The 286,301-nt window shown below is 49.7% G+C and overlaps 5 protein-coding genes and 1 long non-coding RNA gene across 22 annotated transcripts; 1 reads left to right on the top strand and 5 right to left on the bottom strand.

Moving 5' to 3' along the window:
- Positions 1-33,909: 33,909 nt before the first annotated feature.
- Positions 33,910-45,819, bottom strand: PLPP7 (phospholipid phosphatase 7 (inactive)). 2 transcript variants are annotated; one of them, XR_012495986.1, is made up of 3 exons: positions 45,045-45,819; positions 44,522-44,634; positions 35,057-35,184 (listed from the first exon to the last, which is right to left on the bottom strand). XR_012495986.1 is itself a non-coding variant. In XM_019728867.2 (2 exons), exons 1-2 carry the CDS (start codon positions 45,493-45,495, stop codon positions 34,820-34,822), a joined length of 816 nt encoding a protein of 271 aa, XP_019584426.1. In that variant the 5' UTR covers positions 45,496-45,809; the 3' UTR covers positions 33,910-34,819. The 2 variants fall into 2 exon arrangements, 1 of the variants encoding a protein (XP_019584426.1); XM_019728867.2 differs by lacking the exon at positions 44,522-44,634 and having other exon boundaries at positions 33,910-35,184; positions 45,045-45,809.
- A 5,793-nt stretch (positions 45,820-51,612) lies between these two features.
- On the bottom strand, positions 51,613-67,192 carry LOC141571201 (uncharacterized). Of its 3 annotated transcripts, XR_012495985.1 has the most exons (6): positions 67,054-67,192; positions 65,222-65,326; positions 61,961-62,058; positions 59,247-59,377; positions 52,477-52,548; positions 51,613-51,766 (listed from the first exon to the last, which is right to left on the bottom strand). It is a non-coding gene; the product is annotated as an uncharacterized LOC141571201 (long non-coding RNA). The 3 variants fall into 3 exon arrangements; XR_012495983.1 differs by lacking the exon at positions 67,054-67,192 and having other exon boundaries at positions 65,222-65,451; XR_012495984.1 differs by lacking the exon at positions 67,054-67,192 and having other exon boundaries at positions 61,961-62,055; positions 65,222-65,451.
- FAM78A (family with sequence similarity 78 member A) lies at positions 54,370-72,093 on the top strand. 5 transcript variants are annotated; one of them, XR_012495982.1, is made up of 4 exons: positions 54,370-54,906; positions 55,525-56,614; positions 68,928-70,015; positions 70,166-72,093. XR_012495982.1 is itself a non-coding variant. In XM_074331203.1 (3 exons), exons 2-3 carry the CDS (start codon positions 56,292-56,294, stop codon positions 69,454-69,456), a joined length of 852 nt encoding a protein of 283 aa, XP_074187304.1. In that variant the 5' UTR covers positions 54,370-54,906; positions 55,525-56,291; the 3' UTR covers positions 69,457-72,093. The 5 variants fall into 5 exon arrangements, 4 of the variants coding, with proteins under 4 accessions (XP_074187304.1, XP_074187307.1, XP_074187306.1 ...); XM_074331203.1 differs by having other exon boundaries at positions 68,928-72,093; XM_074331206.1 differs by lacking the exon at positions 55,525-56,614 and having other exon boundaries at positions 54,674-54,906; positions 68,928-72,093.
- Positions 72,094-86,212: 14,119 nt separating this feature from the next.
- NUP214 (nucleoporin 214) lies at positions 86,213-177,491 on the bottom strand. 4 transcript variants are annotated; one of them, XM_074331194.1, is made up of 36 exons: positions 177,071-177,491; positions 174,632-174,827; positions 172,953-173,104; positions 171,962-172,160; positions 170,970-171,040; positions 169,719-169,782; positions 169,185-169,288; positions 166,455-166,561; positions 165,794-165,860; positions 163,484-163,610; positions 162,241-162,402; positions 158,568-159,039; positions 156,722-156,879; positions 154,642-154,739; positions 152,688-152,774; positions 152,332-152,481; positions 151,175-151,333; positions 148,695-148,798; positions 146,672-146,854; positions 145,912-145,997; positions 145,738-145,821; positions 137,182-137,445; positions 136,222-136,383; positions 133,191-133,287; positions 124,726-124,804; positions 123,354-123,402; positions 120,139-120,229; positions 118,316-118,377; positions 113,916-115,718; positions 112,072-112,142; positions 100,917-101,070; positions 94,610-94,762; positions 90,121-90,292; positions 87,927-88,066; positions 87,138-87,162; positions 86,213-86,479 (listed from the first exon to the last, which is right to left on the bottom strand). In XM_074331194.1, exons 1-36 carry the CDS (start codon positions 177,341-177,343, stop codon positions 86,446-86,448), a joined length of 6,459 nt encoding a protein of 2,152 aa, XP_074187295.1. In that variant the 5' UTR covers positions 177,344-177,491; the 3' UTR covers positions 86,213-86,445. The 4 variants fall into 4 exon arrangements, with proteins under 4 accessions (XP_074187295.1, XP_074187296.1, XP_074187293.1 ...); XM_074331195.1 differs by having other exon boundaries at positions 154,642-154,736; XM_074331192.1 differs by having other exon boundaries at positions 123,324-123,402; positions 177,071-177,490.
- A 768-nt stretch (positions 177,492-178,259) lies between these two features.
- Positions 178,260-199,193, bottom strand: AIF1L (allograft inflammatory factor 1 like). Of its 6 annotated transcripts, none has more exons than XM_074331198.1 (6): positions 199,020-199,177; positions 198,758-198,819; positions 188,286-188,352; positions 186,011-186,052; positions 183,639-183,801; positions 178,260-181,091 (listed from the first exon to the last, which is right to left on the bottom strand). In XM_074331198.1, exons 1-6 carry the CDS (start codon positions 199,048-199,050, stop codon positions 181,004-181,006), a joined length of 453 nt encoding a protein of 150 aa, XP_074187299.1. In that variant the 5' UTR covers positions 199,051-199,177; the 3' UTR covers positions 178,260-181,003. The 6 variants fall into 6 exon arrangements, with proteins under 6 accessions (XP_074187299.1, XP_074187303.1, XP_074187298.1 ...); XM_074331202.1 differs by having other exon boundaries at positions 180,911-181,091; positions 183,639-183,822; positions 199,020-199,193; XM_074331197.1 differs by lacking the exons at positions 198,758-198,819; positions 199,020-199,177 and adding an exon at positions 194,179-194,320 and having other exon boundaries at positions 180,911-181,091.
- A 2,867-nt stretch (positions 199,194-202,060) lies between these two features.
- On the bottom strand, positions 202,061-261,815 carry LAMC3 (laminin subunit gamma 3). Of its 2 annotated transcripts, none has more exons than XM_074331196.1 (28): positions 261,350-261,815; positions 250,385-250,689; positions 246,118-246,248; positions 243,034-243,200; positions 240,658-240,846; positions 240,463-240,580; positions 238,481-238,579; positions 228,788-228,924; positions 226,235-226,348; positions 224,208-224,400; positions 223,920-224,029; positions 222,501-222,719; positions 220,617-220,805; positions 219,021-219,266; positions 218,033-218,186; positions 217,245-217,387; positions 216,576-216,754; positions 215,110-215,260; positions 213,912-214,117; positions 213,418-213,494; positions 212,091-212,225; positions 210,785-210,932; positions 209,593-209,742; positions 209,068-209,170; positions 206,614-206,813; positions 206,047-206,193; positions 205,829-205,928; positions 202,061-203,341 (listed from the first exon to the last, which is right to left on the bottom strand). In XM_074331196.1, exons 1-28 carry the CDS (start codon positions 261,723-261,725, stop codon positions 203,091-203,093), a joined length of 4,737 nt encoding a protein of 1,578 aa, XP_074187297.1. In that variant the 5' UTR covers positions 261,726-261,815; the 3' UTR covers positions 202,061-203,090. The 2 variants fall into 2 exon arrangements, with proteins under 2 accessions (XP_074187297.1, XP_019584423.2); XM_019728864.2 differs by having other exon boundaries at positions 215,119-215,260.
- Positions 261,816-286,301: the final 24,486 nt, after the last annotated feature.

Here is a 286,301-nt window from a genome sequence, read left to right as displayed (position 1 = left end):
TGGCTTACAAGACAGATGTGATGCCCACGGAGCTTATGGGCACTGTTTGCCTGTCTTACTTGCTGTTAGACTGTAAGATCCTCAGAACTGGGATGGTGTTTGCATGTTCACCGCTATATTCCCTGAGTCTTACACAGTGCCTGGCACAGAGTAGGAGTTCAATAAATATTTGCTGAATTCACGAGTGAATGAATGAACAAAGGAATTCATAGAAAGGAGAGGAGAAAAATAGGTGGCATAGGAATGCAATGAGATAAGAAACAACCTTTGCACCTGCCTATGGATACTTAACCTTGTCATTCCACGGGCATTGCTGGGGGCGCTAGGCCGTGGGTATCGGGCACGGGGCTGGGTTGAGGGTCGCCTGAACAAAAGAAACAGAGTTCAAAGAGGGGCTTCCAATCCTGTAAAGGAACAGTGTGCACACTTTCTAATGCCAGCATGAAACAACACAGCCTCAAAAGGTACAATGAATCTTGTCCCAACTAAGCCAGAAGTGTTGAGAGATAAAAATTAAATAAGTGAAATTGTACAGTAATGATAGAAATGACTATGTATTAGGTTGACTGACAGCTGTGCCCACCCACGCGTGTCAGTGGTGCATGGTAATAAAGTTTACTTTTTACTCCTCTCCCAAGTGGGTTTTTCTAGTCGAGCAGCTCTGTTCCATGTGGTACTGCAGGGATTCCAGAAGCTTCCATCTCTGGTTCCACTATCACTCCCAGCTGTCCAGGCAAGGAAACAGAGAAGAAAGCAGACCTGGAAGTGTGCTTTATCACTTCTGCCTACATTCCATTGGCCAGAACTCAGTCCTGTGGCCTCACCTTGCTGCAAGGGAGGCTGGGAATTGAAATCAAGTGGTGTGCCCCGGAGGAAAAAGAAGTAGGGATTGCCGAACACATATTACTCTCTGTCACAGCTCTTATGTACTGAGACTCTACTAAACGTCAGGCACTGTGCTAAAGAAGTCCCATGCAAGTCGTCATGTTACCCTTATGTCAGCTCAGAAAGTTTAAGTAAATTGTATGAGGTGACAAGCTCGTGCTTGGAGAATCAATGTGGAACCTGATCTTTTCAACTCAAAGCCTGTAACTGAAAGACAGTAAGGACAGATAACACTCGTGAGCCACCACGTGCACTGAGATTAATCAAATGCTGGTTTGGGGGTAGGTATTGTTCTAAGCCCTTTCATTTTAACTCACTTGATCCTCACAACACCCTATGAAATAGATATTGAGATCACTCAGCAAGTATGTAGCAGAGACAGGATTCAAACTCAGTCTGTCTCCAGAGTCTACATACACATTTGCCCCACTCCTGCCTCTCTACAGACAACAAAAGGAGTAACTGCAGGGCAGAAGTACTAGTACCCTGGGGAGGATGCGAGATGGTCCACTGGGATGTGAGAGAGAAACATGATCCTTCTATTTATGCTTCTCTTTATTCTTTTTTTAAAAATCAGAGCTATAGGGGAGGCCGGATGGTTAGAGCGTGAGCTCTCAACAACAAGGTTTCCGGTTCAATTCCCACATGGGATGGTGGGCTGTGCCCCCTGCAATGAAAGATTGAAAACAGCAACTGGACTTGGAGCTGAGCTGCACCCTCCACAACTAGATTGAAGGACAACAACTTGGAGCTGATGGGCCCTGGAGAAACACACTGTTCCCCAATGTTCCCCAATAAAAATTATTTTAAAAAATCAGAGCTATATGAAACTTTGCTAATATGTATGTATTATACAGACTGACCCTGGCGCCCTCATTCAGCTGAGGATCAATCTGTATGATACGTATTAGTAAACTTCAATATGCTCTGATTTTTAAAGGAATAAACATAAATAGGTGTCATCTGCAGTGCTTGGATAAATGGATCAGTGTGGTATATTAGTTTTAATTAAATTAACCCTCACAGTGTAGGCAAGTATTGTGTTTCCCCGAAAATAAGACCTAGCCAGACAATCAGCTCTAATGCGTCTTTTGGAGCAAAAATTAATATAAGACCTGGTCTTATTTTATTATAGTATAAGACCTGGTATAATATATAATATAATGTAATAGAATATAATATATCGGGTCTTATGTAAGACCGGGTCTCATATTAATTTTTGTTCCAAAAGACGCATTAGAGCTGATTATCCGCCTAGGTCTTATTTTCGGGGAAACAGGGTAGTTTTATAAGATTCATGCAAAGAATGAATGATTGAATAACCACCCTGGGTACCACCTCTGCCCTAAAAGCCCTAGGCTCTCTGACGCATGCCCAGAAACTCTACATCACAGAGTGGAAGGCTGGACCTTGAGGCCACACCCCTTCTCTTTTCCCCGCCTTCCTGGTTTCTTCCAGTGGCATCATTGGCTACTTCACCTTGCGATTGGGCGAGCCGCTAGTTATCAAAGGAATGCGATTGGACGGAGTCGCCTTGATTGGCTGAAGTTCTGTGGCAGGGGCGTTGCCAAATCTTCACGTCCACCAGGAAGCAAAGAGAGAAATAGACTTGCGGTAGTTGGAGCGCTGCTGGCCGAGCACCCGGGCTTGTCAGCCCGCCCGGCCTGAGGGCGGAGGGGCCAGGAGAGCCCAGGGCAGCAAGCGAGGCGGGATGGCGGCTCCTGCCTGCAGAAGCACCAGCAGATATGCCGGCGGGAACCTTGGTGGAGCGGACTGCGATGAAGCAAGGCGTCGTGGCCTGACACAGAACCCCCATCAAGGTCCCCAGCTTGTAGCCGAGGCCAGGAAGACGTTACTGGATCGGGACCCTGGGTTTGAGGCTTCCGCTCACGCAGATGGGCACAACCGGTCAGGAACCCCTGCAGGAAACTGAGTCTGACCAAGCAGGTGGAGCTTTTGCGGCTGAGGAACGGCCCCCATGCAGAGGTTTACGAGCCAGGGAACTGGAAGAAACAAATAAAAAAAGCTGATTGTTGACAGCGAGTCCTCTCGGTCCACAAACTCATCTCCAGAGCCAAGTGGGGGAATTGAAGACATTTGACCAAGGGAGAAGGAGGATCCAGGTGAAATGTGATCAGCAGAAATCTGTGCCCAATTTCTTGTGTCTGAAGCTCTATGACCTGGGGGCAAACAAACCCAGTCCCCGGGACATAATTCTTCTTGTAGAAGAAGAAAAAAACATCTGTGGAAATGAGCTCATTGGTAAAGGTTGTCATGAAGTTGTCGAAGACGTTAAACGGAAGACTCGCCAGAAATCCACCACCACAAAAAGCCTAACGTTTTCCTGGATTGAGATTTTGTACGTGTGAGATGTCTGAGGCCCAGGAGAGATCCGATTCATTTTCTGAGAGGTTCCCTCACAGGTTTCCTTGAAGTTCTGAGTGACTCACCGTGTCCCTGCCTGTGGCACGAATGGCAACAGCAACAGCCTGAAGATTGGGCAAAATTCCATGTTATCAGAGATTAAAGCCACAGAAAAAGATAATGGTAGATCCTACTGGTGATGCTGCTTGATTCCGTTTGATACGCTGAAGCTGACTTTCCCGTCTACTGGAGACGCTGGTGAAAGGTACAGCCTGGGCTTGCTGAACAAGAGTAACAGCATCGAAAGGACAGAGTGACACCAAAAGGTGAAGTCTACTCAGCCATCACCTGCATGGTAGTATCTTCAAGGAACCCACAGACACAGTGGAAACAATGCAGATAAAGACGTGCTGAATAAGATAGAAATAAGATGAATAGCATTCTGCCTTAGAGTGGTTTGAAAATACTCACAAATCAGGTCATCAGAGCATCCCAGATCACTAAAATTATCTAGAGAGATAAAGACACATGAGTTTATTGTATCAGAAAATAACCCCAAATTTTAACTTAGGTTAAGCTGCTAGACAAAAAGTTCCTGTATTCTTCAGAACCAGCAGGGGGCATACATGTTGAAATAATCATAACCAATACCACACAAATAGCCAAGCCTCTCGGTTTGCATCTGGGCATTGTGCAAAAGTGCTACATGCATTAATTAGTTTATTAAATCCTTACAACAACCCTATGAAGCAGATTATTACCCCCACTTTAGAAACAAGGTAACTGCGTCCTGGAGGAGGTAAGCAATATTCCCAACTAGTAAATGACAGAGCTAGGTAGGTTTGAACGTAGGCAGCTGACCACAGATGCTCTGCTTTCGATGATTATGCTATACCGCCACCCCACGATGGCACACAGGGACATGTCTGGCTAAGAAGGACGGTACATTTATACCAAGATGCGACTTGTGTAATTTCGTTAGGAGGCATATCAGTATTTGCTTTCTCAGAATGGATCTAATAAGTAGGTTGTTGATAGTAATGAATGAGAACCTATAAAATGTAAGGATGAGCTTACATGAACTCTACTTATCCTGATCAGTTAATGGATAATAAGTTACAACACAATATGTGAATATGATAGGCGTTTTCAAAACAATATCTTAAGCATAATGCTAATTGTTCCACTAAGTTAGCTTTCCAGAAAACCAAAGTAAACTCTTTAAACTCTAAAGTTTTTATGTGTTTTAAATGCAATCTTATTTTTTAAAAAAACTATCTTAAATAGAGGATCTTGGACATGGTTCACCTTTTTTTTTTTCATAGTTTAGTACTATTAATGTTTGTTATCCTGTGCTTTAATAGAATTCTGTCTCATTCTTTGGATTCCTATTAAAATCAGGCTGCCAGCCAAATCTTATGTCGTGGCCGTGGTCTGCCTTAAATAACACCTTTCTCTAACCCTGCTCTCCCCACTCCCGCCCCCAACATGTGGCTGATAAAATGCTTTGGGTTAAGAGACCAAATAACTTTGTTGAGAATTGTAGTTTTAAAAGATATTATAATTTAGCATAAGATCTTTGTGACAGTAATTTCTTGCCCCCAGAAATTTTTTCCCCCTTTCTTTCTAGTTTACGATTATGATTTGAAGGTTGATGTTGCTGGAAGACTGACCAGCAGATAAACAGTTTACATGTGTACTTACCTACTAGTCACCTAATAGGTATGCCTCACAATATAAGTTGGAGACTCCTATTTACAAAAGCGTAAATTATTGTAGCCTTTAGGGGTTGGCAAAAAAAGGCCCAGATGGAAAGTATTTTAAACTTTGAGAGCCATATGGTCTCTGTTACAACTATCCAACTCTGCTATTATAGCATGAAAACAGGTACAGACAATAAATAATAAACAACTGAGTGTGGCCCTGTCCAAAAACAAATTTACAGGCAGTGGGCCAAATGTAGACCAAAGGTTGTGGTGTGCCTGCTCCTGCTTAAGCATTTGATAATCTGACACGGTTTGCAATCAGAAGTTTGCAAAGTAGTTTGCATAGTGTAAAATAAACGCCTTCAGATGGGGAAAGAACCAACTTCTGGGCAAATCACATGAACACACTGCTCTGAGGAAGAGAAACCTCTGTCCCAAGTCAGACAATGATAAGGACCCTTTTTCGGTGAAAGGTCATTTCTGAAATCCACTTACGATGTAAAAACCTTCGTAGAAAGTACAGTGGAAGTTCAGCATTTCAGTCCCTAATGTTGTCACACAATGTACCAAAGCCCTGGGGTTGATTCTTAAAAGTTTCATTTTCTATGGAGAATTTCTCCTTTTGTTAAAAAAAATTTTTTTTTTTTTAATGCACCATTTGCGTGCAGTATAGCTGATGAGGGGAAAAATCTCACTGGGTATCAGTAGGTTTATTTTGTTAGTTTGTACATAAGTACTTCATGTGTTTTGGTGCTATTGTACCCCGTACTTTAAAAAATTTCAGTATCCAGTTGCTCAGTGTGAGTGTAGCTGCAAACCTATATCATGGCCCTCAGTAATTCTCTCCTCTTAGTATTCATTCATGTCTTTGTGTAATTCCCTTACACACTGAATAGAATTGACTTATAGGATATTACAGAAATGACAGAGTGTGACTTTCCAGGTTAGATTATAAAACATTTCAGCTTCTGCCTTGGTCTTTCTCGGCTGTGAGGACACTTAAGCTACCTTGTGGAGAGGTCCACGTGGCAGGGAGCTGAGGCCTCCTGCCAACAGCCAGCAGCAGCTTGCCGGCTACGTGGGTGAGCGACCTTGGAGCTGATCCTCCAGCTCCAGTCAAGCCATCAGATGACTGCAGCCCAGGCTGACATCTAGGTTGAGAGGTCCTGAGCCCCACGTCAGCCACTTCCAAATTCCTGACCCACAGAAACTGTGTGAGTTAATAAAACTTTATTATTTTAGGGAGCTAAATGTTGGGGTAATCTGTTATGCATTCCTAGATAACCAATACGGCTAGTATACAGAAATACAATTGACTTTTATATTTTGACCTTATAGTTTGTGACCTTGCTAAGCCCACTTCTCAGTTCTAGTAACTTCCTTCTAGACTCTTTGGGATTTTCTATGTAATCACGCAGTCTGCCAAGAGACAATTTTTTTGTTTGCATTTTAAATCTATTTACCTTACTGCCTTGGTAAGAGCAGACATCCTTGCCTTGTTTTTTTTTTTTTTAAAGATTTTTTTTTATTGGGGAAGGGGAACAGGACTTTATTGGGGAACAGTGTGTACTTCCAGGCCTTTTTTTCCAAGTCAAGTTGTTGTCCTTTCAATCTTAGTTGTGGAGGGCGCAGCTCAGCTCCAGGTCCAGCTGCCATTTTCTAGTTGCAGAGGGCACAGCCCACCATCCCCTGCAGGAGTCAAGGAATTGAACTGGCAACCTTGTGGTTGAGAGCCTACTGGCCCATGTGGGAATCGAACCGTCAGCCTTCGGAGTTAGGAGCATGGAGCTCTAACCTCCTGAGCCACCAGGCCGGACCCCCTTGCCTTGTTTTTGATCTCAGGGGAAAAGCATTCAATGTTTCGACATTAAGTGTGACATGAAGCATATTTGTAGATACTCTTTGTTCAGGTTGAGGGAGTTCCCTTATATTCCTAGTTTATTGAAGATTGTTTTGTTTTTAAATTATGAATAGATGTTGAATTTTGCCAAATGAAAATGCAAGCCACAGGCTGGGAGAGGATATTTGCAAAACATCTATCCAACAAAGAACTTGTATCTAGAATATATAAAGAACACTTACAATTCAAGAACAAGACAATTCAATTTTTAAAATGAGCAAAAGACTTGAATAGACACTTCATCAAAAAAGGTATTTAAATGGCAAATAAGTCCATGAAAAGACATTCAACACCATCAGTCACTAGGGAAAATGCACGTTCGACCCCAGTGAGTTACTACTTCACACCCACTAAAATGGCTTAAGTTAAAGAACAAGACAATACAAGCTGACCATTCGGAGGATGTAGAGCACGTGGGACTCACATAGCGGTGGGAATGTGAGATGGCACCACCACCTTGGAAATCAGTTCATTGGTTTCTTAAAACATTAAACAGACACTTAGCTATGGTCCACCTAGTCTACTCCCGGATAAGAGCAAATACACACTCATCCAAATACTTGTACACGAATATTCACAGCAGCTGGGACAGACAGAATAATGCCCCTGCCCGCTCCCCCAAGACACCCAGGTCCTAATCATGTAAGGTATGTTACCTTACATGACAAAAGAGTTGGCAGACGTGATTACAAAAGGATCCTGAGCTAGGAAGATTATTCTGGATTATCCTGGTGGGCCCAACGTTATCACAAGGGTACTTAGAAGAGGAAAGCAGGAGAACCACGGTCAGCGAGGTGTGACAATGGGAGTGGAGCTTGGAGTGATGCCTTCGGAAGATGGAGAAAGGGGTCACGAGCCAAGAAACTACAGATGCACTCAATCTTTCTGAATCTCAACATAAGTAGGCTGAATAAAAAAAACCAGGTCAAGAGTACATCCTGTATGCTTCAATTTATATGAAATTCTAGAAAATGCAGATTGACCTATAGTAATATAATAGATCAATGGTTGCCTGGGAGAGGGGCTGTGGGACGGAGGGGAGGATGGATTATAAAGGGACACGAGGAAACTTGTGAGGGTGGTAGAGATATTATATTGATGTGGTAATGGTTTCCCAGGTGTATACATATGAGTCAAAACTCATCAAATTGACCACTTTAAATATGTGCAGTTTATTGCATGTCAATTACATCTCACAAAAGCTGAAAAGAATAATGAAACCATCTAGGAAAAAGAAAGGAATGGAAGACAGTAGTACTAAGGAGGCACAATAGGAAAATGTCAGAGCAGAGCTTTCCCCCAGTCCTCGTGTTTGAATTAATCCACAAGACTCTGAAACATGGAATTACAGCCAGTCTCTTTAAACGAACAACTGTTCCCCGGGTGTAAATTGGCCTCGAGATACTGGGTTATATAATATGACGCCATCCCAAGTTGCAAAACATGTAAAAATCAAATGTTCCGACAAACATCTATAGTTTTCCCAGTCTTGTTTAAAGCTGTGCCAGTACTTTCCAAAATTTCCAGTACTTTCCAAAATTTCCTTACACTTAATGATAAATGTTTTGAAGTCTTTTTTTGAGGGTTTTTTTGTTTGTTTGTTTTGTGTGTTTTTTTAAAGGAAAAGCGGAAACTTAAGTTCCACTGGGAATCTTTGTTCTTCCTGCTGTGGTCAGAATGTCTGTAGCAAAACCTAATAGAAATATAAAAAAATTTTTTTTAAATCTGGTAAAGAACTAAAACATATTTCATTAGCCAATCCTGGAAGGCTGGCAGGAAGCACGGCTGAAAGACAACGTACGGAGACAACGTCTGCAGAGGATGGTATGATCAGAGGGGTGTTACAAGTGTTTTTAGCAGGTCTCTGCTTATGGTGTTTGCGGGATTCTGCCTCAGTCATGGGAGGCCGAAGCACCACTTAATGTCTGTACATCATCCAAGCAAAGATGAGCTAGAGAAGATAGCGCCTCCACGATGACTCGTTTCATAAACACAATTCATGAAAAAACAACAATCAAACTACCTGTGAGTATAATTCCTGATGGAGCAGCTGCTTTGGACTGGAGAAAAGCAAGGATTCCAGCGTGTGGTTATTGAGACAGCAGCAAAATGAAATTCACCCCGTAGATCATTCCTGGTGAAAAAATGAGGGCAGAGCACACAAAGTGCACCTTAAATAATAGAATCTTCCAATACTTTTCAACGAGGAGAGGAACCACCATGAAATTGCCTGCCCCACAGAGCAGTTCACTGATTATCTCAAGGTGAAGAATCTGCAAGGACTCGCACTGAACCTTGAGTCTCAGGCTTTTCTTTTACAAAAAGCTGTGTTCCGAATTCACAGGCCTTTTCAGTGATGACAAGTAGCTGTTGGTAGCATGCTACTCCACAGATGTCTCACAATAAACACACGAGATATGACGATTAAGTTCGCGAACTTGTTGCAACGGTGTTGCTAACCTATTTTGATATCAGAGGGATTATTCATTATGAATTTGTACCAACTGGACAAACAGTTAACCAAGTTTACTATTTGGAAGTGCAGAAAAGGCTGCGTGAAAAAGTTAGACGGAAACGACCTGAACTTTTTGCCAGTAATTCATGGCTCTTGCATCACGACAATGCACCAGCTCACACGGCACTGTCTGTGAGGGGATTTTTAGCCAGTAAACAAATAATTGTATTGGAACACCCTCCCTACTCACCTGATCTAGCCCCCAATGACTTCTTTCTTTACCTGAAGATAAAGGAAATATTGAAAGGAAGACATTTTGATGGCATTCAGGACATCAAGGGTAATATGATGACAGCTCTGATGGCCATTCCAGAAAAACAGTTCCAAAATTGCTTTAAAGGGTGGACTAGGCACTGGCATCTGTGCATAGCTTCCCAAGGGGAGTAATTTGAAGGTGACCTTAGTGATATTCAGCAATGAGGTATGTAGCACTTTTTCTAGGATGAGATCGCAAACTTAATTGTCAGACCTCATATAAGCAAACAAACAAATACACTATCTGACTTTAGAGCAAAAGGGCCATTGTACCAAAGAATGGTACAAATACTGCTTTTTGACCAATGTTGCTACGGAGAGAGTATTGTGAAAAATGGATGTTTGGGAATGTTTCAGTATTATTTGATTTGGTCACATATAAAAGCTCTTATGTCTGCAAACTTAAGTAACTTAGAAATGGAATTTTCTAACCTGTTTAAAAATTTTCCAAAGAATTTACGTGGATTATCGATCCATTTATTAGGAACATAAAAATGTGACACCTTTTTAGTTTGTCAAGATAACTAGGTGACATTATGGGACATGAAGCTTTATTAGTTAAAACTAGATATTCCTTATCAAAATCTAATCTTACAAAAAGAGAGACTACCAGACAGCACACATCCCTTGGGGCAGTTTAACACTTCCTAATAAATAGTCCTAGACGCAAAATCAAACCGGAATCTCATCGAAGCTTCTAGATCCAATTCTCAATTTATGAGGAAAGTAGAGGACAAAGCTGTATCAAGGGGATGCAGTTAACAAATGCAGATGGTGGGAACCTCTGGGACAAATGACCACGTTTCCCCAACAAATTGCAAAAGGGGGTGTTACAGACTGAATTGTGCCCTTCCCCCAATTCGTATATAGAAGTCCTGATCCCAAATGTGATTGTATTTGGAGATGGGGGTCTTTCTACAGAGGTGATGGAAGTAATGGATGGGGTGGGACCCTAATCTGATAGCACTCGGGGAGAAGGCGGGATCTCAAAGCCAGGAGGAGACGCCACACCTGGAAACAACCCTGTCCAGCCTTGATCGTGGACTTCCAATCTCCAGAACTGTCAGAAAATAAATTTCTGTGGTTTAAGCCGTGCAGTCTGTGGTATTCTGTTATGGCAATCTCAATAGACTAATACAGGAAGGGAAGAGAAAAAGGAAGGAGGAGAGGGAGAGGGGGATAGAGATAAACAGATATGAAGGGGGAACCTATAGACTAAAAGACACAACCATACCCATCAGTTATGTATATTTTACCACAATAAAAAAAAGTAAAACAAAAACCATAGCGACCAACCACGTTCTGACCTAATTTTGATCCAGATCAAAATAATAGTAATAATCATCATCACCATCTTGTACAATTACGATATTTGTGAGACAACAAGGAATGTAAACAGATAGGATATTGGATGATATTAAGGAACTATTATTTTTAGGTGTGATATTGGTGGTGGTGTGTTTTTTAAAAAGGGTCCTTATCGTTGAGAGCTACATATAGAATTATTTGTGGAGGAAATGATACAATGTTTGGGGTTTGTTGTAAAACAATGTGGGAGCCAGGGACGGGCTGGGTATTGGGTTAGATGGAAGTTCATTACACTACTTTGTCTACTTTTGAATATGGTCACAATTCTGTATAATGCAGAGTTGAAAGAAAGACATAAAGTTAACAAGCCAAAGGTAATTAAGAGCTTTCCTGTAACTGGTAGATGGAATTGAAAACAAAAAGTGCCACGATTTTCTGGGTATGGCAAGATGTTTTTCTTCCTTTCAGACCTATGTGTCTTGACAAAGTGTCTTTCCCAGCTGTCATGGATGTTGGGGCCAAGTATTGAAGCGAATTGAATGTTTTGAAACAGCCCTATGAAAGTCTAAAACCAAGATTAAAAAAAATAAAGCATGTTATAGTCAACTTATTAAAATATTATTCATACTGTTTAAAAGTGAGAGCTGAAATGTTTTTGTGTGAGCCATAAGAGAAATAAAATGCAAATTGTTAAAAATACCATTTATTTTATCCCACCCTTTAAACTTAATTTTCTTGTGGGTTGTACATTATGTTGTACTAATATAGCCAAGGATTTCCTCTAACACATGCCCCAGGAAGGGCCGGAGCCCACAGTGCCACTGCTTCCCAACAGTCCCCTGGGCTCGTGAGGCTGCCTGGCCATCTGCCATCAGTGACTCAAGCCTTTGAAGCGTGTGGCGCTTGTCCAAAGCCCAACTTCATTCTGCAGCTGAGACTAGCGCTGCCTCTCTCCCCTCCACGCGGAGAGTTGGTTGTGGGCATAAACCACCATAAGTCCACCTGGCTGGCTAACAGACTAGCACCCCCCACCACACACTTCCACCTGTTTGTTTGGTGTTAGAAGCACACACCTTAATCTTCTGTCCAAACCGAGAATCAAGTTGAACTTGCAGAGAAACTCCAGCACCAATTAAAACTCAGGCTCTTTAGAAACAAAACAAAGATGCCTCTTGTCACTTCTCCTCGACATGGTACTGAAAGTTCTAGCCAGAGCAATGAGGCAAGAAGAAGAAGTTAAAAGCACTCAAATAAAAAAGGAAGCTGTAAAACTATCTCTATTCATAGAAGGCACGATCTTAAATGTAGAAAACCCTAAAGAATCCACACATATAGAAGAAAAAGAAAGTTAGAGCTAATAAATGAATTCAGCAAAGCTGTAGGACACAAAATCAATATACCAACATCAGTTGTATTTCTATATGCTAGCAATTAATAATCCAAAAAGGGAATAAAGAACGTCATTATTTATTTATAATAGCATAAAAAAAACCATGTAGGAATAAATTTAGCCAAGGAAGTGTAAGGTTTGTGCACTGAAAACCACAAAATATTGCTGAAAGAAATGAAAGGAGACCTAAATAAGTGGAAAGACATCCGCGTTCACGGATCGGAAGACTCACTATTGTTAAGACGACAGTGCCACCCAAAGCAATACACAGATTCAATGCAATCCCATCAGAATATCACTGGTATTTTTGCAGAAATGGAAAACCCCATCCTAAAATTCATACTGAATTTCAAGGGACCCGGAATAACCAAAACAATCTTGAAAAAAGAACAAAGTTGGAGGACTTACACTTCCTGATTTCAAAACTTATTACAAAACTACAATAATGGAAACAGGTGGCATTGGCCTAAGGGCAGACATGTGGACCAATGGAATAAAATTGAGAGCCCAGAAATAAACCCTCACGTCTATGGTCAATTGATTTTTGACAAGAGTGCCAAGACCATTTGATGCGGTAAGAACAGTTGCTTCAATAAAAGGTGCCAGGGAAACTGGATCTCCATACACATAAGAATGAAGTTAGACCTTTATGCCATGTCCAATATTTAACTCAAAAGGAATCAAAGACCTAAATTAAAGAACTGAAACTATAAAACTCTTAGAAGAAAACACAAGGGAAAATCTGCATGACCTTGGATTTGGCAATGATTTCTTAAGTGACACCAAAAGCACAGGCAACAGAGGGAAAAATAAATTGGACCTCACTAAAATTAAACACTTTGTGCCTCAAAAGCCTCACAATCGAGATAGTGAAAGGACAACCCACAGAACAGAAGAAAGTCTTCATAAATCACATGTCTGATGAGGGTTTAATATCCAGAATATAGAAAGAACTCTTAAACTCAACAGCACAAAGACAATCGACCCAATGAAAAAGTGGACAAACGACTTGAACAGACATTTCCCCAAAGAAGATATACGAGTGGCTGATAAGCCCATGCTGCTCAGCTCAGTGTCGTGTCGTTAGTCATTAGGGAAAGCAAATCAAAACCACAATGAGCTACCACTTCACACTGAGTAGGATGGCTATGGAAAATAACAAGTGTTGTCGAGGATTTGGAGAAACGGGAACCCTTGTGCGTTGATGGTGGGAATGGAAATTGACGCAGCTGCTGTGGAAAACAATACGGCAGTTTCTCAAAAAGCTAAACAGAGAATTACCATACGACTCAGCCCTTCCGCTTTTAGGCCTATACCCAGAAGAACTGAGAGTCAGGACTTACAGATACTCACAGAAACATTATTTACGATACCCCAAAGGTGGAAGCAACCCACGTGTCCAGCAACCAATGAATGGGTTTAAAAAATGTGATGTGACACACACACATCCAATGAAACACTATTCAGTTATAAAAAGAAATGGAGTTCTGTTACGTGCTACAACGTAGATGAACCTTGAAAGTATGCTGAAGGAAATAAGCCAGACACAAAAGGACAAATAGTGTACTATTTCACTTATATGTAATATCGACAATTCATAGAGATAGAAAGTAGATCGGAGGTGACCAGGTGCTGGGGTCAAGGGAAATAAGCACTTATTGCTTAATGGGCAGGCATTTCTGTTGGGGTGAAATACTGTGGTTATACAACATTGCGAATACACTTAAAGCCATTGAATTATATGCTTTAAATGGTTAAAATGGCAAGTTTATGTTATGTATATTTTAGCATGTGTGCGAGAGCGTGTGTGCGCGTACACGCACGCACACACACACTCCCAGACTCAGACACACCTGGGTTCTAATGCTAACTGTGTGAGCTTGGCATGGAGGAGAAGAGGAACCACTCAAAGGACATGATGGCACTCGGCACCTGTCTCAGATTTCTTGCAGTTCCTTGAAAGCACCCATTTCCTTTCTGCCGCAGGGCCTTTGCACATGCTGTTTTCTCGGCCTGGAGCACTCTTCTCTCTTCTCCTGGCTAACTCCTGTTCATGTTTGCGGTCTCAGCTTCAATGTCACCTCCCCAGGGAAGCCTTCTCTGATGACCATTGCTCCATACACTGTCATCACACCATGGACCTCTTCCCAGCACTGATACCACTGGCTGTGTGCAAAGATGTGTTTTACTCTGCATCTCCCCCACCAGGCCAGGAGCTCCTAGAGGGCAGGGGTGAGGTCTGTCTTGTTCCCCGCTGGCTCCTAGGACAGAGCTCGGTTCCTGGTGCTTAGACATGGTTGCTGAGTGGAGGCAGGACTGACTCTCAGCCACGACCCCTCCCTGCCCCCCGAGACTCAGGCACTGATGAGCTCTAGTCCTGGTTTCTGTCCATATTTACCTTCTCTCTTTCCTTCTATCCCCTTCCTGCTGAGGAGGGTACCTAGCCCAGCCATCAGGGAACATCGAGAGAGGAGGATGCCACCATCAGTGTCCTGGCCCCTCCAGGCTCCCTGCAGAGGTGGGAAGAGCAGGAAGGTTCAGACTCCAGGAGAGGCAGGCCTGAGACCAAGGTGCCAGCAGGGCCGCGCTCCCTCTGAAGCCTCCAGGGAAGGAACCATTGCAGGCCTGTCTCCTGGCTTCTGGTAGCTCAGGTGTCCCCTGTAGAGGTAGCGCTCCGATCCTCCATGCGTGTCATCTCCCCTTTGTGTGTCTGTCTTTGTGTCTACATTTCCTTTTTTGATAAGGACGCCAGTCATATTGGATTAGGGCTCATCCTAATAGCCTCATTTTAACTGGATTAGCTCCAAAAGACCCTATATCTCTGAATAAGGCCTCATTCTCAGGTACTGGACATTAGGGTGTCAATGTATCTTCTCAGGGGGCACAATTCACCCCATAAGAGCTGTAAGCAAAGACAACCCAGGAGCAATGGGCACACCAAGCACGCAGACCCTGGGACCTCGCTTTTGCCACCTGCCTTCCTCGGGCAAAAGGCCACACGCCACACCCACCCACCCAAACACCCAGCTGAGGCTGAGCTGGATGCAAAACGCAGGGCAGGAAGGTGCGAGGGCCTTTCATGAGCCCCCACCTCGTCTGTCTGGGGGTGCCTATGCATCACACAGTCAGGCCAGGCCCGTGGCCCTGGGTGTCAGTTAGGCCAGCTACCTCCCATTTCAGACGGAGAGGTCACTGCCCGCCCTGTGGGATCCCAGGACATGCTATGTGCCACCAACATCTGTCCCTGTGTTGCCTGCGCTCGCCAGTCCTGATCCTGCCCTCAATATCTCCAGAGATAGAAAGGGTTTCACTCGGGTGGCAGGTGGATTCAGACACTTTCCGGGAGAGGCAGGCCCCTGGGAGCCATTAGCAAATGGGCAGCAGCTTAAGGATATGAGGTGCTCAGCCTGGGGGAGCGGGAGGTGCTAGGAGGCAAGAAGAAGACACCCTGGGTCTGCTGTAGGCAAATGTTCCACTTTGGCAGCCTTGGAAAGGGACCCTGGGCTCCCAGGCCTCGCTTTCTCTCTGAACCCGCCACCAGCAGGGCCTCCGGCTGGCGTGAATCAAACGGCCCTGTAAGTCCTGGTGGGCAGGCACCTGGTCACTACGGCTTCCTCAGCGTCTGTCTGCTATGTGAGCCCTTCAAGACTTCATGTTCCTGTTTGCAGACGAAGCCTCGGAACACCGGGCAGGTTGTGGCTTGTCCAAGCTGGAGAGGGTGGACCCAGGACAGGACTCGACATAGGTCATTGATGCCACAGCCGGCTGTCCTGTTCTGTGAACTTCCTTCTTCTTTGCCCACCCTTTTGGTGCATAATGGGGGCTGAAAACTTAAGTCCATCAGAAAGGGCACACTTTACACTCTTTGGGGCTCAGAAACACTGAAGCCCACACAACCCGGAGAGGGAGCCCCTGCAATAACCACATTTGGCCACTAGAGAGCACTATGGGACAAAAACCCAGACCAGAATGGACCAACTAGCAGGTCAGCTGAGACCAGCACCGGATGTCATCCCCTGTGATGACAGGTGAGCGGGAACTGTGATTCCTAAGACTTACCCTTTGTGACAACTATATCATTGGATCCTCACAACAAACCCAGATCTAGATATCGTTAGGACCCCCACTTCACAGATTGAGAAACCAAGGCTCAGACTTATGGAATGATTTGTCCCAAGTCACCAGGTTAGAAATGGGAGAACTAGAACTTGAACTCAACTCTGACCCCAAGCCCAAACTGTTGGCATGTGACTCCCTCCCCTCACCTGTGCTGTTTGGTTTTGTCTTCCCTCCTGGGTCCCTTCTGCATGGTTCCCTTAAGCTCAGTGAGCTTTGCCCAGGTCTGCTCAGCTGTGGGGACATGAATTACTGCTGGGAGAGGCTGGGCTGTGGGGGTGTCAGGGGGGCCTGGGGAAGGGGCTGGGGTTGTGGGACCAGCCGTGGACATGGGGAGGGAGATCCCAGGCCACAGAGCTGATTGGCCTGCTGCTCTGGCCCTGGCAGAGCTGCTCCCTGGGAGCCCGCCAGCGTTATTAATATCCTGCTGATTCAGGGGGCTCTTGAGTTTCAGCATCACAAGACTCAGGGGCTGAGCAAGAATATTCCTGACTCGCCAGTGCCCTCTTTCCCACCTGCACTGCCCACCTCAGGCGGGTGCCCCCCCCCCCACAGGTCTGAGTTGCCATGTGGCCTGGGGGTAAGTCACTTCACCTGACTGTGAGGCGGAGACAAGAAACGCATTTGGGCTGCAGTGAGGCAGAGCTCCTCGCTGGCCTGGCGGGGCTCAGAAGCAAGAGCTAGTCTTCCAGAAAATGCTGTTTTGAGGACCTGCTGTGCACCCAGCCCTGTCCTGGTCGCTGGGAGTCCTGCAGTGGGGGGCGACACAGTCTGGTTCTCACAGAGCTCCTCATCTCCCCACATGGGGCCCCCAGCTCACAGCCACAGCTGTCGGGCTGGTTGACGAGCTCTTCCTGACCTTTGGAATTGGGGCTTGGAGACTCTGGTCCCATGGGGTGGGCACTGGCCGGAGGGAAGAGCACCTGGACTTGGGGAGGGGGTGGGGGGGCTAAGTGGGGGCTGCCGTGACAGACTGCAAGAGGACAAAATGAGGCAGATGCACCAAAAGACAAGAGCCCCAGGAGAGAGGCCTCCCATCTCCTGGGCCTCAGCCCTCTGCTCCCTTTCTCACCCCAGGCTCCAGGAGCCGCCCTGCGTCCCACATGCAACACCCTCACTGCTGCGCAGACCTCCACACCACCCAGCACAGGTGGGTGGGAAGCAGGATCATTCTTGACCACCCGGCCCTCGTAAGTCCCCCTATTGTCGTTTAAACTACTTACTGAGGACTTCCCAGGTGCCAGGGCTTGGCCTGAGTGAGATATGCACATCATCTCCCCAAATCCTCACAGGATGCCTGTTCTCCCCATTTTACAGATAAGGAAACTGAGGCCCATGAGGCAAAGTCAACTGCCACTCAGTGATGGAGTCAGGCCTCAAACCCAGGTCTGGCTGATCCCAGAACCCTTACTCTCAACCTTGACTCTAAACTCATTCATTCAGCATGGCATTTGTAGCATTTGTTGAGTGGATGATGGATGAATAAAAGAATTATATCCCTAGAGAATTCCTCTTTTCACATCCTCATCCCCACGCCCCTTGCTCTGGGTGCCCTTCCCCTACCTCCACCCCTACGGCCCACCCAAGGTTGTGCTCCCTGCACATTTGAAGGATGGCTGGGAAGTCCATGAACACCAGCCATCCTCAGACCCTTCCCACAGCTTGTACAAGGGGGACTTGGGCTCCGAAGGTCGTCGAGTGCCCTTATCAGTCACCCCACACATCTGAGAGAGCCCATGACAGGCAACTCGCACACCCCAGCCCCTCACAATCCGTTATCAGCGGACACATTCCAACCAGGCCTCTCCTCATAAGTAGGGGAAGATAAACCTGCCACTTTCCAGCCCCTCTTCCGAGTTTTGCCAAGTGGGGAGGGGGTTCTCTGGGGGCAGGAAGGGGGTTATCGCAACAGGAAGACCCAGCACTGGGCTTGTTTCTTCAGTCAGCCTGAGAAAACACCAGGGCCGGTCTGGTAGGCCTTTGGGCTGAGAAGTGACCCCTCTCCGGATGTGACCCCCCTGCTGGGGGGATGGTTGGGGGGAGGACAGTTGCTCCTTTGGAAGCCCACAGGCCTAATGCTTGCTCCCAGGAGCCAGGATGTGGCTGGTGAAGAGGCCTGGGTCTCATCCAAAGGTTGGATTTTCCTCTGGAGAGGCTCTCAGAACACCAACCTTCCTCACGTGGTCGGCTCCACTGAATAGCACCTGTCTGCCCACCTCGTTTAGCCTCAATTTTCTCATCTTTAGATTACAGATAATGGAAGTTCTTACCTCTTAGGACTGCGAGGTGAAACTAGGGCAGTGTGTGTAAGGGCTTAGCATAGAGCCTGGCACCTGGCTTGCTCCTGAAAAATCTCTCTGTGGGTCTTGCACAACCCCCACCCCCCTCCCCCCCCCACACACATGTATTCAGCACTGAGGCGCAGGCATGTGCCAGCCTCTCTACATGACAAGCACACTCAATCGTCACCAGCAGTTTAGGAACAAGAGATGACTGTTGTCCCCATTGTGTGGATGAAGAAACGAGGCTTAGATGGATGAGATCACACAGCGCTAAGTAGGAGAAGCAGGGTTGGATCCCAGTCTGTTTGACCTCTACGCATAAGCTGTTAATCGTCATAGTCCCATGCCTTCAAATAAATTCACTTATCACCTTGTCTACTAGCTGATGTTTCTTTTCTCCAGGAGTCTCACATATCCCAACCAATATGCAAAGCAGCGTCTGCACTGGGCAATGTCAAAGTCAGCAGCAGAAAGTCTGTGACTGCAGGTAAGCCTGCCAGACCTGGCCCAGGCTCCACTGACCTCTGCACACACCCTAACGAGCCCAGGCCCTGTCTCCAGCCCCCGGAAAGCTCAGAAGCAGCAGATGCAAAGGTGAGGCAGCCTCAGCCACAGCAACTAGTGGTCCCTGAGGGTTTGGCAGCAAGGCCGGTGAGGGAAAGTTTGAAGGGAGGCACGAGAACTCTAAAAGCAAAGCAGGCTGGCCATTCAATGTGGGGCGAAAAGCTCAGACACATAGCCAGCCCGTGAGGGTATCACGGCAGAGTCACCAGCAGTGAGAAGCCGGGGACACAGCAGAGGTGTGTGGGCTTCCAGATGCACATGAACGGGCTCAAACGTCAGTGCTTGAGTGCCTTCCGCTCTCGAATCATGACTGTGGGGGCTCTCAGGGACACGCTGTCCCGTAACAACTGGCCCTGGCTAGAGGATATTCTTTGAAGCACTGCAGGTCTCCTAAGAAGGAGAAGATTCCATGGAAACACCAAATAAGAGACAAACAAACATGAGCTCGGGCCTCGGTGGCCAAAGAAGGAAGCATGTGCAGCAAGGTGCTGGAGCCACAGTTTTCAAAGCTGGGCCTGGGGCAGTGGGCAGCATTAGGTCCAAAGAACTGGGAATTGGCCCAGCCAAGCAGGCATCCATCGGGCAGGGGTGCCCGGTGGTCAGGTTCCTATGGCAACACTGATGCAGGAATACCTAAGCCAGGACCAGCTGCAAGGAATGTGGGTGATGGTGGGCTGGCTTGGGGCTCCTGCTCTGAACCTGGAGTGGACACCCTGGCTACAAGCAGAAGCACAGCAAACCCTCTCCGAAGGAAAGGCCATGACCAAATTAGGCCCCCAGGTGCCTCATGCAACAAGACCAAGCTGGGAGCCCCCAAACAACGATTAATGACACGCAAAGCTAAGTCAACAGACACATTGGAGGACTGTGGCCACTGCAGCGGTCAGATTCAGAACGCAGAACTGCTGACGTGTTAGGTGATAAGAAGATAAAGATGCAGCTGGATGAGGCAGACGCCAAGGGACTATCTGGAACGGTCGCACAGATTTAAAACACAAACCAATGGTACTTCTAGGTGTGGAAAACAGATTGGAAATAAAATGTCAACTGACTAAAGAGACTGACACAATTGAAACAAAAGTGAAGTAGAAGATATATCTGAATTTTTTATCAGAATGCAATAAAAAAATAGAGAAGGATAGGAAACTATGAAAGAGAGCCAAAAGGCATGAAGGTTAGAATGGGAAATAAAGATGTTAAATTTATAGATGAGCAGAAACCCCAGAAGTTCACTGCCACCTACTCTGGGTCCCCTGGAGGCTACACTGCAGGAAGGAAGAAATGATCCGGGGTGACTGGGGACTCGAGAAGGGAAAGCAAGTAAGTGCAAAGCACGTGGGTAAAGCAAAACAAATGTCACATGAAATAAGAAGGGTTTCCTTTGGCGGTTTCACAAAAGAATTATTTGACCATCTCGCTAAATCAGATGAGGGTGGTTTGAAGCTAGAAACCTGTGTTGTGCGGGAGGGAGACTGATGTTTGCCCAGTTAAGACACGGTAAGCTCGTGTATATGTTAACGTTCTGACAGTGACAAACAATAAAAATAGCACGTATTCCAAATCAGTAGAGAGAAAAGTGGAAAGGAAAACACTAAAAATTAATCCAAAAAAGGGCCAAGAGAAAGAAATAGGAAAGGCAGAACAAATAGAAAATAGAAAAAATAAGATGCCAGAAACAAGTTGAATATATTCATAGTGATAATAGACGTAAGTAGACTCAGCTCACCAGTTCAAAGATTCTCAGGCAGGCAAGACAAAAAATCTGAAGTGATGTTTAGGAGAGATTCTCTAAAAACATAAGGATCCAGAAAGGTTAAAAACAAAAGAATGGAGATATAAATACACATACTTACATACATATGTATATGAAAACATATATTTTGATACCAGGCAAATTTGCCTTATGCTTTGAAAGTATCATCAAGAGTAGAGAGGTCATAGAGAGGTCATTGCATAATTTAAAAAACACATTAAATTACCCAAGTGTTGTAATAAATCAAAATATACATACCTTATATATATGTATATATAAATATATATACATTCATTATATGTGTGTGTGTGTGTGTGTGTGTGTGTATATATACACACACACACATATGTGTCACAAGAGCAAAATGCTAAGGAAAAATGGACAGGTCCACTGTCATAGTGTGAGATTTCAACACACCTTTCTGAATTAGAGATAGGCCAAGCAGACCAGCATATAAAATAAAGCAAAATAAATAAAAATATACCAGCAAATACAGATTCAAACAGCTCAAATAACAAGATGGATCTAGTTGACATATATAGAATTCTGTGTCTAGTGATCAGAGAAATTACTTTCTTTACATGTGGACCATGTACCAAAATCAACCCAAATTCGGCTACAAACATTTCAAAAATTTAAAAATAATGTTCTTTAAAAAATTCTCTCACCACAACACAATTCGGATACATGTTAATAACAAAAAGATGTTTTAGAAAGCCTGCATTTGGACATTGAATAAAAAATTTCTAAATAACTTATAGATAAAAGATAGCAAAATATAAACATATGTAAAACTGAAAAAAAAAAGTGGAAAATATTGCCTATCAACATGTTATGGGATGCACGAAAATGATCCCTCCAGGAAACTTTAAAGTTTAAATGCTTATGTTACAAAGAAAGGTTGAAAAGTAATAAAGTACCTAACCTAGAGCTATAGAAAATATAATAAATGGACTGATCCTAATGAAAGTAGAGGAGGAAGATAGCAAAGACAGAGCGGAAATGAAAAAACCAAAGATAGTACGGAAAGGATGAACAAAGAGGGAGGGATGGAGAGGAAGGGGCCCAGTATGACTGCAAAGGGCGTATCGCTACAAATAAAAAGACAGTAATAAAAAGACAGTAAGAGAATACCATCAACAATCTTATGTTAATAAACACGAAAACTTAGATGAAATGGTCTAAAACTTAGATAAATATAACTTAGCAAAATGGAACCAAGAAGTAGAACACTTGAATATACCTATGAACGAGGATTAGAGAATTAAATATCCTTTTAAGTGTCATGTTGAAGAACGTAACAATTGAAGAATCAGGATTTGGTGACTGGCAGGTGAGCTCTCAGACTTTGAAGGAACAGATCCTTCTAATATTACACAATTATTCCAGAGGACAGATGCCGGGAGGTTCCAGTATAATCTGGTTACTAAATGGGACAAAAGAGGAAAATTACAGACACATTTCACTCATGAATATACAGGTTAAAAATGGAATTAAGACATTAGCAAGCTGGATACAATAGTGTCTTGAAAAGTATAATATACATGATAAAATTAGCTTTATCCCAAGACTGCAAGGGATGGTTTAATATTAGAAAAGTCAATGTCATTTAACACATTGACTGATTAAAGGAGGAAGACAACTGCAGTATCATTTTAATAAATGCTGAAGAAGTATTTTAAAAAGTTCAACATAAATTCATGATAAAAGCTTCTCAATAGTTTTGAAATGGAAGGAAACTTCCTTGCCTTGATAAATGGGTAAACATTAGCATAATTCCCCTGAGATTACAAACAAGAAATATTTCTAATGTTTTCTATTTTCACTGCTGTTCAACAGTGAGTACTGAAGAGCCTACTCAAGCAATAAGATTAGAAAAAATAAATTAAAAAACATAAGGGTAGGAAAAGAAAAAATAAAACACACTATTTTCAGATATGATCAATTATATAGAAAACCAAAAAAGGAGAGTTTATGCTAAGCGAAATAAGTCACACTGAAAAAGCAGAGAACCATGTGATTTCACTGATATGTGGTATATAAACCCAAAACAACAAAAGAACAAGACAAACAAATAAGAAACAAAAACTCATAGACACAGACAATAGTTTAGTGGTTATCAGAGGGTAAGGGGTGGGTGGTAGATGAGGGTAAAAGGGATCAAATATATGGTGATGGAAGGAGAACTGACAAAAAAAAAAGGAGAGTTTAGCAAGATATAAAAATGCTTGATAGAAAAATAATATACAAAAGCCAATTGCATTTTTATATACCAGGAACAAGCAATTTGAAAACGTACTTTACAAAAATGTGTGGAGGGAGGGACACCATTCACAAAAGCATGAAAATTTTAAGTATCTAAGAATAAGTGGAATGAAATATAGGTAGGAACTAGGCAGGAAATTATACCATTTCATGAAAAGAGGTTAAAGAAGACTTAAATAAAAGGAGAGAGAACCTATGCTTAAAGATGGGAAGGCCTGGGATGGCCAGTTAACTCAGCTGGTTAGAGCGGTACTAATAAGACCAAAGTTACCAGTTCAATCCCCGCACAGGCCACTGTGAGCTGCACCCTCCTTGAAAAAAACAAAAAAAGATAGGAAGGCCTGATAGCATAAAGACGTCAATTCTTCACAAATTGATCTATAGACAATGCAATTCCAATCAAATCTCCAATGGGAATTTTGTAGAATTTGACCAGTGATTCTAAAATTTGCTCTATTTGGTATCAGGACTTAGGCAGCTATGGAATTAAAACAGTATGACACTTGGGCAGCAATCAATAAATTAATCAATGGACTAGAGAGCCCAGAAACAAACCCTTACGTGTATAAAACTTTGACATATAACAGAGGTGGCGTTGGCAGATCAGTAAGGAAAGGAGGGTCTTTTAATTACATTGAGCCAAAGAAGATGGTTATCCAATGTGGGGGCGGGAAGAGAAATTGGATTCCTATTTCACAAAATACACAAAAACAACTACAGATGGATTAAGGATTTATGTGTCAAAAGTAAAACTTTAAAAAGTTTATAGAAGATATGCACGAGGTTCTTTCTGACCTTGTGGAAGGAAAGATTTGTTAAACAACACACACACACACACGCACACAAAGCACTAACCATAAAATAAAAGAAGCATACATTTTATTACATTAAAATTAAAATTTTCTCTTTGTCAAAAGACAGAATAAAGGAAGTAAAAAGACAAACTGCTCAACTGGAGAGGATATTTTTAATATATATGATCGACAAAGGCTTAGTATCCAGCATATATAAAGGACACTTAGAAATCAAGAGGAAACAAAGATAGGAAAATGGGCAAGAGACATGAACAGGCATTTCACAGAGGAGGAAACAGCTGACAATGGACATCAGGAGAGGTTCAGCCTCACTGAGGCTCAGTGAAATGCACGTCAGACCAAGGAAGATACCATTCACACCCATTCAACTGCAAAAAGCAAGACTTCTGACAATACCAAGTCCTGGAAAACATACAGATCAGCCAGATCTGTACAGATTGCTGGCAAAAGTTGGCCAACCGTTTTGGAATATAGTTTGGTGATATCTGGTAATGGTGGTCATTCACCCAGGTTTTGACCCACAATTGCACTTTCAGGTAGCCTTGAAATACTTGGCCCACCCGAGAGCTTATAAAAAAACTCTTGCTTTGCCTGAGGACTTGTACAAGAATATTGATAATAGCACTAATAATATCAAAAAGCTGAATACAACCCTAACACCCACTAAAAAGAGAATAAATAAATAAACAGTGGCTTATTCACGCAATCAAATGTTATGCAGTCATGAAAACTGAATAAAATTACAGCTGCATGCAACCACGCGGATGACCCCATTACTATAACACTGAATGATATTCTTATGATAAAGTACATAACAATCACATCTAAAAATACGTTCTTTAGGCATAATTATAAGCGATACCACTTTTTAAAGCAAAGGAATGATAAACACGAAATTCAGGATTTGGGGAGGAGCACGTAACACTAGATATATGCATTGTGAGTGTTGATTTTACTGGGAGTTTCACGGGTATCCATTACTATTAAAAATACATACATTTTAAATAAGTCCAAGCAAACACAAAAAGCAGTAAGCCTTGATATTAAGAGTTATCATGAACCAAAGACCATGTTTAATCCAATTCTGGGCCTCCAAGGTCCACTAACAAGAAGAGCAACTCAGATACCTTCCTTTGCCAGCCTAGCACATGAGCACACCAGTGCCAGCTTAGGGGGCTTGCGTGCCTGCCAGCAACAGCGGAGTTGGTGGGCACTTACCAATGGAAGGTACTAGTATCATGTTTGCCCTTGATAACCCAGACTTGGAGATGGGGGCAGAGCAGGGGAACTTGGCTTTCCCCCAGGGGTGGGGGGTGTCCCGTGAGCATGCTCAGCTCCACCCTGGTTAAAGAGCACATCCCTCCTTCATTCTGTTGACCATTTTCGGAACACCTCCTGTCAACATACGGCTCTGTTGATTGTAAATAACAGAAAACCAGCTCCAACCCATTGCAGCCAAAAACAGACCTGATTCACTCACCCACCTGAGACGTTGAGCTCAAGGATTGAGATTCCGGCACAGCTGACTCTCAAAACAACCCCGTTCTCCCCATTTTAGGGATGCCAAAACTGAGGCTCAGAGCAGTCAAGAGGTTGCCCAGAGTCACAGAGACCCATGGGAAGGGGGTGCTGCAGCCCGTTCCGGCTGACCCCAAAGCCTGTGCTTGGGTTCATCTACGGGAGGAAACGCAGCTGAATTAATAGCCCAATGACTCTGGTCTTACACAAACAGAATAAACACAAACCAGTTTCCAGGGGGTGAACGTTCCTTTCTCACTCATAGTGGGCATAGTAGAGTTGGGCACAGGACCTTCCCGAACCTTGTCAGGTGGTGAATCACCGGGGCTCAGGCCTTCCCCCAAACGGATGCCATCGGCTTCTTCAGCTGAGGGTCCTGGAGGTCAGAGTTGGTGGGTCAGAACTTGGGCTGCACTGAAATCACGTGGAGAGGTTGGGAGAAAAAAATCACCCAGTGGAGACCACAACCTAGACCAATTACATCCAAACTCCTGCAGGCGGACCGTGGGCTGCCTAATCTTTTTAATAATTGGAAACCCCTGCTCTGCCCTGTTTGCACGCACTGAGAGTGGCCACCTGCTTCAAGGGACCTTTACTTCTGTCCAGCAGCGTGATCTTGCTCTCAACATGGCAAACTGCTGACTGGCACAGGTGAGGGCCTCTCAGCACACCTTAGATTCCTTAACCAGGGAAGAGCAGATGACGGGACAGGCAATGCACAAGGAACAAATGCAGATGGTTAACAAGCTTAGAACACGTCTAGTCTTTGCATGAGTGCACCAGGGCTGCCATCACAGAACGCAACTGTCTGCGTGGCTCACACAACAGAAACGTAATTTTCTCACACTTCCGGCGGCTGGATGTCCAACATCAAGGTGTCAGCAGGTTTGTTTCCTCCTGAGCAGGCACACAGCTGCCGTCTCTGTGTCCTCAAGTGGCCTTTCTCAGTTTTTCCACATTTTCTCGTCTTCTGACACCAGTCATATTGGATTAAGGCCCACCCTAGTGACCTCATTTAACTTAATCACATCTTTAAAGGCCCTGTCTCCAAATACAGTCACATTCTGAGATCCTGGGGGTTAGGGCTTGAACATATGACTTTTATGGGGGCATAATTCAGCGCATAAGAGTTTTCTTCACACAGTAATTACAAGAGGCAAAAATAAAACAAGAGAATATAAAATTTTGCAATTAGGTTGACAGCAGTTATAATGGTAAAAAACTGTTGTTGTTTTTTAATGACGACTCGCTTATCCTGCGAAAGAAAACGTGTATAACTTCTCTGGTGATTCATTTGGTAATACTCACCAAAAATCTTTTCTAAAAAATGTACACACACACACACACACACACACACACACACACTCACTCACTCATAATCACTCCTGGGTCTAATAATTCCACTGCCAGGAATTTAACACAACAAAATAAGGCAGCTTTGCAAAGAGGCACAGACAACGGTTACAGCTGCATTACTCATATTTACAGAAAAATTGGGAGCTCACTTCAGCACCCATTAGCATGGCTACAATGACAAAAGGTCATAAATGTGGGTGAGGATATGGAGAAATTGAAACTGTCATCCACTGCTGGTGGGGATGTAAATTGGTTCAGCTGCTGTGGAAAAGAGTTTGGTGGTTCCTCAAAAAGTTACACGTAGAATTTCCAGCGACCCAGCAATTCTACTCCAAGGTGTGTACCCAAAAGAACTGAAAACAGGTATTCAACAAATACTTATACACCAATGTCAATAGCAGCACTAATACAATGGCCGAAAGCTGCACACAACCCAAACGTCCACCAAAGGATGATGGATAAACCAAACGTGGTCCATCCACACAATGGAATATTATTCAACCATAAAAAGGAACGAAGGTCGGACACATGCTATGACATGGATGAATCGCAAAAACATTGCAGTAAGTGAGAGAAGCCAGACACAGAATATCACATATTGTATGATCCCATTTATATGAAATGTCCATAATAGGCTAATACATAGAGACGAAAAGCGTTTTGGTGTTTTCCAGAAGTTGGGAGGAGGGAGCATGGGGACTGACAACTTGATAGGTTTTATGTTGGATGATAAAAATGGTTTTGAACTAGATAGAGATGGTAGTCGTCACAGCCTTGTGAATGTACTAAGTACCACTGAATTGTACTTTAAATTGGTTAATTTTATGTCATGTGAATTTCAGTGCAATTAAAATTGAACTCGTAGCAACCTAAATTTAAAGAAAAGATGGTTCTTCCACGCAAGGGCTCACCATGAGGCTGCTATCAGTCCAGATACAGATGTTTAGATGTAGATGACGAAATATGGTCACAGTATGTTACTGCATGAAAAAGCAGGTCACAAAATGAGTGTATAATTGCTTTTTTTGGTCAAAAGACGTCTATATTTTTATGAATGCATAGAAAAACATCTGAAAGGAATAACCAAAATATTTTTGCTCTTCCTGCATGCACTAATTTTTTGATAGAAAAAACACGTTCTTATGTAACCAAAAAACATAATCAGGGAAATAAATCCTTTCTTAAAGGAATTTACCCTGTTCTTTGTGAGGCTCTCAGGAGACTCGTCACACATCTGCTGGACGAGAATTCCTCTCTTTTAAGGGGGGTTGGGGAGGCGGCCCAGGGCACACAGGGAGGGGCAGGTCTCTGTCTCTCCCCACTGTTGCCTCTGAGCTAAGGTCCCTCTAGGACCCTGCTCAGCCCTGTCCTTCCACGACCCCTTCTGGCTGCGGGATTTAGGCTGTGAATCAAGATTTTGAGATACCCTTGCTCTGACTGTCTCCACCAGCAGAAGCGGCACCAGATGGAGAAGAGGTCAGCTGGGCCTGCCTCAGATTGCATCTCTGACCCCACCCAGTTGGAATCCCTCCTTGAGGCTGGGCCCCAGGCTCAGGGGTGGGGTTCCCAGGGTTCACCACTGCTGCTAGACCTCACAGCTGGGCTGCTGGCGAGAGGAGCTTTTTCAGGGTCCCCACAAGGGCCGCACTGGCTGGAAGCCCTTCCCTTTCTCACTAGCCAGCTGAGTCTTGGGCCAGGCTATTAAGCCCCCAAAGGGCCACAGTGCAGCTGTGGGTCTAATGACCAGAGAGAAGGAAGGTCTTGGGAATTCTCCCAGGGAGACAGCATATCCATAGCCGGAGACCCTGGTGGCTTCATAATTGTGTGTGTGTGTGTGCGTGCGTATACATATTAGGGTTGCCAGATAAAATCCAGCACACACATAAGTTTGAATTTCAAATAGAGTTTTTTGGTATAAGTATGTTCTAAATATTGCATCCTGTATTTTTATTTACTAAATCTGGCAAGCCCGATCCATCTAAACATGTGCGTGCAAGTGTAAGAATGTGTACCCTTGTGCAAGAGCACACATGTATGTGTGTATAAGTGTGTGCAAGGCCAGGTGTGTACGTATACACCGGGGTGCAAGCACACCAGAGGCAAGTGGAGAGGTTTTACTGTCGGTGTGAGCACCATTTTTGGTACCAATTTATATGTAGGTGTATGTGTGAATGTGCCTGTGTGCAAACGTGCACACGTGTGTTCCCATGTGTGCACCTGCAAGATGTGTTTGGTGTGGACAAGTCTGTGCACGTTACAGGATAGTAAAGCTAGGAGGAAGCTGAGGTATCCTGTGCGTAATTTTACGTGTGACAACCCAGAGGCTGCCAGACAGCGAGACTGCGTGAGTGGGAGTGGGCACGTGCATGGGTGCACGAGCTCCAACCTCCTGCCAGGCACTGTGGTCCAGTGTCATTGGGCCCCCACACAGCCCTCTTAGCAGGCGGCCCCTTCCACACACGGGTAAGCCAGGTGGAGCGTGGCCAGGGCACCAGCCTCACTGCCAGCCTGTGTGGAGCCCTGGGTGCCCGTACATGCGTTACATAAACGCTGTGGGCCAGAGCCACGGCGGCCAGATGTTCTGTCTCTTCCTGGAGCCAAATGGCAGCTGATCCCAGAGTTGTGCATTTTTCTAGCTCCTGCCGCTCTATTCTCCTGCATCTTCCGGAGTTTCCCCAGGCAGGGAAGAGGCTGAGGACACAGGGACTTTGTACTGGACCAGTTGTCTCAGCTGGGAAGTGGCTTCCCCTGGTCAGGGCTCAGGACCCGGGAGGTGGTATCTGTGGAGATGCCAGGGCCTCCAGGGTGGCCCCTGGCCCCTGTTCTTCCCAGCTGCCAGAAGCAGCGTGGCTGGTGCAACAGTGTGTTACCCCCAGACGTGCTCCCACTCTCACCTGGTGTGTGTCCCATCTCCCGAGCCTTGCTCTTCCTGTGGTAACAGGTGACAGCCAGCAGACCTGATAAACCCACTGTATTCCCAGGGCTGCAAGAATGAAGTACCACAGACTGGGGGCTTAGGCGGCACAAACTTACTTTCTCACAGTTCTGGGGGCCACTGTCCTCAGCTTGTAGACGCCATCTTCTCCCTGTGTCTTCAGTGGCCTCCCCTGCATGCGCGTCTCTGTCTGAATGTCCTCTTCTTATAAGGACATCTGTCCTATTGGATTAGGGCCCACCCTAGTGACCTCGTTTTAACTTAATTACCAGTGTAAAGGCCCTAGCTTCAAATACAGTCACATTCTGAGGTCCTGGGGGTTAGGGCTTCAAGATATGCATTTTCGGGGGTGGCGGGGGGGGGAAACAATTCCCCCATAACCCCCATGATGGTGTGTTCTGGGGGAGGGCTTCTCCCACCTCCAGCCCCACCATCACCAGGTAATAGCTATGGGTCTTCAGAACCCCAGCTTCCCACTCTTTATTTTGATAAATGATAGCTTTGCTGGAGGCCAAATGACGACACTTTAAAGACCAGGTTGGGGGCCCCCACTCCGTTGGAAAGAGGTTGTGGACAGCAGGGAGGGGGAGCATGACAGCTCAGGACACCTGGGACTGGTGGGGTCAGTTCACGCCCTGGCTGCCCTGGCTTTTGCCCACCCACAGCCTGGAGCCAGGGAGGCTGAGCGTGGCTCAGGGCAGGCTCCATACTGCCTGAGGCACTCGGTGTGGCGGGGACACTCTCTCTGGGCCTGCACCCCATTTGTTAAAAGAGGTTGCTGGGCTGGATGATTCTAGAACCCGCAGGTTTGATGGTTGGTTGCTGTTTGTACTGGGAGAGGGGCTGCGAGGTGATGGCTACAGCAGTGAGTGGGGTGGGACTGAGGGAGGCATTCGTGCTGGTTTCCCATCGTTGCTGTAACAAGTTGCCACAAGCTTCGTGGCTTAAAACACCACCAATTTATTATCTTACCCGATAGTCTACACCAGGGCCAGTTCCTTCTGGAGGCTCCCGGGGAGAATTCATCCCCTTGCCTTTCTCGGCTTCTCGAGGTGCCTGTTTCTTGGGTCGTGGCCCCTTCTTCCATCTTCAAAGCCAGCAGCGCAGACCGAGTCCTCCCATCGCAACACTCTCCCCGCTCTTCCTCCCCCTCTTCCACATTTGAGGACCCTTGTGATTACATTGGCCCACCTGGATAATCCAGGCTCTCCCTATTTTAAGGTCAGCTGATTAGCACCCTTAATCCCATCTGCTACCTTTATTCCGCGACACCACCTAATGTAACGGTCACAGGTTCTGGGGATTAGGAAACGGGCATCTCTGAGGGGCCGTTATTCTGTTTATCACAGCACTGTCATCTGTCATCATTTCCTCCCCATGGGTGCTGGGAGCTGCCATCATCATCTGTGATTTACCTGCAGCTCTAGAAGCCTTACCCCCCCGCCCCCAACTCCCACGGGGTGCGGCAGAGGAGGGTTCAAGGCCACAGATGCCCAGGTAGGGGGCCTGGCTCACAGCCCCACCTGCACCGCCTGGGCTTCACGCCTGCCCTCCCTCCCCATCTCAGACTTCAGGCCTCACACGGGTTTGGCGCTTGGCCCTGGGGCTGTGCTAAAGACCACTCTTTGACCTTGAGACAGGCAGGCTAAGAGCATGAGTGAGACCCAAGGTTTCCAGGTAGGATTTGGCCTCAGTCCTTTCTGCCTCTCTCCTCCTTCCCTGGGGGTGAGACAGACCATGGAGGAGGTGGGACATGAGGGGCCCAGGAAACAGCAGCAGCTGGGAAAGGATCCCCCACCTAAATCCCCATGGTTGGGAGAGGAGGTGGGAAGTCAGCAGTAGTCCCCCCATGACACAGGTAGGTACCCAGCTCTGGGTGCCACTTCCCACTGATACCTACCCATCCAAGCCCTGAAGCATCCTGCCCAGTCCCTGGGTACCAAGGGGGGACGACTGGTTTTTTTCTGGGGTGAGGTGGGTCAGGAGTCGTCTGAGTAGCTCATTCTTTCTTTCGCAATCCTTCTGTGTGCCAGGCCCCCGGCTGGGGACATGTGACCCTGCTGGGGATGTGGACCTCACAGGGCAGCACCTTATCCTTAGCCCAAAGCTGGAGCCCAAGCCACCACGGATGAGAGATTCCCCAGGGCGGGGTGAGGGAGAAGGCAGACACCCACCCTCACCCCTTCTGCTAAGCATTTTGAAACCCAGTTTGGCATCTGCAATGCCCAGAAGCATCCGTGGGAATGTGCAGAATTTATTTTAAAGATACTGGAACCAGCCAACATTCAAAGTTGAAAGTTGGAGCTTTGAATCGTGGTTCTCACTCCTTCGGGCAAAGATAAGGTGCACGCCTCCTGTACCCCAAGCCGAGCTGGGCATGCTGGAGGCTCAAGAGAGAAGCCAGGGGCCTTGGGTGGGTGGTTTAGGGACAGGGCACGGCTTGGGTCTTGTCTGCAGGGGCATTGGCCCTGGGGGGACCATGACCATGGAGAATGTGGGGTTTCTGCAGCCAGAGGGGAAGCTAGTCAGGCCTCAGGGCTTGGCCTGTGGGGGGCTCTGTGCCCGGGAGTCGCAACTGCCCTCCATCATCGGCAGTCAGGCCCCTCGGACGTGAGTGTCCCCATGGGGCCAGCTGGGAGAGGAAGCTGTTTTCCTCTCACAAAGGATCCTGTGTGTTGTGGGTTGAAACATGTCCCCCAAAAGATATGTTGAAATCTGAACTCCCAGTAGCTACGAAATGCGACCTTATTCGGAAATAGGGTCTTTACAGATGTGATTAAGACGTAAGCTAAGATGAGGACATACTGAAGTAGGGTGGGCCTCACACTGTAGGACTGCTGTTCTTGTAAGAAGAGGAGACAGTCACAGACACGCGGAGAACGCCCTGTGATGATGGAGGCAGACGGGAGTGATGCAGCTGAGGCCAAGAAGTGCTAAGGATGGCGCCACCAAGAAGTGATGCAGCTTAGCACCAAGAAGTGCTAAGGATGGCGGGAAGAGTCAAGGAAGGATCCTACCCAGGGTCTCAGAGGCAGTGTCCTGCCGACACCTTGATTCTGCTCTCCAGGACTGAGAAAATACAGTTCTGTTGTTTTAAGCCACTGGGTTGTGGTTCCTCATTATGGCAGCCTGGGAAACGTACCCGCTGTGTGTCAGCAGCAACGTCCAGCTCATCCCTGCCTCCCTTGGATGGACCAAGCAGAGACTGGTGTGGGAAGCTGAGGTGGGGGAATATGGGCTGTGGGCTTTGACAGACAGACTGATTCTCACACCGCGGTGCTGCCTCCTGGCTGGGCAACCTGGCAAGTCACCTCTTCTCTCAGGGCCTCAGTTTTCTCATCTATACAATGGGCACATTGATCACCCCACCCCACACTCTGGGTGCAGCCACTCAGACTGCCCTGCTCATCTGTCGTAGGTAAGGCCCCTTTTGCCTCCTGGCCCTCGCCCCTCTCTTCCCTCTGCCCAGAACACTCTTCCCCTCCTTCCTGGCCCACTCACTAATCTCCTCCCTCTTCCCTTCCCCAAGACCCCTGGCCTGGCACCCCATCACTGGGTGAAGCTCCCTGTATGTCCCTCATTGAAGCTTTCCTCAGGTTTGAATGTCTGCCTGGCCACTTGTCAGTTTCCCAGGGGGCAGGGACCAAGTCAGGGGAGAGCAATGCAGAGTCTGGAGACTGGAGTGAGAGAGGTTCTTGGCCCCCAGGGGAGGTCTCTGTCAGCACCACAGTGGGAGCTGGGCAGAGCAGCCCGTGCAGGGCCTGGGGGATGGAGGATGCCCCCGACGGGGACCTTAGGGAGAAGGGACCAACCAGCCTGGAAAATCTAGGAGCCCATTGCCCCCAGACTACCCGACACAATGGCCCATCTGGAGATGAAAAAATCGACCCGCCTTTCCCTCCATCCCCACCCCCATGTTAACAGAGACTCTCCTGCCTGAAAATTCTTGTATCATACAAGGAAAAAACCACACAGGAGAGGGTCCATTTGCATGTCACCTGTATTGTCACATGAAATGCACATCCATAACAGCTGACTTGGAAACGACCTATTAGGTCACACGGAGTCCGGCCCCTGGGGGCCAAAGCGGCACTGATGCCAATGGGCTGTGGGCTTTCCACAGGCGGTGGCACTGGTCAGCGCTGGGAGAGGCCAGCTCACGCCTCAGGCCCTTTGGCTCCTGGGCAGCAGCTCCCAAAACGAGCTTGAGGACACGATGGTTCCTTGGGGATTCATAGCTGTTCCACAAGAAAAGGGTTCTGTGCTCAAATAAGCTTAGGAAACATGGGGTTACACAAGGTTCGACAGGAAGCTTTTCTACAGGACTTGTCAGAGCCTTTACGACAATAACAACCCTGTGAATGTCCAACATGGGGGCAGAGTATGCAGCATTTCCCAAATTTATTTGACCACAAAACCCTTTTTCTTCCCAAAGCATCTTGCAAGCTGGTGTCCAGTGGAAAGCGCTGCCCTAAGCGCTCGATGGCCGTTAATGGCACCTGTGTTGGGTGGTAGGTTGGGGGTATTTTGCCGGGCATCGTGGGCACAACCAAGAACTCAACAGTCATGATGATGAAAGGATAAGACAACATTCAGCCCCTCTCCTGCCATCTTGGTTCTCACCTGCTACCTCCAGAGCAGAAGCTAAGCAGGACTGTCCCCACGCGGGGTCCTGGCCTGCCTGGAGAGAGACTCAGAGTCCAAGCAAAGGAGCAGGGGCCACCCGGCACCACCGCACACGCCGCACATTGGGTGGGCCCACCTGAGGTCACCCGCCTCCGGCCAAGATGGGGAAGAGGACTTGGGGCTGCCCAGGCCACCCCTCCCCCGCCGGCCCTGCCTCCTCCTGCCTCCTCTGTGGGGCCACCCCTGCCAGAGCCGTGGGCGGTGGTTCACCAGGCAGAGATGAGCATCTGGCAAGTGTTGGAGGACATCCAGACGAGCTCCACCAGGCGGAACTGGAAGTAGCCGATAATGAAGCCCGAGATGACGTCCGTGATGTGGTGACGTCCGATCATCACGCGTGACAGGCCCACGCAGAAGGCCCAGAGGACCAGCAGGACACGCAGGGGCACCGCCAGCACCAGGTGGCTGAGGAAGAACTTGGACACCATGGCCGCGCGGCTGGCATGCCCGGCGGGGAAGGCGTACACGTCCATGGTGAGGTAGTCCAGGAGGCTCGGGCTCGTCTCGAACGGGCCCCGCCGCTTGATGAGCTTCTGCACGCCGGCCACCGTCATGATGTCCAGGAGCAGGGCTGTGGCAGGAGAGAGACGCCCCCGGGGCGGTCAGTGCCTCCTCCCTCCCTCCTTCCTTCATCCCAGCCACACAGGCCCCCGCACGCTCCCACCTCAGGGCCTTTGCTTGTGCTGTTGCCTCTACCCAGAATGCCTTTCCCTGGGATAGTCACACACCTCATGCTCTCGCTTCTGGCAGCCGGGTGCCTTCCCAGACCACCTGTTTACAAAAGCCCCATCGCTCTCTATCCCCCCTCACTGCTTTATTCTTTACGGCGTTTCTCATGGCCTGACACATCCCACATGATCTGGTGCATTTCTCTCCTCGCTCTTCCCCCCACACGGGGTGCTCCATAAAGGCCACGACACGATTTGCTCACGGCTGGGAGGTGTTTGTGACAGAGTGGGTGATCGGGGCTGTCACGGGCCACCGAGGGCACCTCAGAGGATATGAGTTCTGACAAGCGGGATCCCGGGCTAGTGATTTCCCTCAAAGGCCGTCACCGAAGCTCCAGCCAGCCCTGAGAACAGGGTGTTACCATCCTCATGTTTTCTAAGTTGAGGTGAGACTCGCGTGACGGGCAATGAACCGTTTGTAAGGGTACAGTCCTGTGGCATCCAGAGCCAGCACATTCACAGTGTACAACCACCACCTCTATCCAGGTCCAAAACTTGTCATCACCCCGAAAGGAAGCCCTGCACCCGTCAGCACTCACGCCTCGTCCTTCCCCTCCCCCGGCCCTGGCAACCACCAATCTGCTTTCTGTCTCTGGACTTGCCTAGTTTGGACATTTCCTATAAAGAGAGTTGGTCCCCCGCCCCTGCCTGGCACCCAGGAGGGGCCAGCGAAGGGTGGAGGTTGACCATGAAATGACAGTTCTGGCCGTGGGTGCTTTCCTTGAAAATTCGCAGTGGATGTCAAAATTGTTGGCCTGCAACTGCTCTCTCTCAGAAAACAAAACAACAACTGTTGAAAAAAAATGGCAAGTAGATGTCCACTGTAGAAAACTTACAAAAAATTTTGAATCACCTGTAGCCCTGTCACCCAGAGGTAGCCACTGTTCCACACCCTTCTAGCATCTACAGGGCAGATTTAACACAGGCTGCAACACGCTCCGCGCACTGTCCTGTAACCTGCTGTGGAAAGTTGATGCGTCACACATGCTCGGAACCCCACAGCTGGAGTGGAGAAGGCACCGTGGCCTCCACACGGGTCACAATTGCTCCCAAATAACGCTGTCCTCCCTGGTTTGTGCAGCACTGCTTAGCCTTCCTCGTTTCCTGCCTGCCACAGAGCTCTGGGTTTGGGATTTGAACCCCTGGCCTCCCCTGGGCTTGCCCTGCTCATTAGCCACAAGGCTGGCTGATGTCCACCCCCCGGGACATGCCTCGCCAGCGAGGGAGGAGGGGCAGAAGCAGGAAGCAGTGGCGGGATAGGCTGCCTGGCCCAGAGAGGAGGAACCTAAAGGGTGCAGGGACTTGGTTCTACAAATGCCTACCACGAATTTCCATGGCAACTTGTTCCCAGGAGCCCAGGCCTCCCAGGCAGTGGAGGCCTGGGAGGGAGCTGCGTGGCCAGCCAGCCTGCACGCTGCAGACTCAGGCGGAGGCCAGGCCCAGGCTGGGAGCCCCAGGAAGCCCGTGCGACTTCACAGTTCCAGCAGACGAGAGGGACTATCAGGGCGGCTGCATCTGACCCCTGGGCCTCTGGGCCTAACAGAGCAGCAGAGGCAGGAGACCAGGCTGAGAAGAGTCAGCTGGCCTCCCTGGTCCAGTGAGGCCCTTCCCTCACCTGAGTAACAGGCTCTCTCCACCCGGCTCTCTTTGCCGTGTGCCCCTGGGGGACAATTGGGCAAGCCTGGCTGTGCAGCTGGCCCAATGCATGCTGTGCCTGGTTCATTCACTCACTTGACCTTCAGTTGTTGGGCATTGCTGGTTTTTAGGTATGTCAGGCGTGGGCTAGGCCTGGGGTTAGTGAACTGGGCTGACAGGATCCTTTGCTTCTGAGGAAGAGATGGGCAGTGAGTGATGGTTACACAGAGGCCCCTTGCAGGTGAGACGCGCAGTGGTGTTACCCCTCACCTCACTGCAGCCGTCTGTGTGCAGGGTCGGAAGGAGAAGGAGCAGCAGGCGAGTGCTCGGACCGCAGGCCTGCTCTCCAGCAGAGCCGATGGCCTCCCCCAGGCACCCCCCTTGCTGGCCCCTCCTCCAGCACCACGGCCAGCCCTCAGTGGGACTGGCATTCTGTCACCGTCAGCACATAATCTGGGGCCCAGAAATAGAAGCAAATGGCGCCATCACTCAAGGTTCTGTGATCCAGCTCACATGGCCCAGTCGAGTTCCCTGACCTACATCTCCCCCTCGCCCACCCTCCCCCCACCCAGAGGGAGGTCAGGGGGCCCCCATGGGAAGGTCTGTCTGGCATGAAGCCCAGGGGCCAGCGTCAGGAGAGTGGCTGAAGCCAGCTGCCTCTGATTTGCCCTCTGACTGGGGCAGGTCACTTCACCTCCCCGGCCCTCTGCTCACAGCACGACTGCACTAGGGTGGTGCCTCTGTACCTGGGCTCCAGAATCAGGGCCAGCTTCAAGGTCATGTTTACAAATTGCATGACCTTGGCACATCCATCCCTCAGAGCACCCCTCCCCTCATGGGCAAAATGGGGATCATCCCAGAGGCTACTCTGAGGGCCCCTCGCAGCAGATACTCCATAAATGGGGTCAGAGCTTGGCTCCCCCATCTCTCCTGCCATTTCAACCTCACAGTCTCAGCCCCTCACTGAGCTGGGGTCTGAGATGCCTGCACCCCCAACGCAGGAAGCACAACTATCCCCCAGGCCCTGCTGTCCCGACACCTGACACCTGTCTCTGGGGAGAGAGCACAGATGGGGCTCCTTGTTGGCTGGTGAGAGGACATTTTGTGGGCAGGGTCTCACTGGCTGGGGCTGAAAAGAGGGGTCCTGGCTCTTGTGGCCTGGGGCTGACCCTGCTTCCAGTCCCCCATTCCGGCTTCTCCGGGAGGTAGAGACCAGCCAGTAGACTGGGTGTCAACTTTCTGAAGGGCCTTTGGCTTCAGACTCAGGGGTCTTAACAACACGTCTCCCTTGACTCAGCTCCTCCGTTTACAGGAATCTCCTCGGGAAATAATTATGGCTGTACACCATGATTCATGGTCAAGGATGCCCACTGCGGCATTCTTCGTTAACACTGGAAGACGCGTACCAACCCAACGCCCTTCAGTAGGAAACGGGTGGGACAAACTGGGGCCAAGTCTAGACAATGGAACACGCGAGGCCACTGAGGGATGTAGTGGATGTGTATTTATAGCCACCGAGGCGAGCGAGTGGGAAAACGCCAATCGCCAGACGGGATTCACAACAGGGTGCCATTTCTGTAAAATAAGATGTAAATGTGTTCATACGCAGAGAAAAACGTCTGCAAGGCACCTCACTAAGTGTTACCTGTGCTTCTCGCTGGGTGGGAAGATGGAGGGTGATTTTTATTGTCTTTCTGTAATTCTGCATTTAAAATTTTTTCTTACCACGAATACACGACTTGTATGCATTTTAAAAGTTATACTTACAGAAGACAAACATTGCACGACTCCATTGATAGGAGGTGCCTAGAATAAGTGAATTAATAGAAACAGGAAGTAGATTAGAGGTTATGGCGGGGGGGCTGGGGAGGGGATGGGGAGATCATGTTTAATGGGGACAGAGTTTCAGTTTGGGGAGAGAAAGCTCTGGAGATGGATGGTGGGGATGCTTCATAACCACATGAATGTGCTTAATCCACTGAACTGTACACTTAAAGATGGTTAAGATGGCAAATTTCATGTTATGTGTATTTTAGCACACACATACAAACACAGCTCCTGGGGGGCCCCAGTGAGCAGGGAGGTCCTGAGTGGGGAGGCAGGGACATCTGCCTTTTGGCACGGGGACATCTGCTCCGTTGGTGTGAGCAGTGTGCGTGAGCACATGTGCACACGCCTGGCCTCTCTCCTGACCAGGGCAGCCCCGCCTTCAGCCAGAGCCGCTGCCCCTGGCCTTGGTGTCGACACAGGGTCCTGGTCTGTCTCTATCTCCCCTAGCCTGAGTGATTCTGAGTGAACCCCATAACTTGGCAAGTTTCCTTTTTTTCATCTCAAGAGTCCAAATACTAAAGCAGCTCTGTCTGTCTCTGAAGAGTATGTGGTGCAAGGACATCCAAAGCATGGGCGTGGCCCATCGGGAGACACCTGGATTAAGAAACTGTGGTACATTTACACAACGGAGTATTACGCAGCCATAAAGATGAAATCTTACCATTTGCAACAACATGGATGGACCTAGAGAACATTATGTTAAGTGAAATAAGTCAGACAGAGAAAGACAAATACCATATGATCTCACTTATATGTGGAATCTAAAGAAAAGAATAAGTGAATGAACTAATCGGAAACAGTTTTGGAAACATGGAGGAAAAACTGAGGGTTGCTAGATGGGCGGGGGGTGGGGATAAGGGGGAAGGTGAGGGGATTAGAAAATAGTCGGTAACCACAAGATGGTCACGGGGTTTTGAAAATTAATTTGGGGAACGTAATCAATAATGTAAAGATTTTGTAGGGTATCCGATGGGCACTTCTCCCATTTGGGAGACCACCTTGGGGATGAGGTAGATGCCTGATCACTGCACTGTACACATGAAGCTGAACAATAATGAATGCCAACTACAATTTTATATATATGTATGTATATATATATTTACAAGAAGCGGAGTACAGCATCAGGAATAAAGACAGTGTGCGATGTCAGAGGGATAGTGGATGAGGGGGAGGGCGGTTCACACAGTGTGAGGGATATAAGTGATAAATGTCTAAGTATTACTTTGTCTTGTGCACTTGAAACTTAAAAAAAAAAAAAAAAAAAAAAAAAAAAGCATGGGCATGGAAGCCCAACAGCACGGTTTGCTCACCCAGCTGAGCGCCAGGCTCCGGAGCAGGGACAGTGCAGACCAGGAGCCTCCTGACTGCACACCTCCTGCTTTCACTTCTGCACGAGCTGCAGGGCAGCTACCAGGACACTGCAGAAGGCCCCTGAGCGGTGAGGGGCCCACCACCAGCTCCCCTGCGGGCGGGAGCGACTGCTCGGCTCGCTGAGCCCCTGAGCTGATGAGAAGTGAAGCTGGGGGAAAGGGCGGCGGCACATTCTGCCTCTGCAGAGCTGGCAGGTGTCATCTCCAGCAGGCGTGCTCCTGACAGTGAAGCTGGGATCAGACTAAATACCCATCAATTAGAGACAGGTCTCATGGAAGGTTGTCATCTAGGCTGTCCCCAGGAGCAGGGGCTGGTGGGAGAGCCCACAGAACAGATTATATGGAGCCTCTTCCAGCAGGAAGGCAGACTTGGGGGGAGGGGCAGGCTGCGCGACTGAAGAAGCCAGTTCTGGGTTCAGAACCCCTCACGCATGAAGGGACACGAGGGATCGAGACCGTGATTCCAAAAGGGAGGTACAGGGGCCAGCAGGTTGAGGTCAAGCTGGGCAAAACACTGCAGCAGGTCATTTGAGAAATAGGCGATATGTTAGCATGTGAACAGAGAAAAATCCAGAGGCTCGTGATCCAAACTGTAATGGAGGTTATTTCCGGGAAGGGGTTTCGGGGGGCGCCACTTTTTTCATCACCTACTCTTGTAGTTCTTGCATTTTCCTTACTATACGAATGCATAATGAAAAGCTTCTCAACGTCACTAACCATTAGGGGCGTGCGAATCAAAACCACGGTCCCATGTTCCCACCCATTAGGATGGTATTATCCAAAAAACAGAAAACAGCAAGTGTAGGCGAGGATGTGGAGAAACTGCAACTCTTGTGCACGGGTGGTGGGAATGGAAAATGGTCCAGCTGCTGTAGAGAACAGTATGGGGGTTCCCCAGAAAATTAAACATAGAATTGTCATTCGATCCACCAATTCTAACTCTGCGTACAGGCCTAAAACAAGGGAAAGCAGGGTCTCCAGAAGCAGTCTGCACCCCCATGTCCACAGCAGTGTCATTCACAATGGCCAAAAGGCAGAAGCAACCCAAGCGTCCACTGACAGATGATGGATAAACAAAATGTGGTCCATCCACACCATGGAATGTTATTCAGCCCTAAAGAGGAAGCAAATCCTGACCCCTGCTACAGCATGGATGGACCTTGAGAACATTACGCTGAGTGAAATAAGCCAGACACAATAGGGCAAATACTGTGTAATCCCACTTATACGAGGTCCCTAGAGTAGACAAATCCATGGAGACAGAAAGTAGAACGGTGGTGCCGGGGACTGGGGGAGGGGATGGGGAGTGGTTTGGTGGAGACCGAGTTTCAGTTTGGGAAGATGAAAAAGTCCTGGATGGACGGCGGTGGCTGCACAGCAGTGTGAACGTTCTTGGTGTCCCTGAGCTGTGCACCTAAAGATGGTTCAGATGGCAACTTGTATGCTATGTATAGTTTACCACAGTAAAAAATCTGAGAGAAAAAGAATGTATCGTTTTCATCATTAGGAAGATCTCAATAAAGATGCTTTCCCAGATCACGGCAGTAAGACAGAGGCCATTTTCCACCACGGACAGGCCCGTGAGGAAACCAGGATGGGCTTGGAGAACCAGGATGGGCCTGGGTCACCTGCCACCTGGCTACCTTTGGGGTAATCAAGCCAGGTGCTGCAGGACAGGGACAAAAGCGGCAGCAGGACAACTCACAGGTCTAGAGCTTGGAGGGGGCTTGGAGGGGGTCTGGACCTGGGGCTTCTTTGGATAATAGTTATGGTGATGATGATGGTGACAATCACGGCTACACAGCATTGAGTGGCATTCGCGTGTGCCAGGCATTTTATGTGTAAATCTTCAGGGAAGTGTCCTGGCAACCCATTTAACAGACGAAGAAAATGAGGCTCAGAGAGACAAAGTCACTTGCCCGAGTTCCCACAGCAGGGCTGGGACTGGCACCCAGGTCTGGCTGATTCTGGAGCCCAAGCTTTTGCCAGCTGCTAAGACCCCTTCTGGCTTTGAGGTTTCCAGAGTCTGGGCAGCATGCCCTAGGGGAGGTGATGCAGAGGGCAGTGCAGAGAACTTCCTGGCCCAGCCAGGGCTCTTTCCAGGCCACTAGGCTGGAGCTCCCATTTCCCAAGACTCTCAAGGGGAGCCCAGGTCTCACCTGTATAGGTTGAGACCTCCGCACCCAGTAGAGACTTCTCCCAGGAGTCTGCTGGGTGCCCAGGAGTTGGAGTGGGCAGGCAGGGAGGGATAGGGCTCCCTCACCCCTCTGGGCCCTGCCATCCACTGTGCCAAGTGCTTTACCAGCTCCCCTTGAATCCTTACCATGCCCTGAACTTGACCAAGTTCACAGAGCGAGTCAGGGTTGGGCAGGGCCCTGGACAGAGTCCAGTTTGCCCTCAGAGACTGTGCTCTGGGGTTGAAAGGCCCCGAGACCCCACGGAAGACTAAAGGATGACAGAACCCTGAAGCCTGTGCTCAGCAGAGGGTCTGCTTTCCCTTTCTAGGCAGAGGACAGTGTGGTAGCCCCTCTTGGTGGGCTGGACCGGAGACGAGCTGTGGGCTGAGGACTGGCCGTGATTATCTGCTGCAGTGTCCACCCACAAGCTGAGGGGCTGGGTCCACATCCCCACGCAGCAAACTAGGCCCACACACAAGCCTGCCCACTCTGAGCAGCCAGCCTTGAATGGCTGCTTTGCTCCAGGCCCTTATTTCCCCGTGGTCTCGGTAACTGGATGCGCCTGCCAAGGTGCTGACAGATGGAAAACCTCCTCCCAGACCCTTTGTCCCCTCACTGCACACACTTCAGGAACAGATGGGGGGATGCCCAACCTGCTGGCCGACGGTGTGTGGGACAGTGAGGGCTTTGCAGTCTGGAGGACTTGGGTTTGAGTCCCCGACCTACCACTTCCAGTTGTGTGGGGTAGGCAAGTCCCTTGACCCCTCTGAGCCTCAGTTATCACATCTGTAAAGTGGGTGTGTTAATATTTACCTTATAAGGTCATGAAAAAGACTTTTAAATCATAAAATATGGGACATTCATAGCATAGTATTTGGTATGTAATGAAGCTCAATAAACGCTGTTTTGAAAAACTTAAAAACGACTGTCATTCATACTCAAGGCAGGCATCTCAAACCCTGCTCTTTGAAGCCAACACCTGTGTGCCCACAGCAGCTGGTTGCTGGAATGCGCCAGAACCTTCTCCTAACAAGCTAGAGTCGGTCCCAGTTCTAATCCTGGCCTGTCCTTCAGCCTCTGTCTCCTCATCTTTAAATGGGGAAGAATAATAGCTTCTCCCCTATGGCGTTGTGGTGAGGATAATACGTGATGGTGTGGCTTATGCAAAACCGGGCACATAGCAAACACTGAACAGATTACAAATACTGCGTCAGCAGCCCCACCATCAGACGGGGTCCGCAGAGGGGGCTCAAGGACGCTTTCCACCCCAGTCCTCTGACAGCAGGCCACCTAACCCCCAACACGTTTCCTTGAGCCATGCGCCCTGTGAGGCGGCAGTGGGTGCTGGGGAAGCCTTGGTGATGAGAGCAGGGTTCTGCCCCCAGGAGCCCCCAGTGTGGCGCCTAGGCCACCTTACTTGTCCCCTTCCTCCCAAGCCCATGTCAAGGCACCTGGAAAGAGCACAGGTCTGGACATCAGGCAGACCTGGTGCAAATCTCCCGCTCTGAAGCCTTGGCCAGGGTGCTGTTTTTATAGGAGCCTCAGTTTCCTAATCTGTAAAATGGGAACGATAATAGCACTAGTCACGGGGGACTGTTTATTTGGGATAAATAACAAGTAATATGAATAATTTAGTACTGAGAACAAGAAATTGTTCATGGTGCCAGAACCGCCATGTCCTGCACAAAGCCTCTAACTGTTTCCTCCTCCTCACATCCCACCCACAGAGCATCCAGCCCTGGACTCTGAGATGCAACCAGAGGGATACACGTTTTCATCATAACTTCCTCTGGGAAGCAGTTCTCAGGGGTCCAACCCATCCTCCTTTTGAAACTGAGACCCCTCGTCAGTGTTTGCCTAGCCTGAGACCCCCGCCCACATGAACCACACATGGTGGCCATGATGGGAAGGGTGAGAGAATGGACATGGGCCCAGCAGGCAGGATGGGAGCAGAGATTCCCCAGGCACCTTGGGGAACGGGGATGCCTGGGGGGTGGCTGGCCAGGTGCTGGGCATCACCTGCTGGGTGGAGGGGAGGGCCCATCTTTCACATGGCTCCCACGTGGCACCTAACACACGGCAGTGATGAACTGAAAGGACTGGTGGCAAAGACTTTGGAAAAACAAACCAAAGACCAGCTCACCAGGCCCTCTCCTCCAGCGACTCACCTTGGGAAGCAGCAGGTATGAACTTCAGGAGGCCACAAGTGAGTGGGAGCCCCAGACTGGACCCCCTGGGCCCCCAGGCCCTGTGGGAGAATCCTAAGCAGCTTACAGGGTCCCTGAACCAAACAGAGGGGCATGGGGACAGATCACAAGTGCTGACTGCAAGCAACATAGAAACTCAAGGACCTCCGCCTGTGGATGGGAGTTACATCCCGCCAGGACCCCACCGGGACTCCCACCAGATCCCTGACCATCTCTCTTGAGGCCCAAGGCTCCTTCACCCCCCACCCCAAAGCTGCCTCTGGGGAGGTTCCCTTCCTTAGAGGTTCCTGTTGGGCCTCCACATTCTTGAGGATGCACTTTGCAGGGGGCCCTCTCTGCCCAGCCCTGGCTCTCTCTTTCCCAAGGTGGAAGCTTGCCTATTTCTGGGACACCCTTCCTGCCTAACCTCGTTAGATCATTCCAGTTGCTTTCCAAGGGCCCCGCTGGTCCTGGTGGGGTGGGTGGCAGACACCGGCACACTTACCCAGAAGTAGGTTCATGAGCACCTCCTGGCCGGCCAGCGTGCTGCTCTTCACCAGACAGAGGATGGTACCCCCGATCCAGGGGATGCCATGGCCTGTGATGCCAATGAGCTTGACCATGGAGCGGGCGCTGGCCCAAGACGCGGCCCGGCCTGCGCACACCCCCAGCCGCTTGGACATGCAGATGTCAATGGCCAGCAGGGAATTGAAGGCGATACCCTTGAAGGAAGGGTTCAGCTGCATGCAGTCCTCCTCGGGCAGCTGCTGAGACTGGCGCCGCTCGCGGGCCCCGTCGCCAGGGGCTGGGGGCTGCACCGAGGGGCCTGAGGCCTTCCTGCTGGAGCTGCGCGGCTCTGGGGCCCCCTTGGGGGGCTGGTTCAGGGACAGGAACTCGGCTCGGTTGAGGACGTTGTTGCGGTCCCGGGCACGGGCCCTGCTCTGGGAGGCTGGCATGGTGACGCGGACACGGTGCGGGCCGGTGCCAGCCCGGCTGCGGCTGCGAAGGCCTTCTCCCCAAGACAAGAGCTGTCCCCAGAGCTGCCACCGCTCTCTGCGTCCCTGCCTTCTCCGCAGCAGCTGTTAAATATAGAGTGGAGGATTGCACATGGCTGTTTACCTCCGGCTGCCACCGGGCTCCAAGAGACGTCAATGCAGGCGAGGCAGCCAATGGAGCCCACCACTGCGGGGCCAGCGCCAATGGAGCCACGGGGAAGGCGGTCGGGTCCACAGCTGCAGCCGCTGCCTCAAGCCTGGGCTATTTAAATCTTCCAATGGCTCGCTCTCCGTGGCAGTGGGGGATTCTGGGAAATGTAGTCCTCCCGCTGCTCTGGCCTCAGCTGTGCCCTAGGCCGGAGGCCCAAATGTGCGCTCTGGTCTATGCTCTTACCAGCTTCCCTCTGAGTAGTCCAGGCCCCTGTGGGCCAGGCCTGCCTGCCCCACAGGCCTGGGCAGCTTGGACTTGGTCCCGTGGACCGGACAGTGGAGCCCATGCGGAAGGCCTCTCCTGGCTCCAGGTGGAGTGAATGATGTCACTAAAAGCATCACCTTGGGTCGGCTGGGCTAGGCCCAGCCCCTCCTCTCTGTAACAGCATTTCATTAAGCTAGCAGGCTGGCTGGGTTTTTTGGGTTTTTTTTATCAGTCTTGAATTTGGCTTCAGTGCATCACAGTCCAATCAAACGGCAATCTGTAGGATTTGATTTCCATGAGAGGCAGGCACAATTCATTGGTTGGTAACGGATCGGCCCCTTGCAGGTTGCCTCCATTGACCTGAGTTTTGTGAAGGACAGGGGCACTGGAGCAGCTTCAGGCAACCCATAAATAGTTACTGAGCACCTGGCACCGTGCTAGGTGCCTGGCACACTGTAGCAAATGCCAGACTCCATCCTTGTTCCCGGGAAGCTCACAGATCAGTGAGGATTAAATGAATGACACATGTAAGTGATGGCAAGTGTGCAGACATGTTGCAGGAATAGAACCAGGGCTCCCGGGCTGGCGTGGGGTCATAGAGGGCTCCCCCAGGAAGGAAGAGCAGGTGGAGGCCCCGGGCAGGGGAGAGCCTATCCCATGTGAGGTCTGGGAAGCCCAGAGGTCTGGTGCATGGAGCAAAGTGGGCAAAAGAGGCTGCAAACCCAGAGACGGCAAACAGAGGGCCCAGCCGAAGGGGATTCTGGGTTTGAGTCAAGCCTTCCTGCACCCACCTGGGTGGCTGCGGGAACCCAAATTCTCCACAGCCCTTTTAGGGCTCACTGGTTTTGGGCGACCAGAAGAGTCAGGAGTGAATGCCCTGGTCTCACACCTCATGGCAGCCAAGGCCTGTCTGCCCAGCTGGGAAGGAGGCCGGAGGCCGTGACTTCCTTTCCAATCACTGAGCCTGCTTATGAAGCCCAGGCCGGCCCCACAGCCTCCTGGGGGCCAGGCACAGAGCATCCCAAGGACAGGAAGTGGCCTGGGGTGGGGGTGAGTGCTCTCTGGCCACAGGGAACCAGCCCATGGGTTCCAGAGTCAGGCAGATGAGGAATGACCTGGGGCTCTGGCCACCAGCTAGCTGTTGAGACCTTGAGCAAGTCATTTGGCCTCTCTTTGGCTTTTTCCACTTGTATTGTGGGGATAATAGTGTCCACCTTCCAAGGGCTGTTGTAAGGTCTCTGAGAGACGGGTGCCTGCCACACAGTGAGTCTTCAACACTGGGGGTTAGGAATGGATCCTGTTTAACAAATGAGGCACAGTCCTCTTTCCCTTTTGAGTGCCCCCTTTGGAAGGACCAACCCCCAAGGTCCAGACTCACCCCATTCCTGGCTGACATGAAGCCAGACTCCAGGAGCCTTCAGTCAGTGTTTCCTTGTAGACTCCTTGGCATTCCTTTTCCAGAGTGTTCCATTTAGACGCAGCCACGGAGGAGGATGTCCCAGACTACGTCACATCCTGCCCTGTTGGGTGTAGCATGATGACCTGTGCCTGTTTTATTCTGGACTTGGACACATGCACTTGAACATGTACACAGAACACACAGATGGCAGGCAGTACACAGAATACACTGAGCTCTCTATGTGCTTTCTGTTATTGACACCACACAACCAACCTTCCTGTGAAGTCATGATATCATCCCCATTTTACAGATGAGGAAGCTGAGGCTCAGAGGCTGAAGGCTTCCAGCCCCCAAGAGGAGAGGTCTGACACCCAAGAAGTCCCTGGGGTGGGACACGAGGGCCTCTGGACTCAAATCCCTCAGACCACAAGGACCTAGACGTGCTTTCTCAGCTGTCCACCAGGGCACTCACCCCACTCTTCCTGGATGGGGCCCATGACCTGGGCTGACCTCAGGAGGGGCAGAGGAGCCCAGCCAAGACAGGTGCTATTAATACCCACAGGCCTGTGTCAGCATCTTGGCCTCTCTCTGTAAGGTGAGGTGACCCTGTTCACATTCTCAGGCAGCTGAGAAGCAGGTGCCATCCCTTCATGAGCACCTACCACAGGCCATACAGTCCCACTTCTCAAGTCTTAGAATTCATTTGTTCACTGAATCTATACTTTCAATGATCTCTTCCTGCAGTCTAGCTGGGGAGACAGGATACACACTCATGAAATAACTAGCCATTTTACAAAACTGTAATTTTACCAATAGCCTTATTTTTTCTTATTATCAAAATGTTACATGCTTGCTGCAATAAATTCAATAAATACAGATGATATAGATGTAATCCTACTATCTGGAAACTACTTCTGTGAACACGATGTGATCAGATTATAAAGGAATTCTCACTTGTCTTATTTCAATTATTGAAATATTTTACAACAACCAAGTATTACTTTAATAACTATACATATATATATATATATATATATATATATATATATATAAAACAAACTGTATCTATGTATATGATATACTCATGTGTATGCGTGGTGTATGTGTATACACATGCACACAAATATGCATTTAAAGTATATTATATGCCCTTTAAAAAAATAACCTACCCTTTCCACTTAACAAATATAAACCTGGCAATATTTCCGTGACAATCCATCATTTTGCAATGGCTGTTTGGCATTTTGTCACATGGATAGGCCATAGTTTATGTACGTAATCCTGTTATTGGACATGTAGATTGTTTCCATTTCATGACTGTTTAAAACTATTCTGACATGGCCATCCTCATACATACAGCCCTGTGCACTAAAGCAGACTATAAATAAGTGGTTCAAGGGGCAAGTGCCAAAAAACAGTGTGGTCAGAAGCATCCCCTGAGGTCCGATGGGCCAGCCAGAGCCACCTACCACAGTGCCCAGACCTGGGAGAACACAGCTGGACTGTAGACACTTCTAGCTGACAGGGCAAGTCCAACCACTCTTTTCCCATGTTAGAGATGAGTAACAGCAGGCTAGCGTGGTGACATCACCTGTGAGGCCACACAGCTGGCAAAGGCCAGAGCTGGGCCGTGCGCTGGCTGGTCCCTGTAACTCTGAGCCTGCGGCTGTCTTCCTGGCCATATGTCCCACAGCTTTTTCATTCCCTACCTATTTGTCAGTCATCTGTCACTCACCGACTCATGGAACACTTTTTGAGGCTTGCTGTGCGCCAGGCTCCATGCAGGGACCAGTGGGAAGTGCAAAGCTTACCCAGAGGTGGCGCTATGCCTGCAGACCACCTGTCCTCCCTGGAACCATTGCCCCACCTGGCCCCTGGTCCACATAACCATCCCTTGTAGCATAGTCTATTGCTAGAGAGGGCTGTGGATGGAGTGAAGTGACTTGGCAGGGCCCACAACTGGTAAAAAGCAGACCAGGAGTCAGACTCGGGTCTCGGCCCAAAGCCGTTGACTAACCACTTGGCTACACTGCCTCTCTCTTACTTGAGAGCAGAAGAGGTTTTCTGGCAGCTTCGTGGGACCTAGAGCAGTTTGTACATTATAGACACTTGTTAGTTATCACCTTTAAATATCTAAGATAGATTTTCTACTATTACTACTAAATACATCGATCATTCATTTGTACTTAGCAGTGCTCTGTGCCAGACTCAGAGCTAAGTGCATGTCCCTTAACTATCACAGCACTTCACAGACCAGTTTTAAGTCCCCATTGCACAGATGTGAACACTGAGGCTCAGGTGAAAGGATTCCAGAACAGATTCTATCCAGGCAATCCAGTAAGCCAGTGAAGCCCCCTGGGACTCAAATCCTGTCCCAATACCTCTTAGCCTCTTCTGCTCTTTCCATTGTGCTTGAGCTGTACCCTTTCTAACATGCTCTACACTCATTTATTCTGTTTTTATGGCCTGTGTCCTCCTAGCAGAGTGTCATTAGCCCATGGGCAGGGACTGCTCACTTATGTTCACTTATGGGCCCAGGGGCTCAGGCAGTGCCTGGCACACAGTAGGCACTCAATAAATATTTATTGAATGAATGTCTGGCTGATTCTGGACTCTGGGCTCTAATCTACTACAAACTTTGCCATCAAAGACTGATGGCCAAGAGGAGGCTGGTTATTTGGGACAATGACTCCAGAAGGGAAGGGGAAGGGAGTGGGTGAGAAGCTCCACTCTGAGCAGATGGCCTGGGGAGACACACAGCTGGAGGGGACAGGAGGGAGGGACAGCTGCGGGGTCCCCTGCCAGGATGGGGAGGGAGCCCCGTGGAAAGCATTTTCATCACCACCTCCCCACCCCTAGTGCTCCCTCCCCGGATCGCTTTCTCAGTTCGCATTTCTAAGGCCGCTCCTGGGTTATTTCGGTCGGGAAACCTGATCCTTCGCTGGGTTTATTTTAGCACCTTGGAGAACTCCCAGTGCCGCACCCGATCCTGGCCGCACCCAGCCTGTCCACCCGCCTCCGTCCTTCCCCGGTGGCGGGGCTTGTGGGGGCCGCAGAAGCCTCCTGGCGCAGCGACCTCGTCCTCCAACGTTGCCCGCATGCGGGGTCCTCACCCCCCACGATGCTGGGTGGGGTGGGAGCTCGGAGGGGCGGCCAGGTGAGCCGGCCCCATCCGTGCACACTCCAGCGACTGCTGCTTGAACTTGGGGCGCCGCTGGACCTCAGCTCCTCCTCCGGGGGGATGATTGTGCGATTGTGCATTCAAGAGGTTGTCCAGGAGGGGAAGGTGTGCTCAGAACTGCAGCTCTGGAGGCTGCGACCAGGAAGCAGGCCAGAGGGACAGAAAGTGTGCAGAGGGCTAGAGGCCTAGGTCCAAGGCAGGGATCTCCTGTGAGCCAGGCCAGGACAGCAACCCCTCACCCGCCCTACTGCCCTGAGTTGGCCGTGGGACTCTCCATCCCAGACTCCTAACAGACACCCTCCCTCAGTCAGCAAATAACACCGACACACCCATCCACATGCACAGACACAGACATGCAGACTCTCTCTCACACACACTCATGTATCACACCTACTCACACCACAAACGTGCTCACCTACAGTCACCATCACACACACATATCCACACATGCACATGGACACAAACTCACCCTGACCCACAGATACGTGCTCGTACACACCCTCACGGACACACCATGCACACTCACATACACCCACACGCTCATAGACATACCTTCACATAACCAGAACACTCCAACACACCCTATGCACCCACACACACTCCCCAACCCTCACACAACGCACACTGTCACACATAATGTACACACACTCACTCATCCACACCCACACCTCTTATGGTCACTTACCATTACACACCTCATACACACTCCCACATGGACACACATACATACGCCCTCACAGACACACACACACACACTCACGGGCTCTACACTTACTTGGACACACTCTACAGTTACACACAATTGTCACATATGCCCTCACACAGAGATACACAAACTCACACCATCACAATGCATTTACACACACACACATTTACTCACTCTAACCTCGAGTACACTCACTCACACACACCACCACCACCCCACACACATCTGGAACGTGCGTCCTTCCCCTGCGCCTCCTCCAGCTCAATACTGGACACGTGCACTTCAAAACAACTTAGATAGACGCGTCCTGGCTTGGAGCAATCGATACTCATATCCATTTTGAGTACGAATTTGTACCATTTATTATTTATGTTAATTAATACCTCTATTCATCATTCCTGAAGTTATCCCTTGACGTCTCTCTGGCCCACGGGGATGTGAGTGCCATGGGGATCTGTCGTCTGTCCTAGCTCTGGCTGGGTTCCCTACTGTCTTCTGAGCGCTCAGCACAGAACAGGTGTCCAGTCAACACTGGGGAAAAAATGCCGGGAGTTGAGTGACCTTGTCCTCCCACGGACAACACCGTGAGTCCCAAGTTGCCACAGCCAGGAGTTCGCCATCTCTGGGAAGGGCTGGGGCTGTGCATCCTGACCCCTCACCCCCTCTTTCCCATGCACTGGTGATGTCATGGCAGAGGAGTCTGGGGGAGGGGCTCAGGGAGCAGTGTGAGTGTCCCTGTGGTATTGGGCACATCTCAAACAGATGCCCCTTCCTCTGTTCTGCAGATGCCAGCACTTCACACCCGTGTGGATGTATCCTGGGCCTTCCACAGATGCTGAGACAGCCGTGGGTCTGCCCAGCACCCACAGAGCTCCAGAAAATGCTGAGCAGGAAGAAGGGCTGTGTGGGGAGGCAGGAAGGCTGGGGGTGCCTGTGACCTGGGGAAACAGCCAGAACCTTGGAGGGCCCATCAGGAGCTGGGACAGGGGTGCACGTGTGAGCTTCCAGACCCTCTGTCTTTCAGGGCTGGCTCTGGGGAAGCCGGGCTGACGCTCAGGGTCAGGCAAACAGAACCACAGGTGCTGCCTGCGTCCTTTCCCTGCAGATCCTGCCCTCAAACTAGCCCAAGACAAAGTACCACACGGTGGATGAAGTGAAAGGAGAGGCAGCTCTGGGGCCACCTTAAGGGACAGGGGTCTTCTGTTTTGCAAGCGCCCTCATGGTCTTGCAGTGAGACTTACCAGAGACACGGCTTTCCAGGGTCAGTGCCATCCTGGCTCAGAGGGCTGTCCCAGCTGGCAGGGGTGGTGTGCCTGGAGGAGACGAGCGGCCTTTAGATTTGGCCAGATCTAGGTGGGGATCCAGACTCAGAAAAGCCACTGTCCCCTGACCCTGGGTCTCTCTGTACAACCCACCTCCTACGGTCAAGGTGAAGGATAAAGGAGACAATCCTTGCTCATGCAGCACCTAACACACAGTGGGTACTTTATCATTAACACAAACCCAGGCCAAGCCTAGGGCCATGGGAACTAACGACACTTCCAGCGGGCATCTAGGGGACCCATCCCCAGGAAATCACCTTCAGGTGGATGGCCACTTAGTGAGCAGGTTAGGGCTCTAGCCTTTGTCCTTTTCACGTGAAATGAGAAAGATGTGCAGCTCAGCACATGTTCACAGAGCACTCATGTCCTTGTCACCAGGACAGTGTCCCTGCCATCAAGGGGGCACCCTGGCCAATGAGGTCTGCTGTGTTCCAGGCACGGGGGGTGATGGTGTTGGGAGATGAGATGGCACCCCAAAAGTTAATATCTCACCTATATATAAACTCCATAGCCTAATAATTATCTGATGACAAAGGAGGTATGGATGGCCGTAGTGCATCCCAGGGGGCAGAATGTTTTGTGGAGACCAGGAACGCACGGCTGGGAGAGGCCCCTGTGGCTGAAGAGGCAAGGGAACGCTTCTTCCAGGAAATGGAAATTTGCACGGGGTCCTGCTGTCTGGAGTCCTACCGTCTGGCAGTAAGCAGGGCTACCTTGCCTTGGCCTCCGTTAGCAGGACTAGGAATAAGCTACCTACCAGCTGCCCTAGAAAGGGACAAGCCCTCACTAGGCTGGGTGAGAGCCCATGGCAGTGAGTAGGGAGAAGGCAGGGGTGTGGCTGGGTAGGAGGCAGTGGCTACCTTAATCGGGCACTTCCTGTGGCCTGAGCTGGCGCCAGTTTCTGACGGATTACTCGGCCTGCCTGATCATTTCTCAAAAAAGAGAACTCAGCGTGGTCCGAGCCCCTGCTCTTCTGGTCCTTGCCCTCACTGGCATTCACTGGGAGTGGCTGGAACCACCTGCCCTGGGCCCTGCTGCGAGCACCTTTGGAAGTCAGTGATGGGGGAGGATACGGCTCTATGTGGCTGCAGGGTTTTCTGATGTCACAAACCATCTGGCCTTTCCCTGGGGGTGTTGCAAGGTGAGGGTGGGGCTAGTGGCTTGAGGGTGGTTAGAGAGGTTCACAGCTATCACTCCCCCATCCCCACTCCTGCTCCACCCCACTGTCCAGGTTCAAACCCCGTTTGAACCTCTGTACTCAGAACACCAGTCTCACGTGGGACATCTGCCAGGGTGGGGCCTTAGGCAACTCTCCCAGTCTCCCAGCTTTGAATTCCTGCTCTGTGAAACACACAAAATAGGCCTCCTACACAGGGGTGGCCGATGGTGGCTGAAATGAAACTGTACAGCACTTGTCATAATTGGGGCCCAACAGGCCTGACCACCTGTCAGGGTGCCAAGAAGCCCTGTATGGAGGGAGTAACACAGGGACCCTTTCCCCAAACTTCTCAGCCACCCCTGCCTTCCCAGCCCTGGATCCTCCCACAGCCACAGCCCGACCGCGGCCAGGAATATCAGGGCAGTGCGACCCTTCTCCGAGTGCCCTGAGCCCCAGAAAATATACGAGTTCAAAGGGCACAGGGAGTAGCCCACCTGGACCCGACAAGCCGAACTACACTACCCATAGTTCTCCGGGCTTGCCAAAAAGGAAATGTCGTTCATGCAAAGAGAGGCTCAGCTCTCCCAGCAGCTGCAGAGAGGGACAGGGGGGGAGGGGGAGAGGATTACTAGGGGGAGGGCGGGTGGTGTGCAGGGAGCGAGGGTGGAGAGCTGGGCGGGCGGTGAGGAGGAGGCGGCGCCCGCCTCCGCCGCCGCCTGCGGACCTGCATCCCCGCGGGGCCGGCGAACGTGCGGCGGTTCCTGCGTGCGCTGCGCTCCGGCCGGCTGCTGCGGGCGGACGCGGGGCCAGGCCGGCGCAGGGGCTGAGTTTCTGCAAAGTTTGACCTGGTTGCCTTTCCGATGCTGCAGCAGAGCGAGGCAGCGCGGGGCGCGCCAGGTGGCTGCGGCGCGGCGGCGGGGCTGAGCGGCGACAGCACGCTCACAATGATCATAAAATAAAGGAGGCGCGCGGGGTGGGGGGCGAGAGAGCCCCGAGCCTCAGCCCTCCGCCCCCGGCCACCCCCAGCAGCCCCGAGCTAGGAGGACGTGGGGGCCGGGGGCGCCCAAGCCGGCCCCAGACCCCAGTAGAGCCAAAGGACACTGCCCGGGGAAGGGACTGGGGGCGCCCCGAGGACGTGCCCGCGGAGGGGTCAGGGGCGGCCGGGGCACCCGGATTGGCCCGAGGGGCAGGTGAGTCGTTGGCGCCGCCCGGGTGGGGGCGTGCGCGGCAAAGTTCCCCGGCGGCGGCGAACGCGCCCGATGCGCGGGGACTCGGGGCCGTTCGGGGTTGGCAAGGGGTTGAGGGGGACAGAGGTGCCCGATGCGGTGGGGCTAGGGCACTGCGCCCTCCGAGGGTCAGGGGATCCCTGCCTGGGAAAGGGCACGCGCCCGATCGGACCAGCCTGCGGGGCTGACACTGCGCCCCCAGCGGGTCGGAGGGACCCGGCTGGGGAAGGGGCGCCGGCATCGAAGCGTGGGCGCAGTGCCAGGACCGGCAAGTCCACGAGGCCCACTGCAGTGACAGCCTGTCGCCGCCCCCCCCCCCCGCCCCTGGGTCTGAGGGTGTCAGCGAAGATGTCACGGGCGGCGATTATTCGCTGGTGCGCGCGGTCGTTTGGCTGCCACTGACGGGGCGGTCGGGCGGGTGGAGGGGGGCGCCGCCTCCAGGGAGACCGCCCAGAGCTGTGCTATCAGCTCTGCAGCCCGCGCCCCGCGCACACTCGTCGCCGCCCGGCGCGCCCCCCGTGGCAAAGTTCGGCTCAACTTTGACGTGGGCCTTGACGCCCTGTCCCTTCCACCTCCCATCAGGTCCTTGGCGGCCGCGGCGAACTAGGCGGCGGCTCCAGCGCAGCCCCGGGGACCCGTACAGCGGCGGGCGGCGACAGTGACGAGGGGACGCGGCGCGCCCGCGTGGGGCGTCGGCCCGTGCCCGCCAGTGGGCGCCGACGGGGACCCGTGTTGCACCGTACTCCTCCGGGACCCCGCGGGCGGCCCGAGCCGGCTCTCGCCTCCAGGAAGCCGCGGGTCGGCGCTCGATCCGGAGGACGCCCACACGTCCGCCGACCGAACACAAACTGCCCTTCCATTGATTCGGCCCCGTAGGGCGAGCGGCCGGGTGCGTGTGTCCTGAGCGCGTGCGGAAGGCAGGAGGGCAGGAAGTCGGTCTTCTGCAGCAAGGGTGGCGGCGCCGCGTTGGGGACAGAGCCTTCCTTATTTATGTGTCTGCCGGCATTCACCTTCTTCAGCGGAAGACTTCAGGGAGCGTCTCTGATCTGCGTTCCCCGCGTGTGAGGCACGGAAGGGCTGGATGTCTGAACAACATGCTTATCCATTAACATTCAAACTTTTCTTTTTTTAACCCAAAGAATATCGGTGATTTTTGTCCACTGCCAGCAGAAGAGCATACCCAGGGCCCTTGAAATGCAGCAAAATCCTTATTTATAAACAGGCCCGAGGTAGTGACATGCAAAAGCCCCCCTACTCAGTGAATTTTCTATCCTATGGATATCGGTCTTGAGATTTGAGATTGAAGAGCAGCACTGTCTGCACTGGGTCCGGCAGCCTCCATCCCTTCAATGCCCAGTTTTCTCTGGGACTGCTGGCCTTCCCTGGAGATCAGAGAGGTACTGTGTGCCATGGGCTGTATTCAGAGCATCGGGGGCAAAACCAGAGTCTTCCGGGAAGGTATCACGGTGATTGATGTGAAAGCCTCTATCGACCCCATCCCCACCAGCATTGATGAGTCCTCCAGCGTGGTGCTCCGCTACCGGACACCCCACTTCCGTGCCTCCGCCCAGGTGGTCATGCCGCCCATCCCCAAGAAGGAGACCTGGATAATTGGCTGGATCCAGGCATGCAGCCACATGGAGTTCTACAACCAGTATGGGGAGCAGGGCATGTGAGTACTGCTTGGGGTGGGGAGCTTGGAGGGTTAGCGCGGGGCCTCTCCAGGGGCAGAGGGAAGCTTGAGGCACAAATGGAAGTAGCCTCTGAGTTCTCCTTGGCCACATGACCTCCTAGAGCGTTTGCCAATTGATTCAGATTGGGGTCATGGCTCTAGGATCTTGCCTCCTTCTGCCCCTGACCCCTGGCCCCTGGGCTTCCTTTGTCCTTCCCTGCAAGGTGCTGAGAAAGCAGAGGTATATTCCACCAGCTGCCTCTTTGGCAAAGCAAGCATGCTGTCTGGTCACCAGAGAGGCCAAGGCTTGGCCCCCCACGCTCCGGCTTCCTTGACCCCACGTGGCGGATACTTGGGGAAGTAACCTGGGCCTCTGAAGCCTCCGGAATTATTTGCACAGTGCTTTGTGGTTGGGTCTGAACTTGTCTCTCCGGTGTTTTCAGATGCACAGCAGAACCTGGGGAGGGCTTTACTATTCCAAATGGTGTTTTGTTTGAGAGGACAGCTTGTTTTAGAAACCTGGTTTGCTTTGTGGTGTAGTGTTTTTTTTCTCTCTCCGAGGAAAGTGGCTACTTTAATAGACATCAAGTGTCAGTGTCCAGAGGCTCTGGCAGGGCCCACTGACCCCTTCTCTCCAGCGTGGCCTCCAAAATGTTCCCGGGATAATGCAGATCTCGGGGCAGGACACTGGGGCTTCTTTTCTGACATGCTCCCTGATCCCGGAGATGGTCCTCCTGGGTGTGGAAAGAGCAGTGGTAGGCGGAAGGGCAAGTGACTTAACTGGAAGGGCCACCCTATGAGAGGGTGTTGAAGGTGGCCATTTCCCGGGCACAAGGACCTTGCTGAGAGAGCTAGGTAGGCCCTGACCTCCATGACTGGCTCTGGACACTGTCCTGTAGCCTCTCTCTCAACGTCCACTCTCACGGGTCTGCAAGTGAGAACAGAGAGGAGCACCTCCCCAGGAGCTGGAACTTTTCACGGATTTAGGAACATTCTGGGCCACCTGAAATCAGAGGGGGTAAGGAGGGGATGGAGGGTGGGGGACACACCAAATCTTATGGCTTTTCCACTTAATGACTGAAGTTATAGGGAAACAGGAAGGTCACAGTAAAATGTAAAATGGGGGTGTAACCATGATCTCCCCAAAGTGGTGTGTGGGGGGCCCGTCTAGACCCCTAGCTCCTCTGTCAACCTGATTTCCACGCCCAGGCCCCAGGCCTTTAATTCCCCAAAGTGGCTACTAATCCAGGCCAGGGGCTAACTTTCCATTCAAAAGGGAAACGTGAATGGGAGTGATTTGGTGTGGACCTTTCCTGAGAAACCTTAAGGTCGAAACCTTCTCAAACTTTGCAAGGCATCCAGGACAACTGGCAAGAAACTAAGGCTTTCCTAGGGTTTTTGGGTTAAGTCTGTGTTCTTTCCTAGAAGGGACAGGGTAGGCGGAGGGTCCTTTAGAACTTGGGAAAGTATGAGCACCAGGAGGAAAAAAACCATGGAGCATGAAGGGGACTGAATTCCGATGAGATGGACGCGGTGGGCAGTGGGGCGGGGACAGGCCCGGCTGGGAGCCTCAGCCTCCCCATCTGTACACAGGGGTTTCAGCCTTCAGGTCCTGGTGCTGATTTAGTGGCTCTGAGTATGTCCAGGCACTACTGCTGGAGGCAGGCCCAAGGCAGGAGACCTGAGATGACCTTTCTGTTTATGTGCCAGTTCTTGGTTCCTGGTTAAAGGAACCCAGGGCACATCTAGACTGCAGTCAAGCAGACCTGGGAGGGAGTCCAGGCTCTGCCACTTTCCAGGGTGTGACCTGAGCTACTCTGATCCTTGGTTTCCTCATCTGCAAAGTGGGGCCAGTCGTAGTCTTTGTGCCATGCCTTATTGCGAGACTTATGGGAGACGACATTTGTCAAGCAGTCGGCACTGCGCCAGGCCCAGGGTACGTTACAATACTTAATGGAAGCAGCTTTCACCTTTAACGTTGTTATTACCGTGATTGTCATTCTCAGACGGGGAGTAAGCGATGGGACGAGTAATGAGTTGAGAATCGAGGCTGAAACTACAGAATTCGGACAGATGTAAATGACTCCTTGAATTGAATTTTCTCCCCAGCCCAGGTCTTCCTCTTTTACACAGGGCCACTCCCTGACTTTAACATTTTTTAAATAGTGCAAGTCATGAATGATTGGTGTTTTCAAGTGGCCGGAGGCCAGTTTCTCTGCTGTCTGTTTCCCTTTGCTCCCTCCCCTTCTTGGGACTCCCCTATGGGCACAGGACCCTCTGTGTCCAGCATCTCCTTCTCCTGGGTCTGTAATCCTAGTTGGGAGGGGACTGGCCCCACAAAAAGGGCAGAGTTTCAGGGTCCCTGTGAGGGGCAGTGTGGCGTGGTCCTTAATGGGTTCAGGCCCTGGGGCAGAATGACTGATCATTGCTGGCTCTGGGGCCTTGGAAAGTCACCCCTTGGGGGTGCGGTTTTGTTATCTGCCCCTGGGGATAAAGACAGAACTCCCCGTAGGCTGTGTGAGGAGTCGGTGACGGGACAGGTGGAGGTGACGATGACTGTGGCAGAAACGCTGAGTTGGAAGCTGCCTGACTTATTATTAATCAACCCAATCGTATTAAGAAGCTGAATTACCGCACAGCACAGTTCCTCGAGACACTTCCTTGAGACGTGTCCTCCAGTTCGTGGTTCCTCCAGTCCGTGGGCAGAGCGCTACATTCAACCAGTGGCCCCCCGGAAGTGAGAAGGGCTTGTTTAGAAAAAGCCTAGAACGTAAGAGAAGATGAACGTAAATGAATGTGATAGAAAAGGCCCTTGCCATCTTCCTCACCCCAAACTCCTTTTGTTCATATTTTTGACCCCTGTGACATGAAAGTGAGGAGTGACAAGCCAGCGGGACTGACCAGAGACCTGCAGCTGCCCAGGGCTGTCCCCCAGCTTTGCCCGGACCCGAGGCTGCCCCTGCGATTGTAGGCTGTTGAGTAGCATCTCTGGTCTCTACCCACTCGATACCAGGAGCCCCCCAACCTCCTGTTGGGACAACCACAAATGTCTCCAGACATTGCCAAGTGGTCCCTGCGAGGGGTGCCAAGCCACCCCTGGTTGAGAACAGCTGGACTAGCCCCAGACAATTTGAATTATTAAAATGAAACCCACACACTGGGCTTTATGGCTCGGGGAGGGGAAAGCCAGGTGGCAAAGGTTAGGGCTTCTGTTCTTCACAAATAGGTTTGCATTCAAAATATTAATTCCTAATACTAAACTGAAACCCATAATGCCCCAAACGTTATCCCTGCTTGATATTAATATCTAATCCAGGAGAACTTATTAGAATGACATTCTGGGTTTGAAATATTTTAAGTGGAAAACAACAGCACCCAACTCTTACAGCTATCAAGTGGTGAGTTTCTCTGTGCCAGCTCCAGAGGATCCTATATGGTTTTGGGTCCAACTCACATTGCTTTAAAAGCCACCCCCCCCAAACTGTTGGAGACACCTGTCTCCACAACCCCATCCCCCGCAATTCTACAACCACCACCTGTCAGCTGGCTCAGCCTTCTAAGTGACAAGTCACAATTTCTGGCCGGTGTGGGAGATGCTTCACGTCCCTAGTTTGCCCTGCTCTGGAACCCCCAGGGAATCTGGCCCACGGCCAACACCAAGGCCCGGGTCAATTTCTGGCTCAGGTTTCTGCCAAAGGGCAGACTTGGGGGTGAGGGGAGGAGAGCAGCTCGAGAGGAGAGGGTCTGTCTGGGTTGAGTGCCACCTCCCTTGCCCTTGTCCAGCAGGGTGTGGGTACCAGCTCTGCCATACACTGGTGCTGTGACCTTGGGCCAGTCGCTTAACCTTCCTGAGCCTCACAGTTCCCATCTATGAAATGGGAGGACAGTCCTTTTCCGCCATAGGGTTGCTGTGAGGATTAAACGAGGTGAGGCAGGATGAGAACCTAGTATGTGCCCAGTGCACCCTAAGACTCAATACGTGGCAGCTATCAGTATCATAACCACTAATAATTCATTATTATACAATGCCCAGAAGAATCAGCATAAAGATTTGCCATATTACAGTTATCGCGGCTGCCGTCTCTTCTCCTGGGTTGGGTTTCACATACCCATGATCAGTGTGAGAGCCTTGGATGGTGAGATTTCAGGGGTCCTTCCAGCCAGAAGATGCGGTGACATCTGCTGTCACAGGATTATTATGAGGCTGGTGAGAAAGAGCTGGGCAGGGGTGGAGGGTCTGAGGCCTCAGGCTGGGGGGGCTGGAGCTGGGGTGATGTGCAGAGCTGCCCGGCTCCTTCTCCACTCTGTCAGTTCCCAAAGACTTCATCTGATGATGAGGAAACAGCCTCTGAGGCCAGAAGCCACTTGCCCAAGGAGGCGTGCTCTGCTCCAGTGGGTCAGGGGACAGGCTGAGAGGAATGGCCCTGGTGACCACGTGGCCTCTTCCTGCAGCCGGGGCCTGAGCCGTGGGCCCCACACAGAACAATTGAAGATGCTGCTTCCTTTCTTTAACCGGAAGGCGGCCTCCCCCATCTGCTGGGTCCTGGCAGAGGCGAGGGCGGCGTGGGTGGGAGGGGGAAGTCCTTGTTTCCAGGCTTTGGGGTGAGAGGAAGTGGTGGGGGACTGTCCGGCCCAAAGAGAACTCCCCCCTGGACCGGCCCTCGCCAAGTGATCGCCCCAACCCTCACCTTCCGCGTGCCAAAAACAAAAGCTGGCTGCTCCCGGAGTCGTGCAGAAGGCACTGGTAGCCTTAGTGATCAGGGAAGTAAGAGATCCCTTTGTTTTTTGGATCGGATCTGGATAAAATGAAAAAGATCAGTAATGCCCAGCTGGCGTGGCACGGGGGCAGGGAAGGAAGACAGCCTCATAGGCTGTTTGTGGGGGTACAGTTTAGGCAGCTTCTGGAAGAGGAGTCTGGCTGTATCTATGACAGTTTCAAATACACACGCCCTTTGACTCCATCGTTCTACTCGAAACTTTGAGCGTCTGGCCAGGTGCCAGGCAGGTAGTGGGCAGACAGAACAGATGAACTGACGAATGTGTGAATGGACAACGGTCCAGACACCGGCATCGTGCCTAATTTCAGAAAGCCCGGGACCACTCAAGCGTCCAACAGTAGGGGGTGAAATTATGGTTTGTCTGCAGGGCAGAATATGACGAGGGTTCTAATGATTATGTGGGGCGATAGCTGCTTCCACGTGGGAAAATGATCAGATTATAGGTTGCATTAAAGGAAAAAAAGGTAAACTGTGCAGGGTAGAAACCCATTTTGGTTAAAAAGAAAACACCGAAAGTGGGCACATGTACTGTGTATGTGCAGAGGGAAAGGTCTGCAAGAATGTTTACCAGAGTATAGTGTGGTGGGTAACCTCAGGGAGGGCGGGGAGGGCAGGCGCTGACGAGACGGCTTTCGTTTCTCACTTCTTACACTTCTCTACTGCCTGCTTTAAAAACAAAACAAAAACAAAGAAAAAGCACAGTTTTTATAATGAAAAACTAAAATTAAACTGGCACCGTCGATCTTTTTTCCCCTTCACGTTAGGCCCCAGGGGCATGGGCTGTGGCCTGGGTGAAGAAGGGCGAGGTGTGCAGAAGAGGGGGTGAGACCTGGCAAGAGTGGAGTTTGCTGTTTGGGGGAACCTAGGAGCAACCCGGGAGGGAGGGAGGGGACACCCTAGCCCCTTCCTGGAAGAGCAGGTGCCTGGTGACCTGTTAGGTGGGAAGGGGCCAGCTGGTGCTGGCGAGGGAGAAATCGGAAACCGAGATCCCAGTCTGGTTGGGAGGGGCCTCAATTTCTGGAAAATCGCAAAACTTTACAGAATTTGAACTTTCTGCACATTGTACAAAACTGTAAAGTGGAGGAGTGGGTGACATAATCCCTCAGTGCCCGTCTGGCGCGCACGAGGGCACACGAGCCCCGGGCGGCCCTGGTCCTCTGGCCTCCAGCCCTTAACCGCGAATGCGCTTCTCAGAGGGCCCCACGGCGCCACTGGAGGGATAGGAAATGAGGTGGACTCGTTTAAGCTTAAGTGTAATTGTAATTTAAAGCAACATATTTATTTCAGTGTATGTTAGAAAATATATACAGGGGGGGCCAAAAAAAGGTATACACATTTTAAGAAAGGAAAAAACCTGTATTAATTGTAATACTCAATATATGCCGATCACAAAAGATGAATACAAGTCACGTTTGACTTCTGCAATTACAAGAGGTGCTCAAAGTGGTTCCCATCAGCGTCCAGACACTTCTGATGACGGCGAACTGCTGCTTGAGCATAGATAACATCTCTTAACACGTGTATACATTTTTTTGGCATGCCCAGCATATATATCTAGTGTATTAACTTGTACTTTCAGAGATGTTTCTTAGGAAAAACTAAATTTAGTTGAGCTTTAAAAAAAGTGCTTAATTTTAAGGAAAAGAGAAAATACAGGACATGTAGATGGGACGAATGTGAAGAAAGAGACCGGAAGTTCCTAGGCCGGGTGGGCTGGGATGGATGGTCTGGTTTCTAGGTCCAGAACTCCAAAGGGCCCTGACTCCAGCACTCACCTGGAGGGGGAGCCCCCGGGGGTGCAAAGGGCCATCCATGCCCAGGAGAGAGCCCTGCCCCAGGCTTGCACCCCGCCGGGCACAGCCCAGGGGTCTGTGCAGCCAGGGAAGGTGTGCTCCCTTCCAGGCACACTGCTGGGCCTCGGGGCACCCCTGGCGTCCTTTGCCCTCCACATCGGGCCAGCTTGGACTATCGGCTGGGCCTGGAGCCACAGGTGACCATCCCCAGCACCCGTGGGTGGCCCCTAGCCTCCAGGAAAGGCTCTCTGTAAGGCCTTCAGACTCACAGTCAGTCAGGGGTGCTACTCAGAGCACGTGTGTGTGTGTTGGGTGTGGGTCTGTTGGAGGCTGATGGATGAGAGCGTGTGTGTGTATACATGTGAATATGTATGCGTATGCGTGTAAATGGGTGAGGGACCATTGGAGGCTGATGGGTAAGAGCGTGTGTGCGTGCGTGCGTGTGTGTGTGTGGGTCTGCTGGAGGACAGTCGGTCAGAGCTTGCTCAGACTGTGGGTCCTGGCTGGGCGGATTCCTGGTTGTGTGACCGAGGGCCAGGCCTCTACCATCTCCAAGTTCCCTCTGTGAACGTGCCCTCAGCCCTGCCCCAGGGCAGCTGGGAAGCCCTGGGTGGACATCCGTGCGAGGGGGCTCGGCATGGCTGATGTTCTCAGGGAACAAGAGCACACTGCTGCCGATAATGAGCCATGCTGGGAGGGGCAACTGCAGCGGCAGCAGCTCCAGGTGAGAAGGTGCAGAGGCAGCTTTGGGCGAGGGTCCCCTGACTGGACCTAAACTAGTTACTGAGACCCCGCTGTGGGCTGTGGGGCTCCGGCCCTGAAGGGGAAACTGGGCAGGCTGCCCAGCCACTGATCACTGTGCCCAATTCTAGGCCAGGCACCAGGGTAAGGCCTGGAGGTCTGGCCCCTGCCCTCTAGAGAGCGTCAACAAATGATCGTATGATTATTTAATCATCCCGTGCATGTGCCAGGAAACAGCAGGATGAGGACTGACTGGCATCAAGTTCGGCAGGCACCGGCCAGGGGTGGGCTTCCCTGGGGGGCTCAAGCTGAGCCATGAGCAGTACTGACTGGGCCAGGAGGAGGGGACGCTGCTGCTGGCAGGCAGCCCTGAGATGGGGTGGGGGTGGGGTCAGGGCCCGTTAGAGGAGCTGAGTGGCTGCAGCCTGGGGAGGGTGTGTGTCTGTGAGCGCATTCTGCATCCAGCTCTAAGGGCCATGGGAATCATGGCAGGTTTCACAGGGTTGGAGGGCGGAACAGCGCGATCAGATCTGTGGTTTTAAAAGATCACACAGGCTTCTGTGAGAACATGGCAGGAAGCAGAAGTGGAGGCTAGGAGATCAGGACGGGGTGAGGGGTCGTGGCTGGGGTGAAGTCAAGTAGAAGGGGGGATAGTCTCAAGGTGAGAAAGAGTCAGGGACGGTGCCGGGTGCCGGGCCCTCTGCCCTAGCTGCTGACCAGGGAGGTGCCTCTGTGTCTCTTTCATGGTTCTGTGGCCAGTGTCAGTGACAGGTGCTCTGCAAACGCTTGTTTGGATGACGAAAGGGGACGGCAGCAGGAAGGGGCACTGAAGGAGGCTGAGGAGTCCCTTTCAGACAGGACGCAGGGGGCCCCGAAAGCATCCTGAGGCCCAGTTTCAAGCGTGGACTTGCCTGCTGCCCTTTGGGTGACCACACCTACGAGGATGTGGCCAGGAGTGTGACAAGTGGCCAGTGGAAGAGCTCAGAAGGGCCCCCATGCAGTTCAATGCTCTGCTGCTGCCTCAGGGTTTCCCTCTGCACTGACTGTAGCAGGTCTCGCCCTGCAGACAGCGGAAGGAAGAGCAGACAGAGGGGGAGGACGCGAGGGAGACCAATGCTCTCTGCTTGCTTGTCCGAGGACGGACACGACACAGCCTGGGGGCCGGTGGGACCCTAGTCTGTGAACTCGGGGCGCAAGGACAGGCGTGTTTCCGCTTAGTCCCAAAGTCCCCCATCTCCAGGTGGATCCGACAGTTAAGCACCTGTGTGCAGGCAGTTGCTGGGCGTCTTGCTTACCCCTTTCGGTGGCATCTGTGAATCAGAGCCTGTATTGTCCCCTCCGTGCAAACGAGACAGCTCAGTGTGTGCAGGGCTGCTGGTCTGCCTTGATGTCCAAGGTCACTGCAGAACAAATAGGAAATATTAAAGGAAGAGTAACTGCATGGCAGGCAGTGCTTTCAGCGCACGTAGCGTCTGCAACTGTAAGTGAGGTGGAAAAGGCTTTAGGTCAAACCAGGGCTGGCAAATCCTAGCTGCTGACACCTCCCTCAGAGGGTTCCAGAAGTTTCCGTGTATTGCTGTTTACTGTGTACCAGGTAGTATACGTTTTCAACACATTTCATCATCACAAAAACCTTGCAAGGTGGGTAGGGTTATCCGTAACTGATGACACAATGCAGCTCAGATTTGTGACTTGATCAGTCAGTGGCCAGACTGAGACTGGAGCCAGGGCTGGTCGGTCCACAGAGGCTGTGCTCTAACCATGTTCCCTCCTCCCTCCTCAGTGGGGACATGGGGACCACGGGGACCAGAGCCAGACCATGCTGGCCTGTGATGATTTGAAAACAGACGCCCTTGCCCCTGCTTCTGACTAATACCTCACATGAGAAACGGCTGTCTGCCAGCTCATGATGGTCACCTGTCTGTGACCAAGCCAGGGCCTGGGCATCTGGAGGCTGGGGGAGGAAAGGAGCCCGCAGCTTGGGGTCAGAGGTGGAGAGGGAGAGAGGGAGAGAGGGAGAGGGAGGGAGGGGGAGAGGGAGAGAGGGAGAGAGGGGGAGAGAGAGAGAGATACAGAGAGAGATCATTCTGGTACAAAGCCCCACTCCCCCAACAAGCCAGCTCTTAGGAAGTGAAAGGGGGCCAAGGAACAACAAAGTTGCTTTTGCAAGTTTGCTTTCTGCCTTTTAAAATAATTTTTGCAAGCAGTGTACCCACCTGAGAGGACAAAGTGAGCGCCTTCCGAAACAGGTGGCTGGCACATGCTTCTGAGGACCTCAGGGCAGGGACCTGGACCCTCTTCTTTGGTTCCTGGGGCCCAACCCCGGTGGGAGCTGACTCAGCAGGCTCCCCACTGCCCACTGCTGCTGTGGGAAGAGCCCTGGGATCTCAGGGGCTGGAGGGTACTTTAGAAACGTGAGGCCATTTGAGCTGCCGCCCAGATGAGCTCAAGGCCCTGGGCAGGAGATGGCCCGCGGGGCAGGAGATGGCCCGCGGGGCAGGACATGGCCCGCGGGGCAGGACATGGCCCGCGGGGCAGGAGATGGCCCGCGGGGCAGGAGATGGCCCGCGGGGCAGGAGATGGCCCGCGGGGCAGGAGATGGCCCGCGGGGCAGGAGATGGCCCAAGGGGCAGGAGATGGCCCACGGGGCAGGAGATGGCCCACGGGGCAGGAGATGGCCCACGGGGCAGGAGATGGCCTATGAGGCAGGCGCTACCCTAATTTGGGACCTTTTCAATGAAATAAACAGAAAACACAGGTGAAATAAACAAAAATTAGCGAAATCACGCTTCTAATCATTCCTCCTATAGTGTCCCCAATTTTGCTAACTGCTAACATTAAATGCTACGTTTCCGTGGAGGAACGCATTTCTTTTATTGTGATGAGAGATACATAAAACTTACCATTTTAACCATGTTTAAGTTTAGCAGCAGTAAGTCCATTCACACTGTTGTGTAACCATCCCCACCGTCATCTCCAGAACGTCCTCATCTTCCCAAAGTGAAAATGTCCCCGTTAAACACTCACTCCCTGTTCCTCCCCTTCCCCAGGCCCCAGCACCCACCCTTCTACTTCCTGTCTCTATGGATTTGTCTGCCCTAGGGACCATAGATAAGTGGGATCATACCGTGTTTGTCCTTCTTTTCTGGCTTATTTCACTCAGCGTAATGTCCTCACGGTCCATCCATGTTGGAGCAGGGGTCAGGGTGTCCTTTTCAGTGCTGGGTAGTATTCCACCGTGTGGAGCAAGGGACCCATGCCATTTATCCATTCACACGTCCATAGACACGGGTCATTTCCCCCTTGCGGGCGCTGTGCCTGCTGCTGCATGAACAGGGCCGCATTCTGTGAAATAGGAGACCCTGGACAGCTCCGCTGGTGTGTGCAGGTGTGCAGAGTGCTGAGTGCCAGGCGTCCTGAGCGCTGGCATGACAGGCGCCCAGGTGGAGCCGGCACTGGATGAAGTCAGGCTGCCTGCGTCCCAGGCCCTCCTGCTTGGCCAAGTCACCTGGGGAAAAGGTGCTGATCCCAGCTCCACTTCCTTTACCTGTCCAGGCAGGTGGATGTGATTGCTGATGAGTCTTTAGGGGGTGGGCTCCCCAGACACAGCTGTGTCCCCAGCCACGTGGGAGCAGTGTCTTCAGAGCGACTCGGGACAGGCTGGCGCCCTCCTCTGAGTTATCAGTGTAGCGACAGTAGTGACGACAATGGGCTGCCAGCTCCCAACTACTGGCATGTGCTTTGTGCCCCGCTGGGTGCTGACATGGTCACGTCCTCATCTTCCAGTGACCCCAGCAAGAGCGTGTGTGCCAAGTCTGGGGTCGTGGGAGGGCTGGAACCTGCCTGGGCCTCACACCAGTGAGGGGGCAGCTGAGATTCGCAGTAGGGCTGGGGCTCTGGAGTCGGAGCTCTGGACTGCCCGGCTGTCTGCTTCTGGCCCAGGAAGGCTGAGCCACCTTGGCCGCCAGCCGCTGGAAGTGAAGTTCGCGTTCAGTGCTGCAGCAAAGCGCGGGAGGCATTGCAGAGGTGGCCCCGCAGCTGGGACTGAGTACAGTGCTGTGAGACCGGTGGTTACGTGTTCTTGGTTCTACTGCTCCGAAGACCGGCTAACCAGCGGGGGCAATTCTGGGTGCTTCCTCTTCTAGGCAGCATGAGCAGAAAGAAGGGCAGAGGGGGGGTGTCGGGGAAGAAGGGGCATCTTGGCTCCCCGGGAGCCCCAGGTGCTGGGTGCAGCCTGGCGGAGAGCAGGGAGCCCCGATCCCTGCATGGTAGAGGACACATGAAGCTGAGGGCCACAACCTACGTGGCAGGCTCCGGGGTGCTGGTTCCTACTCCCCAGGCCCCAGTGCGGGGAGAGGCCGGAAGCATCCCCTTTCACAGGTGAGGACACTGACACTCAGAGGAGGCAGGTATTTGCCCCAGGTCACACACTGGGCAACAGGGGGGCCAGGAGTCATTCCCAGATGTGCTGACCCTATGGCCACTGGGCTTGAAGCCTCCTGTCAGCTTCTAAATCGAGAGACAGACACTCATTGCCACCTGGGGGATGTGTGTGGGCCAGAGGGACCGGGCCTACCTGCATTGCCATCCAGGCTCATCCTGACATGCTGTGTGGCCCCAGGCTCTCGGAGCCCATGGCCCCTGCCCTAACCAAGGTCACAGGTGGTTGTCCTGCCAGCTGCTGGGCACAGGGCATGTCAGGCCTCTCCATGACTGTTCACCCCCATCGGGCCCCTCATGTGGCATATCCCCTCAAGGGCAGGGGCAGCTAGAGCTTCTGGAAGCCCAGCTGGGATCCAGCCCCGTCTACTGTGGTTTGAGATGCTGCAAGAGAATGGGATGGGTTTTGAGGGGGGCCTGTCTGGAGGAGCCCTGATTCATCTGCCATGATGCTGGATGTCTGTTTACTGTCTGGCCCCTGGGAGGTAAGCCCGTGGACAGAGGGGACAAGGAAAAGCCTTGTGGGTGGCTGACGGAGTAAACTGGCCTTCCTGTCCTCAGGTCCAGCTGGGAGCTGCCGGACCTCCAGGAGGGCAAGATCGAGGCCATCAGCGACTCGGACGGAGTGAACTACCCCTGGTACGGCAACACCACGGAGACATGCACCATCGTGGGTCCCACCAAGAGAGACTCCAAGTTCATCATCAGTATGAATGACAACTTCTACCCTAGCGTCACGTGGGCCGTGCCCGTCAGCGAGAGCAATGTGGCCAAGCTGACCAGCATCTACCGGAACCAGAGCTTCACCACGTGGCTGGTGGCCACCAACACCTCCACCAACGACATGATCATTTTGCAGACGCTGCACTGGCATATGCAGCTCGACATAGAGGTGAACCCGAGCCGGCCCCTGGGCCAGCGCGCACGGCTGCGGGAGCCCATCGCCCAGGACCAGCCCAAGATCCTGAGCAAGAACGAGCCGATCCCGCCCAACGCCCTGGTGAAGCCCAATGCCAACGACGCCCAGGTCCTCATGTGGCGGCCCAAGTACGGGCAGCCGCTGGTGGTGATTCCGCCCAAGCACCGGTAGCAGACAGGACGTCCGTGAGGCCAGACTCAGAAAACGATACCGCTCGAGCAAACCCCACGTGGTGGCCAGTCATTCAGCAAAATACAACCATTCTACCTTCTCCCACGGGCGGTCTCACTGTGCAAATGCCCCCAGGATGGCCGCCCTGGCCCTCTCGGAACCTGCTTCCTTGTAGCGAGGGGGGAGACCCAGCCGGACAGACCAACCCCACACGTGCCCTTCAGTGTCACCTTGGGTCTCCTTTCCTCTCCTTTTTCTCACAATTTCAGTCATTCACTTGCAACAGACTCCCTGACACAACTGCTTTTTTAGTCCCCCTTTTTTTTAAATGCCTCTTTATGAGGTTCAGGGGCGGGAGGAGGAGGAGCTGATATGAGACTGACCCGCGCTGAGGGCCGGGCCTCCCATGGCAGCTCCCCCTCATCCACCCGTCACGCGGCCTTATGTAGACTTGCTTTGCCAAACTTCTGCCTTAAGCTGAATTTAAAGGAAAAAAAAAACACCTGAAACAAAGAAAGCAGGATCTCTTTTCTACTGGACTTTTCATCTCCTGCCAGAGGTGAGGGAGGGGGCTGAGTGAGGGACAAAGAAAGACTAGCTGAGTCCCTCATCCGTCTTCCCTTCCGCCCTCCCTCCTTGGTGTCTTGGGAGAGAGGCAGGGGCACAGATTTAGATCTGAAACCAGCTGCTCCTTCTTTCGTTTTGGCAGAAACGAAACCACAGACAGATGCTGCATGAGGAGCCCATTCTCTCAGCCCCAGGTAGAATGCCCGACCCTCCCCCTACCTGCAAAGAAGGGCTGAGAGCTCTGGCTGGGGGTAGATCTGCCGGGGCTGCTTCTCGCCTCTTCCCAGCAGCCTTAACTTGCCGTGGTGGGTCTAGGAGAGAGGGAGGGTCCTGTGAGTTACAGGTGGAGCTGGGGAATTTAGGCATCAGTCAGCACCCATTCATTTGCCGGCATATCTAAGTGTATGGCTTTTCCATTTCCATCCACACTGGTCCTAAACGCTGGAGGGCCGGTCACCTTGACTCAGTTTTAGTTCAAAGGTAAGAAGAAAGGCACCCCCTTCCCTCCAGGCTCCTTCTCAGGGGACGCCCCTCCCAGGTGCTCTGGGGGCGGGCTGCAGACAGGCCCTGAGCACCAGTGCTGAAGGTCGGGGGAAGCTAGTTGGGGGCACCCAGGGATAGGCGGTCTTTATCTGGGGAGGCAGGTGCAGATACCCCCCTGCTGCCTGTCCTCGAGGAAGTAAACCAGGGCCCAGGACTGGGGGATGAAGTGGACCCCAGGGTTGGAGGCATCAGAGTCACTGGAGGCTGCTCTGGGACAGGGGGCTGTCCTTGCGGGCCACCCTCCCTCGGGTCCTGGGGCCTCTGGAGCCCTGGGACTGGGTTCTGAGAGATGCCAAGCTTTCTTACCAATGTCTGCCTTGAAGGCTGCTCACAGGAGCTGTGGGGACACCCCTCTGAAGCCCCCTTCCTCCTAGCTTGCCAAACCCACAGCTACGACACCTGGGCCCTGCATTCAAACCAATAGTAACCAAGCACAGAAAACAGGTAAGGAGAACAGTCCATTTCTGCCGCACATGAGCCACTTGTAGGAGTCCCAGTGACAACATGGGAGGGCAGAGGTCACCTGATCCCTGCTCTGCTCCTTTATGCACATGATACTGTATTTATTCAAGGGGTGCTTACTGCCCAGGCCATCTCCCAGGCCCTGCTCCTGATGGGAGGCGTGCAGCCATCCTGGAACAACTGGACTGTTAACAGCTTTGTGCCGCCGGCTGCCAGCGTGGTGCTTGGGGATCCCGTCAGGCCCGGGACCTTCCCCTGGGGACTGCGGGTTCCCCTCTGGTGTGTACGGAGGCCACAGCCCTGAGTGGGGGGGATGAAGGGTCCCAGCTCCACCTGTGGGGCAGGGCTGCGGAGGGAATGGGTGACACGTTGGAATGCCTGGACAGGACCTGGCCTCCAGCCTCCTGATGGAGTGGCCCTTCTCTGCACTCAGGTCTTTCTTGCACTAAAAAGGAGACAGGGCCCTGGGCAAGGGGTCAGGAAGCTGGAGTTCTGGTTCTGGGCTGGGCCATAGCTAAGGGACTCTTATTGGGGTAGAGGGTAGGAGCGGGAAAGAGCAGTAGGGGTGGTCCTGAGCAGTTTGGGGGCAGAGTCCCCCAAACTCGTACTTTCTGAGTATGAGCAAGCCCTCCTGGCGGGGGCCAGCACTGTGCCCCCTTTCCAGCTGCCTCCCCCTGGGCCTACAGCATGCCTGGCCCTCAGCTGCCCCTACCCCGGGCCCCTTTCTCTCTGCCCATCAAGCCTTTCTGAAGACCCTGGAGAGGCTGTGGGTCCATCCAAGGACACTGGACTTAGCTTGGGTCTGGTCCCTTGGCCACCTCTCTCGTCAGGAGCACAGACCCACCCCAGGCTTCTCGCCTGGGTCCCCGATCCCTCTGGTGTCCCCCTCCCCCGGTGTGGACACACCCCTCCAGCAATAAGGACCGTCCGTGGTCATGGAGAGTACTGTGAAAACAAATCAGTGCACTTACCAGGAGGCATAAGACTCTTGAAGAAAATGTAAAATGAACCTTGAAAAACAAAACAAAAATATTCACACAGAGAAATAAATGTAATTTTAAAGTAGGTCTGGCTAGGACCTGGATGTTTCTGAATGGGTGGTTCATTTTGCGGTTGATGGCTCCATATTTCTGGCTGTGGGAGTGAATGTTTTTGGGAGCCAGGGGTTCTGGTGCTAAGGGCCCAGGAAGAACCTGGGAGGAGGCAGGCCACTCTGCTGATTCCTCTGCCGTCCATAGCCCTGGGACCTCTGTCCCCACCCGAAGTGCTCCTGGGTGGTGCCCTGTGTGGAGGAGGGGTGGCAGGCTTGGGGGTGGAACTAAGATGGGGGAGGGGGGAGGGGGGGTTGGCAGCTTCGCTTTTTGGCAACCATATCAACAGGGGTTAGTGTTCAGTTGGGCCCTTACCCACGGACCTGCAAACCTGTATTTGTGAGGAAACAGCTGCTAGGACAATGTCAGTCTAGAAGACGGTTCTATGCCCTGTTCTCGGCCAGAGGCTGAAGAAAGGGGTCAGAGCACTGCTAGTTACTGCTGTCTTCTAATCAGGTGTTCTTATGAAAGGGTGGGAGGTGGGGGAGCCTGGAGGTCCTGGAGTGGGTGTGGGCTCTGAGTGCGGGCCATGGATTCAAGGCAATTTGTGTGAGTTTGGGTGAGACGCTGAGGCCCTCTTACCTTGTATGGAAAACGGGGTTCTCCGAGTAGCTACCTCGTAGCTGATGTGGTGAGAACACACTGCTTTCCCTGGTTTCCAGGATTCACCCCCTGAATCCTCATAACAATCCGGCTGTTATCAGAATCCCCATTTCACAGATGAGGAAACTGAGGGAGAGCAGAAGTTGAGAAGCTGCCCAAGGCTGTGCATCTGAGAGGCAGACCCAGGATTCGAACCCCGGCCCCAGAGCCCAAACTCTCAGTACTGTGTGCTCTCAACCTCAGCGTGTCCCTGTGGAACATCCATTTAATGCCCAGGAAGTATTGGGATTAGAAGGCCCCATGCCTCTGGCTCACTCCATCCTGGGCTCCCTGGGCAGGAAATGCCTTTCTCACCCACCCACACCACCCCCCGGGAGTTTGTAGTTTGTGTGCAGTTTTCCCATTGCCCATAGTGAGCCTGGCTTGTTCCCCCTGAGGAGGGGCTGCCCGGTCAGCTGCAGACCACAGGCTTGTCTGCCAGGGTGGGCGGTGGCTTCTCGGCATTGCCACAGAGCACAAGGGGCCCACATTCACTCTGGGCATCGGGGATTTGGTTTCTTCTCTGGGTTTTCCACATTTCAGTAACCCAACGGCACTCTGCATCCTGTCTCCAGGGTCGGAGACACCACAGAGGAAATTGCGTAATAGGCTCCGCCGGCTGCCTCCACCCAGATGGCTTCTGGGTGGTACAGTTCACTGTCGTGGTTTGGCTCCTGAGCTCTGCCCGTGAGACACCACGGGGTGTGTGTATGTGCACAAGTGTGTTCACAAGGGTGAGCAGAGAACGGGTGCAGGCCTCGCTAATGGCAGGAGGAAGCTGAACTGGATGCTATCGGGCTAAAGCCCAGGTCACCCAGGCATTCGAGGCTTCATGCAGACATGCCGCAGAGCGAGGACACTCAGATGGCAGCCTGCATTTGGGGGTACCATTTGGGAGGGACATGTGCAGGCAGGGTGCTTATGAGTAGAGTGGATTCCAAGTGGCATTTAGTCACAGTGGAAGCCCTCCAGCCTCTGAAGCTGATAGCAGGTTAAATTTAGAAGTCCCAAACTGTGATGAAACAGACAGCAGCCTCGAGCCAGCTGTCACGGGAGCCTGGACCCGGAGAGCCGGCTGTCCGGCTGGGCCAGCCCACCTGCCTTAAGACGTCTGGGAGACGCAGGAGCACAACCATCCCAACCACAGCCTCTGAAGTTGCTCTGGGTAGAGCCCAACCTCTGCTCTGAACACTCACTGTAGGTTAGGATCTGAGGCAGAAGAAAACCCTATTTGGTCCGAGGAGACACCTTACTCGGACGGGCAGAGAAGCGATGGCTGGTGGCGCTCTCAGGCCTCTGGACATTTCTAACAGCCCAGGTGTTCTCTGTCACCTCTGGCTTGATCTGTCTTTGTCATCGTCTATCCTGCCTGGGTGGCCTCACAGAAACTATTTCCCACCTGGCTGGGGTCCGGGCATTTGATTAAGGCACATACCGTCGGGAGCGGCAAGCCACTGAGCACATGCAGTATTCAAAAATGATCCACCCAAATCGTTAGCACACAACTACTCCTGCACAGACACACATCCCAACACTGAGTGCCTGGCACTGCCAAGCCCTTTTCTGTCACCATGGATCACATCGAGTGGTGTTTCCCCTTTTACAGGTGGGGAAACTGGCCCTCAGAAAGGGTGGAGGGACTTGCTAAATGAAAGGTCACTCAGCTGGGAAGCTGCAGAAAGGGGCTGGTTTCAAACAGCTATCTTTTGACCCCCCTCTGTCACTGCTTTTCGGCTACACCACCGGCCCTTCCACACCTCCATCCTCCCAGACTGCCCGTAACCATTGTTTCTTAAGGTGGCGCAGAAGGCCCATAGCAGAGGACGCGTCATCAGCAGCCCCGCTGGCACTGGACAACGGAAATTAAGAACTGTGAGAAAACACATCTGAGCGATCGAGCTCCATCCCAGTGCCTGTGGCCAGGGAGGCAAACCCACGCAGCTGCCATGGATCCTGGCAGCAGTTAGCTCAGCTCCCGGCTGGGCAGGGCCCGTCCCTCGTGTCCCTGCGGACTGAAACGCACAGACAGGATTAGTTCCTCCGTCGGCCTGAACCCAGTTTAAGTGCCACTGCTCTGGTTCATTTTTTTATGGTCCCTTTTTCAATCAGACGGGGAGGATGGTGTGCCGGGTGTTTAAAGCAAGTGAGACACAGTCGGAGGCCCTGTGCTATTCCTGGCTGCTACCTGCCTTGCTGAGTGAGGTCGGGCTCGCCGCCCGACCTCGCATGCTGTGGTTTTCCTAATCTGCAAGCCAGGACACACACACCTAGCCCATCCTCCAGTTGGAGCTGGCAAAGTGTAGCGCTTGTGCTCCGAGTTAAACACGCTTACGGGCTGCCTGAGAATGGCATTGGGCCGGCGTTTTTATTAGAGACCAAAGACTCGTCTCTCTTTAAATAAGGCTAAAAGTCACTGTGACATCCAGACGATAAGACTTGGTTATCTAGGATTCTCAGCATCAAAAAATACACAGAGCTCCAGCCAGCCAGCCAGCCAGCCAGACGAGTGTATTCAGTTTTGTCCACAGCTTTACTGAGATAATAGTTCACATACCCTACAATTCACCCATTTACGGTGTACAAGTCCATGGTTTTTAGCAAATTCACAAAGTTGTGCAGTCATCACCAGTCAATTTGGGGATATTTTCATCATCTCAAAAAAAGGGGAAAACCACCCTCTACCTGTTAGCTATCACCCCCCGCCCCCGCCCCAGCCCTATACAACCGCTAATCTGCCTTCTGTCTCTATAGAGATCCCTATTCTGGACAGTCTGTGAGTGGGATCATATAAGGTGTGGTCTGTATCTGGCTTCCTCCACCTGCAGTGTTTCCCGGGTGCATCCGTGTTGCAGCGAGCATCAGCACTTCCGTGTTGACAAACGGACTTTTAATCATCTGTGCATGACGTCCTCTGCTGGGTGCTGGAGCAGCAGCAGCTCAGAGCACAGTCCCGAGAAGACAAGTGACATGTTACACAGAACTAACATGATGACCTCTGCACAGGGCTGTGAACAGGAATACGATGGGCCCAGCCTGGGTTGGAGGGTCAGGAAGGCTTCCATGAGGAGGCCCTTTAGCGGAGACCTGGAGACTGGGCCGGAGTGTCTTAGTGCATGAGAAAGGGGAGAGGATGGGCGTTCCACAGAGGAAGCAGCACTGACAGGGATGGTCTTGGGTCGGAAAGCCCTGGGTGGCTGAGGAACCGACTGGGGAGACAGCACTTGGATGCAGAGACGAGCCTGGTTAAGGATTTCAAATGTTATTTTACAAGCAACGAGCGAAGGGGGTGCTGGGCTCCATGCCAGCTCTGGGGCTGAGGACAAAACGGAGACACAGCCGGTCCCTCGGTATGGGGCCCTTACCACCTTCTCTGGGAGAGAACACCTATGGATACCTCTCTCAGCCCAGGTTAGCTGTGCTCCAGTGGCAGCGGCTCTCTGGAAGCAGGCGCCCATCACTTGTGAATTACCAAGTGAAGATTCTGTGAAGGAGACAACCAGAGTCCACATGCGGAAGTTCATGCATGTCAGCTGTCCTCCAGGCTTCTCTAGATTGCACTTCCTGTTACTTCTGACCCAACTGGGTGGGGAGGCAGGAGAGGGTCATGGCAAGCTCACCTGGTTTGCATGCCTGCTGCACCCTCCCAGGCTGTGTGACTTGAGCAGGTAACCTTTGCTCTCAGGTCTTAGTGTCTTCAAACACAGAATGGGGATAAAAATGGGTGCTTACCTCTTAGGATTGGGGTGGGCGTTCAAAGGTCAACTGATACAGAACACCTGGAACAGTACCTGGTACATAGTAAGTGCTCAGGAAATCTGGAAATACTGCAAGCCCCTGAGCCTCCATCTCCTCATGTGAGAGGTGGGGCTTTGGTTCTGGTTTCACAGGGAAGGATTCAGTGGCTCAGCAACCCAGTCAGGCACCCAGTAGGTGTTAGCTGCTACTGACCTTGTAAGCAGATGTTAAATGGTTTTCTTTTCCGTCCCAATTTCGGCTGAAATGGGGAAGGTGAAAAACAATACATGTGGTGTCACTTCCTACTCCTGGGCCCCTCACAGGCTGACGGACCCAGGCGCTCTCTGGTCAGCATCTGTCCAATCCCTGCTCAGGGGTGTAAATGAGGCGAGGTGGATGAGGTGGGGAAAAAGGCCGCCTGAGAGAGAGGCGTTTGCAGCCTATGTGTTCCTTTCCCTCTCTCTATAAAAAAAGCCTGCTGGGATTTTCATTGGATTGCATTGACTCTGTACATCAATTTCGAGAGAAATGACACCTTAACAATATCGAGTCTCGACAGTCTCTGACTGATGAATATATATTCCTCCATTTACTTAGGCGTGCTTTAATTTTTAATTTCAGTCAGCAACACTCTGTAGTTTTTAGGGTACAGGACTTGCACATCTTTTGTCAGGCTTACACCTAACTGATTTACATATTTGATGCTACTGTAAATGGTATTGTCTTTTAAAATTTCAATTTCTGATTATTCATTGCTAGTATGCAGAAATACATTTTTTTTGTATATTAAGCATATATCCTGCAACCTTGCTGAAGTCACTTACTAGTTTTATTATTTTTTTTAAATAGACTTCATAGAACTTTCTATATAGATCATCATGTTATGTGAACAAAACGTCACTTCTTCCTTTCTAATCTGGGTGCCTTTCCTTTTCTTGCCTTAGTGCGTTGGCTAGATCTTCCTGTACGATGTTGGGCCGAAGTGGTGAGAATGGACATTCTTACCTTGTTCCTGATCTGAAGTGAAAACATTCTTTCAATTTTCTGGAAGAGTTTGTGTATAATTGGTATTATTTCTTCCTTAAATATTTGGTGGAACTCACCAGAGAAGCCATTTGGACCTGGAATTTTCTTTATGAGAAAGTTTTAGGTGATAAATTACTTCAATAGCTATAAGGCTACTGAGGTTATCTATTTCTTCATGAGTTTTGATAGTTTGACTTTTTCAAGGAATTTGTCTATTTCATCTCAGCTGTTGAATTTATTGGCATAAACATATTCATAATATGCCAATTGTCCTTTTAATATCTGAAGAATCTGCAGTGATGTCACCTTTCTCATTCCTGACATTGGTAATGTGTCTTCTTTTCTTCCCTGACCAGCCTGGCTAGAAGTTTATAAATTTAATTGATTTTCTCAAAGAACCAGTTTTTGGTTTATTGATTTCCTTTTTGCCTTGTTTTCTATTTTGTTAATTTCTGCTCGGATCTTTATTTCCTTTCTTCTGCCTATCTTGGGCTTCATTACGTTTCTTTTTCTAGTTTCTTAGACAGCTTTCTTCTTTTTCAAATATAGGCACTTTAGTGCTATACATTTCCCTCCAAGTACAGCTTTAGCACCACAAATCATGATGGGATGTTTTCATTTTTCAGTTAAAAATATTTTCCAATTTCTTTTAAAATATCTTCTTTGAATCATGGGTTACATAGAAATGTGTTATTTAGCTTCCAAATATTTGGGGATTTTCCAGATATCTGTTATTGATTTCTAATTTAATTCCATTGTGGTCAGGGAACATATTTTGTTTGAGACTTGACTCCTTTCAAATTTACTGAGACTTATTTTATGACCCAGAATATGGTCTATCTTGGTATCTGTGTACACTTGAAAAGAACATAATTCTACTCTGTTGGGTGGAGTGTTCTATAAACGTCAATTAGGTCCAAGTTGGTTGCTAGTGTTTTTTAAGTCTTCGATAGCCTTACTATTTTGTTACCACTTCCATTTAATGATTTTTATGGCATGGTTGAATATGTGGAGATAAAATATTTACCACAAGTTTGACTGGATATTTTTCTTCACCAGTAAACATTTATTGCACAAGCTGACACATCATGTATATCTTTTTACATATAATGCTCTGAGAAAGATTTTACCTCTGGGCAACAATCTCATTTGTTTTGGAATATAAATAGCTAACAGAGCAAGCGTCTCAGATCTTGCAACAGACTCATTTTAGCTGCTCAATTATAGCCATATACTAATAAGTGCTAGGGTCATTCTATTCAGTAAAAGAAAAATGGGTCAGGAATGAGGAACTTAACATTCTGCTCTCATTTTAACAAATGATGATGATAATACCAGCTTTATATGCAGCATCTGATTTAATCTTCAACGAATCTAGATGTATTACCATTCCCTCTTTTTATAGATGAAACCAGGGCTCAGAGAGGTTAAGTGACCTGCCTGAAATCACACAGCTAGGATAGGCTTCAAGCCCAGGCATACCCACAGTGGTAACCAATAAACAATGTGTGGGATTGAGTCACTTTCTTCCCCTTTTTGGGTCTCAATTCCCTTCTATATTCAAGGAGGGAATCGGGAAGGATAATCTCTAGTCCTAAAATGTGGGTTCCCGCATGGGCCAGCTGTGCTGTGTGCCAGGGTCACAGAAGGGAACACACATCCTATGGCCAATACGCTCGGTGAGACAAGGGCCAGGTGATAAGTGTGGGGCTGGAACAGCCAGACCCACCACCCATTAGCACAAAGCATGAGGTGCCTGCTATGCTGACGGAGTGGTGGGGGAGCCACATACAGGAAGTAGGACACGTCGATAAATGCTTTTGGATGCTGACACTGGTCCTGCCATCTGTGATGCTGACAACCACACAGCAGAGTCTGAACACCACTTGGCTTGAATGTCTCAATGATGATGTTTATTCGTTTCCAGAATGGCTCAAAATGAAAAAAGAAGACCATATAGAGTCAGGAGCCAGCCAGGTAAGATGGCTGAAGCCTGAGTGGGGAAGAGGATCCAGGCCTGAATGCAGCTCAGAGTAATTGCTAGCACTTGGTCATGGAGGAGCTCGGCTCCCCTGGGCCCCGGGCAAGAGGGTCTATGGGAGGAATTCAGGCTGCACTGTCAAATCACCGTATGCAGAACATGCTAACATAATTATAATAGTTTCATTTCCCTATACTGGGGCAAATCTTGTTCTTTAAAACACAGAGAATGAAACTGATTTAAAAACAAACATCCCAAGACTCGAGAATTCTAAATGCTTCTGAAAATGTTGGCTGAAAATGTTGGCTGGTGACAATCAGCTCGTACAGCCCTTCTGTCAGCTGCAGCCAGTGACTCAAAATTCGGCCTGCCAACCTTCCTGCGCCTCCCTCCCATGCTCTACCCCCCTGCCCCCGCCCCATACCCCCTTGGCCAGTTGGAGAGCTCAGGAATGGTAGGATTAGCAAGGGGGTGGGGTTCAAAGGGGCTCTGGTGGGGGGTGAGCCATGCATGAGACTGTTCTCACCTACAGGGAAAGAAACCTCCAGACTGGAGGATTCCAGGTGATCCTTTCCTTGGGGCTAGCCCTGCGCCCTCCTGGGCCAGGAGGAGTCTGAGGGGGAAACAAAGGCAAGGTATCTTTCAGCCTGAGGCCTTGTCCCTCTTTTGGGGGTCCTAGTCCTGAAGCGAGCGCCGCTGTTCAGCTCTGGGATCAGAAGAAAATACTGTGGGTGTGTACCCAGGGCAGGAGGGCACTGGAGCTCGTCTGCTTGGGCCAGTGGCTACACTTCTGGTTTCGCTGTAAAGCCACAGAAGCCACCTGTGGACGCCCGTGATTATGCCATACTTGCCCTGTGAGCTATGTGGCATCTGCCCCATTTCAGCTTGGGCCAGATGACACTTGCTCTAGTGGGGAAGCGTCAGAGGCTTGTACTCAGGTCTGTGTCCAGCTCGTGCTCCTCGTCTCTCACTGTGCCACTGACAGCTGCTCTGGCCCCAGGCTAGCACACCAACCTGGGCTGATGAGAAGCGGAGGGCCACTGCAATGATGGCTGGTGGGGGCTCTGGTCAGCTCAGGCACAGGGCACTAGAGCCAGTCCCCAGGCCTGGCTCTGACAGTGGCCTTGCTGTGGCCCTGGTGTGATCAGCTGGTTCCACACCCTTGAACTGTCGGTAATAGCCCTTCTCCCACCTCTTGTCATCTGCTGCTGGGGTCTGGCTTTTGAGGAGTGCTACTTTCTTTCTGGGAAGTCATTCTGGGGTAGCATTTATCCCAGTTCCTTGCTGTCCTGGTGCTGTCAGGCTGAGGACAGACAAGGCTGACATGGTCCCTGCCCTGAAGGAGCTGACTGTTTAGGGGACGGGGGACAGACTAGATAAACCAACCAACCAACTAAATACATGAATAATTTATGCCTCAAACTAGCAGTGCAGTAGGCTAGGAGAACACAAACGTGGGAGCTGCTGGGTCTGAGCAGGACTGGCAGCCTGGGACGGCGTTGGTGGAAGTGGAATTATTGAAACTGAGACCTGTGGGGTGAGCAGGTCCGGCATGCAGCACTGCAGCCGAGGCCGAGGATGGCAGGGTCTGAGCTGGGTAGGAGAATGGGCCATCTGAGGCACAGAGCCGTGCAGCGGGGATTGAGGCAAGAAGGACCAACGTGGGACCTGCAGGCCACAGTAAGGAGTCCCAGGTGGAAGGCCAAGCCTGGCGTGGCTTTGAAAACCAGCCTCGGGAGGGTGAGGAAGCAGCCTCCTAACCCTTCTGCTTCCTCACAGCCCACGACTCCTGCTACCCAGGGGAGGTCAGGCAGGAATGGTGCTGAAGGGATGCCATGAGAGGCGAGGTGAGCTCGACCACCCCCATATACTGCTATGCGCTCCCGTCTGCCGCCCCCTCCCACACACACTTTCCTCGCAGCTGGCGATCTAGGGCTGAAAACAATGCGGAGAATCTCCGGCCAGGGCTGTGGAATGGACAGGATGCTATTTATAAGCAGACGGGCTGAACAATGGAGCAACTGCCGCTTCAGTCACTGGGTCCGTGGTTGACCTGTGGGATTCTGGAAAACCTCAAAGCCAGACCCCAGAAGAGACAGCGCAGGAAGGAGAGGATTCGATAGCTGAGGGCGTGCAGCCAGCTGCTTCCTCCAGGACCTGATCACCTTCATCAGAAAGCAGAACAAGCCCCCATCTGTGCACGGTGCGTGCCAACGGGCTAGAGAGACTCAGCCTCTACCTCCTCCCTCCCTGGGGTCATGGTTTAGACAGACAATGACCACGTACCAGGGTGGAACCAGCGGATGGGGTCAAATAACTACACAATAGGCAGAACGTCTGCTGCGGTCGTTCTCATTTTCACAGGGCAGACAGGACAGGAGCGTGATAAGGGGTTCTGCAGTGTCGCTGGCACAAGTGGCAGGTATTTCTTTGAAAATGAATGACTACCTTGGGGAATGGTGGGCGGCCCGGGCCTAGCAGAGGGCAGGTGTGTAACACAGGAAGGGCAGAGGCACAGCCTGGGTTTCTGGTGGCTCCGCCGCCACCTGGCTTGAGACAGCTTCCTCTCTCGGCCTCACGTTCTCATCTGGAAGACGTGGCTTATAGTATCTAGCTCATAGGTTAAACGTGAAAATGTCCATGCAGCACTTAGGGCAGACAGCACCTGGCACAGTGGAAGCATGCACTGAATTATCACTACTATTATAATCCTATACACTTGACCCTTGACCAACATGCGGGGGGGGGGGGGGTCGGGCGCAGACTACCCCTGTATAACTGAATACATGATTCCCAACTGAGGACCCAAAATACAGTGCACCCTTACACGGGTTTGACCTGTGGGCATGGGCTGACCACACGAGAGGACCACGTGTTAGAAGCAGCCTCCAGGAAGTAAGCTAAGCTCTCGTCCAGCAACACCAATGATGGGCAGTTCCCAGGATGAGTTCCAGGGAGACAGGTTCCAAGGTTAAGAAGACTTGGTAATAGCAGACCATGTCACTTTATTGATTTACAAACCAAATGTGAATATTAAAGGCTCAAGAGAGTCCTGTAATAAAAAGAGCTATTACATTTGTTCTGTCCATTCTTTTCCCCAACTTAGGTGACCGTGGGGCCCTTTTTGTTTTGGCTTAGTATGAACTTCTCACAGAAAACATTTTAGAGACAGGTGTTTGGAGGGTAAAATAATGTTGAAGTCCAATTGCCTTTGTCCACACGTGAGTGATGAACAGACAATCAGGGGGAAGAGAGCAGGAGGGACAGCCACGCTGCCCCTGCTTCCCACCAGCAAGCGACACCTAAAGGGATGGAGAGTGTAAGAGCCAGCAAATGCTTCGAAGCTGGTCAGGTGCTCATGAGACACTGCACGGGAACCCAGGAGTTGATGCAACTGGAGAGAAAAAGAAAAGACTGGAGCCAAGCTCAGGAGAGCCAAGTAAACCCCTACAGGAAACTGCTCCTCCTATAGCACTTTGACACAAAGTACTCGGTGACCGGAGGGCAGGAGTGAGCCTCACCGGAAGACAAGGTGAGGTCAAGGAAGTACTTCCTCCCACCTGTTAGGGTACTGGGGAGACTTCACAGAGGGGTGCAGAAGCTGACCGGGAAGGAGGTGACAGCCTATCTGTGCTTTCGTATATTTTTTTTGATCAGGTGCCCAAAGAGTAGCTGAAATTTAAACTCGGTGTCTGTCATTGACAATTTCAGAAAGATCCCTAACCCTGGATTAGTGGCAAAACAAACATGTCATGGGAGGAGACAGGCTCTCCTTCAGATGCTCGGGGGTGGGGTGGGGGTGGGGGTGGGGGGGGGGGGCGGGGGTAGGGCGAGACAGTTATAGTTATTGTGGGTAAATGGTTTCTCAAAATGTGGTCCACGGACCACCTGCAACGCGTGTCAAACACATGCGACGGCCCAATCGCGCTCTGCCGAGTCAGAATCTCACAACTGAGCACTGCTGCGTTCGAGCTCCGCTGAGTGAGGGCCGACTCACTGTGGCCCTGTGTTTGACAAGGGGCCGCACAGCCCTGTGGAAGGTGCCCCGAAGGACTGTCTAGCCTGGACGTAGGGCAAGGTCTGTAAGGTGAGAAGAGTCTCCGTTTACTGAGAACCTACTTTGTGCCCAATTTTCTACGTACATCAGTCACATCATTTAATTCTCACAACCAGCCGACATGATCGGCATTCAAATTTCCATTTGATCACTGAGTGAAAAGCCCTCCTGACATGAAGAGGCCACGTGCCTGGTTCCGGCCTCAGACCTGGTAAGGCTCAGGGTCACAGTCAGGGGCAGCCCACACAGTCCACACCCTTTCCGGAGTGCCTGACCTAAAAACTTCTCTGGAGGCTGCCAGAGGGCGGGACAGTGAGGGGATCCCTGCTCAGCTATGTCAGCCTGAAAGGGGACTTGTACACACGCCCGTTTTGTCACGTGGGTTCTTCCTTTCCCCGAGAAACGCAACTCATGGCCTCCATCCCATGCTGCCATAGGAAGCACCGATTATGAACACACAACATTTACATCTGGGAAAGCCAACCAAAACACGACTCATTAAACCACCTTCCCCCCTTTCCTTCCTGCCTTTCCTGAGTTACACAAGCAGAAATAAATGAAGCCGACTCTCTGAGAGCTGGGTGGGGCGGCCTCCTGGGCCCACTGAGCAGCTGTGGTCCCTTCCTCTCAGTGGACACCATCGCCACTCTCCCCCAGCCCTCTGCCCGCCCCTACCAGGAAAGGCCCACGCCCAGCTATCTCCTCCTGGGGCAGGCTGGAGCCACCCTGCATTCCCCACCCGGCATCCTGGGAGCTTGGGTTTCAGGGGACGCACACTGGTGCACTCTGAGATGACCCCCACCACCTACCAGTGTAATCGACCCCAAAAAAGGAACTCAGAGGGGCTCAGGCATCAGCAGTGAATGGTTATCTGGCCGAGCACAGCTGATATGGCCTTATGCAGAGATGTCACATGCCACCTCCATGGAGGATTAACAGAGAATTTGAGGTCAAGGGTTTAGGCCAAACCAGCTTCTATTTATAAAAAAGCCGCCGGGGAAACAGACGGGCAGGAGACTGGCTCAGTCTGGGTGCTGGTCGACAGGATGACACGCCAAGGCAGAAGTCACCTCGTCACATTACTCTCTTTAAAGCGAGGCCTCTGTCATAAGCTTTTCCCCTCCAAATTTGAGTTCCTCTGTCTCAAGATGGCCCCGGTGTACAAACTAAGGAGCTCGCATGTGGGAGGAACGAGTCCCAGGCCTACCTGTGTGGGTGTCTTGGGAACTGTCTGTGCCCCACGGCTGAGGGGGCCTCATGTGAAAACAGGTGAGGACAGGCTTTTCAGTTCCACAAGGATCAAAACAGGCACACATTAAACCATCGAAGCCCAAGCTTTTGGAGAGGCAGATGCCCTACTGAATGGAAGTCTGGCAGAGCCCCCCCTCCTGTCTCACAAACCACAGAGTAGACAAGTTCCCAGGGAAGCGCACGCATCTAATTCTGGTTTGGGGCTCCCGACCCCAGCAGAGCTGCGTTACCAGCCTCCTCTCCTGATGAGTGCAAGAAGCCACTGAGCTCAGTGCCGCAGGGCACCCAGGCCGTTTCAGTCCAACCGAGTCAGAACCCACAAGACCGGGGCTTTGTGAGTGTAGGGCACCGGCAGAGCGGGGACCAGTGGACCCGGCTGTGACACAGGGGGACCGGGACGAGGTCCACCCTCCCCAACAAGCCAACAGAACCAGCAAGGCCACCTGGCTGTAACGTGACAAATTAAATCACCTGGGGAACTTTTATTAAAACATTTCAAAACACAACTTCCCAATATGTAAACCTCTAAACAACTGTCCCTTTGCGACCCTCCCTGCGCATGACCCAAGCTGAAGCACGGGCAGGGTCCGGGCAAGAAAGATGAACAAATTCTTACACCTACTTCGGATGTGAGGCAGCCCTTGTTCGCCAGCGACTGTCACGCCACAGGCCCAAGAAACAAAGCACGCCCAGACCCGAAACGCGGCACCACTGGCACGTCAGCAAGACTCACGTCCTGCTCTCCAGGCCGTCCCCACACACACACTCCGTCGTGGTACTGGCAGAAGCAACATCTTCTCAACTCCTGGGTCTCCCCAAGGGTTATCTGCACTGTGGTTAATGGACAGCGGGCCAGGCCTGGTTACCAATGTCACTGTCACCTACTGGAGAGAAAGGCTGTCTTGCCCATCAACTGCCCACGTCCTCTGCAGCGCAGGAGAAATTAGCTGTGGGACACACAGTGCCTGAGAGCCCAGTGAGAAGAGTTCACGGGTCTGTTCCAGAGGCAGCACACCTGTTACCACCCTCATGGTCTGTTTTCCAGGTTTACCTCACAGATCCCTGCACCGTAAGGCGCCGCCTCTCCTGGACGCCACGGTGCCTGCGCGCCCAAGTGTCTTCCCTTCCCACCAGCACAAAAGCTGGCACTTCGAGGGTCCCGACAGCCAACAGCAAAAAGGACACGAAAAGGAGGCACCAAGTTACGGCCTCAAAAAGGTGACTGGCCAGCACTTACCCTCTTCCCTCTGTGGGGAGCCCTAGTCCAAGAAGACGGGGAGAAGCTCCCGCCCACTGCCCTGGTTCAGCGACACCTATGCTGCTTACTTTCGGGACAGCCAGTGGAAGGCTGTACACAGAATTGAGGAAACCGCTCTCCTTAGCTCAAAAAACCCACGTACATTTTGCATGGAAACAAACCAAACAGTTTAATAGCGGGGGTGGGGGATGGGGCAGGGACAACCAACATGAAGTTATAAAACAGAAAGCGTCTCTAGAGCTCTGGTTTCTGCTGTTTCTTTCTGGGGGTGTCTCAACGAGAACGACCACTTTAAAGGACCGCTTCAATGTTTCTCAGTGAAGAGGAGCTGAGAAGCCGGTTGGTCACAGGAACTGAAAGGGACATGGACACCCACTCAGCTTCTCCAGCCACCAAAGCCCTGGACAGACCTGCAAGGAAGTGCGGGGAGAGGGAGATCAGCTCCTGCTCTGACCGAGGAAGGGCTTCGGGGCTCACACAACTGCCTGTGTTCAAAGTCCACACTGTGTTTTTATTGTCATGCAATTCTACACAAAAGCATAGAGTGAGGGTCACAGAAGAAGACTGATTAATGGGCCCGGAACACAGGGCTTGGCATGAAGCTTCTGAGACACCAACAGGGACGGAGGCAAGGAGGGAGGGAGAGAGGGAAGGAGGGAGGAAGGGAGGGAGGGAGAGAAGGAAGGAAGGAAGGAAATAAGGGAGGGAGGGAGGAAAAGGAGAAAGGGAGGGAAGGAGGGAAATGAGGAAGGGAGGGAGGGAGGGAGGGAGGGAGGGAGGGAGGGAGAGCAGCTCTCATGTGATGCCTCCCGGTCTCTGCTCACCGGAAGGCCCACCCTCTCTCGTGCATGGCCCCAGAGAGAGTCAGGCCTGGCACCTCTGGCCACATTCCTGCCGAGGTCGGCAAGTCCACAAAACCCCAAACTGGCCGCCAACCCCCATGCTTCCAGCACAAGCTTTTTACAGGAAAATGTACAACTAAAGCAAGAATTAGTAGGCTGATATTTTCACATACCACACACTCTTCTATCCTTATTTAATGACTCAAAACTGGACACAGATACTTACGAGTTAGATGATCCAAAGCTGAATCCTGGAAAAGAGAAGGGTGGTGTTAAAACACACACCTGAAGGACACAGGTGGACGGGTTCCAGGCCCAGCCCTCCCTCCCTCCATCCCCACCGACGGTGCGGGCTGAGGGTCTCTGGCACAGGCCTTGTCACTTAGCTACATGGCGACACACAGATCCATTTCGCTAGGAAAATGTTTTTTCTAGTTTCCCACCCACTTGCTTCCTCTTGCTTGAGGCCAGAGAAGCAGCACCCTTGGGTCTCAGGCTGTGCTGCTCACCATTGGCCCTTTGGGCAAACTGGCCCCTTGGGGTGTCTGAATCTTCATTTGTGAAACAGTAACGATGCCTAACTTCTCTGCCTCACAAGTGTGTTGCAAAGATAAAAAGAGAACATCCACACTCCACTGTCTGAAGGAGAGTGTTAAACAAATGAAATGCATTTTCTGAAGTCTCTCCATCTTAGTTTTTGAGTCTGCTGGCTTGGATTTTTAAACCAAGATCTAGTAAGATGATTCTTGTTTGGGGTTCTCCAATCTTGAGAGAAAATCAAGTCAGTCAATTCTTTATCTGGTAACAAAAGCCAGAATGTCACAAGTCTAATTAAAACCTAAAAAGAACATTTTGTCTTTCAAGCACTTTCAGCCTCTAAAATACTAAAGTGAACAGCCAGGTAAACAGTACTCATTTCCTTGGTGTATGTGTGTGTGTGTGTGGGGGGCGGCAGGGGGAGGGAGAAGACGTTTGCGGAGGAAAAGGCAGGAGGGACCCCCGTCTGGCTGCCTACCTCCAGTGCCTGATCCAAAGCCAGAGAACCCTCCGCTCTGGGTCCCGAAACCGGAAGTCTGTTGGGACAGAGATCCAAATGTCGGAGCGTTCTGACCTGCGAGGGTGCCAAACGAGGTGGTACTGCTGCTGCTCCCAAACCTGAGTGCCAGTGAGAAACCGGGCGGTGGTTAGTGGGGCCGCGTGTCACCCTGTTGCCCAAAAGCCGCAGTCCAGCCTCCTCAGGCTTAGGAGGCACAACATACATGAATCGAGGTGATGTGCTTGGCTTAAACCAGCAGCCTCTCGGAAAGAAGAGGCCAGAGCCCAGAGCAAACCTTCATCTCTACTTTGGGAGGAACAACAGGACAACAGGAAACGCGGCTTGTCCTGTGTGTGACATTTTCTAGAAATTCCCACTGTCTAGAAATTCCAGGTCCCTGGGAAATTAAGTAGCGCTACATTTTTTGCTCATTCTGTCTCCCGTAATTCTTCCATTTTATTCCATCATTTCAGCATTTCTCATTATCGAAAACCCCTGCCCATGTATCTATCTGCAGCTCCTGTCTGGGTCTCGGTCCTGTCTACTCTGCACGCTGTGAGGCGTCTTCTACACGCACAGGCCAGCACGGGCCTGCTCTCACTGTCCTGTTTCTGGACTGGCCCTGACGCTCCTGCTCTAGTCCCACTCCCGCCTCGGGCCTCTCACAAACAACAGCGGGAACCCCTCAGATGTCTGCGGGGTCAGAGACGAGGGACCCGAACAAAGGGGACAGTGACAGGCTCCTTTGCAGATTTCCTGTTGGAGCCAGTCCTCGTCAGCCCTGCACACCAAACTGGGCCTACGCAGCCAGTGAGGAGACCTATGACAGAGCCCCTCCAACGCAGAACATGGTACTTGGCTGCTAGTAAAGAAAAGAGCTGGTGTCAAAGAAAGAAAAGAAATAAAACCTCAAGATTCCCAGGCACCCAAAACACCTCCCAGCGACCCTGTAGCACTCTGTGCTGGGTGGTCACTGGAGAGGTTGGTGTCCTTCGAAACCTGCCAAGAACACTGGTGTCAGTCAGTCCCAACTCTCCCTTAACTTTAACTCTTGGGGTGTCCTGGGGGAACTTAAAAGACCCAGTAGTCTACGGGAGATCCAAGAAGCAAGACACCAACTTGCTCACTTTCCTTGAAACTTGCCAACGTTCCCACACCAGGTTCTTTCCTGGTGGGAGTGGGTATGAATAAGAACATAAGTATTTTCAAGATAGAGATGGTACATCACCTCATCGAGACTCATTCTAGTACCCTGACGATTCCCCAACACAAAGTCCCCAACACAAAGCCCCCTCCCCGCCCCGCCCCCCAACCCCAGATCTTTAGCTTTCCCGGTCCTGAGCCACGGCCGAGGGCGAGATCTATCAGATGTTCATTTCAGACCCCAATCCCTCCCTGGGACGAAGCACTTTGTATTCATGACCACATGGATTTTACTGGGACTTTGTGGTGTGGGGAAAGCTACTTTCTCCTTGGGGTTTTGGCTACCAGACTGATTCTGTGGGGCCCTCAGAAGCAAATGCCTAATAGGATATTTTCAAGTGAAGATGTACACAAGGCCATAGGAGCAGCTTCGAATGGCGCGTGACGCTCATAAAGACTTAAATGTGTAGGGGGCTCGTGAGTGCCCGGCACGGACGCCAGCCAGGGGGCTGCGGCTGAACACCCACTGTGGGGCTCTGGAGTGGAGCAGGCGACACGGGGGTTGTGTGCTCATGGATGATGGTTGAACGCACACCAATCCCAAAACGAAAGGATCTGGGGAGAACTATTCTATTCACTCCGAACTTCCTAACAGCGGTTATCACACTAGGGAGGATCACGGCTACAAAGCAGCCATGGCAGGACTACTTTTCTCCCTTTACCAATCAGTTAGCTCCACCAGAACAGGGGGCTGCCACCCAGTACTCTACAAGCAGGGGACGGCCACACAGCTGGTGTCCACTCATGTACACCGAGGAGTGTGGCTCGGAAGGAACGAGCTTTCCTTCCCCAGGGAGAAGAGGAATCCTCTGGAGCAGCTTGTTGGCTGAGTTCAATGGAGGGGCCTTCAGCTCAGTCAAGAGGACAGAAAATGCAAGCACTTCCTTTTCAAAACAAGAGCTGTGTGCCCCAGTGCTCCTGGCTGGCCTGAGCTTGTGGGTGCCCCAGGTCCCGTCCCCAGGGGGCTTACCCGAATCCTCCTGCGCTGGCAGCCGCAGTGCCCTCTCCGAACACTTTGCCTCCCGTCGAGCCCAGAGGGCTTGTAAAGGCTGGGGCTGAACCGAATGCTGGCACCCCTCCAAACCCAGGGGATCCCCCAAAAGTAGGAGGGCTGCCAAACACTGGAGCAGCACCGAAGCCACCTGAGCAAAACAGAGGCAAACAAACAAGGAGAAAGAAAGAAGGAGACAGGAAAAGAAGACAATGAGCAGTGAGAAACCAAATCAAAAGAGGGAGGGAAAAAGGGAAAATATGTTAGCAATCCAGATACAAAGAATTAAGGGCAACACTTGTTCTATCAGCAAGACAATAATTAAAACCAAACCAAAGTGACCCAAACCACCAAACCACCTCCCCCCACTACTAGCAAAGAGGTCTGGGGTCCCCTCAGGAGAGCGCCTTGGAAGTCTAAGAACCCAGCAGGCCCCATGTTTGCCTGAGAGATCCCCAGCGCCTCCCAGAGGTAAGATGGACTTGTTAGCTCCAAGTCTTATCAAATCAGATCGCCACCAAGAACCAACGTGGTGCATTTCAGGTCCCTTCTCAGCCCCTCTGCTCTGTTTTGAGATTTCTCATTGTAAAACATTCTCAAAAACTCCAATCCCAGCTGTCAAAGATGACAGACAGATTTGATTACTCATCACCACATGGGCAAGGCAGCTAGCTGCATGGAAACCCACATGACAACACCAGAAGCTCCAAGTCCCCTCGCAGGGAGAGTCTGACTGGGTTACAGCAGAGATGGAGCCGCACGGTGCTGGCGCTCAGCCACAGGCTTTTTATTTATTTAAAGCTAATGGCTCGCACATCTTTCACCAAGTCTTTCGTTCTCTCTCTTTGGCCAGAAGAATTTTTTAAAAAAATGCTTTCTCGGGGGGTGGGGCAGTGGCGGGAAAAACAAAAAAGCTTTCTGCAGTCAGGAACTACTACTCCTCAATTAAAAAAAGCACACCGAATTTCTTCCCTGGAAGAAGGCTGCTGTGTAAATGTGATAAAATAACCAATCAGCTGTGAGGAGAGCCATCAGAGTCCGAGACTCCCTCTGCAGGCTCCCTGCCCTGCTGCTCACGTGAACATGGGGCAGCCATCCTACAGAAAAGGGTCAGGTGTGCCCCAGGCAGCCTCCTCTGATTGGCTGAGACGCCCATCAGGCGGGAAGTCAAACCTCCTTCCCCGACTGTCCCGTCTGTTCCTGAGAAGGGTTCCCAAACCCTGAGATACTGTTTAAATCATTCTAGGCTATCAGCGGAGACCTTTAGTGTCTATTGAACGGAAAGGAACAAAACAGTACAAGAAATGTGCTCTAAGGGGGAGTATTTCTTAAAATGAGTATTGGCCTAGGAGCTACACTCTAAAGGGAACGAAGGTGGCCTGGCGCACGCAAGCAAGGAGGTGATCAGCCTCAAGGGGCAGGGACGTGCTTCTCGCCCCTTTCAGAAAGTGAATCTCGTGGAGAGGGATCAATCAGGCCTTCTCATTAGACGCATAATCCCACCTCAAGCTCCTGACACCTGAACCAGGAAAGAGCTGTCAGTTGAATTCTTTAGTGAACTATTATTTCATGATTCAATCATTTGCTTATTCACCATTCGTAGTGGTTGCACAATTGAGAAGATACTTTCTGCTGAGGCTCATGTTTGGGTTAACATTCTGTATTTTAAAACCTTGAGTGAAATTCCAAGCCATGATAATGGAGACTGTTGGGTTACAAATATAACAGACTGGAAAAAAAAGTGCTAAAAACCCTTGCAGATGAATTATTTAAGACTGATCACTGATCTAGTTACGCTTTCTTCCTAGACACACAGGGCTTTATTTAGTGCCTTGTACTCCATATTACTCAAGACTTCTTGGTGGAAAGTGAGTGAAAAACGAGAAGTCACAATGACACAGAAAGTAAACTGGACAGGGGAGGGGAGGAGATTACACACACACACACACACACACACACACACACACACCCAACAAACCTAAGTGAAAAAGACTGGTTGTTCTGGTCTTATTTTTGGAGACAGGCAACTCACACCTGATGTTAAGAGGGGTTTGATTTTGTTAGATGCCATATTTTCATGATTTTCTTCTCCAGAAGCAACAGAAATTTACTAATCATCAATGATAATAAAATCTCTGATTTACTGAGGGCCCTTCTATGCCAACTATGGTGCCATGTGCTGTCCAACAGCTTGCTTTAACCCCCAATAAACCTGGGGTTCCTACATCACAGGTGAGGAAACTGAGGCTTGGAGAAATGTCACTTGTCTACGTTTAGCTAACTGGTAAACGGCAGAGCTGGGATTGGAACAAGGTCTGAGTAACTCAAAAGACTACCTGTCACCTAACCATTATGTGTCACCCTCCCTTCCTCCACTGCCACTAAATCCAGCAACTCCAGCATCAGAGCCGTGGGGTGAACCCAGTGGACTGGGGACGGCAGCAAGGTCATTGTCAGCCTGTCCTCTCCTCAAATCACTTCTAGCAGGATCATTTTCTAATGCCACTGTGCCGACAGAGGATGCATACTTGGAATTTTTCAAAGACCCATCCAAGCCATCCATCTAAAGTCCCTCTGAGAGCAAAAAGCGGTAATCCTGACGCCTTGGGCTTTTGTGCTGCCTCGGCAGGAAGGCTGACTCCTTTATTTCAAGCAGCGTTTCCTTACGGTCTGAGGCACCACTTCCTATAGAAGGAGTTTTGAGAAGTTTGACTCAACTCTGCGGCAGAGAGAAGGTTCCGGAAGCACAGGGACAGGAGGTTTCCCCCTACCCTCACCTCCACCTTTTTGGTGGCTAGTTCATTCACCTTATGCATTTGCCAGGTAGCTTTCTCAGAGTCCTCAATTTAGATGGTTTCATGGGGCAAATAATCAAGTCAGAAAAATATTCTCCAAGGTGGGAAGATACACTTTTTCCCCCCCAACTATGCTGGCATCCTGGTACAGTTAACAACAGAGTTGGCATGAACCAGTCCCGGAATGCCAACCAGCTACCTGCTGCTGTTCTCCCAGCAGTGTAACACTTGCTTAGGTACAAGGTACACTTTCTCTAAGACTGAAAAAGTAAAAGCATCAGATTCTCAAATCCAATGGGATCTGATCCCAAGATAAGGAACAGCATAGGAGAAAAACACGAGTTGAAGAAAACATCAGTTTCCTTAAAAATATATATTAAGTCTTGATGATTAACGAACTAAGATCTTATAGTCTAATAATATTTACCTTGTTGACTAGGAACGAGAGCTTTGTAGCCCTTTCATTTTTAAATCATTCACTGTAGGGAAGGTTGGGGGCAAAATAAAGCGGCAGTGCTCATTTCCAGTCAATTTTAAATTCTAGGAAGAGTATCAAAAACTGGCACCCAAAGAATAACTCCCCCAAGTCCCAGGTCTGAGGGAAGGTGCACAGTGCATGTGGAGACCACGGCAGTTTGGGCGCTAAAAGGGGGAATTCCAGATACTAATTTGGGGCAGTCCTGAGCCAGAGCCACCTGTACGTCTGGTCCGCAGGCAGGATCCTTCCTTTGGCATTCTGGGAATTGCAGTTGCCAACACCAGGGGGAGAAGCCTACTCACACACTAGGAGTTGGCTTTAAAGAACTGCTTCCTCAGCAAACACCCCTGCCCTCTGCCACCATCTTTAAAAACAAATCCTTTCACACAATTTTCCATGCAATGGACAGGAAGGTGACCCTCTGTAGATCTCAGAGACAGAAATAGGATAGAGAGGCAGTGGGCAGAAAGGAAGTACGTTTTTGTGTCCAAACATACACTGTTCTTTAAAAAGTTTAATTATAAATGTAACACATGATTACAAAAAGTCACCCAATTATAAACATATACTTTAAAAGTAATGCTGGGATAAAAAGCAGTGCTGGTAATGGTCTTTGTTCTGGATTACATGGGTATATTCCAACTGTGAAAATTAAGCTGTATACTTATGCTATGTGAATATTCAGATACTGTATATGGACCTGTATATCTAATGTATTTATGTATATTATACTCAATTAAAAGAAAAAAAGTGATTTGGGAAAGAAGGCAACATGATATAGACATAAGCAATTAAGCAGTCTTGCCCACAACAGGTAATGGGCACCTAAGCAATGTTTGACTCAGGATGCTTTCTTATTTATATTAGTTATCACTTTCTCATATGTTCCCTTACTTTGGTTGTTCTGCACTTGACTGCTAAATATTTACAGTGTTTTTTTTCCCTAGGAAGACTCTAAGTTCTCCTAAGGGTTACATTTTACATTCATTCTGTGGTTTTAACACGTCTAGGAGACCTGGAAATGTCAGGAACATAGCAGATGTTCAATAAATACACAAATAAATCGAGGGGAAGTCATTTTATCCACACTCCAATCCTACTCCCTCAAGAACCCTAGAGAGATCTCCTGCCAGATATCTACGCACATGTGAACGCAATGTATAAAAATAAGCATGGCCAGTAAGTGCCTGAGTACCTGTCTTATTCGGAGCGGGAAACCCAAAGCCTTGGGATGCCACACTTCCTCCTCCAGAGCTGAAAGTGCCAGCAGGTTTCTGTTCTCCAAATGACGAGCTGGCAAATCCACCAAATGTCTTGGCCCCACTGTTTCCAAATAGGTTAGAGGTATCTGCAGAGATGAGAGACGGGTGAGGAAGGTCAGAGGCAGAGAAACGTTCATTATTTACTTCTTAGAACAGAGAAGGAAGAAACCTCAGCTGGGTGTTTTGGGAGAAGGGAGTGACAGGGGATTCTGGGATTCAAAGGAGCCGAGCTGAAGAGACACGGACACCTTCTCTAATTTGTGTGGGAGTCTTGACCAGTTTTTAATCATTTTGGTACCCAGGCTCAGGATGTCTTGGCATGACTGCCCCCAAATCAAGGGGCAGGCTGCAACGGAGAGGCTCCTTTGCAGAGATGCACGTGTGCTCCACAGGTATCAGGCCCCCGACCAACAGAGGGCCAACACAGCAGCTTCACATCAGACTGGTTTCTTGTGAGAAATAAGGCTTGTTTTCATCGATCTCTTCACATGATGACCAACTTCAAATTTTGTCAAACTAGAGAAAATGAAGTTAGAGCAAATCCCAACCAAGCACGATGGCTTCCAGCACTCTGCTGTGATGGTCACGTCCAGCCTGGGTGCTGGTGCTTGGTCTTCTCAGAGAACGGCAGACGAAACAAGGAAGGCCGTGCTGCTCCTACTTCTGGTCTGATGGGATGTTCCAAGAACGTGAAAGAGGCCAGCAAGGCCTCAGGTCAATTTCCTCTAAGGCCCCCCAACCTTTTAGATGCATATCTAGTGGGTCATTCCTTCACATACACACTGAATCCGCTCTAAGAATTAAAAGAAAAAAGGAAACTACTAAACACCAAGATGGGTAAGAAGTATGTTTGCTGAGTTTGTCTCCACCATAAGGCTGGGAAACTATCTGCAAATGGCGCGGACACTCCAAGACAGAGGCAGAAACAGGCGGCTGAAACGATACGCTCTGCGGGGAAACGCAGAACCGACTGCTACCAGGTGAGAAGTGTGCACGTCTGCGAAGGCCAGTCTTCCCTGCGTCAGGGGCTCCCCGTGAAGGTGCTGGAAAGGGAGAGCAGGGGAGGGAGTAACTCCTTTCCGGGTCGAGCTGCCTGACGAGGTGGCCCACCACTAGGTCTGTCCAAGCCAAGGTCTCCCATCTTGCTCTGTGGCCAATCCCACCCCAGTGTGAGATGCAACTCGGAATACTTCCAGTTGCAATGCTTGACTTCCAACCTAGGAAGCGAGCAGCTTTATCCTAGGGACACGACCACCTGACATTTCTAGGTACCCATGACACAGAGCCTCGGACGACAGGGTCACCTGCTCTGTAAAACTGCTGCCGACAGTTTGGGAGCTTGGCTCTGAGTATGTCAGGCGCTGACAGCGGGTGGGAGTGGTTCCCAAGTTCCTTATCATCACGCTCATTTCGGGTACCACATGATGACTTCTCCCCTGGTGAAGGCCTCTTCAACAGTCTGATCTCTCCCTTGATGAGCTGGAGGTTTCACTTGATTTCTTCAATGGCAGTACATCTGACACTGGAGATGAAAACAGGCTCCACACTTATTCCTCTAACGGAAATTCAAGAATGGAGGACGGCAATTTTCTCACTGTGTCACTGCTAATGAAGCAAAACTTCAAACAGCAAACTAAAGGGCACGATTAGGGGCCAGATCCCCTCTTGGAGAATCAAAGCAGAGGTGAAATGATTTGACTGGGAGAGTATTGAGAGACGACTTCCTGAGAGGTCAGAGAACATTTAGAAGTCTCCGGGCTTCTTTACCCCTTTCTCTCTTTAAGAATCCCTTGCCTTGATGGCTGCTGGACTTCTCACAGTGATCACTTCTTTAGGTCTATAAACGTTGACTCACTACGGTGTACCCGAAACTAATGTAATATTGTATGTTCGCTATATTTGGATGAGAATCTTAAAAAAGAAAAAGAACCCCTTGTCTTTAAGGTGCTCACAGCATATTACAGTGGAACAAGCGTGAGTTCTGTGGTCAGACCCGGCTTAGAACACCTCGTAAGTAGAACACTGGGCAAGGCCTTGACCTTCTAAGTCCCAGTTTCCTCACCCATAACACGGGGCTGGCAGATGTGACCATGCAAAGTGCTGTGAAGATAAATGACGTAATACGTGTAGAGCACCTACGGTAGCTCCTCAGGAAACAGAACTTCCACTCTGTTTCTTTAACTCTCCTCCTGCCATATCCCAGTCACATTCCATATCATAAAACACAGAGGATGCAATCCTTTCATTTTGCAAAGATCACGAGAATTCAACAATTCAAGTTGTAACAGCTGTCATCTGCGGTCTCAGAAGGAGCCCAGCATACTGAAAATTGTTAGGATTTATTTAAGTGGCTCTGAAACAAAGTTGCATAAAACGATGTCTGCTTCTGTTTCTATGGCCAACAACGTGTTTCTCGGGTCTCTCCTAATGGCACCAAAATGACACGGTCTCTAGTTCTTGAAAATGTGGTAAATAAGAGAATATTTGGTTGCTGCAACAATATTTCGTTGTGGAGATTCTTCTTCGCTTGTGAATAGCTAGCCAGGAAGAAAACTTGTCTTTGCAGAGGCGTCCGCTGACCTCCACTTTGGGGGGTGACAAGTACAGTGAAACTGGCCTCTGCTGGGCTTCCACCCTGCTGGTTGGCACAGGGATCCTCTTTGGTCATTTATTTGGCAAAAACACTAGCAGCATGTAACACCAGGGTCTGACCAAATTTAAATTACACTTAATATGAATTTAATGTAGTAAATAAAATCACAGAGACCAGGTCCCATGTCATTCCGCAGGTCTGAGGTCCCTAAACAAGAATTCAACACACACTGACAAAGGGATTCTCAAGCAGCTCTGGTCCATCGTCCTTTCCAAGAGATTGTCTTAAAAACCAGTTGCAGAGGGAGCCTCAAGAGCCCAAAAGCCTCTCATCAAACAGTGCTGTCACCTTGCACGGAAAGAGTGTGCTCAGCATGGTTGTGACCAGTGACCAGTGTCCTTGGACAAGACGCCAGGAGGTAGCAGGTTCTTGCAGGCACCAACTCCCAGAGGTGCCAGATTTTAAACGACCCCAAGGCTTACCAGTGGAGCTTGGGTGGAATCTCTGGGGAAGGCAGGAGAAACTTTTATGAAGTGTGGGATACTGGTTACAGAGCGTGCCAACCCCAAGCAAGTATTCCCGGTCTGTCCTCGGTTATCACATAGTTCTGGTAACTTCTCAGCACTGAAGAGGGCTGCTTTGGGACCAGGCAGCCTGGGGCCTGCCACAAAGTAACTGCTACTTGCTCAGTTTGTGCTCGGTCGGATATCTATCTGCAAGAACGTGCGTGATGCCATAAGGACTGAGCACAGGGCTGTCAGATGGCACGCCTGGGAGGAGTTACGTCACACGGCATGGCGACGAAGGTCTCAGGAGGCGATGTGATGGACCACAGCTTGGGAAGCAGACCTGGATCAAACCGCGGCTGCGCCACGCAATGGCTGTTACCACCGAAAGTCCACATCCCTTCTCGGAACCTATGTCCTTATCGGTACAACGAGGACGGGCACATTGAAAAGTATTGTTGTAAGAAGTGATCAACCACATACACTGAGCATCCGGCACAGTAGGTGACCAATAAAGAATTCACTTCTGCTTGATGTCTCATAAAGGAACAGAATACAAGGGTGGCAGATTCTAGACTGGGAGAACTCACAGTGGGCACGTGGGACCTTTAGGTAAAGCTGCACAGAGGAAGAGACTTACATCCCCCCTTAAAGGAAGGGCAGGTTCAGATGGGTGGGGTGGAGGGAGCACTGAACCAGGGAGGGGTGGGGGGCGGTGTTCATGTGTGAAGGACAGACAGCAAGCAGACAGACTGGCCGAAGCAGAGGGAAGGTGTGGGGGGACCTGAGTCAAAGGCAGAAAAGCACTGGGGCCAGCTCACAGAGGGCCCTGAAATTTCCACCGAAGGAGATGGTTTGCACTTTATGCTATAGTCAGGGGGAGGCTACCAAAGGGTTTTGAGTAGGGACAGCGGCAAATTGAAGCCGTGTTTTCAGACGCTCGCTTTGGTATGGATTTCCAGAGGAGACTGGACGTGGAGAGAGGAGTTTGGAGACTACTGTGATGCCCCCGATGACGACGGGGAAACAAGAAGAGGCAGGGGAAAAAGTGCTGAAGGGACAGGAAGAGAAGCAGGAGAGTCAATCCACACGGCGCAGGAAGTGCTGCTGCAAAGCACCAGCGCTGCAATCGCCCGAGGAGCAAGAGGCTGCCCTGGGGACGTGCAGAAAGCTCTTCGTTCTGTGGCGAGGACAATGGCCGCCCCAGATGATGCTAGCTCCTTCCTCTTATCCTGTACTTGGTCGTTGGGGCTATAGGGGCTCCTATAGGGGCAAAACTATGGTTTGCTAGTGGTTTGCTTTCACTAGCAAACCATACACTTCATTTTTAAAAATAAATTAAAGGCTCAGTCTTTCCTGTACCCTTTCACATTCACCTCAACTTCCTTTAAGCATAAAAGGCACCGCTGGGTTACAACTGCCAGCGTGTAGGAGACGAGGACAAGCAGCTGTCTGGTATCAAGGTAGATGTGCTTGTTTTAAACCAGCATGAAAGAATGAGAAAGGATGGCGAGCCCGTAAACAGGCTGGGAGAGGGTGGGGGCTGACCGTAGTGCTGTCCACTTATGCCCATGGAGTCAATAAATACTCCCTGATGTCCCCAAACGGAGCTGGAGACAGGTGCGCCCAGCTGGCTCTCGGGGACCGGTGCAAGCCAGCTCCAAGCCACCAGTGAGAGAAGGCAATTCTTTGACAGGTAGGAGCTGTGGCATTTGAGATGATCAGCCGGGAGGAAGGGAGTTTTTTACAAGGATACAACAGCTGAGTTTTAACAATATGGGCTAGTAACACAGTCTTGCTGATGGTCACCTACCTACGAGATAAACCCACATTTCTAACTGGCACACGGTCCAGTGCCCATTGTGTCAGATGCTCTGCTTGGGACGTTATGTAAGACATAGCTGAATTCTAGGTCTGCCACTTTCTGGTTTTGAGACTTCAAAAACAAATCACCTGCCCACTGGGGCTAATTCCTTACTGGACAGTGCAGAGCGCTGTGCAGGAGCATGTTTTCAAAGGCCGTGTGTGGAGCCCTGCAGCTCTGTGCTGGCAGCTGGAAAAAAGACGGGGAAGCCACCCAAGCGTATCTGGTTCGGATCCCTGCTTCTGGGTACCCCGTTTTTATGTTTTGCCACTCAGGATCCTGCTTACGTGTTCATCTGCAGAAACAGTTTTTGAAAACTACTAGATTCGATTTCTAAGACTCCTTCATTCTAGGATCCTAAACTCCTCCGGGCAGACTGGAAGCTGAAGAACAAAAAGTTCTGATTATATAATTTCACAAGTTAAGCGGAATGCCTCTGGATTGTAATCTTTGTTTTTGTATCACCAGATGGACCGTGACATCAAAATACCAGATCTGTGAATCCAGGAGACTCAGGATAGAGTTTTGCTTTTAACTACATGAGCCTTGATGTTAAGGAAATACCTGTCCTGTCTGGGACATCAGCTCTCCATCTGTTAAGGTCTCGTACAGAATAACAGATGAGAGAAGCCTCTTGCAAAGCATATTCCATGAGAGAAGCTACGATGAAGATGACAGGTCCCAAACTTCCCATCTCAGCCTCCATCAGCACCAAGATACAGTTTTTAAAGAAATAAACAAATTTTCATTTCCAACCATGAAGAGACAAGTCAACAAAGAATTTAAAAAATTAGCTGGAGAAGAAAGTGCCATTAGAAAGACACAGCTTCAGTTGAAAATAAGACAAACAGGTAAGAGATGAGAACTAATGAAGGCTTCAACGTCTGGGTTACATTTCTCTATAGGAGCTGAATTTTAAAGCAAATTCAGAGAGTACTATGCAAACAAAAATGCAGATGCGTCTTCACCAAGCTTCCCCAGCTTGCTCTTCTGTCTCATTCTGCCTGTCTGCTTGCATTGTTTCAATCCTAATTCATTTCAACCCTCTCCCTGCAGCTCGGATGTCCTTTCATGACTCTATAGGACATCTCATTAAAGGAACAAAAATAAACAACAAAATCGAAACAGATCTCACACTGCTTTGGGGCAGTTTAAATGGGCCCTTTAGAACTTTCCTTTCCTTTCTGCACTTGTCACCAAAGCTTTGACAACAGCACGAGGATGACAGTGGTATGGGAGACATTTAAGGGGGCTGGGAAAGCTCGTTCTCGACTTACTTGGGGTGGTTGTAGATCCGAAGCCCCCGCTGGCTGAGCTGAATGGGTTTTTGTTGGCTGCATCCTGGCTGGGTTTCCCGCCAAGGCCACTGAAGAAACCTCCCCCTCTTCCAATGTTTCCAGACCCAAACACGCTACCACTGGAAGACGATGACTGCGAAAAAACAAAAGGGGCAGGAAGCGAGATAGGATGAGAGTTCACTGTAAAATGGCAGGCCACATCCGCGGAAATGCAGCGCTCACAGCTGGTACAAATGGGAAGCAAGCGACCTCTGACCAGTCCTGCGATGGAGGCTCTGACAAGCAAACAGGCTGGACTGGGGAAAGGCACTTCCTACACATCGGAAGTGCTCCAGTGATTCCACAAACAGGACTTCTGTCCGGCTGACACGAGGCCGGGGCAAGAAAACCAAGCCCACAAGAGTTCCCCCAAGTGAAAAAGTTTAAAAACATTTTGAGGTGGTGATGAGTACCACTATTTTGATTCCTCTGGCGTTTGGCTGAAGTCATCAGCAACTGACGACCGGTGATTTACACTGTCTTTTCTCCCAATTTGTGCACTTTTCGTTCATAATGACTTTCCCAGTAGTGCAGAAATAAGCTGAAATTAGCTCCATTGTTGAAATGATGACCACAGCTGAATTCCGTCCAAGTCTGCACATTTATTGCTCAGAATATGTTGCTAACTCAGGGCGCATGCTGACTCAAAGCTGTAGCAGGCACCACACACTATTTCTGTTTAGAAATTGGTTCTTGAAGGAAAACCAGTGCTAGATCTGAGGGACCATTAGTATTAGTTAAGTGTGAGATCTCCTTGGCTGACGACATAGAATAAGATGGGTTTTTAGAAATGGGTCGCTCTGTATAGCAACCTTTCCGGAGCCCCCTTCAAAGGGGGGCAGAGTGGTGCTGAAGTCCCTCTTCTGTAAAATGGGGATAATACACCACCCACCTCAAAACGATGAGTACACGCAATGAGCTGAGAAGCGCAGTGCACTTTCGATCAGTGCCTGAAATGACAGGCTCCCAAAATGGCTGCTGTAAGGTATTTTCGCAACCACCACAAAGGAACAATGACTGAGGACTTTCTGTGCGCTAGGCATGTTTCTAAGCACTTCAACAAGGAATCATTTAATCCCCACCGAGGCCAAACCTACAGCAGGCCACCTCTGAAACACCCGCCTCTGCAGCTGCACAGCCAGCCAGCCCCCTGGTGCCAGCCCCCAACCCTAACTTGCTGCCTGGACTCTACGATGTAACTGACGCTCTGCTTCCACGACCCTCTACCAACAGCGCTGGAATGACTTTAAAATGGCAGCGAGGTGACTTCACTCCTGTTTCAAAGTTCTATAAAAGACCCTACATGATTGGGCCGCTGTCCATCTCTTGACATTATCTTTCATCATGCCCCCCATCTGGTTTTGTCACACTGGTCTCTTGTATCCTGAACACAAGCTAATTTTCCCTGAGGGTGAGATGCTTAATGTGTGTGCGCTCTCACTTTTTCTTTTACCCCTTAAATTTAAAAACAACAACAACAACAGTAACAGTTTACTACAACCATTTAATATGAGTAGAGCTTTTTAAAACTTGGCATCTAATCCAATCATAAAAGCACAGGCTTTGATAACTAGTAACCTGACTCAGAAAGGAAAGAAGCCATGTCGACGAGTGCGTGTAGAAGACACCAGATTTTGTAGCTGACTTCTATGCATCACGCTGAAACACAGGAAGCTGCCAATCTATGGACACTGGTGCCCTACCAAAACACAGCAATTGCAGATGGTTCAATTGAATTTTGAAAAACATAATGTGAAAAAGAATGGCTATCCGTAGAAATGAAACAGAAGTTGGTAACACTTCACTGAAGTGAACTGACTTCTTACATCCTCTTATGTGGGTTAGAGAGAATCCCGTTCATTTTAATTGTTATAACAACTGTTTGTAAAACTTTAAATTATGGAACATCTCAAGACATGTACAAAAAGTAGACGGAAGAGTAACACTGGACCCTCCGTATACTCATCACCAAGCTTCAACAACTAACTCGTAGGCAGCTGAGTTTTAGCTACACCCCCATTTTCTTCCCCTCATCCTTTATTGGTATGCAGAAGTCCGAGTCACCTTACCATTTCTTCCATTGATTTTCCAATATGAATCTCTACAACATAAACCATAACCACAGTATCATTATCACTGTCTAAAAAATTAAGAGGAATTCCTTAATATCATTAAGTAAGGAGTTAGTCCAGCCTTATAATATTGCCAAGAAACACCGAAACACAAATCAAACCTGGATCTCATCAAGCCCCCAGACCCACGCACTTCACAGGGAGTAGCAGCACAGAGGAGCAAGGTAATTCGGAAGCTATGCCATGGGGATGCAGTCAGCAACCAGACCATGCGGAACTCTCTAGAACAAATGATCTGCTCCATTCAACAACCGAATTATGAGGAAATACACAAGAGAGACAAGGAAGGGTAATCTTAATAAAGAGACTTAAGAGACCTATCAATCTATCTCAGTGTGAACCTAATTTGATCCTAATTCAAAGAAACAAATGTAGAGACATTTACGAGACTTCTTCAGAAAGGCATGTCCTATTTAACCTAAGTCATCTTCCCTGATTCATTATCCTGTTTTCTTCTTAGTATTTAAAATGATATGAAATGAAACTGTTTTTAAAGACTGACCCCCTCCATCAAATGGAAGCTCTATAAATGCAGACCCTTTGTCTTACTCATCACTGAATTCCTGCAGGAATGAATTAATCTGGACAGTCCTGGCTCTACAATTTACTAGCTAAGTATTGCCCTTTTAACAACTTTAAATCTTCTGACCCATGAGCACGGGATGTCCTTCCATTTATTTAAATCATCTTGAATTTCTTTAAACAATGTTTTTATGGTACTCAGAATACGAGTATGTTTTTGCACTTTTGTTAAATTTATTCCTAAGTATTTTATTGGTTTTGATGCTATTAAAAATGGAATCATTTTCTTAATTTCATTTTCAAATGGTTCACTGCAAATGCATGGAAATAGAATTGATTTTTATATATTGATCTTGTGTCCTACAAACTTGCTGAACCCATTTATTAGTTCTAATAGTTTTTTAGTGGATTCCTTCGGATTTTCATGATCACGTTATCTGCAGATAACAGTCTTACTTCTTCCTTTCCAATCTGGATGCCTTTTATTTCCTTTTCTTGCCTAAGTGACCTGACTGGAATCAAAATACGCTTTTGAGATCATGTTGTTGTACGCACCAGTCATTCTTCTTATTCTCGCTGAGCAGTTTTCCACTGTGTGAGTATGCCAGTGTTTACGATTCTGGGAATGAACATCTGGATAATTTCCAGGTTGGGCTATTATGAACAAAGCTGCTATGAACAGCCTTACAGAAATCTTCCTGTGGCATGTATTTTCATTTCTTTTGGGTAAATACCTAGGACTGGAATTGCTGAACCATAAAATCAGTGTACATTTGACTTATTAAAATATTGCCAAATGGTTTGCCATAGTGACTGAAACCATTTCCCACTCCCACCAGCAATGCATCAAGAGATTTAGTTGCTCGAGATCTTTCCAACATTTGGTTTTGTTAAGTTCTTAAATTTTAATAATTCTAGCGGGTATGAAGCTGTATCTCACTGTGGTTTTCATTTGCATTTCTCTGCTAACACTGCTGAGCAAGTTTTTGTACATCCTCTTTTGTAAGGTATCTGTCCAAGTATTTTGCTTATTTTTAAAACTGGGCTGTCTTTCTACTTCTGATTCGAAGTTCTTTATATATCCCAGAAGAAGCCCTTTGGTTTAATATATTATAAATATTTTCTCCCAGTCTATGCCCTGCCTTTTCATTTTTATAACAGGTCTCTTGATGAGCATTAGTTTGTAATTTTGATAAGGTCCAGTTTTCCAATTTTCTTCTTTCATAGTTAGTGCCTTTTATGTGCTAAGAAATCTTTGTCTACCTAATGGTTTCTAACAGTGGCATTACTGACATTTTGGTCTGGATAATTCTTTGTTTTGCAGGGTTGTAGGATGTTTTAGCAGGATTGCTGGCCTCTGCCAATTAGATGTTAGTTGTATTCCCCACTCACGAGAACCAAACATGTGTCCAGACACTGTGAATGTGAAATTTCCCTGGGGGCAAAATCGATACCCGTTGAGAATCACTGGTCTACTCCCAGATAGGAAAGATTTTTGCTATGGTTGTCATATATTTAATATCTCGTTATAACTACACAATACACTGTTTCCCTGTACGTTGTCTTTTTTCTTTAGTTGCTTAAAATTTTTCTTTTAACATCTGGATTTCAGAAGCTTAACTATGGCGTGTCTAGGTGTGGTTTTCTAGTCTTTATTCTGCTTGGGCTCTGCAGAGTTTCTTGGATTTGTAGATTCGTTTTTCAACAAATTTAGAAAAGATTGGCCACTGTTTATTCTAGTATGTTTTTTTCCCATCCCATTCTGTCTCTTCTCCTCTGGAACTCTGATTACAAATACACTGGACTGCCTGATATTGTTGCACAGGCCACTAATGTTCTAATTTTTTTTTTTTTTGTTCTGACCTTCATTATAGATAATTTCTATTGACATATCTTCAAGTTCACTGTTCTTCTGTAGTATTCACTCTGCTGTTAAACTTGTCTAATCATTTTTTATTTCAGATACTAGATTTAAACTTCAGCTACAGATCAAGGCTATGTGTTTTTGTAAAATATGATTGTGAGTTCCCCTTTTATTTTTGCTTCTTCGCATGTTATGTAATTGTTTTTTGGGAGGGGTATACCAAACTTTGTGTAAGATGAACGAACAGTTGTGTGGTGACTGAAGACCACTAACGTTTTTGTCTAGAGTGAGAGCCCTCTGTTTCACCTGCACCCTAAAGTGAGGAGGTCATTATTCCGATTTCACTACATGCTGAGTTGAATGGGAAGTGAGTCATAGACTTCATTCACCCCAGGTTAGGGCAACACTGTCTTTGCTTAGAGTTAGGTTGTTCGCCTTTTAAGTGTTTAAGCCTAGAGCCAGGAGGTAGTTGGGTTGCAGCATTACCTTTGGATTCAACAGTTCTAGGCAACAGGAGATTGCAAGCCTGTGCAAGTTCTTTCTGCTTTTCAGTCCTGCCTTTATTTCCTTTCTCTTAGCAAAAATTCCCGGGAGGTGGGGGGTGGTTTATACTGAACAAATTACTGTTGTACAATTCCTGTTGTACCTACAAGTCTTTCAGGTCCCGATTTGTTAAAAACAAAATTAAAAACCAAAAAGCACGCCAGCTTTATTGGGACATAATTCATATACCATATAACTCACTGATTTAAAGTATAAAATTCAATGGTTTTTGGTGTATTACATTAAGTTTAAAAAAACTGTGGTATAATGTACATGACATAAAACTTGCCATTTTAACCATTTTAAAGTATACAGTTCAGTGATATTAATATTCAGTGTTGTGCAACCATCACCACTGTCAATTTCCAAAGTTTTTTCATCACCTGAACCAGCCTTCTGTAACCACTCAGCTACAGCGCCCCCATTCCCTCCTGCCCCCCGCCCCTGGTAATCTCTAGTTTTTGGCTCTATGTGAGTTTACCTATTCTTTTTTTGTTTTTAAAATAGATTTTTAGCCTCCTTTATTTTTATTTTTTTATTGTGGTAAAACATACATAAAAATTGCCATTTTAAACTATTTTAAGAGTGCAATTCATTAGTGTTAAGTATATTCAGTGTGTACAACCATCACCACTATCCATTTCTGGAACTTTTCCATCATTCCGAACATTTTATACTCTTTACAATGACTCCATTCATGTAGTCATTTTTAAATGACTACTTTTGAATTAACCTATTCTAAATATTTCATGTAAGTGAAATTTATAATATGTGTCCTTTTATGTGTGGCTTATTTTAATTAGCACCATGTATTCAAGGTCCCCCTGTGTGTAGTATGAATGAGAACTTCCTTTTGAAGGCTGAATAAATACCTCCCCGTCATGTATACACCGTATTTTATCTATCCAGTCATCTGCTGATGGACACTTGGGCTGTTTCCACCTGTGGCTGCTGAATAATGCTGCAATGCATACTGGCAACAAGTGTCTGCTTGAGTCCCTGCTTTTAATTCTGGGTACACTTAGGAGTGGAGTTGCTGGGTCATATGACCATTCTACGGTTAGCTTTTTGAGGGTCCACCAAACTGTTTTCCACAGCAGCTGCATCATTTTACATTCTAACCAGAAATGCATGAGAGTTCCAATTTTTCCACATTCTTGTCAATACTTGTTCTTTGTTTTTTTTAAATGATAGCCATTGTAATAGGTGTGATGTGGTATCTCATTACAGTTTTGATTTTCATTTTCCTAATGTTTAATGCTATTGGTCTTTTCATGTGTTTACTGGTCATTTGTTTTGCTTACCCTCACTGTTTCCAATAGCTTCTAATAGCCAGTAAATGTCCTCAATCTTCAGCAGGACCTCTCTTCTGCCTTTCCAAACCCAGACCTGACATTTGCCCCCAGAAGCTGCTATACCATCGTGCTCACCTATGATGGGCTCCTCTCTCTGGAAAGCAATTCAACGAGGCTTTCTGTCACTCTGACAGTCCTGCTGTGACAAATATTTTCCAAAGATGATCAAAGCAAATATAACTAAACCCATATGCTCTTCTACAGCAGGATGTGAAGACTAGCCCTCTCCCCTTGGACCTGGGCAGGTCTCAGTGACCGCCTTGAATAACAGGGTGCAGCATAAATGAGGCCCTGTGACTTGAGGTTAGGTCATAAAAGGTTCTGTGGCTTCTGCCTGGAGCCCTCTCTTGAATATTCCTCCTGGAATGCAGCCACCATGTTGTGAGCAAGCCCAGCCCACACAGAAAGTCACATGGAGATGTTCTAGCCAGAGCTCCAGTGAAGGTCTGAACCAACAGCCAAACCACCCATCAGAGGTAAACAAATATAAATAAGTAAACACTACTGGGTTTGGGGGTCGTTTGTTACACAGCATTAGGGAATTCCAATACCCATAGAATAAGTGTGATTTTCACACTATCTGGTTTTGTGTGTTATAACAAGAGTGACGATATTCTATATCCTAGCCAGAATCTGCCTTGCATCCTTAGATTTTTCTGAGGATACGCCTACTGCCTGAAAATTTATTCCTTTTTACAGCCTATCATGTGCTAGCCACAGTCCTAAGCAGTGGGGATAGAGCACTGAATGGAACAGATTAGGTCCCTGCCATCACAGAAAAATACTGGTTGGAATTTCTGGCCTTTCCAACTGCAAATGTAATTTCTGTGAAGGAAGGCTAATAGGAGACTAAGTAACGGATATGGAGTTTATCACCGTAAGTTTTCCATCTCTTGGCTCGACATTATGCCATTACGCCTGTGCGAGTCACCCGTTAGCTCTCATTTGTTCATTTCCATAGCTGGGTAACATTCTACTCCAGTAACACAAGTCCATTTACCCACTGGAAGGTTGATCAACTTTTGGGTTGTTCATAGTTTCCGGTTACTATGAACACGCTTGTATCCTGGCACACATGTGCATGCGTTTCTCTGAACACACCTAGGAGTAGAATGGCTGGTCTTTACTATTACAGGGTATGCCAAACTATTTTCCAGGATGGTTGTACCAACTCACACCCCCAACTAGGAGTCTATACGAGTTCTGCTGCTCTGCATAGTCACTGGCATCTGCTATTGTTGGGCTTTTAATTTTTGCTGTCTCACAAGTGTGCATCTCTTTGTGGTTTTAATTTGCATTGCTAATTAATCTGAGTATGTTTACAGGTCCTCTGGCCATCCTTTACATATTTTTTTTGTTTTCTTCTCCTTTTTGAAAAAATTGTGGTAAAGTATACATAAAACTTACCATTTTAAGCAGCTAAGTGTATAATTCAGTGGCATTAAGTACATTCAAAATGTTGTGCAACTAACATTATCCTTTTTTGATGAAGTCTTTCACCTGTTTTCCTTCTACTGTGTTTTTTTATTAAGTCCACAAATTTTACGTGTACAGAGCTCAATGAATTTTGACCTTTAGAATGTTCAATGTTCAAGATATCTAACATTGTTAGCACTTTAGAAGGCTCCTTCGTACCCCATTTTTAATGGCCTGAAAGTAACCACGATTCTGATTTCTATCCTAAGGGCTATGTTTTGCCTGTAACTGACTCTTGATGTAAATGCGACCCAACAGTATGTACTTGTGTCTGGCTTCTTTCACTTCACACTATGCCTGTGAGATCCATCCATTCGTATTGTACAGGAGCAGGACATTTCATTTCACTGCTCTGGAGTAATCCTACTATATAAATATACCACCATTACTTCATCCATCCTTCAGCTGATACGCATTTGGGCTGCTTCCTCTTCCCTGTTCTGAATATACTGCTAGGAATATTCTAATCCCTACCTTGTGGGGAACAAAGGCACTCGTTTCTGTTGGTCACACATCCAGAAGATCTGCTGGGCCAGGAGGGATTTTGTATATCCAGTCTTGTATCACCAGATAGTTTTCCAGAGCGGTTATGTGAATTCCCACTCCCTTAGTGTGGGAGCATTTCTATCGCTCTATTTCCTCACCAGCACTGGGTATTAGCGACCCTCTCAATTTTAGCCATTTTGCTGGGGGTGTAGTTGTCTTTTTTCGATTTGTATGGTTTATAGTCTCAATATAATTACACTTTTGGTTACACAGGCTACAATTTTCCTATTTCATGGCTTGTTTTACCCTAAAATTCAGAAAGCTGTAATTTTAGTGAAGTCAATTTTCCCTCCTGCCTGAGGAATATCCTTTAGAATGTCCTTCAGGTCTCCTAGGCATAAATTCTCTCAGGATCTATCTGAAAAAATGTCTTGACTTCACTCTTTAAAGACATTTTTTGCTGGGTTCAGAAATTCTAGGTAGGTAGACTGTCTCTGGCTTTCATCATCACTGCTAAGAAGTCAGCTGTCAGTCCAACTCTTGCTCCTTTGAAGGTAACCTGTCTTTTTATCTCTGAGTGCTTTTAATATTTTATCTTTGCATTTCTGCAGTTTCACTACGACAGGTCTTAGAATCAGTTTCCGCTTATGCATTCTGCTTGGTATCTGTTGGCCTTTTGCACCCATGGCTTACTGTTTCTACTGGTTTGGGAAATTTCTGTCCTTTTCTCTTCTAATATTGCCATGCATTCTTTCTCTTCTCCTTCTGATTAAACGTATGTTGGACTTTCGCTCTTTCTTTTGCATCTTCCATCTTTTTTGCTCTCCATGAGGCATCCCAGATGATTTAATCTGACCTACCTTCTAATTCAAGGGTCAGCCAACTATAGTCCATGGGTCAAATCCAGCCTGCTATCGGATTCTGTAAATAAAGCTTTATGGGAACACAACCACGCCCTCAAAGTCTAAAATATTTACTATCAGGCTCTTTACAGAAAAAGGTTGCTGATACCTGGTCTAGGTATATTACCGTTCTCATCACCTGGGACTAATCTGCTGATTTAAAATTTTAATTATTGTATTTCTCTAGGAGTTCTATTTAGTTCTTTTTCAAAGCTGCGGACACTTCTTTCCTGGTATTTTCAAGTTTGTTGCTATTTCTTTTAAACATGTAAAACACCTGTTTTACAGTCTAGGAAGTCTTTGTAAATATACATCCGATGTTTACCCTGGCTCTTGGTCATAATTCCTTGTTTCCTTTAGTGACTAATTTAGGTGTGAGAATCAATGTCCTTAAAAATTATTTGAGATGAAGGGGACTACAGTCAATAGCGTGGTAAGTCTGCACAGTGACAGGTGGTTTCTAGACTAGGTGTGGTGAGCACATTGTAAGACAAATGCTGAATCACTATGTTGTATACCTGAAACTAATATAATATTGCATGCCAACAATACTTTAATTAAAAAAAATTACTTGAGGCCGAGAGTACAGTGACTTTTCTTCAGAGTGTCTGCTTTTGCCAGACATCTGCAGACACCACCCTGCTAGGACCCTGTCAGGCCACACCCACACGGGGAGAGAGGTGAACCTGGAGCCCCAGCTTATTGTGGGTAGGATCTCTCACTTTGTGCATATCTTGATTAGTGATTTCTGCCCCTTTGCCCTTCGGAGTTATTAAAATAGGAAAGTCTGTGCTCCACTCACTTCTATAGGTTCCCATTTTCCTTTTAATTTGGCTTGACAAAAATACCTTGTTGGCTTAACAGTGCTTTTAAAATGATAGTTTTTATGTATTATCTAGCATTAGCTGTTTTCAGTGGGGAACTTGGCTTGTATCTAGCCCGCCGTCACCAGGACCTGGAAATCAGGTTTCCTTTGTCTCTGTGAAGGAGCACAGACTAGGGCAGAGGCATCTTCAAAGGATAAAGAGGATGAAGAGAATCTCCTACTGAAGATGTGGAAGAAACAAGTAATATGCCTATCGCTACCGCTTTATAAACTGCTGGACAAATGCCAGGTCCACCTGCAGAAAGTCACTTCCATTTCCGCTATGGCAGAGTCCCTTCCTTTGCAACGATTCCTCATGAGGTTACTAGGACCTGAAAGCAGTCCAATTGACCGCTCTGGGCCTTCAGTGTCCTCATCTGTCAAAGGAGGATTATAACAGCACCTACAGAAGTACTGATGATTAATGAGTCAATTTGCATAAAGCGCTTACAACCACGCCCCGCACAGATAAGCACTAGCCATCCAAACTCAAATAGCTTAGATGACTAACAGGAGTCCCTGGAAACACACAGTTACACAGGGCCATATGTGGTTTCTGTTGCACAGTCTTCTTTTGGTTTAAATAACCATTTAAAAAAATAACAACCATTCTTAGCTCAAGGACCTTAAAAAAAAAAAAAGAAAGGCTAAGAAGCAGATTTGGCCCACCGGTCGTAGCTTGCCAACCCCTGGCCAAACAGAACAGGCAGAAGATTGATGGGAATCACGTAATTTGCTTTTAAAGTGCTTTCAAAGGATCAAAATTGTTGTGATTCTCTCCTATTAGTGGCCGAGAAGCCTGCATCCCCAGAGGAGCTAAAGAAGGCGGAGTTTGAGAATCACACAAGGCTGTTTGCGGGGGTTGCGTGTACAACACGAACACAATATATGAACAATGTGGATGGGTCTGATGTACGCGGACATGAAGAAAGGCAAACATATATATTTACCTGGCCAAAGACTGTTCCACCAGTACTGGCTGCTTGACCAAACAAAGAACCAGTATTACTAGACCCAAATCCTGTAAAATAAAAAGAAAACAAAAGTTTTAATTGGATGAGTCTTTTACAACATCACAGTGTTTTGTTTTGTTTTGTGTGTTTTTTTTAATGGCATTCAGCTGTGCTAAAATACCCCACAATAAATCATCCCATGAATAAAATCTGTCTTCCTATGTAGGAAATAGAGAAAATTATGAGTACATAAACATCTTTAATTCATTGCTAACATTTCAAAATAGTAGAAATTCCAAAGTCCCAAGGACTGAATTCTGTCTCCTACGAAACCCCAGGGGGGTGGGGACCAAAACAGATGGTGTACTTTCAGAGTGGCTTTCCCCCAGACTTTTAGCTGCCAAGAAGTCTTTCTAATGACAGTAAATTTCATGACTATTTCTACTCCCTGGTTTCCTCTGATCTCAAACACCAGATTCTTTCAGGATAGTTTAACTTTCTTTGACGTGGCATAATGTGGTTGAGGTGCTGGGCTAACAGAGCCTGGGAAAAACCAGGCAGAACTGTGTGTTATATAACAAGAGCCCTGGACAAGGAGTTAGAAGGCAGGGGTCCCGTTTTCATTCCTGCCGTGATCTAGGTAAGGGGAACTCGGGCAAGTCGCGTTCCTCCGCCAGGGCTGGAGCAGACTGCTCAGGTACCTGCCCACAGTTACTGTACGAAAGGCTTCTTCAGGTTTGCAATTATGTTGAAATAATTCAATTACAGCTGCGTATGGGGACGCTCAGGCTTCGACTGCAGAACAAAGGATGCACTAGAGAGTTAAATATCCTACTCTCTTTTAAGACTCACAGGGCCTCTCCCTGCCCAGTCTCCAGACCAAGTTATCACATTTCCCACCACTCAATTGGCAAAACAGCCTCTTCACAGGGCACCAGGTACATCTCAAAACTCTCTTTCACCACTGTGTCCTTGTAGCCAAACTTACAAACGTTTGTTGAAGGAAGGAAAAGATTTCCTTTCTAGTAAATTATGAACCATTTTCAAATAAATTGTCACCAAAGGAATGAATTAGCAGTTACTTAGAATTCTGCCCACCAAGAAATCAATAGTTTGTACCCCCAGGGCCAAACTGCTGAAGAACTGCCTTTCATAAGATAACCATCAGAAACGAGATTTAGAAAAGATTTTCAGATTGTTCTGTCTATAGCTAACTTACATATAAAAGGAGCTGCTACAATTGGACATGCCAACAGGAAAATTATATTTTACTCTCAAAAACAGTACAATTTAAAGATTCGTGTTTTGTTTGTTTGTTTGTTTTTAAATTACAACATTGAAAATAGAAAAACCCAAACTTTTCCAATGTTGGTGTCTGCCCTAGCAAGCAAGATGGTGTCAGAGGAAATGTTAACGCACTGGCCAGGCAGTGAACTAGGACGAGGAGCTCTGGTTCTACTACATATTAGCACAAAATGGCATCAGCGCTGTCATCTCAAGGCCTGACGCTTTGGGACATAATGACCTCTGACGTCCCTTCCAAATTAAAAATTTCCTATGTATGAGTCATTCCTTCCTTGCCATGCCTTTCAACTTTGCGTCACCCGCCCATGAAACTGGCACTGTGGTGGCTTGTAGAGTGGACAGCTTGCTGGGAGCGACACGGGAGCTCAGTGACAAGCTGAAGAAACTCCCGGGACCACCAGAGCTTGAAGTTCCCTTCTCGGCTTCATGGAGCCTCATTTGTTTTCCCTTCCTTTCAATTACGAAGGAACACAGGTTTATTGTAAATGTTTCAAATAATACAGAGAACAAAGTAAAAATCTTCCAGAAATTCTTACCTGAAGCTTGACAAAAGCTAAACCCAGAGGATGACGCCGTGGTGGTGGTGGCCGAGTTGCCACCAAACACAGAGCTTCCCTGCCCAAAGCTGGGGCTCTGGCCAAAAGCAGGGGGGTTGCTTTGGCCGAACATGCCCCCGCCTGTGCTGGCAGAAGACTGTCCAAAGGAGAACGAGCAGGGGCTGCTGGTGCTGGAAGGGGCACCAAAGACATTTCCACTGGAAGATGGGGAAGAGGCCCCGGACTGACCAAAAGCAGGGCCGGAGCTGAACCCGGACTGACCGAAGGAAAAGCCGCTCGCAGCAGGGCTGCTTGTCGACTGCCCGAAGGCCGGGGCCTGCCCAAACGTCGTCTGTCCAAAGACCCCTGTGGCAGAGGTGCCAAACGCTGGACTGCCGAACCCTGAGCTGCTGACCTGCGGCGTGGGGGCGGTGGCCGTGCTAGCTGTGCTGCCCGTCTGCTGCCCAAACAGGCTTGGTGCGGTGCTGGCTGCCACCTGCCCAAACGTGGGGGTGGCCGAAGGGGCAGTGCCCGTGCTGCTGCTAGTGAGCTGGCTGAAAGCTGAGCTAGAACTGGCGGCAGGTGACTGAGGGACGACAGACGAGCCTGAAGTGACAGTCCCAAACACTGCTGTCTCTGTAGCGGGGCTCGGGGCGGCACTGTGGACAGCACTGGAGGTTGTGGGGGGACTCGATGCTTCTGAGATCACAGGGAATGCACTTGGGGTTGCTGCTGCTGTGCCAGCAGTCTGCCCAGCCACCGAAGGGGTGGGAGGAGGAGACGCCGGTTCTGTCTTGACATCAGGGGCCCCGGTGGCTGCTGGCATGGCCTCTCCAGAGGGTGCCAGGAGACTGGCGCTAGAAGCTGCAGCGCTGGGGCTGCCGCCTGCAGGCTGGACAGGAGCAGGTTCTTTCTTCATGGAGTCAGAAGTCTGCAGAGGAGCCTGGGGAAGCGGGGCCGTGGACACTGAGACCTCACTGTTGCCTGGCTTCTCGGGCAAAGATGACGACGCAGTCTCCTCTGTGCTTTTAGCAGAGGACGCAGGCAGGGTGGGAGCAGAGGTGGCACTCAGGAGGCTACTAAATGACAAGGTGGGGAACGATGTCGCAAGGGGAGTGGCAGTGGTGGCTGGTGGGGGGGCAGACAGGGGCCCTGTACTACCAGCCTGTTGGCTTCCAAATGAAAAGCTCGTCTTGCTACCACTTAGAGAGATGCCACCAAAACCGAGCGCCCCCGAGGAGCCCGCACTGGTGAGTGGCAGGCTGCCAAAGACACCAGTCGTGGAACTGCTGGTGCTGGTGGCTGCTGCTGGTGGTGCTACTGTGGTGGTGGCGGTCACAGAGGAGGTGCCAGGGGGCTCCGTGTGCTTCCCTAACACGGAAGGGCCAGTAAAATTAAACCCCGAGGGCACGAGTGACGTCTTGGTTGGCTGTGCACTAGTGAGGCTTGTGGACGAAGGCTTATTGGCTGGCTTTGTGGAATCATCGGCTTGGCCAACCCGCAGTCCTGAGAAACTTCCTAGAGTCTCGCCAGCCAAAGAATTTGGAAACAGCAGCTCTCCCAACTTGGACGGGGTTTCCAACTTGCTGGAAGGGGTGGAAAGAGCAATTCCAGAAGGTGCCACAGGCCTGCTGCTCGACGGAGCCGACTCTCCTGGAGAAGCAGTGGCAGCTCCACCGGCGTTTGACGGTGTCATTCGTGAGGGAGAGGAGCTTTCAGGAACGGTCTCGTACAAAGGTTTGCCTCCCCCCCCAAAGGAGAATGTGTCCAGCTGGTTTGACTCTTTAGCAGGGGGTGTGGCCCCTAGTAAGAAAAAGAAATGAGGAGATGGGTGGGATTTAGCAGAGTATGACCTATCGCTCCACCGACAATTTCTAAGCCAAAGTCTCTCCTCCCTCGATGCGGTCAGGGATAGCTTGTTCTAACAGCGGTTTTCCTCAGGGAGGACAGAATGAATGCTTCTCCATAGAAATGTCAGCCCTGTCTGAGTCATCTCACTGAGGTGAAAAGGACAACTACTCTTTTTATGACCGTTAAGTCACAACAAAATACACCCTATCTAGAACACATGAAGTTAACATGCTATCCCAAAAGAGAAACAAAAAGCCCCCTTCCCTGATTTTCCCGCGTGTGCTTTCTTCACTGAGTTTGTCGGCACAGTGCTAGCCTATCAACCTCCTGACAGATCAGGAATTGATCCCAAACTGCAAGTTTTCCCTTTAGTTTTTTAATGGGCAAATAGGGTGCCAATCCACAGACAGTCATTTTTACATACAATTAAGGGCTACTTCCTAGCGTCTCCTCAGTAAGAGGTTTTACAGAGGGAGTCTGGTCTCATGGTCAAGCACATGGCTCCAGAGCTGGATGCTCAGCCACTTGCTGGCTGTGTGACTTTGGAAGTTACTTTGCCTCTCTGAGCTTCAAATTCCCCATTTGGAAAATAGAAATAACGACAGTACCTACTTAGCTCACTGAGTTTCAAAGATGAAATGAAATATAGGTAAAAGCACTCACAACAAGGCTTGTTCAAACAATGAGTGGTCAATAAATTAGAGTAATTAAAATTTGTTATTTTTAAACTAAAATTAGCCTATTACAAGTGTTTATTGATCTTCCTAATTCCATTTTGTTTTCAGAAGTCGGGCTATCACAAACTCCTGGAACACTGCAAAGCCCCTGCTATCTGTGTGTAATTTCCAGAAAGACCTCTTTGTATCACTGGTGTTGTGCGGAGCTGTTTATGGTTTTGGGCTGTTGTCTATTCTCATAGTAATGAAAATGTTTATAGAACTGCTGTTGTATTACTATTTTACTTTATTTATGATTTTTTGAATGCTTTTGATTGTTCTTCTCCAATCTTTTTATATCACTGAGTTGTTTTTCCTCTAGAAAGTGAGACTGGGGAGGAGGTGGGCTGCCGGGGTGTTCTGCCACATCTAAGGGGGCAGAGGTTAAAAAAAAAAGTTTAAGAAATACTGCTCCAAAGAGAAAGGAATGAAACTGACAACCCTTTAAGTGACACACAGATCAAGTTTAGAAGTCTGCTATGCTTTCAACTCCCTAATCTCCCTCTGGGAGGTTTTAGGAGATCGCTTTTCTACTAAAAAGCTTCTACCACTTGGGTTGGCACACAAAAAACGCTCAAAAAATATTTGTTGAGGGGCGGCTGGATGGTTCAGTTGGTTATAGCGTGAGCTCTCAACAACAAGGTTGCAGGTTTAATTCCCCAATGGGATGGTGGGCTGCGCCCCCTGCAACTAAAGACTGAAAACGGCGACTGGACTTGGAGCTGAGCTGTGCCCTCCACAACTAGATTGAAGGACAACGACTTGGAGCTGATGGGCCCTGGAGAAACACACTGTTCCCCAATATTGCCCAATAAAATTTAAAAAAAAGTTAGTAACTTAAAAAAAAAAAGGGGGGGGACCGACCCGGTGGCTCAGGTGGTTGGAGCACCATGCTCCTAACGCCGAGGTCGCTGGTTCAATTCCCACATGGGCCAGTGAGCTGTGCCCTCTACAGCTAAGATTGTGAACAACAGCTCTCCCTGGAGCTGGGCTGCCGTGAACAGCCGAGGTGGTGTGAGCTGCCGTGGGCTACCGTGTGCCGCCATGAGTGGCTGGCAGCCACCGTACACTGCTGTGAGTGGCCAACCAATGACTAGCGACCGACTGCCTCAGCCAGCGGGAGCGCAAGGCTCATAAATACCAGCCTGGGCCAGGGAGCTGTGTCCTACACAACTAGACTGAGAAACAATGGCTTGAACTGGAGTGTGTGGGGGGGGAATTTGTTGAATGAACAGGTGAAAGATGGTCACTGTGTTATTCACTACAGGGAAAACTGGGAAATAACTTAAATGTCCAATAGGTGGTTAAATCAATTATGGCACATCCAGAAGAAATTATGTTATTAAAAATGACTTTTATACAAGATTTCAATAATACTGGAAAATTCACAAGAGATTGTGCTAAATGAAAGAAAGTGGAGGACAAAACCTCCCAGAAGGAAATATAACAGAATTGCAATGGCAGCAACTGAAGGGTATGATGTGAGACCCTAGGACATGTATCACTTCTTATAACAACAGCTTTCTTTTTAAAATAAAAGAAAAAAAAACTTAATTATTTAAACCGAAAACTAAAAGGCACTTAAAAGAAATCCCTTCCTTGTTCCTAATTATGAAGGTAGATAGAAGTCCTTCCCAACAGCTTCTTAAATCCAGCCTATTTCTAACGCATAATATCAATACTAAATTTACTGTAGGCAAAACAGTAAAACTTTCAGCAAAAAATACTTTCAGCAAAACGCAGTAGCAATAAAATGTCAACACGTCTATACAAAAAGAACCGCACGTGTTTAGGGAAACACAAAAGTAATGCTTTGCAAAGCAGAGACTGTACCTTGTGTGGCAGTGAAATTGGAAGACGGTGTTGGTGTGATTATCCCAAAATTAAAGCCAGTCCTAGGAAGTGGAAGAAGAGAAGTTAAAAAGAGCAAACCTAAGGCACAATTGCCCTTTTAATACCCCATTTTATAATTCACTCACAACTGCTCTTGAGGAACTTATAATCTAGAAGATAAACGCATCTATTTGCGAAGCAACAAAGCCACTCCAAGATTTCTAAGCAGGGAGAGGCCATTTGTGGGGAAGGTAAGAAGGGGGTAGCAGTTGAGGAGGCCTGGGAGGGATGGCTGGGTTTGGGTGGCAGAGGTTTGTGTGGGGACCCAAGGAAAGGGTCCAAGGAAGGCAATGGAAAAGTAGAACCGCACTAGGAATGTGCATGTGGGAATGGTGGCTAGAGCACACGGTCTGCCTAGTGAAGGAGACAAGACAGGCTGGGTTAGATAGCAGAGTATGTCAGGAGAGCACCAGGCTACTAGAGGAGATGATGGAGAGCGTGAAATAGAGGACACTGTCTCTGCAGTTTTGACACAACTTAATTCTGGGTTAGAAAAATGTCAAGAACTTTGCTGACTCCTTTTATCATTATCTCTCTCTTCTGTACATTCTCTTTACACTGTGAGTAAAGACACCGTAGCCAAAGAAGAATATGCAGCACAAGTGTGAACCAGAATAGACTATGCACTGTGATAAAAGCTCAAATAGCTAATTTAAAATGATATAGTGTCAAAATATAAGAGACCAAGCATATCAAATGTAATAACTAACGTAAGCATTTAGGTGTTATTTTTTAACCCATCGTTGCCTTTGTTAAACGCACAAAGACCATCTAAAATGATGTTAAATATTTTGTCATATTAAAAAAACACCTTCTTTCTTTGCCTCAACCTTAAAGAAATTTTACCTAATGCAAGTAAGTTATTGACAGAATGACCCAAATCTTTTTAACTTATTTTAAAAATGGGAAGAAGAGTATCAGTTCACAGAAGTAAAGATTAATTATCAGTGTTTGTAAAAGATATGATAACTCCTGGCACTGATCTCCTCTTTAAAATGTGTTCCAAACTATCCTTGGGAAGTATAAACATACTGATTTACAGTATGAAGGAAATAATAATTATAATGTCCTTCCTCAAATTCTATTCCAACACCCTCTTTAACGTGATAGGCCCGAAGGATGCTCAAGAAACATACTAACACCAGAGAAAAGAGACTTTTCTCTTAATATGGAGAACATGGTTCCAGTTAAAAAGCACAAACTGAAAGAGCTCAAGAGGCTTTTCTAATGGACCTGAACACACAGCCCTTCAATGGCAAAACATCTTTGGGCAGGTTTTTATCTCAGCCACATAGTCTAACTCCACCTCTGAAGAAAGAGGACATCTGGGCAGCTTTCACAGGTTCCAACATGAGCAGACTTCCTCCAAGGTGAATTCAGCACCTGCTTTCAGAAGTTCAATATACTGACCTCTCAGTGCAGCAAAGCCCATCCCAATGTCACTGCTAGCCCTCAAATGGTGTCAGAATGAAAATATCTCAATATGAGACTTGATCAGACCACTACCCAAAGAAAATGAGGCTTATCCAACAAATAAATGAATACGTACTAACACATGTATAAACTTGCATTGAAAAGGAGAAATAGATTTAAATTAGGACATGAAGTTACTGCCGCTGTCATCAGATGTATTACTGCAGTGGTAAGGACTCTGGGCTCATGCACATTTAAGAAGCATATAAACACACCTCTTGACTGTAAGAGCTGGGAAGCTACCTATCAGTGGCTAGTGACCTGCCACAAAATTGGAGTTCATTACTGACCCTGATGGAGAAAATGAGAAAGGCTTGTTGAACTGCCCAACAGCAGATGGGGTAGAAGTCACAGCTGTTTCTATCTTGGTTGCCCCTGGCCCTGAAATTGTGGAAAAAAATAAGAACATTACAAAAAACCAGTTAGAAACACCATCCAGTATGTAACTCTTGGAGCATGCCTCCAGGTCTGAGGGCCTCACATGCATCCCAGGACTAGGCGGCAATCCAGGGGAGCGCACGGGCTGCCTCAGTCACGTTCACGGTCTCTGAACGCGCCCTTTGGTTATGTCAATGGTAATTCCAAATCAAGACACGCCACACGCTCCTTTTCAGAGAAGAGATCAAAATAATTCTAGGATAGTTAAAATTTAAAGCTGTAAAAGTAGCTTTATAATTACTGACAAGTAATATATGTTAAAGGAAAAAACTCCAAAGAGAAATAGGTTATATTAACTAAATATCTCTGAGTAGTGACTTCATGGCTATTTCTGTATTTTCTGTATTTCTGTATTTTCTGTAACTACATTTCTATATTTTCATATTTTTTTTTTGTATTTAACAAATTATAGTCCCCCGCCTGCTTTTTTTAAATTACAGAGGTAATGCATGATTGCTAGAATATAGAGAAGTGTAGAAAGTTAAAAAGTGCAATCTATCACTCTCCCCACATTCAATTTCTCTGTAACTACTTACTAACAGTTTGGGGTATTATCTTCAATCTTTCCCCTATTACTCTACTTTTAAAGGGGGTAGGGGAATGAGAAAGCTACATTTAAAAAAGCCCAAACCAAACCCAACAATAAAAAAGTACCTTCTTTCTGAGTATGGGGTAAATATTAGTACAATTATTTTTAAAATTACTATAATACAATGTGGTGTGTACAAGGATATTCAATGCAGCGCTGCTTAGAATCTTGAAAAATCACAAACAATCTAAATTAGCAGAGTATTGGTAAAACTTAACAGTGTACAACTATACAATGAAGTCCGAGGCCGCCATTAAAATGAGGGAGGGAGAGCTGTTATCAGATCTAGAAAGATGAACAGGATATTTATTGTCAGGGGGGGAGGGAGAAAGAGAGATAGGTTATAAATCAACATATACAGGATATGCCTATTTTTGTTTAAAAAACAACACTGAAGTAACCTCAAGAGATACATATAAAGTTGTAAAGGGTTATCTCTGGAATATGGAATTTATTGAGCAGCTTCCACTTTCTACATTATCTGTCTCGACACCAGACTCTTTCGTGGACCTGTAATAGTTTCACAATCAGAGAAACAATGAAGGTACTCCATTATTAGTTAATAACAGCTACTCTATATAGGATTCAGATATACTTTTTTTTAAAAGAAACTTTTGGCAAATTCTTAAAATAGCATTTCTCAGGGAAATTTTCCTAACCCCAAAAAGGTTCTTTTCTTTTGATTATCCAGCAAGTGAATACAGAAGTAAACACCTAGCAATGAACGAGATATTTCACAATTACTAAAGGATGAACCTCAAAAACTAATTTGTAAGTCATGTTAACAGCATAAGACATGCAGAAAATAAAGTCCCTTAGAATTCCTTGACTCTTCACTTTAGGAATGACAAAAATTCTCCAGTGAAGTCCTTGAAAGAAGTTAGGGGGTTGGCCTGGTGGCTCAGGTGGTTGGAGCGCTGTGCTCCTAATGCCGGTTTGATTCCCACATGGGCCAGTGAGCTGCGCCCTCTACAGCTAAGATTGTGAACAACGGCTCTCCCTGGAGCTGGGCTGCGTGAGCAGCTGGAGGTTGCCATAAGCAGCCAAACGTTGGCATGAGCTGCCGTGAGCTGCCGTGGGCTACGGTGTGCTGCCAGGAGTGGCTGGCAACCAGTGTGAGCGGCCGGCAGCCAGCGAGAGCTGCCGTGAGCGGCCAACCGACAACTGGCAACCGATTGCCTCAGCCAGGGGGAGCGCAAGGCTCATAATATCAGGCAGGGAGCTGTGTCTTACACAACTAGATTGAGAAACAACGGTTTGAACCGGAGTGGGGGCGGGGGGGGCAGAAGGGGAAAAAAAAAAAATGGAGTTAGGATAGGGCTCTTTCAAAAAAATTTTTCTAATATTAACCAGAAATGGAAACAAATCTCTTAATCTGAATCCTAAATGACTGAAAAGTCTGACAATTCCACTAAGATCTCCCCTCTAACATACAGCTTTAGATGCTAGCCAAGAAGTGCTATCTACCTCCTTCTCATGTGAGGCTGCCATGGTAACACCTGTGCTTCTGCATTCATCCAAATTCTAGAATACAACTTTGGCTTACACAATAATGGTCTTTTTCTGAGTACAAGGAATATTTAGTGAAGATAAACCCAACAGTCAATCAGAAAGCTTTTGGTTACAGAGAAAGTTAGATGATTGTGTAACTGAGGAGAGATTATGGAAAGCAGGATGCTAATATGCAAAGTTCAGCGTCTCTAACAGAATTAGCTTAAAGACCCACGTGAAAACATCAATCAAAATAAAAGCCAGAGCCCAGAGTGTGGGGAAGACACAGGACTGCAGACAGACCATGATTCCTCTAGCCTAACGTAACACATGCCAAATAAAGTGGGCTATAAAAAAGGAGCCAACAAAAGGGGGTGCTGGGCAAGAGCCCACATTCAAGTGAGGTTACAAATAAAAGCACGCTTCTGCTTCAGGTTGGCCTGGTCAAAGCACTTACAGCGATGGTGAAAATTAATTTCAGTTAATAATTATTCTTGTTGGAAGTATGTGAAGCCATGAAATCTTCTAATATTGACATACCATCTACTCTGAAATCTTAGGTTGCAACAGATCATTTTACTTTTTGTATTTGACTGGTTTTTGAATTGTCATTGTAAATCAAGAGTTTTTCATTTTAGTGGAAGAAATAGAGAGTCCAATGTTCCCATCTACTCCTCTCTAAACAATTACCCAGTGATGCTGGTGAACACAATACCACTGCTTCTTTTTAGGAAAAACATCTAGAGGAAGGTTTTTGCCTATTGCTCTCAAATTTCAGAAGTCTACCGAGCTGCTGAAGGGCTCACTAATTTCCTGGAGATTCTTCATCAACTGAGGCCTTTTGAATATCTCTTTACTTGATTTCCTATGTTGACTGTCTTTGTGATCTAGAACAACACACTATTGTGAAGCGTTTCTTTCACCTTTATTTTCACTAAAACAAAAATGCAAACTGACCCAAAGCTTTATCACTGGATGACAACTGACCGGAGGTTGGTGTGGGCCCAGGCATCTTCAGGGAATTTATTACCGATCCCTGCAACAGAACACAGGTAAAATGTTTATTCCAAAGGAACATGGAAAATGATAACACAGTTTATAATCAGCAAGCATAAACACTCTTATTTAATTTTTTTCAAGTTTCAATTTAAGTCAATATTTTTAAATGCTTGCCATGTGTAAGATCATATTGGAAAACAGATATAGGAATAATATTCCGGAAGCACCAAGAAAGCAGGGTCATGTCTGTCTAGCTTGCGGCTATTTTTTCAGTACCTAGCACAGTGCTTGGCACATAAAAGGCACAGGACCATTTGGTAGACAAATGAATGAAGATGTAAATGAATGAAATGGGTTCTGGCTCTCAATAAATTGACGATAAGGTGAAAAAGCAAAACTTCAACTTATCCACCCCGAGTCAATGTTCCTTTACTCTTGTTCATTACGATTTATGCCTCACCCTGTGTCCTCCAAGGTGAACATGGAAACTTCCAGAAGAATGACCAAATGCTAAATACTTAAATGTCGTTTTAAGTCACAGCAAAGTAAGGAATAGGGAGCCATGTTTGAGCATGCCAATAGGCACGTTCTGATGTTCAATCTCAAACATAACTTAATATTACTTTTCTCAGACACAGATGTAAAAGTAACAGAGAAACCAGGTTTTCTTGGGGAAAGCTCCAGATAGCTTGATCTACCTTTCAACCATCTTCTATTATTTTCTTTTAGACTGTTTAACTATTGGCAATATAACCTATTTTTGTAAGAGACAATGTTTATCAGGCAAAAGCCTGAAAGTACACATAACAAACATCACTGAATAGGCAAGCTCTGAGAAGCAAATTGCAGAAGAAAGTAAGAGAACCTATCCTCCAGACACTGATACTAAAGGTACAGCGGAAAAAGCGATGGGCAGGAAGACGTCAGAAGGCCCGGGCCCCAACTCTGGTTCTCCATTTCCTCACTGTGTTCGCTTTCATTAGCACATGAGCCTCGGCCTCTCCATTCGTGAAACATACCAAAACACTTGTTTTATCTATTTATTGCACATGGTTGCTGAATGCATTAACTAAGATAATGTTAAATGAAAGTAAACTGAAAATCCAAATACCCCATAAAAATATAAGGGATTAGAACTACGATCCAAGATTATTAGAAGCAGAATGCCAAATGGCCTATGAAGATAATATCAGGTCCTGATCTACTATTGTCAAGAAGGGCATGAATTGTGGGAAAGGGCTCACAGGTCTGTCAGACTTAGAGTTCATTTAAAAGCAAAGTGAGGACTTAAAACAGGATTGCCTTAGTTACAAAGACAGTCACTGTATGACTGTTAACAAAGCAAAAATCAGGAAGTTACCTGCTTCGCTTGGTTATTAGCAGCCACTGGGGCCAACACTGGATGAGGTGGTTTCGCTGCAGAGTATGACACCGAAGAACTGAAAAACAAAAAGCATTCACGGCATGATGGAGTGCAAATCACCTTCATCCCCGAGCCAACCTTCTAGCCAATAAATAATACCAATATGGGGCAGAATATAGATGTCTTGGGACCCTAACCAAAGTCATTTGACATTTTTCAGATTGAAGAATAAATTCTTTAAATGAAATTTGGGTAACCAACATAAAAGTCACAGCAGTAACCTTAATACAGTGCTACCTCGGTTTTCGAACATAATCCGTTCCGGAAGACCATCTGAGTTCTGAAACGTTTGAAAACCGAGGTATGGTTTCCCCATAGAAAGTAATGCAAAATGGATTAATCCATTCTGAACCTTCAAATTCAACCCCTAAAACTGCAAATTTAGCATGAATTTTACTATCTAATGATACCATAGATCCATAAAATTTACGGCATTCGTAAACTGAAATGTTCATCAACGGAGGCATTCGAAAACCGAGGTACCACTGTACTTATTTTCTTCCTGCAGTCCTAAAAAAAAAAAGCTGTAACTAGTCAGAAGTAGGTCTTTCTCTTATCTGGAGAGTAAGCCCTCTCCACACACACCCCTGCATCCCACCGCCAGTTCCAGAGCACGTGGGGAATTCCCGATTCTCTTTCCCAGGCTGAGAATACGTTCCACAGGATCTATGGGACGTACAGGATCTGCCACCATGTATGGCTCGAAGGTGTCACTCAAAGAAGAGATCTCGGCTTCTCACAGAACCATCCCCCAAAGCCCAGTGCTCACCAGGCTGGCATACAAGAGACGGAAATGTACCACTGCTCCATTCCCAACCTGCACCTTGGCTCTAGTATGAAAAGTACACCCACTATTTGTAGAAGGAGTTCTCACTATCTGTTGTTAACCCTGAACACAGTATGCAGAAAACTGTCATTTCAATAATTACTTAAGTGTTAATATGTGAGAAAAAAATATCACCTATTTATTGCAATCACAGAAGAAAGCTCCATTCATGGCTCTTGGGAGCCATTTTTTCAATTGATCTGTCCTCAGTCCTGAGCTACTCTGATGGGCTATACAGCAGCAGTAGCTCTAGGATCTGGTTTTATTTTTTAGAACCCTCCCTAAAGTTAGGGGGCTTAATACTCCTCCATCAAAAAAATTAACTTGGAAGAGGAAAGACAAAAATAAGCCTATGCCTCACAGAAAAAAATTAACAACAATCTTACAAGCACCTCCAGATTCTCTGTGGGAATAACAGAGGAACTTTCCCAAACAAACTTTATTAGACTGAGACAAGAAAAAAATGGAGTTATTTTCAATGTAACAAAACCCCCTTTATTTTTCTACTGAAGAAAGAAGCAGTTGTAGATGTGCGTCTCCGAAGAAACACATCCCTGCTCCCCGGAGATGTCCTACCAAGCAGATACACAGGTACAGAGCTCCCCTGCACCTCTGCTGAATCTCCAACAGAGAAAAGGAATGTAAGAGTGAGATCACTGGGACTGAGAAATCCCTGGGCAGACATAACAGACTTGGGTAGAGAAATGATTTGAGCTCATCAGAAACACAAGGGAAATGAAAATCTTCCACGCTTTCTCAAAGAAAAGAAAAGAAAAAAAAAGCAAACTAGAAATAAAAACAAAAGCAGCAAGTTACCCAATTTTGGAACATTTTTTCCACCCAAAATTTAGTTAAGACATGATGGCAAATTAAATCATGAACGAAACAAACTGAGTACAATTATTGTTCTATTTACTTGTGATAATGCTATAAATCTCTTGGGTATCCTAAATTCCCAAACACACAAAATTAGGACTCACAGTACTTACACAGCCCTGTAGAGAAGGGCTGTTCAGTGCAATCAGCTAGCAAACCAACTGACTAAATAGGATCCACCATGATCCAAGAGCAAACAGAAAAGAACAGCATGCTACCAAATAAACATATTCAAAGATTTGTGCAGAATCATGAACCAAATCAAAGGAAATCAACAGCTAAAAATGTTCAGGATGGAAAAGCCAAATTTGGAATTATTGTATTTTGGATGACTGTATTCTCTACCCTCTAGCAATACAGACCTGAAAGAGACCAGAAATTCATTTGACATGCTCTGTTCTACAACTGAAAACAAAAACTCAAAGGACCACAAGAGGAAAACGACACTGTAACAGCGCGTCATGTTGACATATATTTACGGCAGGTGTCTACAAATGACATTTACATTACTGGCAACACTGGAGCAATGTTTTAGAAATGAGTAATGGAGTCATACAGGTCACTAAGAGTAGTAAAATTAGGTTTCCGGAGAAAAACAATTCCAACAGAATTTAAACAAAGAAAGCTGGACTGGCTACAACAATATAGGCGAAAGTAGATTTCAGAGCAATTCATCTTATCAGGGGTAGAGAGGGTCATTTTGTAATGATAACTGGGTCATCTCATCAATAGCATGAAACAATCCTAAACATTTATGCAACTAATTAACAGAACTTCAACATGAAACAAAATCTGATAAAACTGCAAGGAACATAAGCAAATCCACTGGAGTTGAAAAATCAACAGCACTCTCCAATAATTGATGGAATAAGGAGAGAGAAAAGCATTAAGAATGTAGAATACTGGAACAACACTATCAACGACCTTCACTCCAACCAACAACAGCACACATGTTCTTCTGAGGTGCACGCAGAGTATTTACTGAGATGATTGATATTCTAAGTCAGGAGGAGCAAACTACAGACCAAGGGCCAGCTGCTGGATTTTTTTGGTATTTTTTTGTAAATAAAGCTGTACTGTAACACAGTGATGCCTGTTCATTTACATGTTGTCTATGGCTGCTTTCAGGCTACAATGGCCGAGTCAGGTAGTTGCGACAGAGACCACATGGTCCATGAGCCTAAAATATTTACTACATTGCTCTTTGAGAAAAACTTTGCTGATCCCAGTTCTGGGCCATAAAACAAGTCTCAATAAATCTAAAGGATTCAAGTCACACAAAGCATGTTCTCTGACCACAGAATTAAAAGAAATAACAAAAAGATATCTAGAAAATGTCCAATTACTTAGAAGCTAAATAACACACTTAAATAACCCAGAGGTATATAAAAATAACCAAAGGATAAATTCAAAAGTATTTTGAACTGAATGAAAATGAAAACGTAATGTACACAAAATCTGTGGGATGTAGCCAAAGCAGTTCTTAGTGGGAAATTTATAGCACCAAATGCCTGGATTAGAAAAGAGTGGTCTCAAATCAATGACCTTAGCTTCCACCTTAAGAAACTAGAAGAGTAAATAAAATCCAAAGCAAACAGAAAAACGAAATAAAGATCAAGTAGAAAAATAAGAGGAAAAAAACCCCAATGAAACAAAAAGCTAGTTCTGAGATCAATAAGTTTGAATTCTACACACACTAAAAGGAAAATATTGGTGACTATTTTTTATGAAAAACTACATGTCAATAATTTCAACAATTCAAATGAAATGAACAAATTTCTTGAAAGACAAAAACTACCAAAGTTCACTCATGCAGTAGATAAGCTGAAAAGTCCTAGATCTACTAAAGAAATTTAAAATTCCAAGCCCTGATGGCTTCACTGGTGAATTCTACCAAATATTTATGCATGAAATAATTTCAGGAAACTAAAGAGGAGAAACACTTCCCAACCCATTCTAGGAAGCCAGCATTATTCTGACACCAAAAGCGAACAAAGACATTACAAGAAAATCTATAGACCAATATCCCTCATTAAGACAGATGGGAAAATCCTTAACAAAATTTTAACAAATTGAATCCAACCATATATAAAAAGTGCAACATATCATTACCAAAGATGGGTTTAAAATTCAAAAACTAAGTAGTGTGACAAAGGTACCAAAGACAACTTAATGGGGGAAAATGTGTTTTCAACAAATGGTGTTGGGACAACTGGATAGCCACAAGTGCAAGAATGAAGTTGGGACTATAGCGTCACGCTATTTACAAAAATTAACCCAAAATGGATCAACGACCTAAATGTAAGAACTAACACTATAAAACTTAGAAGGAAACATAGGTATAAATCTTTTAGGAGCCTTTATGATTAGGCAATGGTTTCTTAAATATGACACCTAAAACACAGGCAATAAAAGACAAAAATAAACTGAATTTCATCAAATTCAAAAACGTTTGTGTTTCAAAGGACACTATCAAGAAAGTAAGAGACCACCCAAAGAATTGGAGCACATATTTGCAAATCATATATCTTTGATAAGGGACTTGAATCTAGACTAGATAAAGAATCTTACACCTCAACAATTAAGATAAATAACCTAATTAAAAAATGGGCAAAGGATCTAAGTAGACATTTCTCCAAAGAAGATACAGATGGCCAACAAGCACATGAATAGATGTCCAGCATCACTAGCCATTAGGGAAACTCAAAATCAAAAGCACAACGAGAGACCATTTCACACCCACTAGGATGGCTGGAATGAAAAAGATGGACAATAACAAATGCTGGTGAGGATGTGGAGAAACTGGAACCAACAGGCACTGCTGCTGGGAAAGTAAAATGGCGCAGCCTCTTTGGAAAACAGTTTGAACTATTTTTGGCTCAAAAAGCTAAACAGAATTACCACTTAATCTAATAGCAACTCCACTCCTAAAACTACCCAAAATAATTAAAAGCAGGGACTCAAACAGATACTTATCACCAATGGTCACTGCAGCATTATTCACAATAGCCAAGAGGGGGGGACACCCAAGTGTCCATCGACAGATGACGGGATAAGCAAAGCGGAGTATACACATACAGTGGGACATTGTTCAGCCACAAGAGGAATGGAATTCTAACATGTGCCCCCACATGGATGAATCTTGAAAATTCCAATGAATTAAGCCAGACACCAAAGGACAAATGCTGCACGATTCCACTTATGTGAGGTCCCTCGAGCAGGAACGTTATTAGAGACAGAAAGCAGACTAGGGGCTGGAGCGAAGGCGAAGGGGGCAGTTATTTTTTAACGGATACAGCTGCTGTTTGGGATAATGAAGAATTCTGGAAATAAACAGTGGCAAGGGTTACACAACACTGTAAAAGTCCTTAATGTCACCGAATTGTACATTTAAAAATGGTTAAAATGGTAAATTTTGTCACATGTATATTTTACCACAATAAAAAAAAAAAAAGAAAAAGCTTCCTAACTGTTCTCCCTGTTTCTACTAGTCCCCACTCCAGCCCTTTTGATCTATTCTCAACATAAGAACCAGAAGTTTCCTGCTAAAACCACAGGCTGTATATGATTATCTGCATTTATCAAACAAATCTCATCAAGAATTTTACACTAAAAAAGATCAATTTTACTGTATGTAAATTATGCCTCAATTTGAAAAAAATTTGCTGAAGTTAAAAAAAAACAAAACAAAACACAAACCAAATCAGAACCTTCAAATGCTCAGCAAACATCAATGGTCTGTCAGGTCCTGACCCAGGCTTACTAGCTGATACCTGACGTGAGCCCCCAGCCCGCCCTCACAGCATGACCTCATGTCCAGGGCTCGTCATCTGCTCCAGCCACCAGTGGCCACCTGGCTTTCCTGAACCTGCCAGACACGCACCCACTACTGGCCCTGTGCTTGGAGCTCTGTCCTTAAGATATTCCTGAGACCTGCTCTCTGGCCTTTTCGGCTTTATTCAAACGTCAAATGTCAAGAGCTACTGAAAGGCAGAATATTACATAAGACAGGAAAATTCAGTTTAATGGTGAAATAAATATGGTCTGGTTGTTCTGAGATATTTTAGTCATTAACCACGTATAAGAAGCACCTTCCTTGGTCAACTAATTTAAATCTGCAACCCCGGTCCCGACAACAGTCCCTAAACCCCTTCCCTACTTTAATTTTCTCCTCCATCCCTATACCATCTAAAACACTATATATTTTGCTAATTTATTTCACTTATCATTTGTCTCTCTGTGACTAGGGCAGGGTTTTTGTTTTCCGGTCTGTTCTGTAAACTGCTTTACACCCAGCACCTAGAACAGTGTGTGGCATACAGAAAGCGCTCATTAAGTATGTGTTGAAGAAAATGAGTAAATGAACGCCAGAATTCCATACAGGGATGATCTGTTTGGTGTGTTGTGGTAAAAACAAAGGAACCAAAAATCCTCCCTTTCTGCCCCACTCTCCACGCTCCACTTCCTGCGAGGTCTCTGGCCTCAAGGGCCTTCTTCCAACTTCGCCTCAAACAAGCTCTGCCCTTGCCCAGCTTGGGGCTTCTACACGCTCTGCACCCTCCACCCACAACACTCTTCTCTGCACTCTGCCTGGCAACTTCTCGCCCTTGTTCAACTTTCAGCTAAAACACCGTCTCCTCACCAACCCCAGGCTCAATCAGATCGCCTCATCATCTGCTTTCGCAGAACCTTCCTCGAACTTACTACATCGCAACTAAGTAACTGCTTGTGGAATTGGTAGTTTGGCTGGTGTCTTCCTGATAAAATGTATGTGTCATAAAAGCAGTACTTAGTGTGTATTATTTACTATTGTGTCCTTAAAACCTAGGGCAGTATCGAGCTCATAAGACTCTGATGAACCAAGTGACCGAGCACTGGATAGGTGTCTAAATAGCCATGGATTTGCTTCAAATAAACCTTCTTCCTTGAAACAGGATGCTTAGTCCATGAATATAATGGATGGAGCCAATGAACACAAAATATACCAATGGCAGGAATATTAAGCTCATCTTATAATAAATCTTCTGTAAGATGCTACTCAGAAAAAGTTAAATACAAAATTAAGTAACTTCAAATACACATAGAACACTACTGCTTAACAGAATCTGAAAGTGATTTTATAATGAATGTATTTCCCTCTGAAGCTTTCTTATTGGGGTAGGTAGTAAAAACCAATTTCCATTTATCAACATTCCAGGTACCATGCCGGGCATCCGAGTTAAGTAACTGTACCAGAGTCCAATTCTGTGAGGAAAGGAAGAGAACGTTTCCTTCAGATTCCTTTTAACTTTTGTGTCTATTTTTCTTAAGTCAGAGAAAAGGGCGAGCTCTGAATTGCTCCTCTACCAAAGCCCGTCGAAGATCAGCTCAAGGTGAACCGTTCGTGGGAAACAAAGCTTGAGAAAAGGTAGAGTGAACACCAAGAGATGCTTCTCAGACGTGGTTAGTGGCTAAAGTATCTCAGAAAAACCAGACCACATTTCTCTCCCCATTAAGCTGGATTTTCCCCTTAGGTAACGTTTCGCCTTTCAGTGGCTTTCCTTTGCCTTCCCTACACTCGGAATCTGGCTACAATTTCCAAACTCTAATGCATAATTCTTTCCCTTGAGAAGTTCGCAACAACCACAAATGCCATCTTGGTCTAAACAGCATACCAAAGTTTCAAGGTCACTGCAAGATATGAACGTGGGTAGGCTTGTTTATGGCTGTTAGTGAGGCCCTGAGATAACTAAGAAATTCCTGGAACAGGCAGTGCTGATCAATGGACCAACGTGGAAAAAAGAGGCCAGTGGACTAGCAGAGCAGGGCCACTTGATAAAACCCAAACGGGACAGGGCGTATGGGGGAGTGGTGGAGGTGGGGTGGAAGGAGAGCGGGGGAGATGTGGAAAAACACAGGGTCCGCGGCTGCTCTTCTGGCTGCTGGACTAATCACAGGCTCCCTGAATGACAATGGTCCTCACGATCCCTACCTTCAGCCTGGGGACGTGTCCCTTGGCCCTCCCCTGTGCCACAGGGGAGGCTGGCTGGACTAAAGAGATTACAGAGCGAGGGCAGGCGCATTCTATGAGCCGCGCTGCCCAGACCCCGGGGAGGGGCCAGTGCCCTGAATGCTAAGCAGAGATTCAGACTAAAGAAAGGAAGGTCCGGCAGCAATGACCCAGCCCTCAAACGTGGCACAGAAGAGAAGCTGCAAGTCTCCAAACAGCTGCTGCCTTTTGAAAGACTGGGTTTTTGGGTTTTTTTTCCCCCATACAAAAGGCAAAAGAAACTTGAAAGAACAGAAATGCCTGGAGAGAGGAAACTGTCAATCTCAGGACCACCATGAGTTTTCAAAATCAACTGTCTGCATTAGAACTGAAGCATCAACTCTGGAACCCCAAAAATATTAAAAAGAAAAACAAAACTCCAGCCCCACACCGGACTTAACCCTTCCATGTACCACATGTAGACTTACACATGGCAAACATCTTACTGAGTACGCATCAACAACACAGACTTTACAGGTTTACGAGGCAATGAAGGGGACAATCTCCTGGAAACCCAGCTGGGTGTTCAGATTAGCTGTCCAGCCCTCCTACAACCTGAGGCTCTGCTGGGAAGAGTCCCGCGGTAGCAGAGGCAGTGCTGCCCCCTGCAGGCGGTCCACCGCCATTACTGACTAATTCATTGGCTTAAACACAGGCAAAGGAGTAACCTACCCGATGGCTGCAGAGGCGGGTGAAGGGTTATTCAATTCCTGCACATTTACCACTTGAGGGACAGTCTTCAAAGTTGATTCTGTCAAAGTACTTACAGCTGTTTGAATAGAGAACAAAGAGGCATATTAATTTCAGGGAAGGACTGAAAAGTCTAGCCACGTATAAACGAATGACTAGGACACAAACTCAGGCAGAACGCAATCTCACAGGAGGGAACCTACTCTCGGCAGTTCTGCAGCCCTGTGCGCAGTGGAACACCACCCGGCCTCCTCCATTCAGAAAAGATTATGAGGCGAGGTTTCGTGCACTTTAATCAAATGTACAGTTTTGGTGAAAAGGCTTCCCTGGCCAGACGTCGCAGAGCAGAGCTGAGAGCTGCCACAGAGCTGGCGCATCCTGGCAAAGGGCAGAAGAGCTGGAGGATCGGCAGTGCTCAGACTAAGGATTCCTGCCGTCTCTCCACTCATCCACGGAACCATCCTTTCACATGGGCTTATTACTGCCAGACGCTGTGAGGTGCTGGGAACACACAAAAATGTCTAAGACTCTGTATCTTCTCTGAAGGAGCTCGTGGCTTAATGAGACAGGCACACTGAGTAAAATGTGGAAAACGGAGCTTGGCCAGACGGGGGAAGAGGCCGAGGGGCCTGAACTACGGATGGCAGCAGGAACTGATCTGACACCTACTTCCTTCTCCATTTCACATCTCTTCTGTGTGTCTTATGATTTAAAACTGCGCTCCAAGACTTCCTGGTATTTTATAATTAACCAGAAGAAGGCCTGCACAAAGCTCTTGGGTCTCTTCTCACTACACGTTGGGCAGAACTGGAAGCCACAGCCTAGGGAGAACAGCGGGTCTGTGGCAGCCGTTTCACACCCTCCTTCAGAGAAGCACCCTGAACATCTTGCCTACGGCTGCACGAATTTCATCTTTTACATCCAGAAGTGCCCACACCTTAGAAATTTCTGCTTCCAAAATGGTAACAGAGGTCACACACCACCTGCTGAGAATGACTAATCCTAAATCCCGGCAGATTTCACCTTTGTAAATAATCAAACCCATCAGCTTGATTTGGGCTTGTTGGGCACAATGCTAAGATTCTGCTTGGTCCAAGTGATATTTGCAAAGGAGTCTACTCTTTCAGAAGGTTCAAAGGTACCTTGAAAAGTTACCTTGTTTATGCTCCACCGTATCTATTTTAGATGCTTGATAAGGGTTTTAGCATCTGAACTTTTCTTAGAAATCTTTTATCACTGTATAGTGATAATTCTTGTTTGTCTAAATCAAACCATGTCTTTTTAGTCTTAAAAAAGCTGTCTAAGTGGGCATGTGTTCTAAGTAGTGATAAAACTAAAAAATAATTTTATTCAGCTAAAGAAAATATTTGATTTATAGCAGAGTTTGTTGATCTTGGCACTTCTGACACTATGGGGCTGGATAATCCTTTGTTGTGGGGGTTACCTGTGCATAAGATTTTTTTCTGCAGAAAAAAGAAAACGGCCAAGTCATGTTATACAGGTGTGTCAAAAAGTATCTTGGTCATTACGTATTGTGCAGTACATTATTTATTATTCTCCCTAGGAGAGATGAAATTTGAGAGGTGATCATGTCTTTTTAAGGAAACTTACATGATGCTGCTTCTTCTTTTTGTGTCACTGGTATTATAATTGAGAGCGATTTATAACTGAGTAGCACTAACGGAAGGAGGTGCTACGTAACGAAAGTATAAAGTTACACATTTAACTTTTTAATTTTAATTTTTTGCTGTGAAGGTCAAGGTGACATTTCCCATACATGTCATACTTGCTCATGTTCCCTTTTCTGATGGTATGGGGTTCCCACACGTGCGCATACACACAACTATACAGGGGCCATCTGCACGTTAGTGTGAAGGCCTCTGTCCCAAGGTGCAGCGATAATGAGGCAGCTGCTGAGTATGAAGGGTAATTAACCCTTTGATAATTAACCTACTGGGAGGGTTCTTGCCAGACAGAACTACAGTGTTATTGTCTTGTGGTCTTGTAATGCAAACAAAATAGAGATGAACAGAAGTGAGAAGCTAGAGAATCAGGTACCTTTTGTAAATTAAACGACTTTTGTTACTTCAGCCACAAAACTTAATCAGCATTACCTCAGCTCTAAAGTAGCCTTGCAGTTTATAGACTTTGTAAATGTATTGCTTTTCTTTGTTACGTCATTTTTTTCTTTGAAAATTGCTATCATGGAAGATAAAATGTAAATCATTGCTAACTGTAATGCTTTTAATAAGTGACCCATGATATGCAAAAGAAAGAAAAATAAAAACAAATTTTTTTATAGCATTCCTGGCCTCTACCCACTAAATACCACCAACACTGCCAATTGTTGGGAGCGTGGGCGGGCGGGCAAAAATAGCCTCCTGTTGAGAACCACTGGCTTGTACAAATTGGTAACTCATGATAACGGAAGTTCTTGAGGCCAAATACCTAGAAACCCTACTGTAGAAACTTTTGAACAGTCACAAACCATTGCCACCCATGCACGTGCTCATCAGAGACCGCATTTTGCAGGCCTACGCAGCTGTACGGCAACAGAAAGGCACAGGGTTGGAGTCCGGGTTCTGCTCCTTACTGGTTGGGTCACCTTCACCTCTCTGAACCTGACGTTACTCAAAAACAAAGTGGTCACCCTACTACAGGGTGGCTGAGGAGACACCCTGAGTGTTATTAGGTGATCTAATTGCAAAGATTAATTTGGGACTTAAAGCAGACATCATTCAAAAGGAGGGATTCACAACTTCATTAGAAAGACCCCAGATTTCCTACTTATCAGAATGTGGCAGATCTAACACCTCCCCGAAAAAGACAAAAGTTGCAGACCTGGCCTCTGCTTTCTCAGAACTCTGCCCCAAAAGCAGACAGGGCTGTCACATCAGTCTTCTCTTCTGAAGGGCAGTAAAGAGCCAGGTGTTTCCTGGCACCTGCGATCCTGGCCTCTGACGCAGACAGCTCCTAATCAGCCTCTGCACAGGTGTGGGGCTACAGTTCTTACCTGGCACCTGACTGGCCATCTGTCGTCTCAGGGCTGCAGCAGCGGCCGCCTGGGGAGCTGAGATGGGGTGGGAGGGACCAGGTGCACCATGCTTCACGGTTTTTGTTGCGAACATTGTACTATCAGCCCCTTGAGGAATGATTTTGCTAGCAGACGTAGACACTGAGGGGAAAAAGAAAAATTCAGTGAGAGAGTAGGTCAGATAAGAAGAAAACATGGAAGTTACAATGGTCAATTCTGCATGTTAGGTTGCGGGGAAAACGCTAAGATTATAAATCCTTAAGCATTAACATAGAAGAGCACCTGTAAACTGATAGGCTGGCACCTACAACTTTCAAAGACGCCACGTGCAATTTGCCTGAAATACTTTACATGGTCATTTCCCCTGAATACTGATCAAGAGATGACTTTTATGCCAACATCGATCACTTCCCTGCTCTCCTCTCACAGTCTCTCCATCCCAGTACCTCATGAGCGTTGTTTGGTCTCTGTCAGAAGTCACTTCAATGCAGAGTCCTGGCACTCTGAAGTGAGGGTGTACAGTACAACACAGGTCATTTCAGTGAGCACTGCGGCTAGTGAGTTCTGAGGCAGAATATAGCTAAAGGTAACAAGCTGAAATGAGCTAGGATGTGAAAGGCACACGTGTGGACGATGCTTTGTACTGAGGCAAATGACCTCCTTTTACTCCTGAAAAGACCTGTTTATTGTTTAAAATGACACGAGCTGGACTCAACAGTAAAGTTGTCACAGTGTGAATCTTTAGAGTCTCTTCTTCCTCACGGCTTTCAAGGGGAACACGTCTCCTTTGAATCTGTCTTCTAACTTCTGGAATATTAGCAGCAATGGGCTGGAACCAACACCTTAATGCTGTGATAACATAAAACCTAATTGCTGTTCCTCCATGTGTTAGAAACCTCATAGGGGAAAAAAGAGTTTCCCGTCTCACTGTTTCCTTACCTGAAGTTCCCATCACACCCGGGGGACCAGGCATCAGGTGGGATTTAGCAAAAGGAGCCGCCGCCTGGGGCAGGAGACCGGGTTGGATGGAAGGAGTGCGGACCACAGGGGCGTGCCGAGCGACCTGGACCATCGCGTCGTCGTCTTTACAAGGCGCCCGTGCATCTTCACTCTCCAAGGACTGGGAGATGGATGACGTCGAGCTGACTTCATCCAAGTCTTCATAATATCTCTGAGACAGGAAGGCTGACCGAGACAGGCTGGCTACAAAGCCCACAACAAAACACAAGTCAGACAACTCGAAGCAAGTCCAAAACCTATGCAATTTTCACTGTTGACAGAGAAATAAATATCCAGTTTGTAATGACAATTTAATTATTACTTATTTTAAGTGGATGCAGCTGTTGTCAAATGTGAACAAGGTGGTTGGGGCGGGGGTGGGGGTCCTCTGCTCAAATGGGGCTTTGAAATACCGAGCTGTGCAGGGCAAGGACGTTCTGACGGTCAGACAAAAACAAGTGAAGTGAGAGACAGAACGAACGCTGGTACAAAAGCAGGAGACTGAGCCCTCACCAGTTCTCACAGGCAGAATAATAACATATCAGAACAGACAATCTCCCACAGTGCAATCAACAGTCAGACTGTTGCTGTCACTTCCCAACAATAAATTTCTAAGAACAGGCCTAATGCAAACTGGGAAAAAAGAAGGTCCCCAGTCCTATCTCAAACATTTCCAGAGAAATCTAATGATTCCTTTGCATCATTAGGTTAAAAAAAAAAAAAAATCACTGAAACTAATGTGACCTCCCGTTTTTTCCTTCTATAAACAATGAAGTAATGTTTTATGCCATTTTACTTTCTACCACGAATTTTGGAATGCACATGACTGCCTGTGTATTGGGAAAAAAACCAAAACACAAAAATCCTAGGCCTTTCTCCTCCTCAACTTATTTGAAACAGCACTGCTACTATTTATGACTTGTTTGTCCTATAGACGTATCACTCTGTAAGATTTTGTTTGTCACAATTGTGACACGAGCAAATGCAACTGAAAACCAATGCTACATGCTAGCCTGTGCGGTTCAACTTGGTAACCATTAGCCATCTGCAGCTATTTAAGTTAAAAATAATTAAAAGTCAATAAATGAAAACTTCTAATCCTCAGTTGTATCAGACACGTCAAGGGCCCGACGCCACACATGGCTACTCTACTGAACAGCACAGACACAGAACAGTTCTATCGTCACAGAAAGTCCTACTGGACAGCACTGAGCCAGGGTACTTTGATGCAAGTACATATGCAGCAGGCGCCCTCAAAATTCTGTCCCTAACCACCAGCACCAGCAGTAAAATTGCAGTTGACGCTCCTAAGACCTGACTTGGTGCCAGGCGCTGCACAACGCATCTATCCACATTCTCTCACTTAATCTTCACAATTACCTACACATTAGAAATTGCTATTCTCTGACTTTATGCTCAATGCTTAGAAAGGTTAAGTAACTTGCCCAGGGTCATGAACTTGGTGAGTGGTAGAGCCAGAATTCAAACCTGGCTTGAAAGAGTATGTTCTTAATACTCTGAACCCCATGCCTGACAGAATTCTGCTGCCATGGCCTGTGCTCCCTGGGGCCACACCTAGGATTACGCTGTTAGATGGTTCTATTAGATGGTAAAGGGATTCTGCAGACATAACTAAGGTTACTAATCCACTGACCTTCAAACAGAGGTTAGCTTGGGTTATCCGGGGGGCCCAGTGTAAAATCTCACGAGCCCTTAAAGGCAGAGAAATGAAGCCGAAGAGGAAGTCAGAGATGTGGCAGAAGGGGACTGCAGAGACTGAAGCCCAAGAACTCAGTGTGCTGTTGTCGGCACGCATACGGGGGGCTGGAGCGCACCCCAGGAAAGAAGGCCCTCAGTCCCACAGCGGCGAGGAACTGTACTCTGCCGACACCTCTGCTGTGCTTACTAGTAGAAGTGGGAGCTTCCCCGGGGCCTTCGTGAGAGCTCAGCCAGCCAACACCGCGACTTCAGCCTGGGGGCCCTGAGCACTGGGCCCAGGGGAGCAGCCGTGCGCCTGGGCTTCTGACCCATTCGATTGTGTGATCCTAAGTAAGTGGCATTTGAAGCCACTAAGCTTGTGATCCCTTGTTATAGAATCCATAGAAAGCTAGTAGAAACCTCACAGCCTCTTAGGGCTGCAATGACCTCAACAGTTTCTCTAAAATCCTATTTCCTGAGTGCAACAAAAGATGACTCAGAGTCATCACCATTAAGAACTGAACAGAGAAAGAAACTGACATAACTATGTAACTTTCAAGGTCTGATATAACCTGGGGGTTCTCTGTTTCCTTCCTTACCTTTCTGATGCCATTCACTGGCTTTGGGGGGAGGGAGATGCACCAATTGGAAGATGCAGTGGACATGCTCACTTGCAGAGGCCAGGGGCCTGGACCGGTTCCTCTCCCAACGGTGCTGCCCCCACAGCTGATAAATACCACCCCCACTGTGATCAAGGATGCAGCTACCTTCCTGACTTTAGAAACAGGGGCCACTGAAACCTAAAGGATCTTATTCTGTTTAAATACTACCGTTTCCCTGGAAATAAGGCCCAGCCGGACAGTCAGCAAAAATGCATCTTTTGGAGAAAACAGTAATATTAAGACCCAATATTCTATTATATTAAATAATATATTATATTATATTTTAATTATGTAGGACCTGGTCTTATTTTACTATAATATAAGACCAGGTCTTATATTAATTTTTGCTCCAAAAGACGCATTAGACATGATTGTCCAGCTAGGTCTTATTTTCGGGGAAATACAGTAGCTCAGGTTAGGAAAGGCAGAAAGCCACAGTAACAGGAAAAAAAAAAAGACAGAGGTTGTGATCATCTCCGTAGATCCAGTAGACCCCACACCTTATGGGGAACTACGGGAAGTGTTCCCTTGCAGATCAAGGCAAGGATGCCCACTCACTGGCCTCTGCTTTGGAGGTCCTACCAGTGAAATAAGGTAAGAAAAATAAAATGCTAAGACTGAAAAGGCAGAAACAAAAGTGTTAGTATCTCTGGAGGATATAACTCTTTCCGTAGAAAGTCGAAGAAATAACTAGACATATTATTTGAATAAATGAGTTTAACCAGGATGGGGATAGTCAACATACAAAGTATCTAATGTATCTCCATACACCACACCTAACATAACACATGCAATTTAAGGGGAAAACCCCCACCAGTGTAAGAGCATCAGAAAAATCGAACTCTTAGGAATAAATCTAACAAAAGGTATGTTTGTCCTCCATGCAGAAAACATTAAAAGAAAGTAAAGACCCAAATAAACATATACCATGTTTAGGAACTGAAAGATCAATATTGTACAAACGTCAATTCTCTCAAGTTGATCTAGAGATTCAATACAATCCCAATCAAAATTGCAACTATTCTCTGAAGGCTGAAGTTAGTAGAATTTAACAAGACAATTCTAATATGAATATGAAAATAGAAAGCACCAAGAAGAGCCAGAATATTCTAGATCATGAGTCGGCACAAACTACAACCATAGGGCAGCTGCCTGTTTTCACAAATAAAGTTTTACTGAAACCTAGAGGTGTCTACCTTTTTATATACTGTCTGTGGCTGTTTTCCCATTCAAAAGGCAGAGTTGAGTACCGTGTTTCCCCGAAAATAAGACCTAGCCAGACCATCAGCCCTAAGGCGCCTTTTGGAGCAAAAATTAATATAAGACCCAGTCTTATTTTAGTGTAATATAATAAAGGTCCATTCCAGACCTTTAAAATCAACCCCTAAAACTGCAAATTTATCATGAATTTCACTATCTAATAATACCACGGATCCATAAAATTTATGGTGTTCATAAACCGAAATGTTTGTCAACGAAAATGTTCAAAAACTGAGGTACCACTATTCTATAAGATCGGGTCTTATATTAATTTTTGCTCCAAAAGACGCATTAGACCTGATGGTCCAGCTCGGTCTTACATTCGAGGAAACACGGTATATGGATAACTGATTTACAACAAAGGAAAGGCGTCTTTTCAATAAACAGTGTTAGACAATCAGATATCTAAATACAGCAAAATGACACGTGAGCCATTTATATCATATGCAACAATCAATTTTGGTAGGATAAACAAAGTATGGTACACCATACAATGGAATACTATTCAGCAACAAAAAGGAACGAGCCACTGATACATGTTACGTACGCATCGTGGGTGAGCCTCAAGAACATTACACTACGTGAAAGAAGCCAAACCAAAAGACTACATGATTCAATTCACACACAATTTCTTCAAAAGGCAGATCCACAGAGAAAGAAGACAGATCAATGGATGCTGAAGGCAGAATAGAAACTGACTACAAACAAGCATGAGAAAACTCTTTAAGTGATGAACATATTCTAAAACTGGAATGTGGTGATGGTTATAAAACTCCGTACATTTACCAAAAAACATCAAACTGTACACTTACAAAAGGGGAATTTGATGGTATGTAAATTATACCTCAATAAAGTTGTTAAAAAATAAATTGCAGCTAGATAGATCTCAATCTGAAAGGCAAAACATTAACATTTGTAGACAGTAATAAAAGTGCATACACTTTCTTACCTAGACATAGAGAAGGATTTCTTAGATAGTACAGCAAGTACGAAGTGTAAAAGAAAAGGCCGACAAATCTGGTTTAACATTAAGAACTTCTGTTCACTAAAAGTTATCATTAAGAGGATAAAAAGGCAGCAACAAAGTGACTATGTGCAACCCATCTAACCAAAGAGCTGGTAATCAAGAACTTATAAAAACGTCTACAAATCAGTATCAAATAGATAATGAGCAAAAGATTTAATCAGGCACGTCACAAAAGGTCTGGTTTGGTTACAAGGAAAAAAACGGACAGCAGCAAATTGGGCAAGGGTGTGGGGCAGCTGGAATATTCACATCTTGATGGTTAAAGTGTAAATCAGTACAACCACTCAGGAAAACTGTAAGGCAGTATCTACTAAAGCTGAGTATATGGACAGAATACGAGCCAACAATTCCACTCAAGACATATAACCCGATAAAAGGGTCAATATGGCCCAAGAGACATGTACAAGAAAGCTCAGAACATTCCATTCTATTGCAGCTAAAAACATGGCCACCATGAGGGAATGGATCAACAAATGCCGTACATTCATATAACACAACACCACATGACAACAAGGCAGAAACTAACAGCTACACCAGTGACACGAATGACTCTTACAGACCTGATGTGAAACAAGGGAAATCGACACACAGGATGAACGAATGGGCTTACACCACATGCAAAGACCCCGGGCACACGCAAATCAAAATTACCATGTTTGGGGAGGCATACTTTAATAGCAAAACTGTCAAGAAAAGCAAAGATAAAGGAGACTAAACAGAATGACAACTTTAATGCAATGCACGATCCTGGATTGAATCCTAGATTTTTTTAAAAAGAGTGGCTGTGCAGGACATAAGGGGGGCAGTTGGTAAATTGTGAGTATAGATTGCATATTAGGTAACAGTATTCAATCAACGTTAAATTTACTAAATGTGAGCACTGTATTATGGTTGTGTAAGAGAACATCCTTGCTCTTAAAAGACACACGCCAAAATGTTTAGGAGTCAAGGGTCCTGTCTGCACCTTACCTTCAAACGGTTCAGCACAACGAATGACAGCAATGTGTGCACGTGTGGGAGTGAGGAGGAAAACAAAGCCGTCTGGCAAACATTACTGGGAAATAAGGGTGAAGGGTAAGTGGGCAATCACTATTATTCTTACAGCCAGGGGTTTGAAATTTTTCAAAATAATGAAAGTTGTAAATGTCAACAGGAAAAACAAACAAAAGCAAAAGCACTCTAGCACAGATGTCAGACAGTGGTGTCTTTGGGGGGCAGGCAGACTGGGGTTGCACAAGAGGAAGGCTGAGCAGGGTGGCAATGGCTAAGTTCTGTTTCTTAACCCCGGGAGAGGTGACACAGACAGGTCTTTTTGTTTTGTGCACTTTTCTGTGTATGTGTTCTACTTCACAATTTTAAAAGTTATAAATCTTTATATGCTGTTATTATTCTTTACAGAATATATTCTAATGTTACATGAGTATAATGTGCAGTTATCTGTCAATGTCTGTATTTCCTTCATCAAAAGTTTTATGTGCTCAGAGACCATCTTTCTCTAATTTATCACCGTCTGGAACAAAGTAGGCAGTAATATTTGATGAATGAATGATTAAATTACATACATCTCATTCCTAAGGAATCTATGATAAAGATATACTCAGAGATGTGGTTAAAGATTTGGGAACAAGGGTTTCTGGGTAAAATCTTGGCAATAAAATTAACAGGGTTTGGATAAGCAAATTATGGCCTTTATACAAGAGAATAATGTATAGTCATTATAGGGCATATGTTCAAAGAATATTTAAAAACAGAAGGCATAGGGAGGCTCACAAAATTTTTAAAAATTTCCCCCCGTTTTTTGATTGCAGTAAAATACACATAATGTAAAATCTACTTCGTCTTAACAACTACGTGTGCTCTTCACTGGCATTAAGTACATCAAAAAGGCTATGCAGCCGTCGCCACTATCCACCTCCAGAATTCTTTCCATCTTGCAAAATTGAACCTCTGTACCATTTGACACTAACTCCCCATTTGCCTTCCCCCTCAGCTCCTGGCACCCACCATTCTACTTTCTGTCTCTATGAATCTGACTACTCTGAGGACCTCAGGTAAGTGGACTCACACAGTGCTCGTCCTTCTGTGACTGGCTTGCTTCCTTAGCATTCTGTCCTCCAGGTTTACGCATACTGCCGCGTGTATCAGGATTTCCTTCCCTTTTCAGGATTTCCCCCATTTTACTTATCTATTCATTTGTCGATGGATATTTGGCTTGCTTTTATCTTTCAGCTATTGTGAATAACCCTGCCGTGAACATGTGTACAAAATGTCTGAGCCCCTACTTTCAGTTCTTTGGGGTACATACCCACAGTGTATGCTGGATTATATGCTAATTCTATTTTTAATTTTTTGAGGAACCACCAAACTGTTTTCCCCAGTGCGGCACCAATTTAGATTCCTACTAATAGTGCACAAGAGTTCCAACTTGTTCACATCCCTGTCAACACTTGTTCTTTTCTGTTTTGTAGTAAGGGCTTGGAAGTTGACTCAGGTGGTTGGAGCGCCGTGCTGCTAATGCCGAGGTCGCCAGTTCAATGCCCACATGGGCCAGTGAGCTGCACCCTCTACAGCTAAGATTGTGAACAACGGCTCTCCCTGGAGCTGGGCTCCTGTGAGCAGCCGGAGGTTGGTGAGAGCAGCCGTGGGCTACTGTGTGCTGCCATGGGCTACCATGTGCTGCCATGAGCGGCTGGTGGCCAGCGTGAGCGGCCAGCAGTGGCGAGAGCAGCGGCCAACCAACGACTGGCAACCGACTGCCTCAGCTGGGGGAGAGCAAGGCTCGTAATACCAGCGTGGGCCAGGGAGCTGGGTCCTACACAACTAGACTGAGAAACAACGGCTTGAACCAAGGTGGTGGTGGTGGGGGAGGTGGGAGAAGGGGGAGAAAATCAGGACACAAAATTATAAATATAATTGTCCCAGCCTCATTTTCAAAAAAATCAAATTTACATATGCAAAGAAAAAAGTTAAAGAGCAAGCCGAAATGACATAATTGATGACGTATCTCAGTTGAGGGATAAGAGTAATTTTTATTCTTCTTTATACTTTTCCATATTTTTCCAATTATCTACCAAGAGAATTCTTTAGATAAAGAAAAAGATTACTATAAAATTCACTTGTCTGCAACTATTACTTACCTAATTTAGTTTTATATGATTACAGAAAAATTAATCAAACCATGATACAGTAAGATTAAGTTAAATTTCCTTCTGCAATTTTAATTACCAAAAAGGATCTGTTGTTGGGATAAAAGAAAAAAAAATTCAACTCAAAACAGGATTTTAAAGAAAAAAGGAGATATGGGCACTAAAACAAAGCCCAGTTATACCTGAAGTTGTATATAACATATATTTTAAAAAAGAAAGTTGAGGCAGTTATCTAGATAATAGCAAACACAATTTTTCCCCCCGTCAGTTCTATGGCTTCTTTCAGCAAGTGTTTTCAGCCATCATTCTCTCATCGGTGGGGTCTTCTCTTCCTTCTTAAGAAGCCTTTTTTCAAATACAATCTCACTCAAAACCCCACACAAATCGGTAAAAATAAAGCTTTGAAGCAGAGGTTCCAGTGCCTGGAGCCAGCTCAGCCTCCCCAGGCCCTTGGGAACAACTGCCACATAACCTGAGGTCTGCAGAAAACATTCAAAAGCCGAAACAACTACCTGAGCTGCTTGGTCGAGTGTGTACAAGCAGCTTCCTGCTCCAACGTTCACATGAACGACAGGTTCCAGGGACATTCTCTCTATGCCCCTATTAGGAACCTAAAGGAAAACAGAGCCACACCCCCCCCATTCTACTCCCACACCACATACTATATGGTTTGTGCTAAAAATGCAGGACCTGTTCCCTTTACCTGGCGCAGTGGATCTCACTGGTGGGGTCTTCCTCTTGGCCAAGAAGTTTCTCAGCTGGGCCTGTTTCACAGGGGACAGTTTAGCTGCAAGAAATTCATGAACTCATAAACGCTTAAGACTCGGTCAGCAAATGAAAGAAAACAGAGTTAGAGGACTGGGAAGAATGCATTTACCTGGTACTCTGGGCAAAGGTTTAGTGTGACAGTCTATGGTGGTTTTCAACAAAGCATCGCGCAGGCTTTCGAGGTCACTGTCAAGGCTGAATTAGGATAGTGTTACATACAAACCAACTACGACCGGAGAAATCTTAGGGGCGGGGGATACACTATCCTAAATATAAGTGCAAGAGATGAGAGCATTCTCAGTACAGAAACAGGAAATCTGACCAATTGGTACAATCAACCCAAAAGAGACCGTGATCTCAACATTATATACCACCCCCGCGGCAAACACAACACTGATAGGACTTCAACAGAAAGGGCAATTAAAAGCTACACATTCAGCCAAAAGGCAGAAACATAAAACCACCTTGGGAACTTCAGGGGTCAACTGTCTAACAGCGAGGGTCCGAAAGTTTCCACACTCAAGCAAAGTGACTTTGAGACAAGTCAGTCAACCTAATCCTATCGGTTAATTTTCAACAAAACAACAATCCTGTTACTGTATCTGCCATCACCTGAGCACCTGCTCGTCCCACTGGGCATACCTAGACTTCAGTGAGCTCTCCAACAATCCCATGGGGCAGGTACTGTTATCCCCAGTCTTCAGGGGAAGGAACGATGGACCAGAGAAGGTGAAGAACCTAACCAGGACATCTGAACCACGTTAAGACGACTCCACCTTGCTGTCAAACATTCATTCCCTCACTCATTCCTTCATTCAGCCATATTCATGGAGTTCGAGTGGCTTTGATAGGCTGGCTCTCCTGCACACCTGTAATTGCTGCTCTGGGACGGAACGGCCGAGGGAAGGCTCCATCGGGAAGTATGGTTATAGAGACGGAGCTGCTGGAGGCTGTCCACCAGGTGATTCAACCTCTTCCTCTGCTGGTTGATGATTTCCCGGTTGTTGGCTAGGGTGTTAAACAGCGTCTCTCGCTCTGGCACAAGCAGGCGCCTGTTGACAGCAATGAGAAAAGAATTAAATGTGAGTGGTTTGAGTTAAGGGACCTTCCACAGAAGGAAAAAACAAAGGACTACAAGAAATTACTAGAACATAAAAAGGGAACAAAAGCCTACTGAGAACAAAACGTAATGAGGAAAGAGCAATTTAGGATCCTGCGGGCCAGGCCTTAGGTATAATCAGGGAGAACCCCCCGACCTCCCCCCCACACCCCCACCCGTCTCCGGGGTAGGTCAGGGCCGATGGACTCCTAACAGAGGAAAAATTCACGCAGTTATACACTAAGGATATGTGTGCTGTCTGTACGTAAACTATACGGACGAAAAAGCAAAAGCCCAGGGCTTCGCTGAAAGTCCATGGGCATCTCTTCACAGTGCCGTCAGGAAACAATGGAACAGCACAGATTTCACGGCAGGAGGAACCCACCCAAAAGAACTAAAACAAGAAAGGGACGGTTCCCTTTCTTACTCGTGACAAGGTAGTTCAAGAGAAATGTTTAGAAATGCATTTCCATAGGATACAAGGTCATACTTAGAGAAGGACCTAAAGCACAGACGTGCTAGAGAATTGTTTAAAAACCTGAACTCAGCAGAAAGGGGACTTAAAAAAAGCCACTTGCCAAGCAGAGCAGAAAGTACAGGCTGTCAGGTCAAGCCATTGTCTCACATAATTCAGAACGAGGGGCGTGAGCTGTGAAATGTGTGATGGGGTCCAGCTGTCTAAGGGGACAGGTGCTGTAGGCCCCAAGCTGCAGAACCTCCCCAGCCAGGGTCTGAGGGGTCATGCTCACCTCTACCTTCCCCTGCCTACGCCCCAAGTGAGATTCCTCGGGTCGAGCACAAAGCCTTTCTCCACACAGTACAGTACAATATAGGGGATTAATTCCGCTCACTGAAGTTGAGGAACACTGTAGCCCCGGCCCTGACCACTCCACGCTGCTGCACTCAGAGGTTCTGAGATCCCACAGCACAGTAAACAAACAAACAGATCACCTCTTGGTTCGTCTCCTTACATGGCTCATCACATTAAGCAAATATAGGGGTTTCAGAAATTGAGCTTTTTGAGGGCTGATCCGTTTTTCACATTTCTTGTGGGCACTTTACTACTCTTACAATGTACTGCATTCTATTCCTTCTGGAAAATATACGGCATAAAACCAAATATCCAGGGATAGAAGACCACGGTAAAAGGTTTTCCTGTACCTTTGTCATCATTCCTCTCATCCTTTTAATTAGCCATACTAATTAGGAATGTTTTCTCAAAAAAAAAATTTGGAATATACAAAATGCAAAGGAAAAAATTCCTCTAAACCCATCTCACAACTCTATCTGACTATGTTGACAGATGGAGTTCCAGCCTCTTTTCTATGTTTAAACCTCCACATGGAGATCACCCAGTGTGATTCTGTCTTACTGTTTCCATACTTTATAGATTGTATCTAATCATGATCATTATGTACCTTGTACATTCCATGTAACACAGGAAATAGATTTAACATGATTTTTTTGAGAAATGCTGGTCAATAGCTACAGTCATCTACATTAACAAAAAGTGACCAGACTTTTTTTAGCCACTCCTCTCCTCTAACTTCTGGATAATCAGGGTCGATCCAATTTCTCACTATCGTAAGTTGTGCTGCAACATAAATTCTTTTATGTAAACTGTTGTGAGCATGGTATTATCTCTACAGAACAAATTTCTAGAAGTAGAATGACTGGGTCAACGAGAATCAACATCTGTAGCGTTTTTTTAATAAATGCCCCTAAATCATCTTTTAATAAGGCAGCAGCAGTATGTGCTGCACTCCCCCTGCAGTGGGGGAGACCTCGCTCACTTCTGTTTTCTCTTTTGTTCCAGGTGCCGATCCCATTCCAAGTCTAAAACATCATTCACGTCTTGGACAGCAAATTTCACATACTGATGAAGGCGCCGAATTTCCTACAAAAAAAAAAGAAAAGAAAAGGCACATAGCTCATTTCCCAATACCTTGGAAAAAGATGTATGCAGACAGTGAAAATGATTTTGAATTATTTTTCTATTGAGAACCATAATGCACAGACAACATAACAGGCTTTGAGATCATCATTAGTACATTGTAATTAAAATGCAAACCAGAAACCACCTTTTTGAGTGTGACGGAGAGGTGGTGTGAAGAAAATAGAAACAGAATGGGTGTGCCGGCCTGGGGCCTCTAGGGAACAAACGCTCTTGCTTAGTTCTCATTTTTCAGCTCCTCTGAAGTATCTCAACATGGCCTAGGAATTTTCCACTGTACTTCAGTATCCCGCCAGGACATCCATTTAGTTTTTGCTCTCCCAACCATAAAATTAACTGTACTACAGACAAAATTATCCTACAAAATAGGACTGAAAATAATTTTGAATGCATCTATTCATAAGATAGAACACATAAGTCATTTCACCAATTGAGAAAAACTCATTTCTTCTCAAAAATAAAGAATCGTTATCAGCACTAGAAATTGAATTTACCATGATTAAAATTCTCATCTATTAACTTATTTTAGGCCTGCAATAATTTTCTTTAAATTTTGGTCAAGTATTAACCTTCAAGGCTATACCACTTGGCTCTCAAAAATTAAAAATAAAGATGAAGCATTCCATCGAATATGTATACAAATGCAGATTATGTGCTATATACTGGGAAAAGCTCTTTGCATCTGTACAAAGATCTTATTGTGTTTCAATACATTTTCAAAATTATTTTTGGATAAGGGTATATGCCCCAACTGAAAAAGAAAATGTCATTTAAAGAGCGCCAGGCTGATTCCAGAAAGTGGCAATAACCTTAGCATCAAAAATAAACTTCACCTAACATCTAACTACAGCAAGGCCCTTTCTTGGAACACTCAAAATGCAATCATACCTCTAAACATTAGCTGACGCTGTTTCCTCTGAATGCTCTCCCAACTCTGTCAGAAAAAAACGTTTCTTTTACGGCCCATCACAAATACTTCCTTTCTGTGGCCTAGCTGCTTCCCACAGCAACCTATTCTACATTGTACTTTTCTGTCCATCTTTCCCTCTGCCACTTACCCAGCATGTAGGGACTACGCGCTGTAGCGCAGAGGGTAAGGGCACAGGCTCTGAGTCAGACTGCCTGAGCTCTAAGGTCCAGCATCTATTAGTGGTGAGACTTGCGTAGTCCTAGTATCTTTCCTTTGTACGTGGCATGCACTCAGTAAACGCTATTATCTACTTAGCACTGAAAAAGAAAACGATTCTCTTTGAATGGGGGAAAGTGTCTCCCAAAAGCTGTATGCTTTTCTTTTATAATAGTTTGGACACAGAGCAAGAGGTGAAAAGGCCTGCAGGAAGAGAGTGTAACTAGCTGCAGCATGGAGGCCTGTAATTTGATGAGTGGTGAGCTAGCAGCTGGCACCCTCTTGCTAAGGGAGTTAACATCCAGTGGGAGGAAGCGGCTAGGAACACAAGGGCTGCAGGCCACAGCAGGGGCTCCTGAGCTTTCGGAGGAACTAGTTCTTTCGATTTTCTACTGCAGGCAGGCTTATCAGGCGTGGGATGGAAATGGTGGACTTTCTGGGCAGGAGACCAGGGTCATCATACTCATAGAACCTCATGTTCTGGGTGAGGAAGGCCAGTGCTGCCACCTGTGCCCCTTTCCTGCTGGGATTCTAGGCAAATGCAAGGAAGTGGGAGATGACCATCCCCTCCCTAAAGCTTGTGATACAACAGCTCCGAAAAAAATCAAAAGATGAAAACAAAAAGCAGATTTAACGAAGACAGAGAATAATGAACAATTAATGAGAAAAGTAACTTTGCTAAATTATGGCTTAGAGCAAAGAACCCAGGCAGGTGGGGGTTTCAATGCTGGTTCCACACCCACCAGCAACATTTCCTCAGGTAAGCGCTTTAGCCTATGAGCCTCAATTTCCTGATCTGTACAATGGGATCAATAACTTATCGTGCAGAACAGTTGGCTGAAGACTAGAAATAACGTGTAAAAAACACTGAGCAGAGTACCCGGTGCTCAGTGATAGTCGCTAGTTTAATAATTATTATTCATGATTTGATTTCTAAATATATCTTTTTCAACAGCATACTTTCCACCAAGCTTAAGGTCTAATTAAGAATTCTATTTTTGTTTAATCCAAAAACATTAAGGGAAAAACTGCCCTTTTCTTTGTCGCAGTGAAGGAAGTCTATGCGAAGTGCGTAAATTATTCACAGGAAATTAACTTCACAAAGGCGGTCACCCAAAGCTCAGACAGTCATCGTCAGGAGGGAGGGCGACTGGAGGGTTTGCCGGACAGCACGCTCTGCTGGACTCTCCTACCTGGAGCTGGGCTTCGCTCTTGGGATCCAGCGGTCTCTTATAGAGCAAATGCAGATATCCAGAGTCACGATTTCGCTCATTTTGTTCTCTAGCTTCTTCAACACCAGCAAAGCCCTCAAGCAAAGTTGTTTTCAGGGCACTTATATCTCCATGAAGAGACTAGAAAAGGTATGAGGATGTATTGATACAACATGTGGTATTTCTAAGAAATAAACCTTTCTGTCTGCACTACGGAAGGTGGTGCTTCTCAAACAGTTAACACGAGGAACATGTGAGTACAGTGAGTAATCTCGCAAAGAAGCATCTCACTGCTTAGAAAGATACCAACGTTCCTTCTTAAAAATTATTTTTCTTCCTCATTGAAAACACATACATTCTAGTGATCAGAAACTCGGACAACAGGGCAAGTGTTAATAGTCCCTATAATCCTACTACCTGAAGACAATCACTAACTCCCTGGAGAACTTTCCTCTTCCAAGCATGATATTTCAGACCAAAGCTCTGGACTCAGACAGTCCGAACTGGGGTCCTGGCGCCAGCACGCAGTGACTGGGTGGCTTTGGGCTCGTTATTTCACCTCTCTAAGCCTCGGTTTCCTGACTTGCAAAACAAAAAGAGTAACAGTACTTCCCACACAGGACGGTTGTGAGGATTCAATGAGATGCCACAGGCAAAGTTTTAGCACAGTGACTGGTACACAGTAAGTAGGAGTAACAGTAACACAATAAGTGATACTATTAACAGCTATTTGACATTTTTATACCATATATATGCTCTTAAGTGTTTCTCTTTTCAAAAAACCTAACACTTTACTATACCCTAACAATTTACTACAAAAGTACATTTTCAAATATACCTAAACTAACAACTATAATGATCAACTTTCATTGTGTGTCAATGGGGTAGAAACTATTATTATTCCATTTCCCATGAGAAAACTAAACCACAGAGTAGCCAGACTGACCTGCCCAAGTCACATAATTTATTTCGTGCTGAAGGTAGGATTTGAACTTAGGCGTTCCTACATGAACCACTCATGCACATTCAAACAACACTGGTGCTGCCTGAAGAGAGCAAGTATATACACCCAGCGAGCATTAGGAGAAACATTTTTCAAAGTGCAACTGGACTTCGGAAGACTATCAATAAACACACACCTCTGTGGTCTCTTTAATTTCCAGAAGAAATGTGTGCAAGTCATCGGATTCTGTTCGCAGCATCTTCATCTCCTCAGTCGTGCCCACTTGGAAACAGGCTTTCGAAGTTCGGCCTTTCAGCTCTTCCAGCTCCTTCTGAAAGTGCGCGATCTGTAGAAGCCACAAACGAGGAGACCGCTCAGTCTGAATGGTATGGCAGTAATGTCACTGCTACTGGGCTCACAACGGCACAGACCCTGGGGACACGCCACGGTTCGATGCCAGAATAAGATGGCGACAGAGGGCTCTGCACTCAGAGCCATTCAAGTCTCACTGTCAGAGCTACTTCTGGAAAAAGCCTGCAGGAACCAATTTACCTCCTCCGCAATTCCCACCATCACAGGGTCTGAGTCTTTCCACTGATGTCCTTGCTTTTCTGGAACAGGAGGCTGAAGTGATTTTGCCTGAAATGGAAGGCAAAAAGTTTAAAACTTATGTCAAGTGTTGGCGTCTCGAAGCAGTGGGTTCAATGCCTATCAAAGCAGTGTCACTCTCATAATACAGTCACTGTTCTGTCATTCATTCTTTTGAAGCCGTATTTACTGGGTATCTACTTGGTATAAAGGCATTTTTAGACAGTGGAGACAGGTGAACAAGATGCATGAGGTCCCTACTTTCCTGGAATTTAACTTCTACTGGGACGAGACAGATAATAAAAAGTAAACAAATCAGAGCATTTCAGCTGGTGATACAGAAAAAGTAAACAGGAACACATAAAAAGGATAAAAAGGGCACGACTTTAGATGAGATGGCCCAGACACCCCTCACTGAGCACGGCCTCTGAACTGAGATTTAAATAAAGTAAGGGAGAAAGCTACAGAAAGATCTAAGGGAATCCCTTCCAGGCAATGAGAAGAGCAACTGCAAAGAATATGAAGCAGGCAAGACCTCGACACCTTCGAAGAAAAGCGATGAAGTAAATGTGGACAAAGAGTGGTCAGGGAGGGAGCTGGGGGCAGGCCGGGGCAGGCCGCGTAAGGCTACACCAAGGAGTCTGGATTTTATTCTGAGTGTGTTGGAAAGCTACCAGCGGAGTTTTAGGAGAGTTTAAACTACTCTTTGATTTATGATTTCAAAAGCTCCCTCTTGCCGCTAAATAGAGCACAGATGACAGTAAGAGGGAGGGAGACTCGTCAGGAGGGACTAGGTAAGAGATAATGGCCTGGACTATGACGTTAGCAGGGGGGACACAGCAGCACCGCTCACGTTTACTTACACCTGGAAACTACTCGAATGCCCATCAAGAGTGGAATGGTATATAAACCAAAAACAACAAAAGAACAAGACAAACAAATGAGAAACAGAAACTCATGGACACAGACAATAGTTTAGTGGTTACCAGAGGGTAAGGGGGGTGGGGGGTGAGGAGTGGGAGATGAGGGTAAGGGGGATCAAATATATGGTGACGGAAGGAGAACTGACTCTGAGTGATGAACACATAATGGGATTTACAGATGATGTAATATAGAATTGTACACCTGAAATCTATGTAATTTTACTAACAATTGTCACCCCAATAAATTTATTAAAATATGGTATTGGGGGAAAAAAAAAAAGAGTGGAATGAATACTTGTAGTATGGTCACCACTAAGAGGTTTATTCATATAAACCTCACAAATACTAGGTAAGCAAAACAGCCAGATACCAGGATACACAAGCGATGCCATTTAGAGAAGGGGCAGACAGATTAAACTAAACTACGCTGTCAGAAATCACGACAGCGAGTCCCCCTTTGGCAAGGGTGGTGACTAGAAGGGCACATACGCAGGGTAACTCTGGGGTCCCAGTGATGTTCTATTTTTTGGTCTGAGTGTTGGTTACCAAGGTGTGCTCAGCTGGTGACAATTCACTGAGGTGTACATGTACTTTTTTCCTTATGTGTATTATATGTCAATAAGAAGTTAAATAAGTAAACTGAGATGGTAAGGAAAGAGGACGTGGGATAGATTTCCTGATTACTTTGGGATTAAGAGAAAACAATTCGAGGCTACAGTATTTTCACACATAAAGAGAACACAACAAAATGACAGCATAGCCTGGATAAGCTCAGGGACTAGCAGAAAAACAATCAGACTCTGGAGTTGAGATAAATGGCTTTTAGGAGCACATATTACAAATATTCAAAGGTCACACGCGTATATTTCCTATCACAAAGTCCTAAGTACTTTACAAAAGTATAAATTCTAAACCACACAAACCCATTTTACAAACATGCCTGTTTGGGGCAGCAAATTAATAAGCACAGCATTGTGCACTGAGGTCCAACGTACCTGGGGAGAGCCTGCCTTTGCCACTGGAGGGGTTATCCTGGGCGATTTCTGCCCCCCCAAGGGCACTGGACTCGGACCGCCCGGAGCTGATCGCCCTGCTGGAACCAAAAGTCAGTTAAAACAGACAACACTGACTCCATCACTTCACTTCTCCCATCACAAATGTCCTTTCCTCAAATGAAAAATAAGTTTCTCCTTGTCCCTGGACCCCTTTTATGATCTTTGTTAGCAAGAGTGATGGCCGCAGTTGTGTTAGCCTCTGTTCCAAAATAACTAGAAAACATCCATTTTTAGATGTGATGTGAAACCCATTTAAAAAGCAGATAAAACCAGAGTGACTCTGGTAATAGGTGTTTGGTGGGCGCGCCCAGGAGGCCGGCCACTTGGCCCATCCTTACTCCCCACAGAGACTCCTGGTGTACCTCGAGGAACTGGGGCCAAAGTGTGTGAGGACTCGCAGGGTCTTCAGACCCTCCTTGAAGCCTCTAACACAAGTCTCACCGTGTGTGCATTTGAATCACGTAGGGAGCTTTTAAAACCAACCAGCCAAAAACCCACACCCAAATCTCACCCCCAGAGAGCCTGATAAACTGTTAGGAAAGGGATCCCCCTGAGAGTCCAGTGCAACTGGGACTGAGAGCCAATAATCTAGGACCTCCAAACTTTACAAATGAATAGTAATGGGTGTATGTGGGGTGTGGAGGAGATTGGGGCGGTGAGCAGCAGAAAGGGAGAGAGTAAATGTGCATTAAGATTCAAATTTTCTCTCCCAAACCATTAAAGAGATGTGAAAAGACTAAGCCAAGGCTTCCTAACTTTTTGGGTCTTACACAGTTATCTTTCAGAATCGAATGAAAAGTCCTGCAACGAGGCAGGTGACTTTGGCAAACTCCACAAAGCAGCCCTTTTCTCCTCAGCAACAGGTAAGGAGAGACAATTTCAGGAATTTCACAGCTCGATGCTTGCTCAGTATTTACCAAAATAAAATTATCCCTCTAACACCAAATGGCAATCTAAATATGTCTGGCTAGGTATTACCACTGGCATTCATGCCAATAACCAACTTCAAAACTGCGACAGATCTGGCAAACCCCGCCTTAACCAAATGACAAATGAGCCTCACTTCTGTGAGTCAGGCAAAGCGATGCACATCCCCTACATGGTGCCACTGCTCAAAGCGTTTAAGCGGGATCTCATCATGTGGGAACAATCACATCCAAACTGAGGGACAGTCCACAAAACTACCAGCCTGCCCTCTTCGTAAGAGTCAATGCTGCGAAAGACCAAAAAGAGAAGAACTGCGTGAGATGGAGACTAATGAGACAAAATTGGAACATAAGGTGATCGCTGATTGGTTCTTGGCTTGGGGGGAGAGGGGGGGCGGAAGCCATAAAAAACATTAGGATAACTGTGGAAATGTGAATATGGATGGTGGATTATTGATAAATTTCCTGCATGTGATAGCGTATTGTGTGCCCTTGTTTTTCTGGAGATACACACTGAAGTATGTAGGGGTGAAGTGTTTCATGGTGTCTGCGATTAACTGTCAAATGTTTCAGGAAAAAATGTACATAAAAAGAAGGAGGTAAAGCAAATGGTGTGAAATGTTAGCAAGTGTTAAATTTGGGTGAAAGGCATAGTATTCATTATACAATTTTTGTAACCTTTCTGCAGGTTTGATAGGAAAAAAGGGAGAGGCTAGGTACATTTGCTCATGGAGGTTCGTAATGCAACTTGGCTATAAGAAATTCAGCTTGGCTGTAATAATCATCTCCACTAACCATCTTTATTTGTTAATCTGTTACAGAAGGGCTGAGTGTGAAAAGCCAAAGGGCCACCAGAGGCAATAAGGGTAATAGCCACTGCAGGCTCTTTTCTTCGCAGCTTAAAGAATTATTCTGTAACTGCCCCTCACACGGGGCCATTGAAAATTCTCCCAACACAAGTACAGAAGCCGTAGCACATAAGTATGAGATGCAGGAAGCAGGAAAAGCTGACCTAGTCCCACTGTGTTAGCTAGGCTTCTCCACAACTGGAAAATGTTCATCTGAGCTCTCAAGTAGTTTGCTGAAGATCATACCTGCAGCTGAGGGAGAGACTGAGGACTTGGATGACGCAGACAGGGGCGTGGGGTGGCTGAGAGGCCCCGAAGCTGGCTTGGAGGCAGAGGAGAACGGCAGCACAGAGGGCAGGCTCTGTGAGCTACCAGCAGCAGCAGAGGCAGCCACGGCAGTAAACCTGAAAACGGCATCAGAACAGCCTGCGGTTAGATGATTCGTGCTGGTCAAGAGCAACGTCATCAAAGGGTAACTTACTATCCACAGTTTAGCGTTCAAGAAACGGAAATGCTTAGCTGTTTCCTATCAAAGGGGAAAATGCAAGAAAACTTCTCATCTTCTGCTTATCTAGGAATGATTAATGAAAATACCAAGTAAGTACTTCATGTGAAAATGAAACTAAGTTTATCACGATATGAAATACTTATTTTTTATTCTATCAAGCCGTGTAAAACAAAAGAGGGTGGGACTCAATTATACTTAGGAGAGTTTAGTACCCTCCTTTCACCAAGGAAATTACTGATAATTCGTTTGGGAGTGATTGCTTCCTCTGAGGAGTGAAAAAAGGAAGAGGAAAGCAGGTCTCCATCTCTGGGATATTTACCGCCTACGGAGAATGTAAGGTAAGCTTCTCCTAAAGAACATACGTCTGTAAACAATCTAAACGTCCAGCATTAGATGACTGGGGAAATAATTTATAACGCAGGCACAAAAAGGAGCACAAGGCAACTATAAAATGAAGTGGATGTGTGACAATTTAATACTGACAATGACAATGGTGGCAGCGGTGACAACAGCTAGCACCATCTCCATGGCAACAAGAGATAGTACAGATGAATGGGGGGCACACTGGTAGGTTTATACTCAGAGGTTACCTGGGGAAGGGTGACAATATATAAGGGATCACTTCCCTCAAGAAGCTTCCATTCTCGTGGGGAGAACACAACAAGCAGATACAGAAGTAAAAAGTAAGAGATGCGTGAGTTGGAAGGACCCAGATCTGCAGGAAACTGGAATACCACGCGAAGGAGGTGGGACTCCACGAGCAAGGAGAAGCCCCTGGGGACTGTCAGGCTAACGTATTTACAATTTCACGAGACCACTTGGTGGCTGTGTAGAAAACAGCTCAGAGTCAAGGGTGGACAAAAGGCGAAAAAGAACTACAAGAGATTCACTTCCCTTACAGGACTGACACGTGCTCCGTAGCGCTGCATTTTTTAAAAATAAGAACTATCTCCTATATTTGACATCTGCAAAAGCAAAATAAGTAGTTAAATATTAATCTCTAGGCGGTCGGTTGACTCAGTTGGTTAGAGCGCAGTGCTCATAACACCAAGGTCACCGGTTCGACTCCCACATGGGCCAGTGAGAAACAACAGCTTGAGCTTGGAGTTGAACTACAGGTGGGCGGCCGGTTGGCACAGTGGTTAGAGCGCACTGCTCATAACATCAAGGTCGCCAGTTCGATTCCCACATGGGCCAGGGAGCTGTGTCCTCCACAACTAGACTAAAAACAACTACTAGACTTGGAGCTGAGCTGCGCCCTCCACAACTAGATTGAAAAAAAACAACTTGACTTGGAGCTGATAGGTCCTGGAAAAACACAATGTTCCCCAATTAAAAAAAAAAATTAAATATCAACCTCTAATAGTTAAAAAAAAAAAAAATTCTAAGAGACTGTTCTGGACGCTGTCCACTGATGAAACGCAAATCTTTTACGTTACTTGATTTTTTACCATTTGCTAGTATTACTTTGGAAAAAACAGGAAATCTCCTCAAGTATTCCACTCACAGTGGCTCTGTTTTCAGTGAATACACGCCACACTTCTACCCACCCAACGGAAGACTCAATCTTGAAGTGTCACTTACTTTTCGCTAAGGTTGACCTTAACTGTGGAGGCTGAGGGTGGGAAGGAGGGTTTCATTCCGATGTTTGGAGCGGACACATTTGGCATTGGTGTGCTTTCCATGGCAGGTTTAAACCCCGATGATCCAAAGGAGAACGAGGCAGCTGGTGGTGCCATGGGAGAGGCCACAGGGACAGGGGCTGGGGAGGCTTGAGAGGGAGGAGCAAAAGAGAAGGTGGGTGCACCAGAGAACAGAGCTGCTTTGGAATTGTCAGAGCCACTGGAGTAAGGAGGGGGCTCCCCAGGGACAGAGCCAGAGGATTTCAGGGATGCAGAACTAAAGGAGAACGCGGCGGAGGTTCCAGCGACAGAAGGCAAAGAGAAGGTGGAGGTGGGAGCAGCCAACAATGTAGGTGGAACACAGACGGGCCCTGTGGCGGCCGAAGCATCGAGTTTCTGTGGGGCTTGAGAGGTTGGGGTAGTGGGAGTACTTCCTGCAATGAGAAAAATGGAGAAAAAGGGAGAACTTAACACTTTAACGGCAGAGGTCCACATAACAGTAAGCAAGTGGCTAAGGGTTTGTGGCAGAACGAAGCCAAAAATAATGGTCCTAGTTCATGAAGGAAAAAGAAAAAAGGAAATGGAGTTGATGTTGCACTTTCCATAGCAAACGTTCCATAGGATGAGATGTATAAAACTTTGAAGGATAAAGGAAATGGGGAAGAACATTATGCAGACTAACAGGACTTCACAGATACACAGATGGATAATAAAAAAAAATACATTTCGCAACGTTGCAATGAAAAATAAGTCATTCTGCAACAACCAGGAAAAAATTTTAATTCAGATTTCTACTTCGTAATAGCCACTAAAAGCAATTTTAGATGAATTAAAGATATATATATATACATATATATATAAAACACTTATGTATTATATCTCAAAACAAAGGAGACAAAAACAGAGTTAAGTCTCTGAGAGGCTAACAGCTAAATAAATTTAGAAGCGACCAAAAAAAAAAAAAAAAATCACAAAAGGAAAAGATAAAGATTTGACTATATAAAAAAGTTACATACCTAAAAGGTAAAAGAACTAAAAAAAATATGCAGCAAATGACAATGTTTTATATTTTTTTAAAAACTCGTACAAATCGAGATAAAACAATTTCAAGACTAATAGATATAAGCTGGGAACCTAATTCACACAAAGAAAATATATTCGATCTAAGAGAAGAAATATACATTTATTTAATGCATATTTTTATCCTTTAAATTATCAAAATTTAAATATTCATAATCCGTTTATGTTTGGAAAGGTAAAATGAACCTGAAACCTTTTATCACTAGCAGGTACCTAATTTAGCACAGTCTTTTAGAAGATATTTTAGCATTATGTCTCTAAAATCATAAGAAATGGACCCAGTAATCCCACTTCTAAGAATAAAGCCTATAAAAATGACATAAAAAAGAAAGACATGGTAAATATCCAATCGACTATTAAGCAGTCATTCTTTTAAATGAATCATGAAAATTATATAAGAATCTGGAAAATGCTTACAATTTAAATTATAAACCTGCATACCGATGATATATACAATCTGAATATAACTATGAAGAAATACGTTTATGACAAAACTTTGGAAGAGAAAACCCCAAAAGACAAGTTTAAATTTATTTCTATTTTCCAAACTTTCTATAAACATGTTACTTCTCTAAATTGAATAACTAACTAAATAAGGAAGGAGTATTTTTTACCAATACGTTGATATTAATGGATCTTGGTTCTTCCAACTTGTCTTGAGATAACAGTTTACCTCACTCTGTTCTAAAGCAATGAAATACTTCAGATACAAGTCTGAAAACACTGCTTTACGAATTGTCTCTTTTATGAAAGTATAAGAATGTGAGCAAATCTATTGTTAATACTTCTTTTGCACAATGAATACGGAACCAACAACAGCTAACTTCTTTACAGACACACACACACGTGTTAATCCTCCATTCACATTTGGTAGACCAACGTGAAGAGTACATGCCAGACCCGAAAGAAATCACAAGTGCTTTTCCCACTGAAAACGGAACTGAACATCTGAAAACCAGCACACTGCTATCTCTGACCATTCAACCCAGCATCCTTGGAAACGGAATCATTAATGTCTTCTGAACCCACGACTGGGCTTTAGCTAGAGCTGGCGGGACACTGCCTGCCCCTACATGGCTCTCTTCCATTCATCTGAACATGGCTATTACCTCTGGGCCAAGAGCAAAAGGAGTGTGTTTCTAGGACAGGCGAACAGTAAACTGGGGCTTAATGGGCGACTAGCAAAGTCCTTCCGGATGGACTGTGCGCAGAAACACGCGTCATCCCACAGGGAACACTGCGTGTTACAGGCAGACCAGGCAAGTGGGTACAGCAGCTTATGGTACTCATGGCCCCTCAGGGAAAAACAACTGAGCACACACACTGTAGACAGATATCCCAGCACAACAACACTGATCCAGGCTAGGCAAGCCACCTGGTTTACGACTTGGGGCCACAGATACCATGTTTCCCTCAAAATAAAACCAGGTCTTATATTAATTTTTGCTCCAAAAGATGCATTAGGGCTTATGTTCAGGCGACGTCTTCCTGAAAAATCATGCTGGGGCTTATTTTCCAGTTGGGTCTTATTATCGGGGAAACATGGTAGGAGCCCACGTAGCTGGCTCACTGATGATGAAGCAGCGAGAAGACACTGAGTACCGTCAGCCTCATCCAAGCCAACTGGTCAACATGCTTTTTCTTAGACAGGGAATTGGTTACATGATAAGCATTTGTAGCCATGCTAGAAAAGAAATTCTTAATAGTTACATATTCCCAGAATTGAAGAAGAGAAATATTAGTGACGTTTGAAAATATGAAACAACCCCCTTTAAAAAGTTTTATATTTTGTTCTCAGAAGAGCTACAGGGCACTGAAAACGCTGACAATACAGGTTAGCATTGACACGTGTGCCTTTCTGCACAGGAGCACATGCACTGACACGCTGCTGGGGCTGCTACTTGGTGAGCGGCCCTTAATGATCTTGGTTTTGTATTTACCAATTTTTCTCCAATAACTATACATTACTTAAGTAATATTTTCAAAGAAGAGAAGCAAACAAATCTGAAGAAAATTAAATACAGGTAAGCAAAAGAAAATTCCCATGTCCTCCCCACCCAGAAATAAGCACTACTTAGATTGTAAAATCCATCTTTCAAGTATTTTTTCTATGCAGATATTTTTCTCATAAATCATACACTATATAGCACTTTTTCATAGCCCACTAACTCTTTCCTTGTCAATATATCTAACATTTTTAATAGTTACGTGGCATTTACTGTAGGAATGCACAATCATTTATTTAACCAATCCCTCATGACTAAACACGCCTTCAGGATTTAGACCATATAACATGGGCTCTTATAATAGGATATTGTTGGCAAATTACCTGAGGGGACCCATCTGGCTGAGCTTCCTTTTTTTTCTAAAGTAAAGATTGGAGAACAAAGCTTGTGGGTAAGGGAAGGCAAGTGTGTGTGTGTGTCTTCAAGGGAAAGGTTAGTCCCTGACTCACTAAGATGGACCCCTGTGCACTATGACATCTTTTCGTCCTTGGGAATGGCCCTGTACAAGCCCATGTAGCCCCTTCCTGTGAAAGTAGGGAGAGACCGTACCTGATGACTTGGGCTGTCGCTCTCCTTCTAATGAGAGTCGTTCTGGTGTTTTGATGAGGGATCTAACCCCGGGATTTTGATTGATCATATAAAACGGACAAAGCACACCATCTGTTGAAAGTAACAGAAGAACTGGAGCAGGAGGAAGAGTCTTCTCATCATCTGTTAGAAAACAAAAGTGAAAAAAGAGCCAGGTCAACTGAAGGGTCTGGGCCGGAAGGGAATGACTGCCCTAAGCAAGAAGGGGCTGCCCAGACTCGTCCCAACAACAGCTCGAGGCAGTTTGCTCTGATCAGATCTGAACAGCTTCTCCGGGCAACCGCTCTCTGAAGAGAGCTTCCACCATGATCATAGAGACCGGCTGCCGCCGTCCTGGCAGGCCCTGCACGGAGGCTCTGGCAGTCCCGCAGCAGCCGGACTCACCCCAAGCTCCCTCGATTTTCATGAGTGTCTCGGTGTTTGGGAGGTAGGTCCAACAATCCCCCTGACCCAGATAGGAGTTTGTCTCTAGCAAGTGGCTGGTTTAAGTAGAAAAATGACAGACTAGACTCTTTGGAAAACACACAGTAGGACACAGAAAGGTGAGTCAAATCGCTTTACATTCACTCACAGTTGAATCGTAAGCATGGATTTTGTCAAATGAGACTTTAAGAGAATCAGAGTAAATGAGCTAACCAGACCAAATCACCTGACCAGGGAAAGGACAAGGAACGTAATGGTGCCTGAAGCACCAAAGAGCAAAGAATGTGTCTTCCGCTCCACCCGCACATTTCAGGGGACGGCGGCTCTGCCCAGCTCCAGCCAGGGAGAAGACACGCTCAGGCCCCGTGTAGAAGCCATGTGCCCGAGGCCTCCATTTTGTAACCCCTGCCTTCAAACCAAGTACTGACATGCAGTACCGGTGTGGGCTAGTGTTCCCTCGGGAGGTCCCTGGGGGGAACCGGAATGGGCCACGAAACAAAGCAGTGAAATCCCGGGGTCCTAGATTTCAACCATATTCGAAAGTATACAGAAACACAGACAGACACGGGGTGTGTCTGGCCTTGGTCTCATCAATAAGTGCCCACTCAAGCTAGTGTAGTGCTGTCACAATGTGCTCCACGTCACTCTATAAGTGGAAGTGTGCCACCAGAAGTTAGAAGTGCTCCACAGAGTCGATTCTGCCGTGAACTCATGGAATGGGATTTAAACACTGACCACCAACAGAGAGGACTATGTGCAGAGCGCCGTCGGCCGCACTCACCGATGGCCGCCTCCACCTGGTTAGTGTAATCGATGGCAACTCCCACGGGCAGGGAGTCATCGTTCCTGTCCGTCACAGGCAGTTCAGCGCGGCTAGAATCCTCCAGCAACCAAGATTCCCAATTCACCTGGAAAAAAGAAGCAGCAGAAGAAAACGCCATGTTAGAGCTTTGCGCTGGCTCTTCAGCACTGTTCAAATATTAAGACAACTCACTTGGTTTAGCTTTATGACGTATGTGTGGGCAGACTCTAAAATCTGGGAAGATGGTCTAAAAGTCATGAGTATGCCATCAAGCAAGGGGCTGATTTGAAAAATCTGTTCCTGGTGCGCCTCGTCCCTGCCTTACGAATAAATACTACCCACCGCCCACCAAAATTCGGTAGAATCCCGAACATGGCGGGTAAACCCAGCAGCTGCACGAAACCAGCCAGACTGCTCCCAGAAGTCTGGGACTGGGCCCAGGGCCCCCCGTTGTGTCTCCTGCGGTCTGGGGCAGCGAAGCCTATAAAGCGGGCCGGATGCCTGTGCTCACGGGTCCACAAACACAAGGTGACCTCCATGCTCATCTCACCTATCCGCGAGCTCCCCACACAGGTCCATCCTCCTGCTCCCGGGTTCCGTGAGAAGCCACTAAGTCTTTCCAATAAATGCCCCTTTTGCTTAAGTTTGCTGAGTGGGCTCTGTTCCTTCCAACAAATGATTTCCAATTTTTAAAAATCACTAACATTTTGTCTTACTTTCAGTGTTAACACAAACTGGGCAGCATGAATCAAAGAAGAATAGTGTTCAATGAGTAACAGAGAAAAACAAAAAGCTGTTCAGGAAAGGGGACATGATCACACTCCACGACTTAGCTATGAAGCGAGTAACAATCACATTCATAATAATGTAAACAAAACAACCGCAGACAAAATAAAGAATTAATCACCACAGAACAGAATGGAAACGGTATCAGTTTTGATATTTTTGAAAGATGAGACACAGACAACAGCAGCTAGAGGGGGGAGGGGAAGCTCAAGGCAAGGGTGGGGGTGCTGAGATTACTCCTCATAAAGTGGATGGCCAAGGGTGTACTATACGGTGACACCATCGGAAACAAAGGTAAAAAATATGAAAGTTACAGAGGTAACCCACAGAAGAAACTAAAATAGTGCTATAATCCTATTGAGAGGAAGAAGGGGGGATTATGTAGGTTATATGTGAGCTAAATCCTCATCTGCCGTAACAGCCAATAAGGTCTAAAACGAATAAGGAATGACTCATGAGAAGTCCAGGACAAGGAGGTGAGAATTAGGACAAAAAAAATGTACAAGTTAAAAATGGTCCCCTCTAGAGAACAAAGCTGGATCAGGATGGGGTGGGGCAGGGATGGTTTTTTAATGTATAAGCCCATCTCTACTACTTTATTTTTCAACCATGTACATAAATTACTTTGATAAAAAGTAAAGATAAAAGTGTACTTTAAGTGTGTGAACACAAAATATTTGTGCTATTAGGAAATCATTAGTGCAGCCAATCCAAAAGCAGCAAATCAGACTGCTGACCTCTGGTCATGACCCCGAAGCGGCCCACCATATGTACTATGAGTGCCACAGACGGTGCGCCACCCTGACACCCAGAGAGCGATGGACAAATGCTGAATGGGTGAAGAGGCATGAGTGTGTGTGTATGGGGTACACGAAACAATTTTAATCTCGAGGCGGAGTTTTAAAAAGAAGTTTCCCTTTTAGCACGTCTCCTCTGGTCACTCTGCGACTGCCTCAGTCCACTCCCTGCCCTCAAGGAGGAAGGTGGGTTCTTCTATGCACCAGCATTTCCAGCTTTCTGATGGTTTCTCAAAGTGCAACAGAACGTATTTCTGGTGAGTCACAATTTGGTGTGACCTGCGTGTTTCTCGCCCATGATCAAGGATGGGTTACAGATAATTGAACAGAAGGGGCAGGTTCAAGTAATAGGAAGAAAACAAAGATGGTTAAGATAGAACAAGGCAGGAAAAACCTCCTACACACCAGGTATGCTCCTGCTGGAGGTTGATTACATAGTATGTTTAACCCACAGACTGTGGATGGATCCAGAGAGAACAGACGGGATTTTTATGACACTGAAGAACTGCGAGTTCTGACACCCGCATATGTCCCGGGCAACACCCAACCATCTGGTCCAAGGCACTTTGTCATTTAAGCTTTGCTCTCATCCAGGAACTCATGAAAAGGGACGTGAGCTCATCTAAATCTTGACCACACAGTTAACTCCCTCCAAAGTCTCTATCAGAAAAGTATCACATACAAGTGACAAAGGAGAAGAATTTACCTGATCGCTTTGCCGAGCAAGGATGCTAACTTCTGTTGAGGCTGCAGATGCTGCCAGCACTAAATCCCTTCAAAGAATAAAAGCAGAAGACCATTAAATTCAAACAATAATCTAACTTGACTTGAGTGCACAGTAACTTCTCTGAGGATTTCCTTGAGTGTGAAGGAGGAAGGTAAGGTTTGAGCTATGGCTGAAGAAAGGTGATGTAAAACTCGACTCTTTAACTGGATAAAGTCCTGGAGACTCAGCCAACTGCTTACCAACTTAAGACAAAGGGGATACACAAGAGAATCACATCAGAATTCCCACTAAACACATCACCCTACAAACAGAATAATCTAGTTAGAGCCACAGAAGCTTTGCTTCAAGTCATCTACATATCTTTCAAAGGGAGTTGCTCTCACAGGGCAACTTTCAATATTTTCCTTAAATATCATAAGTCATCACTGGGGTTATTAAGAAAAGGGGCTTTTTAAGATTAGCATGTATTTGAGCTAAATAATTCAAGACTGGGGAAATAGTCAGAAAGGCATAATCTAGCATCAGCTTAACATATATTCATGGCACCTCAAGTCTCTACTTTCCTCTCTTACAGAAAAAATTTCAAATCGGAACAAAGGGACTCAGGTGTGACCTGACAGTGGGAGCAGAAATCGCTCACCATTCTTCAATGTAACTGAGAAAGTAATGGTGCTGCCTCTCCGTGCAGCTGCCGTAGCAGGGCTCCATGAAGTTCACGAACACCTCTGGGTGCTTTTCTTCTTTTTTCTACAATGAATGGAATGAGAAAAAAATCTCATGTGCGACTCTTCTTTAATCCCACAGTGAACCATTTAAGTTGTATGAGAAATTCACTCAAAAACCTACGTCCAAATATACAGACAAGATCTAAAGGCAGCGTGGAGCACTACAAGGAATAGGAACGCTGCCCACCAACCCAGACAAATTCAAACGGTCTGTTTCTTTCTGGCCACTGGACAAGCATGGACAGATTACTACTCGACCTCTCCCATACTCAGTTTTCTCAGTGTATAATGGACCTACTAAACATATGTCAAAGGCTGTTGTAAGTGTAAAACGAAATAACATATATAAAGCTTCTAGCATAGGACATGGAACATTAGCACTCGATAAATACATGCTAGTGTTAATATTATCCCTGGGAATAGAAAATCATAGTATCTTGAAATAAGGCATTTTCAGTACATTCACGTGTTGCGTAACGACTTTTCAGTAAGTGACAGACCACATATACGACAGTGGTCCCGTAAGATTACAATGGAGCTGAAAATTCCTATCAGCTAATGACATCGTAGCCATCATAACGGTGTGTAGGGCAACACATTACACACTTACATTGTGTTACAACTGCCTACAGTGTTCAGTAGTGACACGCTCTACAAGTTTGTCACCTAGGAGCCATAGGGGAACAGAATTTGTCACCCCAAAATATGTCTATTTGGCATAAGGATTATTTTAAACTGGTTAATTTTAAGAAACACCTTGGAAAACCAAGTAGAATTTAACGTTTATAAAACACATTTACAAGGGAAATCGCCTTTGGTAAGGGTGGCTCCCTGGCTGGACCAGGAAAATGGGATGACCTCATCTCTAGAAACTCTTACCAAGGCAAAGACAACCAGTTATTCTGCATAACGACCTTACCCTCGTTTACTGTGCTCTTCCTGGTCACCTCCCCTAAGTGACTCCCCGCAGCCCCAACATCTTCTGTCTTCCACTGAAGATGGTATTTAAGGTGGTAGCTTCCACCATGTGGGCCAATTCCTCAGTGTACAGGAGGTATATATGTTATTAAACTTTTGTTTGTTTTTCTCCTGTTAATCTGCCTTTTGTTACAGGGATCTCTCAGCCAAGAACCAAGAAGAACAGAGGTAAAATTATTTCTCCTCTCCTCCAGAGCAATAGGCTACACTGTCTACGCTAGGGGTGCTATAGGCTGCTCCATCTAGGTTTGAGTAAGTACACGTTATAATGATGTCACGTGACACATTTCTCAGAACCTATCCCTGAGTTAAGCGGTGCATGACTGAAAACATATTAAAATTCAACTGTATCAGAAACCTATGAGTTAATAAAAACAGAGCTAAACAAATTATCTGCCCAAAGCCAAATTCAGATTTTATCTGACACAGAAAGATGCTTGTAATTTACTACTAAGTAAAACAAGATCTCAAAACAGAATGACTACTGTAACTCACACTTTAGTATATTTAGACATTTATGTATTTTTAAATGTTGTTCTGAACTTTGAAAGTTAATGAGATTTGGAAATGTAAGTCCTGCCTCATTTTTTAAAAATGCTGCCGCAATACACCAAGACTTCGCAAACCTTACTAACGTTTTTGTCTTCACAATGACTCACCCCTCACTTCACCTTGTTCTGTCGAATGGCTGCTCCCCCTCAGAGGCCTTCCTTGACCACAGATCTAAACCCCACCCGTCATCAGCTCCCCCTTCCTTCACCCTGCTCTATCTCCTCCATCACCCTTATCGTTCCTTGATCCTGCACTTATTTTTTTGACTGGCACACGCATTAGAATGTAAGATCCAGAAATGCAAGGATGTTGTATTCTCAGCTTTAAAGCAGTGCCTAGCACACTGTACGCATCTGATGCATATCTGATGAATGATAAGTGAAAGTATTTTAAAAATCAACGTACTTTTTTGCTTGTCTCAAATGTCTTCATCAGGTTCACACCTACCTGATGAGACTCAGTTTACAGCTGAGGCAAAAGCAAGTTTCACGGTATTTTTCACCTTATAATTACAGTACAATGTGCCCTAAATGGACGCCTTAATTTTAACTGCAGAACCAGCTCAAAACGGTCCTGTCCTGTTTCTAACAAGATCCTGAGCTGCTTTTCAGAGACAACAGACCGAAACCATAAGTCCTATAGCCAAACCACGGGTGAGGAGAGAACTTCGATCTCTAATAGCACCTGCAACCAAAGTTCCGCCCCCTCACGGACTCAAAGGAGTGAAACATGACCAGAACTTGACACCAGAACCCTTTCCGATGTGAAGGGTTGTTGTGCTGGAAGAACTCCTAACCCTCAACCTTCGCCTTTGAAAACCCTGATTAAAAGCCATCAGGGAGTTTGGGTTTTAAGCTATAGCTTCCCACTCTCCTTAAAGGGACTCTGCAAATAAAATGGCTTTCATTTCTCCACTGCAAATCTGTACGTTCAGTGTTTGGCTCTCCTGCTCGTCAGGTGGGCAGCCCCTCGTTCCGTTCAGTAGCATAATTGGTGCCCAGGCACTGAAATCGCATCACTATCAGTAAGAAAAGGAAACTGAAGCCTAAGCCTCAAACTTTATGAGACGATTTCTGTAATTCTCAAAGAACAAAGCTGTCCTTTCATATACAAACCGGGAGTAGAGCCATCACCACATCTGGAGACGTTTCCAAGGTCCCATCTGCAGCGGCGTATACTATTGTGAAGACATATGTACCGATCCACAGCACGTCTAGAACTGAAAGACATACATCCCAATAAAGTACCTTATGTCTGGAATAGCCCCTGTATGTTACAAAATTAACATCTTATAGAGTAAAATACCCTACTACTATAGCTTTACCAAAGGTCCAGATTTCATTGATTAGAAGTCCAAATGTATCCAAAAGTGGTATTTTTTTTTTCTAGTGGATTATAATCAGGGAAAATTATGAAGAATTTTAATTAAAAATATCAGGATCCATTTAATGTCATTTACCATGAGACACAGGTGTCTACCAGCTAACTGTTACACTGACTTAATTAGCCGACATTACTAATGAGTATTCACACAGGAAGCACCAACACCTCCTCGAGCAGGTAGGTAGGTACATCACACAATTTAAAATATCTGTAATACACACAGCACCCTTAGAGTTTGGCCCAATAAGAGAAACAGAAGTTGTTACCTCTGACAGGATGATCTGACTCATAAAACGGAGGACATGGAATGACTTTTTTTTCCTGCAAAGTCTGAAAGAGATTTGAAAAAAATAAGTGTCAAATGAAACAGCCCCTAAACCAATGAAACGGTCAAATCAGTTATGGTCCCCCAAAAGCCACCTAGGTCTCACCTTCCGAGCTGGGAGAGACTGAACACAGACCAGACGCCTCCTTCGAGGCCGCTACCCTATAGAGACATGCACGTGAATGTGTTCGGATGCAGGTGACGAGGATGCCCAGCAACCCTACTGACAGCAGTAAAACCAGTCCCGATACAGACACCACCAACGATGGGCGAAGCAGATGAACGATGGCCCCCCCACACAGTGGAACACAGTGCAGACATTCAGAAGAACGACAGGGCTCCGTATTTAATGACTGGGACAAAGGACTCCAATATACTATTAAGTTTTGTGTTTTTTTCAAAGGCAAACAGTAAACCAATAAAATTAAACCAATTGTATTATCTTTTCACAGGCTAATGCCCTAAAAGGTTATGTACCAAATTTCACATAATAACGTTTTGCGATAACAAATAAGGAATGAGGCCTTAACCTCACCGCTTTGCACCCCCCCGGAGAACAGTAGACCAAGGAGGAATGCACAACAGCACAGGTCCCGGCATTGCCGGTAAACCCCTCCTTCCCATATAGGCCTGACCAGACATATGTGGATTCTCTGTCAGTTTATACTGAAGAAAATTTGTGAATGTTAACTCAGGACAACCACTGGGGGAGGATGAGAGTGTACACACAACAATACACACATCCATTTTCTTTGTCGCCTGTAGTTAGAGAAGCTGAACCTTTAAGATGGACTCAGCTAGAGGACAAATTACTGTGATTTAACCCAAAGTGACTCTGCATTCCAGTAAAAGCCCTTTCATTAACTCCTGTCCCCCGTAAGCTCGGTTTTTATGGAATGGATTGGGAATATAAAGTTGGGGAATCATGTGTAGAGTATGATCACATTCTATTTAAAAAGCGAAACAGAAATAATGCATCCACTCACAGACTATGCGTATGAGCAGAAAAGTCTGGAAGGCTCCCACTAAACGGAACAAGAGGGTGGGAGGGAAGAGCTCCACTCTTTGCTGCATTCATTTGTGTACTGATGAGCATAAAGCACACTTTAATAGGAAAAACACCAGAGGTACTCCGAAACCACCCCTCAAACAGTGGGTACCTTCAGTAAGAACAGTGCTGGGCAAGACTTACAGGAAGATACTGGACCACAGTTCCATTCTGTTTCCCCACTGCCAGCTGCTTTCCTTTGGGGCTCCAGCACACTGAGCAAAAAAGAGAAGGCTACCAATTAAAAACTGAAGAATGGAGCAAACCAGTGAGATCTGTATCAAAACACCTACATAATCACCACTTCTCGTTCCTCTATCAGTCCATGGAAGACTGTAGGATCATCCTTACTCAGCAAAGTAAAAAAGGAAAATAAACATTTTAATGATATAAGCCAATTATGATTAATCACTGGGCCACTGAATCGACCACTACCGTGTTTCCCCGAAAACAAGACCTAGCCGGACCATCAGCTCTAATTAATGTATCTTTTGGAGCAAAAATTAATATATGACCCAGTACTATATTATACTATATTACACCTAGTATTATATTATATTACATAAGACCCGGTCTTATATCATAGTAAAATAAGACTGGGTCTTATATTAATTTTTGCTCCAAAAGACACATTAGAGCTGATGGTCCGGCTAGGTCTTATTTTCAGGGAAACACGGTAAAAACGCCTTTTCAATGGCACATTGCCCATTTGAAAGCTGGAAAGTATGTAAAACTCTAGTCTTTCGATAAGACAAGGGAATAGAAAAAGTTTTCAAACATCAAGAAATCATTCTCTTGCTCCTATTGGACATTTCTAATACTTTTACCCCCAAAAGGTACAAATGACTTTCAGGGTACAACTATTTTAGATCCAGAAACAATTATTTTCAAAAACACAGTTCTAGCCCAGTCGCACCAAAATATTTCTTTCTCCAGAACACCCAAGCACATTCAAATTAAATCATCTATGCCGTTTGGTTTCAAGGACATTAACTATGGAAATAAAGAACACTCTCTCTACTTCTACTAAACAACAATGAATACAGCAAAAAACCCATTTGCTTTTACTTCCAGAAACTAATTTTTAAATAGATTATCATTACTATACATCATAGAGTGAAAGTCATATTACCCACCAGACGTTACTGCTATGGTGGAAGGAAGCGTCGCACACACTTTCACTGTCTCTGTAACCTGCAGCACAGCAATGCTACCATCAGCCAGACAAACGGCCACCATGGCGGGGACAGTGGGGTTCCACTTCATGTCAATCACCATGCCTCCTGCATCTTTCAACAGCTTATGATAGGCAAACGGCCGCTTCTGCTGTTTAGCCTTTTAAAACAAATGCCCAGAAGCTTAATAAATATACAGACACGTAACAGTCAAAGAAAAGTACTGATTATGTAAGTTTTCTCAAATTACAGTTCATTTTTCTCCAGGACCGTGAAAAAAAAATTGAGCTCTACGCAACAACCTCTTTGTTCCAGACAATTTCAACAGCTTTGAAAATGGCAATCAGTTCATCTAGCACAGTGGAGGGGCTCCCAGAAGGGGATACACACATGCAAAATACTTGACAAAGAGCAGACACTAGATTAAAATCTGGGCTCTGCTTCTTCATAGTATTGGGCCCTTGGACAGTTCCTTACACTCCTTCGGCCTGTTCCTCCATCTATAAAATAAAGACCACATGACCTACTGTGTGAGGCTGAGGTAGGCATAAACAATGAGGCATGGAGAGCACGAGGGCAGCTGGCACACAGGCAGCGGAAACACCTGACACTGCAGACTATTCCCATTACTAAACTGTTGGGAATGGAAGAACCCTGCATTAGGAGTCCAGGATGCAGGGCCTTCTGACATCTATTAACTCAGTGGCCTTGGGTTTGGCTGTTTCACATGTAAGTGAAAAATGATAATACCGTAAGGCAGGTGGTGCTAACAAATAAGTTTTTGAAGTCCTTCTACCTCGAAGATCTATGATTCTACAATTAAGGACTTTTCTTAAACTCATATTTTAATCTAGAAAAGGACTTCAAGAGTCAACTAAGAATTTCTAGGTTGTGATTCAACACCAGGAAATCGCAGGTCCCATACCGACAATACAGTTTACTAGTAGCTTACCTCATTTGAGAATGTGCGGACATCAAAAAAAGCAATAATGGAACCATATTCACTGGACATCATGCATACGGAGAGCGTGAGGTTATCACAGCTCAGAGCCAGGTGATGTATCGGGAATTTCATAGGAACTAGCAAACTCTGAACTTTATCAACTATGAAAACATAAAAAAAGACAAAGCAGAAAATGGAATGTTCTAAGCATAAGTCATAACACTTTTATTCAATCTATGAAACAATTTTTGCATCTACATAAACACAAACACCCCAATACCTAGGTATGCAGGTTAAATGTTAGCTTTCTTACCGCTGTATAACGAAGTATTAAGTATTCCTGGAACTCTTCCTCATATGACCTGGGGAAACTAACTGTGACTGTTGCCCATTGAAAAGTGTCCTTAAATTGTGTTCCCAGACCCAGTTCCATCACAGGTAGAGAGGTTCCCCTGCACTAACAATGAATTCTGAGAACCAGCAAGATGTCTAAGAATTCAACTCAATTCTGACACTATCAACCCAGGGATAACATCAGATCCCACAGGTTAAGAGTTTAGTCCTACAAGAGTACTCCACATGCCCACCCCGTCCGCACACACTTCAGACCCAGACGAAAGCCCAGGGTCTCTGTGCTTCTGACCGACTGGCTACAGAATGGAGGTTTCGACGACTCCCTCCAACTTACCAAACACAAGTCCAGGTTGTTTACCTGCACTTCTGACCGACTGGCTATAAATCAGAGGTTCCCACAACCCTCTCTTTGGGTTTAATTTGCTAGAACCGTTCAAAGAACTCAGAGAAATACGTTGACTAGATCAGTGGTTAATTATAAAAGGATGTAACTCAGGCACAGGGCAAGGTATGTGAAAGGGCTGTGGGGCTGCTGTGCCCTCTCCAGACTTTCCCTGCGTCTCCACGTGTTCACCAACCCAGAAACTCTCCCACCCCATCCTCTCGGGTTTTTGATGAAGGCTTCATTACATAGGCACAACTGACTAAATCATTGGCCATTGGTGACTGATTAAACCTCCATTCCCTCTCCTTTCCCTGGAGGTGCGTGTGTGGTGGTGGTTACTGAAAGTTCCAACCCTCTAATCACACGGTTAGGTTAGTTCCAAAGGCAACCAGCCCTCATCCTCAGGCACTTTCCAAAAGTTACCTCATTAGGGTAACAAAAGACACTCCCCCCAACACTTAGGAAATTCCAAGAGCTCTGGGACCTGTAAGCCAGAAATGGAGGATGAAGACCAAATATGTATTTCTTATAAATCACAATATTGCCAACATGAACCCATATTTTTGCAACAATGCTCCCAATAATACACGTTCCTATTTGTTTAGATGGTAGTGTTGTGCCAACGAAAAGGCCGTGCAACAAAACCCTTCCCTTAGAGAGCCAGGGAACCCAAGGTCAACTGAGCAAAAATGAATACATGGCAGAATGGTACATTCTTCTTTCCTCTGAGGTCAGAGGAACAACTCATTGAAAGAGAAATACGAAGGACCAAAGAGAACAACCAGACAGGCTTCCAGCATCCGACCTAGAACTTACTCTTCTTGGGGGTCAACCTCAGGACTAACAGCAGTTTTAACTGTAGTATTAGAATGATTTCTCGGGAAGGAAACGACGTTAGCACTTCATTATACGCCTCTCTCTACTATGCAACATAAAGCAAGTAACTTACCTATCTTATTGGGATCGTCTCCAGGTTTATTTTGAATAAGAAGATTTTTAGTAGTAAAAACTTGCAACCCACTGGCTCCTCCAGCGAAGACCAGGCCATACTTGTTGGACACGGCAAGCAGACTGGAGCGCTCCTTGGGCAACTCCTCAGGGGAGTCAAAGATCCTCACTTTTTTCAGTGCTCTAAACTGAAAATCCTGTTGTGAGGGATCAAAACAAGATCAGTTCAGGGAAAACAGGAAGTTAAATCATGTGTCATCATATTACAGTAGATCCAATTCCAGTACCACCAAAACACCTATTCCCCCGAGACCAAGGACTGTATGACCCAGTCATTTGTAAGCTGCCTGTGCGTATTATGGTACTTGGCATAGCGCTTATTAATATTTATTCAATGGAATAAATTTCTAAAGATTCTATCATGAAGCCTTCCTTGACTAATTCAACTCACGGTGACCTTGTCCTTTTCTGAATTCCTAGTTTATTGTCTTAACCACCACCCAAGCTGCACTTTATTATTTATAACCTTGTCCTATTTCATAGTATGTATTGTCTCATGACCCAGAGTAGTACTTTAAAAGCTGTTAAATATTCAAAGCATCATCCAACTACACTGTAGGCTCAAACTTCTACTGCAGTACTCAACAAATGTGTGTGTGTGTGTGTGTGTGTAAACAATGACCACAGAAAGATAACCGAATCCCAAGAAATGACCTACCTGCATCAAATGTTAAACACAAAAAGGATATGCATGGTCAATCTCTTGGTGTTCAAGACCTGAAAACATACCTGGATGCCATGAGGACATCTACACACAGGTCCAAAATCCTTAACACAGGCTGTAAGGCCAGGCACGACTTGACCCACCCACCTCTGGAGCCTCACCTCACAACACTGCTTCCCTTCTACAAGTGCCTGCGACATCACCTCTGCCACATCCACTGCCACCCCCCGCCCCCATGTCTATCCAGTTTTCATTTCCTTCCATTTTTATGCTCCTTAGTAACTCAGGGCCTGGGAGCATTCCCCAAACTCCTGTCAATGCCCGACTCGCGTAGTCTTCCATGAATTTATCTATATGCTTCCAAAGACAATTTTCAGCATGCAGAACCTCTTGGTAAAAAAAGAGTTCCGTAAGTTTACCAAATCACTATGTTAAGGTATACTGTAGGTGGTTGAATTTTTTTTCTTCAATTATATACCTGTCCTTAAGTTGAGGTTTGGGTGAAAAGACTGCGAATCCCCTTTTGCTCACATTCCAAAACTGTAAAAGCGAAAAACAGCCATTCTCAGCCTTCACTTTTGTACACTTACGGTGTTTCATACAGGATCCCTAACACACCCCACATACAAATTTCCTTGGATTCGATGTTTAATGCACATTTGCTAAACGATTAACTGAAATACTCTTAATTCCAACTGAGTACGATGATCAAAAATACACACATAGCTTTCCAGGTGAAACCATACTATGGTTTCAAACAGAAGTAGAATAAAATTTTTCGGTCTTTTTTTGTGCCTCTTATCCTGATAATCCCAAATATTCTATTTGGGTCTTGGTCACAAGGGGTGGAGGGCCAGTGAGATGAAAAGGCAGGAGAGTGCTCTCCTTTCTGTTGTAATCAGCAACTTAAAGGGACACTACCATCTTCTAAGCCTGTGGTTCTAAAACCTTTTTTCCTTCAGCCCCAGCATATCTGAGGAATACGGCACATTCTCATTGGGTGGTTCACTCAGGAAGTGATTCTCAAGAAGGAAGAGCGAGTCACTACTCCAAACGCATTTCAGTGATTTGCTGTTCAAATGCCTAACATCTTCCCGCAACTTACTCCCTTTCAGGTGCTTGTAATTTTCACTGGGATCACGTGCCCCTCTCCTTCGTTTCCCGACTGCAAGCAGACTTCCAGTACCGAAACAGCCCTCCTAGTCTAATAAACTAAAGATTTTGTAGGACAGGCGATGAACCCTGGCTCTGCACCAGACAAGCCCGGAGAACCTTACAGAGGTAATACAACGAGAGTGAAGAGAGGGTCTTACAAAACGCCTGCATTACAGCCTCCTTGTCAGACGTGATTCTGGGTAAGTTACCTTCCGAACCTCGACTTGCATCTTGATATTAACTATTTCGTAGGGTTGCTGTGTGATTACCCCAGTGCCTGGCTCACAGTAAACGTTCAATGAACAGCAATTATTATCGCTACTCCGACCACCATGTTAAGTAGCTAGAGAAACTGAGGTGGTGCGCACACGACCACCCAGGGAAGGGGACACTGCACTCGGCGGGGCTAACACGCCGGCGGCACCGCAGAGTGCTCCAGGACGCGTAGGTGAGAACTCTGAACGCCGGGAAAGTTCAAGCGGGAGGCGGGGCAGCCGGCAACCGCGCTTCGCCGTTCAGTGGGGCTCCAAGGCAACGCGAAGGCCCCGGCCGGTATCTGACCTTCATCTCCCGCTCGGGGATCATGGCATCCATCTCGTCTCCCATCGCGTCGGACTCGGCGGGTCGTAGCAGCAGCCGCAGCTGCCCCGCGGCCTTGCCCACACAGCCCAGGCCGCTCCAACGCCAACTTCCTTCCTTCAGCGCTAGCGGCGCGCAGCGAGCCCCGAACTTCCGGCGCGCGTAAGTGGCGTCACGCCTCTCGGTGGGCGTTGCGGTTCGATGAGGCTGAGGGAGTATATGAAGTCGCGCGCTCTCCAGGCCGCCGCCTCCCATTGGCCGGCTCGGCCCGCGCGCCTGCGTCCTGGAACGTCCAGGCCCCGCCCCCCGCGTCCGCAACTAGGACGGGTTTGCTTAGCGTTGGGTTGTTTCATCGGACGGCGCGTGCTTGAGCGGCCCACGCTCAGTGTTCCGTTGAGACCCCACAGTAACCTTTGGCTGTAGGTGGTGATTAATAGTTCTTGATTCAGAGAAGTTAGGACTTGATACACGTTTCCAGGGGAAGCTCTTGAGAGCGGCTTTGGAGGGGGTTGTGGAGGAAAAGGGGTTCAGAAAGTGGGTGGGTTGGGGCCTGGCCACCGGCGACTTCTGCGTCTCAGCACGGGCGCTGCAAGGGGAGGTTAAAGGGCACCAGAGATCATCTTTGTTTATTCCTGTCAAGGTAATCATTTCCGAAGCAAGAGCCTGGAAAGCGCAAAACACTTTGCATGTGCTATTTAATCTTCGAGACGTCCTAGTCCCCCAGGAGTTGTTATTGCCACTTAACTGATGTAACTGGAAGCACCGGGAACTTAAGAAAACTACCCAGCGCCCCCGGGGCGGAAAGCGGTGGAGGCTGGCTCGGAATTCAGCTTGTCTGGATGCTAATTGATGACCGTTATGTACACATTTCTGCAGTGGATTTGGGTTTTAAATGCTCTAGGACAGAGGTTCTTAACTTGAAGTAGGGGGTTGTATTCTGCCACTCACTGTTTGGTTTTCAGCAAACTGCGCATCTGCTTCAAGCCTGCTTCTCATTTATAAAACAAGGATGACAAACAACCTGTCTCGCGGGGTTGTTGTGAGAAGCAAATGAAGTTAGTTTAACAGCCTGGTACACAGGACACATTCATTCGATGTTACTATATTAGGTCGCTTTTCTCTGAATTTGCTGAGTCCCAGAACCCCGCCCCCAAATACACCAGTCAAGACGTTGATAGTTTGTCTGTTTTATTCCCAGTATGCAGAGGTGATACCTGGCACCACACACTCTCATACGCACGCGCACACATACTCCATCCACTTGAACTTGCCCCACACACTCCTTCCTTTAGAGTTGCAGGGACAAAGCCACACTTGGCAATCCCCAAGTTAGATTTGGTCTTTCAGAGAGATAGCTGAAGTTCTAAGAAAATGAGCCCTTAGCCAGAGAAGTAAGAGTCCCAGGGCCAATAGCCACAACCTGAAATATATGCAGCCCCCCCCCTCCTTCCAGAAACCACTCAAGCCCCTCTCCCTCCAGGAGCTGAGTTCCAAGAAATGGCCAAGGAACTTGTGTGGTTTCCCAGGATTCTCCTATCCAATGAACGCTCTGTCCTGCTCTTTCCAGAAGCTGGGGACACACCCACTTGCTCTCCCTTAAGGCTTCCTGTGGACAATAAGCCTGGTTGCTCGTGCCCTCCTCTCTGAGGACCAAGTACGCTGACGATGTCACTTCACCTTGCTCAAAGGTCTCATCGTGCCCTAGAGGAGAGGTAGTGGGAAGGGGTGGGGACAGGCAGTTGCTCAAATGATCTCGGGAGGAAAAAACCAAGGCAGGGAAGGGGGTGGGGTGAGGTTTTACATTTACAGGGTAAACTGTTTTGCTGGGGTTTAAACTTCAACTAGGCCTGTGCATTTGAGCAGCTCCTTAGCCTAAGGACCAACCAGTCACGGCCAAGTAATCTTGCTCCTGAACTGGTTGAGACCAGCAAACTAACCCCACCTGGCCCGTACCCCATCCCCGACCTGCTCCACTCCCTTAAGCTGCTGTCAGGCAGCTCCTTGGGTCTTTGATTATGGGTCACTGAGGAGCCACAGAGAGCCCACAATGGCTCTAACAGTACCCAGACATTTTCACTTAAGGTTTGGCAAATGCTTTTGCAAGGCTCTTGCTCAGTCTGGATCCCATCTTGGTGTCCCCAGGATTGCAGTGCAGTCACCCCATGGCCCCCCTTTCCTCTCATCTAACTCGTCCTTGTCCGAGTCTGACTTCCTCACTAGACTTTAAATTTCATGTAACTGTCTATTTCGTGACTGGGTTCTTAGCTCTCGGCCCACAGCAGGTGCTTAATAAATATGTTCAACTGATGATTGCATCTAAGTCCTGAGCAGGCAGGGTGAGGGACTCCAGAACACAGGTGCGGTCAAGGCTGAGGTCCCTGCTCAGCCAAGATGGGGCCGAGTGTGACAGCTTCCTGCGTGAGTTCTGAGAAGTGGCTTAGCTCAGAAGCCCTGGGGAAGGCGGAACAGCAGAGGCAGGCCTGGCCCTTCCCCTGACCCTGATGCTAACTCAGAGGCACTGGGAAGGGTGAGTCCTGGCCCAGGCCCCTCCCCAAGTGCTGTCCTAGGAAACAGCCTCGCCCTGCCCCTTCCCTTGTTTTCATCACTGACGGAAGCAGCCCCGAGCAGAGATGATGCATGGGCAGGGCATCTGAACACCTGGGCTTGAGTCCAGACTCTTCCATCTCGACTAACTCCTAACCTTGGGCCAGGCACTTAATCCCTGGGGGCCACCACAGTTTCCTTACCTGTGAAATGTGAGGACTGGCCCAGCTAACCTACAGGGGGATCAGAGCTTTAAGAGTGAGTCCATAATAAGGGACACAGGTGACTCCAATGGAATCCCCACACTCAAGGGTTTTGGGCGATTTGGAAATGGGGAAATGAGTTAGAGACGGGACACAGCACATGTCAGGACAAAGTGTGGGGGGGGCTTAAAGCTTATAATAGATGGTCAATAAATATCTGTTGAATGACTGAGTGAGTGAATGAATGAATGGTCTGAGTAAGGTGGGCAGGTCATGGGGGAAGCAGTCAGTTTTCAAGCAGACTGGGGTCAGAAAGGCAACCTCCTGTGTCTCAGTTCTTGGCTTAACAGTGGTGCTGACTTTCTGCTGTGAACATTTTAGTCATTTTCCTAGCCTGTTGCCCTCAGCATCCTCCTAAAAGGTGGGACTAGACTGAGCTGAACCCCCCTCCCCAAGGCCCCTGGCCTCCCCTCTACCTCTGAAGCCCTCTGCTGCCCCAGCAAGGGACAGGGCTCCCTCTAAGCTGTCTAGAAAGGTGTGGCCAAGGGGTAAGGCCAGAAGATTCCTTCCGGAACCTTCTTGAGGGTCTCCAATTACCAAGCTCCTCTCCTTGTTTCTTTCTGCCCCTCATTAAGGGCGAGAAGAAGTGTGGCCTGAGGGGGGATCACTGGGGCAGTGAGTGGCCACGTCCTGGACAACCTGAGAGCACTGGAACTTCAGAGCGTCTGAGGAAACCCTAGTGAGGCCCTGCAGCCTCGTCCCTACTCCAGGGTCTTCTAAAAGTGGGCTGAGGTCCTCACCAGAGCCAGGCCAGCGAGCCTGGACTTAGCTCAGTGACCTCCAGCAAGGTTGGACAATGCCGGCTCCAAGTGGGGATCACAGGCTTCCAGCCGCCCTGCCCTGGCCCCGGCACTTCCGGTTTTTGGTTTGATGTCAGCCCATCTGCACAGGGAGTGGGGAAGGAGGGAAGAAGAAAGGGAGGGGCCCCAGAGCCCCTTTAAGGCAGATCATTTGTGCTTTACAAAGAGATCAGATTCTGCAGATGAAAAAATAATCATGCCCAACAACCAGGGGGGAAAAAAAAGACATTGCAATGAGTCCAGAAGTGCAGCAAGATCAGGAGGGAGGGGTGGGGCAGGGAGGGCAGGGACAGGTCCCCGCGGGGTCCTCAGGGCAGGCTGGCAATGTCTCTCTCTGGAGGGGGACCGACTGGCTTGGGACTGCTCTCGGTGGCCTTTCCTTCAAACATCATGACTCTGGTTTAGAGATGGGGAAAAAAAACAAAAAAAACGAAACAAGATTAGGATTCCTCCCCTCACCCGGGGAAAGGTCACCCAGCCCTCACATCTGCAAAGTCCTCAGCAGAATGCCCTTCATCCATTCTCCAGCAGGATCTTCTCAGAAGCCCAAGACGGCAGCTGCATGGAAGGGACTCTTAGTCCCATTTGACAGAGGAGAAAACTTGGTGCAAAGTGGCGACATGACTCCTCAGAGCCACAAGCAGACCAAGCAGGAAGAGAGACTAGATCTCTGACTTCCAGGCCATGGGCCTTCCCCTAACCACGCTGCCTGGAGGAAGAAGAGCTAGGCTGGGCCACGGCTCTGCTCACAACCCCTTTGGAGCTTCAAAACCTCCCACTGCTCAGAGGGTCAAGTCAGGGGTGTAGAGCACAGGGGTTCATGGTGCAGCCTCTGGAGGGAAACAGCCTGGATTGGAGTCCCAGCCCTGCTACTGTCCCAGCTCTTGACTCCAGGAAGACACTTAACCCCACGGATGCTGTGTTTCCATCCGGAAGTGGGGGTGCCAGAAGTGTTGACGTCAGGAGCTGCTCCAAGCCTCAGTGCCCTACTCCATCTAGTCACTCCCTGGGTGGGCTCTTCCAGTCGTCTGGTTTTACGTCCCATCCAAAGGGTGACAGTCCACAAACAGCTTATCTCTGAGATCCAGATTTGCACCTCCAGCTCCCTCCTCCCCTCTTCCCTTGGATGTCTGGAGGGCCCTTCTGCTTGAACACATCAAAAACCGGATTCTTAAATCCCACCTTCTCCACCTGCTCTTCTCCTCCAAGCAAACATTAGTCATTCCCTCAGTTACTCAGACTTTAGAACCATCGGACTCCCTGTTTTCATTTATGCCCCGCATCTGGGCATCTAAGCAATGCTTCCAGCTCTACCTCCAAAATCACTCCCAATTCCAACAGCTCCTGGCCCCCTCCACGGCCACCTCTCCAGACCGACTGGCCTCATCTCTTACCTGTACAGCCTCCCTGCTGCCACTCTCGTCCCTGCTGTAGCCAGAGGGGGCCTTTTAAAAGTCAGTCCCTGGCTCAGAGTACTCCAATGGCATCCCTCCACATTAGTACAAAATGTTAAGTCTGACTGTGGCCTACGAGGCCCCATGTCCCCTGGCCCCTGCCCATCGCTGCTGACAACCTTCACTCACTGTACTTACTGAGAGCCTAGACCCCCTGGCCTCTGTGCTGTTCCTCGAGCATACAAGCACGATTTTACCTCAGGGCCTTTGCACGTGCCATGTCCTCTGCCTGGAATGCTTTTCCCCAGGTCGTCACGTGGCTCACCTCTTCCCATCTCTCTCACTCAGAGCCCTGGTCAACTAACTGTCACCTTCTCAGTGAGACCCTCCCTGCCCACCATCCCATCCGTCTCCGTTCCTCTTGCCCATTGTATTTTTCTTTGTACTAACTACTGCCATTTGGTGTTTTGGATTGGTTTCTTTTGTCTGTCTCCTTCCATTAGAAGGCAAGCTCCACAAGGCCAGCAACGCGTGTCGCCAGCATCTAGAATAATTCCTGGCGTTTGGTGGTACTCAGTAAATATTTGCTGAATTAACAAATGCTAAATCTAAGGAGTCAAGACACAGACGGGTCCCTGACACACAGTAAATGTCCACTCAATCTTCAGTGTCATTTTTATAGCACCGTCACTCCAATTGCTACCACCCGGCCTCTGCAGCGCGATCGGACCTTGACAGTTTTCTGCACACACACCCTGCCCCATCCCACCCACAATGAAAGCTCTGACCAGCCCAAACTGTGGGCTCAGGAGCTGTTTACTCAGCTTCCTGGGGCCTCAGCTTTCCCTGTTGTAAAATCAAACAGGCATATTTGACATTTGTACATTTAAAAAAATTAATTAATCTTATTTTCTAAAAGCCGAGTGAGGTCCTTTTCAGCTCAAATACCATGAGACTCTCCAGGGAATTTCTCTGCAGCTCCTCAGTGGAGAAGTACCTACGTACAGAGTGTGATTTTGGCCACCATGTACTAGGTGTGTGCCATCAGCCAAGTACCAGGCTAGGCTCTTCATTTATGTTATGTCATTAACCCTCAGGACAATGCTTCACGGCAGGTATTTACTATATCTCTGTCTTATGAATAGCGTACGATTCGAACTCTACCACCCTTTAGAGCCAGTTTGTAACTCTACACTATGCTTACAACCCCGTGGGGTAGCAGAGTCACTTTACAAATGAGGGCACTGAGGTGCAGCAGGTTTCAGCAGCAGATTTATCGTCATCACCACCACCATCCTCACAGTTGCCGCTTACTGAGCGCTGATTCCACCAGACTTCTGCTACCCACTCACTTCACCTGCAAGGTACATGTGAACATGACCATTCGACAGATAAGGACACCAGGTTCAGAGAAGTTAGTTAACAACCTTGCCCAGTGGGTCACACAGTGAGTTACCTCCTGGCTGGGGAATGGCTAGGGTGCCTGAGCTAGGGGCCTCTCCACACACAACGCCTTCAGAGGCCCCAGGACAGGCGGGGGGGTACTTACAGCTTGAGCACAGCTGACCGTTTCCCCAGCATCATGTTCACAAAGTCTCGATAGGAGATGGTGTCGCTGACCCCACCTGTCACCTCCGAAATCATCTTCTTCATCTCCAGGTGGGTCTTGGGGACCCCAAGCTTTTCCATCATCCTCTTTAAAGACATCAGGTCTGCCGGAGGAAAAGCAGATCCTTTAAGTGGAGACAGGAGGCGGGGGCGAGTGGGGAAGCTGGCACAGCTCCCTCAGGCACCCCACGCCCAAAAGAAGCCTGGCAGGACAGCCCCTCCCTGGAGACTGCAGTCAATGGCCTTTCTCCTCTAGGGAGAATGGGCCCACCACACCCTGTTCCCTTTGGAGGCTGTAGAAACTAGCAGTTAGAGACAGGGGCTTCTAGCATCAGACAGCCAGTTTGGAATTCAGCTCTGCTATTTCTGGCTGTGGGACTCGGGGCAAACTACTTAACCTCTCTGAACCCCAGCTTCCATCAATGGTAAAATGGGTTGACGGGATCATTTGGAGGGATGATGCATAAAACGCATGTGGCACAAAGCAGGTGCACAGAAATGGAATGACTACCCGCTGCTTCCTGCGGTTAGGGGAGCCGTGGGCTCGCTGCCCAGCTACCCCGGAAGTCACTGCCCAGTGAGGTGGGGTCAGGGAGTTGGCCTGACCACAGGCACCTAAAGTCACTCTCCAGGTGCCAGGGGGCCACTTCTCCCTATCTGCCACTCCCACCCTGCAGTCCTAGGGCTCCGCGTTGGCCAGAAGGGAGAGGGTGACAAAAATATCTTGCACAGCAGGAAAACCAACAAAAGAACAAAATTCAAGAAAAACAAGGGAGGCACCAAAAAGTCACTACACCCCGACAAGTCGCTGCCTCTGACCGCCAGGCTCCCAAGATCTGAGGCAATTTCCTTCAGATTGTTCTGTGAACAATGGGACAGCAAAGGATGGCGGGAAAGAGGGTGCCCCAGGGGCTGATTTGAGGGCCAGGCAGTGGTGCGCCAGCTCACCCGAGAGGCACAGCAGGCAGGACTGCTGCCAGACCCCTAGGTGCCAGGATGTCCAGGGCATTTCAAAGAAAGCTGGGCAGCGTTCTGCAGGAAGAAGTGAAAGGTCTCCCACGAGCTGCTGGCCAGACTCTAAATTGGCAAGACCTTTCTGGAAGGCCATTTGGCCAGATGCTTCAGAAGCCTCTGACCCAGATGTCTAATTCCTGAGATTTACTCTAAAGAAATAATCAGTGGTATGGACCAAGACTCTTGTGCAAAGCTGTTCTTCACAGAATTATCAAAGGCATGAAGGTGTCTGCCGAATAAATTATAGTGTGTCCCCTCAATGGAATACTATGGAGCCATTAATCATATTTCAAAAGAAAAGTTAACCATATTCAAAATACTCACAATGTTATTTTTTTTTTAACTGAGGTTCTAAAATGGTATAAAACAGCATTTGTGATTACAGCAGAGTGGAAAGACATAAATTGAAATACTTATAGCCGTTCTTTCTGGGAGGTGGGGCTGTGGGTAACATATTTTTGTCTTTGTGCTTTGTTGTGCTTTCCAAAAGTTTTTATGAGGAAGATATATTAACTTGATAACCCCCCAAATTTTTTCCTAAAGAATAAAAATATTCAAAAGGGAGAAGAACGAGAGAAGACAGAGGAAGAGTAAAAGGCCGACCGCAGCAGCGATACTGAAGTTCAGGGTGAATGAGGAGGGAGAGCCCGTTTGGAAACCAAAGGCCGGGCCCTGGGCCCTGTGTCTGCCACAAGCAACTTGCCCCAAGCAAGTCGTTTCATCTTTCTGAGCCTCAGTTTCTTTATCTGTAAAATGGGGATAATTAAACTGGCCTTGACCGTGTCATTCCGATAGTGGTGACGGTCAAGATATTGCCTTGAACATAAGTGCCATGGGACAGGCGTTTGTCAACCCCAGTGTCTGGGTGGCAGGACACAAACAGGTTCTGTTGGATGAGGGAATTAATGCCCATGATGCACCTTGTCAACTGCACGATAGTGTCCAGATGGAAGGACAGGCTCAGGGACCAAGGAAACACCGGTCCCCTGGGCTGGGGTGTCGACAGCCTGAGCATCCAGCCCTGGGCAGGGTGGCACCCTCTATCCTGGGGCCCCTGGGGTGGGAGGCTGAGCGGGGAGGGAAACGGTAGGAAGAGGAGTTTGGGGGCAGTGGATCCGGGTTAAGGGCGGGTGGGCTCAAACCCGGTTTGGCTGGCCCGGCCCACTGTGGGGGGCTTCAATGTGTGCTCGTCACATCATGACACTCCCCAGACAGGTGGGTCTGTGGGGCTCTCTGGACCCTCACAGCGTCTACCCACCAAACACCGTCTTTCCCCAACACACTCAAGGCTCTACTCACCAATCTCGCCTTCATTGTTCAAGTCAAACTCCATGTACTTCTCTGGAAATCACAGAGCAAAACCTGGCATTAGCTTGGAAGCAGGGTCACCCCTGCAGGGTCCCAGTGCCTCCCTTGAGGGCAAGTGGCCAGGTCCTCACGGAGCCCACACCAACTTCTCACCCCGTGGCGGGGTCTTGACTCGAGTCCCATCATCTCAGCTGTTGTCTCCAAAGAAAGAGCTCACCCTGCCTGCACCCCTCTCCCACAGGTGCCATGGAGAAAGGTGCCCCAGGGGCCACTCTGACCCTCAGCCAAGGTAGGGCAACTGGTCCTCCCAGGTCCCCACCAGTGCGGGCTGGCTGCCGGCAAATCAGCTAAAAGGGACTACAGTAGGTTCCAGCCCTGGAGATACGGGTTTGGTGTGGTGGGCACAGGAACAGGTGTGTTTTCAGTGTGTCAGGTGCTTCGATGGGCAGCGAGGTGTGGGAACCACCGATTTAAGGAGTCCCTGTGGTTCCAGACCTTTTGGTTCTGGGCATCACCATGAAGCTGATGCTCTTCCGGGAGAAATGCCCATGGGCCTGCCCTTGACCACAAAGTGGCACATACAGTGTCCAGAAGCACAGACCCTCCCCACAAACCTCACCTACAGACCGAATTAAACCTCTCTGACCCAGGGGTCCGGGGAACCTCCAACAGCAAGAGAGGATAACTCCGAGCACGCTGGAATCTTCTGACACGGGCAGTGTGCAAACAGACCTGTGGCCTTGGGCAGCTCACACCTGCCACAGAGCAGCAGGGCTCTCGAGATCTATTCTGCACAGAGGAGGCAGCAGGAGAAAGCCAAGGTCCTCCCAGTGACCTTCAAGGCCTGCGACCTTCAGCAGCGTCTGCCCTCCGGCCTCTCAGGCTGCTTCTCCCTCCGTCCCCTCTGTTCCACTCCCACTGGCCTTGCTGCTCTGCCTGTTCCCCACATGCTCCGTCTCAGGACTGACCGACCCTCTGCCTGGAAGGTCCCTCCAGGTAGTCTCAGGGCCCCTTCTCATGCTGTCAGGGCCCCCCAGCCTTTCTAGTTGGGCACCACCCGCTCAAGCACCTACGACCCCTGACTCTGTCCCTCCTCCCGCAGCCACCTCTGAAGAGTGACTCCTTGGTATCCAGAGAGAAGGGAGGGACGGCTCCTCCTTTGTGCAGCTGTCCTACGGGTGGCTGGGACAGGGCAGGGGGGTGGGGGAGAGATGGTGTGTCTTTGTTCTAGTTCTTTTAATGTAAAAAGTAGCACTGAATAATGGTTACGAGCAGGGGTTTTGGGGTGAGACCAATATGGGTTCGAGACCCCCACTCTGCCATAGATGAGCTGTGTGACCCCAGGCAAATGACCCCACCTCTCTGAGCCTGAATTTCTCCTATACATCAAAGAGGGCATCATCTCCCGCCTGGCTGGATGGAGATGATCTGGACAGCTCACAACGCCGCGCTTGAAGCGCTCCCCACACGAGGTCAACGTTCAACAAACACCTAGCCATCAATGTGCTGCCCAAGGACAGCTAAGCTGTCTGGTCTGAGGAGCACTTGGCAGGTTCTCTGCCTTGGACCAGGGAGGATGCCCACACTGCCAAGATGTGAAGGGGGCAACGCGCCTCGAGGCTATTTGCCGGGTCCTCCAGCCCCGAGGCATCTCCCGGCAGGAAAGGTGGGTCTGTCTGCTCCTTCTGTGCAGGGCTCCTCTCCTTTCGAGCCGCTGGCCGGCAACCAAGCGCCAGGGCCGGGAACAGAGGGACCTTTATGCTGCCCCTCCGCGCGCGGGCTCCCGGGCCCTGTTTTCTTTTCATCCCGTGCTGCTGGATTCAATGGGTAGAAACTCTGCCCCCAGCCCCACTGTGGCGACACAAACGTCCATTCTCCACAGGGGCTCCCGAGACGCTCCACCATGGAGGGGGAGAAGCCAGGGCTGCTACAAAGAGCTGATTGTGTGCCGGGGACCCGGGAGCGAGCAGGCCTGGGCCATGGCGACAGGAGCCAACCTGAGCCCTGCCGGGCAGCTGGGAGAGAGGGGCAGGGGCAGGCCGGGGCCCGCAGGCGAGGGGTGATGGGGCCGGGGCTGGCATGGAGGCAGGTGGAGGGGCCTGGCCCCCTCTGGCCAGGTACCCTGTCTCTTAGCCCATGGGGAAGAGAGGCATTCTGGATGAAACAGGGGTGCAGCTTGGCCCTATGGGGGTGAGGAGCCCTATGTGTGAGAGACTGGGGGCCAACCCCACTCTCCCCGGAGAGGGGGCAGCCAGCCCCAGCGTACCTTTGAAGGCTGTGAGCTTTTCTGGCAGGTTCTCTTCATCACTGTACTTCTGGTCACAGAGAAACTCCTACGGAGGCAAGCAGACAAGTGCTGAGCAAGGGGTCAGCAGGCAGAGCTCGCTAGCACAGAGGCCCATTGCCCCGTGCCTTCTCTCCCACCAGGTGGCTGCACTTGGCCGAACAAGGCAGGAGCCTCCAGTGTTTGTCCTGGCCTCCTGTCAACCCTCAGGGCAGATCTGCAAAATCCATCCTGTGGGCAGGAAGTATGCTTGGCAGCTTGGGGTGGGGCCCGGAGGGTCTGCTCTAGAAGAAACAGCCTCTGAATTATGGGTGCAGGGACCTGGGTCTCCCCCAGGGCATCCCAGCTCTGGGATCTGTGAAGCCATGATTCCCAAAGACAAGCCGCCTGGCTCCAGCATTAACTCCTTAGGTATGCGAGCCTAGCACATTAATTCCTTTCTGTATCTCTGTTGCTTTATGTCCAAAGGAGTGTAATTATCATAGCTGCTTTTGAGGTTTATATGTGGACCCCAGGAGCATGTATGTACGACTCTTGGCACACAGCAAGTGCTCAACAAACAACAGCTGTCGTTTTACTAGTCTCTGCTTTAGCCAGAAAATAACTGTACATTGCTTGGGAGGTCACATATCCCTCTCCCCTGTGTCCTCACCTGTAAAACAGGGCCCACCATCCCCTCAGATGCTGGGAGAGACTCAAATGAGCCGTTTCGGAACCAGATGGGGGAGTGGGGGACACTAACAAGAGCCTCCAGAATGAAGCACTTACCCACGTGATCTCTTTGGGTCTCCTAGTGGGCCCAAGAAGTAGCTATTATCATTACCCCCATTTTACAGATGAGGAAACTGAGGCTCACACAGCCAGAGCTCCATCTCGTTTAGTCTGCATCCTTAACCTCGACTATTAAAAATGGGCAGATAGCAGGCACTCATCTGGCTTTAAAACAAAAAGCTACCACCTTGTAAGCACCTGCTGTGCCGGCACTGGGCCAGGGATCGTACTGGTCTTGTTGCAAATCTTCAAGCAGCCCTAGAACCTGCATACAGGTAAGGGAGCAGAGGGTGTGTTCCCATGCTGGCACTGGACTCTGCAATCCCCTCTCCCCTCTGGACCTCACTTTCCTCATTACTGAGCCAACTGGACACAGGCCTCCCTCCCTCCTCACTCATTCATTCAGCCGTTTTTGAGGGACCACAGTGCACAAGGCTCTGTTCTAGGCAGCAAGGGGATGGGAAGACCAAGGCGAATAAGACGAAGGTCCTCCTCCTAAAACTACAGGAAGTCCGTGTTTAAAGTGATGTTAAATGTTATCAGGTCAGTCACTCAATCTCTTCCTGAACTCCTGATGACCGAGTCTGTACTTACACATCTCCTAGGACAGGGAACTCACTACCTTTCCAGTCTGTGATGTAAACGTCCGAGGGGCTTAAAGTAGACTAGGAAAATGCCTAGAACCTAAATGATGACCAAACACTCTGGGTTTGGCTCTCAGTCCCCGCCTTACCAGCTGTGAAATGGGCACAAGAGTACCCACCTCCTCAACAGGGCCCCCTACTCCGAGCACTTAGCCGCAGGCTCTCCATCAATGCTCAATAAGCAACAGGGCTGAATGAGTACGAATGTGAGGCAGAATATGATTCCTCCCAGGGTTCAATGCCTCCATGTTCCCTCGAGGCCCTTTGACAAAGGAGAAACCCACCCGCAGCGTGGGCCGGGGGACTCTGATTGCCCCCTTGCTTTTGGCAGACACTGTGCTATCCCATTAAATCCTCACTATGATTCCAATTTTACAGGTGACAATGAAGGACCAGAGAGGTTAAATAATACTTGTGAAGTCCCCAGGCCGCTGAGGAAGTGCAGTGTGGGTTTGGAATCTGTGTCTGTCAGCCTCCAGGACCCGGGCCTCCAGCAGCCTGGTGGAGGGCAGCGCCAGGGCCCGTGGGGTCCGGCTGGCTTGGTCACAGCCTGACTCAGGTCCTCATTACAATGCACCATGGATGGCCCTACCTCCACTTAGCTGGAGCTGGAACCTTCTCCTGCTACCCGGGAGGCTGCCCTCCTCCCGGCGGCTCTGGCCAGGACTTCCCCTCCTCTTGGCTCTCTCTCATAGCTCTTTCCACGGCTGCCCCCACCCCAGTCTCTGACCAAGTGGAGGACAATTAACTTCTGTCTGTGACCCTGGGCAAATGAGGCACCTCCCAGGGTCCCAGATCCCACATCTGTCCAACAGAGGGACAAATAGGTCAGTGGTTCTCAGACTTCGGGGTAATGCAGAAAGAAACACTTCCAAAAAAAATTTAAAATAGCGTGAGGTGCTAATATAAGGCGGCCAAGTTTGTATTTTGCCAACTAAAGACTTTAAACAATTACCACTGACTACTGCCATCAGTTCAGAAAAGGGCATTTCATAAAGGTAGGAAGTTCACAATCTCAGAATGTTTAAATGGAATCCAGTTAGCCTACGTTCCCCTCACCTTACCCCTTTAGGAACTGGGACACCTTCGCGGGGAGGCATAGGCACGACCCAACATCCGAAACCTAGGGGTCCTCCCAGCTCCCACATTCTAGTCGACCGGAATCCACACCAGCCCAGAGCCCATGTGTAATGTGCACCGACCACGTCTAGGGATCCGGATAGACTGGGTTCAAGGGCTCGGACATGGGTCTTGGTCTTGGAGACAAACCACACACAGACGAACAAAGAACCACAGGCAGCAACTGAGAGCAAGGACGAGAGCATGGCGTGAGCTGCAGCGTGGTGAACGACAACTCCCATTTGCAGGACCCAACCCCAGGCCAGGCGCTCGGCAGGCACTGCAGGGTCTTTTCACGGATGAAGCCAGTTTCCTCCTCACCACCTAACATGCCACTTTATTTCTGTCCTCCCCCACCCACCCCCACTAGAGTGGGCACCTCAGCCACTCTGGCCTCCTTTCCATGCCTCCCCCATGCCAGACTTGCTGCCACCTGGGACTTTGCTCCAGCTGAGCCCCCGCCTGGAGCGCTCATCCCCACATACCTGTGTGGCTCTCTCCTCACCTCCTTCAAGCCTTTGCCCACCCATCACCTTCTCAATGAGGCCAGCCCCATCGACCTTACCTTCCTGTGCATCTCCTTTTACTCCATGGGATGAATCATCTCCTAACACAATCTACAATTGCTTATTAACAGTACTGTTCATCGTCTGTCTCTCCCTGCGAGAATGTGGGTTCCACATAGTAGGTGCTCAATAAATATCTGCAGGATGGGTGACTGAATTGAGACTCAGAGAGGATAAATAATGTGCTCAAAGCAGTACAGGTAGCGAGTGGCCGAGCTGGGAAGCCGCTTGGTTCCCTCCCTGCTCAGACCTGAGAAGTGACCCGAGGAAGTGGGTGTTGGAAGGATGCTGGGAGGAGGCAGGCCCTCGGCCAGGGTTCTAGGAGCACGTGTTTACTGTCTCGTGCTCCACGGGTGCCTAGCACTCAGCAATGCCCAGCATCTAGTAGGTGCTCAATAAACATCAGCTGAATGAATAGAGAAGCCTGCCATTTAGCCAGAATGACTTTCTCTACTCTCATGCCTGAAATGGTAAAGACACTTTGCAAAAGCATGTGCATGTATGTGACGGGGCGGGGGAGGGGGACTCAGAGACTGGAATCACGTTTTTCCTTAGAGCCAAAAATGACAAATGCTTGAGCCACAGAGTGACCAGGGCTGGGAGAAGCAGCTGACCTGTTCATGTGTGGGTAGGCAGCCCTTGCTGACCCTGGGCTTAGGGCAGCTGTGTGGACCATGCCTTTGGCAGGGGCCAAGGGAGGCAGGCGGGCAGGCAGCAGGAACAGTAGTGCCATTGGCTGTGCTGCCAGCTCCCACCCCACCTACGAGCTTTGGATTCTTGGTTCCTACTCATGCACAGCCCACAGCTTCCTCCCTTCAGGCGTCTGTCCCCCATATCCTTGCCCAGCCTCGGGACCCAGCTATGCCCAGTGGGTTGGTACCCTGTCTGTCCAGACTCCAGGACCCCTGGGTCCCCAGGCGGAGGAGACAGAGATAGAATCCAGTCCAGATGTTTGGAAGAAAAGCAAAATGCAGAAACAAAAAGAGGTCAAGTTGGAGCCAGAATGCCTGGGTTTGAACCACTTAGTAACTGTGTGAAAATTCCTTCATTTGTCTGTGTCTCGGTTTTCTCATCTGTAGGAAGGATACAAATATCTCATAGGCTTGTCCTGAGAATTATAGTATGTAAGTATATGTACAGTGCTTAACACTGTGCCTGGCACCTAGTAAATTCTAAATAAATGTTAGCTGTTTATTACTGTTGTCTCCTAACATTTACATCCATACAATCTATTTTAACCCCTACAGCTCATCATCCAGACCATCACGGACTATTAAACAGATCAGAAGCAAACCTCCTTCCCCAGCTTAGGCCGGTTATGATTTCTCTTTCCCCTCTCTGGCTATCCCTATTTCACAGATGGGACAACTGCAACCCAGAGCAGTTGCTCAACTTGCTCAATATCATAAAGTTTTAACAATTCAAGGTCTATCTCCCTTTACCAGCCCAGCTCCCTCTCTGCCCTGAACAAGGTAGCCCGGCTACCAGTTTCTGGGCAAAGAAAGTCAATACTGGGAGTTACCTTTCCTCTTGGGCAGCTGTAGAAGGAGGTTATTCCAGAGGCCAGGGAACCACTCTATAGCCCTCTAGGGGGATGGGGTGTGTTTGGATGGTTTACTCTGCCCCCATCCCCCTCTTCCACTCCAGCCCACTGTCCCTGACAGCTGCAGAAACTGCTGTCAGGGCCTCCAGGTATGCGGGGCTCTGAGAGTGACCACTGATACTCAGAGGAGCAAGTGCAGAGGCCTCAGTGGCCTGGTCAGTCCCTGGCAACGAGCCAGGACATGCAAGCAGGCAGGAGCCTGGGCTCGAAAACAGGAAGTCGGGGGCTGAGCAGCCACTCCTCAAGCCAGAGTGTCCACAGGCAAGGCCCAGGATGGTGACAGACCTGTTAAAACATCTACCCAGTCACAGAACCCGGAAGGGACTCCTCAGAGCACCCAGCTGTCCTCTTTGTTCACTAGCTGGAGAAACTGAGGCTTCAGAAAGGAAAGGGCTTATGGAAAGCCACAGTGGTCAGAAGCCTCACATAAGCTCCCTGAACGTAGGGCGTGTGGGGCAGAGGGGTGGGGGAGGGAGGTCAAGTCAGGTTGCCTGGGCTCAAACCCCAGATCCAGCACTTACCAGCTCCACAGCCCTGGGCAACTTGCTTTACCACTCTGGGCCTCAGTTTCCTCATCTGTGAAATGGGATCACAACGATGGTCATAATGATGATCCCATTTGGGTTGGTGTAAGGATTAAATGAGCTAACTGCACGGAAACTCACTAAGTATTAGCTACTATCGTGATGCATTTGGATCACCCAAACTCAAGCCACACCAAGAGACAATGGTGAGCAGGGGAAAGGCAAAGAGACCCACTCACAACTCTCTGTCCTACTTTGTGCCACAAAGTCCTCCTGGCGAGCCTTGACGCTCGGGTCATCCCTCCTCAAGGGCAAGCTCTGCTTTGTCCTTGGACACCTGGCTGATCTGGTAGTGACAGGCCATCCACACGGGACAGAGTATTCCCATTCAGCCCAGGGGGACAGTGCCTGTGGCCATACCTGTGCACTGCCTCTCCTCTCGGTCCCCTCCAACCTCTGAGGGACACCAGAATCTTCCCCCACCCCCAGAAGTCCCATCCAAGTGCTCCTGTCCAGGAGGGGCTATTTCCAAAACAAGCAGAGGTCGGCAGCCTCTTCCGTGTCTGGCCTCCGGGTCCCTGCCACCCTCCTGATTCCCACTGTCCCCAACCCCCTACCCCAGACTTAACTCTCTTTCTGGGCTGATACCTCTAGCACCTGCTCCCGGATGCTTGCTCCTGGCTCTCCAGGCTTGCCTTTATGTATTAGCTGCAGCAGGATTTTGGGGCGGGCAGAGATCACCATCTTGGAGGCCATCCAAGGGGCTGGTGGCTGAAACCCTGGGCGAAAACCCCAAGGACAGGTGGCACCATCCCAGGCCGTGAGGCCTCTGACACAGCCCACAGGTTCCTAAAGGGCCCCGGCCAGACCACAAATGCCCGGCTTGGTGCCTGGCATGTAGCAGGCGTCTGTAACGTGCACCCACAGGGACAGCAGGCTCACATTCCCCGTGGCAGCTCTAGGGCCTCATCCGGACGCTGTGTCCTCGCCAATAGATGGGGCAGCTGAAGAAAAACACCCCGTCAACTACACAAATGAAGCAGACCCTGCAGAAATTCCATCTCCAGCTTCCTGTGACATGGCCACACTGAGGTCATGGCTGGGTGGACCTGTGGGGACACTGAATCCTCGGAGGCTCACGTGGCTGCTTATCAGCATCTCCCTTATAATATATTAAGCAAGAGCAAGAGAGACGGGTGCCCGGCCATGCCAGCTGGGCACATTCACCTGAGCAAGGACAGGGTGGCACTGCCAGCACACAGGAAGAGACACACCTGCGTAGTGCCTGGGTCAGGTCTCAGAGGTCCCCCATTGCTGAGGGAGGGACCAACCGCAAACATATACCCCCCTGAGCAGAGACACACAGCCTGCTGTGCCCAGCTCTTCCCAGACTGATGGCACGTGGATTCTGACATAACCATGAGGCACCTAAACGCTACAGGGAATGCTGAGTGCCCTTCATTTGACCCAGGAGGGCTGGGAGGGTTGAAACAGTAGCCAAAGATCCTTATCCACATAAGCAAGAGAGGCCTGTGTCACAGCTAGGCCATAGCCACCGGGTGGACAGGGGCCAGGGCAGGCAGGCCACGGGCATTGTCTGGAGTCAGACTGCTGGCTCTGCCACTTCCTGGCTGGGCGACCTCGGGCAGGTGACTTTACCTGTTTCCTCATCCCTAAAATGGGAGGCCTAGTAATCCTCGTACCGTGGGGTGTTTACACATTGTCACTGTGCATCTATCTAATTGAATGTTCCTTTGACAGGAGTCAGTGAGGTGATGCACGTGAAGGGCACGCCTCACCTTATCTTGTTAAAGAGCCTGGCCTCTGACTGGCTCAAGCTGGGGCTCTCACCATCCTCCCGTCTCCCCCTGCTCAGTCCCCAGGGTAAGGGCACTCTGAAGGATGCCCGCCTAGACCCTCCACTTCTCTCTGTCCCTGTGGGAAGCTGGAGAGAATATGTCCTGTTGCCATATAAGGCTGGGTCTGGCTCGCCTGGGGTCACCTGCCATGCCATCAGGGTGCGGGGAATGTCAGCTATGTGGGGGGAGTGGGAGGTACGCACCCATCCTGCCCGCTCCAGTAGTGCAGAGAATGTACACACACACACCACAGGGCACGGAGGTGGGGGTGGCACCCCCAGGGGAGACCCAATCAAGCTCAGAGGCTGAGAGAATAGTCTGGGTTCAAGTGTGGCTGTTTAAACCCAGGCAATCGACTCAACCTCTCTGAGTCTCGTTTTCTATAAAATGGGAATAGATACTCACAGGGTTAGAGTGAGTACTCAACGAGATAATTCCCAAAGCATGCCTGGCACATTGCCCGGCACATGCCAAGTGCTCAGAAAAAGACAGCAAAAACTAGAGTGAAACCAAAAAAGAGCATTTCCACACAGCTACACCAGGACCTCTAGGTCTACCCAAGCCTCCTATTTTCACTCCTGAATCCCTTATAATAACAACAGCTCAGACTGAGCTACCCTGGGGCCCTCTGGAAATTGGCCCCACTGGGGTTGGGGGAGAAAGGCCCAAAGGGAACTAGGGTGTTGGCCCTAGAAGCCCCCAGAACTGCCAGCCAGGCTGGGCTCGGCCCCAGGCAGCAAGCACAGAGGTATCCAAGCACATGCAGTGAACGTGAAGGCCCATCCTTCAGGGCTTCAGGCTTCCATGGGGCTATTGGGCAGCTGCTCGGTACAGTCCCCCAGAAGCCCCACTCCAGTGGGGCAGTGAAGCTGCACCCCAAAGAAAGGCCAATCTGGGTTGCCGACATGGTTCCCTCTAGAATCTGCACAGGGAACTTCCACTGTGACCATGGCCATGGATGAAATAGACAGACCCTCCAACAGAGCAACTCCCTCCGAGTCTGCAAAAAGCTCTGTCTGCTCATCTCCACTGACTATTATAGGGACTCGGAGTAGAACACGAGCTGCTGCTCCCATTTAAGAGAGGGGAAGACTAAGGCTCTGCCAGATGAAGGCATCTGACCCAGCCTGCAGGGGTGACAGCAAATCTCAGAACTTGCCCCTGGGTTTCTACAACCTGAACCTTTAAACCCCAAACAAAACAATGATAACAATCACGACAGCAGCCAGCTCTCCCATGTGCTTTCCACAGATTGTCTAGCTACAAAATCACAACAACCTGGCTACTACTATCTGAAGTGGCGGCCCAAGGTCATGGAGCCAGCAACACTGTGCCCCTCTCTTCCTCATCCTCGTGACTCTAAACCACGGTGGGGCCACCTTGACCTGCTGTGGTGGGAAGCAGCTCAAGTTTCCAGTTTGATCCTGGAGCCTCTTTCCTCCAGGGGCCGAAAGCCCAGGCCCCCGCTGCCTGACAGCAGCCTGGCTCACATGGTGGGTCTTAGAATAGCAGGGAAGGGAAAAGACACTGGACCGCAAGCTCTACCACTGGCTTCTGGGTGGCTTTGGCCAGCTGCTTGCCCTCTCTGGGTGTTGGGGTCCCAAGGTAGTAGGATACAGCGCCTTCTTGCTCACCTTCTCCAGTCATAGTGCATGCTGTCCAGTTCAGCCCCTGAGAGCCACAGGCCCTCCCCTTTCTGAGCCAAGACAGTCTACCTCCCAAAACAACGCTATCTGTCCCCCCTCCAAGGGCGGGGTTGGCACAGAGTCCCACACACTCAACTCCTCTGGTCTGTCCAACTCCAGTCACCTCTCCTCCATCCCCAGCTGTCTCTGGCTCAGAAGCCTGCTGGCTGTGGGTGGATTCAGCCAGCTTGGAACCCGCCTGGCTGAGTGGCCCAGGGGGCTGTATGAGGTCAGGGTTCCAGGCTTCTGTCCAGAGGGCAAGCACAGCCCAGACCGGCAGGCTGCAGAGTGAACTAGGAGGGAGCCCAGCATCCTGGACCCCTGACATCCCAGCCAGACATCCAGGCTCCCTTCAGTTGTGCTCAAGATGGCACCAAGAGTCAGGGTAAGGATGACAGTGAAGGACCCTGGGGTCCCTAGAGGCCTCCATGAGATTCCTATAGCCAGTGGAATAAAACCAGACAGGCTGCCTACTTCTAGACAATCCAAGGAAATCAATGAGGGAATCAAGACTGCAAGTCCCCGGTGGAAATACTGCAACCATGCCACAGTGCTGCTGACCCCCACCAGCTTCCCATTTTGGGACTCTGAGCTGGGCTGGGCCCCTGGGTGCCCGGAGAGAACCAGCAGGGGGAATGCCCAGCCTCATTTCAGTGGGCATGTCTCCACAACCAGTTAGGGAACCTGGGAGACATCCCTCTCAGGAAATAATTCTAGTACCGTCCCCAGAGGTCTTCCCCTGTGCCAGGTGCTGGCCCAAGCACATTACGTGCCTTCCCTCACTGAGCCCTCAGGGGAACCCTGGCTCTGTGATGAGAGGTCCTTGGTGAAGACCACAGAGCTGGTATGTGATGCAGACCAGATCAGAGCCCACGTCATGCAGAATTCCAAAGCCCCTGGCTATGCTGCCTTTGAGCTCTGGCCAATCCAGGTAGGCCCTGACATGACACTTTTCCTTATCTTCTCGACTCTCTGTGGACATTACACAAATATTTATGGAGCTCCCACTGCGTGCCTGGCAACAGCCTGAAGGCTTTCTTTATAGAAATCCACCAGCATCAGCAAGAAAAGCATCAAGGCTCTAAGGGAGCCTTCCTAAAAGTTGGAGCCAAGAGTTGTGAGGGTGGGGGTTGGGACAGGCAGGCGACCAATACTTTCTCTTATGGAGGGAGTACTGGGCTGAGAGTCTGGAGCCCGGGGTGCTAACAGCAGCCCTGTGCGCACTTGCTGGGCCATCTCGGGACAGCCAGCTCCTCTCCTCTCTGAGCCTCCCTTCCCACCCCAGGCTGTGAAACCGGGATTGCTCCTAGACATCGGGGGTACCTTCCAGCACCAAATCCCTGTGGTTGGTCCCAGGCGGGCTTCCGGGGAGCCCTCGGGTGGCTGGCATCAGAGCTCCTCTGCCGGCCCTACCTCCCCAGTCTAAGAGTAACAACTTGCAATCCGAGACGCCGGGACCAGAGCAGGGCGGAGGAGGTGGAGGGGGACCTACCTGGAGTCGGAGGCACAGAGGCAGGGGCGGAGGGAGGACCTTGGGGGAAGCCCGGGGGAAGAAAGGGGGTTGATTCTGCGGCAGGCACAGCCTCGCAGACGGAGGTGGAACCCACCGGGCATTGGGAGTTTTGGGGGCGAGCGTCGCACAGCTCCGGCGCCTCGCAAGCTGCCCCAGCGGCGCGCGCTTACCCGGTTGATCTCCGCCAGCCTCCTTTCCTGCCGGGCTTTGAGCAAGCCGAACGCTTTCCCTCCTGGAAGAGACAAAGAGACGGCCCGGGAAGCCGGGGTCTCACCGGGCCGCGCGCTCCTGGGCCCGCGCCTGCTTCCCGCGCGTGGGAGACCCCGCGGTCCGCCGGGTGCGCACAGGTGGCCGGCGGGGGACACCGCGCGCAGGCTGGGGGGAGCTGGACCGCGGACTGGGGGCGGGGCAGAGGGGGGCAGTGGCGCCTACCTTGAAACCTGTTGCTGAGCGTGACCGACATGGTGAGCACCCGGCTCCCGCCGTCTCGGGGCTTCGCGGCAGCGGCGAGGAACGTGGAGGAGGGACCGGCACCCGTCCGAGCTCCGGTGGCGTGTGGCGGCGGAACCGAGGGGCGGAGGAAAGGCGCGGGCAGCCGGACACACCCCTCCCTTCCCTCCGGCCCGCCTCCCCTCCCCTCCCCTGTGCCCGGCCGCCGGCATCAAAGCGGCTATTATGCGGGACGCCCAGCCCGCCGCCGGCCCCTCTGCTGGAGGACGCGGAAAATGCACAGCGCGGGGGGCTGCCTCTGGGCACCTCCCTCTCGGCTCCTGCCGGGACCACGACAAGTCCCTTTCCCGCTCCCGGGCCGCGGTTTCCCCATAAATAAAACTGGGACGATCTTAGTACACTCTCTTGGCGTGTGTAAGGAGCAAGTACGGGAGGGACAGGCAGGGAGTAAGCACACCACCCACAGAGGCCGTTATGCCACTATTCAACGTTGCACACAGCGCGCACTTTTGGGGAGCAGGGGGCCGTGCATTCCCAGCCTTCACTTGTAACTCTTGAAAGAAAAATACAGCAAACGTTTAGTTTTTGCTGAGAACATGCGAAATGACAAAGTGCCAGTGGGACATCAGAAACACTTTCAATTAGAACGAGTTAGTGCTTTGTTAATAAAACCTATTTCTCGAGCAGTCACTGTGCACCAGGCACTGGGCCAGATCAGTAGGGGATACATTTGTTAAGTCATTTAAGTCTCAAAACTCTGAAACAGGACTAGGCACTCCTATTTTACAGAACAGCAAAGTCAGGAAGTGGAAGTCTGGTGTACAAGTCCACCTGGATGACACACCAAGCCTCCAACTCCATGAAGAGTGGCGCTCAGGGTGCAGAAACCCCGGACTCATAACAGGGTGATGGTGCAGTCTCTTGTCCAAATCAGGGCATTTCTGACAGTGAAAGGTGGCACCCCTAATAATTATGCTGGGGACACAGATGGGGACTGTCCTGGGCAAACAGTACAATTGGTCACCAGCAATGCTGGCCCCTCCCTCCCACCCCCACACAGCACGTCCCTGTGGATTGGATCCAGGCATGCTTCTTCCCCATTCACCCCTAGGGTTTGGATTTGGCCAAGCTGTGTGACCTTGGGCAAGGCACTTGACCTGCCTGAGCCTCCATCTCCTGATTTGCAGAATGGAGGAAACAAGTGCCTCTCCCCAAGCAAGGGCTGTTATAACTCCTATTACTTTCAAGAGGTTCAAGCGGGTAGTAAAACCTTAGCGGGGAGGGCTCAGGAGTTATAACCCTTGGTTGACAGGAGATGTTCCACGTGGAGGCTGGAGACGAGAGCGGACTTACATCCGAGCCCTTGTAACACCCTACCTGATTCAGACTCAGACGGCCTACTGCCCTGGCCAGTTGGGCTGGCTGGGCCCACTCAGCCATTCTACAGGGCAAGGGCCACCCCACCTTCCGCTGCTCAGCTGCTGGGCTGCATTGCTAGCCAGATGTTCAACAGCTGCCACATTCCACTGAGCGCAGCCCCACCTCTGGGGCCAGCAGGCATGAGTCACAAGATGTCAGGCCTGAAGTACGTCACTGGAATGGAGAAGAGGCCTGTTCTCCACCCGTCAGGGATGCTACACTGGGCTTGAGCAGAAAGTTTGAATGCCTAGAGCCAGCACCAGAACAGCTGGATGCTTCTGTCAGCAGAGGCCTGGGCCAGCAGACCCTGTCCCAGAGGTCTTCAAAGAACCCTCATCTCCTCGGCACCACCTAACACCAGACACCAATCCTCAAACTCACCGTAAAGCAACAGCCTCCTGTTTCAGCCTCCCTGCTCCCTGCCCTCCCTCTCAGTGACCAAGTCACTCTCCAGGTCACTGATGTCCACCACGTCCACCCCCCTGCCCCTGCCTCGCTTCTCAGGTTCCCTGCGAAGGAGCACGCATCTTCTCTGAATGCCCTCCCCCCGCAGGTTTGGAGAGGGCACAGCCCAGCTTTCAGTACACGGCCTTGGACGCAGGGACCCTCATTCTGAACAGGAGTGGGGAGGGCCTGGCCGGCCCTGGGTCAGGCTTTCCTAGGAAGGTGGAATCAGGACAGTTTCCAGCTTGTTTCTGCCCAGGATTTGACCTGATGACATATAAACCTGGGGGGCCGTGGTAGTGGGAGCAGTAGGGGCGCCCTCTTCCATCAAACGCAGGAAAAGCAGAGAGCTGCTCTGCACGGAGAACAGAATGCAGCAAACGAGGCAAGAACCGTGGCGAGGCAGGAGGGAGGGGAGAAGAAAGCCACCCACACTGCCCAGCAGCCTTGGGACTCCCCAGCCCAGAGCTGCCTCCAAGGCTTGGCAGCTCTTCCCACACCAGGATTCCAGGAGACCCATGTCCTCTGACCTCAAACCCCTTTTTCTGCTTAAACCAATGCGGGAGGGGTTCAGGCCTCGTGCCCAAGACCCCTGACTGACTGCTCCATAATCCAGCCCACATGCAACCTGGGTTCCCGGAGTGACCGTGCTGGCCAAGGACCCCTCTCCCGCAAATCCTGGGCTGTTACCCACCCTCCTGCCTGGAATGTTCCCTTCTGTCTCCCCACCCTTTGGGACCTGACCCAAAGCCCTACTCCTCCTTACCAGTGTCCCTCCCTGAACCTTTCTGTGCTTCTGGACACTTGCTTTTGAGTTCATTTCCTGCCTCGGTGTCTTCAGACTGAACCAGAGGTCAGCTGAGGACCTCTCCATACCCCACCCTTCCAACTCCTCAGCCCCTAGACTTTGCCTGATGAGCCTCCTGGAGCAGAGGTGAGGGCAAGTGCCTATGGAGGCAAGACCCCAGCAAAATCCCCCCAGTAGGAAGACCCTGGCCAAGCCGGTGGGCTCAGCGTTTGTCACCTTCCTGCTACTGCACGTTCTTCCACTCACTCCGTGGGCTCTGGGTGTGTCACACACCCAGGGTGTACCATGTGTGCACCCATAGCCAGGGCCCCTGCTGCCAACCAGCACAGGAGGACCAAAGGCACACCACCCAGCTGGTAAAGACCCTTTATTTCCACATTAAACAGAACTGGTCCATGCTGCCGCCTGGCCCCGCGACCCCCAGGAGCAGGAAGAGCTGTGGGAAGGACCTGGGCCCCCTGAGGCACCCATCCTCCCTGTGCCAAGGCCCTGCTGTCTATTGGAAAAGGGCCCCGGGAGAGGGGAGGAGTGCCAGGAGGAAATGCCAGGGAATCCTGGACAGAGGCCAGTAGGGGGCCTGGCCACAGGGGGAGTCCCCAGCAGGACAGACTAAAAAAGCAGCCAGGCCTCCACGCCCAGCAGGGGCCTCCCTCACGGCAGGTGGGGCCCCAGAGCCACAGGCCCAGTTCGGGAAGTGCCAGTCAAAGGCCATTTCGGTCAGTGAGGTCACAAAGGGAGCTCCCTGCGACCTGAGTCCCCCTGACCCAGGCCCCTCAGGCCCTTGAGGCCCAGCTCTTTGGACAGGCCACAGGCTGAAAGAGGCACAAGGACCCTGAGAACAAAGTATCTATGAAGCCGATGGCCCCCCTGCAGGGATGGGCCACCCCCTAGCCAAAGTCACTCTGGATCTCTGTGGATGGCCCCCCTCAGCCTCCCAGGTACCAACCATGCCTGGGCCCCTGCTTTCAGGGGCAACAGTGGGCATTTTATGCCACAAGGCATTTAACACAACTCCCCAGCCACAAGAGGGTAGATGGCCCACAGCTGGCGCTCCATCAAAAGCTGGGAGTTGGCTGTTATGTGTGTACGTGCAAAGATGGACTTGTGCACATGTGTGCACCACACACGGGCACGTGTCCACAACATGTACGTGTGCATGTGTCTACGTGTTATTGGGCCTGTGCTGTGAGTGTTTATGTGTCCTTGGGGGGACTGTACACGTGGCTTCCCAGGCAGGCCGTGAATGCACACTCACTCCTGTGGAATGGAGGGGTATGGGCACGGACTCACGTGGGGGAGGGTACGCAGCAGCAGCTCTGGGCGCAGCTGTGGGGGAGTGCACGTGCCCTGGGCTGGGGGCACAGCAGGGGCCTGGGCAGCCCTCACTGCCAGCTGGCACAGCTCGGAGGCAGACTCCGCAGAATGGCCTCCAAGTTCTGCTTGTCGGCGCGGATCTCGGCGAGGTCACTCTCGAAGCTCTGGATCTGCAGCTCCTGCTGCTCAGACTCCTGCTCCAACAGCCTCAGTTTCCCCTGCAGGGCCCCGGGTGGGCCTAGCCGCAGCCTCAGGCGCTGCAGTGCCCGCTGGGTCTCGTTCAGGGCCCGGCGTGGGGCTCGGTGGGTGTCCAGCGAGCCTGCAGAGGGGCAGAGAGCCTCCATGTGAGCCAGCTCCCTGCAGGCCCCAGGAGCCTGCTCAGCCCAAACCTTCCAGGGTTCTGACTACCCATGATCCACTAGGAAAGTGAGGGACCAAGAGGGCAGTGCAGTGAGGTGGGTAAGGGTCTGGTCTGGGTATCGCATCGAGCTCATGTGCAGACTCTGGAACTTTCCCCGTGGGTGGCAATGGGCAACTGTTCATTTCTGTTGTTGGTGTGCCTACTGTTGTTTAAAAAGGCAGCCTGGGTGAGCCCTGAGCCCGTTTCCTCGGCTATAAAGCAGTGGTTGTGCGAGGTCCCCATGATGCTGACTGGCTCCCAACGCCACGTTGATGGACCAAGAGCACGCATTTAGAGACTGTCTGTGCCAGATGTGGGAGGACGCATGGGTGACACAGGGTCTCTGGCTTCAGAATGAGGGGCGGGGAGGCAGGTGGGGCAGAGAGGGCTGCAGGCCTGGGAGCAGGCAGTAGGAAGCTAGCCCAGGCCCTGCACAGATTGGCTCTATTTTGGGGGGTTAAGGACTTCCCGGAGCCTCCCAAGTGTTGAACAAAGGCGTGGGGCCAGGTGCTCACATTTGAACGAGGTGGGGTGGTGGTGGGGACGGAATTCAAGGCTGCCTCCCTCACCTGGCTCTTGTCACGAAGGGTGTGACATTGAACAGGAAGACAGGGCTCAGCCAGGTAGGAGTGGTGGGGATGAGGATCTAAGTCCCAAATGGTTTCTATTCCCACACACTGGGCCCCAGAGCTCCCCACGGCCCAGAACGAAGCCTGGGTTGGATGGCAGGCAGCTGCAGGAGCTGAGCCGGGGGCAGGAAGAGGCAGAGGGGGGCTGAGCTGTTGCCTGGGCACGTCCTGCTCCCAGAAACGACCTGGAGAGACCCCACTGTCCACAGGAAAAGTCCAAACAGCCTGGCCTTTGAGGAGATTCAGAATCGGGTTACAGCCTCCATTCTAACGCCTGTCTGGGGCTCCCAGGGGGGGAGGCAGGGTCCAGGTGTCTGCCGTTCACTCCTGCATCCCCAGGTCAAGCACCGTGACAGCACGAATGAATGAATGACAATGACAACAGCCAGAGCAGTTTACCCTCGCAGGGCATTTGTTCCGTGCCGGGCACGGTGCCCAGTGCCGAGTCCCTGGCATCAGGTATGGACTAGCAGCTGTGCGTGGCACACTGCATCAGTTAGGCTCTCCTGGGAGCCACAGTGTCCCCACCAACGGGCTGTGGGACCCTGCGCACATCGTTTAAACGCTCTGTGCCTCAGTTTCCTTGCCTGCAAAATGTCACAAAAATAAGTGTCCTTGTCTCCAAAAGTGAGAATGAGAATTTTACAAGGTCATGTGTGTGAGCAGCTTAGCGTGGGCCTGGCCTCCAGCCAAAACACAGACCATGGGGGTCCTCCCCCTCTTACTGATAATGGTAATTGAAAATGCGTGCTGTTACATGATGGACCTTAAAGACATTACTTTAAATGAAATCAGCCAGCCACAAAAGGACAAATACTGTAAGATTCTACTTATGTGAGCTCCCTAGAGTAGTCAAATTCAGAGACAAGAGGAAGGACGGTGGGTGCCGGGGGCTGGAGGTGGGGGGAATGGGGAGTTAGTGTTTAATGGGGACAGAGTTTCAATGTGGGAAGATGGAAAAAGTTCTGGAGATGGAAGGTGGGGATGGTTCCATAACCACATGAATGTACTTAATCCACTGAACTGTACATTTAAAAATGGTTAAGATGGCAAATTTTGTTGTGTGTATTTTACCACAATTTTCTTAAAAATGCATGTTGTTCATTTCAGCCCAACAGCTCTGATACCATCCCCTGCCGCCCCTCCCCCACTCTGAGGCCTCCATGCCTTGCTGGGTGCTGTCCCTGTCATCGGAAATGTCTCCTTGCTAAAGCTCATCTCAAATTCTACCTCCTCCATAAGACCCCCTATTTCCTGACTCTCACTGCATACCAGTAACGCAGAGCAGCAAGCACTTCCTAAATTATCCCACTGTTACTCCCATTTCACAGCTGGGGGAACTGATGTTCAGAGAAGTAGAATGACTTTCCCAAGGTCTCACAGCCAACGAAGGGAGAGAGGCAGCCTGGATCCTAGTCTATCTGATTCCAAACCAGCACCTACCTGATCCCTGATGCTCTCTCCTCTGAAACCCTCAACTCCTGAGGGCTGCCCCACTCCTCTGGTACCTACAGGTGCTCTGTATGTGGTGAGTTTTCCATGTCCCCCTCCCCCACCAGCCTAGTGGCCACTTGAGGCACAAACTGAACTCGCTTCTGGGCACCCTGCCTCCCATGGGGGCCTGGGGCAATTATAAATGACCAGAAGTCTGGGGATGGGGGAAGCCGTGGAGATGAGGTGGAGGAGGAAATCTCCCCCAAAGCCTGGGCCTCACAGGAAGACCCCAGAGGTGCCCCAGGGACCCAGGGGTCAGGGCCCAGCCTCGGGCTCTCCTCACCCAGCCTGGCGAGCAGCTCCGACAAGGCTTTGATGTCCTTCTCCAGGGAGGTACGTGATTCCTGGATGTGCCGCTCCATCTCGCCCAGCCTGGCACCCACCTTCGGGAGGGAGAAGGGAGGAGGGAAAAAGGAGGAGAGAAGAAAGAGGAAGAGCTTGCGTGGCTCCTGGCTGGCCATGGGGCCAGGAGGAAATGGGTGGAGGCCTTGGCACACGTACCTGCTCAGCTTCCTCCAGCGCCTGTCTGTGCGCACCTGAGGCTAGCACCTGCTGGCTGGCCTGTCGGAGCGTGGCCTGCGTCTGGCTGGAGAGCCGGCTAGCACGGCGGTGCTCCTGCTTCCCCTCCCTCAGCAAGGCCTTGGCGAGCTATGGGGGGGCGGCAGTGCAGGAGAAGAGGGTGAACAGAGTACATCCTTTTAGAGGTAAAAAGCACTATGGCAACCGTGCCAACAGGGGCAACAGTCAGCGAGAGCTGGGGAGGCACTCCCTGGTTATGTGGACTCACGCCTGGTTATGTGATTTAGGTTACTGAACCAGCTGGGCCTCAGGTTCCTCACCTGCCCCATAAGGACAGCAGTGACACCTATTTTCTGAGGAATCAATAGGGTCACCCATGTGAAGCTCCAGAGCTCAGAGCCTGGGACCCACTGAGCCCTTAGTAAGGCTGGGGTATTCAGCACTGCATCCAGGAAAGGGGGCGGGCCTGCAGGGGCAGCTCTTACATGACAGTTCTCCCACAGGCCCAGAAGGCAGGGATGCCATTGTTGCCACATCTGTATCCCTGACCTTGGCACTGTCCTTAGCCAGTAGCTCAGCTTCTTTGCCCTTCTTCTTGGCGCTGGAGGAGACAGACGCCGCATTTCCCAGCATCCTCTCTGCCTGCTTGGTCTTCTTTTTCGAGTCCTCGAGGAGCCTGCCCCGGATGACGGCTGCCTTCCTCCTCAGCCCAGTCTGGTCCTTGGGCCGAGGAAACTGCAGCTTCATTCCTGCAAAGCCGGCCCAGGCTGCATCAGGGGGGTCTGGCTCACGGCTGGAGAGCCTGCCAGAGGCCTGACCAGCCCCCGACCCTCAGACAACACGTGTGGAGGTTGGAGACGCACGACATCTGTGTGTAACCTACTCGGGCTTATCCAGGGGTGGGGGGCTGAGGGGACAAACAAGTGAGACATACTGCCCAGTAAATATAAAGATTCATATTATATCACGATACTTATTAAAGTCACAAAATTACATGGTGGTTAACGCCTGGGCCCATGGTGGGGATGGGGAACCACAGCCCATGACACAGCAAAATCCACGCAGCTCTTTGTCTTTACGTATTACCTATCTCTCAAAAGGCTTTGAGCACCTTATAGAGACAGGTAAATCAACAATTGGACCATTAAAATGAGAAACCGAGGACTACCTGTAATGGGGTGGGATGGGGGGTGCAGAATGAGGAGAAGTGCCAGAAAATTAGGACAATGACATTGCGGGTACTGAATTCCCTATTTACCTCTGAGCTTCCTAGCAGCCAAGACAAAAAGGGAAATATAATTCACGTAGGTTTTATTATCTAATAAGACAGTAGACAACGCCAAATTTTAAAAAGAATCAAGCCTTCTAATCTTTACAAGCATAATATGACATAATTGCTCTATGAAAAGAATCCAGAAATTAGATCTACTTTGCTTCTTGTACACAAAACTGATGTTCCTTACAGTGTACTCTGTGGAGTCTATTCCTACAGGGTGTTAATAAATGTCAGGGAGAAGTGCCAATTAAGTTTCAATAAAGTGAACCAGGTTTCTTTATTGCAGGACTTCTCAGGGCCTTTAATATTCTAAGGTGTGCACTGTAAGGCCTGAAAGGGTGCTATAGCACAAGGCATTTCCTAAACTTATTTGAACACAAACCCTCCCTTGGCAGAGCAGATCTACAGGCCCAGTGCACAACCTGGGAAAGGCTGTTCAACATTTCAGTCAGTGAATTTTCCTTTCATCCTGAATGCCAACTGAGCACAGGCCAACTGGTGCTAAGAGAGGGTACCTCTGAAAACGGGTGGGAACGGGTAAAAGGACCTGGGATTAGAGGTTTGAGGTGCATCCTCCTGTGGATTACAGAGCAGTGCCAAGGAAGCAAATTTCCATTGAGTAAGAAAGTTCTTCATGCAAGAAATTTCTTATTCTCAGAACCATTCAACAATGAGAAGGTGATCCCTTGTGACGTAGTGAGTACAGCATCACCGGAGGCAAGCAAGCTGAGGGCAGATGAGTCCCCTGCCTGGCACCATTCATTCACCTTATAATTCTCATATTCTAAAGTCCTAATAGTCCATCATTACATATCATTGAATTTACATTTTTCTACATGCGAATCAGACAAGCACATACGGCCACGCCTTTCCCATTGGAAGTCCCTGACCAGTGGGTGCCCAGGACTTCAGACTGCAGAGGAACCTAGAGAACAGGAGGCACTGCCCAGCTCACGCTCCGCCCAGAGGGTCTGGGCCCACAGCTGGAGCCACATCTCTTATGGGCAGCAGATGGGGTCGCACAGGGTGACTGTAGATCCAAGATGACAGCAGAGGTCTGACTTCTGGTCTCAGACCCCGAGAAGCATCAGGAGCTCAGGGTGAGCTCCTGCATTAACCAGCTCATCAGAACAGAGCCAGAAATAAAGGGCAAGGGGGCTTCTCTCTGGAGCAAGCAGGACATCACATAATGCAAGGGGACACCGACGTAGAGAATCATGAAACTGGCTGGTTTCTACTCAGGTCAGCTCTGACCCAGAGACAGATATCAACTCCTTTCCTCAGTCTATCTGTCTATAAAATGGGAGCACTTAGCCTCATTTTCCTAAAGCTCGAAAGAGACCTGGACTGGCATCAACCCACACCCCCTTCTAAGGAGAAACTCTGCATCCATCCTGTAGCCCCGACTGAACACTGGACCATGGCAGCCATATTTGTACCAGGTACCGGAACCCCCAGCCAGAGTGGACTGAGTAGACAGCCCATGGCATCAGAGTCTCTGCACGTGGTCTGGTAATGGATGGCCACGTGGGCAAGTACCCGGTGAGTGGTACGTGATATGGGGAGAGACAAGCAGCCACGGGAGAGGTTCTGATGGAAGGAGCTGTCCAAGTGGCTTATGCCCACGTGACTGGACTTCTGTCGTCTGCAGCCAAGCCTGCCCAGCTGAGGCAAGTCCAGGTGGCTGTCATGGGCATTGAGTCTAGGGCTCAGCAGGGCACACGTACCTTCCAGGTCAGCCAACAGGGCCCTGGCTCCCATGACGGTCACTGTGGCAGCCTGGACGGACGAGGAAGCCTGGGTCAGAGCGGCTCTGGCCTCCTGGTGCAGCTGGAGAGAGAAGACAGAGGCTGGGCAGGTGGCCCCCTGGTGTGCTGCCCGCTTCTGGGCTGCAAAGGCCAAACTGTGTGGTTTAGCACTATGAGCACAGTAGGTGCTTGCTAAATATTGGGTGAGTGAACTAATGAATGAAAGAAAGAATGAATAAGCCCCATCCCCATTGTAAGTAATGCAGAAGAGTGGTGGGCGTGGGCCTGGGTGCTGCTGGTGCGTCTTCTGTCTGTCTGTCCACCTCGCCTCCTCTCACACTTCTACTTCCCAGGACAGCAGGAGCTCCTGACCTGGCTGACTGAGGTGCTCTGGAGGTTTGGGGGAAGTCTTTGCTCCTCCCTCCCCTGCAGCCCAGACCCCAGATCACCCCTGAGGCAGCCCCAACCTCCTCCAGGTACCTGCCTCCAAGCACAAGAGCCCACCTGTGTGAGGGGCTGTGTCTTGTGCAGCATGGCCCGGGCAGTGGCCTGGAGGGCCCGGGCAGTCTCGGTGACCATGCGCTCTTTGGATGTGACCGTCTTCTCCACGGCCTGCACCTTCAGGCCCAGGTCCCTGGCCCAGGACTTCTGAGGCTGCAGGGAGATGGAGGGCTCAGGCAGGGCAAGGCAGGAAGGTCTGTGGGGCAGATCCTCTGCTGGGTGAGGGGTCCCAGGGGCACGGATGGCAGGGAGATGGGCAGGTGAACACAGGGAAGCAGAGGGGTGAGGGTGAAAGACAGCAGGCTGGGGACCTTGTCTTGAGGCTCGGGTCCCAGCCCCACCAACTCTGGACACGCGGCCTCGTACAAGTCAGCCGAGCTCCCTGATCGGCATTTCCGTCCCAAAGCCGCCAGTCCCTACGCTGGAACCTTGGGGCTGGGTGTACTTCCCAACTCAGAATCCCCGGGCTTGAGAGCAGCAGTGCTGTGCAGGCACTGTACATTATCTAACGCCCTCTGCAGCATCTGGGAAACCAGCCCGCAGGGCCAAACACGGTACTGCTTGCATTATTGCCCTTCACACGCGGAGGGGAAGCAAAGATCCCAATAAGCAGCCTGGGACCCACAAGTGCCACCCACGGTTTGTCCCAAATGCACTTGTATAAGCTTAGTCTTTTTGTAACGTTCAGTTCTCGAGTTTTGGGATTTCAGGATTACTGAGAAGACATGATGAAGCTGATTTATCCAGAGGTGATGAGTGCAGGGTGGCAGGTACAGAGGGGACGAGGCTGACACGGCCCGAGGGCCACCCTGCACATAACTCACGAATCCCCTCCCAGCCCTAGAATAACCCAGGTGATCTCCACCTGCAAATAACAGCCGCAGGAGAGAAAGACCTTGACAAAGGTCACGGCTGGAGCAGCGGAGCTGGGATTGAGCCCAAGTCCGTCTGGTGCCGTTGCTAATGCCACTGTGAAGTAGAAGAGGCCCCGCCTTTATATTATTATTGTAATCAGCAACAAAGATCGGCTGTGCGCCAACTGTGCCAGGCAGGCGCTCCGCCCGGCCCTGGAAGCGGATTATCTCATTTGAATCGACTGCTATAGAGTTAAAAATAAGTCACGGCTTCTGCCTCTGCCTGGCCGGCACTGGTTTCCCAGCAGCCACATTCTCCCCTGTCCCTGCCCCATGCTGACCTGGGCTGCAGGGGCAGCCAGTGAGGTCAGGTGTAGAGCTGTGTCTGCACCAACTTGCTGCACGAAGGCCCACACACTCTGAGCTTCGGGAAGCACTTCTGCCACCGCCATGCCCAGCGCCTTCTGGGCTGCCTGGACCTCCTGGTACCTGAGAGGAGACAGAGGCAGGATGGCCCAAGAGCAGGGCACAGGGCCTTCCTTCCCCATCACTGTCCCATGCCCAGCCCCAGCCCCCAGGCCCTGATCTGTGACGGCCTCTCCCAACTTCCCAGGCAGAGCCTCCCTCCGCAGGGTCGGCACCCAGCAGCTGGCCTCGGAAACGGGCTGCTAGTCTGCCACTTTCAAATGAATGGGAAAGGCAGTAAAGGGACCACATTCTTGTTTCTTCATTCACTCAATTCAATCGTGCTTTTCTGAAGGGCTCACACTTGGTTTCCACTTGAGAACCATACGTTTTGCAAATGTTTGGCTCCTCTGGATGAATTGTGAAGGGGAAAATGCCTGGTGTTAGGGAAGGGCAGCAGCCCAGGCTGGATCTTAGCTCAGCTGTGCCCTTGGGTGACCTTCGGCATGAGGCTCTCCAGGCAAATGCAGACTCCTGGGCTGTATGATTGCTCTGGGGCCCTTTAGCCCTGAGGTTCTATAATCAACCAACTAGAATAGCTTTCTTGTCCTGCCAGCTATCCATACCCACCCCACCCAGCTCCCCCCACCATGGGCACTGCTGGGGTGGAGACCCCCACCTGGCTCCCTCCCCTCTCAGAGAGCCAGCACCACCCCTCCTGTCCCTGGAGGTGGGTCATGTGACCTCAGCCCAGCCATGCTGACTGGTTCAGGGCCGGCCACCCGATCTGGGCTGGATCAATCAGATTCTCTCATCTAGGAAGTCCACTTGGGGCTCAGCGAGATCTTGGTGGGTCTCCACTAACACTTTGACCAACAGGGATTTAAAGGGGCCACCCACAGCAGAGAAGCAGAGGCGAAGAAGGAAGCTGGTGCCCGAGAGGAGCTGCCCTCTGCCCTGGGACCTGGGGTGGGGCTGGGGGATATGCAGGCGGAGAGAGCAATGCGCTGCTCCGGCCCTCCTTGTTCAAGTTCTGGTCCCTTCTCTCAAGGCGGAGCTGCAGCCCTAGGCATGAGTGGGTCCCTAAAACTCACCACCAAGCAGGCCTAAGACCCCAGACTTCCTGACCCACCACAGACCATTAGGGGAAGGAAGCCAGGTTTGGGACCAGCAGGCTCTGGCCAGGCCCTGTCCACTCCAGGAGGCCAACCTAAGCTCCTATCCACACCTGGGAGCACTCACCTGTCCTCCAGCTCCCGCTGGGCCTCCAGGGCCGCTCTGCCCTCCACCAGACTCCAGAGAAGTGTATAACTGGTGTTGGAGGCCAGCAGCGCCCTCCAAGCAGTGGCCTTGGTCTTGGCGGCAGTGTCCTTGTGGCTGTATGGAAACCCAACGAACATGGCCAAGAGCTCACAAGGAAGGGGGCCTGGGCCCCAACACACCTGCCCCCGACACGTGGGCCATTTCTGCCTGATGCACAGTAAAGACTGATGGGAAGGGGACCCACACCCCTCTTCCTGTTATGTACAGTTTATGTCCTGGCAGGATGAGTAATAGAGCCTTTTATCAGACATAAAATCTCAGTTTGGACAATTAGTTATATGGTCATCCTCACAAAGAGAGCATAGAAGAGAGTGGTTAAGACAGCCTGGGCTTGAACCCTGGCCTCTATCACTTCCAAGCTGTGTATCCTTAAGCAAGTCACTTAACCTCTCTGTTTTTTCATCTGTAAAATGGGTCTAAGGTCCCAAGAGTACAACTAATGGGGAAAACGGCTGCAGAGACTATGTTTTTAGGATCTTCAGCTGCTTCTTAAAGGTAGTGGATGAAATGACCCAAGTGTCCATCCGTGGATGATTAGATAAGCAACATGTGGCATATCCATACAGCGGAATATTATTTGGTTGTAAAAAGGAATGAAGTACATGCCACCCATGGACGGACCTTGAAATCATTACGCTAAGTGGAAGAAGCCAGATGCAAAAGGCCACATATTGTGTGACTCCGTTTATGTGAAATGCCCCAAATAGGTAAATCCACAGACAGAAAGTAGGTTAGTGGTTGCCGGGGGCTGGGGAGGTTGAAGAGAAATGGGGAGTGACGCCTAATGGGTATAAGGTTTGTTGTGCACGACAGAAGTGTCCTAAAACCGATGTGGGGAGGGTTGCACAACTCTGAATACACTGAAAACCACTGAATTGTACACTGTAAATGGGGGAGTTGGATGGCATGTGAATTTTATCTCATAAAGCTGTTATGTTTTTAAAAGGCCAGATGCTCTCAGATGCCTTTAGTTGGCCAAGGTGCCTTGGTGTACCCCCGCCCCCCTCCACGCCCAGTGTCTCTGAGGTGCGCATGCTGTCTTTACACACTTCTCCTTCCCACAGGGGCGACATCCCCCCTCACAGCCCCCACTAGGCAGCTCTTGTCCTCATCTGATTCCAACTCCTGGGGGTGGGGACACCGGTGGGGCTGACCCTGACCCTGGAACCCCCCAGGAGAAGGGCTGGGCTCCCTTCATGATGGTGTGGGCAGGACCTCAGCATGTCCCCAGGGCCTGGGGACTCACCTCCTGGCAAGGACACGGGCCTCGGTGGCCAGGTGGCTCCAGTTGGTGAGCTGGCCGGGCACTTCCTGAGGAATGCCCTTTAGAGAAGAAGAAAAGAGGAGAAAACTGATGGCCCATTCCTGACGGGCAAGGGGCCACATCTGGCTAAGTCCCTGGGCAGGACCAGACAGGGTCAGTTACTTTAGAAATGCTCAACACTGGCTGCACAGTCAGTCTCCGGGGGGCAGAGCCCCAGAGTGTCATTCCAACTCTTGCGGGTGGGGACACTGGTGGGGCTGACCCTGACTCTGAACAGCAATGACTTGCTGAGTGTTCACTGTTTACTTGGAATGTTCCTTGCAAACTTATCTCACTGAACCAGCAGAGAAGGCATTGTAGGTCCCCCATTTTGGCAGATGAAGAAACTGAGCCTCCCCAAAGGGGAAAGCCATGCCCAAGATCAGCCAATGGCCCTGAGCCCAGGCTCACTGGGGGGAGGGGACTCCCTGGGGTACCAGAGAAGCCAGGACGGTGGCTGCATGCAGAATCTCCTCTTCTGAGGACTCCAGCACCGCCTTTAGGTCTGCCAGCTGGACGCAGGTCTTCTCGGCTCTGGTCTGGGCACAGCGGGCACTCCTGATCAGCACGTGCAGCTGCTCCCGGGCGGCTTTCACAGAGCCCTCAAGGCCTGTCACCTGCGCCAGGAAGGCCTCCCGGAACCCTGAAGAAAGCCGGCAGTCCAGGGGGTCACAGAGTGATTGAGATTTCACACTAAAGTCTTTACCCTCAGGGGACCCCATCTGTGCCCTCCACTCTTCCTGAGCACAGCTTAACTCTAGCACCAGGGATGAGCACCACCAGCCAGTTCCAAAGGAAGAGCCTGCCCATTATACAGATGCAAAAGCTGAGGCCCAGAGAAGGCAAATCATGACCCAACGTCCCACACACAGGAAGTCAGCCACAGACAGAGGACTGGCAGGAACCCAGGCCTTCTAGAGCCACACAAGCAATTCCTGAATCGGAAACAGCAGTAAAGCTGCCTCCAGTCAACTCTGTAATTTGCCGTATGAGTCAATATGGGCATTTTAACATTCAGCATCCAAGAGCTCCCTATTTCGATACTTAGTCTTGCTAAGAAGTGCTCAGCTCACCTCTATCTGGCTTATAAACATTAAAATTTCACAAAATAACCAATTTGCTTTCAATGTTCCCTAAATGTCAGTGTCTCAGGGCCATATTCCATCTGGCTTTGGTAACAGTCTTTTTTCTTGTTCACTCATTTATTTTCTATGCTGGGGATATAGCCGTGAGCAAAATGACCAACAGTCAAGACAGCAGGAGCTTTACTGGTTCAGCACCTGGGACAGAGCTTCAATGATCATTTGTTGAGTGAATGAATGAATGAACCCAGCGGGGTCCTCACTGAGCTGATAGTCTGGTTGGGGCAGCAGGTGTGGGGACTGCTGCTCTGGTTAGAGATTGCTATTGATGAAGTTATGAAGTACAACTGGGTGACAGACATTCCCCCCCACGGGGTGTCATGGGAGGAACCCACCTCCGTCAGGGAGGTCAGACAGGCTCTCCCAGCAAGGGGGTTCCCCTGGGGCTGTGCCAGGAGCCCTCAAAGGATCCTGAAGCCAGACTGAAGGGCTCCCAAGGGGGTATCTACTCAGCCATCTCTCCCATTGCCTCCTGGTCTCCCACTGTGCTCACCTGCTATACCTGGCAGCACGTGGTGGCCCTGGTAGATGTCTCCCCTTGGGTCCTCTCCCTGCAGAATGTCCATTGGTCCCCAGGGCCTGCCACAGTCAGACCCCTGCAGCCATCCCTCCATCAAGGTCAGCCTGGCCTTCAGCTTGGCAGCCTAGAGGGGACAGGGAAGGAAAGGTGTGTGAGGCTGGGGGCCTGGAAAGTACTGCCTGGACACATCCCGCTGGCTTCTGCCTGGCCTGCCTCCCGAGTGTCCCCTTCTCCAAATGCTACCCTGGGCCTCGAAGTTAAGGATACAACAGACCTCTGAGAACCGGCCCTGCACACCCCATCCCTGGAGCTGTGCCTTCCCTTCTCCCACACACACACTTGCAGGCATTCATCTGACCACACCTGTATCCTACTGAGGGAGGGGAAAGGAAGCCCAGGAGAATTTCTGTCTGTCCTGCTGTATTCCCAGGACTTGGCAGAGAGGTGCGCTGTGGGTACCTGCTGGCTGAGTGAGAACGCTATGCAACATCTCCTAGCACTGTTGTTTTCATCATCTGAACCATCACTGCATTTACAGAGCGCCTTCTGGGAGCCAGCGGGGAGCGACCGCTAGCCACGCAGCAGCTCCCGTTCACCCGTAACTCCCCTAAGAGGCAGGGCTCCCAGGCCCCGAGTCCTCTCCTGGATTCTAAAGTCCAAAATGCTCTGAAAAGCCACAAGGCCTGCCGGTCCTCACGTGATGGCAAAATCAGGTTCCGCAAACCCTGAACCGATGTGGAAGCCAAACTGCTCTGAATGAGGCTACTTGTGGTCTTTCTCGACCACTCACTCTGTTGCTGTGAACAGTCATCTGGTTCCCTGCAGCTGTATCAACGGGTTTGACTACCGGGCTGGCCCAGGTGCAGCAGGGGGCGGACCTAACATTCAGCTTATCTTTCCACAGCGCCATCATTCCAAAAGCTGACCTCATCGGTTTCAGGTGAGCGGTTGCAGGCCTGAAGTAGCTCCCTTTTGGAGGTGGAGACACTGAAGTTTACCAAGGCTGTCACCTGCCTGGGAACATGACAACTAATAGGGCTGCGGGGAGGAGAACCCCACACCACACCACCACCCTGCCTGAAATTCTACGTGTGCCCCACAGCGGGCATCACCCTTCTCCTGACCCTCCTCGCAAAGGGCTATCTGTGGTCTCATCCCCATTGAACTTGAGACAGTGTGACCTCAGTCTGGGAGGTCAGTGAGGAAACAAGACAAGAACTCCTGCCGACTGAGGTGTGGGGGAAGGGCAGAGGGGAGGCTTGACATGGCTGGCACGGGCCAGGAGGCTGGGTGTGCGCAGAGTGAAGGCAGCCAGTGGCCCTGGAAGGCCCGAGAACTACGGGTGAGCGGGGAGTTCCTGGTGACCAGAACCGTGCTCGCGCTCACTAGGGGCATGGAATGAACAGGATGTGGCACGGGCCTGGATGGGGCGGGCTCACCTCTTCCTTCACCAGGGTGTAGCAGGTCGGGCACTCCTGGCATTGTGTACCGCCGGCCGTGAGGAAGAAGTTGTCCTGGCAGCGGTCACACTTGTAGCCCACGAAGCCAGGCCTGCACACACACGTGCTGTTCTCGTGGCATTGGGCTGAGGAGGCCCCCAGTGGGGAGCACCTGCAGGCTGCGGGGTCCGCAGCAGATGGCGCCGGTTACCCTGATGGCCACCCAACACCAGAAGCCCCAGGCCCCACCGTGCAGCTCACACCCAGCTGCTCCCGACCCCCCGGGCAGCTCAAATACATCCCCAGGTCCTTCCCAGGAGAACAATGTAGGTCAGAGGTGATAAATGAGAAGCTGACTTATTCTAGTGTTCCCTGGGACCTAGGGAGCTGCCATGCAGTCTACCTGCACAAATGAGGAAACTGAGGCCCAGAGAGGCGACACATAGCCCCAGGCTCAAAGGAATTTAGCAGTGGCATCTGGGACTAGATTCTGAGCACCCCGTGTCGCCCTCTGCTCTCTCATTCCACATCTGCATGGCTGCTGTGAGACCTGCCAGTGACTGACCTTTCTCTCTCCTGCTGCGTGGTCATCTTCCCCGTTGGTCCTCTTTGCCCAGAAACCTCAGGCCCCACCCTCCAGGTGGTCCAAAAGGGACCTGGCTTCCTTACCCCGGCAGCCCTTGATGGAGAAGCCGAAGAAACCCAGCTGGCATCTGTCGCAGGCCTGGCCCTCGACTCCTGAGCGGCAAGGGCATTGCCCAGTCTTGGGGTGACACTGGTTCTCTTGGGAGCCCAGCGGGTGGCACTTACAGCTGTGATAAGGGAAGGAAACAGGTCTGAGTAAACTCTGGCTGCTCCCAGTCCAGCCTGTGCTAGGAGATCACGCCCTCTGCTGACAACGCCCCATCTGCATGTCGGGAGATGTCAGAAAGCTTCCCCCAAGCTGTGCCATGGGAAGTAGTCTCACAAAATGCTCCCCACAGAAAAGAAAAGGCTACGGGGACATATACATCTTGGAGGCTAGAACCCTTTGTGGGAACAGTAACGATGCAATTAGCATATTCAAGGGTCTGAGAAGTCACATAAGGAAGAAGCCTGTTTGCTTCGCTGGGCATTTCCCCGGAGTCCACTGTTCCCCAAAGACACTGTGTAAGGTGCTGCTATGGCCAAAAAGGTCACGGAGTGACAGTGTCACTAAGAAAGGAATCAGAGACAAACCGGCCCCCTATCACCCGGACATCCCCTAGGGCTCTCTTGGCCTGGATCCTGGGCTGGCAGGGCTGTGAGTCTGACCCCCAAGGGACCGTCCCTTTGTCCCCCTTCGGTGCAGGGCACAATGTACCTGGCAATAGGCCTGGGACGCACGTTCCAAGCCAGGCCCCTCTCTGGAGGCTCCCTGTTGCTTTCTTCCATCGGGTGAGACCCAGGGAAGGGCACCCGCAGCTCACCCCACCCACCTCTGGCAGCCCTTTCCCGGCTGGAGGTCGTAGAAGCCTGGGCTGCAGCGGCCACAGTCCTGTCCGGTCACGTGAGGCAGGCAGGAGCACTGGCCAGTCACTGGGTCGCAGGGTGTCTGCTCACGGACGGAGCCCCCTGGGTTGCAGCTGCAGGCTGTGGGCAGGAGCAGGAAAGGGGGTTGGGGAACCACGCAGAGCATCTGTTCAAGCTTTGGAGGTCCAGGAGAGGCAGAGAAAACGGGAGCCCACGGAGATGACTGAGTCAACCCGGGCTCCCAAACTGTTTCTGGGAAAAGGCTCTAGGCCCAGGCTCAAATCTCAGCCCATTTGCTATATCCTTGGCGAGACAGCCCAGATGCCCTTCTGAGCCAGCCGAGCCTGAACGTCTGAGAGGAGGCCAGAGACTCAGTCGGGGGTCACAGGCAGACAGACCCCTGTACCCACTGTTTTGGATCACTCAGCCCTGCTCCCCTGGGGCGCATAAAACACAGTGCTGACAGGTGCTATGTGGAGAAAGGGCTCAGGGGCCAGTTTGGGGCAAATGCCGAGCCCCTCCCTGCAGCACGTCCAGAAGCCTCCATGGGCTGATGTACACCACAGCCCTCTGAGAGGGAGACATTGGGCCGAGCGCTAACCCAGGCAGTAGAGATGGGTAGAAGAACCGCTCAGCCAGGAGGCACAGCCTGACTCGAAGCCCAGGGGCAGGAGGAACATGGTAAGTGCCACAGGCCTTCCAGGACAGTCTTATGTGCTAACTGTGGAGCGTGAGCTCAGCGCTAAGTTATCAAGGCAGAAAAGAAAAAATCACAGGACCAGATCCCAAGGCTGGAGGAGCCCTGGAGAAGAGAAAACCGTACACTTTCTGGACAAGAAACAGAGAAGGTGAGGAATCTGTCTCAGGATGCACAGCCTCACAGAGCAGCAGGCTGGTCTGGTGGAGAAGGAGCCCAGCATCCCCACCCCGTGGGCCCAGGCAGTGGGTACTCACGCATGCACCTGTCTGCGGGCCGAGGGGCCAGGGCGCTCCCGTAGAAGCCTTCCTTACAGTGGTCACAGCGAGCGCCTGTCGTGTTGTACAGGCAACGCAGGCAGTGGCCAGACAGGGGGTCACAGTTGCCCACGGCATTGGGGTCCACGTTCCCAGAGCATTGGCACTGCTGGCAGGGCTGCGGGTCCCCAGAGAGCCCCAGTGGGTCCCCAAAAAAGCCATCATCACAGATCTCACAGCGCCGCCCTAGGGAAAGGAGAAGGCTGTGTGTGGAGGGGCAAGCACGAGGAATGCAGGCCTGCTGGGTCCCCACGGGGTGAGGGCGGGCATGCACCAAAGCAAGCATCCCTAGAGTCCCCTTGTGAAGCACAGCAGGGGCTCTGCGGCCAGGCAGACCAGGAGCAGGGCCCAGCTCGGCCATGAGCTGGCTGTGTGGTCTTGGGCAAGCCACTGTGCCTCTAAACCTGGGCCCCTCATCTGCAAAGTGGGGCGATAACGGCAGCGACCTCACGGGACTGTTGAGAATATGGGTGAGATAATTTGTGCTTTGCTCCCCCAGTTCTTGGGATCCCTGCTCTGGGGCCTCCGCCCAGCCCTGCTGCTGCTGGCTGTCAGGGACGTGCTGTCAGAGCTGTCCCCAGCAAAGCAGAAATTCGACAGGACCAATGTAATGGGCTGTCCTGATGCAGCCACAGGTACCAAACTTAGACTCAGATGTCTGGGATCCTTGGAAACACTGTGTCAAGTGAAACAAGCCAGCCATCAAAGGATAAAAACTGTACGATTTCACATAAATGATTTACCTGGAATAGTCAAGTTCAGAGAGACAGGAAGTAGAACGGTGGGTGCCAGGGGCCGAGGGGAAGGTGGAGTGGGGAGTTGGTGTTTCATGGGGACAGAGTTTATTTGGGAAGATGACAACATTCTGGAAACGGACGGTGGAGATGGTAACACAACGTGAATGTACTTAATACCAACGAACTGTGCGCTCAGAAACGGTTAAAATGGCAAATTTTGTTACATACGTAGTCATGATTATAAAAATTATAATGGAATATACCAAAGAAACATTGAATTGTACACTTTACATGGGTGAATCGTAGGGTACATGACTAATATCTCAATAAAGCTGTTTAAAAAAATATCAGATGTCTAGGATGGGCCTGAGTCCTGGAGTGAGAATGAGGAAGAGGGAAAAGACGGGGGATGGGGACGATTTCTGCTTCACACGTTACCTGGTGACATTGTTTAAAAGCCGAAAGTGTAATCCGAAGTTTTCTGCCATAATGTATCAGCCAGAGAACTTGTCAGCAAAACAGATTCCTGAGCTCCGGTCCAAGACACTAAGGCTCTGTGGGACCAGGGCCCCGTCACGGGGATTTTCAAAATCTCACCTGAAGATGTTCAATGGCCCCAGTTCTGCCAGGAGTCTCCAGCAGCCCGGGGCCCTGGCTATGGAGCGATGGGACTCAGTGTCCCTAGAGGTCAGGCCTGCCACCCCTAAGCTAGGCCCTCCCTTACCTGCCACACTCCAAAGCCAGGACTCCACTCCTGGAGCCCAGGTAGAAGCAGGATCCCAGGGCACGAGCCACCCACCTCTTTGGCCCAGGGGGCAGTGTGTACACACCACCTCCCTGCTCTCTGGGATGGTGGTGCAGGCTGACTGTCCAGGGCACGGACAGGGCTGGCAGTCATCAGCTCGGCCTGCGAAGGGGTTGCCATAGAAGCCTGGCAAGCAGCGCTCACAGGATGGGCCCTCGGTGTGGTGGCCACACAAGCAGATCCCTGAGGAGAAGACAGCACCCGGTTACCCCTGCCTGAGCCCAGAAGGCTCCAGAGACAGCAGGCAGGCTCCTGGTGGTGGGGGTCATGGAGCACGTCCCCGGCAGACTGGGTGGGAATCCTTCCAAGGTGGACATGCGGGGGTGAAGAGTCTACCCTAGGTTCACGGCCACCGTGTGAACCTGGGCAACCATCTAACACCCCACGCCTGGGTGTCCTCACCTGCTAAATGCATAACAACCTCAAATGGGCTCTGACCCCACGGGGTTTCCGTCAGGATTCAATAAGACCAAGCAACCAAAGTGCGGCGCACAGCCCCTGGCATATATAAGTATAACTTCACCATTCTTATTTTCTTTTCCAAACCTATAACCAAACCCACAGACGACACAGCTAGCGTTTGCCCTCACACTTTTCCTTGTCCCCTTCCTTCAGGTGCTGTTAATTGCAGGGGCCAGAGGGAGAGTGACACAGACCCAGATTCTGGCCCTGACATGAGGCTCCCCTTTATGGGGTCTGGGATAGGGATCCCAGAGGCTCCCTATCCACTGGTTGCTAGTGATGGTGGATCCTGCAAACCCCCTTCTCCAGCCCCACAGCACCTGGAGTCTGCTCAGAGCCAGGGGTGCTGAGGAAGGGAAGCCCCACGGCCAGGGACTGGGTGAGGAGCCTGGGTGAGAAGGGGTTACGCATGACCACCACTTCCAGGAGCTGGGGCTGAGAGCAGGGGGAAAGAGAGGGAACCCAGGTGGGGGTGTGGGGGCAGGGACACAAGCAGAGCAGGGCTGGCATCCAAGAGGAACAGTCACGCCTGCCCTGCTTTCCATTAGTCCCTGCCTCAGCCCAGCACCCACACGGTCGTTACTCTTCCTTCCACCCAGTGTGGGCAGCAGTGGCCGCCCTGCCCATTTGACAGATGAGGACTTGCTAAGCAGGAAGTCGTGGCACAGCCAGGGGCTCTGAGGGATGACAAACTGGTCCCATCTCATGAGCCAACTCTGCTTCCTCAGTGGGGTCTGCCTGGAGCACTGCGTGGCAGGGTTATGAGGCCCTATCTGGGCTTGATTAGTGATGCCTGCCATGGGCACAAACATGGGAAGGCCCCTCATGATACGTGGGCTTTCCCTCCCTGGCTAGTCCGCTGATTCCCAGGCAGCTGTCCTTTGTCAGCTCCAGTGTGGAACCTGAGAAAAGCGGAGCAGGCGGTTCCCTCCTCAGAGACCCCACCTGCTCCAGACGGCAGCAGGATGTTGATCCTTCCACTTCCTGTGTAAGAGGCCCAAGTTGTGGTGTGGAGAGAGGTCAGTGTCCAGTCCCCTCTGGCACCTCCTGCCCAGTGACCTCGGCCGAGGTCTCTCTGAGTTTCCTTTATTGCAAGCGGAGATGAACAGCTGGTAGTGAACTTGTGGGAGGAGCAGCTCTGCCATCTACTGACCGTGCGGCCTCCCTGCACCTAGGTCCCTCTCCTGGAAGATGGGACAGTAATGGTCCTGGCATTCCCAGGGATGTTTGCAGGATTCAATCATGAAGTGCACAGAAAGGCGGCCAGGATGTGGAGGCACTCGATGACACCATCTAGTTAGTGTTGTTTTTAGTGACACTCACACACGCACACAGCTGGCCCTCTTTGGGTCAATACCCCTCTCACTGTTCTGGGTGTAGCCAGGTGGCCTGAGGAGGGGGTGCTAGGAAACTCACCTGTGTTGGGGTCACAGGTGCCATGCTGATTACAGGTGCAGGGGACACAGTTGGCATAGGGACCTCCCAGGGGTGTCTCCCTCTTGTATCCTGGAGCACAGGACTCACAGAACTGGCCCGCATATCCCTTGGGACATGAGCAAGTCTCCACCCAGGAGGCGGGGGGGGACAGCCCCCGCTGCGCCGATGTGAGCCGGACCTCAGTCAAGAACACTTGGCCTGAGAGCGAGAAGAGAGAGAGAAAGAGAGTTAGAGGCACACGTTTCTCCCCCAAACCCTCCTAGTCACACAGGCAACCAGCAAAGGGTTATTGACCCACATATATAAAGGCTGCTCGTGGGTCAATTATTTTAAAAAAACAGTCAAAGGGCAAAGAAAAATGAGGCAATTTTCAGGACAAGAAAGGATATGGCTGGGGATTTTATGGCGAGACATTCACTCTCACGGGTTATTAAAGATGCATAAATTTAAACGACGACGATGCCATTCACAACCCTCAGATGGGTAAGCATTGTAAAGATCAATGTCTGAAGGACAGGCTGTGGGGAGCTCACGCATGTGGATGTACAAATATAACTGAGGAGATTCTGCTTCTAGAAATAGAATAGCTCCTGTCAGACCAACCTTCCCACAGAAACCCTGGGAAACAGTAAACAACGATCTGTAAACACTGGGGGACCTCCACAGCAGGTAGGGCGTGGGAGGCGCCTGTCATGGGAATGTGACTGGTACAGCCTTTCTGAAGGAAAATCGGGCAGCATGTATCAAAATTTAAAACATGTCGGTGCCTTGTAGACAGCTCTTAACTGAAGGTTGAGTGAATGACAGAAGGAAGTGCTAGAAGCTGCTGGAAAGAGTGAAAATGCAATTCCTGTCAGGAGCCTGAGCTAGGGGGCCTTGGAGGGATCTGGGGAGCGGGGAGGTTTTGGGGGAGCATAGGGACGAAGGCAATTAAACCACAGCTCCAAAGAGGAAGAGAAGCTGGAACCAGGCTGGGTTACACCCCCAAGCCTTGGACTTAAGGAGGTCTCGGAAAGCCGGCCGTCTAAGCCAGAGGTTCTCTAAAGCAGCAAATCACCCCCTGGAAGCAAACCTGTGGGCGTTTGGGTTGTCACCACAATGGGGCCCCTTGTGGATCCCACCGCCAGCAATGGTGACTGCCGGTGGTTCTCGGCTAGTTCACTGGCCACGCACCTGGTGCTCAGAGCTGCCCATTCTCAGGCCCCTCACCTGTCCAGCCCCTGCCTCTGTCCTTAGCATCCACCTGCTGCCTTACTGGTTATGTAACTTGGGCAAGTGTCCCGACCTCTCTGGGCCTCAGAGTCCTTCACAGTACAATGGGGACAATAACTGTCTGCTGAGGACTCAACGGAGGAGCCCGGCCCAGCTGCTCTGGGGGTTCCCCTTAGCATTACTGACCGGAAGGGCTTGGGCTGGTCCGGATGCACAGAGCGGTCAGATTGGCGAGCAGCCGCTGGAAGTGGAAGGGGGGCAGTGGAGGGTCCACGTCCTCAGAGGTCTCCTGCAGCCTGGCAGGGGCAGGGGGTCAAACCAGAACCTGAGGCTGGGGGCAGGTGGGGCCACGAAGCCTCCAGCAGGGGTGGGGACGGCCAGAGCCCCTAGACCACAGGGAATCTGAGTATGCCTGGACCTCAGGGACCACCTAACCACCCGGCCTCACTTCTCAGGACACAGCAGGACACTTACTGGAACTCAAGCTGTGCCTCCCCCGGCTGCCCGGCGTCCTGGGGGCCAGACAGGCTGGAGTGCCGCAGAGTCAGGGCCAGGCCTGCCCCTTCTAGCCTCAGCTGCACGGGGCATGGGGAGCTCCCGGCAGGAACCCAGAAGGTCAGTGTGAGGGGCTGCCCGTAGCTGAACCGCTGGTCTCCCAGGAACTTCTCTGAAGACGAGAAGAAGGCTGTGACAGTCTCCATTTAATTAACTTGATATTAAATGTCTGTACTGATTTTATTGGCAATCAAACATTCAAACAAGACGAAAAGCACAGCGAGTAGGAAACCAAAAGCTGCTGCACAGCAGATGCTGAGGGCAGCCCCCCAATACCCGTCAGCCCAGGCTGCAGCCAGGGCTTCAGCACGTGCGACCCCTGCAGTCACAATGGGCCTCACATCTGCTCTAATGCCCTGTGTCACTGTCTTGACATTCTTAATGCTTTTACCTTTGAACATGGGTTTTGTAGGTGAGGTCTGATGGGACAATATATGGGAGCAGAGGGGACACACACCACCCGCAGGGTGGTGGCACCTGGCTGCCGCCTCAGGCAGCACACATATGGAGTCACAGGCGTGGGAGTTTACTGAGGCTCAAAGAGGACAAGGTAAGGGTCCACACGGGTGACGAAGCAGGGGCGCAGATGGCCCCACAGGCCGCGCTTTCCACTGGGGTCAGAATATGCTTCCAGCAGAAAAGCAGCAACGGCGTACTGAGAAACACAAAGCACCACGGCGCCCTGTGATAGCCTTTCTTATTCGCGTTATTTCTCTGCACGAGGCCACCGCTTGTGCTGGAAATCACGGCAGAGAACAAGGGGATGCCCCACTGTTCCTTTTGCCCTCAGTCCCTCTGGACTCATGAGTAACTGGGGGTCGTGTGTGTTGCTAGAACGTGGGGTAACAGGAAGTGAATAAAAATGTAAGTTCATCCACGGCCTTTCCCAACGCGGTGTGCCCTGCCCCCAACATAGAGCCCAGCAAACACTTGCGTGAATGACTCCTTTCTCTGAAATGTGTTGATGAAGCAGCTGTGGAACAGTGTTCCGTTTGTGGGCCACTGAGCTTGGAGTTTCTACCCCACGAGGCCCCAAGGATCCACGTCCTTTGTTTCCTGGCTGCAGGGCCCTTGGGTGCTACATCCACACATCTCCTCTTGGAGAGGGAGGGGAAGGGCAGGACTGGGTCGGGGAACCAGTGGATCCCGAATCTGGCCACAGAGGAGCTCAGAATGGATGCCAGAATTCTGGTTTTGGGTCTGATCATTTCCAGGAGACCAGCGTTGCCCTAATAGATGGGGCTGTGGTTCAGAATGATCTAGAACTTCTTGCTACTGGAGGAATCCCATGGCTCTGGGCATGGGGTACAGTGGCCTGGTGGGGTGAGGGGCTGATGGGACGTGCACAAGGGTTGTCTAGGGTGGGACCATGGCCTGAAGGAGCCCTGGGTGGCAAGGCCATGCCGAGGAAGCAGGGGGGCTCCAGCAGACACTGTGGGGCAGGTGGTTGGCAGAAGTACGTTCCCAAAAGTGTCCACGTCTTAACCCCTGGCACCTGTGAATGTTATGTCACATGGCAGGGGCCATTTAAGGTTGCAGGTGGACAGCAGGTTGTTAATTGGCTGACCTTAGAGATTAATAGGGATTATCTAGCTGGGCCCAAAGTGGTCACAAGGGTCCTTAAAAGATGGAAGAAGGCAGAAGAGTTGGTGTCAGGGTGATGCAATACAAGAAAGACTGGACCAGCTCTGAAGACGGAGGAAGGGGCCAAGAGCCAAGGACTGCGGTGGCCTCTAGAAGCTGGGAAAAGCAAGGATGGATTCTCCCCTGGAGCGTCTGGGGAACGCACCTCTGTCGATACCTTGATTTTAGCCCATTTCAGACTTCCAATCTCCAGAACACTAAGAGGATAGACTTGTTCTCAGCCACTAAGTTGGTGGTGATTTGTCAGAGCAGCGACAGGAAACACACGGGGCAGTCCTGCCTGCCTGTGCTGGGGGTACTACCTGGTGCTGTGAGCTCCTCTTCATCTTCTGGGTTCAGGAGAAGCCCCCTTGGGCTCCATCGTGCGGGATGCTCTGAGCCCCCCACGCTGCCGACCCGCCAGCCATCGTCAACTCCTGGACAGCAAACACACACACAGGCCCCTGTGATGCCCTGCAGGGTGGTCTCCATTTCACGCCGTTCCCCTCGTCCAGAGGACAGCCCCCCAAGGCCTGAGCACAACCTCACGTGTTCTAGAGACAGGCCACGTGAGGCTGAGAGCCGGCTAGTGCCAGCAAATGCTTGGTGCCCACAGCCGGGCAGCTCAGATCCCCATGTCCGAGCCAGGGTGGGGGTCTTATGGTGGGAGGCAGCCCCAGGAGAAGCTAGAAAGCTCAGGGACCTGGCTTTCTTTGGGGCCTGGGCAGACCTGTGGGCCTGCACTGCCCCTCAGTGGGTTTTGGGCACAGCATGAGGACACAGCCTTGAGACCCCAATGTGGGGCATTGGGACATCAGGGCCATTTCTAACAACACTGGACTTCAAAGAACGTCCTCATCTATGACCGCACTGCCCCTGACCTTGGAGGGCATGTGCCATTAGCCCCACTGCACTCAGGGAGGCCACCTGGTTAGGAAGCGGTCAACCCAGGATAGGAACCCAGGCTTCTGATCCCCAGTCCCAGTTCAGTCCACACTCGCTCTAGGGAACGGCAGTGCACCAAGCATAGTCTAGAATAGAGCAAGTGGCCTCAAGGGGACAGCTGAGGGAAGGGGTGGAGGCCAAAAACCTGGGGCACCCAAGGGTGCAGAGGGAGGAATGAAGAAAGGAAAAGAGGTCAGAAAGGGGAGAGCCAGAGCTCCTTGGTGCCAGGCTAGGTTCTCCCCCTCAGTGGCTCTGTGACCCTGGGTAAGTTACTTAACCTCTGAAGCTGATTCCTTACCTACAGATTGGGGGCAGTGAAGTACTTATGATGCCAGGAGCAGTTCTCAAAGTCAGTCTCAGTACTCTGGGCGATCCTTGAGACTCTTTGAGGTCAAACTGTCTTCTTAACAGTAAGTAACACTAAGCTGTTATTCACATTTTTCATTCTATCTCTCTCACAAGCATACGGTGAAGTTTTCCAGAAGCTACAAGATGTGTGATAGCACACCAGACTAAATGGCAGAAGCCGTGGTGAGAATCAGCTGCCTTCTATAAAGCCAGGCCTTCAGGAGATGTGCAAACATGGAAAATGAGGAGCAGGCTTCTCATAATTTTTTTTTTTTTTTTTTTTGCCTTTTAGAAACAGTTGTTTTTCACAGGTGTATACTATGTTTCATTACAAGTTTACTATAATTGTTTTTAAATGAATTAATATAGATATTTTCAAATTACTGTTTTACTTTCTAATACATAGAAATTAATCCATGTAAATTAATACATAGAAAATAACCATATAAACAACCCACATAAACAGAAGTGCTTTGAAGGCCTCAATAATTTTCAAGAACATAAAGGAATCCAGAGACCAAAACGTTTGAGAACTGCTGACTGAGGATGATTGTGAAATAACATGAGATGAACCCAGGGCCTGGCTCAGAGTGAGAACAGATCATGACACTGTTCTTAGGATCTATAAAATGAGCCCCGACTGACACTAACATTCATTCTAGACTCCTGGGCTAAGTGAACACATTGCTTTCCCATTCCAAGCCCCTCTCGGTCCTGCTTTCTGCGCGGCGCCCAGCAGAGGGCGCACTGTCCCCGCGTCTGGCCAGAGCCTGAGATTCCATCCCTGGCTGACACTAAGCTCCTCCGTGGGGGAGATGTGGGGTGGCCGGACCCTGTGGGGCACAGCCGGGGTCCGCACAGGCTGGGATTTATTGCAGAGTTCAGCGTTCCACCGCTATCCTGCTCCGAAGATGCACCTCTGCCACCTGAAGTTGGGACCCAGGGTACCATGGCACCCCTGGATCCTGTACCCGGAGAAAAGGCTGGCACAGTGGTTAAGAGCAGAACTCAGGAGCTGACAAACCGTGGTGCCAATAACTCAGTTATGTGACCTACCTTTTCTGGGCTTCAGCTGACTCTATAAAATGGGAATGAAAGCATTAACTTGCTGGGGACACCAAGAGCTTCCCTGCATGAAAAGAGCACAGTGCCTGGCATACAGAAAGTGCTCAATAAATGGAGACCAGGGGACTGAGCCTGAACCCTCAGCACTAGGATACTCCAAGGGAGGCCAATCTTGATCTTGAGTAACCAGAAATTCCCCTCAGGACCCAAAGGCTGTTGCATACCCAGCTCCCAACCCTGCCCACAAGTGTAAAGGCTGCTGGAAGCTGAGGAAAAGGCAGGGCCGGGGAGGGAGCCAAGGGTGCAGACAGGTACTGAGAGCACTGAAGGGCACAGAGGGACACATCCTGCAGGGCGGGCCGTGTGAGCCTGTGGGAGATGACTCAGCTGGGGCCTGAGGCCGCCCCTCCTCCTCACCCCCACCCACACCACCATCGCAGGATCTCCCAAAGCAGGACGGCCTGCCCCACCGGGCTGGGGGCAGACCCCACGGAGGTGACTGCGAGGGCTCTTCTTACCCTGGCGGAAGTCCGAGCGGATATGGTGCACCTGGAACTGGGCAGCGGCTGCACACACCTTGGAGTGGCCGTAGCAGAAGCAGCTGGTGCAGCCAGCTGAGCTGTGGGGCTGCAGGTTAAAAGTCCCCGGGCGACATCTGAAAAAGAGGCAGGACAGGCCCACAGGCCAAATGAACAGGGGAGCCCAGCTGGACTAATGTGAATCCAGAATCACTGGGGAAACTTTAAAAAAAAAAAAAAAAATGTACAGGGGAGTTGCAAAGCTAGTACAGAGTCCCATAGCCTCTTCACCCAGCTTTCCTTATTAACACCTGATGTTACCACAGTACATTGATCAAAACCAAGAAATTCACCTTGGTTAACGTTACTAAACTCCACACTTCACCAGGATTTCACACACCCCCACCCCCTTCTCACTAATGTGTTTTCTGCTCCAGCGTTCCAACCAGGACACAGCATTGCATTTAGTTGTGTCCTTAATCTCCCCCAATCCCCCCACCCCCCTGCCCCGCACTCCCGTTCAAGCCATTGTTTCTCAGTCTAGGTGTGTAGGACACAGCTCCCTGGCCCCTGCTGGTATGATGAGCCTTGTGCTCCCCCCCCCCCCGGCTGAGGCAGTCGGTTGCCGGTCCTCGGTAGGCACTCATAGCAGCTCATGCTCATGGCAGCTCTAGCCGGCTGCCAGCCACTCATGGTAGCACACAGCAGCCCACACTCGCTGCCAGCCACTGGCCGCTCCTGGCAGCACACAGCCCACGGCAGCTCACGCCGACCTCCCACGGCAGCTCATGGCAGCCCAGCTCCAGGGAGAGCTGTTGTTTACAATCTTAGCTATGGAGGGCGCAGCTCACTGGCCTATGTGGGAATTGAACCTGAGACCTCAGCATTAGGAGCACGGTGTTCCAACCACCTGAGCCACAGGGCCGGCACCCTAACCTTGACATTTTTGAAGAGTACTGGTCAGGTGTATTTTGTAGAATGTCCCTCAATTTGGGTTTGTCTGACGTTTTTCTCATGATGAGACTGGGGCTATGGGTTTTGGGAAGAAATAGAGGTGAAGTGTCCTTTTCGTTATAACACAACAGGGTAAATGATACCCATGTGACATCACTTAACCTTCACCACCTGCCAGGGTTTCCCACTGCAGAACTGCCATATTCTAATCATCAGAAGCAAGTCACTAAATGCAGCGTGCTAATTTCATCAGTGGCTCCTGCCTGTAGCCACTGTTACTGGTATTTAATAGTGATTTTCTATTTCCCTCATTCCTTCTACATTTATAATTTGGAATGCTTCTGCAAGGAAGATTTGTCCCTTCATCTCCATGTATTTATTTATTCACTCATCTATTTATATCAGTGTGGACTCGTGGATATTTATTTTATTCTTTGGGTTATAATCCAATACTATCGTTATTTATTTTGTTGTTCAAGTTGTTCCAGCTCTGGGAGCTCTTTTAGGTTGGCTCTTGTGTCCTCTTGACATAGGCCCCCATCCTGATTTGAAGGTTTTTGTTTTGGGTTTTTTTTTTAAGTCTGTTTTTGTTTTTAAGCACTTCCTGCTTTCTGGCACTAAAGACACTCCAGGCTCATCCTGCATTTTCCCCACCCCAGCCCTAGAATCAGCCATTTCTCCAAAGAGCCCTGGGGAGGCATTTAACAAATACAGATTCCTGGTTTGCACCCCGGGGGGCTCCATTTGAGCCTCCCAGATAGAAGAATCGGGTTCATAAGAAAATGCTGATAACCCAATGCCTAGCAGGCGCCAATAAACACATCTCATCAGACCCTCCCATTTCATAAATGGGCAGACTGAGGCTTGGAGGGAGGACCAGCTCAAGGTACCAGGCAGTGGGGCCAAGCCATGGGAGAACCAGGTGGGATGTGGTTCCCAGACTCCACTCTGCCTCTTCACTTGAGGAGTTTCAGGGGAAGGAACACAGAGCAGGGAATCTACCTCCCATCCCAGGGCCCACAGGCCACATGTGGACAAGGAGTGGGGGTGGCCTGGGGCTGGCCATGGTGAGAGTCAAGGCCAGGGCCAGCCATGCAGCTTTGACACCAGCTTCTTCCTGAACCAATACAGGCCCAGCAGAAACTGCCAAGAGTAGACAGTCTACAGTATAATGCTGTGTCGGGTACTTCACACACAGGGCCCATGGCCAGAGAATCAGAGTCCCAGGCAGACCCTACCCTGGCTGCAAAGGGTTTCGCAGGTCAGGGACAAAGCCAGGAAAAAGAGACGGTGCATGCCCAAGGAGGTAAACCTACAATGACCTGCTAGCCCCACTGCTGGGCTAGGGAGGCCCCCAAACATATGAAGGAGGAAGATTAAGGACTGTATGGCTTTGGGAAAGTCCTTCTGCCTCGTTGAGCTTTAGCTGTTCCATTTGTACCATGACAGGATGGCAAGGATGTCACATAGGTTTGAATGTCAGCTCAACTGCTAGGAGCAGGACGTAGAGAAGGATTTGGAGGTTACAACAGGGCTCATGATAAACACTGCTGAGCTCTGGTGGCAGCCAGCCTCGGCTCATAGCGAGGCCACCCACACATGCCTCGAGGCCCAGCACAGGCAGCAGCCAACCACATATAGCTCTGTGGCTCCTACCAGGTAGCTGCAGGCTGGTAACAGGCAAGGCTCAAATTAGCCTACGCGGGAGCCCCTCCCAAAAGATACCAGAAACAACACACCCAGAGACCAGCTTCAGACCACACTAGAGCTCTACCTGGTTAGCCCCACAAGCAGAACACCCAAAGTGGGGGTCTCAACAGGCATAAAAGCTTGCAGGGATAAAGCCTCCTCTGAGGGGTCAGCCCACACACAGCAGCTCATGCACTGTGGGTGCAGCCAATCCCCACAGTTAGTCAGCCTAGGAGTCAACCGCACCCACTAATGCGCCAAAAGCAATCAAGGCTCAACTACAACAGGAGAACACACACAACACACTCAAAGGACACTCCTGGAACACACGCACAGGAGATCAGGGAGACTGTGCCATTGGACCACACAGGACACATACTACATAAGGGCACCCGGCAAAGACTGAAGGACATAGGAGATCTACCTAATACATAGAAGCAAGCACAGAGCAGCAGCCAAAATGAGGAAACAAAGAATCATGTCCCAAATAAAAGAACAGGAGAAACCGCCAGAAATAATACTAAATGAAATGGAGGCAACCAACCTACCAGAGACAGAGTTTAAAACATTGACTATAAGAATGCTTAAGGAACTTAGTGAGAATTTCAACAAAGAGATAGCAAGCCTAAAGAAGGACACAGAAACCATAAAAAAGAACCAGTCAGAAATCAAGAATACAATACCTGAAATGAAGAACACACTAGAAGAAATCAACAGCAGATTAGATGAAGCAGAGGATCAAATCAGCAACTTAGAAGACAAGGTAGCAAAAAATACCCAATTGAAACAACAACAACAAAAAGAATGAAAAACAATGAAGATAGTTTAAGGGACCTGTGGTATACCATCAAGCGTAACAACATTCGCATCATAGGGGTACTAGAAGGAGAAAAGAGAAAGTAAGAGATTGAGAACTTATTTGAATAAATAATGACTGAAAGCTTTCCTAACCTGGCAAAGGAAATAGACACAAAAGCCCAGGAAGCACAGAGAGTCCCAAACAAGATTAACCCAAACAGGCCCACACCAAGACACATTATAATTAAAATGGCAATGGTTAAAGACAAAGAGAGAATCCTAAAAGCAGCAAGAGAAAGATAACTTACAAGGGAGCTCCCATAAGACTGTCAGCTGATTTCTCAACAGAAAATTGCAGGCCAGAAGGGACTGACAGAAAATATTCAAAGTGATGAAAAACAAGGGCCAACAACCAAGACTACTCTACCCAGCAAGGCTATCATTTAAAACTGAAGGAGAGATAAAGAGCTTCCCAGACAAGAAAAAGATAAAAAACATTCATTACTACCAAACCAGTATTACAAAAAAATGTTAAAAGGACTTCTTTAAGCAGAAGAAAGGAGAAAACAAACCAATGAAGATAAAAAATGTGAATAATAAAATGGCAATATCTATGTACCTATCAATAATGACTTTAAATGTAAATGGATTAAATGCTCCAATCAAAAGACATAGGGTAGCTGAATGGATAAGAAGACAAGAACCATGACTATGCTGTCTAAAAGAAACCCACTTCAGATCGAATGACACAGACTGAAAGTAAAGGGATGGAAAAAGATACGCATATTTTACGCAAATGGAAAAGAGAAAAAAGAGGGTAGTAACACTTATATCAGACAGAATAGACTTTAAAATGAAGACTATAATAAGAGACAAAGAAGGACATTAATATGTCCAACAAGAGGACATAACCGTAGTAAACATCTATGCACCCAACATAGGAGCACCTAACTATACAAAAATAAATATTGACCAACATGAAGGCTGAGATAGACAGTAACACAATCATAGTAGAGGACTTTAACACCCCACTGACACCAAGGGACAGAACTTCCAGAGAAAAAATCAACACAGAAACAGCAGTCTTAAATGACACACTAGACCAGATAGATTTAATTGATATCTTTAGAGCATTTTACTCCAAAGCAGCAGTATATACATTCTTTTCAAGTGTACATGGAACATTTTCCAAGATAGACCACATGTTAGGCCATAAAACAAGTCTCAATAAATTTAAGAAGACTAAAATCATAGCAAGCGTCTTCTCTGACCACAGTGGTATGAAACTATAACTCAATTATAAGAAAAAAAACTAAAACATACACAAACACATGCAGACTAAATAACAGGCTACTAAATAATGAATGGGTCAACAATGAGATCAAGGAAGAAATCAAAAGATACCTTGATTTCATTTAGTGAAATCACAATGAAAATGAAAACATAATGAACCCAAATCTATGGGACACAGTGAAAGCAGTCCTAAGAGGGAAATTCATAGCAATGCAGATACATCTAAAGAAACAAGAAAAATCTCAAATCAACAGTCTATCTTTACACCTAAGGGAACTGGAAAAAGAACAGCAAACAAAGCCCAAAGTGAGTACAAGGAAGGGATTAATAAAGATCAGAGCAGAAATAAATGAAATAGAGACTAAAAAACAAATAAAAAATACTGAAGATCAATGAAACCAAGAGCATTTTTTGAAAAGATTAACAAAATTGACAAACCTTTAACCAGACTCATCAAGAAAAAAAGAGAGGACCCAAATAAATAAAATCAGAGATGAAAGAGGAGAAGTGATAACCAATACTACAGAAACACAAAACATTTTAAGAAAATACTATAAACAACTATATGCCAACAAATTGGACAATATGGAAGAAATGGATAAATTCCTAACAGTATACAATCCTCCAAGGCTGAATCAAGAAGAAAAAGAGGGCTGGCCCGGTGGCTCAGGCGGTTAGATCTCCATGCTCCTAACTCCGAAGGCTGCTGGTTCGATTCCCACATGGACCAGTGGGCTCTCAACCACAAGGTTGCTGGTTCAACTCCTCGAGTCCTGCAAGGGATGGTGGGCAGCGCCCCCTACAACTAAGATTGAACATGGTACCTTGAGCTGAGCTGCCTCCCCCTGCAACTAATGCAACTGAGATTGAACACGGCATCTTGAGCTGAGCTGCCTCCCAGATGGCTCAGTTGGTTGGAGCGCGTCCTCTCAACCACAAGGTTGCTGACTCCTCAACTCCCGCAAGGGATGGTGGGGCTGTGCCCCCTGCAACTAGAAACGGCAACTGGACCTGGGGCTGAGCTGCGCCCTCCACAACTAAGACTGAAAGGACAACAACTTGACTTGGAAAAAGGGCCTGGAAGTACACACTGTTCCCCAATAAAGTCCTGTTCCCCTTCCCCAGTAAAATCTTTAAAAAAAAGAAAGAAGAAAGAAGAAGAAAAGGAAAATCTGAAGAGACCAATTACTACCAACAAAACTAAATCATAAAGCTCCCAACAAACAGAAGTCCTGGAACAGAGGGCTTCACAGGTAAATTTTACCAAACATTCAAAAAAGAATTAACACCTATTCTCCTCAAACTATTCCAAAAAATTCAGAAAAAGGGAAGGCTCCCAAGCTTATTTTATGAGGCCATTACCCTGATTCCAAAACCAGACGAAAACATTACAAAAAAAGAAAACTATAGGCCGATATCCCTAATAAACATAGATGCAAAAATCCTCAACCAAATAGCAGCAAACCAAATTCAGCAATATATTGAAAAGATCATACACCACAATCCTGGTGGGATTCACTCCTGCTATGCAATGTTGGTTCAACATCCATAAATCAATCAATGTGATACACCACATAAACAAAATGAAAAATAAAAATCATATGGTTATATCAATAAATGCAGAAAAAGCATTTGACAAAATCCAGCATCCATTTATGATAAAAACTCTCAGCAAAGGGGGAATAGAGGAAGCATATCTCAACATAATAAAGGCCACGACAAACTCACAGCAAACATCATCTTCAATGGGGAAAAGCTAAAAGCATTCCCCTTAAGCTCAGGAACAAGACAAGAATGCCTACTTTCACCATTTTTATTCAACTTTGGACTGGAAGTTCTAGCCACAGCAATCAGACAAAAACAGAAATAAAAGGCATCCAAATGGGAGAGGAAAAAGTAAAATTGTCATTATTTGCAGATGACATGATACTACATACAGCAGGGGTGTCCACACTTTTTTCAACGTTTTTCACCAAGGGCCATATGCGGTAAAATACACTAACAGCCGGGCCACTCACTCGAGGTGAAGTACGTATTGCCTCACCTGGTTTATTTAAGTAAACTAAATATATTTTTGGAATTTGCTGCGGGCCAATTAACAATGGATTGTGGGCTGCAGTTTGGACACCCCTGACATACAGTGAACCCCAAAGATTCCACCAAAAAACTATTAGAACTGATAAATGAATTTAGTAAAGTCACAGGATATAAAAGTAATATTCAGAAATCAGTTGTATTTTTATACACCAATAACAAACTATTAGAAAGAGAAATTAAGAAAACAATCCCATTTACAATTGCATAAAAAAAATACTTAGGAATAAATTTAAGTAAGGAGGTAAAAGACCTGTACTCAGAAAATTATAAGACATTGAAGAGAGAAATTGAAGAAGATACAAATAAATGGAAACATATACCATACTCATGGATAGGAAAAATTAATAGAGTTAAAAGGCTCATACTACCCAAAGCAATATATAGATTCAATGCAATCCCTATCAAAATCCCAATGGCATTTTTCACAGAACTAAAACAAATAATCCTAAACTTTATATGGAACCATAAGAGACCCCGAATAGCCATGGCAATCCTGAGAAATAAGGATGAAGCTGGAGAGATCACACTACCCGACATCAAATCGTACTAAAAGGCTATCCTAATCAAAATAGCATGATACTGGCATAAAAACAGATGCATAGATCAATGGAACGGAACAGAGAGCCCAGAAATAAATCCATACCTATATGGCCAACAAATCTGACAAAGGAAGCAAGAATTTACACTGGGGTAAAGACAGTCTATTTAATAAATGATGCTGGGAACACTGGACAGATACAGGCAAAAAAATAAAACTGGACCACCTTCTTATGCCATATACAAGAATAAACTCAAACTGTATTAAAGACTTAAATGTAAGACCCAAAACCATAAAACTCCTAGAAGACAATACAGGAAGTAGACTCTCAGACATTACCCCAGGTAATATTTTTACTGATATATCTCCTCAGGCAAGGGAAACAGAAGAAAAAATAAACAAATAAGACTACATGAAACTGAAAGTTTTTTCACAGCAAAGGAAACCATCAATAAAACAAAAAGACATCCTACTGAACGGGAGAAGATATTTGCCAATGATACATCTGATAAGGGGTTAATATCCAAAATTTATTAAAAACAAAAAATACTCATACAACTCAACACCAAAAAAAGCCCCAAACAACCCAATTAGAAAATGGGCAGAGGGCCTGAATAGATTTCTCCAAAGAGGACATACAGATGGCCAATAGACACATGAAAAGATGCTCATTGTCACTCATCATCAGAGAAACACAAACAAAAACCACAATGAGATATCACCTCACACCTGTCAGAATGGCCATCATCAACAAACAACAAGTACTGATGAGGGTGTGGAGAAAAGGGGAACCCTTGTGCACTCTTGGCGGGATTGCAAACGGGTGCAGCCACTATGGAAAACAGTATGGTGGTTCCTCAAAAAATTAATAATAGAACTACCGTATTGTATGACCCAGCAATTCCACTCCTGGGTATTAATTCCAGGAAATCCAAAACACTAATTCAAAAAAACACCAGCAGTGCCAAAAAAGTGTATCCAAGTGGACACTGTGGTCAACGTTGCTGAAGCAGTAGTTCGCCATCATCAGAAGTGTGTGGACGCGATGATGTGGACGCTGAGAAGTATGCGGAATACAGCGTGACTTGTATTCACCTTTTGTTATCAGTACATACACTATTACAATTTTAATACAATTTTCCTTTTGTAAAATGTGTATATATTTTTTGGCACCTTCTGTATATGCACCTCTGTTTACTGCAGCATTATCACAACGGCCAAGATATGGAAACCGAAATGCCCATCAATCGACAATTGGATAAAATGTACAACGGAGTATTATTCTGCCATAAAAAAGAATGAAATCTTACCCTTTGCAACAACAGGGATGGGCCTAGAGGATATGATGCTAAGTGAAATAAGTCAGACTGAGAAAGAAGTACCATATGATCTCACTTGTATGTGGAATCTAAAGAACAGAATAAACGAGCAAACAAAACAGAAATAGACTCACACATACAGAGAAAAAACTGATGGTTGCCAGACGGGAGGGGGCTGGGGGATGGGTGAGAAAGTGAAGGGATTAGAAAGTACAAATTGGTCGTCACAAAATAGTCACAGGGATGTGAAATACAGCGTGGGGAATATAATCCATAATGTTGTAAAGACTATATAGGGTGCCAGATGGGTACTGGACTTATGGGGGGAGCGAACCACTTCATAGATTATATAAATGCCTAACCACCACTCTGTACACCTGAAACTGATATAAACTAATATTGAATGTCAACTACAATTATGCATACATATGCATATATACATATATATAGTTACGGGATGTATAGCACCGCATAGGGAATACAGCTAACGGTATTGTAATAGCTAAGTACGGTGTCAGATGGGTAGTAGACTCGGTAAGGTTATCATTTCGTGCTGAGTTTAAATGTCTAATCATGTTGTTTTGTACAGCTGAAACTAACAATAAAATTAAATTAAATTAAATTTTAAAAAAAGATTGCTGTGCTCATTCATAATGTCCGCCCCGGTGTGAGACGAGAGGGCTGTGGGAAGAACACCACGTATTTGCTATCCCTGGATTAGAGGATCTCTCCTATCCTTGCCAGCTCTTTCTTTTCAGGATTCTAAGCTAGAAAAAAACATGTCTTTTCAAGGCTTATGAACCATCAGTGATGGTGGGTGAGTGAAAATATAAACAGTGTCATACAACCTTTAGATAACTTCCCGGATGGCAGACCCATAGCCCTACAGGAAGGGTGCCAGGTGGTGAAGTGCCTAAGTCTATGAGTCCATGCCCCCTGCTCCTCCCACCACCACAAGCCCTGAGGTCACTTCCAGTAGGGTTATCATCACACCGCCACACCTACCTGTCACACAGGCTGCCTTCCACATTCTCTTTGCAGGGGCAGCGCCCACTGTAGGGGTCACAGGTACCCAGGCTGCCAGCAGGATTGCAGGTGCAGGGTCTGCCAAAGAGACAGGACAAGGGGAAAAGTGTCCAATGAGCAACTCCAGAGTGGAACTAGCTCGTCCTCCTTGGAAGGAATTCTCTATCTGTCCCCATTCCTGAGAGAACCAGGAGGCAGGCTGACTCAAAAGCCTGCCTCCCCCCACCTTGCCAAGGAAGTGACCCATCCACTCACCTGAATTGCAATCCATCTGCCTACCCACGCACTCATCCAACCATGCATCCATCCATCCATTCACCCATCCACTCCTCACCCATCTGTGCAAACTTCCATCCACCTATCCATTTATTCACTCATCCATAGAGCCACTCATCCACCTATTCACTCACCCATCATCTTTCTACCCTTCCTTTCTTCCTTTCTTCCACCCATCTTTCTTTCCATCCATCCATCCATCCATCCATCCATCCATCCATCCATCCATCCACCCATCCTTCCTTTCATCCATCCGTTCATCTATCCACACAGGACCATCTGACAAAACATGGTTCCTTCCCTCATAGAGTCTACAGTCCAGTGAGGACGGGCAGGCAAACAGGTAGATGCTATGCTTTAGTAGGTGCTATACTCTAATAGATGTACAAGAGGCGGTGGCAGCGCCAAGGAAGTGCTTGGGGTGGGGACGAGGAGCCAAGTAGAAGGGAAGACGTCCTGGAGTGGTACCTTGGCTGAGAACTGAAGAACGAGTTAGGAGTTTGCTAGACACAGGCCAGGGACAGGCGGTGGGGTAGGGAAGGCGGGAATGCTCCGGGGTGGGAGGAATGGCACGTGCGAGGACCCAGAGGCCAGAGAAACCCTGGGGAAGCATCCAGGTCACCGCCTAACGGCCAGGTTTGTGGCCAGAACCACTGAGTACTTTGTGTGGGATCTGAGACTCCCCACACACCCCCAATGCATTTCCACCGCCTTCAAATATATGAGACTTGAACTAAGGCCAAGTTCATTTAAAAGTGCTTCTGAATTTATAATGGCTTCTGTTGTTGTTTTTTGGTCATTGTGTATTTTCTCAATCAAATGATGATAAGTGGGTTACTATCTTGTCTTCTGAGGTTCAGACCCCAGCAGCCCCCTGCCTGTCTCTCTTCCCTTGGATGCCCACCAGTGCTGTAGACTCAGCTTCCTCCCCACCACGCTCCCCTCACTGTGACCGGCCTCCCTCTGTCCAGGTGCCCAGAACCTGGGGGTCAGGTGCCCTCTCCATGGCCAAACCTAGTATAAGCCACCACGTCACCCAGTTGTTCCTGCTGCAGCCTCTGCCCCGGCGTCCAACCTCATCGCACTCCTGCTTCACGTTTACCCACAGCTCCTCCCGGGGCCTGCGAGGCTTCACTGCACCCTCTTGCTGTGCACGCCCTCCTGCCCTGCACCCCCTGCGCACTGCCCTGCACGCCCTGCGCACTGCCCTGCACGCCCTCCTGCCCTGCACGGCCTCCTGCCCTGCACCCCCTGCGCACTGCCCCTGCCTCGGAGCCTTTGCATGTGCTGTTTCCCACGGCCTGGAGCACGCGCCTCTCCCCCTGTTCCCTCAGCCCTCACTATCAGCCTCACACTAGAACTCAGTGCCTCTTCCAGGAAGCCTGTCCTCGGCCCCCAAGGCCGACTGCACTTCCACAGGATTGGCTCATACTCATCTGTCTGCCTCTCCAGGGACTGGGTGTCTCTAGTCCTTGCTCCCTGCTCAGGATCGGGGTGTGGTAGCTGCAGAATAAGAAAATGCTGACTAGAAGAAGAAAAAAGGGATGAAGGAATGGCGGGATGGAAGGAGGGAGGGAAGAACAGCTAATATCCAGTCCCTCTTGCTTCCCGTCATTCAGATTCAGTCCAAATCCACCGCTATGAGCCCCTGCGGGCCGTCCACACCCATCCCCCGCCAGCCTCACCTGCAGCCTCCCTCGCTGAGCGAGTGGAACCCGGGTAGGCAGCGGTCACACTTCCAGCCCGTCACAGTGGTCTTGCAGCGGCAGGTGCCCGAGCCATCGCACTGGAGGTGCAGGGAGCCTGGGGGAGGAAGGGCATGGGCAGCAGAGGCTGGAACGGGGAACGGGGGAGGGGCTGGGGCAGCAGGGCCCACTCACCTGCCGGGTGGCAGTCGCAGGGCTGGCAGGGCATCCACACGTTCCAGCGATAGAAGTTCTCCTGGCAGTGCTGGCAGTGCGGCCCGGCTGTGTGGTCGCGGCAATGGAGGCAGCGCCCACCGTGGCCTGTGCTGCGGAAGAGCTCCCGGTCAAACGTGCACTGCTCAGAGTGGCCACTGCAGTTGCAAGCTGTGGGCAGGAGGCAGGGGCTGTGTGTCAGTGACCATGGCATGTGGTAGGAGAGGAGTCCATGCCAGTCAGCCTCCTTGTGCTGAATGAGCAAGCAGCTCGAGGGAGGTCAAGGATGGAGTTCAGGCCCAGTTTGATCAAGGATATGGAGCCCAAACAATTGATCTTAAGAGCAGAGGGGGCTCCATTAATAAATACACCAAAACACAGGCCCCCCCAGGTAAGCCAGGGTGCACAGTCACTCAATCATGGATCACACACTGGCCACCTTCCCCAGTGCAGCCCACTCCGGGATCTGCTGTGGGTCCTCTAAGCCATAATTGTGTGAATCTGGGGGTGCCCAGTGATCACGAGGTCACTCAGATGCATGGGAAATACAAGTCACCCTTCATTCACCCATTCATTCATTTTTAAAACCTATATACTGAGGCTGGCTCTGTCTTGACTCTGGGGACGAGCCCAGTGGGGGGGTCTGAACCCAGTTCCCACGTGTTGCCCACTGTTTGATGGAGGCCAGATGGAAGTTCTGGAGGTGGGGGGCTGTGATGGGAGAGTCAGGGCGGCGCTGGGAGCGGAAAGGGGGAGATCCTACAGGCGGGGGAGTGGGACGAGTCTTCCTGGGGGAAGTCAAGTTACAGGTGCATCTGAGGGGTAAGCAGGAAGGAGCTGGACGGTGAAGGAAGGCAGGAGAGAGAGGGGAGAGTCCCAGGCAGGAGGTGAGAGCAGAGGACAAACTGTGCAAGACCAGAGAAGACCCACCCAGTGTGCGCAGGGGGTGGGCATGGCATGTGACGGACAGGCAAGAGGGTGAGGACATTGTGCAGTGTGACAGGGCAAGGGGGGCGGTGCAGGGGCAGCTGTGAGGTCAAGAGGTCAGCAGAGCTTGATCCACTGCCGGGCAACGGACTTCACCTTGGAGCAAGGGGGCTGAGGAGGGTTAAGCAAGGGGTGGACGTAGTCAGGTTTGCACTTTAGAAAGCGCCTAGGGCTGCAGGTAAAGGAGGGCAGGAGGCTGGGAGAGCAGGGAAGAGGCGGCTTCAGTGCCCAGAGGAGGGGTGAGGGGGGCCAGGCTGTGCAGCAGGAGACAGTCAGATGGGCCGGAGGGACGAGACGAGGCTGAATTCAGGGCTCTGGGGCTGCTGGGAATGGGAGTGGCAAGGAGTCAGGCATGAAGCCCCAGTTTCCAGGCTGGTGACGAGGAGGCCAGAGATGTGACCACAGGGATGAGGACGTGGCAGGAGAAGCAGTCTGGCCTTTGTGTCTCCTCCATGGGGACAGCCCCAGGCTCAGATGGGTGAGCCACGCAGCACAGCTCCCTGGGCCCTGGGAGGACTCGCTGGTGGAGGCGGGCCAGCGAGGGCAGCAGGAATCCATCAGGGCCACGGCAGCCCTTGGCAGCTCCTGTAGATACCACCCTGTCCCACAGAACAGCCCGTCCCCTCCCCGCCGCAGCTCTAGCTGCCAGTGGCCCTAGCCCAAGAGGACAGGGGGCCCCGAGGCCAATCTGTCAGGAGCTCCTGCACATGAAGACACTCCCGCAAGCAGCAGCACAGCCAGCCGGAACCCAGTGACGCCAGCTACACACGGAGAGGCTGCAACAAGCCTGATGACTATCTGGGGAGGCAGGGCTTGGGGCGAGTGGAAAGCTGGGGCGGACGGGAACACCAGGCTGGGAGGAAGGCGGGGGGGGGGGGGGTCCTCCCACCCACGGTGCGCAGCCCCACGTCCCTGGAGAAGGTATAATGGCACCATCCTCTCTAGCGTGTGGTGAAAGCCACATCACATGGGAGTTGGGACATGAAAGGGCTGCCTGAGGACCTGCGGGAGAAGCTGGGTGGGCAGGCCAGCACCCCCTAGGACCTGGAGTGGCCTGGCTTTCATTAGCAGCTGTGGTTGGTGCAGTTGAAACAAAGGAACAAGTTAGGGGACCTTCCCAGCCCTCCCACCAAGGACACCTCTACTGTGGGGAACTTGGTTTGGGGGAGCTGTTTGTGAGGGGAAGGACCGAGGATGAAACGCCTCCTTCCAGCCCCCCTTGAGTTCCTCCTCACCCCTGCAGAGGCACAGGGGCTCAGAGTCCACGCTGCCACCAGGCCCACCCAGGAGCAGTCCCCACTGCCAGGTCCCAGGGAGTTTGTTTCCTGGCCTACATGCCAGCCTCGGTCCCCAAAGTCCCAGGACACTCACGCAGACACTCATTGGCGGCCTCCGCTGTGCCCCGGGCCCACGGGCGGTCCTGGAAGAAGGGCAGGCAGCGTTCGCAGTCTGTGCCCGTGGTGTTGTGTTGGCATCGGCAGACCAGCTGGCCCGTCTCATTGGGGCCACACTCGCTGGCGTGCCCGTTGCATTTGCACCTGGGAAAAGAACATGGCGGATGGGGGTCTGGAAACTGGGTGGGCACCGGCAGAGGAGGGGTTAGTCAGTCACCAGGAAGCCCCTGCTCTGGGTGAGCCTGATGCTGTGGCTCAATTATGGAGCTCTATTGAACACCTACTATGTGCCCGGGCAGCAGTAACAAAACCAACCACACTAGGCTGTTCTGGGCTCTAGCCCCACTTAACAGATGGAGGAACTGAGGCACAGAGAGGTTGCCCAAGGGTACCAGTTAGTAATGGCAAAGTTCACAAGGCTATCGCTGCAGGATGGCCCCCGCCCCAGGGGTCGAGAAGGACCCCGGAAGAAGTCCTCTCAGTCTCCCAGCTCACAGGGCAGTGGGTGGGAGGCACCTCATGCCCTTTTCCTTTCCTGTGTCTAAAGGGATGGAAGCATTGCTCCTTACAGAGCACAGCCCCCAACTCATGTCATGTCCCCTCATCTGTGCCTTGGAGGGCAGTCCTGGCCCATGTCCCACCTCCCACAGGGTCAGGAGACAGGTGGAATCGGGCAGGAACAAAGAGGTGCCCTGGGGGCCATGCTCAGCTGAGCCCCACCCTGTGGGGTCATCACCGCTGTCCCAAGTGGCCAAACTGAGTCACTGAGAGGATGCCACAGCTTCCAGCTCCCAGCCTTCCTTTGTGCCGGCCCCCTACCCAATTAGCTCACATCTCACTGGAGTCCCACTGCTGTGGCAGGAGGGACTGTAATTATCCCCCATTTCACAGATGAGCAAACTGAGGTGCAGGCCATAAGTAATGGATGCTAAGTGGCAGAGCTAGAATCTGAGTCCTGTTCTCTCCTATTCCATGCAGACCCTGAGCTCCAGGATAGTTCTCTAGGGCCACTTGGTGGCTCCCCAGAAGCTGTGTCCCACGCTCTGCCCTAAGTGGGCAGTGAAGAATCGTTGACCACTGCCAGCACCCACAGTGCTTTCTGTACTTGGGGGACACAGGGCTTTGGAAGGGCACAGGATACTACTTCCTCGCTAGGCCTCCATGGGAGCCCAGGGTAAGCAGGTAACACCCCAACATTTCTGGCAGGGGTAAGGCAGACACCAGGCAGTCTTGGGACAAGGGACCACCTGCATCCCTGAGGGGGTGCTGCAAACACCTCCCTTCCCTGTGAAGCCCTGCGACCCCAAGAGAAGGCGTGAAATTCCTATAGGCCATTGTGGGACACAGGCTGCTGGGCCACCTGCCCCCAGCCAGCTGCTGACCCGAGGGTGGCCCAGCTCTGGCAGCTGGGGTCCAGATGTTCTCTGGCCTGAAGCCCCCTGTCAGCAGGCGTTGGAACAGCCATCTATCACCCTGTGAGAGCCCCTCCTCCTGGGTGGTGTGACCTGAATCAAGTGTCGAGGTGGCAGGGTGAGGGGGGAGCAGAGGGGCCTCATAGACACACTCCATTTCCCCTTCACCCCCAAGCCTCAGCCTTCTCTGGATGGTGCAGACACACTGAGTGCAGGCAGTGTCACTTCCATGTCACTTCCCAGCCTTTTCCATCTCTCCGAACGCAACCCAAGCGTCCCCGAATTACGGAAGCCCCTTGCTTCCTACCCCCAAGTTCCATCACTCCCATGTCAAGCCGACTTCCTGTTCTAAATTGCTTTCAGCCCCACACACTGCTCCCCACCCTACCACCACCTCCCATGGCTGCCACCTAACATTCCAGCTGCTTCTCTCTCCTCTTATGCTTCCCCACGCGGATGTCAGAGGGTTGAGCCATTTAAAAAACCCAACCCTATTACTACCCCGGCCAAATCTTTCACAGTTCGCCACTGATTGAGCGATAAAAATAAACTGGATCCAGGGCCCTGACAACCTTCTAGCAGCCCCCACGCCAGCGCCACGCCCTCCATTCCAGCCCCAGGGCCTTATCCTGGATCCTCAGTCCCAGGATTCGTACCTGCTGGAATGCTGACCCCTCCAGCCTTGGCAGGTCCCCGTGTACGGAGCGGTCTCCCTGGGCTCCACACACCCTGCCCTCCCACCCTTCTCATCCCGGGCCATGCCGCCATGTTTACTAGAGACTGAACTGATTACTGCCCGCCACCCCCACGAGCCTGGGGCAGGGACACATCTGTCTTCCTCTCTCCTTTCCAAGAACCTGATGAGAGTCTGTCTATGTTGAAGACATCGTTTGTGCCTCCCCTGGTTCCACAGTGTGCCTTACACACACCCAGTACCGGGCGGCCACGCATGAGACAGGCTGGGATGGCGACGGCCCCCGATTCCTGGGGAGAGGAGACGCTTAAACAAACGACAGCATGCGCTGACCCAAGCTAGAGAATGTGGAGCCAGGACCAGTGTCCAGACGGCACAGCCTAACAACCCACATGAGAAAGGGGACCGAGCGTGGCACTTGCTCCCTTGGTGGCCCTTCCGGGTCGTTGGCCCTGGCGCTTTGGAGTGGCCTGAGCTGTGTGTTCTGCACCAAGATGCCACAAAGCCTTTTTAAAAATGTTTCAGTCCCCATGAAGCCCTACCAGGCCCCAGTTTACTAGGAGATCTGGAAAGGAACGGGATTGCTGGGCTTCACCGTTGATAAAATCAGGAATGCTGAGAAAAGGACAGCTTTGAAAACTTTGAGCCCTGTACCTGCGCATGGTCACCACTGGCCAGCTTTACATGCACAACACATGCAAGGCCAGTCTGGCTGTCGTTTAAACACACTAGGTGTGGTGCATTCCGCCAACGGTGCGGGGAAAAGCAGCGGGAGTCGGGCTGGGAGGAGGGAAGCAGCCAGACAGGCAGCGAACGCAGGGACTGTGGGACCAGCATCCTGCTGCCTCTCTCTCCCTGGGGCACCACAAGTGCCTCCTTCACCCTCCACCCATGTGGGGTGACACCCACATGGCAGCCCTGGGTCCTGGTGCCTGCCGCCCTGCCTTCCACCTACCTGCCACCCACAGAGAAGTCAGAGACGGCGTAGTAGTAGGACTGCAGCACCCTGGGGTCTTTGAAGATGTCATCCCCAAACGTGTTGAGCCGGTCTAGGGAGATGAGCAGCTCGGTGCTGGTGACCCACTCCTGGGGGTGTGGAACAGAGGGAAGGGCAAGCGATGCCATCAGCAGGTCCCTGGGTATTTATTCCCACCGCACTCTGCTGAAGGCCCAGCTGGCTGCCCTGGGGGTTGCCTGGGACACAGGGACAGGCCAAGCTCAGATCAATTCCAAGGACACTGCAGAAATCAGGAGCCTGTGCTTTGGGGTCACCCCAACCTGGGTGCCAGGCCACTCACTAGCTGTGCAACTCTGGGGCAGCTGCTCAATGTCCTGGAGCTTCCACCTCCCCATCTGTGAAATGGGACAAGGCACAGTGCCAAGCCCACGTGGCTGCCTGCAGGAGGGCTGGTGTCAGCAGCAGGGCATGGGGTTCTGGCACATGCTCAGTCAGCGGTGACCCTGTTGTGTAGCCCACCTGACTCCTCCCAGCGGCTCCTACACCCCCTTCCAGAGGTCAGCTCCAGGAGGGCAGTCCCAGCGCCCTTCTCCCTCTCAGCTGGTCAGGTCCTAGGTGTATAGGCTTCTCACGTGCTAAAGATCAGGCTCCCACAGACAAGCCACCTGTCCCAGGTGAAGCCTGTCCTACCAGAACATACGCCCGAGAGCAGGGACGTGGGGGTCCCTTGTTCCCGCTGCATCCCCAGCCCCTGGGCTCTGCCCACACGCAGCAGGCCCTGGATTAAGTCCTTGCTGAGAGCTGAATGAGCGCCTCCCCCTGGAAGAGCGGGTGGAGAGATGGAAGAACCCACGTGAAGGCTGACATTTTCATCTGCTTGCTGTTATAATCAGAGGTCGTTCTGGCTGAATTTTAATTAGCATTCTAATTCAGCCCAGGCGCTCCTGGTTTAGCAATGAGGCCCATCAGGACAGAGGATGAACTCCTGCCAAAGTCTGTCTCCTTGCCCCAGCATGACTCAGGCCAGCGGGCCTCTGCTGCTCACCCCCAACCTCCACCCCCTGCTCAGCAAACTCCTGAGCCCGCTGCCTGGGACCCAGGGCCTCAGCAGAGGATGCTTCAGCTGGTGGAGGGCGAGGGGTCCGGCCCCAGAAAACTTCAGTGAGGACCTCAGCACTCGGCTGAGTTTGTAGGTCTCCATCACTCCCCGAATCACTTCTCAAATGTCAGTGTGCGATCTGAAATCTGGTGAAACTCCCGCTTCTGATTCAGAGGTCTGGAGTGGGGCCTGAGACTCTGCATTGCTCACCAGGGCCTGCGTAATGCTGACGTTGCTGGTCCCTGGAGCAGCAGAGAAGGAGTGACAGCCCACAGTGGGAAACCCAGCAGTGCGCAGCTGAAGGCCCTAAATAAGTCTTTGCTTTCTCCAAACAAGTGCCACCTAGAGAACGCAAACCAGTTGATGTTCGAGCTGGAAGGTGCAGGAGGTGACACCATGTGGTTGGGGCTCAGGTCCTCACAAAAACCTCATGAGTAGGTACTGTTCTTAACCCCATTCCGCAGGTGAGGAGACTGAGGCTCTGAGAGGGTACGTGTTCTGCTCCAAGTTGCACAGTTGGTGCACAGCAAAGCTGGGATTTGGGTCTGTCTGACCCCAGGGTCCCAGCTTTCTCCACTAGGCAGCCTACCTCCCTACTTCTACCCCGATGCTCTCATCACACCAGGGGGCCTAGAGGGCAACGACCTGCCCGAGGTTCCAACCGGCATGACCCTCCTCTGGGTTCCTACATCTGCTTTGCAGCCTATGACTTACTCCATCAGTCTGCAAAGACAATAGCAACAGAAACAGGTGTCCAAATCTCCCGGAGACACCAGGACGGTCAGTGGGAGAGAGCAGGGGGATTTGTTCCCTTAGCCCAAATTGTGTGGGGTTCACCCTGATGCCTGACAGGTCATTTTAGGGCAAACCAGAGCCCCCAGCCTTTTGCCACTTGTAATGACCCTGGCCTGACTTTGGACAGACCTCAGGGTCCAGAATGAAGCGCGACAGGGAAGCGGGAGGTGGAGCTTGGGCTCCGAGCAGCAGGAGTCTACTCCAGCCGTCCCTCCAGGATGAAGCCACTCAGCTCTCCTGCTTGCTTCCGACCTGGCCGGGTCGGCCTCTCCCTGAAGTCCTTTGCCCCTCGGGACAGAGGGATCCGGGACCTGGCAGCTGCACAGACACATACTTTGTTACCTCCCACCCCAAAAGGCGCCATGTCCTCAGAGAAAGCCCCACTCCAGGTGTGCCCAGAAGGGACAGGAGAGAAAGAAGGGCCCGGTGACCTTGGTGACCTTGCTTTCTTTGTCCTTCTCTGACCTTGACTTCTGCCTGGGCAGCATTTCTGAGCAAGTTGTTTCTCATCAGGGACAACATCCAGGACGTCTGAGGCAACAAGTCAGGGGAAACCACACTGCCAGGGTCTCCGCTGAAGCCTCTATACCAGGTGACGGTGGCACAGGCAGGGCAGGGCCCAGCCCTTCTGCTGGGCTTTAAATGACCTTGGCCGATCCTTTCTAATCTGTGGAGCTTGGAGCCCTCAGGAGGAGAAACTGTCATTTTAAACAGAATCATAGTCATCACATGTGAACGAGTTTAATGGGACAAGCAGGGCCCGCACCTGGAGCTGTGACTTTGTGCCAGGAAGGACTAACCTTGCCCAAAGAGAGGTCTGGCTCTGGCCCCTGCTCCTGAGGTCATCTCTAAGCCATGAGAACGTCCTGCTCGGTGAGTGTCTTTGTTCATCTGGGGTCTGAGCCACCCAGATAGTCTATGCTCACATGTGATTGATGGGGGTCCGTGGGCCACATGCTATCAGCTTGACCCCTGGAAGGACTGGAGACCAAGGTCAGCCAGCAGGACGTGTCTACGCAGTTGACCCCCAATATACACCCTGGACGCCAAGATGCAGGTGAGTTTCCCTGGTGGGCAACAGTCTGTGTGTGTTGTCACACATGGGTGCTGGGAGAAATAAGTCCTGCCCCCGACTCCCCTGGGAGAGGACAGCTGGAAACTCCACGGCCCCTGCTTTTTGCTGGTCCCATCTGTATCCTTTCCCAGTAACAAACTGTCAGTGAACACAGCAGCTTTTCTAAGTGCTGTGAGTTAGTCCTTCAAGGAAAATCACTGAACCTGAGGGTGGTCTCGGGGACCCTGGGCCAGGGACTCCATGTCTTCTTGTGCTGGGCACCCTGGGTGGGCCTCAGTGTCTCCTCTGGAAACAAACAGGGTTCTAGCCCTGGCCCCCTCCTGGTCCCAGACAGGCAAAGGAAATGCTGTGAACATGTGAGGGCAGGAGATGGCAGTTCTTCTCGGCAGAGGCCTGTCTGAATGCAGGGGGGTGGACGAGAGGGCCAGCCAGGACCCAGACGCATCAACCAAGCCACCACGCCTGGAGACTCTTATCTTCAAAGCATGAACGAGCCAAGTGCTGTGCTGGCCACTTAATAATTGACTGTCCAGCGTGGCAGCCACATGTGGCTATTTAAATTAAAATTCATTAAACAGAAACAAAATTGAAAATTCAGTTCCTCAGTCATGCTAGTTACATTTCAAGTGTCCTATAGACGATTTCTATCACTGCAGAAAGTTCTGCTGGATTTTGTTGCCTTACAGCATAGAACCCAGGACTCTGATTTCAAAACTCATGTTTTTTCCCCGTTTTCCATTTTTTCCTCATCAAAGACCCTGGACACCCCCACCACACACACACACACACACACACACACACACACACACACACACGCAGGCAGCGTTTTCAGTTCACAGAAGGAAGAAGTGAGGCCCGCAGCAGGGGGGTTCCAGAAGAAGCAACAGCCATGAGTCAGGACACTTGGGTTCTAGTTTGCGCCCTTCCACCAACACATGGCGGACCCCCTGGAAAATCCCTTCCCCACTCCAGGCCTCCGTTTCCCCACCCACATAAGGAAGGGGTCAGGTGAGGTGGTGATTGTCGCACGGCTCCTGGGAGCCACATGGCTGTGACACAGGAAGAAAGGGAAGGGACACTTGTGTTTGACTGAGCAGCCCCTCTTCCACCTATTTCATTATCAGAAGTCCACAAAAGGTTTAGACCCAACAAAGGCTTCTGTTGTTTAAAATCTGAAAACCATGGGATCTCCTAGGGGCCCATGTCCTGTCAGTTTACATTTTCCTGTGGTCCCCTGGACCTGGTGTCCCACCGGCAGCCCAGCCCCCCGACCCCCTTTCCCGCTCCTCTCTGACCTGCAGCGCAGGACTCCCCTCGAAGTTGTAGGCGCTGGGACGGCCCTCCAGGGTGGAGAAGGCCACGTTGCCCCCGCTCAGCGGGGAGATGTCGCTGAACTCAGACGTGCAAAAGGCCACACGCTCATCCTGGCCAGGGCGCAAGAACAGGCCCTCGGGCCTGCCGTAGGTCTTCTGGCAGGAGGCACTGTAGTACTGATATGGCTCCCATGGGCCACCAGCTCGGCTGCGCTTGTAGATAGCAAAGCTCTCAGGGCGACTGGTGTGGAACTTCAGCCGCACGTAGGTGATCTCGTAAGCTTTCCCTGCAGCAGGAAGACATGGGACCATTTTACAGCAGGGAAGGGACAGTCAGAATCCTGGTCCAGGGAGAGCCGAACAGCTGCGCTGCATAAACTATCTTGGATGGATTGTGAGAGGGTCTGGAGTGCAGTGCAGGGAGTGACACGATCCACTAGTGATGCCTGTCAGGGGCACCAGCTAGGTGCAGAGGTCGTCTGCACGCTTCCCAGGTATTTGCCAGCCCTTATCTAGGCCAATTTGTTCCCTGCAGAGGAGTCTGCATTGTAGCACACCTGGTCGGCAGCCATCTCTTTTTGCTCAAATTTGGATCTTCTGATCCAAATCTCCAGCAATGGGATGTTGCCTGCAGAAGAAGCCTGCGCTACCGTTAGAAAGTTATCTCTTTGACTACATACCAACAAAGCCAATCCTTTCACTTGTGCCTTTGGCCTCATTCCCTCCCAGTGACTTCAAAACCTTGGCGTCTGGAGACAGCCCTGTTCCAAGCCCCTAATCCTAACACCATCCTCCCTGGGCCCCTCCATTCCTCCCACTTCCGCCTAACATCTCTTCTGATCCAAATTTCTCAAGAGAAGTCTATCTGCTGACCCAACAGCCTCATCCCCCAAATGAACCCTCAGTCTTTTATAATTCAGTATCTTTAGACTACTTAACAGACATTACTCTTGCAAAGCCACCTCAAAACATCCCTCGTGGCACAGCCAGGGGACCCCGCCTTGTCTATTCCTGGGCCACTGCTGATTCCTGTTACCTTGGAAGCCCCCTCCCCCAGGCGTATCACACAATAGAATATTACTTGGCAACGAAAAGGAATGAAGTACAGCTGCTCTTCGACTTATGACGGGGTTCCATCCAGATAAACTCATCCAGGTAAACTGAAAATATTGTTAAGTCAAAAGTGCATTTACTACAGCTAACCTACCGATCATCACGCCTTCGCTGGGCCGACCTTAACACACCCAGGGCACTTACATTCGCCTACAGTTTCATCTCAGAAGTCATTGCCTTCCTTCTCCTCTTCTCACCAGAAGCAGGAGACACAGATGGGCATTTTGTAGACATGATGTGAAACCACAAGCACAACATCCAACGACGCTGGCAACAGTCACAATAGTCAGTCACTCACCCGTGTGATTGCGTGCCCAGCTGGGAGCCCCGGCTCACTGCCCTGCCCAGCATCACGAGAGGGTATCGTACTGCCTACCAACAGCCCAGAAAAGGGCAAAATCCAGTACGGTTTCTACTGACTGTGTATTGCTTTTGTACCATTGTAAAGTCGAAAAGTCCTAAGTCGAACCATCGAAAGTCAGGGTCTATGTGTACCAATACGTGCTACGACGTGCGTGAACCTTGAAAATACGATAAACGAAAGAAACGAATCACAAAAGATTACATACTGTACGATTCCTTACATTAAATGTCCTGAATAGGCAAATCCAGAGAGACAAAAACTAGACTGGCGGCTGCCAAGTGCTGGGGGGTGGAGTGGACTGGGGGGTAACTGGGGTGTGTGGAGAAACTGGAACCCTGTGCATTGTTGGCGGGAATGTCAAATGGTGCATTCGCTCTGAAACTGTTTGGTGATTCCTCAAAAAAATAAAAACAGAATTCCCACACAATACAGCAATTCCACTTCTGGGTATGCAACCAAGAGAACTGAACGCAGAAACTTGAAGAGATATTTGCATAACCGTGTTCACAGCAGCAGCATTCGTAACAGCCAAACGGCGGAAGCAACCCAGGTATCCACTCATGGATGAGGGAAGAGCAAGATGTGGTCCAGCCACACCATGGAATACTATTCAGCTTTAAAAAGAAGGAAATTCTGACACCTGCTATGACATGGATGAACCCTGAGAACATTATGCTGAGTGAAATAAGTGTAAACATACTAATAATGTCACTGAACTGTACACCCAAATGTGGTTAAGATGGCAAATTTCACGTTACGTGTATTTTACCTCAATAAAAGAAAAATTTGGAAGAAATATATACATTATCTATTAGCTTTTTGGGAATGCAGTTTGGAGACACAGATGAAGAGCCATAATAATATTCCTGGCCTTTGGTACAAGAATCCCATTTCTGGGAATTCAAACATGGAAAGCAACCTAAATGCGTAAAAAGTTCATCGAAGTGTTTTTTATAATATGAAAAAATTGAAACCATCAGAGTTCAATGAATTATAGGACACAAATTCAAGGATGATTGAAGCCATTGAAACAGCTGACAATGAGTTTGTAATACAGGGGAAAAACTTAAGTCAAATGTTGAATGAAAAAAAGACACAAGCTCTAACATTCCAAATCATCAGATTATATTACAATCCCTAAAGAATGGGCAGGAAAGGAACACATCAAACAAATAAGCGTGACTGTCCTCGGGGCAGAGGACTTTGAGAGACTTTTCTTCCCTTTTTAATTGTTCTGCATTTCCCCAATTTTCTCTCATGAAGCTTGGTCTAATTTAAAAATTGGAGAAAACACATTTTTAAAAACAATTTTTTTAAAAAAAGCAAACGCCTTTCGATGTTCTGTTTTGAGATGTTTTTCAAATTTCCATTGCAGCACAGCTTGGCACGGTAACCCCCAAGTCCCTCAAAAGAAAGCACGTGTGGCTGACAAGTCAGTGTCCAGGGGCAGCCTGGTGGCTGCTTCTGTTCCGAGCAGGCTTCAAGCCTCGAAACCAGGCAGGGTCTTACCCCATGTGTACTCACGAAATGACGGAGGCCAGACTCCTCCGTAAACATCTAACAGCCAGACGCCTCACGGGAGGGGAGCTTGGAGCCACTTAAAACGTAGCTGGCAGCTAGAAGCGCAATGGGAAAAGGGCAGTCACTGGGATTTCACGCAAACAAACCACATCACATGCTGCTTTTCCTCTTCCTTGCCAAGCCAGGAGGTGAGAGAAGGTATAGGAACATCACAGGGACATCAGCAGCAGGAACTTTTTGTTACAATCATTAGAAGAGTCTAGAAAGCAACTTAACCCCCACTTTGTAAAGAAATGGTTTCTGCCAGAGAACCCAAAGGCTGAGGAAGGAACCCTCCCAAAGACCTAAACAGCAACAGGAATGAAATGTGCAGCCTCAACCCAGAGCTTCGTGAGCCCCAGAGGCCGATGAGGCTTCAGGGTGATGTTGAGACAGGTGTGTGCCTGGCAGGAAAACTGGGCCAAAACGTCACCCCCAACTGTTCACAGGGGGTGACACTACTTGGGAGCACACAGCCGCCCAATATGCTGTTCCCTCTGCCTGGAATGCTATTCCCTCTGCTCCTCACCTGGCTGGTTCCCATGCATCCCTGCTCATCCCACTGGTTTAGAGGACTGACCACACGCCCCAGCATCAGCCCAACGTGGAGCGTCCCTCTCCTGCCTTTCCTGGCTAATAGCTACTCATCCTTGGAGCCATGGGCTTGGGTGCCTCGCTGGGCTCCCCCAGCCACCCTGAGCTTCCTAATCCTGTTCTGTAAAGACCTGCCCATCTCTCCCACTAGTCTGTGACCCCCTTGGATCAGGGGCTGTGAATCCTGAGAGCTGAGCACGGCCTTTGGCACATAGTAGGTGCTCACTAAATGCTCGCCCAGTGAGCGAGTAAAGACAAAGCATGATTTGTACTTTCAAGGAGTCTATAATCCAGCGAGCGAGTTGAGACAGATAGGCCTGAAAACACAGCTGACACTGTCACAATGTGTCTGCAAGTCCTGACCCCGGAATGAGTCTGTTTAACAACAGCCAGCACTTAGTGAGCACCTACTATGTGCCAGGCACCTTGCTAAGTGCTTTACACACACTGTATTGCAACATCCCCAAACAGTACCATCGCTGTGCACGTTTTACTAATGAGGGGCCTGCCCCACGTCATGCACAAAACAGCTGAGTCTCTACTTGACTGCAGGCCTGTCTCGCCCCAAAGTCACTGCTCCGAACCAGGCTCCTCTCCGTTCAGGGCTCTGTGGGGCCCCAAAAGAAGGAGCTGCCCAGGAAGGGGTGCTGGTGCCCATGAAGACTGCAGAGGCCGCTCAAGCCATGTCCTCTCCTACCAGCTGGGACACAAAGCCCATCAGGAATGACACGAGGACACTCATAAAGCCAGGCCGGCCCACATCCGGAACTGGCCAAGCAGAAGGAGCCCTGAACGGAGAGGCTTATTCTGGGAAAATGGAAACAAAACAAAGCCCTTTAATTGGAGCCATCTGGGGAGCAGTGGCCTGGGAGTGGGACTGGAGGGGGCAGGGTGGGAAGCCGAGCTGGGAACGCGTGGGTGAGGCTGCACTGCCCACTGTGGGCATCAGAACCAGGTGGGGAGAGCTGTTCCCAGCCTACAGGGAGATCACAGCAGGGCCCTCAGCTCCACCATCTGGCCGTCCACTACTCCTGTCCCCCTCTCCCACCCTAGCACTTGGCAGTCTGGGGCACAATGAACCCCTGTTAGGAGCTGGGGAACCCCATGACCATGAGCCAGGCTGAATCGGGACTGGGCGCTTCACAGCTCTCATCTTTAGGCCAAGAGTCTCAACCCCACATATCGATCAAGACTGTCAAGCCTATTGTCCAACCTGGAGAGAGTGAACAGGTTTCAGCTGACGGATGGCTGCCTAGGGCTTTGTGTTAAGAAGGATTCTGAGCTCCAGAACTGAGACATGACTGAAACGTACAAACTACACATTTGCAAAGAGACGATGCAGGGCATTCAAGACCATTCCAATAAATCAGAGAACCGAGGAAGGGAAGGGCTGGGTGGGAATAAAGAGGAGGGCAAACGCAAAGAACATTCCAGAGAATGATCTGGTGAGCTGCTCAATAATGAAGTCAAAGGACAGAGAAAGAATTGCCATTGACTCCTGAGTTCTTGCTTCAGTGCATGGAGAGACGAGGGGAATAGGACGATGCCTTTACTTTTTAGTTTTAAAAACACGTAACATAAAATTTGCCCTCTCAGCCATTTGTAAGTGTACAGTTCACTGGTATTAAGGGCATTCTCACTGCTGTGCAACCATCACCACCATCCACCCCCAGGACGCTTTTCATCTTCCCCAAATGAAACTACCAATTCCACAACTCCCCCTTCCGTCTCCCTGCTCCTGGCACCCACCATTCTACTTCCTGTCTCTATGAATTACTCTGTACGGACCTCAGATAAGTGGACTCGTGCAGCATTTGTCCTTCTGTGTCTGACTTATTTCACTCAGCATACCGCTTTTTCAAGGTTCATCTGTGTTGCTGAATGTGTCAGAATCCCCTTCCTTTTAAGGCTGAATCATCTGTTGTGTGCATGTCACATTTTGCTTCTTCATTCATCAGCACACACTGGGTTGCTTCCACTCTCTGGCTACTGCGAACAATGCAGCTATGAATATGGGTACCTTTACCCTTGGACACTAAGTGTGAAGCACTGTGTGGCATCCAAGCACTGACACTCAGGAGTTTGCTCAAATTACCCAGTCAAGGGCTCGGGGGACACTGGGTGAGACGTGCAGGTGCAGTCCCAAACGCTGACCACGATCCCAATAGGCAAAGCCAGGGCACAAGATGGGGAGAGGCGCAGTGGGGGGCAGGGCTGGCATGGACATGAGGGGGAGCAGGGGAAGGGAGGTGGGTGAAGTGGCTGGAGGCCAGGGTGAGCAGGAGCCGGGCAGAGCCAGGAGGAAGGCTGGGGTCCCGTGAATGCCACAGCTTAGGCGTTTGGATGTACCTGGAAGGCTGGGAGCCATTCATTCACGCGTTCATTCACTTACTCCGGTTTTCCCAGGGAAACACGATGCAGAGGTGATGTGCTGGGGTTCACCTCCCAGCCCCACCACTTACCAGCTCTGTGGCCTTGGCCAAAATACCTAACCTCCCCTCAATAAACTGGGTGACTTGAACACAGTGACTCAGTTTCCCCATTGGCACAAAGGGCAGAATGAAAACAGGGCTTACTGCGTAAATGCCTGCAAAGCACTCAGGCTAGTCCCAGGCATGCAGCACACACACAACTAACTGTTAGCTGTTACTCCCTTCATCGGCTCCACCACCATTTACAGCGCACCACTGCCCAGGGGGCCCTGTGCTGGGGGCCAGCTGTGAAAACAGGCACTCCCTCTGCAGCTTGGAGTGTGATCCACACAAACAAACCACAACCTCAACGCAGCATGATCCAGACTGTGCCGGGGAAAGGCGAGGGGCTGCAAGAACGCAGAGGCAGGCCCTCTGCCCAATCCTGGGCACTGGGGCCTTCCTGGAGGAGGTCACCACTAAGCTGAGTGGCGCAGACGGCGCTTGTCCACGACTGCATCCCCAGGGCTTGATGCAGGGACAGGCGCACAGTAGGCACTCTACTGTTTTGTTTACGAATGAGATCTGGGTGAGCCAGAAGAAAGCAGGAAAAGAAAGTACGCAGGGCAGATGCGCCTGCGTATGCAAAGACCAGCAGGAAAGACAGACATCATGGCACCTTCGCGTCCATGCTGAAGGAGCAGCTGGCGGCAGCTAGAGTGGGAGGTGGGGCAGGGGCCCCCGGAGGATGTCTACACCCCTCCTGGGCTTTGGGACTTACTTCTCCTGCAACTCCTGGCTCAGTCCTGGGAGGCCAAACAAGCCGGGCCCATAGGTCATGGGGGGGCTGCTTCTGTGGGTGGGGGCTAACCCTGCCGTTGCCTTGACCCCCTGATCTGCCTGGGCCCCAGTATTTCAGCCAGAACCCCCAGGGAGCAGGAAGGAGGACTTGCCCCCCCACCCCCACCCGCGCTGGCCCCAGCCAATGCAAACACAGCCGCCCACTTGACAGGAAGACACAATGGGGCCACAGCTCAGGAGACCCAGCTGGCTTGGGGCTCCTCAGGGGCCCAGCAGGGCCCTCCTGCAGTCCAGGCCCCACCCGAGCTGGGGCGTCTCCTCATCCCCTCAGCTCCATCCATCTGGGCTGTGTGGGTCCGAGGACACAGCGAGTGGCCTCTCAGCTCCCCCGTGTTGTCCCCGATCTGGAATGTCCTTCATTCTTATGTCAACTCCCACTACCCTTCAGATCTCAGCGAGGCCCCTTTACCCTGTGTGTGTTCCCAGAGCATAAATCCCCAGTCATTCCTGGGTGGGCCCAGCCCGTCTTCTGGAGGGCCATACCCCGCAGGCTTGGGAGACAACTGATGAATGCATGGAGAAGCCAGCCTGCAGGAGGGCAGCGGAGGCTGGCTGGAGGGTGGGCAGTTCTTCCTGCAACTCCCCCCTCACTCAGGGGCTCACAACTCATCTGCTCGGAGACTCGAGGGTCTTTCAGTCATTCCAGGAGATTCTCAGGAATCCAAGAAAGTGTATGAAGAGATCCCCCTGCCGCAGCCGAACGCAAGGCTCGGACCCTCCTCCCCTGGACCAGTATCATTGCCAGGGGCAGCGCAGTTGCGGGGGGGCCCTCAAGGTCTGCCACTTATTGGCTGTGTGACCCCAGACAACTGACTTCATCCTCAGAACCTCAGTTTCTCTGTTTATAAAAGAAATCGTGTTGGGTTGGGGGGTGCCGACTCAGCAGGGTTCTTAGCATGTGGTGACAGTCCCCAGAATCATTTGTTTCCCCTGATGACCATCCACCTTCCCCCACACCCTCCACCCGCCATCAGGTCTCAGCCCACCTCTTCCCTGGGCTTCAGCACAGGGCTGGGAGCTGCCAGACGCTGATGCAGCCTTTCATCCCAGACAGGAAGGCTCAGCTTAGCAACTGGGAGATTTGGACCAGATGTCTATGAGCTCGCAGGGGGCTGGGAAAGCAGCGACCTCCATCCTGGGGCAGATTGGCTGCCTCTCCCTCCCCTGCCCTCACCCCACTCCCCAAAGGAGACCCCAGGCCAGCAGCCACCCACTCTCCCCTCCCACGAGCAGAGCTGTCAAGGACACGGGGATGGAGCCAGCGGAGGTGGCCTGAGGACCAGAAGGAGAGGCTCCACGGCCCACCTCATCTGACGACAGGCCCCCCTCCACTGGGCACACTGACAACCCCAGACCTCTTCTTCCCCCCGTGTTATGCAACCCATGACTTAGCACGAAGCCAACCAAAGTCCAATGAAACCAAACATAGGCCAACTCTGGCACTGCTGTGGGTCTCCGGTATCCCTCATACGTAAACAGGGTCAGGATATTTTTTGGGAGCCAGCTTGGCCAGCATTTCTCAATCCCTTTGTAAAGGCCACCCCCAGGGGAAACCTCAGCTCTGAGCTGCGCTCAGCAGTGACGTTGGTCATACACAAGGACTGTCACAGCTCCCGTGAGCACGTGGCCCACCTAAGCTATGGAACCTGCACAGCTGCCCAGGAGGGGGTAACTCTTATCCCATTTTACAGAGAGGAACGGAGGTCTGGAGAGGTGATGGCATTTGCCCACTGAGTGGCTGTGCTGGCCTGAGTCCAAAGCCCTGTTTCGTGATTTGTATCCTATTCTGTCTTCCAGAGCAGGCAAAAGAGCCCTGAGCTGGGCCCAGATGCACAAGACAGAAGACATGACACCATTCATTCATTCTTTTCTCCGTTCACTGTACAAGTATATACACTTCTGGAGCCCCTCCTCTGTGCCCACTGCTGTATGCAGAGTGGGGAGAACACTGGTTGGTACAGAGTGTACGAAGTGTGTGTGTGTGTGTGTGTGTGTGTGAGAGTATATGCAAGTGTGCGTATGTGTAAAGGTGAATGTGTATAAGTGTGTGAGAATGAGAATGTGTTTGTGTGAATAAGTGTGAGTGTGTGTGAAAGTGTGTGTAAATGTGAGAGTGTATGTGTGAATGTGTTTACGTGAATGTGTGTCCGGGTGAGCACGTGTGAGCACGTGTGAGAGAATGTGAGTGTGTGAATGTGAGTGAGTGTGTGGAAGGTCTTGGCTCCACACTCAGCACGGGATCTCTGAGCCTCAGGTTCCCTGGTCACCGAAGGATGGAAACCGCCCCGCTGCTAAGCATTCTAGAGTTCAACGAGGCCACACAGCTGAACCAGGGCTGGGCACACAGCCAGCACTGGGTAAGTGGGGACTGCCCCCAAATCCAGACGCTTGCCTGCCCCTCCCACCTTGTGGTGCCTGGGCTGAGCCCCTTGCCTGCCCCTGGATTCCACCGACACATGTAACACATCAGCCAAACCCGCACCCTCTGTCACAGAACAGCACGTCTCCTCCACAACCCCCACCCTGTCCCAGATTCCTTCCCCTGTGGCCTTGGGGTTCTGCCAGCCCCATCCAGCCAGCTCCCCCAGCCCTTCCTCCCCCAGTGGTTTCCTGTTGCCCGCCTGGGTAGAGACTGCGCCCCATCTAGAAGTCCCACCTCTTGGTCCTGAAGGGCCAAGAAAAGGTGACAAGGCCCAGGGAACTGAGTTTCTTGGGGCAGCAACCAGCATTGGCACGCCCTGCTGAGGGGGTCCAGGGTCCCCCCACCTCACTTGAATGTCATTTCCCCGCCCTCCCCAAGGCACTGTTCCCCAGGGCTAGGAAGAGCCCACTCTAGTGACCAGTAGAGGTCATGTCAAGGACTTCATGCTCTGACCTTGGATATACTGTACACAGATGTGCATATCCAGACTGCCATTTGGCAGCTGTGTGCCTCTAGGCAAAACACTTAACCCCTCTGAGCCTCAATTTTCTCATCTGAAAACTGGTGATACAGTCCCACAATCCCTTCTCCAAACTGCTTGGCTCCAGATGTGTTTTGCAATTCTGAACTTTTCCGAGTTTACAGAGATGAAGCAGTCCTTACACCTTGGATTGCGTTAACACCCCCGCTGGGTCTGGGGCCATAGGCTGTAGTCAAAAGAGATTTCAGCAGCAAAATATATGAATAATCACTCGAAGAAGAATAAACAAAGTCTATAAATAGCCTCAGGTCAGATTTAGCAGCCAACATGAGTTATAAAACACTTTGAGTTTTCAAAGCTTTGGGAGATTTTCGACCCACAGATAATGGAGTGTAGATGGGTGGAAACATCCCTCCCTGAAAGGACTGCAGAGGTTGCAACAGATCAGATGCCTCGTTCACTGCCAGGCACATCCAGGGGCTCCTGGCTTGGGCTGGACGTGGAGAGGGGCGGGGCACTCCCCTTGGCAATGGGGAGGGCCGGGGAGCCAAAGGCTGGGTCCGGACTCTGGATTCTGATGCCCAAGAATCTAAGGCTCCTGCACCTTGGCATGGAGTCGGGTAGAGGGGGCACAGGCAGAGCAGAGAGGCTGTGCCATTCAGTCCAGCCACCCAACAGCAGCAAGAAGCATGGCTCCCGCTCTGAAGGATAAACCTCCAGGTGATAAATGCCTTGGCTCCTCCTACCCCAAGAACACACCCAGGGGCCCGCACACAGCCTCAGGGATTCACTGAGCCCGCAGAAGTGGACCAGATGGCTCCTGCCCTAAATGGCTGACTAGTTCACCCCCTGGTGGGTCACCTCCCATCTTTCCCCACAACAGCTCTGGGTCTAGGATGGCCAGCCATTGCAGGACATTGTCCTTGCACCCAGATCAACTGCTTTGTGAAGGGCTCCCAGAGACTTCCCACCCCTCCCAACCCCGGGGGTGCTCATCAGTCTAACCTTCCAACTACTGGGGGGCATAGGTTCCATTCCTGAGCTCCCCAAATCTGGGTCCTACAGTCAACCCTCCTGCTTCTGGCCCCCGGTGGGGAGAGGTGAGGGGATGGTGGTGGTGGTGCCTCGAGCCCACGCTTACCCAGGCGGAGGGTGATGTTGACCGAGGTGGGGTACTGCACACCGAAGGCCATGGACGGGCTCTGCCACCAGGTGCTGTCGTCCTGGCTGTGGAAGTCGGTGAGGTAGGAGGCGTTGTGGTGGCGCTGGGGGTCCGCGGCGTCGCAGCGCTGGCACTGTGCCCCGGCGCCCCCCGACGGGCCCACGTGCGGGCAGAAGTCCTCGGGGGGACGGCCGCACGTGTGCGACGCCTCCGCCAGCCGGCCGAACGCCGCGTTCTCGAACATCGGCAGACAGCGCTGCGCGCGCCCCGCGCCGTCGTAACACGCACCCATGTCCGCGCGGGCCGCCCGCGGCGCCAGGAGCGCCAGACCCAGCAGGAGGGCGGCCGCCGCCATGGTCAAGGGCACCGACGCCCTGCGCTCCCGGCCGTGCGCGTCCGACTGCCCCGCCAGGCTCGGCTCTGGTGGGCGCGGACCGCGCGGGGCGCCAGGACCCGCCTACCCCGGAGGGCGGGACCCACGGCGGGGCTGGGAGGGCCGCCGGGAAGGACCCACGGCGGGCAGCATCCCCACCTCCCGACCGCTCCGTCCCTTGGTGCTTACCCCACCTGGCGGACGCGCCCGGGAGTGCCGGCTTTGGAGCTGCCTGAGCGGCCTTATCCTGGTTCTGCTGGGGGTCCCTAGCCTGTGAGCCTCATCGTCCTGTCTGTAAAACGGGACTCGTCACGATGCAGCTTCATTACCGCTGTTGTGAAGTTTCAATGGCTGCTCGTTAAGGGGAAAGTGCTTTTCGACTCCTGAGATAAAAGCGGACAGGGTCTTTACCCTGGTCTTTCATTGCACACCTCTTCTAGCAGGGAGGTCACTCAAGGCAGGTTCGTGGGATGGTCCCTCACATTTCCATGTCTCCATTAACTCTGAAAAGTGCTTCTGCTGCTGGCTTCTCTCTACTCTCAAAGCAAAGAGATTCTAACCGGATATTTGTGACCGAAGGTACCTGGTCTCATTACAAATATCATCTCAGACAGGCCTTCCCTGCCCTCCTCTACAGTGGTTGCCCCTTTTGACTCTCCAGTCATTAAAGTTAGTAAATCAAAGGAGAAAAGCCATATGCTCTTATCAAAAGATGCTAGAGAGAACACTAGATAAAATTTAGCAGCGCTACCCAGAAAAACTCTAAGGAAAATAGAAATAAACATGCTAAGAATTATTTTTCAGCGGCAGCCTTTGCAGCTAAGGTCCTGGATGGGAACTAGGTCCCACCAGTTAAATGTCCTCACTTGAGATTTGGATAGTGGAAGTGGGCAGGGGCCATCTTCTGCCCTTCTGGTGACACGCGAGGTCACAAGAGAAGGTTTCTGCAGCAGCATGCTTCCCATTCTCAAGCTCTGTGGGGGTTGGGAGCCATTGCGGGATGGTGGCAGTAGCTGTAGCATCTTGACTCTTATTTCTGGCCCCTGGCTGCAGTTACAGTGTGAGGTCTCAGAGCCTCTGGTGTTTGCAGCTTCCCAGGTGGTCAGTTCTGCAGTGTCCTGGTTGTCAGCCCCTCCAGTCCTTCCAGCCATCCCCCAGCAGCAATTCCCTACATTGCGCCCCTCCTGTGGGAAAGACCTCAGCACTTGCCCAGTGCTTGGCTCAGAGCCCAGCATGGAGAGAGTGGGCAAGAAACTGCAATCTCTGTAAGGAAGACAAGTCCTGTCCTCATGAGCCCTCGGTCTGATTGGAGAGGGAGGAAGCAGCCCGATGTCATTCCAAGGCTGTTCTGGCCTGTTTTGTAAGACTGGGTGGCCATGTGTTTACAATCATTTGTTCCTCGGCAAACGTGCGGTGGCCCACTGTGTACCCTGCACTGTGTGGGGGCACAGAGGTGCGTCAGACAACCCTGCCCACCCAGTGAGGGAGAGAGGCCATACACATGTCGATGAACAGGCTGGTAGGATGTAACAGAAGGCAGTGCATGGAGGGTTGGGGTGCAGGGAGGGTGGGGTGCCTGGAGTTGGAGGGTACTTTCCAGAAGAGATGGCAAGTAAGCTGAGCTGTAAAGGATGAGTAGGGGAAAGGGCATCTCAGATAGGAGACAGCACATGCAAAGGCCCAGACGTGTGAATGGGTAGGGCAGGTCTGTTGCATGTTTGCAGCTCTGGGTGGGGTCCTGGGGGTGTGCTGGAGCGGGGTGCAGATGCCAAGTGATGTGGGGTGCTGTGCACTGTGGTAATGAAATAGTGCTTCGTCCTGTAACGGGTCAGTGGGAGCTGAGAGTTGAGTTCATGGCGGGGCAGGGACCTCTTGTGCTTCACCCCAGTGTCCCCAAGGCCTGCACTGAATGCGGCTCAGAGAATGTTTGGTACATGAGCAGGAACCACACGGCTGATCCTATAGGGGCTGGGCCAGAGATGATGCCTCCTTCAAGAGGTACCAGCTGGGTGCATGGACCTTGCCCAGCACCTGGCAGCAGCCATCGAGGGGACCAGGCTGCCACTCCTGGTGACTTCAGTCGGGGCCTGCAGGAGGTCTCCTTCCAGGCTTCCCTGGGCCTGCTGCCTTTCCAGTTTCGTCTCCCTGCGCTCCACATCCTGCTGTTCATGTTCACCCACAATCTACCACCAGGTGGCGATATTGTCCACATTACGGGACTGGCTTCTCTCGCCCCCTGGTGGCCAAGGACACCTTGGCCAGTCCTGCAAAGCCGGTGTACCTGGGACCAGAAGTCATTGGGTCCAGGGCACTGGTTATACAAAGGGGAAACTGAGGCCCAGAGAGAGGACGTGGTTTGCTGAGGACACATTCACAGTGGGACGATACCAGGTCTCATCCCTGCGATCAGCTCCTCCCAGGATGGGTGTCAAGGAGGGTTTGGGGTCCACAGATGCCAGGAAGCAAAGTGTGGTCCCCAGGCATGGAGTGTCTATCCACCCAAAAAGTGTCAGGATAACTCCCCAAATCTGCGTGACAATAAACACTTCTGGTACTGTAGGAAAGAGACTTGGAATGACCCAGGAGAACTGGAAGTCACCATTTGGGACACGGGGCAACAATATGCACGCTGCCAGCTCTCCATCAAGAGAAGGCTGAGTGTCACCTCCCAACAGGACCCACCACAACCCCAGCCAAGGCATCTTTGCCCTATAGCCAGGGGCCCCTCTCCACACACAGTACCTGAAACCCAGGTCTTTGCCGGGCCACAGAAGCCACAGGTCACATGACCTCAGTTTCCCTGCAGCCTTGAATGTTGAGACCCAGCCCCACAACCTGCCCCTCGTCTTAACCTAGTGTCCCTGTGGTGGCAGGTGTCCCGGGAAGGATCTCGAGCAGCAGAGCTCATCTCATGTCAGTTTCTTTCAGGAAGCTGGATGGAGGTGGAATCCAAGGGGGCCAGCATGGAGGTGGTGTGGGAGGAGGGTCTGTATATGGCTGGTGGGGGATGTGCCTGTGCCAGGGACCTCGGGAGTCTCTGCGAGGCCTGGCCTCCTGCTTGGGACTGCAAGCAAAGGTGGCACACTCCCCTCCCTACAGTCCCCCTACCAAGGGTTAAAACCTTCTAGGAGAAGAAAGGAGGGAGAAAAACCCTGTTCTGATTTGCTTAATGAACATTAATTAAGAAGACAGAAGATAGCGGAATCCTTCTAGACAGAGATGAAAGGCCTGTTAATTAAATCTGGGTAGATGGGGCCAGGACCCTGCTGATCCCACCTGACAGCTCCACAGCCTCCTTGGATGGAGCCCCAGGTTGGGGGCAGCAGCACAGGGGAAAGCAGCCCCCGCCCCAGGCTTGGGGCTCTGCCCTGGAGGCCTGGGAAGGAGCTTCGCCCAGACTCACTGTGGCACCTGGGTGCGCCCTGGCCCTCTGGAGAATCTCGTTTTCCCCATCTGGACAATAAGAGCCACACTCTGTCTGGCTCCAAGGCACTGTAAGTCTGCATGCCTGGGCCTCAGTCTTCCCTGCTGTCCAGTGGGGAGACTCCACCTGCTCAGCAGACAGGCAGACAGGCAGGAAGTCAGAACTGGGGGTCTGTGTATGGGGAACCGTGGAAGAGAATTTAGTGACTGGCTACACCCAGCCCCCTAGGACCCTGCACTGTGATCACCCTCTGGGGTGCTGTCTTGCTCTTCTGAGCAAGGACAACGTGGCCATCACACAGGCTTCCTGGGGGCCAGGCATGGACTGAGTATACCACCTGCACAGGAAAGTGCCAACAGGGAAACTGAGGCTCAGCCAGAGGCAGCCCCTTGCCCAAGACCACCCTGCTAGTCAGCAACAGAGCTTGGATTCAAACCCCAGTGGGCCCGGTCCCAGAGCCTATGCTCCTTTCTACTTTACTCTTTCCTTCCTTCCTCCCTTCCTTCCTTCCTTTAGGGAGCACGTGCTCTGGGCCTGCCCTGTGCTGGGCACCGGGGTAGCCATGGTGCAGGCAGTGGGTAGCCCACAACCTCATGGGGCTTCCCAGAGAACGAGGGAGACAGACACTGACCCAGGAAACAAACCAATGAATCAGGTAGTGACAGACCACTGGTAAGAACCACAAAGGAAATAGATGAGGGGCTGAGATGAACTCCGAGAGAGGGTGAGTTTAGTTTGGGCAATCAGGGGAGGCTTCTCAGAGAAGGTGACAGCTCAGTGGAGACCTGTAAGAGGATGGGAGGCGAGACAGAGAGGCAGGGCTCCTGCTGGTGGGAGCTGACACAGGGCCCCTCAGCTGTCACCCTCACAGAGTGTCTTCTCCCTGAAGTTAACAAGTTCAGACAGGCTGAGGGACATGGCTGGCCTCGGGGCATGGCACCATTCAACCAGCAACTATCTCCACCCCATTGCTGTGTGGGACCCAGAATGAGTCAGCCTGGGGAGCCCTTCAAATCGAGGGGACCCAGTTAGATAAAGAATGGCCCATTTTGGGTGGTGCGGGGGCCAGAGGCTGGGCTTTGAGGGAGGTAACAGTGGCTGTCCATCCATCATTCATCCACTGGACAGAACTTTACTGAGTCCATATAACAAGCCCTGAGCCTGCACAGGGGACAGGGTGATGAATGATGGTGACATTTGCCCTGATTTTGGGGGCCCCGATGATAAACTGGTAGAAGTGATCAGAATAAACACTGGGGTGCTGAGAGTAAAGAGGTGGTGTTCCAGCCCTAGACCCAGCCTCTGGCCCCTGCTAGGTCCAGCTCCCACTTTCTCCAGACACCCAGGGTCCAGGGCAGCAACCAAGGAACCATCCCCTAAGGAAATGCCCGTGGCTGGGTCCCTGCTATGCCCAGACATCACCCACACACAGCCCAATTGCACCCACATGCTGCCCAGCCAGGGAGACCAGGGCTATGGAACCCACCCTGTGGGTAGAATAAATATCCCAGCTGCCCCTCAGTGGGTTTTCTTGCCTGTCTGCCCCCACCTCAGAATCGGGGCCCCTTGAGAGTAGGCAGGGAAGGGTCTGATTCATCCCCTGAACAGGCAGCAGAGTGGGGGTTCACAGAATGCCTAATAAAAGACAATGAATGAATGAATAAATAAAAAATGAGTGAATCTGAATGACTGATTGTGAATGAATGATGGATGGATGAATGCACGCATGCTTAAAGTGAGGGCCTCTCCTTCCAGGCTTCTCAAACAGCCTCTGCCCCCAGTTCTGGGCCAAACCCTCCCAGCTGGAGGTACAACCTGATCACCCCCCTCCCATGTCTCTGACCACACCTGCCACCCTGTCCCCTTGGCCACTTGGATTTGGCCATACCGGGCTCCTTCTCAAACACATCCAGCACTTCTCACCTCAGGGCTTTTGCACATGCTGTTCCTTATGCCTGGAGCTGTTCCTGCAGATTTCGGCAACCTGCCCTGCCCCAGGCGCCCTGGTGGACAAGCTGTCCTGGGCCCTCCCCCTGGCCTTCCCTTGTGCTTCCTGCCCCTGCCCCCAGCGTTGTTTTCCTCCCTAACCTTTGTCACACTTGACTTCTCATGTTTGTACTTGTTTATCTGTCTGTGGTGTGTCTCCCCCATTGGACTGTGAACTCCCTGAGGGTGGGGGCTGGGTGGGCCACATTTACGCCTAGGCTGCCCACTCTTCCTCACTGGTGGCATGAATAAATAGAGATGCACTACCCAGGGGGTGCCAAGCAGCGGAGCAGGGCACAGAGTCCTCCAGCAGAGTGACCAGCCCAACACAGACACTGCTCCTCACCGGTGGAGCCACTGCAGGAAAGCTGTCTTCAACAGTAATTTTCTTTCTGGCTTTTCTGCTGAGGATGAGGAAACAACGATTCTAAGTCATCCCCGGAGCCCAGCAAGGGAGGAAAAGACATGGAAAAGTGACAATTGCACTCCAGCTGCCGTAGGGATTCTTAATCTGAGTGCTGAGAGCACTGCTGGGACCATGTGGGGTCCTGCAAGCCTCAGTCGGAGCCCTGTCTGTCCCCAGGGCGTAGCATGACCCTGCAGGGGCTTCTAGGACCTCAACTCCTAAGACCCCACAACTCCTGCCTCACCAGCCAGCCTCCTCCAAACCCTCACGCATGCCAGGCCCCCTCCTACCCCAGGACCTTTGTACCTGCCAGTCCCTCTGCCTGAAAATGCTCTTCTGCTACTTCTTAGCAGGCTGACTCCTGCTCCTCCTCTAGGCCTCAGGCTTCAGGATAATGTCACTTCCTCAGGAAGCCCTCCCTGATGCCCCACCCCGACTTGATGGCACCACTAACGCTTGTTATTAGTTCCACGTTCCTCTTTCCCACTAGACTGTCAGTCCCAGAGGACAAGGATCTTCCTGTGGCTTCCTGCTCTGACATACACCCAGGCAGGGTATGTACTAGGTGTCCCATAAATAGTACGGAGTGAATGAATAAGTGAACAAGTGACTATATGAAAGCACCTGGGAGGGAGGAAGGGAGGGAGAAATCTGGCAGCTAGCCCAAGCTCCAGTCAGGGCTCTTCTCCCGGGGTTCTGGCTCTTTAAAGGGGGGTGAAGGCCAGGGGCAGGCAAGGAGCTGGCGAGCCCAAGAAGGAGGTGACGTACAAGTGCAAGAGCGCCTGCCCTTCACCCCTTCACGTGGCTCTAGTTGGAAAACGTGAACTTTACAAATGTCAGGGAAAGGCGGGATTCTCAGCCTGGGACCCTGTGGAGCCGATTAGCATTCCGGTTCCTGCGCTAATGGGGCTCTGCTTAGGAAATTTATGCCGCCTGCTGGGGCCCATGCAAGGCAGAGGAGAAAGCGCCTAGAAAATAAAACGGTAAGGTTGCCAAATCTATGCCTCCCCCAGGAGGGCGTGGGGCTGCAGTGGGGGCCCCAGAGGACAGGGATGTGAGTAGAGCAACCCCCACAGGTGGTGGTAGCAGTGGGGCTGCCAGGAGGTTAGGGGTGGGGCTAGAGGAAGCCCCTTTGCTGCCTTCTTGGAGGGCTGACTCGTCATCCTCCCCTCACTGGGACAGGCCTATCCCTACCACCTGACTATAAAATCATCCAGATTTCTACTCAAGACAATCCTGGTGGGGAGGGGGCATTAGCCCCACGCTGCAGATGGGGAAACTGAGGCTCAGGGAAGCAAAGTAACGCCTAAGTGACCTGGCTAGGTTCGGGCAGGATTTGAACTCAGTTCTCTCTGATGCTGTTGGCAGCCTCCTTGCCCTGGTCTCCCCAGCCTCCCCCAATTTCCACATTTAGGAGGGTCCACAGCATCGGGTCTGCTTAGAACTCCCTCTGCAAGCGTTTAGGGAGCTCTTCATGGGCTGCGATGCATTTACACAATGCTGTTCTCTCCGCTGAAACACCTTTCCCCATCACAGCCAGAGACCAGCCTGTTCCACGGTTTACTGCCTGTCCCCACGCCCAGCAGGGAAATTTGTCTCTACAATGGAGACAGTCGGGGCTGTGTCACAGGGATGTGTTGGAGCTGTCAGGCCTCCATTTGGATCTGCGTGTGGGGTGTGTGTGGTGTGTGGTGTGTGTGTGTGCCTGTGGTATACCAGGGTGCCAAAAAATTGTATACAAGTGGACACTTTGGTCAACGTACCTCAAGCAGCAGTTCACCGTAATCAGAAGTGTCTGGACGCTGATGGGAACCACTTTGAGCACCTCTTGTAATTGCAGAAGTCAAACGTGACTTGTATTCATCTTTTGTGATCGGTATATATTGAGTATTACAATTAATACAGTTTTTTTCCTTTCTTAAAATGTGTATATATTTTCTGGCACCCTCTGAATGTGCGTGGAGGTGCATGTGAGTAGAGTGTGTGGTATGTGTGTGTGGTGTATGTGTGTGATGTATATATATGTGTTCACATGTGTATTGGTGTGCATAAGTGGTGTGTATACAGTGCGTGTGTGCATGTGTGTGCTGTATGTGTGTATGGTGTGTCTGTGTGTGGTATGTATGTGTGTATTCTTATGCGTGCTGTGTGTGTGTGTGTAACTGGTGTGTGTGCGTGGTACGTGTATGTGTGTGCTGTGTGTGTGTAAGTGGTGTGTGTGGCAGAACCTGGTATAGAACTCTCCTGAAGGCTGAGAGGTGTGGGTACAGGAGGGTGGGCCTGGCAGCAGGCAGCCTTGGGGGAGCTGGGGGACCAGCCCTGGGCTGATGGGAAGGGAGGCCCATCCAGGCCCTGGAGCTCCAAGCAGCTGCAGGCTTCTCCTAGGCACCATGGCCTGGCCTGGCCTGGATGGGGGCCTGCAGGGTTCAGAGCCCACTCTGAATGGGGAGCAGTGGGGGTGGGAGACTCGAAGCCAGAAGCTGGTCTCTCAGGCAGAGTCCCAAGGGGCACAGGGAGGGGTACTGTGGGCCCTAAATCATGGGGTACAGGAGTCTGCATGAAGTGGGGCCACAGAATGGCTATGGAGGGCAGCCTGGAAGTGGGTTCCCAGGGCTCTCCAGCTGTGTCCTCCCACAGGCTAGGGTCCTGTGCTTCAACAGGGGCAGGGGCCAGGGTCAGTCCTGGGGGTCAGGGATGAGCCCAGGCCCCAGCCACTGAGCCCTTATGTCCCCCCAGAACAGAGCCTCACTTAAGACAGAGATGCGTCTGCCAGTTCCCCCAGCCCCTTGCACAGTAAGTGCCCCGTCAGCGCTTATATGTGCAGAGTGGATGCCCAGCCTATGGCCCAAGCTGGATGCAGACCCTCCCGCACATTTGAAGCTACCATAGGTTAAAGGCTGCTACCCCTATTCTCAGATGAGGACATGGGGCGTGGGGATGGTGACTTACCCAGGCTCCCAGGCCTCACAGGTGCGTGCCTGGCCACTTGGCGTGGGGTTCCCTTGGGAGAGCCGGGCAGAAGCACATGTCACAAGTCCACGGTGCTCTCCACTTTCAGAAGAGCAGGGACACCTGGGCCTCCGGGGTTCTTGCAAGCGAGCAGCAGAGATGTACAGGCTCAGGTCCCGAGTAGGGACGCCATGGCTTGGTGGCAGGCAGAGGGCAGGCAGGGCAGCTTGCCAGTGGAGGCCCCTAAATAATGGAGAGTGACCAGCTCGTCTGCTCCCTGTCCCAGCTGGGGGACAGTCTCCGGCTTCATAACGTGTGATCGATGGGCCTAATATGGGACTGGAGACGGGGGGCTGGCAGCCCCAGCCTGGCCTGCCGGCTGCCATTTGCCCATATATTTATTTATTTATGCATTCTCCTCCATGGCTAAAGCCCAAAGACAATAAAAGAAATTGAATTGCATATCAGATGGGACATCAGAGGGAGATACGGCCATAAATCGCACCGTATTTATTCCATAAATATCAGCGCGTCCCGAATAGCCAGTGCCTGTTATGAAGTTATAATCAGGAATCTGGTCCCACGATGCTTGCTGCCGGCCCCTCCCCCATTGGACAAACAGGCTGGGTCCCCAAAATAAATATCTGCCTCCTCAAGCCACCTGCCCCAATGGAGGCAGGCATCTGCTCACCCAGGCTGTCTCTAATCGAAGTAAGGGGCGGGATCCACGGAAAGGGCGGGAGGTGGCTGGCATTACACGGTGCCCGGGTCTGGATGCAGTGAGTCGAGGGAGGGAAGTTTCTCCGGGACCTCTGCCCCCTTGCCCACCTGCCACTAGCACCTGCTTGGAGCCACCATTGTCATTATCTATCTATCTATCTATCTATCTATCTATCTATCTATCTATCTATCTATCTATCTTTCGATCAGTTTTTTTCCCCAAGATATAATTTATATTCAGTGAAATACACAAATAAGTATATAGTTTGATGAATTGTTACATGTATAATATATGCACATGTGACAACACTATCAAGATTAAGGCAAAGAACATTGTCACCCCAGAAAGTTCCCTTATGCTCCCTTTCTTGTCATTACCACATCTCCAAAGGAAGCTGCCCTTCTGTCACTGCAGATCCCTTTGCAGGTTCTAGAACTTCAGAAAAATGCAATGATATCATATGTAACTTTTGTGCCTGTTGTCTTGTTTGTTAGACATTAAATATTACTTTATATGAGACCCAACCATGTCACTGCGTGTATTGGGAGGTTCCTTCTTTTTTGTGGCTGTGTGGTTTTCCATTGTGTGAATACATCACAAGATGTTCACCCAATCTCTTGTGGCTGGACATCTAGACTGTTTCTAATTTGGGGTGATTGTAAATAAAGTTGCTGTGAACATTCTCGTGCGTGTCTTTTTGTGAATATAAGCACTCATTTCTCTCGGGTGTATGACTGGGAATGAAACTGTTGGGTCATAGGGTAGATGTATGTTTAACTTTATCAGAAACTTCCTGGCATGTCTTCAAAATGACCACGCCATTTTACACGTCCACAACATTGTAGGAGAGTTCTAGTCGCTCCAGGTGCATGACAACACTTGGCATCGTCTGTCCTTAGTTTTAGCCATTTTGGAGGCTGTGTACTGAGATCTCTCTGTGGTTTTAATTTGTATTTCCACCACCAACTCTTACCTAAATGACTGCGTTGGCCGCCCCCCTGCCCTCCCTGGGCTGGCCCCTGCCCCCTGCACCCAGCAGTGAGAGGCACCTTGTTGTTGGATCAAGACCTTCCTCTGCCTGAAACCCTCCAACAGTACCTGGCTCGCTGAGAGTACAAGCTGAGGTCCTGATGGGCCCCGCTGTCGTCGGGCCTCCCCCCACTGCTCTTCCCCAGCTCTCTGCCCCCTGGGTGTCCTCCCCTCCTCCAGTCACTGCTCAGATGTCACCTTTTCAGGGCCACCTGCTCCAACCCCACTGCTCACCTGTTTCCCTGCTTCATTTTTCTCCCCAGCACTTTCACCACGTGGTCATCTGTCCCCCCACCCCTGACGCCAGCACTCCCCAGGCAAGACCTGTGTTTTGTTCAGTCACTTTTTAGGCCCCAGAACAGTGCCTGGCACAGAACAGAGGCTCAATCAATATTGGTTGAACAATCAAAATGAGTCAGTGGAGGGTCACACGGCATTGTGACAGAGCCGCTTTTTAAAATGGAGGCGAATTCACATAAACGTAACCATTTTAAAGCGTACTCTTCATGGCATTTAATGTATTCGCACTGTGCAGCCACCATTCCTGTCTTGTTCCAACGGCAGCCGTTTCGACATGGCCTCATCGGCCTCTGATGTGACCTTAAAACTTGCCCCTCCTTTTTTTTTTTTTTTTTTAACAACGAAATGTTTCTGAGCTTCTTTCCAGCTCCCAATCCTGAGTCTGGCTGTGTCCTTGAGCTTCTCTCCTACAGTTTTACAGACCGCCAAAATGTCCCACCTTGAAGGCTGGCTGATGGGGGCTCCCAGCTTAGCTGAGTGCCTAGCACACACTCTCCATGTGGCCCTCCCAGGGGCCGATGGAGAGACTGGGGAAAGGGAAGTGGCTGGCCGTCTCCTCCTCCCCACTGCTGGCCCTGTGCCTGAGCCCACAGGTGCCTAGAGGTGGGACAGTGCTGGGCAAACCTCTGCTGTCACACCCCTGCCGGTCTCACTCATGCCCCTGCTCTCCCTCTTCAACCCGCAACAATCTTTTCTCTCCCTTGGCTAATACTGGGGGAGGGGAGGACGACCCAATTTATTTGGCAACAAATAAAGAGCTGCCATGATTAAGAGGAGGGGAGATAGTTTAAAGGAGGAAAAATACCTTGGGTAATGCCATCTCCTGCGTCTTTATATTCTGAAACGGATCGTTCTGGACGCGGGCAGAAGGCCTGATTTAATATCCTCATGGAAAATACTGCACCTGATCCAATTACCACGGGAATTTTGATACAGTCAGCAGTCAAGATGAAAGATTCAGAAGCACTCACCCGCAGGAGTAAACACAGAGACCGAATTACCCGGACTCCTTTGGGGGGAGTTAAGTGGTTCAGGTCGCTGCGAGGGCACCTCCGGCCAGGCTGGGGGGCCCGACAGGCTGGTTTGCCATAGACAGTCGGTGAGGCCACACTTCTCTGTCCCTCGAGCAGCCTCAGTCAGAGCCAGTGGAAGGCCCTGGGGTTGGAGCCCTGGGGTTGGTAGGCCAGGGGATCCCCGCAGAGAGGTGTCCAGCCTGGCCCTGGAGGTCCTCCTTAATGCCCGGTCCCTCCGCCACCCCACCTTTGCTGAACCCTGTCCAGGCTGCCTCCTAAACTGCTCTCCAAGCACCAACCTGCCCAGGGCCACCAGGCTGGCCCAGCCCCTAATCCCTTTGCCTGGACACATGGGCAGCCCCTCTCTGGCCTCCCTGGCTCATTCTGCTGCCCTCCCGTGACGGATGGTTACAAACACCAGTCTAACCGGACAACTCTTCCATGCTCAGAACTCTCAGTCACCTCCAGTTGTTCTTTGGAGAAAGTTCAAAGTCAAGATACACTTTCCCGTGCTGCCCACCTCAGGCCCCGCACCCACCCAGCCTGCCCAGGTCTCCCTGCTGGGTGCACTCTGAGCCCCCGCCCTTCGCCTGCAAAACATTGGCCATGACTATAATTAAAAAGCCCCCCAAATACTGTCCGTTCAAAGTCCATCTCCCCTACTGGATTTGACTGTACAGATGTCAGAAGGGCCAGAAGCTACTGAGTATGTCCCATGCTGGCCATGTGGCCTTGGGAGAAGTTCTAGACGTCCTGAGCTTTAAATGACTCATCTGCACAATGGGACAATAATGTCTACTTCCCAGAGGTGGTGGAGGATCCAGCGAGATGCTGAAGGAGAAAGGAGGTTCCACAGTCAGACTCTTCGGGGCCAAGTCCCAGCTCTGCCATTTCACCAGCTCTCCGTCTCAGTTTTCTCATCTGTGAAATGGATCGTTACCAGATTACACATGTTAATATCTACATCGCTGGTGTGTAACCATAGCACAGCTTGTTCTGTTACCTTGAACACTTCCTGAATGTAGCTGGAGCTAGGCACGTCCTTCCTCCAATGGTGACACCGACGCCAACTAAAGGCCTCGGGGTGTCCCCTGCAATCAGAGACCTCGATCCAAGATCAAGGCCTGGATCAAAGATCCAAATGTTGCCCCCTGAAGCCAGACATCAGCCCATTAACCACAAACCTGTACCTACAGCCAGTGCCACCTCCAGAGCTCACCTCTTGGGAAGGGACATGGCAGGTAGGGTACGGGGGAGGGTAAGTTTTGAATGGGGAGAGGAATGTACCCTTGTGAGTGAATCCATGTTCCCTGCAGGGGGGCTTTTGTGCCCAGAAAAGATTACTCAGACGATGACTTTGATTTTAAATATTAACACTGGCGTCACGAATGTTATACATTCAGAAATGCCATTCTTTCTGAAGCTTTTAAGTTCACTTTACATAGCTTACTATCCTGTTTCTATGTATATGTTTACAAATTTAGCACAGCTGAACAATCCCCCTTAGGGGCCGTTTTATTACTGTTTGGTGCCATTTCCATAACTAGTTAATCAAGCTCCTTTAAACATTTTAAACTGCATAAATAAATTCAATATATTCCGTTTTCTTTTTAAGTCTGACTGAGAAACAGGCCTCTCTGTAGATTCGAGCACATTATTTGTACATCTACCACACTGAATTGATGAACGTGGTGAATTCCAGCACTGTTTACGAACTTCCTAAAAGTGCAACTTACAGGTCTAAATCAAGTACTCGATTTCATATATTCGATTCAAGTCACAGAGCTGGACGACTCCTTTAATCAGCCAAATTCTCTGAACTTTACAAATACCGAAACTACCCAACCTGCACACACTTAAGACAGAGATATTAATATTATTGTTTTGATTCTTTTAAACGTGCCTATCCTTAATTCTAAGCCTTCTTGGGGCTGAAAGACGCTAACCCAGCACAGAAATGATTTTGCCAGGCCCAGAGATTTGGGGATTACTTTCTCAGCCGGCTGAATGGCTCAAGGACTAGCGAGGCCCAGCTGAGGTGCCCACACTCCTGCCCACCACCTCATGGGGCCACAGCCCTATAGCACTGGACTCCCAGGGGTCTCCGGGCAGCCCCTCATTCTCCCCTCTGTTCCACTGGCCTGACTCCACCAGGCTCCCTCTGCCCCGCCCCCGCCCCTCTCCCACTCTCCAGTTGATTGGATTCAGCCAATCGGTTTACTGAGTCATTCTCTCCTGAGCTCTTCATTTGCCTCTTCTCAGTTAGGGCTGCCACCATGGAGGGTACTTAATGACAGGTGATTGGAGTCTGTGTGTCCCAGGGCTTTTGTCACAGTTCTGAGGTCGCCACAAGGACAAAGGGGTAGAAGCATGGCCACTGCCAGGGAAAGTCTCAGGGGTGGGTGGCCGAGAGGACCATGGCCTGTCAGAGGGCCTCAGGGTGACACCGACGCTCCAGTCTCCCACGTTTGCCAGGGGCAGGCCCTGCACCGGCTGTGGGGCAGCTTGAAGGCCAGTGGGAAAACCTTGGGCCTCGAACCCCACGGGCCTGGAAGAGGATCCCACCACCTTGCCCTCCCTGCTGAGTGCTGTTGGGCAGTTGCTCACTGAGCCTCACCTGTTGAAACAACAGCAAACAGGGTCTTAATGCTCCATCCTGGGCAGCGTGGCTGCAAGCACTGAGCAGGCCTGGTGCCCAGTGGCATCTGTCCGAATGTCAGTCCCCTTCCCTGTGGCAGCTCCCTTCTGAGCTCCACCCACAGGAGGCTGGGGCTGGGGCAGACATACACCTGGCACTCATGCCAGCACCTTGCTTTTACTGGGCACTCTCTAGATGCCAGGCTCATGGGAGGAGCTGTCCACAAAGTGTTTACATTCTCTTATTTGATTGTCTCAACAACCCCATGAAGTCAGTAGCTAGTGTCCAGTCAGTACTGGGACTCAGAGAGGTTAAGCAACTTGCCCAAAGTCACACAGCTTAGAAACAGTGGAACCAGACCAGTCTGACTCCTTAGCTCCCTCATCTTGGACCCTGTGCTGTCCTTCCCAAAGGACCCTTGGGCTCCAAATTTGGAACTGGTCCTGATAAAGCAGCAGGCAGCAGGAGGAGGCAGCTGTGACTGAGCTTTTTCCACAGTGGAGAGGATTCCGTTCCATCGTGTCGTCACTCCCCCCTCAATTATCTCACCACTGGGAAGCTGAGAGAATCAAATCTGCTGTGAAGGCAGCATCTCTCAGTTGAAAGCCACAGCCCAAAACCTGACAGCCCCACGCAGGGGTGCCCGCCGGTCCCCTGGCCACAGCTTGGGCCTCTCCTGGCAGGACCCAGTGGAAGGAGGGGGCTATGAGGCTGCTGGGAGTGGGTGGTGTCTCCCCTCCAGCATCTCCTTTCTTTCTGCCAGCCAGCGGTGGGCAGGAAAGGTTGTCTTGGTAACTTGGGCTGAGTTGATGTTAGTCATTCTTACTAGGATTTTTTCCCTGGGGTGAAAGGTGCAGTGAGGAGGGGAGGGGAGGGGAGAGGAAAGGCAGACAGCCCCTCCTTCCATGCCTTAATAAGAACCAACGGCAGCTCTGAGGATGCTTTTCTGCAGGAAACCTCAACTGCAGGTCTGAGAAGTGGCCGGCAGATGGGGAAGACAGGCCTGGGCTCAGACAAGGGGCTCCCTGAAGCCTGGACCCCATGGGGTGTCCTTGGGTCCCAAACGTCCTCCTGGCCTCGGGCAGAGTCTTGGAAGGACCCAGCATGGGTCTGAGGCTCCGAGAGAGGAGGGGTGAGGCTCTTAAGAGGAGGACACAGTGGCCCAGTGGTTAGCTCAGCGCTCGCCGGCCTGAATCCCCTCTGCTACAGACTGAGAGGCCTTTTCCTCATCAGTGCTGGGAAGTAACGGAGACCTCCTGAGGAGCTGAAAGCGATGTTGCTGGGAGGGAGGCCCTAAGCTCTAATTTGTGGCCCCATCCAAATGGGCCGGTGTCACCATTATCATGGATGCGGTGGGGTGGCTTTACCCCAGCCTAACAGATGTTCACCCAAAAACTATGAAAGGCGTGAGGCAGACCAGCCTCCTTTTTCTCTTTCTCCTTTTCTTTTTATAACCAGTTTCCAAAATTGCCAAGTCATCTCCCTCGGACTTGGAAGGAGCTAGAGAACAGAGGCTCACCATGCCCTGCTCTCAGGCGACAGTTGTTCCTGCCTTGATCCATTATTCATTCAAGGTGTCCCTCTTTACAGACATGGTCACACCAGCCCAGGGAGGTGATGTGACTTGCTCTGGGCTGCCCAGCCACTTGGATCTTCTCTGGCAGACGTGAGTGGCCCAGGGTGAGCTCTAGGTTACCCCTGCCCATGGCTTTTTCCTTTGACAGCCCATCAGCTCTGCCCACTGTGCAGGGAGACTGTCAAGCTCCCCTGTAATGGGGTGGCTTCACAGGAAAACATCTACACTCTCTAACCCAGAGCCCCACGTGGCCCAGGCCACATCTCCAGGAAGTCACCACGTCAGAGGCCAAACTGGGCTCATAACTGACCACCCTCCAAGGCACCAACTCATGACCTAAGAATCGAGGGGGTTTGTGTTATAAGCATAGAGCTAAGGCTGAGAACTTTTCTGATGGGAAGGGCTGGGTGGGGTGGGGCCTGGAAGGGGTTACAGACATTTTCTAAAGCTGCTTCCTCTTTACCACTGTGCAGGAGACCCAGGAATTCTCCCCCACCCCCGCCACTACCTTAGGGGCAATGCTTCATTCCTCAATATAATGACTGACAAGATTGCTATATATTCCATATTAATCAGAAGAGTATCATTAGGCCCCAAGCTAATGTCCTTCATGCTAACTGAATGCTATAGAGAATGTTATGTCCATTTTACAGATGAGATAAGTGAGGCTCAGAGAGTTAGTCACTTGCTATCTTAGGTGGTCGCCCAGGAGCTGACCCAAGTAAAGGATTTCACGGCATGTAATTTTATCATAGAAGAGCTCCCGGGAGAAGCCGAAGCAGCGGTGGAAGCAAGACAGACAAGGGATAGAGACCCACAAGGGCACGGTTTCAGGTGTCCCCAGGCTCTGCCTCATCCCGTGAGGAGCTCTGGAGCATACACTGTACCCTCAGCATTTGTCCCATCCTAAGACTGGGCTGGGTTTTTGTATCCGTCCTCCTGTCAATGGCTGGAAAGTCCAAGAAGCTGGCAGAGGGACAATAGCACCAGTAAAGAGGACCCAAGGGGACCTGGCTAGGACACCAAAGTCTCTGCCACACTTGCTCTAAGTCACACACCTGGCAAGTGGCAGAGCCAGGACTCAGGCCCAGCCCTGTGCACACCAGGCACCAGGGCTCTCAACCATGGCCCCACACGCTGGGAGCTGGTGCCTTCTTCAGCTCGCTCCCTCTGCTGGGACACCCAGAGGCACCTTCCAGGTGTCAAGTGACGCAGGCACGTATCGCAAGCTTTTATTGTGCCACATGTGTCTCATGCTCTAATACATGGTCTCACCATAGAAAATATAGCACAACGTCTCGTGTATTATTAACTCAACGGGACTCTTGGCGGGACGAGTGGGGGCAGCATGAAGAAGCTAGAGAATCCCTGTGCACGGAGGAGCAGCGAGTCACTTCTGCACGAGGGCCCCTCTCCTCGCATGGCAAAGCAAGCAAGCAAATAGACAAACCAGTGAGTTGACTTAAAGAAAACAATTCTGTAAATCTGACAGTGGCACATGGATCTGTGGGGAGACTGGGTTTGGGAAAGGCTGACCCGGACGAAGCCTTTGATCTAGGTCATAGGAGGGAAGAGAAACAGAGGCACAGGGAGGGGAGGGGAGCCCAGGACCTGCTCCTGGGAGAATCATTCCACCCCGTATGGAGCATCAGCTCCACACAAGTCAACTGCACCCAGAGGCTCACCCACTGCATCCTCTTGATGCTCTAGGAGGTGAGATCCATCGGACCCACTTCTGGGGCTCTCCCTTCCCAGCCCTCTCAAAGTGAGACATGGACGTGTGACTTGCTCTGCCCAGTGCAACATGATGGAGAGGGGTGTGGGCCAATTCTAGGTCAGAGCATTTAAAAGTGGGTGCAGGACCCTCCATGTGGTAGAGCTTCTGTTAGCTTGGCTTCCGGGGCCCATGTGGGATGGACGAGTGAGGGACAACCCTTGTGCTTTGAAGCCCCTGCGATCCTGGGCTTGTTCCCAGCCTGTCGCACTGATCGGGCATTTCACAGAAACAAACAGGCTCAGAGGCACGAGGCCACTTGCCTAAGATCACATCACTTGGAAGTGGGAGAGCGGGGACTCGAATCCAATCCCTTCACCACCACCCCACACCAGCTCCCTTCTATCCCTGGGGACAATCGATGTTTTCAAAAGACCAACCTGTCATCATGTCCAGTCCAGCCATACCCTAGACCTCTCCTCTCACATCTGTCTGCTCAGCCTAGACCTCTGGGCCTTGGGGCAGCTGCCCTGAGCTCACCAAGGGCTCCCCCTTCCCCTCCTGCTCCTTGCAGATCTGTTCTCCACACACCATGTGCACTGGCCTCCCCCGCGCCCCACCCCCCCACCCCCCGCGACCTGTACCTCTTCTCCATTTGAGGCCACTTGCTCCAGACACAGAACTTCTTTCAGTCACTCAAAATATCAAATTCCTACTGCAGGCTTCGCACAGGCTATTCCCACCGCCTGGAACACTTTTCCCTGTGAGCTCCCTCCCACGCCTCCTTCGGGCCTCATCTCAGACGTCCACAAGGCCTCTGCAGGGCTAAGCAGTAAGTGTGGGGGCAGAGGGAGCCCAGGAGCTCCGGAGCCCAGAGTCGGGGCCCAGGAACAGTGTGTATGCGTGTGCACATGTGAATACGTGTGTGTATGTGAGTTCCACCTTCCTGCACACCCTTCCCCAGATGCTCAAGTCTCTGCCCAGGCCCCTGGTCCTCCTGCATCAAGCCACGCTAGACTTGCTTGTTCACTGTCCCCCTGCCCTACAGGGACATAGCTCCATGCAGGCAGGGCATTTGCCTTGTTACTGTGTGTCCTTGGAGTCTAGCCTAGTGCCTGGCACAAAGGAGGCATTTAGTAAATAGTCACTGAATGAATGAATGAATGAATGAATGAATGAATGAATGCTTTGCATTGCTTGACAACACAAGTGGCCATGAGTCAATGAAGATACATTGGAATTTCTCTGCCCGTCCCAGCCAGGACACAGACCAAGCTGCCCCTGGGGTCCACACCCGGGCCAAGACCCCCCCCATCCCATGAATGAGCCACTGTCCCTCAGAGGACAGCACCTCTGTGAATTGTCCTTCCTGCTGCACCTGCTGCCCTGTGCTCAGGGCCTGGGCTCTCCAAGGTCCACGAGCCGAATCCCTGGCCCCTTCCGGGAGTCAAGCCTGGAGCCCTTGAGCATGTGCCCACAGAGAGACCCCCTTCCAGTCCCTCCTGTGAGCTGTGTGACTTCGGACAAGTCACTTGACAACATGATGGAAACTTCACCCTTCTCTCCTGTAAAATGGGTATAAAATAGTATCCAACTCCAAGGGCTATCAGGAGGCTTCGGGGATGCACTGAAGCCCCTCCCCCCCGCGATGCCCAGTCACGCCGCCAGACTCCAGGCCTGATGGAGGGACTGTCATTTAAACAGCTGGACATGAGGGCTAGGATCAGGAGGGGGTGTGTTTAGAAGACTGCGGGAAGGGGGAACAAACACAGCGGTAGGCAGTTACGCTCTTGAAGAAAGGTCACCCCAATGCTGCTCTGTGCTCACTGCCATGGACCTGATGCTCTGGTGCCTCAGTTTACCCCCTGAGTGCCTACAGAACTAGGTTGATCCCTTTCCCCGCGGCACAACTGTTCAGACCTTGGGGGTTTAGACCTGGGCGAACTGTACAGCAGGCTGGGCCATGGTCGTGGGACCACCGACTCTACCTGCACACACTTCCTCCTACAGGGACGCTTCCCAGCCAGAGGGCAGACCCGCTTTGCCCTCCTCTCACTGGCAGGTGAGGGCTGCCCACAGCCTGGGAGCCGCCAGGGCTGGTAGAGATCTCAGGAAGGCAGGTCTGGCATCTGCACAAATGGGGAGTGGGCGGTGGACCTGGCAGCCCCTCTGGATGAGCCCCCAGCAGGCTGTGTGGCCTGGGCAGCCAGAGGCACTGGCCGAGGACCGGCCCATCTGCTGAAATTTCAAAGGCAAATGTTCTGAGAAATAATGGGACTTAATAAGCCAGGCTGATTGATATTTCATTGAAGGGGAAGAAGATGGGTAGAGGGAGATGGTCACGCACAGAGAGATATAGGCAGAAACACACAGAGAAAGAGGGAAGGAGAGAGACAGACACACACAGATAAACATGTAACACAGACAGAGAGAGATACAATAGAGAGAATGAGGGACACACACACACACACACACACACACACACACACACACACAGAAACAGAGACACAGAAACAGAGAGAGACGGGGACACCCAGAGAATGGGGCCATGGGGAGAGGGACAGAAGGGGCCAGGACAAGAGCTGTGGGAGTTAGCCTCTTTAGGAAGCTTGGGTGAAGCTGCTGACTGCTGGGCCCGCTGTCACCCTCAGACACAGGGTCTTGTCCTTGGTCCTTAGGCCCTCAGGTAGGGGAGTGTGTGGTCACTGCCTCCCCCACCCCCTCCCACGCCAATCCCAGCACACAGGACACAGAATGTCTTGGATGCACAAATTTTTTTTATTATTTTTAATTGGGGAAGGGGAACAGGACTTTTTTATTGGGGAACAGTGTGTACTTCCAGGCCTTTTTTCCAAGTCAAGTTGTTGTCCTTTCAATCTTAGTTGTGGAGGGCGCAGCTCAACTCCAGATCCAGTTGCTGTTTCTAATTGCAGGGGGCACAGCCCACCATCCCTTGCAGGAGTCGAACCAGCAACCCTGTGGTTGAGAGGACGCACTCCAACCAACTGAGCCATCCGGGAGCTCAGCGGCAGTTCAGCTCAAGGTGCTGTGTTCCATCTTAGTTGCAGGGTGCACTGCCCACCATCCCTTGCAGGACTCAAGGAATTGAACTGGCAACCTTGTGGCTGAGAACCCATTGGATGCACAAATTTTGATAATTTTCATGAAGTCCAATTTGTCTATTGTTTCTTTTGTTGCCTACGCCTTTAGTGTTATATCCAAGAAATCACTGCCAAGTCCAATGCCCTGAAGGTTTGGCCCTAGGTTTTCTTCTAAGAGTTTTCTAGTTTTAGGTCTTCGATACTTTTTGAGTTGACTTTTGTCTATGGTGTTAAGTAAAAGTTCAACTTCACGTTTTTGCATGTGGCTATCCAGTTTTCTCAGCTCCATTTGTTGTAAAGACTGTGCTTTCCTCATTTAATGGTCTTGGCACCTTTGTCAAAATAATTTGATCATATATGTGAGGGTTTATTTCTGGGCTCTCGATTCTAGTCCAGTGGTCTATGTAGCTGCCCTTATACCACACTGTTTTGATGACGATAACTTTGTAGTGAGTTTTGAAATCACAAAATGTGAGTCCTCCAACTTTGTTCTTTTTTCCAAGATTGTTTTGGCTATTTGGAGGTCCTTTGAGATTCCATAAGAATTTTAGGATGGATTTTTTCTATTTTTGAAAAAAACGTTGTTGGGACTATGCTAGTAATTGCATTGAATCTGTAGATTGCTTTCAGTGGCATTGATCTTACTATTAAGTCTTCCCATCCATGAACATGGGATGCCTTTCCACTTATTTATTTATCTTTAATTCCTTTCAGCAATGTTTTGTAGTTTTCAGTGTGCAAGTCCATTACCTCCTTGGTCAAGTTAATTCCTAAATATTTTATTCATTTTTTATACTATTGTAAATGGAATTGTTTTCTTAACTTTTTTTTCCAGACTGTTCATTATTAGTGTATAGAAACACAACTGATTTTATTCATTTTGTATCCTACTAGTTTTTGTTTGTTTGTTTGTTTTAATTTTTATTGGGGCATATTGGGGAACAGTGTGTTTCTCCAGGGCCCATCAGCTCCCAGTTGTCTTTCAATCTAGTTGTGGAGGGCGCAGCTCAGCTCCAAGTTCAGTTGCCATTTTCAATCTTAGCTGCAGGGGGCACCGCCCACCATCCCATGTGGGAATTAATCCAGCAACCTTGTTGAGAGCTCGTGCTCTAACTAGCTAAGCCATCCAGCTGCCCATGTATCCTACTAGTGTGCTGAATTTGTTTATTATTCCTAACTGTTGTGGTGGAATTTTTAGGGTTTTCATGTCACCTGTGAACAGAGATCCTTTAACTTCTTCCTTTCCAATTTGGATGCCTCCTAATTCTTTTTCTTGCCTCACTTCTCTGGCTAGCACTTCCAACACTACGTTAAGCACAAGTGGTGAAAGCAGACAAACTGTGGATTTGTCTGCCGTGGTTTTTCAGGACCTGGGGTGATTCTGATGGGCAGCCTGTGGTATAAACTGGCTTGCTCTGGCCAGTGTTTCCCTACCTTGTCTCATTTCATTCTCCAGACAGTCTTTTGAGAATGTTTGTGTATCCACTTTAGAGAGAGAACAGATGCCCAGAGAGGTGGGGTTCTCCAGGTGATGAGGATGTGGCAGCAGAGGTAGGAAAGCTAGGCAGGGACATCAGTCTCCTCATGTACTGTTTACAGCTGGCACCTGTTCTGATTGGTGGAACAAAGGCACACAGGTGGGTGACTATTTTAAAGGTCACCTCTCCTGGCCCAGGTCTGCCTGATTCCAAAGCTCTTTCTACTCCCTCTCCAGGCCAATATTGTAGCCCAGGGGTTGCAAACTATGGCCCTCAGGCCAAACCCAGCTCCAGCCTGCTTTTGTTCAGCCTATGAGCTAAGAACAGTGTTCACATTTTTAAAAGGTTTTAAAAAGAAATCAAAGACAAACATGCAAAGCCTAAGACATTCACTGTTGGTCCCTTTCCAGGAAGCGTTTAGCCCAGTGGAGTGACTCTAATGGTGGAGCCCTCCAGCCTGATGTTTGGGGCACTATCTCCAAGCGGTGCCTTGTCAGGGCCCAGGCACTGGCCCAGGGACAAAAGCCAGGCTCCCCACTGTCCCTGCCTGGGTCCCTAGTGCAAGACATCAGCTCTTGGCAGCTCGGCCCTCCCTTGTCCCAGGAGGAGGTGAAAAATGTGACACCTCAAAGTGAGACATTAAAGTTTAACGGGGTGATGCATATTTAATGAGACTTAACAAAGAATCCTTAAAGATGTCCCAGACAGCCCCCTAGGGGCAGGGGCAGTCTGCCACGAAAGCCACCCTGCCCACTGCAGACGGCCTTCCCTGTCTGCCTGAGGTGGCATCGCAGGGATGACTTGGCATTGCAGGCTCGTGCCAGCACCTAGAGTGGGCCTGTGGTCTGCAAAGGAGCCGCCGTTCATGCTTAACATTATGAGGCTGTGTGAGGAGCCCGTGAACAGACACAACTCAGGCTGCCTGGATCTACTCCAAGAAGCCCCCCTGACCCCACCCCCGCACCGAGGGACAGACATGGGACGGCCACAGACTCCTGAATCTGGAGGGCCCCCGCCTGCACGCCGGGAGTTCTGCCGAAGTCTCATGAGTCACAGAACTCATTTTGCTGCTCCCCTGCCAACAACACGACTTTGGGGTCACAGCTGACTCTCAGAGCCACCTGGATGTGTCTGGGGGGCCCCAGGGGCTTCTCGCAGGGGCACAGCCGTCCAAACTGATGCCCTGCTTGGGCCACGGGCAGAGGACGCTCCTGTCAACCACACTGCAGGCCCAGGACAGCAACCTGGAATCCTCAAGCGGAGTTCTTGAGACTGTCCGAGCCCTGCCTGTTGTCACCGGGGTCTCAGACATGAAGCGCGACCTATACCTGACTCCCACACCTGGGCCTCTACCTGCCTCCTTGATGCCCCCCCTGGTGTGTTTCTAGGGCTCGCGCAGCCCATTGTGGCCGGTACGGGAGCTTCAGATCTGCCCCCAAGCCTGGTCCTCTCCTGGGTGTCACTACTGAGGTGAATAGCACCCCATCATCAAAATGCCTGCACCAGACACCAGCGGGGGGCGGGGGGGTCACCCTGATCTCCACCTCTCCTTCACCTGATTCCAGCACTGTCTCTCTTTCCAGAAGTCCTGACGACTCTGTCCTCCCCTCCCCCATGGCTGCACCTTGCCTTCACCCTGCCCCCATCACAGGGCCCTGGCTCCCTCCCCGACCTGTGCCACCTTTTCACAGGTCCTTGCCGCTTCCTCAGGGGACTCTTCCTGAAGGAGTCCGGCCTCGCCTCACCTGGTGTCTCTCTCCCTCAGGTTACACATCACAGAGGTCACTCAACAGCTCTTGGGTGACCTCCCACACACAGAGACAAGGCTGGCTGACCCTCTGGTACTCTGGTACGGGCGGGGGGTGCTAGCTCAGCTCCCCACACCACCCTGAACTGGGGTTGAGGCGGAGACATAAGATGGCACCCCCACTCTGTGCCGCGTACCCAACTTCTATTTATTGAGCACCTGCTTGCAGCCCAGCTCCTGTCCCCTATGCCCCAACGCAGCACTGCACAGCCCCAAGTGTCCCAAGGTCCACCACAGAAGGGCCCCTTCTTTGGCGCAGACATGCCAGCCCCCACTTCCTCCAGTCACCTCCCCAGCCGACATCCGGGGCCCCCGCTCAGCTATTCACAGACGCAAGCAGAGTCGCTGGCCAGGCTGGCGGGGAGCCCAGGCCCACTTGGAATCTGAGGAGCTCAACTCATCGTCTTAGAATCCAC

Source organism: Rhinolophus sinicus, linkage group LG04 (genome assembly GCF_036562045.2).
Source record: "Rhinolophus sinicus isolate RSC01 linkage group LG04, ASM3656204v1, whole genome shotgun sequence".
In the NCBI taxonomy this organism is placed as follows: Eukaryota; Metazoa; Chordata; class Mammalia; order Chiroptera; family Rhinolophidae; genus Rhinolophus; species Rhinolophus sinicus.
The sequence above is the reverse complement of the archived record's forward strand: the minus strand, read 5'-3'. Positions and strand labels throughout refer to the sequence as shown.

Bases quoted from the DNA above. Each gene is read 5' to 3' on its own strand.
- PLPP7 (XM_019728867.2), bottom strand. From the start codon at position 45,495: ATGCCAGCCTCCCAGAGCAGGGCCCGTGCCCGGGACCGCAACAACGTC. The intron at 35,185-45,044 runs GTAAGTGTGCCG...CTCCTGCCACAG, and splicing joins GCTCATGAACCTACTTCTGG to CCCTGCTCCTGGACATCATG.
- FAM78A (XM_074331203.1), top strand. From the start codon at position 56,292: ATGCCCAGTTTTCTCTGGGACTGCTGGCCTTCCCTGGAGATCAGAGAG. The intron at 56,615-68,927 runs GTGAGTACTGCT...TCCTGTCCTCAG, and splicing joins CAGTATGGGGAGCAGGGCAT to GTCCAGCTGGGAGCTGCCGG.
- NUP214 (XM_074331192.1), bottom strand. From the start codon at position 177,343: ATGGGAGGCGGCGGCCTGGAGAGCGCGCGACTTCATATACTCCCTCAG. The intron at 115,719-118,315 runs GTACAGTCTCTG...TTTTCTTACTAG, and splicing joins CAATTTCACTGCCACACAAG to GGGCCACACCCCCTGCTAAA. The intron at 90,293-94,609 runs GTACTCAGGCAC...TGTTTTGCTCAG, and splicing joins TCCCGCTCCGAATAAGACAG to GTGGCTTCGGTGCTGCTCCA.
- AIF1L (XM_074331202.1), bottom strand. From the start codon at position 199,050: ATGTCGGTCACGCTCAGCAACAGGTTTCAAG. The intron at 188,353-198,757 runs GTAAGCGCGCGC...TTGCCTCCGTAG, and splicing joins GGCTGGCGGAGATCAACCGG to GAGTTTCTCTGTGACCAGAA. The intron at 181,092-183,638 runs GTAAGTACCCCC...TCTCTAAACCAG, and splicing joins CGGTCAGCTGTGCTCAAGCT to AGTCATGATGTTTGAAGGAA.
- LAMC3 (XM_074331196.1), bottom strand. From the start codon at position 261,725: ATGGCGGCGGCCGCCCTCCTGCTGGGTCTGGCGCTCCTGGCGCCGCGG. The intron at 206,814-209,067 runs GTACGTGTGCCC...CCGGCTTTGCAG, and splicing joins CCTGTTGGCTGACCTGGAAG to GAATGAAGCTGCAGTTTCCT. The intron at 205,929-206,046 runs GTACGTGTGCCA...TCCCTCCCGAAG, and splicing joins CGCTGGAGGAAGCTGAGCAG to GTGGGTGCCAGGCTGGGCGA.